Source organism: Bos taurus, chromosome 14 (genome assembly GCF_002263795.3).
Source record: "Bos taurus isolate L1 Dominette 01449 registration number 42190680 breed Hereford chromosome 14, ARS-UCD2.0, whole genome shotgun sequence".
NCBI classification, from domain to species: Eukaryota; Metazoa; Chordata; class Mammalia; order Artiodactyla; family Bovidae; genus Bos; species Bos taurus.
Window position 1 is genome coordinate 66130985 of NC_037341.1, and position 241497 is coordinate 66372481.

At 44.7% G+C, this 241497-nt stretch overlaps 3 protein-coding genes, 1 long non-coding RNA gene and 2 other non-coding genes across 8 annotated transcripts; 3 read left to right on the forward strand and 3 right to left on the reverse strand.

Annotated features, from left to right (window-relative positions):
* Positions 1 to 1531: 1531 nt before the first annotated feature.
* Positions 1532 to 32300, reverse strand: ERICH5 (glutamate rich 5). Of its 2 annotated transcripts, XM_059893146.1 has the most exons (4): positions 31798 to 32300; positions 10087 to 11235; positions 8176 to 8292; positions 1532 to 5356 (listed from the first exon to the last, which is right to left on the reverse strand). In XM_059893146.1, exons 1-4 carry the CDS (start codon positions 31853 to 31855, stop codon positions 5349 to 5351), a joined length of 1332 nt encoding a protein of 443 aa, XP_059749129.1. In that variant the 5' UTR covers positions 31856 to 32300; the 3' UTR covers positions 1532 to 5348.
* A 12989-nt stretch (positions 32301 to 45289) lies between these two features.
* RPL30 (ribosomal protein L30) lies at positions 45290 to 48613 on the forward strand. The gene is made up of 5 exons (NM_001034434.2): positions 45290 to 45327; positions 45435 to 45486; positions 45879 to 46024; positions 47642 to 47772; positions 48514 to 48613. Exons 2-5 carry the CDS (start codon positions 45466 to 45468, stop codon positions 48561 to 48563), a joined length of 348 nt encoding a protein of 115 aa, NP_001029606.1. The 5' UTR covers positions 45290 to 45327; positions 45435 to 45465; the 3' UTR covers positions 48564 to 48613.
* Positions 48202 to 48333, forward strand: LOC112449665 (small nucleolar RNA SNORA72). The gene has a single exon (XR_003038261.1). It is a non-coding gene; the product is annotated as a small nucleolar RNA SNORA72 (small nucleolar RNA).
* Positions 48614 to 55834: 7221 nt separating the features above from the next.
* Positions 55835 to 228762, reverse strand: MATN2 (matrilin 2). 2 transcript variants are annotated; one of them, XM_005215629.3, is made up of 19 exons: positions 228554 to 228762; positions 212807 to 212980; positions 174182 to 174751; positions 161754 to 161876; positions 135292 to 135414; positions 113889 to 114011; positions 96097 to 96219; positions 89049 to 89171; positions 85901 to 86023; positions 85554 to 85676; positions 73123 to 73245; positions 71817 to 71939; positions 69179 to 69301; positions 63970 to 64383; positions 60903 to 61055; positions 59116 to 59187; positions 58648 to 58725; positions 58169 to 58267; positions 55835 to 56413 (listed from the first exon to the last, which is right to left on the reverse strand). In XM_005215629.3, the coding sequence occupies exons 2-19, from the start codon at positions 212952 to 212954 to the stop codon at positions 56358 to 56360; spliced, it is 2820 nt and encodes a 939-aa protein (XP_005215686.1). In that variant the 5' UTR covers positions 212955 to 212980; positions 228554 to 228762; the 3' UTR covers positions 55835 to 56357.
* LOC112449541 (uncharacterized) lies at positions 84213 to 85541 on the reverse strand. Its single transcript, XR_003038116.1, has 2 exons — positions 85189 to 85541; positions 84213 to 84474 (listed from the first exon to the last, which is right to left on the reverse strand). It is a non-coding gene; the product is annotated as an uncharacterized lncRNA (long non-coding RNA).
* Positions 228763 to 239683: 10921 nt separating the features above from the next.
* LOC112449651 (U6 spliceosomal RNA) lies at positions 239684 to 239787 on the forward strand. The gene has a single exon (XR_003038249.1). It is a non-coding gene; the product is annotated as a U6 spliceosomal RNA (small nuclear RNA).
* Positions 239788 to 241497: the final 1710 nt, after the last annotated feature.

Here is a 241497-nt window from a genome sequence, read left to right on the forward strand (position 1 = left end):
GACATGAGTTTGCACAAACTCTGGGAAATAGTGAAGGTCAGAGAAGCTTGGCATGCTGCAGTCATGGGGTCGCAAAGGGTCAGACATGACTGGGCAACTGAACAACCCCCACCAGTATTCTTGCCTAGAACAGAAGAGCTTGGTGGGCTACAATCCGTGAGGTCCCAAGAGTCAGACACAACTTAGCAACAACTACAATGAAATCATCATACGATTTTTCTCACTTAGTTTGCTAATAATGGTAAAATACACCCATAGTAATGAGTTTTTTATAGTATAGAACCAACTCTCATTCCTAGATAAATTCACCTTGGTCAACATACATATTTATAACATATTTCATACACTCAAATTCAGGATGAGGTATTTTGTTTAGGATCTTTACAGTTACGTTCATCTGTGAAAATGGCTTTCTTCTTTTACATAAGAGTTCATTGTTGTAAATATCCTTGAACTTGTGATGGAGTTTACCTATAAAACTGTTGGAGCTTGATATTTTCTTTGGGAAAAAATTTTAAACTACTGATTCAATTTCTTTAATGGTAATGGGAACATTCAGATTTTGGTCATTTACCTTGTTATAGAATTTGCACACTTCATCTAAATTTCACCTTTTAATCTCTTGCATCTGTATTCAATGCCTTCTTTTCATCTAATATAGTTTATTTGTGCTGTTTTTTTAATCAGCCTTGTCTGGAAGTTTATCCATTTTATTAATCTATTTAAAGAATCATTTTTTGTTTATTCTTTTAAGCATTAATTTCTGCTCTTGTATTTAATATTTCCTCCAAGTTACATATAAGACACTTCCTTCTGCTTTTAATATTAAGACTTTATTTGTATGTGATAGAAACCCAACTAGTATAAAAAGGGAAAAAAGAGGAATTCATAGGATCATGTAACAGAAATCCAGAGTACAGCTGACTTTAGGCATGTGTGTTCCAAAAACCTCCCGGCTCCATCTGTCTCAAGGGGAGGATGCTGCGGACTCAATGTAGAGACCACCAAGGTAACAACCCCAGCAGAAAGGCAGGCAGGAGAGTCTGAGAAGCTTCTGATTGGTCCAGCCCAGGATAAGGACCCATTCCTAAACCAATCACTGTAGGCAGGAAATCAAATAAAAGTGACCAATAAGGGTCCAAGGGGCATTCTTATAGATAAGTCATGACTTCAGATTCTAACTCGGCAATGAGAAAACTGGAAATAAAATGGTATCCAAGTTGATTGATTTGTTAGTAGCTGGGATTTTTGAGTGTTCTTCCCATACTTTAAGGACAATTATGATTGTGTTCAATGTGAAAAGGAATACATTGCATATTAGCCTTTCAAACATACAAACACAGCAATCTCTTTGAAGTGTGTTATTAAATGATCACAAGACGTCTAAAAAGTCACCCATATTTCCCTGTGTTGTCATATTCCTTACCTTTGATGGAGTGTGTGATTTTAAGAATGTTTTTCTTCCTCAAGGACACCAAAAGTAGTATGTTTCTATAAAGTAGTATGTTTCTATAACAAAAATTCACATAGAGAAGCTTTCCAACACTTTATTTTTAATAACATTCAATCAAAATTATAAATATTGAACCAGTAGTACAAAATAATTTTATAAAAATTTTGGCCATATCTTCCCTATTGCAAATTATACTTAGTTCTGAGGAAATTACCATGATTATGTAAGAATAAAGAGCATTTATTAATAAATAGCATCAACAAGTATTCAGAATGTGAAATTTGTACTAAGTCCTATAAGGCACTTTCCCTGCTCCAAAGGGCTTAAAAATCTTTTTGCTAACATTTGGTCAACAATTAGAATGCATTAAAAAATAACTTCAAATAAAAACTTTAGTTTCAGTGTTTCTAAGATATCAATTAGTTCTCATAAATTGTAGTTAGCTAAGTGCTAATATGCTTGGGCATAATTGCTCTCTCTCTACAACACTAATCAATATTTACTAATATAGCAAGTATTATTGGAACATTCTTTGTAACCTACTATCTCCAATTAATTCCAATTCAGAAGTGCTGTGCTCCACGGTTCAATAGACATAAAGTTCTATTAATAGTTGTGCTTTGGCTATCTTGCTACTGCAACACAAAAAAGTAATCCCTCAGATACATCAACATGATTTTTGACTGAATTATGTGTAATGTTCAGATTTTCTCTTTTTAGAGTTTATATTTCTTGAAGTTTCTAATATGAACATGTATCCATTTTTTACTAAGAAGAAAATTTTAATGATAAAGGAATTCTTTCTTGCGATTATTAGTAAGCAATCACTGTGTCACATACAAGTACTTAGATAAAAGCAGTGTTTTTCCCCTCCAAAAAAAAACTCTTTAACAAAGCTCTGATATCCAGAAAACTTGAAGCAAATCCATAGTGATCCACTAAATAACTACGGTTGAAAATAAACTTTTAGTTAGTCCCCACACTGAACTGCCATGAGTTCACCTTTGAACCTTATGACTTCCTGGTGAGGTGCTGGGCTGAAACACCCTCCCAGCTCAAAGCCCCTGGACAACTGGACAGCTGCAGTGGACAGCCTCTTTTGTCACTGAAGAATTTTTTTTAAGTATTTGGAATCAGGATCATGTATATTGATTCAATATAATATGCATTATTTTTTTCTTAAATTTATATGATAGTATGAATTATTATATCTTGTTAGTTACTTCTATTTTGTTAAGAAAAATTTGAGAACTACATTTTGGGTTTCCCTGGTGGCTCAGTGGTAAAGAAACTGCCTGCAATGCAGGTGTGGGTTTGACCCCCAGGTGGGGAAGATCCCCTGGAGAAGGAAGTGGCAACGCATTCCAGTATTCTTTCTTTTTTTTGTTTATTAAGTTTTATTTATTTTTGGCTGCAGTGGGTCTCACTGCTGTGCTTGAACTTTCTCTAATTGCAACAAGTGGGGGCTACTCTCTAGCTTCAGTGCTTGGGCTTCTCACTGCGGTGGTTTCCCTTGTTGCAAAACACAGGCTTTACAGGGCAGGCTCAGTAGTTGTGGTGTACACAGGCTTAGTGGCTCTGCCGCACTGGAATCTTCCCGGACCAGGGGTGAACCAGTGTCCCCTGCATTGGCAGGCAGCTTCCCAACCACTGGACCACCAGGGAAATCCCCCTACTCTAGCATCCTTGCCTGAAAAATCCCATGGACAGAGGAGCCTGGCAGGCTCCAGACCATGGGGTCGCAAAAGAGTCGGACACAACTTAGCAACTAAACAACAACAATCTATATTTTACAAGTAAAAAAAATTTAAAAGATTAGGAGGCCAACCACCTAAGACGAAATTAAGGGAGTGCAAACCCTGCACACACCGGAATCTTGTCACAGACCCTGGCTTTGAACACTGTTATAAAACCTCTCATCAAATCCTCCCAGGTGGGGGACATGGAGGCAGGAGCCCATCTGTTTCCTCCTATGCCTGGCAAAGTAATAAAACTATTCTTTTTTACTTCACCCCCCTCCCCGGGGAAAAAGAAAAAAATGAGACAAATTTCAAACCAAAATTATGGTTCCTAACTGGTTTCTCAGAACTCTTTTTCTGGAAACCGGTGAGGCAGGCAGATCTCTGTCCTAGTAATGGACAGAGTTGTGTGTTTATTCACATCAGTTGCACACTATTAAACTGAAAGGGTAATTTAGACAAACATAATACACACTGGCCCCACGTCGACCTTCAACAGTTATTAAAGCCTGGCTTTGATGTTTGCAGACTTCTTTCAGTAGGTGCAGAAATAATGATATGGTGGTTAGCTTGCAATATCTCAGCTATTGCCCAATACATTTGCTGGGTGGTGTTTCTGAAGTAAAGCTGAAGGTCTCCAATTTGACTTCATGTGGGTTACTACTGCCAAGGAATTCCTTAACTTTTGCTGGAAGTAACAAGAACTGAAAAGAGAAATTCCATATCTGTCAATGGCTCTCTGAGATTATACTGATTCTGTTCCTGCAATTAAAATCTTGAGATTACAGCCAGTCTCACTCCTTAACTTTATAAGCTCTGGGGACAAGAGGAGCTGACAAAGTTTTAGATGAAATGACACTTCGTGAGCAAAGGCTTTCAACTTTTCAGACACAGCCCTGCCTTGCTATTAGAGGATCACTCTCCTTTTACCCAACAGAGGCACATGGGCTACATGAAACGGCTTTATGATGTTCACAATGTTGACATTTGTGAAACGATTCAGAACTGGGTCGCCAAATTAGCTTTATAATGAGATGCTTGTAATGTCAGATGCTCTGACAATCTATTGTATTTGCCAAAAGAACACAGATTATTTGACCATGACCATCCAACACTCTTTGATTACTTCAATGTGGAAAAAAAATTTTTTTTCCTTTAAAAGCCATTCTTAACTCAAGGCCAAGTGTGGAATAAAGCATCTGTTAAGAATGATGTGTGAAGAAAAAAAGAAAAACAAAAAGAATGATATGCAGGAATTCCCTGGAAGTCCAGTGGTTAGGACTCCATGCTTTCACTGCCAAGGGCCCAGGTTCGATCCCTAGTCAGAGATCTAAGATACCACAAGCCATTCTGTGTGGCCAAAAAATTAAAAAATAAATGATATGGGTGTTTTGATTGCTCAAGGCTATTAGCTATGCTAAGGCTCTTACTCCAAAGTTTGAATGGAAAAAGCAGTGAGGTCACACAGGTTGGTCACACACTCCTATCCTATGGGTCCCCCTGGAGATGATACAGAGCACCTCTGACCAAGAGTCTGGAGTCTGGATTGGGGAATTCCTAGATTGGCAACTGGCACCCCCTGTCGGTAAAGGCCAACGTTCTCTCCCTAATGGGGATCAGTTCAGTTCAGTTGCTCAGTCGTGTCCAACTCTTTCCGACCCCATGGACTGCAGCACGCCAGGCTTCCTGGTCTAATACCAACTGCTGGAGCTTGCTCAAACTCATGTCCATCCAGTCAGTGATGCCATCCAACCATCTCATCCTCTGTTGTCCCCTCAATCTTTCCCAGCATCAGGGTCTTTTCCAATGAGTCAGTTCTTTGCATCAGGAGGCCAAAGTATTGGAGCTTCAGCTTCAGCATCAGTCCTTCCAATGAATATTCAGGGTTGATTTCCTTTAGGACTGACTGGTTTGATCTCTTTGCAGTCCAGATGGGAATGCCAACTGGCAAATCATTTGTTCACCATTTCCTTCCCAGTTACATACAGAAAATTCTGCAATCATCTAAACAGGACACAAACTGGGCTACAAAATGCCTATACAGCATCCTGGAATTAGAAAATTCAGTCCTGGGGACTTCCCGACAGGCCAGTGGTTAAGCTTCATCTTTCAATGCAGGGAGTGTAGGTTCAATCCCTGGTCAGGGAAGTAAGACCCTACATGCCTTTCAGCCAAAAAACCAAAACATAAAACAGAAGTAATGTTGTAACAAATTCAACAAAAACTTAAAAAACAAACAAAGCAAGAAAATCCAGCCCTGATGGTAGTTTTTCTATTAATTCATTTTAAATAGCTCAAGTTTTAATCCAGCTTCTGCATTTTGAATCTGGAAGCAAAATTAATAAACTTCTCTCAAAGTCTGGGAACTAAGAATCAGAGTGTACTTTGCTATATCAGTTTTAGGCAAAAGAAAAAAAACTTTAGCATAGGAAGGGATGGTTTTGTGGTCTTTTATGCACTTTTTCACAATATAAGGGCTAAATAAATTATCATTTACATTATAAAATGTCGGTGTGTACACATGCACTTCTGTTTTAGCATATCCATATAGCCTGGCATATACATTACCTTCTTATGGAAGAATTAGAAGCAAGAATCTTTATTATCTTTTCATAGAAGGACTAAAGGACAAAGGGGAAGCAACTTTTCATACCTTTCTGTATTTGAGTTTTTTTGCTACAGGCAATTATTACTTTAATTTTGTTTTAAAAAATTAATTAGCAGATTATTTAGATGGAATATTTTAATTTTGGAATATTCAAATATTATGGAACATTTCAATTTTCTTTCTAGGTTTTGAATTTTAAATGTATTAATATTATCTAAAAGAATAAGAACAATTTTTAAAAATATCTTAATAACCACATTAAAGGCCAAAAACAAAAGTATAGAAAGTATCAGAAATTTATACAAATTTCTAAATTTTTCTGAGAATAAATTATTTTAGTTATTACGGAAAAAAATGGGATCAATAAATAATTTGAAAACTTATAATTTACAACTCTATAATAATGCTTTTGAGAAAGACTTCTTCAAAGAATAAGTTCTAAATAGATCTCTTTAACATATGCTAGAGATTTAAAAAAAAAATCCACACAATAAAGAATGGAACTTTATGCCTATTAAGTAATTGAATCCTACTATTTCAGTACTTGATACAAAGTACAATCACTTTCTAAGGTGATCATTCATATTTTACACTAAGCTCTGACATTTTCTACTTACTAGATACCTATACAAAGATATCTTTAGGTCAGGAAAAACACCTTTGGATACAAAATGTAGCTTAAGAGATGTTATATCAGTTCTGAGTTGTATAACTTTCTGACCCCAAATTATTGCTAGTTTTGGAACTACACCAAATATATAGTGTTACTAAGCTTGACCAGCTTTGGAATGAAAACATTAGAATCGCACAAATCCATATTTTAAATATTTTTTTAATGAAGGAAGTATAAATGGGAATACTTGGTAACTGTTATTCACTTATTGATTTGACAAATACTTATCAAGTACCTATCATTTTCATGAAAACATCCATCTTTTCCATTAAAAGAGTAAAATGCATGAATTCAAAGACACATACAAAAGTCCTTCTCAATAAAATCACAATCCAGCTTCTTTATTTTGCAGACAGGATGAGGTCATCTACTCAAGAAACTCCTCTTGTTACCTACCTCAATTTAACTCTTTAAAGTCAGAAACATAAAAACATTAAAATCAGAGTAAAGATAATTCTTCCCTCTATTCTATGTTCTTAAAATTAATTACATCATCTTCATAGTTTAATACAGAAGCTAAAGTAAAAGAGTCTAGTTAATTCATCTAAGAAGTTATCTTTAAACTATATATTTACAAATAAGATAAAGGTACCAAATGTGTCCAGAATATAATTCTATCCTGATATTCATAAGCACAAGGCACTCATTGGTGAAAAAGATTGCTATCATTATTTTTATTCACATATAATCACAGATAATTTATCAAAATCCCTTGGCAACTTCGGAGGAATTCTTGAAAGGTGACTTTCTATATCATTTTAACATTAATGAAATATTATAAATGATTTTTAAATCTTTATTTTTTAGTTCTTTCCCACCTCTAAAGCCTAATATTAAATCAAAGTAATCTTAAAAAAAAAATAGAGCCCAAGGAATAGACTCCACATAGGCAACAAATCTAGTTTTTAATTCTTGCTGTTTGTTGCCTCTGAAATGCATTTAAAAGTCAATTTAAAATAACTTTAATGTCAGTTAAAGGAATAACACCAATTGAAACACCTCACATACATATAAAATCACCAGATGATTCAAAATGGCACATTAAAAATGTGTAGCCTTTCATTGTGAAAAATGCCTAATTTTATAACAGCACCAGAGTCTGTATTCCTTTTACAAGTATTTTGTTACCATTTTTCATACACCATGATCATTATTAAGGATCCTGGGTAGTAGATAAGCTTAAGGTAAGGAAATAATTAAATGACACACTTTCCCAGGTTCCTACTGGCTTTAAATTCTGTGATAGGAAAGAAATACTAGATATAAGTTGCCCCATTGTTGTTGATCATTCTTATTCCATCCTAATTCTGTATGATTTCATTATCATGAGCTGCCTAAAATTTACTTAACTCCTTTCTCCAGCCACCTACACTTAAAGATGTATGTTTTCTTTTAGGGTCTCACTGTTCTACACTGAATGGACCCATTGCCACAATGAAGAAAATGCCCTCACATTCTTAAATGAACATATACTCTAGTCAGTACCAGCTCTGGCTACTGTAGTTCTGAATTTTAAGTAGCTAAGAAAACCATTTATAGCTTAGTAGTTCTATGGAACAATGTAATCAAGAACATGATAACCACATTTTCCTGGTATAAAACATGTCGATGTTGAAAGATACCATCTGTAACCACAACTTCACGGCAGTTTTCTGTCTTCTCTGTTATAACATGCTGTGTCCCTTCACCCTTCCATCCATACCTATCTGCGTGGCTGCTGAAAGATCCATGGCTTCTCCTGTTTCTTCTTCTTTTGTTTCAGCCCCTTCACTGACTTTCTCACTCTCCATCTCTGTTTCAACCGTTTCTCCTGTCTCACCTGGAAAATTAACCAAAGGGGATATTAAGAGATACTTATTTAGCATTAACAACCAAGTGCCTCACACCTGGTTTCCAACAGGGGCAGCTCTTGCTCTTTAAGTCTAAACAGTAGGTTTCTCTAGGGATGTCAAGAAAGGCAATCGCCCTGGGTCTCTGAGATCCTCAGAGGGCCGATGTCACTTACCGTTTCTGAGCCTTGGCACTCTCATATAAAATCAGGATGCGGAATTACCCAGGAAGGGATGGCAGAACATATTACAAATAGAAAGTTCAAAATATGTTTAGGGGTGTCCAGAAACTTGTCTTGTTTGGTCATTCTGGTGTTTAAAGAAAACAATCATCAAACTTTGAAAGAGCTGAAACATTTAAAAGTCCAGGTATTGCACATACAAATGTTTCCCTAAGAAGTCAGTTCGGGCAGCGCTGGCCCCTATGTTTTGAATGGAGCCAAGAAGCAGCTGCCTGTTTTGATAGGATTGTGTCCTGTTCACCAAGGTCCCTGGGGCTCCCCACAACATTACATGTGCCCCTCAATTCACCCACTGCCATCACCCTAGGCCCCAAATACTTGAGTGTGCCAAGCCTGTATAACAAATATACGCTTTTACTTGCTTCTACATTCTGATTTTAGAGCACTTTTATACACCTTCATTAAAGCACTTACCTCAATAGATTGTGGTATTTTGTCTAAATTCTGCCTTCTCCCCACTAGACTGTGAGCCCCTTGAGAACAGGGACTATCCCTTCCTCCCGCACTGGGCACCAAGCAAATGATTAGACACTCAAAAACTGCTGCATTAACGAGTGAAATAATTAAGAAATAGACTGATGAATGGTTCACTTCATTCTACTGTAAGGTGAAGTTAAAATTTAGCAAAATGTAAATCCTGCCTCAGGAGAATTTTTTAATTGTAACTCCAATAAAGAACAGTATAGATTCCTTTTTCTTTATACAGGTAATGTACATGTTTCAAAAATACCATTTGCTAAGACATAGTACATCTCTCTAGTCTTCTCATAAAGATAAAAAGAGAAGAAGGACAAGGGGAGATTGACAGTAATTTCTAAGGATAAGATTGCAAAGATAAAATGACACTCTAAGAGGCATTATTCGTGTGTTCTTTCATTAAAAAGTCAGTTCCTGGGCTTCCCTAGTGGTTCAGTGGTTAGGAGTCCCCCTTGCAATACAGGGAACACTGGTTTGATCCCCGATCTGGGAAGGTATCACATGCCATGGAGCAACTAAGCCCATGGGCCATAGCACTGAAGCCAACTCACCTAGAGTCAAGGAAAGCCACTACAGTGAGAGAAGCCTGCACACTGCAAGTATAGAGAGTAGCCTCCACTTGGCTGCAACTAGAGAAAGCCCACACACAACAAAGACCCAGTGCAACCAAAAATAAATAAATAAATAAAATTATATATTAAAAAAAGTCAGTTCCTCCACTGACCATTTTTGCGCTGGATCCTCATACCATACATGGGGCCTGATGAAGAGTGAACTTGGAAAAATTCTGAAATTTTAACATTCCTTCAAAATCCCATTTCATTTAACAATGAAACTAGGTTAAAAATCTAGATACTTTTCTAAAGACTATGCTTTAGAACACTTTTGCTGGAAAGCCAAGTTGCCTGTTGTTCAAGTCTGGAAGACTTTTTAGTTTGGATCACAGGAACTTCAACCACTGAGAGACTCCGGGGTGGGGGAGCTGTGTGTCAGCCTCCCCCACCCCCCAGAGATGATCTCTTATGGAGCACGTCTAAACAACCTGATCTGACAGCATGACTTTACCTTCAATGTGTTGGTCCTCTTCGTTAGTGTGAATTTTCCTGGCCATTTCCACCTTTGCCCCTGTCTCTAGAATTCCTGCCGGATGTTCCATGCTTTCAACTGTTCTTTCAGGTTGGATCTTCTCCATGTTCCCAGGACCTTCGGGAGCTTTATGGAGTGAATCAGCCTTTACAGCTGTCTCCACAGACTGACTTGCGTCCGACATCTCCGGTCCGCCATGCTCTCTGGGAATCGTCTCTCGAAGCTGGGGCTGCTCATCTTTCCCCAGCATTTCCTGAAGTCGCTTCTCTTCCTCGGCTCCCACAGACTGACTTCCATCCGACACTTCCGGTCCGCCATGCTCTCCGAGAATCGTCTCTCGAAGCTGAGACTGCTCATTTTCCCCCAGCGTCTCCTGAAGTTGCTTTTTGCCCTCGGCTCCCACAGACTGACTTCCGTCCGACACTTCCAGAGATGCATTCTCTTTGGGAACTGTTTCTAGAGGTTGGGACTGCTCATTTTCTCCAACTGTTTCTTGAAGTTGAGGCGGCTCCGCTGTTTCCACAGGCTGACTACCTTCCAGTATCTCCGGAGATTCTGTCTCCTTGGGAACTGTCTCTGGGAGTTGGGACTGTTCACCCTTTCCCCCAGCTTCTTGAGATCCTGGCTCTCTGGCTGCTTCCAGAGGAACTCTCTCAGCTGTTCCTAGAGGCGTCATCTCTCCGGCAGCTTGTGGATCCTCAGTACCTTCCACTGCTCCAGTAGAGTCCCTCTCTCCCGCTGTTATCAAAGGCTGATTCTCGGCTTCCGCTCCTAAAGGTTCAGTCTCAGCACTTCCTTTCAAAGGCGGAGCCTCTGTCACTGCTTCCACATCCTCTTCCTTTCCTTCTGCTCCTGGAGCACCATCTTTGCCACCTGGCTGAGGTGGCTCAGACCCCTTCAGTCCCTGCAGAGGCTGAGTTTCCTCTGTGGCTCCTGGTGGGTCTGCAGCCTCCTTTGCCAGGGGCTGTTCAGGGAGGGACTGAACACCATTAGCTGTGGACACGGCTGAGATCTTGAGCTTGTCTAATGGAGGAAGGCTTTCCTTTTGTACTTTGCCACACAAAGTAGATTCTCTTCCCAGTGCACGTGGTTTTGGCTGGACAAAGCAGGACTCACTTTCTTCTGTGGCTGAAAAATAGATATTTGAAGTTACTTTTTATTATTCATTTGAAAAGAAAAATACAAATAATTATTCAGTTTCTATCCTGAGAACGGAGAAGGCAATGGCACCCCACTCCAGTACTCTTGCCTGGAAAATCCCATGGATGGAGGAGCCTGGTAGGCTGCAGTCCATGGGGTCGCTAAGAGTCAGAGTCGATAAGAGTCAGACATGACTAAGTGACTTCACTTTCATTTTCATGCACTGGAGAAGGAAATGGCAACCCACTCCAGTGTTTTTGCCTGGAGAATCCCAGGGACGGGGGAGCCTGGTGGGCTGCTGTCTATGGGGTCTCACAGAGTCGGACACGACTGAAGCGACTTAGTAGCAGCAGCAGCATCCTGAGAAAGTGTATTGCTATCAAGAAGCAGGTTTAACAGTTCAAGAAAGTCTCGGGTAGAATCGAATACAGAGAGGCCATACCATGCCCTTAACACACCACAAGTCAAGTTTCTCTAGTGTTTTCAGCTCAAATACCTCATCTTAAACATGAAATCCTTCAAAATCACTTTCTTTTTCCCTGTTTGTTCCTTGTGTACCTGCTCATGGCTCCTGTCCCATATTCTAATTTAGTATATTTTGTTTCCTCATGCTCTTTCCTCTGTCCTGCCCTTTCTCTTCCTTAGGCTGAGTAGATTTCACAGCATAAGTAGTGGCCCTTGGGCTGGTAGAGAGGTCTTACTTTCCCGTTAAAGCAGAAGGACCATCCAAGACATAATATTAAAAAGCAGAGACATTACTTTGCTAACAAAGGTCTGTCTAGTCAAAGCTATGGTTTTTATGGCAGTCATGTATGGATGTGAGAGTTGGACTGTAAAGAAAACTGAGCGCTGAAGAATCGATGCTTTTGAACCATGGTGTTGGAGAAGATTCTTGAGAGTCCCTTGGACTGCAAGGAGATCCAACCAGTCAATCCTAAAGGAAATCAGACCTGAATATTCACTGGAAGGACTGATGTTGAAGCTGAAATTCCAATACTTTGGCCACCTGATGTAAAGAACCTATTCATTGGAAAATACCCTGATGCTAGGAAAGATTGAAGGTGGGAGGAGAAGGGGACGACAGAGGATGAGATGGTTGGATGGTGTTACCAACACAATGGACATGAGTTTGAGTAGGCTCCAGGAGTTGGTGATGGACAGGGAAGCCCAGTATGCCACAGTCCATGGGGTCGCAAAGAGTCAGACATGACTGAGCGACTGAACTGGACTGAACTGAAAGCAGAATGGCCCTCAGTGAATGGAAAATGCCCCATGCCAGAGAAGCCCTACTATGTAAAGACCGAGATGTCTGGGAGAGAAAGTAGCAGGCACAGATCAGTCTGAGTTTCATTCATTTGGGGGGTCCCAGTTGGGAGAGAGCTCAAGAGAGAGCTGGGTAGAATGCATTTTTTTTCCTGCATTTCTGGCTCTTTCTCCAATTGTTCCCAAGTTCCTTGGGAACTTGGTTCCTAGTAGTCACGTCTGTAAAATGGCAGTGAATCTGTTTCTCCCATCTGTGTCATAGTTGCATGAGGCATCATATGACATTAAACAATGAAGGCAGAAATGTTCTCTCAACAGTTTAAGAAAGCAGCATGGCAACATGCTTACACCCTTTGACCCAGTGATCCTACTTCTGGAAATTCATCCTAAAAACAAAAATATCAGTAAAATGCTTTGGGGAAAATGTATCAGCCCAGTATTCTTTTGAATAGCAAAACTGGGGAAACAATTTAAAAGTCTAATAATTTAGGAGAAAAGATCAATAATCCATTGGGTGGAATATTATTATGCCATGAAAAAGGGTGATTATGCTGACCATACGCTAAAATAAGATAATGATTATATAAGCTAAAAATCAGCACTTCCAGTTGGATTTTCAGATAAAATAATGCATAGCAAATGTGTTCTACCACAAGGTTTGTTTTGCAATTAAATGTTCAATAAGTTAGCTATCAATTTTATACATAGTACAATTACAACAGTGTTGATCACTGGAAGGGAGAAACAGAAGAAAAATAGAAAGGGAGATATTTGAAGAAAATAAACCAGCATGTTAAAATGGGCCTCTAGATGACATATTTCCTCTTCTAGCCTTTTTTCCCCCAAAAATATTTTTTCTTCTTTTCTCTCCTAGGTTAAACCTGACCTAAGTTATACAGGTACATAGTTTAAAGAGTTATCTGCTTATCTAATGTAAGTTACGATATAAAACTAAGACTCAGGTCTCCTCTCCGATTTCCCCTTCTCTAGGGTTAAATATTTTCATTCTTTTAGCTGTTTTTGGAGGGATTTTCCCCCCTATATTTCTAAGAGAATTGCTACTTCTTTGTTTTTTAGTTTGGCTATTTCAATTAATTCCCACTATGAAAAACATTTTTTCCCCTTGCCTCCATCAACATTCACCCTCTCAAATTACATTTCAATTCAGAAATTGCACATTAGTATTGATTTAAAATAGCAATCATGTTTAGATTTTATCGATATTCAGTTATATGTACACATAATAAATATGTCTGCAATGAAGAACTGAGCCAGGTAGTCAGCTATTTGATTTTTTGTTTTTCCCTGAGTTAGTAACTGTCATGGTTCTTTACTTCCTTAGTTTATGTATTCTCATGAGTTCAATTCACTGCCAATTGTTTCTCTTTTTAATACATTTACTCACATCAAACAGTCTCCCAGCCTATCTCTGAGAATGTGTGTGGATCCCCCCATGGAGAGGGATTAGACATGAAGCTGGAAAAGCACAGTCTAGGGAGGATTTTGTGAGACACGGGGCACAGGCTGTGGGCCTGGGGGTCCATGGGACGAAGCTGGGAGGAGGGCTATCCTTCACTCCCCCTTCTCTGGCCTCATCATGCATGGAGTCTTCAAATTAACAGCACAGAAGGCAACTTAACAAAAGTGATTTCTCAGGTCTATAAAGACATTCGTTATGACAAGACAATTCATTTAGATGCCACACAAAGGATGTTTCAGTGATGGTTGCCTTAGGGAACTGACAAGGAAATGTACTATTATACTAATCACAAATGTCTTCCAAATTATATTTTCTGGGAAAACAGTTATTACAGTGATCAGCACTGTCAGTTAAATGAGACAAATGACTTTCAGCCAGAAGTGCCAGCTGTGGGTGCAACTCTAATGTCATCATTTTTCTAGAGCAGAAAGCCGTGGGGAAAAAAATGTGTTGATACACCCAAATCATAGCCACTCAGCTTCATGTTTTGAAACATATATTGTGCCATCAGGATTGTTGTTGAGTCACTAAGTCATGTGATTCTTTGTGACACCATGGACTTCAGCACACCAGGCTTCCCTGTCCCTCACTATCTCCCAGAGTTTACCCAAATTCATGTCCATTGAACAGCACCGAACAGCCAACCCACTGGAAAAGACCCTGATGCAGGGCAAGATTGAAGGCAAAAGGAGAAGAGGGAAGCAGAGGATGGGATGGTTGGAGCGCATCACTGATTCAATGGACATGAACTTGGGCTATCAGGATAAGTCAAGGTATTTTTTTCTCAAAAAAACAAATGCTTTGTGAAAATGTATTTATCCACAAATGGTGTCCAAGGAATCTATCAATTTCTTCCATAATTAGAATTTTTATGCCCATGGTCACAGCATGAATTTTCATTCTTATATACTTTTCCTAATCTTACTGTCAGACCTAAAGTAGGAAAATGTCCTTGACATATAATATTCTTATATTGCAACCTGAAAATAGTCAACCAAGCTGAGAAATATTACAAAAGAAGTCACTGTCTTGAATATTTTGGAGGGTAGCCCCCCAAAGCTAAAACATTTTCAAAATGATCACCGAAAATTAGAGAAAATGCTGGAAGTGTAGTGACACACTCATTTGGTAATTCATGTTGATTAACTGCACCCTGAATTTTGAAATAAATGTATTTTGGAGGTAATGACCTCTAGTGGTCATGTATGGATGTGAGAGTTGGACTATAAAGAAAGCTGAGCGCCGAAGAATTGATGCTTTTGAACTGTGGTGTTGTAGGAGACTCTTGAGAGTCCCTTGGACTGCAAGGAGATCCAACCAGTCCATCCTAAAGGAGATCAGTCCTGGGTGTTCATTGGAAGGACTGATGTTGAAGCTGAAACTCCAATACTTTGGCCACCTAATGCGAAGAGCTGACTCATTTGAAAAGACCCTGATGCTGGGAAAGATTGAGGGCAGGAAGAGAAGGGGACAACAGAGGATGAGATGGTTGGGTGGCATCACTGACTTGATGGACATGGGTTTGGGTAGACTCCGGGAGTTGGGTGATACACAGGGAGGCCTGGCGTGCTGCAGTTCATTGGGTTGCAAAGAGTCGGACATGACTGAGCGACTGAACTGAACTGAACTGAATCACTCAATAATTCTTTTTCCTACGTGGTAGAATAGAATAAGCTGCTCTAAAGGGAGCAGATATCTTATGACTCTGAAAATGGCACCTCTAATGCACTGGGTCTGAATCCTGGTTCTTCCACCTACTAGCTCTGCTCAGCCTCTTTGTGCCTCAGTTTCATCACCTGTAGAGTGGGAAGAGGGGCAGCTGAACTGTTGTGAGGATTACATGAGTTAACACCTGGAAAACCACCATCACAGTGACTGGTGCCCCCTGAGCATCAGTCAAGTTAGCCATCGTGAGCATTACACTTCACGTGACAGCCGCAGCAAGGAAGAGGTCCTGGCGGACACAAAGAAAGGGAAGGCCGTTACATTCATCCTAATCCTACTACCTTTCTCTGAGCCTATTCAGAAAGGATGGAAGATCAGAGTAGATAAGTGAAAGGGTTGGAAAACAAATGCTTGTTTCAAACCAACTCTCAGAGAACACCACAAAAAAGACAATGGTGACCACCGCACTCCCTTTCTTATCCTTAGGAAGGTTTTTATCCCCAGCTGCTGATGAAGGACACGTTTTGGATCTATTCATCCTCCTTCCTCTTCAGCTGGAGCTGGGGGTTCCAGACTGTTCTGCTGTTAAGTGTGATCCTCACCCATCATTTACTTAACCATGCAATTCAAAGTCTCCGGACCTCAGTTTCCTTACGTGATCTTTGCCTTTCACGATTGTCAGGATAATTGATAATTCAGACAGGTTATATGTGTCATTACCCAACGTGGTACGAGACAAGAGAAGGTACTCAGTAAACAAGGGATGAAGCAAATGGCTCTGCAGGTTTCTCAGTGCGTGGGGGTGTCCTGCTGAAGGGGCAAGGGAGGCCTGAACCCCAGCCGTGTGCACTGCCAAGGGTGCAGCCCTCAGGGGTGGAAGGGCGGCTTTTCCTAATTTCATAAAGGTCCTCTGTGGGCTACTGATGGCCCTGGCCCTGTCAATCAATTAAAGATAATTCTGCAACAGGAAGAATGAACTGCAACATTAAAGAGCTCGGATAAACAGTCCCTTAACACTACAAAGCTATCACTGTTGACCTATAAAATTCTGTTGTTACCATGGTAAGTTTTAAATCAGATTGTTGACAGATAATGGAGTAGTATTCGCGTCAGCCATGATTTGACCGGACTTGACTAGTATCAATAAAAGCCAGTGTTAGCTTTTATATAAATGTGTCTGTGCTTAGTCGCTCAGTCGTGTCCGACTCTTTGAGACCCCATGGACTATACAGTCCATGGAATCCTCCAGGCCAGAATACTGGAGTGGGTAGCCTTTCCCTTCTCCAGGGGATCTTCCCTACCCATGAGTCGAACCCAGGTCTCCTGCATTGCAGGCAGATTCTTTACCAGCTGAGCTACAAGGGAAGCCCAAGAATACTGGAGTGTGTAGCCTATCCCTTCTCCAGCAGATCTTCCCGACCCAGGAATTGAACCAGGGTCTCCTGCATTGGAAAAGACTCTGATGCTGGGAGGTATTGGGGGCAGAAGGAAAAGGGGACGACAGAGGATGGGATGGCTGGATGGCATCACCGACTCGATGGACGTGAGTTTCAGTGAACTCCGGGAGATGGTGATGGACAGGGAGGCCTGGTGTGCTGTGATTCATGGGGTCGCAAAGAGTCGGACACAACTGAGCGACTGAACTGAACTGAACTCCTGCATTGCAGGTGGATTCTTTACCAACTGAGCTATATAAATAAATATGCTTCATTCTGTTTGCTGGCTTTGATTTCATTTATTGAAGTGCCTACTATATGCCAGCTCTGGGCTAAGCACAAGGGTTACAGCAGTTAACAAGGAAGACCTGGTCCTTGTCATCCTAGACTTCCCTGTCTGCAGGGAAATTCAAATAATATCCATTCCCTTATTAAGCACAACTTGGTACCTAGGCACAATCTCTTATGTAAGGATCTCCATGCTCCATCCACCTGGTTTTGTGAATCCCCAATATACCTCCTGGAGGTAGAAGGTTCTACACCTTTTGTTCACAAACAGGAGACATTCTATGCCTAATCTGTATTATTATGTAATAAATATTGTGGACAGATGCATTGTTTCCACATCCAAAGTTGTTTAAGGATATGTCTGTTTTCTGAACCCTACATTTTATCAAATCATACACTGCTCTGGGCGTAATTCTTTGGTGCTCATTATCTCTCTTGATTCTGTTGTAAGTTGATCCATGCACAAATTTGTTGTGACAGCTGAACTAACAGAACCTTTGTTGCAAGCACCGTTGTGATAGGCACACAAAGAAATTAAATACTAGGCAACATTACAGAAGGGATTAGAACCAGAGCTAACATACCTGAAATTCACATTATGGTGGAAGCTTTTCTACTCCGTTCGTTACTCTAATAAAAAATGAAGTTTCTACCCAGCAAGGAGAAAAACTTGAGGTCAATATTTCCCATTCCGTGGCCAGAATGTATCAACCATCCCAAAGATCTCACTGGATGGTCTGCTGAGTTTTCTAGAGAATCAGTGAACAGCGGGATCCTCATATTTTCCCTTGCTGCCACCATTTCTAGGTTCTGGTAGCTTCTGAGTTTTGGGAACCAGGGATGCAGCATGAATCCACTCTAAAGGAAGAGTCCAACTCGTGTTCTCATGTTCTGTCTTTGCTTTCTCCTCAATTCCATTCCATCATTTTTCCCCCATCCAACAAATTCTTGTGGAGCTAACAGTGGGGCTATACTCCATGTTTCTGCCCTTTTCCCTCATCAAAGTAGGTAAAGATACTGACCCTGTGTGCCATGGCACAAATGCTAATCCACAAGGGTATGTTCTATCAGTCAGTAGATATTTAAAAAGGCATTCATTTGGGGACTTCCCTGGTGGTCTGGTGGTAAGACTCAGTGCTCCCACTGCAGGGGGCCTAGGTTCCATCCCTGGTCAGGGAACTAGATCCCACATGCCACAACTAAGAGTTTACACGCAGAAACTAAAGATCCCACATGCGGTAACTAAAGATCCTGCATGCGGCAATGAAGATCGAAGATCTCGTGGGTCACAAGTAAGATCCAGCACAGACAACAAATAAATAAACACAAATTTTTAAAAAACGCACTCATTTTGAAGAGTTACATCCCACGTAACTGGAGTGTGAAACCATTAGCCAAAAAACCCTACAGAGGGCAAATAAAAGTCAGACAAACCACTCTTCATTTTTTAGTAGTACTACCGGAATTGACGTATCTAAAACTAGTTTTGACATCACAAGGTAAATGCGTTAAAGTCTGAAGGTAAATCTAACTTTGAAATTTAAGCACAGAGGAACAAGAACATGCAGTTGGAAAGATACTACTGGAATATTTGATAAGTACACATGGAGATGGGGCGGGGGGCTTCCGCCTAGGCTGACATTTAAGAGCTTCAGAGCCAGTCCTCAAGCCATGACGAATAGTCACCTCCTTCAGGTACGACTTTCCAGTTTCATTGTCTTTGGTTTCCTCTAGAATTCTATAAGATGAACTCTTATTTCAAAAAAGGTGTTGCATTAAACATCACATTAAAAAATATCAGCAGTAGTTGCACTTAAAAAGGCAAGTTTCATTGATTGATGGTCATTACTGGCACATGGGGATCCAATGTTTGGGCAGAAATGCAGTCTAAAAAAATCAAAGACATCTCAATGAACAAGGAAGAAGAGAGAAAAAGTGGAGATTATCTCTCTGATATTCACACACCATGACCCTTCACCAACCTAAATGGGTCGCACCCATGATGCTTTGCTTGGAACCAGAGTGGCTAACATTTACTGAGGCACTGTGCCTAGAGCTTTACAGGGACCATCTCATTCAACCTTCCCAACAACTCCACAAGGTAAGTCATTATTATCTCCATTATACAGCAGAGGAAATATGACAGTGAAAGACTAAGAACCTTTATCTAGGAAGGGCTCCCAGTTAGAGGCGGCAGAGCCTCAGATGTGAGCCCAAGGAAGTGGGATTCTGCCCGGAAGATTACGTGCTTTCAGGCAAACCATGGCCCCAGAACCTGTACCATCAGTGTTTCCTGGGAGGTTCTGGGGTTTTGTTTCAGTGCTGATTCGCAGGCCCGACCCCAGAACCACTGGCATTGCTGCCCAGCTTCAGACGTCGGGCCTGGTCTCTGTCCTCACGCTAGCATGTAATGGGCAGCACAGATGATGAGGTGAGTATACTAATTCAACAGTGAAGCAAGGGTCAGAGCTGGTCTAAGAGAGCTCCACACTGGGGAGCAAGACTTCCTTCCCTCAAGCTTCCTCATACCACAGAGCTGGGTGGGTTTGCTAAGCCTCCATCTCAGCTAGGTCAGGACAAAGAGGTCTTCTAATTTCTCATCTGAAATGAAAGTTTACACTTGCTGTGCCTTGCTCTCTAAGGGCAATGACCAAGGGGCTCCACTGACGCTCACAGTGGTGGCCAAACTCCCAGCTCAGCCACTGAGTCCATGTCTGACCTCATCAGGGTGTCAACCTGTGATGTACAAAGGCATCAGTGGCCAAGAGCAGGGGTCTGCACTCGAGAAGGAAGTATTCAGTTAGTGAGTCCATGGCTGGGATGGAATGCTTAAATTTTGCAACAGAGCAGTCAGTTACCTCAGATATCTGGACCTCAAGTCTGGGTGGTTAGCACATCCTGAGAGTGTCCAGTTCTAGAAAGAGCAGTGGGCAGACCAAGCAGGACTGTGAGCCCAGGCCTTTTAGCTGACTGCTGCTACTCATCTCTTGGGTTAGGGATCTCAGGCTAGGGATCCATATGCAATTCAGATGACCTTGCTGCCATGGTCAGTACTGATCATATTAAGGGAACTGAGGGGCTTTGTTTCCCAGAATGAAAAGTCACTTGTAAAAAAGCAGAAGTCTTCCTCTCCCCGGCCTAGGCACTTTTAGGCCAGACTGGGCTTCTGGCCCAGACACTTGAAACCTGAATTGAATGAGCTTCTCTTTTTAAGCAGAGCATTAAACAGGTTTGGACCTAGGAAGAAGCAGGTTGAAACAAGAATCATAGAAACAATTCAACTGGAAGATTTCAATAAGATTAGAGTATAAAACAAACATCTACTCTCCACCTCTTCAAGGCTCAGAGTCCCCAAAGAGTATCAGAGAAATTTAGGAGGCAGTGGTTAGTCATGTTGAGAACCCGTACCCCTGATATGATGTGATGAGAAGGGTCCTGTACCTCTGCTCTTTTCCTCCCCCAAACCCATAATCCCAGTTTATCAAAAGAAAAACATCAGAAAAGTATCAACTGAGGGACAGTATACAAAGTAGCTGACCAGACCACCTCAAAATTGTCAAGGTCATCAAAACGCCTGAGAAAATGTCCCAGTTAAGAGGAGTGTAAGGAGACATGACCATGACAACCAAATGCAATGCAGGCGATGGAACCCAGAACAGAAATAGGACATGAGAGAAAGATTAAGGAAATCTAAAAGTATGCATGCATGCTTATTCACTCAGTCATGTCCCACTCTTTGTGACCGCATCTGCCAGCCTCCTCTGTCCATGGGATTTCCCAGGCAAGAATACTGGAGTGGGTAGCCATTCCCTTCTCCAGGGATCTTCTCGACCCAAGGATTGAACTCGGGTCTCCTGCATTGCAGGCTGATTCTTTACTCTCTGAACCTCCTGGAAAGCCCCAATAAAGTATCAATTCAGTTCAGTTCAGTCGCTCAGTCATGTCCGACTCTTTGCAACCCCAAGAATCACAGCACGCCAGGCCTCCCTGTCCATCACCAACTCCCGGAGTTCACTCAAACTCACGTCCATCGAGTCGGTGATGCCATCCAGCCATATCATCCTCTGTCATCATCCTCCTGCCCCCAATCCCTCCCAGCATCAGTCTTTTCCAATGAGTCAACTCTTCGCATGAGGTGGCCAAAGTACTGGAGTTTCAGCTTTAGCATCATTCCTTCCAAAGAACACCCAGGACTGATATCCTTTAGAATGGACTGGTTGGATCTCCTTGCAGTCCAAGGGACTCTCAAGAGTCTTCTCCAACACCACAGTTCAAAAGCATCAATTCTTCGGCGCTCAGCCTTCTTCACAGTCCAACTCTCACATCCATACATGACCACTGGAAAAACCATAGCCTTGACTAGATGGACCTTTGTTGGCAAAGTAATGTCTCTGCTTTTCAATATGCTATCTAGGTTGGTCATAACTTTCCTTACAAATAAAGTATAGACTTTGGTTAATAATAATGTATCAAGCTTGGTTCATTGTTTGTGACAAAGCCACCCTACCAATATAAGATGGGAATAATAGGGTGAAGTAGATGTGGAACTTTCTATATTACCTTCATAATTTTCCTGTAAATCTAAAACTATTCTAAAATCATCTGTTTTTTTAAAATTGTAGTAGCAAAACATAAAAGCAAGTAAAATAAGCTCTAGGAGCCTTAGAAAAACTGTTTCATAAAACTTTAGCCATCTGCATAACCATTTTTATGATTTTTTAATATTTTGGTACCATTAATGCTATTACTAACAGTATTTTTGACACTTTCCTTTAACAAATTTACCAGAAAGGAAAAAAAGGCCAGCAACTCAAAACATTTAGAGATCTAGAACTTGATCTTGAGGGGAAAAAAAAAATCAAATTGTTATCTAGGAAAAGCAATAAAGAAAAATTGAGGTTTACTAAAATTGATATCAATGAGAAATCATCTTTATTAAGGACTTATTAGATGATATTCCAAGCCAGGGGTCAGAATTTTTTTTCTATAAAGGGACAGAGAGTAAATATTTTCAGCTTTGCCAGGCATGGGGACATTATTTGCATGTGTGTATGCTAAGTCACTTCAGTTGTGTCCGACTCTTTGAGACCCTATGGACTGTAGCCCAGCAGGCTCCTCTGTCCATGAGATTCTCCAGGCAAGAATATTGGAGTGGGTTGCCATACCCTCTTCCAGGGGATCTTCCCCTAGCAGGGATCAAACCCAAGACTCCAGCAGCTCCTGCATTGCAAGCAGATTCTTTACCACTGAGCCCCAAGGGTCTTTATTGCAACTACTCAACTGTGTCACCTGTCATCACAGTGAGAAAGCAGTCTTAGACGATGTGTAAATGAATGGGCATGTCTGTGTTCCAAAAAAACTTTATTTACAAAAAAATGTTGTGGGGGAACTTCCCTCTTGGTCCGGTGGCTAAGACTCCGCACTCCCAATGTAGGGGCCTAGGTTTGGTCCCTGGTCTGGGGACTAGATCCCACATGCAACTAAGACCTGGTGCAGCTAAATAAATTTTTCTAACATAGGTGTTAAAATAAGAACAGGTAGTGGGCTGGTTTGGCCAACAGGCCACTTTGCCAACCCCTGCTACAGGCAATACTTAGACTACATTCCAGGTACATTATACATATTAATTCATTTATTCTTCAGAACAAATGAGGAAATAGGAACCAATTGTTAATCCCTTTTTACAGATGACATCACTGAGGCATAAAAAGGTTGAGTGGCCCAGTGTCACACAACTAATAAATGACCTTCTGATACCCTGAACCAGATTTGAACCCAGTCTCACTTCAGACCCACATTTTAAATTGGAACTCTATACTATCTCTTAGCATGCTGAAATTTTCTCTCTCACGTGTGCCCTCCACTCTAAACCTCTTTCACACACACACACACACACTAAGTTGCTCAGTCATGTCTGACTCTGCGACCCCATGGGTATAGTCCATGGAATTCTCTAGGCCAGAATACTGGAGTGGGTAGCCTTTTCCATCTTCCGGGGATCTTCCCAACCCAGGGATCGAACCCAGGTCTCCCACATTACGGGTGGATTCTTTGCCAGCTGAGCCACAAGGGAAGCCCAAGAATCCTGGAGTGGGTAGCCTATCCCTTCTCCAGGGGATCTTCCCCACCTAGGAATCAAACCGGCTATCAGGGAAGCCCCCAAAGGTGATCACAGCCTCTCATAAGTATCCAGTCTGTAGGGGCTACTCCGGGGCAAACAAAGGAAAAGGAAATTAGCCAAAAGAAACTATGGGGTTCCTATTAGTTTTAGGGAAATGAAAAAAGTTAGAATAAGTAGCGGGGGGAAAGTTCCTTATCATTACCGATGACAGTGAGAAGGAAGCGAGGAGAGCAACTGGGGAGGACATTGCAACTTAGGTCCTCACTGGGAAGACAAAAGGCAGGTGTTCTCCTCCGTAAGAAAAACCACTAGTGAAACTGACAGAGCAGTTGGAATGCCTAGCCCAGGGCTTCCCATCTCTTTGATGTCACGGCACACACGGAACACGGTATTTGTGCCGCACACAGAGCAGTGGAGGAAGCTACGCTGAGAGGGTTCGGGCCATCTGGACCCTGCCCTGCGGCCCGAGAGGCCGGGAGGAAGGCTGGCACACTGGATCCCACGCTCACAGGCTGGGAAGCGCTCATACACACAACACAGGGGACAAAGATATATTTCAATCACCAAAGACAGACCAGACCAGCATTAGCCAGGCAAGGCTGAGAAGGCAGACGAAGCAAGGTGGTCTGCCAAGAGTGGAACTCTCTCATCCTGCAGGGCCCTTTAGGACTACGTTTGAAAGAAAAGCTGCTTGTTGCGGAGAGCAGAAAGGGCTTTTTCACGGAGTGTGAAGACAAATACATTAGAGGCTTGTAAAAGTATGTCCTTGAAATGAGTGTCCTGGTGAAGGGAGCAGAAAATTAATTGATAGACAAATAAATAAATAAATACTTGATTTGATGGTACATCCTTATGCCTGTAAGGGAAGGAAGCAGATAGCCTTTCTTTCAGTGGACAGGAAGCAGGTCTATCACTGACCTCCCAGGGGCCTGGCATGGGGGGACCTGGAACAGCCACAACGGAGCTGGCCGAGGCAGAGAGCTCTGGTCATAGAAGAGGCTTGTTGAGCAGTCTCTTGACAGGAAGTCACCTTAGCCTACGACGTCAAGTTCATTTTGTACTTATCTGTCTTAGATAATGATAACTGGTGCTATCCTGATGTCCACTCTGAATTATACTTGCATGGCCATAGAGTAAAGAGTATGTAAATGAAATTTGACTTCCAGTGACCCGGAAAGTAGATAGATAGGGCAGATGTGTCACGATGCTTCTTACATCTTTTTATGTCTTGACTTTCCTACTTAATGTCCATTTGGACATGTCTCTTATCTAAATAGTCATGTATGAATGTGTCAGTTGGACCATAAAGAAAGCTGAGTGCCGAAGAATTGATGTTTTTGAACTGTGGTGTTGGAGAAGACTCTTGAGAGTCCCTTGGACTGCAAGGAGATCCAACCAGTCCATCCTAAAGGAGATCAGTCCTGAATATTCATTAGAAGGACTGATGCTGAAGCTGAAAACTCCAATACTTCGGCCACCTGATACGAAGAGCTGACTCATTTGAAAAGACCCTGATGCTGGGAAAGATTGAAGGCGGGAGGAGAAAGGGGACGACAGAGGATGAGATGGTTGGATGGCATCACCGACTCAATGGACATGAGTTTGGGTAAACTCCAGGAGTTGGTGATGGACAGGGAGGCCTGGCGTGCTGCAGCTCATGGGGTCGCAAGTGTCGGACACAACTGAGCAACTGAACTGAACTTATCTAAACAGACCTAATACAATCTGATGGTTTCAAAGCAAGTAAAATCATACAGATTTGAAAGTCAAAAAGTATTTGGTATGAATAAAGAGCATGTTATCGGGACTCAGGCGGGGTCTTTTGTCTTATTTGAAAAACCAGGCTGGAGGAGGGGCTGCAAGGAAGGTTGAGTGTGACATCTAAGAAAAGAGGGTCATCCCTCCCGGGTTGTCAGCATGCAGTCCGCACCTCACCAGAGCCCGGCCCGGTTACCCCGAGGACCCCAGAGCCCCATGGGCCCTTCCTTGGGGAAGAAAATGGTGTCATCTGAACCTGACCCCATGGCACTGACTGCCCTTTTCTCCATCTCCCATGACCCCCCTTGTTTCTGAGCATGCTAGCAGTTCCTGGCTTATTTCACCCACTTTCATAAAGTATAATGCCCATGGCATTTTAGCTATTTAAAATGATGTGAGGTTTTTTGATTTGGGTTTTGGGGAGGCTTCCCTCCCGATTGGGAGGGAAGGACATCCTTAAAGGACACAGCTCTGACATCCCAGAATGTACACAAAAGAATCAAGTCTAGGGCCAGAGGGCTATTCCCAAGGAAGGGTTTAAGGAATGTGAACAGTAACAGCTCCGAGGAAGTAAGGAAGCTTCTGAAGCCTCATGGTACTTTCCTGACACTAACACTCAATTGGAGAGTTACATTCGGATATTTCGCTTAAAAAAAACAAAATCATTACCTGGGCTACCTACATTTCTATACACTGGGATTCAAATCCTGGCCAAGTTCAATGTTTTATTTATCAGTTTTGGTAAGCCTTTCAAGTACTAGGTTTTTATTTTAAACTTGTTGTAAAACATTAACACAAAAGTGAAAGTGTACACATGAGCTGGGACGTGTGGCAACCTTGCAGAAGTATGATTTCAGAGAACACAAGAAAGCTTTGTTTTGCTGTGTTGGTCTTTTTCTGCATAACCTAGGAATCCCTTCACAACCCGACCCTGTCTTCTCAAGTCCACCTGGACCAACTTTACCTTCCAGTCTTTGTTATTCTGCCGGTCCTGATGCCTACCCTCCCTCTGCTTTTCTCAGTAGCACTCTCATCTCCCTGAATCCCCATCTCTGTCAGTCCATCCATTCACCCAGCCACCCCCTCGATGTGAACTGCATGTCTTCTATGTTGACGGCCACACGATGAGTTCTAGCAGAACTGGGCCTGGACCCGGATGGGACTGGAGTTTCTGAAAAGAACAAGATCCATCATTCACTAGCTCTGAGACCTTGGGCAAGTTACTTATCCTCCCCAGGCTGCAATTTTCTAGCTGAATTCGGTGAAACTAAGATTCTTACGAGGATTATATGAGAATACAGGCTCAAGTATCTGGAACCAAGTGGGTGCTCCTACTTCGTCTCCTGATTTCTGCTCCATGCCCATATTTTGATGCAACTATACTAAATGTCAAAAGCCTTCAATTTTAGAAAAAGATGTGTTGGTGATGAGAGTGTCATTTGGTACAACCCTTATGAAGGCATTTAGGTAGTTAGCTCTCAAAATTATAAATGTGCTTGCCCTTTGACCTAGTAATGCCACTTTTTGGGAAATGGTCTTACAGTTACGCTTGTGCACTTTCAAAATGATGTATGTGTAAAGGAATTCACTGCAGCCTCATTTGCTGGAAACAAATCAAATGTGCCTCACTGGGGGTTTGGTTAAATAAATTACACAGTGGATTCTTAACCAAGGGTAAAAAAAAGAGAAAAAAGTTCTCTATATTACAAAGAGATTATAGAAAGAGCTCCATATTTTTAGGTGAAAGAAATTAAGTGAAGAATAATAGTGGGTATAATACACCACATTTTATGAATAAAGATGGGAGAGGGAAATAATATTTGAAATGTATAAAGAAACTTTGGGAGAATATATCCAAAAAAAAACCTAATAAAAATTTTTATCCATAGATGTGATTGTATTGAACAGATGGTGAGGCTGGGGTGGGAGGTGGACTTTTCACTGTGTGCATTTTTCAGATGTTTTCAGTTTTATGACTATTCCATTACAATTAGCTGTATGTAATCAGCCCACCCAAAGACTTACCAAGCATGCTATGTCAAGCTCTAGAGGCAACACAAAGACATACAAGACTCAGTCCAGAGACTCTGCACTTGAACCAAAGAAATCCCATTTATATAATACTCGTATGCAAGAAAAGCCTCTAAAACTTACTTTAATGTTAATGATTTTTGTTCTTCAATTACAGAGGAGAAGTGTTCAGGACTGAAATATCACTGTGTGAAAATACTGGTTGATAACTAAAGGTATTTCTGCTACACAAAGGTCAATTCACATAACTGTGAAATTCAAGCCTCATCCTATTTATTATCTAGACAGTGGACTCCAAGCAGCTAGTGAGAGTTCAGATAAGAACAAACACATGATTACAGCTGTCAGTGGAAATGTACACATGGACCTAGCGATGAATTCGTCAATAATTACCACCTATTTACTCTGTCCACATCGGTGTTTTGGAGAAGGAAATGGCAACCCACTCCAGTGTTCTTGCCTGGAGAATCCCAGGGATGGAGGAGCCTGGTGGGCTGCCGTGTATGGGGTCGCACAGAGCTGGACACGACTGAAGCGACTTAGCAGCAGCAGCATTGGTGTTTAAGCTATAAAACTTCTGGAAGAAGTCTGCAAGAAATGGGTGGCATTTTTATCAGGAAAGAGTGGGACAGTAATTACACTGAGAAGCAGAGGGCTGGCAGCATGGAGAGGAAGGTTCGATGCCAAAGGCCTGGAAACTTTTGAGTTCCATTAACGCCTATGAAGTCATCAAAATCTTTGTGTTCAGATTCATAAGCTCCAGGGGCACTGAAGAGAACAAAAATTGTTCTAATATGTAGAACATGCTTCCATGAACACAAGAAATTCCAAACTCAATCTGTCTAGTTGTCCTTTTGGAAAGAAAAGCTTCTTTTCTCACCCTTTACAGGGCATTCAAAATCTATGTGTGATGACTACCACGTAAGTAGTAGTAGTGTTCTGCACTTTGAGTAGCATTGGGTAATTATTTACATCAGAGCCAGTCTCCACACTGCCCCTCCAACCCCGTCCCCTCCCCCACCAACCATCTCTTCCTAGTGAGTCATCTTTGGGGGTGATGAAAAGCAGCTCAGGGGGAATTGTTATCTCATGCATCACAGCAAACATCTCCATGTGATCAACAGAATGGGTTATTCCTATTTAGCCTAACAGCTACTAACCAGCAGTAACTATCTGATTCACTGGAGCCCAGAAAATAAGTGCCTCCATATTCAGTGTTACAGAATTATTGAGCTGTAAGTGATCTCAGAGGTAATCTAGTCCAACCCATTATTTTATGATTCTTCTGCTTCCAGGTTAATACTACCTTATATATAATAGTTCTTAAACCAGTTACAGAAAATTGTTAAGCAGAACTATCCAAACACAAATACGGTCTGCAGCCAATTTTATACGTTTTAGCTTTAACTCCGGAGAAGGCAATGGCACCCCACTCCAGTACTCTTGCCTGGAAAATCCCATGGACGGAGGAGCCAGGTAGGCTGCAGTCCATGGGGTCTCAAAGAGTTGGACACGACTGAGTGACTTCACTTTCACTTTTCACTTTCATGCATTGGAGAAGGAAATGGCAACCCACTCCAGTGTTCTTGCCTGGAGAATCCCAGGGATGGGGGAGCCTGGTGGGCTGCCGTCTATGGGGTCCCACAGAGTCGGACACAACTGAAGCGACTTAGCAGCAGCAGCTTCCCTGGTGGCTCAGACAATAAAGAATGTGCTGCAACGTAGGAGACCCAAGTTCAATCCCTGGGTCAGGAAGATCCCCCTGGAGAAGGGAATGGCTACCCACTCCAGTATTCTTGCCTGGCTAATTTCATGGACAGAGGAGCTTGGTGGGCTACAGTCCGTGGGGTCACAAAGAGTCGGACACGACTGAGAAACTAACACACCCACACAGCTTTAACTCATAATATTGTGAATTTTAAAAGAATCTCTTACAATATGAAGATTATCTGTATCTCTATGGGAGGCCACTGCAAACTTCTCTATATCGATGTAGCTGCTGAAAATACCTCTAAGGCTACATGTCCTCCAAATATTCCTAGTTTAAACTTGGAAGCAAATATAACTTCATATTTCACTGATTCTTATTTAGGGATAAATATTTTACTCATGCTAGTATACTAGGTGAATATTATATTTATTACATATTTCATTTAGGGATTATAATAAACTCTATTATAATATTCAATTTACATAGTTAGATACTCGATTATACTTTCCTGTGTTTCTTTTGTTGTTTGCACAGTGAATGACCATACACCTAATGGGGCTCCAGAACAATGTGAGACAAAAAGAGGTTTAAATCAAGTTGTCACAAACAGATTTAAGGAGGAAGAGAACAGATAAGAAGTCAAATTATGGAATCAGAGTACCTGAGTTCAAAGCTCAGCTCTGACTCTCAAGGAGCCCCACAGGTTTGGCAAATTACTCTTCTCTGTAAAATGGGAACAATCATAAAACTTAGTCAAAGCATTGTTATAAGGATTAAATGTAATCATTCAACAATCATGTGCCAAGCATTGTTAAGCACTGGGGGTACAGTGAGTAAATGCATGTGCCGGACATTTAATAAACGTGGACTATTTTAATCTAAAAGCAAACACACACAGGCTTCGGGTTGTATACAGAATTTAAAGAAGTTTTGAGCTACAGAAATACGAATGAATTATTTATGGGGCCTCCAAGTCCATGGAGTTGAAAAGCTGATGAACATACAATAGTATCCAATTACAAGGGAATACTGTCTGAGGATCAGATGCAAAATACACCTGTTGATTGATTCAATATGTGCATCAAGCAATTTATTAATTTTCTATGCTCAAAACCTGGTTTTTTTGTCAGTTGTTTTAACATTTCTTTCAGAACAACATCTGTGAAAACTTAAAACTCCAATGAAAGCATGAATAAAAAAAATGAAACAGCATGACTCATGTGGATAGTTATTTATATTGGTGATAAAATGTTTATTAAAACAAGGTTATTCATTATTTTTTAAGAGGATTAAAAAACCCTTCCAGCCACTGAACATTTTGCCCCTCCCCAAGAGTAACATTCCCTACAAGTTTTTATCAGTTAAAAAATCTACAATGATGATTTAGTGCTCTGCTTTTTAAATTCCTAGGATATCTGGGGGCACGGCTGGGGGATAAGAGAAACCAAAGTAATACAGTATATCTTCCTGAAGCATCAGTTTTTCATACTAAAACCAACAAGGACTGATCATGGAACAGAATGCAAAAAAAACAGAATCCATCTGATTTCATAAAACATCAAAGAAATTATTTCCTGCCCTGGCCTCCAGAGAGCAGATTTTGGGGACAGAGGCGTTCATCATTTTTAGGAGAAAGGTCAGCAAGCCCTGTACATTAGAAATGGATTTCTTCCATCTCTTCACATTGTTGTCAGTTCACCAGGGGTTTGGAATCACTTTTATACAGGGCTTTAAATATTTGGCCTACTTCCACATTTCTATTGCTTTCTGTTGTCTACGAAATTAAAAATAAATTATCACACACCACAAAAATGACTGTAACACGGCCTATTTCTGACTAGACACAGTGTCTGAGCTTTGAAACACCATTCTTGAAAAGCCTGAGCGCTCCCTACTACAAAATCAGAAAGACGTGTTATTGGAATAACACAAGGTGCTAAAAGAAAACTTGTGAGAAGGAATTAGCCAGAGTGTAGAATTTCTCATAAAGTTAGCTTTGAAGAAGACTGTAAATTAACCTGAAGGAATGTGCTTAACCTTCAGAGCTTTGTTCAAAGCAACAGCCACTCAAAATCTAAGAAGTGAAGCTGCTAGAAAACCCATCTATTCTCTGGTTCATTCATGTTTCATTCTTTTCACAGCACTTATCACGGTCAGAAACTATGGCAATCACCTGTTCAACTTGTCTGATGTTCGTCTTCCTCCCCACCCCCATCCCAGACCCCAGGAATAGGGTCTTTGCATCTTCAGCACCTAGCCAAGCACCTGGCTATTGTATAGAGACAGAAGCGTGTGGTGCATTTCCACGTAAGTTTCAGTGAGGACCACTTTTCATCACACTCGTATTCACTGAGAAATACTTAAGCCAAGGATGGTGGACAGTGCATCTGACCTCTTTAAAAATTCAGGAACCTGTGCGCTGAGTATATGCTCATCTGCACAGTAATCTGAAATCTTGTACGCTGAAGGACAAGAAATTCTGCATCTGTTTAACAGAGCGCGGTGGCTGACCGCGTTAGGGACTTAAGGCCAACTCCCCGCGCTGCCATGGGCAGCAGGGTCTCTCCACTCCTGGGCTCCCTCCCGCGTGGGGCACCGTGGGCGGCGGAGCGCACCAGGACCGCCGCATCCTGGGCCACGGCAGCGCCGCTCCGGGTCTCACTCGCATCCTTAGGGAGGAGCCGCCCCCTGCCCGGCCGGGTGGGCACGAGTCACACCCGTCGGACCCCGGGGAAGCGAACCCACCCAAGCCCCAGGGCGCGGGCGGGGTGGCGGTGGGGCCGGGTCCCCTGCTCACCGCTGCGAAGCCTGTTGTCGTCGCCGGCCTTGTTGAGGGCGCTGCTGGAGCAGCCCATCGCGGGCAGGAGGACGCCCGGAGGGCGAGCGCGGCGACCGCGCGGGCTGGGGACCCTGAGCCGGGATCCCGCGCGAAACGCTCAGGCGGCACAAGTTCCTTCAACTCCGAGCGGCCAGCTCTCGCGCTTACAGAGCGCAAGCGCGCAGCGGAGCTCTGGGTGGGGGCGCGCACCGCTGCGTGGGAGGGCCCGCACCGCTGGGTGGGGGCGAGCACCTGGAGAGGGAAGCGAGCCGCTCGTTGGGAGAAGGTGCCAGGGAGGGGACAGCGGGGACGCAGAAGAGGACAAAGACAAGAAAGGAGCCAGGTAGGGCGAAGGTGGAGAAGGTGGTAAAGGCAGAGAGGAAAGTTGCCTAGGAAGCAGGGATAAAGATGCTGAGTTTTGGGAGAGGGGGCGAAGGGCTTGGGAGGGATCACGTCTGAGTCATCCCTAAATAGCTGGGGAGGGGAGGAGGCGATGGTGGCCAGTGGCTATTGATTGGTGACTGGATTTGTGATGACAGGCTTCTTACATAACTTCAGGACTGTTACCACGAGGAAGTTTAACGTTGAGAAGATACTATTTAATCCACTCCTTATTCAACTGTGGTCAAGTGTCCAACCCAGGACTTAGTTGTTCAGTCGCTCGGTCCTGTCGGACTCTGTGGCCCCATGGACTGCGGCTTGCCAGGGTTCCCTGTCCCCTGTCCTTCACTACACCTTGCATTGAGTTTGCTTTAACGAACTAAAGCAAACTAGTTTTTCAGTCTTTTTCTTTCCTGACCGTGACTTTCCCCACCCCACCCCCCAGAAAATAAGCTATTTATTTTGTAGGTGGAGAAGGAAACGGCAACCCACTCCAGTGTTCTTGCCTGAAGAATCCCAGGGATGGAGGAGCCTGGTAGGCTGCTGTCTATGGGGTCGCACAGAGTCGGACACGACTGAAGCGACTTAGCAGCAGCAGCAGCAGTTCCAGTTTGTCTGATGTTTCCTCAAGATTGTTTTCGGTTTATGCAGTTTTGGCTGGCATACTGTTATGTCGTCTGTGGATTCGTATCAACAAGCCCATAATATCAATTTCCCCTATTATTAGTGATGTTAACTTTGATCAGTTAGTTAAGGTAGTGTCTGCCAGGTTTCTCCACTGAAAAGTTACTATTTTACACTTAGTACCACCTGATCTGCCTCTTGAGAAACCTATATGCAGGTCAGGAAGCAACAGTTAGAACTGGACATGGAACAACTGACTGGTTCCAAATAGGAAAAGGAGTACGTCAAGGCTGTATATTGTCACCCTGCTTATTTAACTTATATGCAGAGTACATCATGAGCAATGCTGGACTGGAAGAAGCACAAGCTGGAATCAAGATTGCCAGGAGAAATATCAATAACCTGAGGTATGCAAATGACACCACCCTTATGGCAGAAAGTGAAGAAGAACTAAAGAGCCTCTTGATGAAAGTGAAAGTAGAGAGTGAAAAAGTTGGCTTAAAGCTCAACATTCAGAAAACAAAGATCATGGCATCCAGTCCCATCACCTCATGGCAAATAGATGGGGAAACAGTGGAAACAGTGGCTGACTTTATTTTTCTGGGCTCCAAAATCACTGCAGATGGTGACTGCAGCCATGAAATTAAAAGACGCTTACTCCTTGGAAGGAAAGTTATGACCAACCTAGAGAGCATATTAAAAAGCAGAGACATTACTTTGCCAACAAAGGTTCGTCTAGTCAAGGCTATGGTTTTTCCTGTGGTCATGTATGGATGTGAGAGTTGGAGTATAAAGAAAGCTGAGCACCAAAGAATTGATGCTTTTGGACTGTGGTGTTGGAGAAGACTCTTGGGAGTCCCTTGGACTGCAAGGAGATCCAACCAGTCCATCCTAAAGGAGATCAGTCCTGGGTGTTTATTGGAAGGACTGATGTTGAAGCTGAAACTCCAATACTTTGGCCACCTGATGCAAAGAGCCGACTCATTTGAAAAGACCCTGATGCTGGGAGGGATTGGGGGCAGGAGGAGAAGGGAACAACAGAGGATGAGATGGTTGGATGGCATCATGGACTCGATGGACATGGGTTTGGGAGGACTCTGGGAGTTGGTGATGGACAGAGAGGCCTGGCGTGCTGCAGTTCATGGGGTTGCAAAGAGTCGGACACAACTAAGTATCATTTATCTCATCAAACTTTTATATGCTACTTTTAGCATGTATTAATAGTCTTGCTTGGATCAATTACAACCATGATTATCAAATGGTTATTTTTGTAATTTCCTAATCTCTCATTATGCTACTCTGAGGAAGCACTTCCCTTTCCCTCCACTTATTATTCATTTATTTATAGTAATAAATATTCATTTATTTTTACATTATTCAGTGAGCTATGTTACCATCTGTGTTAATTTGCTATGGCTGCCTTAACAAAGTACCAGATTGTGTGCCTTAAACAGCAGAAATCTATTTCCTCCCATTTCTGAGGCTGGAAGTCTGAAATAAAGGTATCAGCAGGGTTGGTTTCTTCTGAAGGCCTGTGTCCTTGGCTGGTCAATGGCAGTACCTTCACATGGTCTTCCTGCCATTTGTTTCTGTGTCCCAATAACCTTATAAAGATACCAGTCATATTGAATTGACATCATTTTACCTTAATTATCTCTTGAAAGACAGTAACTCCAAATACTGCCACATTACAAGGTATAGGAGGGTTAGGGCTTAAACATGTGAACTGGAGGGAGGCCATGATTCAGTCCATAACATCATCTTTACTTATTTGATGCTCAAATTGCCTGAAATGTGTCATATTTCCCTATATGGGTCATAGGATACACAGCCATGGTCTTTAGCATATGTTTAGAGGTTTTTCCCTCCTCCCTCCCTTCATTCCCATCTTCCCTTCTTCTCCCTTGTCCCTTCACTTTTTTTCTTTCTCCATCTTCATCTCTGTCTCCCTTCTGCAGTGCAAGCCTCATTGATGCCTTGGCCACCCAACAATCAGTTCAAAAATCCCTTCAAGGGAAGAAGAGACTGGGTATCTATGAGGAAATACATTTGACAACATTACAAATATAGACTGTGAATCTTCTCCTTCCTTCTTCTGGGGTTACTGTGCCCCAAGGAAAGAGAAGTTTTTTGAAAATGGCTAATGATTTGGCTGGATTCCAAGTCAAAAACTTGGAAAGAGCATGATTATAGGATTGGTACCAGGAAGTTTAGGGGAGAGGAATGTGGAATAGGCCTATATTTAGGAAATATGTGTGTGCTATGTAAATGTTATCAGAAGGCCCTGCACTAGATTGGCCTGCCATAACAAAATACCGTAAACTGGGTGGTTTAAACAAATACTTATTTCTCACATTTCTGGAACCTAGACTTCTAAGACCAAGATGCTGGCCTATTTGATTTCTTTCCACCTCGTGGATTGCAGCCTTCTCACTGTGTGTTCATAAGAGGGGTTAGGGGATAGATCTTCCTCTTCTCATTAAGTTAGATCAGATTAGGGTCCCAACCTTATGACCCCATTTAACCTTAATTAACTCCTGAAAACCCTAACTAGTCACAGTGGGGGTTAGGTTGAAATAGGACTTTGGCGTAGGGGTGCAAGTCAGCTCACAGCTGACTTCAGATGATTCTTCCCACTTCAGATGTTTCTTTTTTTTTTTTTAAGTCACATTTAATTTTATTTAGATAATGAAAATTTTCAAAACTCCACTGTCACAAAAAGAGGTGTAAGAGACTTCCCTGCTGGTCCAGGAGTTAAGACTCCGAACTTACACTGCAGGGGGTATGAGTTCAGGGAACTAACATCTCATATGCCCTGCAGCCAAAGAAATTAAAAAAAAAGAGAGAGATGCAATAACTCACAGATTAGTTAAACATAAATACATAACTTGAATATTAATGCTTTCATGCTAAACCAGGGTTTCAGTTCAGTTCAGTCGCTCAGTTGTGTCCGATTCTGCCACCCCATGGACTGCAGCATGCCAGGCCTCCCTGTCCATCACCAACTCCCGGAGTCCACCCAAACTTATGTCCATTGAGTCAGTGATGCCATCCAACCATCTCATCCTCCATTGTCCCCTTCTCCTCCTGCCCTCAATCTTTCCTAGCATCAGGGTCTTTTCAAATGAGTCAACTCTTCACATTAGGTGGCCAAAGTATTGGAGTAACCAGGGCTTACTGAGCCTATTAAGTATTTTTTTAGGAGTAGACTTGGGTATCTTACTTTTCCTCAGAGATAATTTGTTAGTCAAGCCATTTCCTTCAGAGGAAGCATTTTATAATCAAGTGAACAATAATCTGAGCCACCAGGTGCCCTGTGTATGTTAGGAAGTCTTTCTCATGGGCCATCCCCATGCCTGCTCAGTGGGCTCAGGGACAAAATGACAGGGATAGAAACCATGTATGGCCTCAAACCACTCCATGGTTTACCTGACTGAGTGCCTAATTCAGCAGCAACAAGAGTGACCATCTGTAAGCCTCTGAAATGGTATGCTTCCTTTTTAAGATCTTCTTCATGGAAGAGTGACTGGCCCTCTTTGGGGACAGTGGAGAATCATTATTGTAATAGACACTGGATTAGGTTTGCATTTCCTGCTCATCATGCCTCTAACAGCATCATCAATTTAGGGGACATCACACATCCATCAAGACATTATTTAGTATCATATCTTATCAAAAACTCATTTTACCACGAGACAAGTAAGGTAATAGGTTAATTTCTATGTGATTTACTGGTCTTTCATTATATCTCATCATCCAGAAGAAGGCAAACCTGTAGAATGATGGGATGGCTCTCAGTTATGGCGTAGTCAAGACAAAGCACTTTTGAAGGGGTGCTTTCCTGTGGCTTGCTCTGAAGTAATGACTAATAAATAGTGTGGCTTCCCCATAACCAGTATACATAGATGGGGTCTTGTTCATTTGGTACTACAAAACACATTTCTGCTTAACCGAGCTAACTTGTTTTTATTGCTTATAATTAAGTATCTAGTCTGAGATACAATGCCTACTACCTTCCCTCTCACAGACCACACTCATTCCTTTAGTCTTTTCTTGATAATACTGAATCATAACTGATACTGTGATTTTAAAGGTGTTATATCTTGGAGATACAGTTCATGAATCTTCTTACCTTCAAGGACTCCATTTGCCATTTTTGCTAGACATACTCATGTTTTGATGTCACAAAATTGCATTTGTTCTCTTTTTCTCCATTAAGTATCAGTGACATTTTCTGATCAGCCTGACGTGGTGTTACAGAATTAAGTTCTAGTTAAAAGCAAAAAAAAAAAAAAATTGATGTCTTAGCCTATACATTACAGCTTTATTAAGGATAACAGTACATGGCAGACTTTTCTTTTTTAAATCTAAGAAAAAAAAATTTTTTTTTTGGCTGAGCAATTCAGCACTTGGGATCTTAATCTCCTAACCAGGGATCTTAGTTCTCCAGCAATGGAATCATGGAATCTTAACCACTGGACACCCACCCCCTGCAGGGAGGTCCCAAATGCCAGACTTTTCAAATTATTAAAACTAAAATGTAAAGTGTCATTCTTTTGTGAACATTTAGACAGGAATTCCATTTCTACTGAAATTTCAACAACTGACTCTAAGAAATACGAAGTAAGCAAAAGACCAACCTTTATAGACACCAATCTACTTTCCAAAAGTGTCATTCCTCCACAGTAAAATAGTGAATAAAGCGCTCTGACTTCTTTGTATCCAAGAGTATAAAAAACGTATGCTTTTTGAGAAATGGACAAATGATTTTTAAGAAAATAGGAGAAAGTGTTTCTCTGGTCTATTTTTAATCCAGTGCAGTCTGGAGGATTCCCAGTCTGAATGGGAATGGGTATAGAAGAAATATTTTGGATTCTTCATTATTGTGGAGGCAGAAATGGTAGAGAGGAATATGTAAGCATTCATTCCTTCTTGTCCCCTGTAGGTTCAGAATTCATGTATCAGTGTATGTGTGTTTAGTTAGTTGAAAGGCCATCAACATTCACTGAGTTTACGGGGTCTTTTCACTTGGATTCACTGTCCCTCCCTCTTCCTGCTATATTTCTGAGCATTTTTAACATCTATTGTGACTGAAGAATATGAAGGTTGAGTTAGACAAGTAGAATTCCAAGTAACTAACCAGCTCCTTCCTAATCTGGACAATGAGTAAGTAATAGTTGATGGTAATGAACATGATAGGTTTAACTGCTTCACAATAAGGGGATGGGCCAGTGTACTGAACCAATGAATATCAGATGAACTTGTTAGTATTTGCTCTAACAGGGAATGCAGGCTGTCACTTCTCATTCTCACACCAAGTAAAAACTAGAAGCACAATAATGCAGGTGCCTGGAGAACTGTCAGAAACTTGGAGCAGCGATTTTGGTGAAGGAGAACTAGAGAGCCTGTCCTGTCACGTTGACCTGTTGGTATTCCTTCTAAATCACTCTGAAATGCTTCAGACTAGCATCCAGGACGGAGAAGCCAATAGCACCCCACTCCAGTACTCTTGCCTGGCAAGTCCCATGGATGGAGGAGTCTGGTGGGCTGCAGTCCATGGGGTCACTAAGAGTCGGACACGACTGAGCGACTTCACTTTCACTTTTCACTCTCATGCATTGGAGAAGGAAATGGCATCCCACTCCAGTGTTCTTGCCTGGAGCATCCCAGGGATGGGGGAGCCTGATGGGCTGCCGTCTATGGGGTCGCACAGAGTCGGACACGACTGAAGCGACTTAGCAACAACAGCAGCAGCAGCATCCAGGAACAATAAAATAAAGTCTGGATGGCAAAGTCCTTTATTTTTTTTTTTTTAATTTATTTATATTTACTGATTTTTGGCTGTACCAGGTCCTCCTTGCTTTTTCTCATGGGTTTTCTCTAGTTGCTATGTGAGGGCTCCTCTTGCAGTGACTTCTCTTGTGGAGTTATGGAGCACAGGCTGTAGGCATGAGGGCTTCAGTAGTTGTAAACACATGGGCTTAGTTGCTCCGAAGCATGTGGAATCTTCCCAGTCCAGGGATTGAACCTGTGTCCCCTGCTTTGGCAAGATTTCTGTCCACTGTCCCTGCCACCAGGGAAGTCCATAAAGTCCTTTCTTGAAACATACACATTCCTTGACTTTTGGGTATGAAGATTTTCAAACTCACAAATGGTTGAATAGTTTGATGAATATCTGTATACCTCAAACCCATTTCCTGCAGTGCAAGGCAGATCTTAACCACTGGACCACCAGGGAAGCCCTCATTCCTTTTTATTAGTCAGCCATATTTCAATTGAACACATGGTTTCTTTCTTTGGCAATGCAGTGGAGCCATTAAACTTCTGACAGTGTGCTTCAGTGACCACTCTCAAAACTCTTTGCAATGCATGCATTGCATGCATTAGAGAAGTGAAAATCAAAACTACAGAGAGATGTCACCTCACACCAGTCAGAATAGCCAGCATCAAAAGTCTACAAACAATAAATGTTGGAGAGGGTGTGGAGAAAAGGGAATGCTTTTGCACTGTTGGTGGGAATGTAAATTGATACAGCCACTATGAAAGACAGTTCGGAGATTCCTTAAAAAACTAGGAATAAAACCACCATATGACCTGGCAATCCCACTCCTAGGCATATACCCTGAGGAAACCAAAATTGAAAAAGACACATGCATCCCATTGTTCACCGCAGCACTATTTACAATAGCTAGAATATGGAAGCAACCTGGATGTCCATTGACAGATGAATAGATAAAGAAGTTGTGGTACATATACACAATGGAATATTATTCAGTCATAAAAGGAAAGCCTTTGAGTCAGTCCTAATGAGGTGGATGAACCTAGAACCTATTATACAGAGTGAAGTAATTCAGATACAGAAAGATAAATATCGTATTCTAATGCATATATATAGAATCTAGAAAAATGGTACTGAAGAATTTATTTACAGGGCAGCAATGGAGAAACAGAACTAGAAACTAGACTTATGGACATGGGGAGAGGGGAGGAGGGGGTGAGATGTATGAAAAGAGTAACACAGAAACTTGCACTGCTGCTGCTGTTAAGTCGATTCAGTCATATCCAACTCTGTGCAATCCCATAGACAGCAGCCCACCAGGCTCCCCCATCTCTGGGATTCTCCAGGCAAGAACACTGGAGGGGGTTGCCATTTCCTTCTCCAATGCATGAAAGTGAAAAGTGAAAGTGAAGTCACTCAGTCATGTCCGACTCTTCGAGACCCCGTGGACTGCAGCCTACCAGGCTCCTCCGTCCATGGGATTTTCCAGGCAAGAGTACTGGAGTGGGGTGCCATTACCATAGGTAAAATAGATAGCCAACGGGAATTTGCTGTATGCCTCAGAAAACTCAAACAGGGGCTCTATATCAACCTACAGGGGCGAGATGGGGCGGGAGATGGGAGGGAGGTTCAAAAGGGAGAGGGTATATGTATACCTATGGCTGATTCATGTTAAGGTTTGACAGAAAACAACAAAATTCTGTAAAGCAATTATCCTTCAGTAAAAAATAAATAAATAAAAACACATGCGTGTGTGCTAAGTTACTTCAGTTGTGTCTGACTCTTTGCGACCCTATGGACTGTAGCCCACCAGGCTCCTCTGTCCATGGGACTCTCCAGGCAAGGATACTGGAGTGGATTACCATGCTTCTCCAGGGGATCTTCCCGACTCAGGGATGGAACCTGCATCTCATACATCTAACTGCATTGGCAGGCGGGTTCTTTACCACTAGTGCCACCTGGGAAGCCCATCTATAGTAATCTGAAATTATTCCTGAATATTTAAATGTCGTTATTCCAAAATGAGATATGATGTAAGTGTAAAAGAAGATACATTGTATTTTAACTTTTTGGTATGAAGATTTTCAAACTCACAAAAAGTTGAATAGTACAATGAATACTCGTTTATCTTCCACTTTAAATTCAACAATTATTAACTCTTTGCTGCATTTGGGCTTTCAAGCTGATTTTAGAAAAGGCAGAGGAACCAGAGATCAAATTGCCAACATTCGCTGGATCATGGAAAAAGCAAGAGAGTTCCAGAAAAACATCTATTTCTGTTTTATTGACTATGCCAAAGCCTTTGACTGTGTGGGTCACAATAAACTGTGGAAAATTCTGAAAAAGATGGGAATACCAGACCACCTGATCTGCCTCTTGAGAAATCTGTATGCAGGTCAGGAAGCAACAGTTAGAACTGGACATGGAACAACAGACTGGTTCCAAATAGGAAAAGGAGTACGTCAAGGCTGTATATTGTCACCCTGTTTGTTTAACTTATATGCAGAGTACATCATGAGAAACGCTGGACTGGAAGAAACACAAGCTGGAATCAAGATTGCTGGGAGAAATATCAATAACCTCAGATATGCAGATGACACCACCCTTATGGCAGAAAGTGAAGAGGAACTAAAAAGCCTTTTGATGAAGGTGAAAGTGGAGAGTGAAAAAGTTGGCTTAAAGCTCAACATTCAGAAAACGAAGATCATGGCATCTGGTCCCATCACTTCATGGGAAATAGATGGGGAAACAGTGGAAACAGTGTCAGACTTGATTTTTCTGGGCTCCAAAATCACTACAGATGGTGACTACAGCCATGAAATTAAAAGACACTTACTCCTTGGAAGGAAAGTTATGACCAACCTAGATAGCATATTCAAAAGCAGAGACATTACTTTGCCAACAAAGGTTCGTCTAGTCAAGGCTATGGTTTTTCCTGTGGTCATGTATGGATGTGAGAGTTGGACTGTGAAGAAGGCTGAGTGCTGAAGAATTGATGCTTTTGAACTGTGGTGTTGGAGAAGACTCTTGAGAGTCCCTTGGACTGCAAGGAGATCCAACCAGTCCATTCTGAAGGAGATCAGCCCTGGGATTTCTTTGGAAGGACTGATGCTAAAGCTGAAACTCCAGTACTTTGGCCACCTCATGCGAAGAGTTGACTCATTGGAAAAGACTCTGATGCTGGGAGGGATTGGGGGCAGGAGGAGAAGGGGACGACAGAGGATGAGATGGCTGGATGGCATGACTGGATGGACAGGAGTTTGAATGAACTCCAGGAGTTGGTGATGGACAGGGAGGCCTGGCGTGCTGCGATTCATGGGGTCGCAGAGTCGGACACGACTGACAGACTGATCTGATCTGATCTGTGGCTCAGCCGGTAAAGAATCTGCCTGCAATGAAGGAGACCTGGGTTCAATCTCCAGGTTGGGAAGATCCCCCGGGGAAGGGAAAGGCTACCCACTCCAGTATTCTGGCCTGGAGAATTCCACGGACTGTATAGTCCATGGTGTCGCAAAGAGTCAGACACCACTGAGTGATTTTCTCTTGCTGCATTTACTCCATCTATTTATCTACATTTATTTTAGGATTTTATTTACATTTATTCAGCAATTTGAAAGTTGCAGGGACTTCCCTGGTGGTCCAGCGGTTAAGACTCTGGGCTTCCACTGCAGGGGGCACCATAAACTACTTCAACATTTATCTCTTTAGAAAAGGGATGACTTAAAGTAGCTATTTTAAATAAAAGTAATAGTAATCTTCCAACACAGGGGGTCAACAAACTATGGCTTGCAGGCCAAATCCTGACTTTGTAAAGAAGGTTTTATTGGAACACAGCCATGCTCATCCATTTACATACTGTCTCTAACTGCTCTTGTGCTGCATCAGCAGAGTTGAGTAGTTGCCACGGAGACCATACAGCCAGAGTCTAAAATCTTTATCATTATTTGGCTCTCTACAGAAAAAGCTTGCCGACTCCAGCTCTAATAAATACAAGTGTGGAAATAGTTATGAAATCTTCACAAGCCAAAGGATTTGACTGTCATTCTTGCATGGCAAGTGTTTGGGTTCTTCCACTAGTGTTTGGTTTCGCAATGCCGTGAATGACTTTAGGTGTGTGTGAGTGGTTGCGGTGGGGAGGTTGGGGAGACAGGAGTGGGACTGAGAAAGAAAGCTAACGCCCACTGCACATGGCCCTGTGCTAGGTGCTTCACACAGCGTAACGTTTACTGCGATCCTCACAATACCACGAGGTAGAGACTATCATTCTAGCTTTTTGATAAGGAAACTGAAACTTAGAAGTTAGACAGTTTGAGCCAAGTCTTTCAGGTATTAAATAGAAAAAGCAAGAACCTAAACCTATCTCCAAAAAGATATAACAAGATCAGTTAGGATTCTGTAGGTAAAATTTTCAAACATTTTGTGGTCATGATTCATATATATCAGTGTATGAATGTCTATCCCTGGCTTCCAGTACAAAACCATGGTAAGATCCCTGTGAGAAAGCAACTAAGACCTTCCTTTAAAATATAGTGAGGACATTACACCAAAAAAAGTATTGTTAGGACATATATTAAGGACCAGAAACTTGGTATGATAAAATGAAAAGCATCAGAAAAGTCACCTCAAGTGTTTTAATCATTGAATTTCTAAAGTGGGGGTAATATTTATGCTGATTACTTTGAGGACAAGTAGATATTAAAAAATATTCAAAGTACAGAGCTCGTTATAAAAGTGTAAGGCATCATTAGTGTCTCTATCTAAGCATGCACTCCTCAAAACCAACTAGGCTATTTCATTCATTCTTACTTCTCAAATTTTAGTATTTCTAAGAACCATGGAGGGACTTCCTTGGTGGCCCAGTGGTTAAGAATCCACCTTGCACTGCAGGGGATGCGAGTTTGATCCCTGGTAGGGGAACTGCCACACCTGCCACAGAGCAACTAACCCCAAACCACAACTAGAGTCCAGGCACCCCAATGAAAGATACCATGTGCCACAACTAAGACCCAATGCAGCCAAATAAATACATTAAAAAAAAAAAAAATCATAGAGGTTATTAAGTTCAGATTTCCAGGCCCCACATCCAAGGAAGGATTTCTTCACACACCTGGGAGTCAAAATGATTCTGAATCTGGTGATCTGGAAGCCATACTTTGAAAATTACTGCTTTAAGGAAATAAGTGAAGTTTCATAAGATTTATTTAAATCAACCACTATTTTATTAAAAATGAGCTCTCTACATAACAATGAATGCTTAAATAATTCAAACAATGCTGAAACATATAAAGTACAATTAAATGTTCTTTTTTCACCACCTACTCTGCTCATCTCTCATCCAAAGATATGTTTCAATGATTAACTTTCCAGACTTGAATTTCTTTTTCTTTTTTTGGCTATTCAGCATGTGGACTTAGTCCCCTGACTAGGGATGAAACCCGTGCCCCTGCAGTGGAAGCATAGAGTCCTAACTCCTGGACCACCAGGGAATTCCCAAGACTTGGATTTTCTTTTTTAAGATTATTTTATTTATTTATTTTGTTGTCCTAGACTGTGTCTTCTTTTCCCTGTGCAGGCTCTCTAGCTGTGGTGCCTGGGCTTACTTGCCCTGTGGCAGGTGGGATCCCAATTTTCCCAACCAGGGATCCAACCAGTGTCCCCTGCACTGCAGGGTGGATTCTTAACCACTGGACTACCAGGGAAGTCCCAAGACATGACTTTTCTGCATATGCAAACACACATATTTGTTAAGAATAATGAACATCTGATGTTTCCATTTTTGTTTTGTTATTTAAACTAATGCTGAAACAAATAGCCCTATTCTCATGTCTTTGGGCATGAGTGACTGCCTCTTTAGAACAGATTCCTAAAAGTTGACACATGATGATAGCTTATTTATTTGTCTGATTTTTACCTTTTTTTTTTTTTTTTTTTGCTTGCATGTGTGGTGGTGAGAGACTTTCTGTGCCTAATATTCTGAGTGATTCGTCACTGGACTTTTTTTTTTATCAATATCCAACGTTCACAACAAAAAGATTTTTAGTTAGACCTGTTCTATCGCTGTCTCCGAAAATTCGGCTTACACGCTACAGAAGAGGTGAGTTCAAGGAAGCCAGCGGCAGAGGGTAGTCCCGGGAGCTCAGGCGCACCTGGGTCCTCCCCGCGTCTCCTAAGAGCCGGGGCTTCGGGCAGAGGTGCGCTCTGTGGCACTGAGGCCGAGGTCCAGACGCCGCCTCTTCTCAGTACCCCTTCCGCTTCACTCTCAGTTGGCTTCTCCAACTCCCGTCCTGTTCCACTTTCCTGAGTTCCGCAGCGCGCCGCTTCAGAGCAGCAGAACACAGCAAGGTGAGACTTCAGACCACTCGGCTGCAAAACCTGGCGGCTCCAGCGGTTTAAAAAAAAAAAATCTGCCTTTAATGCAGATTTGGATTCGACTTCTGAGTCAGAAGACCCCCTGCAGAAGGAAATGGCAACCCACGCCAGTATTCTTGCCTGGAGAATCCCCATTGACAGAGAAGCCTGGCGGGATACAGTCGCAAAAAATCGAACACAACTGAGCCGCCAGAGTCACCAGCACCGGCCCGCCTCTTCTTGTCCCGCCCCTTCCGCTGGACATTTGCTTCCGCTTCCGGTCTCGGTGTGACGGCGCACCGCCCCGCCGTGAAGAGCTTGGCATTGTGGGAATTCTTTCCTTTCTCGCTCCCCGGCCATCTTGGCGGCTGCTCTTGGTGAGTGGGCTCCTCCGGGCCGAGGTTTTGGCAGCGCGCGGTGCCCAGGGAGTTGCCGGTTTGGGACTTCAGATCGTAAACTTCCTGTCCTGTCCTCTGTGTTCTAGGTTGGGGGCGTCCCGCATCTAAGGCAGGAAGATGGTGGCCGCAAAGAAGACGGTGAGTGAAGCAGGCCAGGGCCGGAAGCCTATTTCACGTGGAGAGATGAGTCTTGGCCGGGGCGGGCAGTTTTGAGCTCTCTGGGCGGACAGCGTACCCGCTGGCCTTGGAGGCTTCCAGAAAGAACCCGAGAGACCTTCTCAGTGCTTTGGAACCCTTTTCTTCGGAGGTTTATTAAGGGGCTCCGGTTCCAGGAAGCAGGATCCAGTGTTTTTTGTTTTTGGCCGAGGCTTGCGAGATCTTAGTTCCCTTTCTAGGGATGGAACCCGTGCTCCCTGCTTGGAAGCGGGGGAGACTTAACCACTGGACCACCAGGGAAGTCCCTGGATCCAGTTTTGAGTGGTTACAAACAAGGCCTTCAATCAAGTTCGTATTAAATGTTTTCTTTGTAGAAAAAGTCACTGGAGTCGATCAACTCTAGGCTCCAGCTGGTTATGAAAAGTGGAAAGTACGTGCTGGGGTACAAACAGACTCTGAAAATGATCAGACAAGGCAAAGCGAAACTGGTCATTCTCGCCAACAACTGCCCAGCCTTGAGGTAATTGAAAGAACCCGAGGGTGTGTGTCTTCCACTGTAAGTTCGTCCTGAGCAAATATCCAGGAGTGTGAGCTTGCAATCTGGGTAGCGTGAACTGGGTGTCAGGTAGAATTTGTATTACAGGGGCACATTTGCAGGATAATTTAAGGGTTTCTGTTGTGTTTGGCTCTTGATTTTTCTCCCCTTCATAGTCTCTCCTCCTATGTGGTTCTCCTTGGGAGAAATGTGTGACAGAAACCAAAGAAGGGCAAAGTTTGAGGGTAGTGCAGAACCGTAAGTTGCTTTTCCTTATGTCCTGCCTTTTTTTGCTTGTTCTTTTTACTTTGAGGTGTTTTTAAAGGACTTCGTTTTATGAATTACTTATAGCATAGAGAAGCTAAGATCAGAAGAGTTCACGCTGGCCTGTGGATCTGCACGCTTCCAATTCACCCAGTTTTTGCCTGATTCACTGTTTTGAAACTGATCTTACGAGGTGGTGTACATAAGTTCAAGTTGGACCATGCAGAGTATCAGCCATGTTTTCAGTCCTGTGCTTGTTGATTTTCTACCCTAATGCATAAACTCACAGCATTTCATACAGGGTGTCTGTACCTAATGGGCAAAGCCTGGAGAGCTCTCTTGCATCTCATCTCAAAACTTTGGTCTTACTTCACAGAATTCACACTTACCTATTAGAGCAGTGGCTTTCGGCATGAATGTACATTCAGTCGCAAGTGATTTGGTTTAAATGCAAGTCAGATTTAATGGATCTGGATTGGGGCCTGATGCATTTTTAACAAGCTCCTTGATGGCTCTCTACCTACTTGGTGGTCACAAAAAACGTTAACTTTGGGCAAGTGCAAGCCTATGGCATGCCTGTTTTTATTTTATTGGATTTAGCTTTTCTTCACTTAATTAGTTCTCTTTGTTTTTAATACAAATTGAAGGTTTGTGGAAACTTGCATTGTATAAGTCTGTAGGTGCTGACTTTTTCTTTGTTGTTAAGATTTGTCATCTTTGATATTACTGCTACAATTCCCTGAAGGTTCAGGTGATGGTTGGTTTTTTGTTGTTGTTGTTTTTTTTTTTTTTTTTTCCTTCTTCTTTTTTTGCAATAAAATATTTATGTATGTACGTTGGGGGGTTTTTTAGACATGATGCTGTTGAACACTTAGAGGCTACATATAGGGTAAACAACTTTTATATGCACTTGGAAATTAACAAATCCCTGTGGCTAGCTTTATTGCAGTATTTGATTTATTGCAGTGGTCTGGAAGGAATTTGCAGTACCTGAGGTATACCTGTTCTATTACTCTCCATCTAGGACTCAGAGCACCAGAGGGTGATGATATAAATGGCTGAGACATTGTCATGGGAATTCTGTAAAGTGTCTGGCAGATAGTAAATGCTAAGCAAATGATGATTTTATTCTGTACCCTCTTTTTCCATGAGCACAAATATGTACTGTAGAGGATCCAAAGGATGTTTGGTGTTGGATAATGAATATGATATTTTTAAGAATAATAAATGGCTTACTATTTGAAGGCCTTACCAACATTGGAACTAATGAGAGCAGTAACGTTTAATCTGTGTCAGTTGGTATGGTTTATTTGCCTTTTTTTGTTTTTATTCCCAAAGGAAATCTGAAATAGAGTATTACGCCATGTTGGCCAAAACTGGTGTCCATCACTACAGTGGCAATAATATTGAATTGGGCACAGCATGTGGAAAATACTACAGAGTATGCACACTGGCTATCATTGATCCAGGTATGCTTTTTCAGTCATAAAAGAAGTCTTTTTTTCTTTATGATGTAATAACAAGGATTTCTTACTATACAAATGTCTTTGGTCCCTAAGTTCAGTCTGAGAATTTGTATATAGCAAGGGATATCCTGCAGGCTTATGTCATGGAGAGTTAGTAGTGAATGTCAGTACATAATTATCTTTGTCATAAATGAAATTCTTTTTACTTTGAGATGATGGATTTAATTTCATACCGCACCTAAGAAATTATGTCTTAGGGCTTTGGTAAAAGGTGAAATTATAAAGGGGGAGAATAATCAGGTGAAACAGTAGAAGAAAGGAATCCTTACTGGCTGCCTGAGAATAGATGGGTAAAATTAGGTTGAGGGGGAGAAAAGGGCCTACAAATACACGTCATGTTTTGAACTTAAGAAATTCTAATTCATGAAGCTACTGCGAATATTCTCGCTGTTCTGATTTTGTAATAATCAGGGCAGGCTAAACATTCGCTATATTAAGACCATGCATGTGTCCCCAGACCTAGTTCTCTGCCTAGGTCTGGCTTTATAAATGCTGGTGATAAACCAAGTCTGATTTACATGACACGTCTTGTGTGGGAAATGTCTGTTGACTCTAGGTGTCTGATCAACCTTGAGAAATGGTAGCACAGCTAGTGTGATAACTTTTGAAGATAACCATTGCTAGTTTGATGATTACCAGTTGCCACTAAATAAGTTGTAAAAATTATTGTGTTTTATTTTTTAGGTGATTCTGATATTATTAGAAGCATGCCAGAACAGACTGGTGAAAAGTAAATCATGTACAATTTTTCTTTAATAAAACTGGCCAGAGCTTGTTTTAAAAACACTGTACTCATTGCAGTTATTTATTTATTTGTTTTCATTTCTTCTTGTCCCAGTATATTTGCCTGAAGCTAGATTAGTGAGGATGGGGCATCAAGATGCAGTGGCAAAACTTGTGGGTTAAGAGCCAGATATCCCAGTTTCACTTGCCCTGTTTTTGTAAAGGGAGTGCACTGAGTTCCTTTCCAGTACTAGATTTTTAAAGCTCAGTTTTCATAATTTCAGTCCCAGGATATTGCTGTCATTTTTTAAAATGTTTATTCGGCTGCATTGGGTCTTGGCGGTGGTTACGCACAGACTTAATTGCGGCGTGTTGGATCTTAGTTCCATGACCAGGGATCAAACCTGTGTCCTTGCATTGCAAGGCAGATTCCTCACCACTGGATCACTAGAGAAGTCTCTGGTATTGTTGTCATTTTGTTGAGTATGTCAGAGGCAACAAGGGTCAATTCCCAGAATCTAACCAGAACTGCAGTTTTACAGTCCACCTTAAATCCACTGAATCTGAGTAGCAAAGAGGATTAAGTGAAATATGTTCCTTCCACCTCCAGATTTTCATAGGGTGAGAGAAGTTCTATTGAACTTTAATGAAGCAAGGTCTTACTTAAGGGTTTGTAGTAGTACAGTTCAGTTCAGTTGCTTAGTCGTATCCAACTCTTTGCGACCCCATGGACTGCAGCACACCAGTCTTCCCTGTCCATCTCCAGCTCCCGGAGCTTACTCAAACTCAGGCCAATCAAGTTGGTGACGGCATCCAACCATCTTATCCTCTCTCATCCCCTTCTCCTACCTTCAGTCTTTCCCAGCATCGGGGTCTTTTCCAATGAGTCAATTCTTCACATCAGGTGGCCAAAGTATTGGAGTTTCAGCATCAGTCCTTCCAATGAATATTCAGGCCTGACTTCCTTTAGGATTGACTGGTTTGATCTCCTTGCAGTCCAAGGGACTCTCGAGTCTTCTCCAGCACCACAGTTCAAAAGCATCAATTCTTCGGCGCTCAGCTTTCTTCACAGTCCAAACTCTTACATCCATACATGAATACTGGAAAAACCATAGCCTTGACTAGACGGACCTTTGTTGGCAAAGTACTGTCTCAGCTTTTTCATATACTGTCAAGGTTGTTCATAGCTTTTCTTCCAAGGATCAAGTGTCTTAATTTTCATGACTGCAGTCACCATCTGCAATAATTTTAGAGTTCAAGAGAATAAAAGTCTGTCACTGGGAAGCCTTTGTAGAAAAAAATGTACTTGGGACAACTGCAGAATATTGTCAGATCTTCAGTGTTTCACAGTTTCACAAAGTGTGTTTTATATATTTTCAGTCCTAAAAGATGATTGGGGGGATACCACATACTACATCTCTGAAGTATGTCCTGTGTAACCCTTTTCTCACATCTAATAATACCTTTTGAAACACTGAAAGGAATTAGGGGGAAATTGTGACTCAGGTTTTTATTGAGTTGAATATTGCTGGTAGGGTATACCCAGGATATGTTGTGTTGGGTTCTAAGTTTGTAGAAGTGTTAGAAATGTTTTTTGGACTTTAGAGCCAGTCAACTTGTGAAGGCAGTTTTTGATGGTAGAGGAATGAGACACAGGAGGTGTGAATGCCTTCAATACACTATCCAAAAAGTCGAGTATTTGCTGAACTTAAATTCAGCATATTGGTATCTTAGTCTTATCTCTTTGTGACCCCGGGCTTCGCTGTCCATGGAATTCTCCAGGCAAGAATACTGCAGTGGGTAGCTGTTCCTTCCAGGGATCTTCCTGACCCAGGGATCAAACTCAGGTCTCCCACATTGCAAGTGTCTGAGCCAACCAGGGAAGCCCCCTGGCAGGTAGGTTTATTTTGGGGCTCTGTATTCTGTCCCATTGCAGTATCAGTTGTTACTTCTTTTTCATTTCTTCCTTTGTTTTTATTATTTTTGTTTTTGGTTACACTGGATCTTTGTCGCCGGGCACTGGCTTTGTCTAGTTGCAAGAGAGCAAGGGCTACTGTAGTTGCGGTTTGTGGCCTTCTCATTGTGGCGACTTCTGTTGCGAAGCACAGGCGCTAGGCCCATTGGCTTCAGCAGTTGGGGCACACGGGCATAGTTGATCTGGCTTGTGCTGTCTCCCCTGTCCAAGGATCGAACTCATATCCCCTGCATTGACAGGTGGATTCTTACCCATTGTACCAGCAGGGAAGTCCTCTTCCTCTTGTTGACTTGGGTTTTCTCTTTTTTTTTTTTTTTTGGTGAGCATGACTAGAGATTTGTCCATGTTTACCTTTCAAGAGCTTCCCAGGTGGCACAGTGGTAAAGAAGCTCCCCACAGTGCGAGAGACCTGGGTTGGGAGGATCCGCTGGAGAAGCGAATGATAACCCACTCTAGTACTCTTGCCTGGGAAATCCCATGGACAGGGGAGTCTGGCTGAAAAGTTAGTCCATGAAACCACAGAGTTGGATGCGACTGAGCACCCTTTCAATAAGTCAGCTCTTGGCTTTATGGATTTTTTCAGTTTTTTTTTTTAATCTTATTTGTCTCCTCTCTGATCTTCATTATTTTTTTCCTTCTCCTGTCTTTAGATTTTGTTCTTTTTCGAATTCTTTTACGTGATAGGTAAGATTGAGATTTTTCTTATTTTTTTGAGGAAGGCCTGTATCACTATGTACTTACCTCTAACAACTGCCTTTGCTATATTCCATAAATTTTGGATGGGTGTGTTTTCATTGTCATTTGTCTCAAGGTATTTTTTAGTTTCTTCTTTGATTTTATCTTTGACTCATTGGCATGTTGTTTTAGTCTCCGTGTAACCATTTTTTTTCTCATTTCTTCTTTTGTTGTTGATTTCTAGTTTCATGTCATTATGGTCAGAAAAAATACTGGAAGGACTCTGTGCTTCCTGTACCTGGATATCTGTTTCTTTCCTTAGGTTTGGGAAGTTTTCAGCCATAATTTCTTAGAATACTTTTTTTTTAAACTTCCTTTTCTCTTTCTTTTCCTTCTGGAATTCCTATGTGTGTGTAGATTGGCACACTTTTATATTATCCTACCGGTCTCATTGGTAGGACTGATGTTGAAGCTGAAACTCCAATGCTTAGACCACCTGATGCGAAGAGCTGATTCATTTGAAAAGACCCTGATGCTTGGAGGGATTGGAGGCAGAAGGAGAAGGGGACGACAGAAGATGAGATGGTTGGATGGCATCACTGACTCAATGGACATGGGTTTGGGTGAATTCCGGGAGTTGGTGATGGACAAGGAGGCCTGGCGTGCTGCGGTTCACGGGGTCGCAAAGAGTTGGACCCAACTGAGCGACTGAACTGAACTGAAGTGGTCTCATAATGCTTTCATTTTTTTTTCCCCCCTCCAATCTGGCTTTTTGTCTGCTGTTCTAATTGGGTGATTTCTATGCTATCTACGAGGTCACTTATTTTTTGTTCTGCAGTATTCAATCTGCTTTTCATTGCCTTTTAGTTTAGCTTTCATCTTGGCAAATGAATTTTCTGATTTTTCTTGGCTCCTCTTTGTAGTTTGTAATTCTTTTTTACAGTAATCTGCATTTCTATTCATGGACTTTCCGAATTCCTTCAGTATTTTCATTATCTCCTTCTTGAACTTGGTGTCTCTCAGACTGAAGAGATCTGTTTCATTGTTCTTTCAGGGGAGTTCTCTTGACTTTAACTGCGAGTGGTCCTGGTTCATTTTACTTGTATTTCTCTTACTCTGAGTTTAGGAGAAACAGTTACTTACTGTGATCTTGGAGGGATGTGTGGGAATGTTCCTGTGTAGTCTGCATGGATTTAATATTTTGATGTGAGGCCTGTGTTTAGTATAAATGCCTGCTGCCTCTCAGTGTGTCTTGGCCTTAATATCCCTTTGGTGAGGAGTCTGACTGATGTGATGACCAGAGTCTGTAGTGGATGTCGAGTGGGGCCTCCTCTTTGCTCTGTGGTTGCCACAGCCTTGTTGGGGACAGAGTCTGTTCCTGGTTATTGGAGTAGAGACCCCCAGATCCATTTCTGAGTCGCATCTGCGCTGTGGTGTGAGGTAGGCAGAATTGGAGCACTTCCACCAGGAGAAGAGCCACAGAGTATTCCTCTACCAGAGCTGTCCACTAGGAGAGTGCTCTGCACCTGTCACCAAGCGTGCGGGCTCACGAGGCCACCCGCACGGATCCACTCCAGGCAGGTCCCAGGGCTCACGAGGCCACCCGCACGGATCCACTCCAGGCAGGTCCCAGGGCTCACGAGGCCACCCGCAGGATCCACTCCAGGCAGGTCCCAGGGCTCACGAGGCCACCCGCACGGATCCACTCCAGGCAGGTCCCAGGGCTCACGAGGCCACCCGCAGGATCCACTCCAGGCAGGTCCCAGGAGTGCGGCAGCCGTGTACTTAGACCGTCTGTGGGAGCGACGGAGGCAGCCCAGACCTTGTCCCAGCCTAGCCCCCCATGGACGCGCTCAGGAAGCCCACAGCTGCCAAGAGCAGCTCCATCTCGGCCACGGAAGCACTTTTGTCCACTTGGATGTCGCGCAGCACTGAGTTTACAAAGCAGGCAGTGTAGGTGTAGAGTCAGACACAACTGGGTGACTGAACAACATCCTGCAGCTGAGTTTACAAAGCTCGCAGTGTGGGTGTCTGTCTGTGTCTGGCACAGCCACCTGGAGAGACCTGAGCTCTGCTTCCTACGTTGGGCAACCCTCTGGCACCTGATCCCAGAGCCTGCCGGGACGGCCCAGTGCAGGGAGGAAAGAGGCTGCTCCAGCGGGCCCTCACCCCCCACCTAACAACGGCACTTGGCCTCTCGGGCTGTCTCTGAGCAGCCAAGCCCCAGCCCTCTCCCCAGCTCTGTGCTGTAAACCCAAGTTTCAGCACCCGGCCCCAGCTGTGCCCGTAGACGTGCGTCTCGGGCTGGGGAGCGCAGGCAGGCGCCACAGACTGCGGCTCTTTCTTTCTCTGTCACACACCAGTTGTGACACTCGCCTCTGAAGCTCCCTTTCTGTCCTGGTGACTCTTGCAGCTCCCTCTGAGGGGCACAGGTTCCGTCCTGCTATTTCTTTGCTTTTTCTTTGGTCCTACCCAGGGTTATGTGGAGGTCTTTTCCTTTCAGGTGTCTGAGGTCTTCTGCTAGTGTTTAGTAGGTCTTCTGTGAGAACTGTTGAGTATGTCAGTGTGTTTTTGATGAACCTGTGGGAAGAGATGATTTCCACATCCTTATACTCCACCGTCTTGATTAGCGCCCTGAGTTACTACTATTAGATGAGGGATGGTCACACAAGTAGTGAAAGTGGAAAGCAAAACCTTTGTACCTGAGACATACAGAGAGCAAACAGAAATGGAGAACTATTTCTTTCTCTTCTTGGTCGCACTAGGTTTTCATTGCTGTGCGCAGGCTTTCTCCAGTTGCAATGAATGTTGGCTAGTCTTTCTTGCCCCATTGCAGTGGCTTCTCCTGCGGAACACAGGCTCTAGCGCACGGGCTTCAGTAGTTGGCGGTGCACAGGCTTTACTTGCTCCACGGAATGTGGGATCTTCCTGGTCCAGGGATCGAACCCGTGTCCCGTGCACTGGTAGGCTGATTCTTACCCACTGTACCACCGGGGAAGCCCGGGAACTATTTTAAATTTTAAACAATTCTCAAGTTAAATATCTTGGGTTACTATGTGAATTTGACGGATTAGTTGGAGGTTTTGTCTTCCACGAAGGCACCTTCCTTCCCAAGTTGGAGAAAGTTGAAAACGGTGCAGTGAAATGTACTAAACAGCTAAAGCGTACGTGGGGGTGGGCAGGGGGAGCGGCCGCGTGTGTTTATGTGCATGCCGCCTAGAGCCACTAGGGGGAGCCAGGACTCAACGCAAAGTAGACTGGAGACAGTGGAAGCAACGGCTAAAGTAGGATTATGTCTCAAAAGGAAGTGCCAACCCAAATCCACACTTTGGATGAAAACCCGTTTTCAGGATCACATGGAGGACTCAAATATAAATATACACTGAAAGTTTAATACTTCAAATCACAACTTTTATACTTGGAAAGAATTAGATGGTTTCTAGATTGAGGTCTAAGAGATGGTCTTCCTATTCTGCTACATCACCCTTTGGGAAGATTTTTTTTTTTAATTTATTCATTATTATGGTGGTTTTTTGGCTGCTGGGGGTGGGCTTTCTGTAATTGCAGTGCTCGGGCTTCTCTGCAGCGGCTTCTCTCGTTGCGGAGCACAGGCTCTCGGCGCTTGGGCTTCAGTAGTTGTTGCATGTGGGCCCAGTCGTTGGCGGCTCTGTGGCTCTAGAGCCCGGGAAAGCCAGTAGTTGTGGCACGTGGGCTTAGTTGTTCTGAGACATGTGGGATCTTCCCGGACCAGGGGTTGAACCTGTGTCCCCTGCATTGGCAGGCAGATTCTTCACCACTGGACCACCAGGGAAGTCCTCCCATTGGCTTTTTTTTTTTCATCTTTATTTATTTATTTTTAAATTTTATTTTATTTTTAAACTTTACAATATTGTATTACTTTTGCCAAATATCGAAATGAATCTGCCACAGGTATACATGTGTTCCCCATCCTGAACCCTCCTCCCTCCTCCCTCCCCATACCATCCCTCTGGGTCGTCCCAGTGCACCAGCCCCAAGCATCCAGTATCGTGCATCGAACCTGGACTGGCAACTCGTTTCATACATGATATTATACATGTTTCAATGCCATTCTCCCAAATCTTCCCACCCTCTCCCTCTCCAACAGAGTCCATAAGACTGAGTTTTACCATGTACATGTAGATTGAGTACATTCTTTTAAATGTTGCATAGTATTTCTGAGTTATGGACCGTACCACAGTTTATCTGTTCCCCCTCTGGTGATGATTAGGTTATTTGTAATTTGTTAATTTTACAAACTCTAGTAACATTCTCATACAGGCCTCCTTGTATGTATGTGTTAAAATCTTTTAGTTTGATACCTGTAAGTGCAGTTGCTAGAGTACAGGGTAGGGCTGCATTTTCAGTTTTACTAGGTAGGGACAGATTATTCTCCAGAGACTGCCCATTTGTGTTCTCACTAGCAGTGTGTGGGAGCCCCATGTTTCCTCAGCCTTACCAACACTGTCGTAAGACACAGTAACTTGCCAAGTTGATTGCTTTAACCTGCATTTTCCTGATTATCGGTGAGCTTCAACATTTTTTTTCATACGTATCTTAGCCATTTCTCATGTATGCATATTTTGCATTTAAGATTAAGAATTTTACACAGAATACTGTTCTCTGAAGTGAATTTTAATATTGTATAAAAAATCCAACTTCTTATACAAGTACATATGTTCTATGATTTTATGCATACATCCATATACATATATCAAGGTAAAGTCTGATAAAAAAAAAAATAGCTTTCCCATGGCCAGTGTTCTACGGAAGTTAAGTCTGTAAAACTGCAGATTTTATGTTGTTGTCGAATGATATTGTACCACTAAGGCAGAACAAGACCAAAGCAAATGGTGTCCACAGTACGTTACAGAGTATCTTGCATAGCTTATTTGTTCTCACTTGATAAAACTCCTTTTAGGATTCTGACCGGTTTTTTTTTTTTCTCAGTGAATTCGTACAAGTTAGTGTGTGTGTTTTGCCTTTGTTCTGTAGCAAATCAGCTTTCTCAACTCTTGGTATGTTTTACTTTACAACCTTACAGAATCAATGACAGCCTGAGCTTTGAGGGCTCCGAACTGTTTTCACTGTAACCCTTGACACAATGACGTACAGATACGTAGAGCATTGTGAATCTTCATCTGTATCGCAGGCGATTTTCCAGGGCTTCCATTCTCTGTGTCATTTCTTCTAGTAAATCTCAAATTAAGGAAGAGGAATCTGAATGGCCTATTTATATTCAAATACAACTTGATTTATCTACAAAAGAATTTGTGTCCTGCAAAATACAGGGCTTTGGTTTTTTCCATTTCTGTAATTCTGACTTATAAGTTTATAGTAACCCATTAGTACATACTATTAAGACTATAGATCTGTGTTGGGTTAAATACTTTTTTTTTTAACATTAAATCCAGATAGCTCAGTTCACACTTTTCTTTTTAAAAATTTCAATTCTACTCATTCTCCTGTTACTTATAAATTAATTTACCATAGCACACCTCTGGGAGCTGAACTGATAATGCTGGGAACGAGGAGAGGAGGAAAAAAAAAAAAAAAAGGATTAGGTCTTGGAAAGTAAGATATGACATCAGAAGAGAAGAAGGTGGGGAATTTTCACCCATGAGGCAGGATGAGACCATAGGGTAGCAGCCTTGAGGACGTCTGACACATACAACTTCCTTAGTACCTTGTGAAGTAAACCCTCGGAGGCAGGCCGGGAGAAGGCAGAGCAGAGGCACATTAGGGCGTCCCTGGAGCGGTAAAGAATCCACCTGCCCATACAGGAGACAGGAGTTCGATCCCTGAGTTGGGAAGATGCCTTGGAGAAGGAAATGGCAAGCCACTCCAGTATTCTTGCCTGAGAAATCCCATGGACGGAGGAGCCTAGCAGGCTACAGTCCATGGGGTCTCAAGGAGTTGGACATGACTGAGCAACTAAACAATAAGAGCAGCATTAGAATAAACATTTGTCTTCCTTCTTGAAGCTGCTTAGTACCCTCCACCTGCCCCCTGCATGGCAGAATGAGAGCCTGGATTCATCATCAAGATTAACCATGGTCAGATTATTTTGCTTTCCTTTATGAAGCATATTTCCAGTTTTCAGGAAGAAAATGGCTATAAGCTGTTCTTTATAAACCCACTGGCACAGAAATAGTTCAGAATTAAACCATTTCCCTTTAGTTGATATATGTTGAGCTAGATATCGGGCAGTTTTAGTAAGCTTACTATAGTTTTAAGTTCAGAACGGTTGGCAGAGTGTTCAGTGCATAAAAGCACTGAATCTCATTTCTCCACCATCCCAAAGCATTCCTTTTATTTGTAATACTATTTTAATGAGTCACTGGATCCTGCTGTTCCCTAGGTAGAATGTTTCATCTTAGAGTGCTGATATAAAATCTCTCTGCTGCCAAATGAAAAAAATCCCAACCCCAGTCCTCTAGAAACTACGCACTGACCAAATGTGGCTGCAGGGTGGCTTGGGGCCAAAGGAGAGGTTTGGAATTTAGGTAGAATTTGAAACCTCTTCGTTCTACAGCATTCTTTACCTACACGTACTGTATCTCTGATGCACTTCAGATTTGTATCTCTATCTTTGCCTACATGTACTGTATCTTTGATGCACTTCAGATTTATCTTTCATTTCCTCCCAGCAGAGAGGGAATTAAGTAAACATGTTTTTTCTTTACTTTGCATACTGACTGGCTAACTGGCCTTACTGATCAGCCTCCTAGAACCAACCACAGATAGCTTGACCCGTGTCAGCAGTTTGGCTTGCCCTCGGTTCTCAAGCACCTGTCAGACTGCTTAAGAAATAGCTTTTCCTGGAGTTCACTATTCTTGACTTTATAGAAGTGACTTCATTTGAGATATACCCATATATAGAAATGTTTGAGGTTTTGATAGTATTCTTTGCATTCCATACAGAGGCATAACATTAGAAAAGGATATAGCGCTGCGTTAATTTTCTTACTTCTTCATTTGCAAGGTTCTGGAACATTATAAGGTTTTCACATTTGCATTGATCCTGTTTTTCTTCCAAAGGACTTCCTAAGAAAGCAGATGGAAAGTGTTCACCTCTATAACCCACCAGACTTTGCAGACACACTGTGATAGGACTGAATCAGCACATGGAGGAAACCATAATGAAAGCAATGTTCAACTTCTTCCACGTGGCAAGATCCAGTAGATAAGAGCAAAGAGCTGTATATGTGTCCACTGCTGAAGTGGCTTTTATTGTGGACTGCGGGAAGGTTGCTGCAGTTTCTTCTCATTTATTTTTTTAGTTCTCCTTTTTCTTAAGTTCTTCTCTTCCCCACCCCACCTACCGCCTACTTGCTCCTTTCCCGTCCTCCCTTAAGCTGAGTTTGTTGGCAAGTTGAGAGGCTTGATAGCAAGCTACCTAATAGTAATATTTTACTTGGAATTACCTGAGGATTTTGTCGAATGGAAAACTTTTTGTGTAGACCGTGCAAGATTGTCTTCTTCAAACAGATATCTGTGTTGCACTGCAAAATTAGAACAGGAAAGTAGGTCTCGGATATTTATGGTGACTGGCTCAGATTCTGTAAAGAGAAAGAAAACTGAAGTCAAACCTGTTTAACATGGTTGTGGTTATAAAACAGCCATCAGCTGTCAGAGTAGGGTACTTGTTATTCCTACAATGAGGTACATAGCTTTACTTTAGGACATACTATGGCAGAAAGACCATCAGCAGAGAGGCTCTTAGCAACTATGGCTAAAAAAGGGTAGAGTAAATGTTTCCTATGTGATGGAGGGGGAAAAGCCATAGTTAACGTAATTCAAATCTTTCTTACTTACACTTCATTTGTCTGAGGGGAAACCATGGTGGAAGCAGCCACTGAAGATTCTAAAAATATTGCTTTTAAAAAACATACCTGTTGGCTGGTGGACCCTCTTTGGCAGTTCCCCTGCTGGGGAGTCCTGTCTTCCATCAGAGTCTTCCAGAGCTGAGAGGTAAAAGACGACCAGAAGAGTGACAGTTGTCCACATGGGTGCATATGTTCTTAGGAAACTGGTCCCAGACCAACTGTTTACCTGCCTGCCACCACCCGGGATGTTCTGGTCTGATTCGGTAACACCACCCAAGACCTTCCAGAGGCATTCTCTCCTGTAAGAGAAGCCTGGACCCCTTAAATGCATCTTCGTACTTAAGAATGTCCCCCTAAATATTATGTCTAGAAAGTAGGGTGGGAAAAAAGTTTGTCCAGTTATTAAGTTGCATTGGCAGCAGCTCCACTTAAATAAAAGAGCTTGGAGGCTAAACATCAAGTTGCATTAGAAATCCAAGAGGCCTTCCCTCCCTGGCCCCCTTCATCCCAGTGCTCTTTGCTGGGGAGGAATAAGACACATCACTTTGACTGGGATTTTACTGGCCACTGAACCTGGGACAGGAATAAAAGGAAAAATGGGCAGAACTGCTTTTCCGGTTCCCCTGCCTTATACATGGAGTCAAACAAACCTGGGAGAACTGCTCTACGTAAGCACACCGGCACCATAGTGAACCGGAGAAGAGCACAGGGGGCTCCTATACATAAGAACATTAAGTTCCAAAGGGCAGCCTAATGTTCTGTAAACTGGAGCAGTCCATGCAAGAGGCAGTCTTTACATTTTTATCAGTGGGCTTGGAAGGACTACCATCCCTTCCCACTCTACTTACAGGTGTATCCCAAAATTGTGCATCAGCTTTCCTGATTTATATAACTGTCGGTTGTAGTTACATGATCATCTCCATAGGGTTTTTGTGAGGATTAAGTATGCCATGTGTTAAAACACTGACTACACTGCTCAGCACAGAACAAATGCTCAAGCAATTTATTAGCATTATTATTAGCTATTAATAATAGCTAATAAGTATAGTATCTTGCAGAGAAGGCAATGGCACCCCACTCCAGTACTCTTGCCTGGAAAATCCCATGGACGGAGGAGCCTGGTAGGCTGCAGTCCATGGGATCGCTAAGAGTCTGACACGACTGAGCGACTTCACTTTCACTTTTCACTTTCATGCATTGGAGAAGGAAATGGCAACCCACTCCAGTGTTCTCGCCTGGAGAATCCCAGGGACGGGGGAGCCTGATGGGCTGCCGTCTATGGGGTCGCGCAGAGTCGGACACGACTGAAGCGACTTAGCAGCAGCAGCATAGTATCTTGAGAGTCCCTTGGACAGCAAGGAGTTCAAACCAGTCAACCCTAAAGGAAATAATCCTGAATATTCATTGGAAGGACTGATGCTGAAGCTCCAATACTTTGGCCACCTGCTGCAAAGAGGTAACATTGCAAAAGACCCTGATGCTGGGAAAGATGAAGGCGGGAGAAGGGGATGACAGATGGTGAAATGGTTGGATGGCATCACCAACTCAATGGACATGAGTGAGTAAACTCCAGGAGATGGTAAAGGACAAGGAAGCCTGGCATGCTGCCGTCCATGGGGTCACAAAGAGTCGGACACGACTGAGTGACCAATACATTCATTTTCTGTGTGAGCTATTATTGTCCGCTCTCTCCCCTATTCTACGTTTTGTGCTTACTGTTTCCAGACAGCACTGGGCCCTGCCCACAAGGGAGGCACTTTTTTGAGCACTTTGAAGGAACAGATTAAGAATTTCTCATTCAAGGGTTCACGCTGCTGTTTGCTAAGGTCTCTCCTAGACGTAACCTGCAGTACCTTCACAGATGCCTTTCTGCAGTTTATCACTGATCTCGCCCATTGTGCTGAAGTCTTCTGCATAGAAGAGATGCTTTTCTGTGGGCTCAGAGGCAATCTCTTGTAGCTCTTCCTCAATGGCTTTCCCTACCCCCACAGCATACATAGTTATACCTGAGGTACAAAGCAAATGAAGAACAGGGTAGTTACACAGACACAGAAAACAAATGTAGGGTTACCAAAGGGGAAGGGATAACGTAGAAGCTTGGGTATATAGCAGATATACACATTACTATATATCTTGTATAATGGGGAAGAATCTGAAGACACTGAACATAGTTCCTTGTGCTATACAGTAGGAGCTTATTGTCTACTTTATATATACATACGTGGCTCAGACGGTAAAGCATCTGCCAACAATGCGGGAAACCCGGGTTCGATCCCTGGGTTAGGAAAATCCCCTGGAGAAGGAAAATGGCAACCCACTCCAGTACTCTTGCCTGGAAAATTCCATGGACAGAGGAGCCTGGTAGGCTACAGTCCCTGGGGCCGCAGAGTCAGACACGACTGAGCGACTTCACTTCACATATATAAAATATGTGTGTATTATCTGAATCACTTTGCTGTACACCTGAAACTAATACACGTTGTAAGCCAACTTTAAAAAAAAAAAAAAGAACACAGTAGTGAGAGTTGTGTTCCCAGCATCTGGAAGTTGTGTGTTCTGCACTCAGAGCCAGCTGGATATTAATAACTGGTGGGATGTGAGGCATCCGTGTTAGCCTCCCTTTCTTTTCTACCATTTTTATTTTGGCCTTGTGAGCAAAAGACAGTGACCCCAGAGAGGAAGGGGGGCCACTGAGGAGAGGTTGGGGAACCTGACCACCGACCTGCGCAGCTCCGGACAAGGTCATTCGCAAATATTCAACTTTCCCCTGAATTAGTCTTGTGGGTAAGGAAAAAAAGAACACTATCTCATGGCTTACTAAATAAGAATCTCTTCTGGGAGAATTCTTAAGAAACAGGTCAGTTTATGACCTTGTAACCTAGTTTCTACTTGTCAAAGGTACAGATAGTAACCTTAAGTGACCTGCAGCCAAATGAAACTATTCTGCCCACCCATCTTGGGAGGATAAAGCCTTGTAAGAAGGTGCTAAGCTGAAAAGGAGAATCTGCAGACCACTGGAAATTCCCTAAGTAAAAAAAAAAAAAAAAAGAAGAACAAACACAAGTATCAACTTTAGATTTCAACAGGCATATGAGATTGTTCCAAAAGTTTTTTATAAAAACAATTAATCATTAGATTCCCTTCTCCAATATCCTCTTCATTTGAAAATTAAACATTAATAAGAACTTAAGTTCTGCTTGATTTTCAACACTTCTCAGCAGATATTATACTCTGGCTAATTCATTAAACTAGATTTTTTTTAAAATAGACATAAAAATGGCTCTTTAAGTCAAAGGGCAAGAATTGTGCCTCATTCTAAAGTCTCTGTAAGGTCAACAGCCAAGTTCAGCATAATTGTTTGAGAGCCCAGTGACTTTACACACAGTCTCCTAAAAAGGATAACTACTATTTTAAGATTGTGTTCATTATACATAGGAGTAACTAAGTTAATCAGAGGAAGTCACTTCAGATAAGTCTTGTTGATTCAAGAACCAAGCATATATGTTTCTCCCACCACCCGCCTTTGGAGGATTTGTGGAAATTTGAGTGGGGGAGAGAGTAAGGTAGGTTGGCTTCCATAAGATAGATAAGAGGACTAACCACTGTCTTTGGAGACAAGGTGTTGCCCCAGTACATTCTAAGAATACAGGCTAGAGGGGTTGGTGGGTTTGACAGGAGCTCAGCTAAGCTAGTCCAGAAGCAGGGAAACCAGGTGTGAGCAGCCAGTTTTACAATCTGCCCAGCTGATTCAGGCAGGACACTTTTGGGGGCTCAGAAAAAAAGAATAAAGAGTGAAATAAGCAATATCAGTGAAGTGGCCCCCTTCACTAAGACGGTGACTGAAGGGTGACGTGAACCAGCCCTTCTGTGAGGAGGAACGGAGCTCGCCAGCGGCACTTTAGCACTTTGATCCTTTGTTCCTTCACTCAGCAAGGATTAATCACACAAGTATTATGTTCCAGGCCTGACGGAGGCACTGAGTCCATCAAGTTGGTGCACACACTTTCCCCCTCATAGGAGCTGCTGAAGCAATGTGCTCTCGACAAGTTCTTAAAGAAAGCAGCGTTCAAACAAACTGCTTCACGACCCTCAGGTCTTCCCATCTTCCCAAGGAATCCAGACACTTTCCCTCAAGCTGTCTACCAACCGTCCTAGCTTTGGGGTTTCCTTTTGCCAAGAGCCATATTCCTCTGCCACATTTGACATCTATTGTCAAACCTCAAAAGCAACATAGTCAAACATCTAAAGCAACTTAAAGTCCCCCCTGCATTATACGTGGAGTCAGACAAACCTCAAAGAGGCTAAGCTTTACCGAGCAACAGAGTTTAAGAGTCATGATCTCGTCTGACATTTTGATTTTCTCAAAAGCTCACTTTTGCCTCCTGCAAACACAAGACCATTCACTGTCTTAAGGCTACTGCACTCCCAGTACGCTCACTGGTAGTGTTGCTTTAAAAAAAAGGTATATTACTCCAATAAAAATTTTAAAAATTAAAAAAATATATTGGTAAGAGCTCCTCCTACTAGGAATCTATTTTTATCAGTTCTTCAGGTGATTCTAAAACAACCAGACCAGTGTCTGGGAAGTATTGTTTATTTTTCTGGTTAAACAGCACATGTAGGATTGATTCTCTGCTCTGGAGGTCACAGCCTGGCTGGTAAATCATCACAGGAGATGATTACTCAGGTGTGACCTGTATGCAGACCCCCTTACAGTCCACAAGACTTTGGCATCCCTGTGGGGTCCCTTTAAGGCCACTAGGTGGCAGTTTAGTAAAGGTGTGTAACCGCGGTGACAGGAAGCCATTCTGTCCCCTCAAGGAATCTCACTCCCATGCTCCCCCACCCCAATGTGAACACCAAGCGAGTTTAAGAAACCTGAACCTGAGTGGGGTAAAACACACCCCCATCCCACGTTACCACTGGCCTGGGCTTTACTGGCCCACTCGGAGACGTCGTCCTGAGCCCGTCCGTCCGTGAAGACGATGGCCACTCTGGGCACCCGTGCGGAGAGAGGCCGGGCCCCTTCTACTTGGGTAAAACTTCTCTCAAACATATGTTTCAGGGCCAGCCCGGTCATAGAGCCCTTGCCCATGTATTTCATGTGGGCCACAGCTTTTTTCATGTCTTTGGCCGAGCTGAAGTTTCTCAGGGTAAACTCTGTGCGGACCAGCGTGGAATACTGGAGCAGCCCTACTCGAGCAGCTTTGGGAGAAATCGCCAAGGAATCTATAATTCCAGTGACAAACTGCTTCACAATCTCAAAATTATCTTCTCCAAGGCTCTTGGACCCATCAATCACAAAAACCAAGTCAACTGGGCCTTCAGTGCATCCTACAGGAATAAAAGGAAAGTTGTAATGGTTAAATGATTAAAAAAAATCATTATACACAAGAAGAGAAGAAAATTATACTTCCACTGGAGGCATAACTATTTTGGAGAGCTACCTTTATTCTTTAGATAGTAACACAGAATAGACAGAAAGTATCGGGGGAGTCACAAACAACCATAATGTTCACAATTGCCTTTACGTGTGGTTTGTCAAATTGTTAAAAATAGTATTTTCCACAAGCAAAAACACATGGCAGATATACAAATTGAAACCCACACTGTACCCCGGATCACCAGGAGTCAGGCCTCGGAGGGACTGTCTGTAGAGTACCCTACAGGGCCTGATACCCCCAAAAGATTCCAAAAACTTTACTCCAGGAGAGTGACATCACTCCAGTGCTGGCGTCTCACACACAATAGACTTGGAGATTCTTCCAGGTCAGCTCAGTCATCTCGATCTTCTAGGGAGATTTCCTCGTAGCCCAGCTTGTGTTCGTTACTCTCTGTGTAGCCTTCACACTACTAATCTGGTCAACAAAAATTGTTATTGAGCTGCTGCTTTGTGTAAGGCAGGCAGTGCGGCAGGACTGCAAGTGACCCAGGCAGAGTCCCACTCCGTGTTGTTCACAGTCCAGTGTGTTCTGGGCAGCGTTCCACACCGTACAGCAGCCGGCTAGCTGAGTGTCAGCTTCCTCCTCTAGTCCACCAGTTCCTGCTCAGCAGGAGCCATTTCTCATTGATTTCTGTACTTCCAATACCTGGCACACAATAGTTGTTCAATAAATGCTTGTTGAGAAAATACACGAAGGAGGAGGTATCCATTCGGTAGTACAACCACTAAGTACCCTCTTCACCGGTTTTTTTTTTTTTTTTTGGCCCTGTTGCACAGGCTGAGGGATCCTACCCACCCGCCCAGTGACCGAAGCCAGGCCCTTGGCAGTGACAGCAGGAGTCCCAACCACTGGACCGCCAGGGCCCCATCATTGACCTTTTGAAGTTTTAAAATGAATTATCACTGTGAATTCTTTACCTACATGGACGTTTTCCAGGCACCTCAGATGGCTGACAGTAAAAGCTTTATGCAAATATGTTAGCAAGCTGGGTATAGAGAGATTTTTTTGTTATTTAGGGCTGCATAAGAAAAATTTACAGATCCCAAATGGATGATCTCATTTCAAACAGTCTGCAGTATGCAATATAACATTCTCTTTTACATATCAAGGCAGCTGTCTAATACTTGAAAGTGAAGCACAGCAATATTAGGAAGTAAAGACACACACATGCAAAAATATTTCTATTCTTGGCTTGACTAACATGCTAAAATAATTGTGTATGTGTGCTGGAAGAGTTGGGTTCCTGTCTTTCCCCTTTTAAGCGCTTGTCCTCATTACTCAACCTATTGACCTCTTGTTAGTGAAAGAGGAAATGGCCAATTCAGAACTTCATTTACATTCATAGCCTGAATCTCAGGCAGCGTGCACCTGGCTCTCTAGCAGATTTCAGAAATAGTGGAATAATTTTTCAGCAGCGAATCTATTTTCTCTTTTCCCTCATATATTATTTTCTTAGAGAATAAAACGAACACCTGCAGCCTCCCTGCAGGGAGCGGAGCAGACGACTTCAGCAGGAGACAAGAATCTTAGATGGAGCGGAACAGCACCAGGGCGGGAGGTGCCCTATTCTCACTTTAATGACAGCCCAGCTTGCTGGCTACCTATTTGCAGGAAGGTCACTCAGCTTTCCTTGGATGTTTTCTTTCGGTAGTTGAGTCAGTGAGACTGGAGCAGAGCTGTGATTTGCCTTCTGAGCTTAATTTTCACAGAGTTTCAGAAACTCGGGTTTGGACAAGACCTTTAAAGGTCACTGGTCCAGCCCCGCTGTTGCTCACATCTTTACTGCATCTCTATAGCCATTCACTCAGCCTGGGCCTGAACACCTCTTCTGATAGGGAAGTCACCGCCTTACCACGGAAGCCCCGTCTGCTCACAGCTCTGCGGTGAGGATGACAGTAGCTATCATTTGTCAGGCACTGAGACACGGTGCCAGCACTGGGCTAAACACCTGTAAACACACCATGCCATATATTTCTCATGACGATTCTGTAAGGTGTTATCCTGATATCATAGGAAGAAACTGAGACTCAAGAGCAGTTAAATAATTTCTCCAAGGTCACATGAATGTAGGAATAGTGGGTTCAAATTCATGAAAATCCCTAAGATCAAAGCTCATGATCTTAACTAATTAATCACACAGTTTCTCTGAGATAAGGTGTCTTTGTCCCTGTACCAAGCTGTGGCTTTTCTCCAATGTCCTTTCTTTCCCCAGGGTTTAGGGGATGCCCTATAAATAATGGATGAGGTGACTGTCACTTTGGTATTTGAAAGGTACCTCAAGTCTTTTTTTTCTACATAGATCCCCAGTTTCTTCCTTTATTTTTCACTTGACATCATACTGAACTTCCTCACCATGATACTTTCTAGATTTTGTCTCTATCCTTTATCTTTCATTTTTTTTCTAAAAAATATTACAAATGGAACAAAGTTCAAACACTACAAAGGTTATCTATATCTATATCTCTCTATGTAAACCTCTATAACAATACCTATCTTCAGAGAGAGAGAGTTTGTTAGAGGGAGCCTTTTGCAAAATACATCAATGGTAGCACTATAAAAACCACTCGATACCATGCTTTTTTCATTTAAAATATCTTGAGGATATATTTAGAGCTGCTTCATTCCTTTTTTTAATATTTATTTATTTATTCTTGGCTGTACCGGGTCTTTGTTGCGGCTGGTTGGAGCTCTTCTTTGTTGCGGTGCTCGGGGCTTCTCATTTCAGTGGCTTCTCTTATTGCTGAGCACAGGCTCTAGGTGCTTGGGCTTCAGCAGTTGCAGCAAGTGGGCTCAGCAGCTGTGATGCAGGGCCTGGTTGCCCTGCAGCATGTAGAATCCTACTGGACCAGGGATCGAACCCGTAAACCCTGCATTGGCAGGTGGATCCTTACCCATCGGACCACCAGGGAAGTTTTGCTTCATTCCTTTTACCAGCTGTATAGTATTCTAATGTACAGATGCACCATGATTTATTTAATCAGCATTATATAAACAGGCACTTATTTCCCATTTTTGCTCTACAAATAACACTGTACAAAATATTCCCTCATATGTGGCTTTGTGAAGACATGCACTTCTCTGCGGCATAAACTCCTAGAACTGGAACTGCCCTCCTTTATTTTCTTGAGAGTTTGTTTTTATTTTTATTGGGCTCTGGGGGATGGTTGGGAAATAACTCTGCAAATTATGCCCCACTAGGGAAATAACTCTGCAAGTTACGCCCCACTAGGGAAATGCCCATTCTGTTTTTCCTGGGATAGCTTTCAGAGCGTTTTCTTTCTCTTGGAGCTACCGCGCCTGCTGGCAGCAGCGTCTTCAGGTTCACTGTGGGGTGGCTTCCCCTTGGAAAATAATTTTTCCTCTTTTTTCTCAGGGACCCTCTTGTTTCCTGACTCTTTCAGGTCACTAACTGGTTCCTCTTTGGGGAAAGATTTCTTCCACTTGGAAAGACTTCCACTGCTGTCTCTTCAAGATCACTACTAACCAGCTCCTTCTTGGAAAAAGGTTTCCTTTTCTTGGGTTTGGAGAAGAAGACAGATGGGTTTTCCATTCCATCTTCCTGAGGCGCCTTCTGGGGCTTTTGCTTCTCTTTGGGTCTTTCACTTGTCTCCTCACACTCCTCACACTGCTTTTTTCTGGTGATGCCAGGGCAATGGCAGCCAGTCTTTTCTGTCTTCAAGCGTTTCTTCTCCTGTTTCTCCCGCTTTCTAGGAATCTCATCAGCTGCTTCCTCTGCCTGAACCACTGTCTCCTCCACGACATCCAGATTCTTTTGTGGAATCTCTCCAGTCTCAGAGAAGGACAGCCACTCCCCAACTTGTTTTCAAAGCTCCTCCCCAAATAGTTGGGAGTTGGGGTTACCTCAGAGAAGCAACCAGTTCCTGAGGCAATCCCGCATTTGTTTGCCAGGTATCGGGAGCTGGGAGCTTCGGCCTTTGTTCTTGGCAGCTGCTCGGCATACTTTGGGGTGTTAGCCCCTGTCTTCAGAGCTCTGGAAACATGGTCCATTTGCTGGGCCAGGGAATCACTCAGACACCAGGACCAGTGTCCTGGTTTAAAAAAAATTTTTTAATATTTTTTATTAAAAAAAATTAAAAAAAATTTATTTTTAAAATATTTTTAAAAATTAAAATATTTGCCAAACTGCCCTCCTAAAAGTTGTACCAATTCAGACACCTAGTGATAAATTTACAATTCCCTATTACAACATACCTTTGCTAACGTAAGGAATCATCGAACTTACTGAACTCTGATAACTAAAAGGTAAAAAATGTAGCTTTAATCTCTTATTACACATTTCCCTTTTTCTTTTATGTTTCATGTCATGTTTAGAAAGTTCTCTACCCTGAGATTATAAAATACCTCTCTCAAGGCTTTTTCTGCCACTTTAGAGATACTATTTTTTAAGTTTAAGAACACAAGTCTTACCTCCCTCATTCCCGATATTCTTATTCAGCTAGGATCACTCTGGCCTCTCAGCTGACAGTGAACTTACTGTCAACTGAAACCAAAAGTGTTTTCACAGGTGCAGTTAAGCTCTCTTCCCCATTCTGTATCTACGCATACACATTTATATCTATGGTAGAAGCAGAGGTGAGGGATTTTACTTCCTGCAAATACTCCAAAAAAACAATTGCTCCCAAACCAAATTAAAGCAAAAACAAACCCCAGTTCAGATCACTTACTTTTGCACCGTCTTCCATCCTCAGCTAGAATAAATCCCTTTGAGCATTTGCAGATGTAGGAATTGCCACGGTTAACACAAATGTGTTCACAGCCATGGTGGGTCGATTTGCAGACATCCTTCCCTGAGGGTTATATAGGAAGTGAAGCAACCCCATCAGTGTAGAAACGAGCTGGATTGAACAGTCATGTCAGGACAGATCATGGAAATAAACCATTAAATCTTCATTCAAACCTCCTCTATAACATCCCCCTTTCAGTCTAATACTCAGGAGAGGGCATGGTAAAGGAAATCTCCTCTTAGAAAACTCTAGTTTCCATGAAACTGAATGGTAAGCTGGGTGATCAGGTGTCCTGGATTTAATAATTTTTAGAATTGTTCAATGTACTTTGAGGTTTGATTTTCCCACCCTTCTGATTTTTCCCCATAGACATCCCAGTTTCAATTGTCTAATGTACAGTTCTCATGTGTGAGGCACTTCAGACTCTTCACAGTAGCGACAGCTCTTTAATCTTCACAGCATCCTGTGGAGAGAGGAGGGCAGGGATAGTCATGCCCAATGGATACATGAAGAAGCAAAGTTTGATACAAGGTCACACAGCCACTCAGCCACATGTCTGAGTCAGGAAGTGTCCTGAGTGGTCCTCCTCCACAGCATGAAAGCCTTCTGTTCTATGCTTCCTTCCTGTCATTAGCTCCCTAAGAAGCTTCCTGCAAAACTGCAATCAGTGACTACAGATCCCTCTGGAAGGATTTGATTTAGCAATCAAATTTCAGAGGAAGAAGTTGAGCCTTGTGTACCAGTTGTACAAGCTCAACCTATTGAGCAAAAAGTGTGTTGAGTGTAGAAATGATGCACACGTGCATTCCATGCTTACAAAAGCAGAAGCATGAACGAACGGCTCAGGCAGACATAATGGCAGAACTGTAGCCATGGTCCCCACAGAAGGACAGCGCCGCATGAAGGCAGAACACAGCCTTGCGTAGGGCACCCCGCAGAGTCAGCCCATGGACCCACAGGCATCCCAGGAATCAGTCTTGCAAACAGAACTTCCTGCTAAAGGCAGAAAAGCCCCTCCTCCTGGAGGAATAATGAGGAGTGAGTTCTCCTTTACCCCTCGGTGTTGACCTGTGGAAGCCCCAAGTTATCTCAGCAATCTGTGATGTTCAGTTCAGTTCAGTCTCGTGTCCGACTCTGTGACCCCATGAACTGCAGCACGCCAGGCCTCTCTGTCCATCACCAACTCCCGGAGTCCACCCAAACCTATGTCCATCGAGTCAGTGATGCCATCCAACCATCTCATCCTCTGTCATCCCCTTCTCCTCCTGCCCTCAATCTTTCCCAGCATCAGGCTCTTTTCAAATGAGTCACCTCTTCGCATCAGGTGGCCAAAGTATTGGAGTTTCAGCTTCAACATCAGTCCTTCCTATGGACACCCAGGACTGATCTTTAGGATGGACTAGTTGGATCTCCTTGCAGTCCAAGGGACTCTCAAGAATCTTGTCCAACACCACAGTTCAAAAGCATCAATTCCCCCAAATCAACCTCCACCGCAGATGAGTTTTTTTTCTTTTTTTAAACTAAAGAAGGGCCATCCTGCCCACTGGAGCAGAGTATCACAAAAACAAGTAGACCACGTTAAGACCCCCCGAAAATAGGGGTTAACACCTCAAAATCTCACAGGGGGTGGAAATCCTGACCCCATGCTCATTTCCTGCCCACTTCACTGAGCTCACGTGTCCCCATCTCTCCTTCTCAGGGCTGTGATGGTTCATTTTATGAGTCACTTTGGCTAGGTTATGGCACCTGGTTGTTGCATAAAACACTGGTTTAAATGTTGCTATGAAGGTACTTCTTTAGATAAGATAATATTTAAATCATGAGCCTTTGAGTAAAGCAGAATATCTTCCATAGTATGGGTGGGCCCTATTTTGAAGACCTTTAGAGAAAAAAAGACTGAATTTCCCCCAAAGAAGAGGGAATTCTGCTTCCAGACTGCCTTCAGATTGGAGCTGCAATATCAGCTCTGCCCTGGGTCACCAACAGATTCCTTATCTATCTACCTATTGATCTATCATCTATCCACAAACACACATACACACACACATACGTGCACACACACACACACATTTTATTGGTTCTCTGGAGAACCCTGAGCAATATACCTAATAAGAAAGCTCTCATAATCTGTTCTGAGTGACCCACAGAAGTAAATGTTAATGGATAATCCAGACCCCCCCAAAAAACCCCTTCATCCCTTCTCTCACCTTCTGCCCTTACTTACAAGGTTTTCCAAGAAGAAAAAGCACTACAACTATGCTTTGACCCTCACCGCGATTGCTGACCCAGATTCTAATCCTTTCCAATGGCTAGCCAGGCACTCTGCTAGGCTCTGCGCATCCATACAACTCCTGTGGAAAGGGGCTACAACTGGGAGAAAGTGAAAGCAACGAAGAGCCTGACGACTCAGGACCCTGGGTGAGAAGTTCCTGAAGCACTGAGGGTCCAGTGTACTGATCACAAGCACAACAGTTGCAGAGCATCCAAGGCAGGGACTTACAATAGCGACACTGACTATAACGGAAAACTTCCAACGTTAAAAGAAACTCTCTAACTGTCCTGAGTCGAAGCGACTTACTTCTGCAGCGTTTCCCGTCCTCGGCCAGCCGGAATCCCTCCATGCACTTGCAGACGTACGACTCCCCAGTGCTCACACAAGCGTGCTCACAGCCGTGGTCCACTGCTTGGCAGACATCTTTCCCTGAGGACAGCAAAGTTAAAAATTTCACCACCGTCAGTTTTCCCTGGGCTTCACCTGGGAGGATCCATCCTTCTCAGCCCCTGGACTCCAGGACCATCTGAGCTCAGCAGCTCTACTTCGGGTTCACTCTCTGAGCTTCCTCCCTGTCACAGCCACCGCCATCCACCAGCACCTACTTCAGTGTCTTGTAAAAACGCAGTCCATCACGGGCCTTCTGCAGGAATTGGTATGATTACTTAGGACATTAAACCTCAATTTGGACTGGTGATGCTGAAATCTAGTTTTGAGTTTTTCCCTGACAACGTGACTTTGGAGAATCACTTAACCTCTTGCAGGCTTCCCTTTCCTTTATGAACAATGAGAGTAATACTTCCAGGTACCCATCTTTTCTTCAAATGCATCAATATGAGATTCTCTTAGTAAAGAGAGCTTTGAGAAGCTTGAGATGATGACTGACAAGGGCAGGAATCATTTGCTCAGGGTTACCCACTCCCCTTTGCCTTGACAGAGATGTGTCTTGGCCCTATGGAAGAGACCTTGCTTTCTGAGATGTAAGAATGGCCTCATCAAAAGAGTGTCTCTAAGAGGGATTTGTGTCACCAGAAACAATAGCAACAATATTGTTAAAGAAGCAGAGGATCAGGGAAGTTAAGCTGCTTGCCTAGCTAATAAATGGCAGCGCTAGAAGCTGAGAGAATCTGGATTTCAGGCTGGACATCCTTCCAGTAGAGCACGCTGCTTCTTGTCACCGGGCGTATCACCTTCAGTTGTGGCTCTGGCTTTGACTTTTGTCACTTGTTCATTGGTTTGTTTTCTTTTTAATAGTCTTTCTTTTTTTTTTAGGACAGTTCTAGATCTACGGAAAATTGAGAAGACAGTACACAGATCCCCTGTAAACCGCATACCCACATTCCCCTAGTATCAACATCTTACAGTAGTGTGATACGCTTGTTAGGATGAATGGACCGATACTGATACAGTAATATCAAAGCCCATAGTTGATTTACATTTCCTTAGTTTTCAACCTGAAGTCAGTTTTTTTCCTGATCTATGAGCCCACATTACATTTACTGGTCTTGTGGCAGTGGTTTTTGAGAGTAACCGATTTACACAGAGATCAGGCTGGTGGATTTCAGGCAGAGATCAGAAATAATAATGGGAACCCACTCCAATGAGAACTTACTTCTGCAGGTCTTCCCATCTCCACGGAGTATATACCCTTCAAAGCATCGGCACACGAAAGAGTCTCCACTGCTTATACACAAATGTTCACAACCATGCTTGCCCAGAGCACAAGCGTCCAGTTCTGAGAATCCAAGTGGAAACAGACACAAAAGAAGGAAATGATTCATACATTAGTCACGTATTTAATCTTTTAAGGTATTTTAGACACCTTAAATGAAAACAGTACTTTATCCTACAGGGTACATTTCAAAATAGAAAGCATGTCTATGAGCAAAATGTCTTAATATATAAAAAGCACATAAAATAAAATAATACTATCATCTCTGTAGGAAAAATGAACAAAAGACACGGAAAGACAAATTACAAAAGGAGAGATAGAAATGGCCTATAAATATTAGAAAATAAGTTCCACATCATTGATCATCATGTAACCATAATGTCAGATTATCAGATAACCATGATTATCTGCACATCTGCTTATGTATGCATGTATGTGTCCTACTTTGGTCATCCCTCCATCCATTCATTCATTCATTCATTTGTTCCCTGATCTGTGGAATATTTCGTGAGTCCCCTCTCTCTGAGTCAGGCACTCTTCCAGTCTCTGGGGACGTAACAATGAGTAAAACCAAGTTTCTGCTTTTGTGAAGCTTACATGTGGTGGCAGGGGCGGAAGGAAAGAGGGGCAAGACAGACAGACAAATGTGTATGTCAGGAGAAGGTGCTACAGAGAAAAGCAGGATGAGGGTGATGGAGAGGGTCTGCTGATTTGGAGTGTGCAGAGGGCTTATTATTTTCCATGCCATGTCAGAGAAGGTGACACTAAGCAGAGCCCTGGAGAAAGAGACGAGTGAATGCGTGGTGTTTGAAAAGGATGACACCCAAGGAAGTACAGCATCTGCAAACAGGGGCAGGAGCGGGTCGGGAGGTTTCAGGAAAGGTAAGGAGATCAGGGGACCGGGCAGGCGATGAGCCAGGACAGACCTCGTGGGAGTCACACGCAGTGGCTGCATCTAAGTCAGAAGGGTCACTGGAGGGTTCTGAGCAGTGGGGTGACACGAACTGACTTTTTTCTTAAAGGACCACTGTGCACAGAACGGGCCACGGGTAAGGCTGGAGCAGGGAGAGTGGGAAGAGAGCCACTGCCTGACCTCTCAGACAGGCGGGTGAGAGGGTCAGACTGAGGCTGGACTTTGAAGGCAGAGCCTGCAAGCTTTGCTGATGGGTTAATATAAAGAGTCCATCTTCACATGGATATGACAGAAGAGTCATGGGTGACCTGAGGTCCTAGGGCTGAGCGACTGAAGAATGGCATTGCCATAGACGGGGCTGGGCAGCTTCTGTGACAGCAGGCTGTAAAAACCAGGCTGATATGCTAAAGCCTGATACTGAGGACAGATGGGAAGGGACTTTTTCTAAGAACCAAACAGAATTCTGAGAGTCAACGCTATCATTTCAGATGGAGGGGAATTTCTATAGTGGCTTTGAAGTGAGATTTTAAAATGAATGCGCATAATCACTTTTATAGCCAGGCACAGACCATACGCTTTTTTAAGGCATTTTTGCAGTATTTTTCTTGGAGGGGAGTCTTGAGAACGACCCTATGGATTAATTAAAGCAGCTGTTGTTATTCTCACTTACCAGCCAGGGAAACTATGCTTTGGGAAGATTGATGGCTTGCCAACATCAGTTGCTAATAAGTGACAGCACCAGATTAAAAATGTAATCTTCTGATAATAAATCCCATGTTTTCCCCAGCTACACTGCGTTGCTATACTCTAAAGTAAGCTTCCAAACACGAAGGGAATTTTGTCTTCGTTTGGGCAGAAGGGCCGCCAAAATCTGAACAGTGGGAAAGCGTTGTATCAACTGAAATTATAACTGCAGACGAGAGTCAAAGCAGAGCTGGCCCTTGCTCTTTGCTCAGAACATGACTTACTTCTCCAGGCACAATCTAGACTCATTATTGATGCAGAACATTTCTCGATGGCTTGGGGTAATCCCTCACGTAGTGTTGAGTGGAAATACAATTGAGTGATCCATAATACAGACAGCCGACTGGCTGTGGAGGTGAGCGGTTTTTTTTCCTCACCATGAATTTATATTAAGAATACTCCATTTTCCAATGTAATAAAATAGCTATAACTCTTTCAGGTCAGCCTTGTCAAGCCATAATGCAGACAGGCTCCCTGAGCACGCCCCTTCTTTCTGGAGCATCCCCCATGCCCTGTCCTGTCCCTGTAGCTTCATCTCAGGCTGAAGTTTTGAAGAGTGACTGAGTCTTTCCACAAGGATCCTGAAAAGACATTGGCCCCCAGGCTCTTGCAGGACGAGTCTGTACTTGGCAGAGGGGCACTGCTTTCCTCTATGGGGAGCCTGCTGAGCCTGAAAGCACTGTTCTCAGGGGGCATCCTCACCATTGGCTGCAGACGATCCTGGGAGCTCCCAGCCCAGCCTCTGAGCTCTCCTGGGCTTTTGTACTAATAGCTGTTTGGAAATTTTGTTGTGTGCATGCTTTAAAAGCATGTAGGGAATTTGGGTTTTTAAACTTTCCCTTCTTACCCGCTCAGGGCATCTGATCAAGAGAAGAGAGCAATGGTTCTCAATCTCAGGGGAACATCAGTCACCTGCAGAGATTATTTGAAAGGCAAAATGGGCCCATGATTCAAAATTCAAACATACTAAGGGGAGACGTCCCCTTTGGAGGGGGTATCTGGCAGTATCTGCCTAAAGTACAAAATGTACCTTTGACCTGGCAGCTTCACTTCTGGGATCCTCTCCTGCAGATACCCTGGCACCGTATGAAGAGATATACTTTCAAGTAATTCACAGCAGCATCGTTTGTAATAATGAAAAGTGGGAAACAACCCAGATGTCCACGACTACTCAGGAGACAAGCTGAACAAATGTTCTACACAATGAGATGCTGTGCTTAGTCGCTCAGTCGTGTTTGACTCTTTGTGACCCCATGGACTATACAGTCCATGAAATTCTCCAGCCCAGAATACTGGAGTGGGTAGCCGTTCCCTTCTCCAAGGGATCCTACCAACCCAGGGGTCGAACCCACGTCTCCGGCATTGCAGGCGGATTCTTTACCAGCTGAGCCACCAGGGAAGCCCCAAAGAAACAGGAATGGAATGGAAATAAAATGGAATGTTAGCTATCCATTGCGGAGAAGGCAACGGCAACCCACTCCAGTACTCTTGCCTGGCAAGTCCCATGGACGGAGGAGCCTGGTAGGCTGTGGTCCATGGGGTTGCTAGGAGTCGGACACGACTAAGCGACTTCACTTTCACTTTTCATTTTCATGCATTGGAGAAGGAAATGGCAACCCACTCCAGTGTTCTTGGCTGGAGAATCCCAGGGACAGGGGAGCCTGGTGGGCTGCCGTCTATGGGGTCGCACAGAGTCGGACACGACTGAAGTGACTCAGCAGCAGCAGCTGCAGCTATCCATTGCTGCAAAACAAGGTATGCCAACACTTAGCAGCTTAAGGCAACATGTGTGATGTCACACAGTGTCTGAGGGTCTGGAAGCCAGCAGGGGCTCAGCTGGGAGGTTCTGGCTCAGAGTGTCTCGTGAGGCTGCAGCCGAGCTGGTCCCCTGGGAGCTGCATTGATCCCAAGGCTCCGCTGGAGCTGGAGGATCTGCTTCTGAGCTCACTGGTGTGTGCACTGGCCTCAGCTCCTCCCTGGAGGATGACGGAAGGCTTCAGTTCCTCAACATGTGGGCCTCTCCACTGGGCTGCTCCCAATACGGCTTCCCTTAGAGTGAAGCCAACATGACTTCAAGAAGCCAGAGAGAGCTCCCAGAAAGCAGCCACAGTGTTTCTGACAACTTCACTGGAGAAGGGACACAGCACCATTATTTCCACAGCTGTCGGTCACGCAGGCGGACGGTGAAGGAGGGAAGGAATACATGTGTGTGAATTCAGGAGGGGCTGCCCTGGATGGAGGCTGCCCACCACCAGTTACCTGGGAACCAGAGGGAGGCAGGGGGATGGAAGGGTGGGCAAGAGTGCGAGCCAAACTCCTTAATGCACGTCTTTTTGTACTGTTTTGATTTTTAAACTATGTATACCTTTTACCCATTCTAAAAATAAAATCAAATTTAAACAGACAAAAAAATCTTATAAAAGTACTCTTCTCTCTCACCTTTGACACCCTGCATCATTATTTTTTAAAGGTAGCACCGTGATTAATTTAACCAGTTTCTTTTTGGAAAGGCAGTGAGGTGGTCCCTAGGCTTTGCTATTACAATTGTTACCGCAGGGGATACTCGTATGCCTGTAGTTTTGCATACAATGGGAAAGCAAGTCCGAAAGATAAACATCTAGAAGTAGGATTGCCTCACTAAAGGGTAGGAACATTTAGCCCCGGATAAATATTTTTCAAATTGTCCTGCAAGGAGGTTGCATCAATCAACGTAAGATAATCTCTATTTCGGGAGGTCCAGGGTGCTGCCTGGACTTTCGGATGTTTTAAAAAGCCCCACGGATGACACCAACAAACTGCCAGAAGTGAGATGCCAGCGCGGGACCCAGAACTTAGGTTCAGAGACCTTCCCAAGTGTCCAGAGAGGTGATACCATTCCTCCATCATCATGAACCACCTGCCATCATCTTTCTCCTGGGCTGTTACTCCATCTACCAACTAGGTCTTCACAAACCTACTTCACCCCCTCCAGCCCACTCTCCTGGACTCAGCTGGAGTCCTCTTCTAAAGCGTGCGTGCAGACATCCTTCCCTCCATCTGCCTGACACCCTTAAGTGCTTCCTGAGAGTCTGGGTAGGACTCATTGGTGAGGTTCGCAGGAACCTGCCCGCTGCCTCATCTCAGCCACGCTCCCCCCAGCTCTGAGTACTTTCTTTCAGTACCTCAGGACCAAGCCAGAAAGTGAAAGTGGCTCAGTCGTATTCGACTCTTTGCAACCTCCATGGACTATAGAGTCCATGGAATTCTCCAGGCCAGAATACTGGAGTGGGAAGCTTTTCCTTTCCTCCAGGGGATCTTCCTAACCCAGGGATCAAACCCAGGTCTCCTGCACTGCAGGCAGATTCTTTACCAGCTGAGCCACAAGGGAAGCCCAAGAATACTGGAGTGGGTAACCTATCCCTTCTCCAGTGGATCTTCCTGACCCAGGAATCCAACCGGGGTCTCCTGCACTGCAGAGGGATTCTTTACTAGCTGAGCCGCCAGGGAAGCCCACCAAGCCAGAAGCCCGCCCCCTATAGGGCTCTGCCCAGCCAATCGTCTGCTGCCTCCACCTCCTCTAGGTGTCTTCTGGGACCTCCCTGCACAGAGCCTCACAGCCCCAGGCACCTGCCCCCTCTGGTAATGTCACAGCTAGCAGTAGTAGTATTAGTCACTCAGTCGTGTCTGACTCTTTGTGACCCTGTGGATTGTAGCCCGCCAGGCTCCTCTATCCATGGGATTCTCCAGACAAGAACACTTGAGTGGGTTGCCATTCCCTTCTCCAGGGGATCTTCCTGACCCAGGGAATCAAACCCAGGTCTCCTGCACTGCAGGCAGATTCTTTACCGTCTGAGCTATAGGAAACCCCAGCATCACAGCTATGACCAAACACTGGTTGCTCTGGACCTATGCCTGCCTCCTCACTGGACCACGCTCACACGGGCTCTGACCTCCAGGGGACCACAGGCTGCACCTGCCCTCCTCTCCTGGATCTCCCAGCTCCGAACTTAATGCCTGGCCCCCACAGCAGGTCCTCAGCAAATGCCTGCTGAGTTAAAGGAAACACTTCCTCAGCTTTCTACTCTGAAAACCAAGGATCACGAGAGTTTTAAATGAGAACCCACGCCGTGTGGATGGTGACGGTCAGCTGGGCTCCCCTTTCTCTCCCTCCTTCCAGCCTTGCAGAGTGCGATTCGCAGTTGTTCAGCAAAACGTCCAGTTTCTGCACATCAGGGACATTCCTGTCACTCATAATTAAAGAACCACAAATGGTAAATTAGAGAAGGCCAAAGTTGTGCTGCAGCTAACTCCCCGACCACAGGCTTTCAGCTGCCTTTCAGTCACCAAGTCTGGAAACCAGCTTGGAATCAGCATCTCTGCCGAGCTAAGGTTACTCCCTGCTGGGAAAGCATGTCAGTGGTTCCCTAACAGGCAAAGAGAGCCAACATCCCTGACTCACGATTACGGGGGGCCTTCAGCCTGGGGAGAATGGTGGGCACTCCGACAAGAGTTCATTCATTCAGTGAGTGTTTATGGAGCCCTTACTCTGCCAGCCTCTACCCTCATTCTCGGGCTAGAAGGGACCTTGGGGATGAACTGATCCAACACCTTCCTTTAAAGTCACAGAAACTGAAGGACACAGAGTGGGTGTGACTTTCCCAAGGCCCCTTACCCTGCAGAGATGATTAGTCTCAGCCGTGCTGGGGGCAGAGGTGTGATTAGATCACAGGTCTGTCGCCTCCGTGGTCCCTGGTCCAGGGGTCATCCTCGCCCAGCAGACTCATCAGAGGCTGCTCAGATAGGCTGATAGATTCTCAGAAGGCAAACTAAAACAGTTTTCTCAAGGGAAGCCAAACCTCCAAATAGCATAATGAACTCTAACTGCTGCACTGGTCTGTCTCAGTGGCTCCTCCAGGCTCACATCTCTCCAGTCTCCCTCTCAATTCAGCACTCGGTACTTACTACTAAGTACTCAGTACTCTCAGCTTCTTTCAGTTCACTCTCTGGACCCTGGCTGGCATGTTCTATTTCCTGTGCTTAGGAAGACCACGCCCTCCATTTTAGCCCTTTGGGGCCGCTCTAACAAAACACTTCAGACTGAGTAGCTTATAAACAACAGAAATGTATTGCTCACAGTTCTGGAGGCTGGAAGTCTGAGGTCAGGATGCCAGCAAGGTTGGGCAAGAGCCCTCTTCTAGGTCACAGACTTCTTGTATCCTTACATGGCAGAAGAAACTGGAGAGTTCTGAGGGCAGGGATCTCATTCATACGGGCTCCATCCTCACGACCTAATCACCTCCTAACGGCCTTGCCTCCTAACACCATCACCTTCCATGGTTAGGCTTTCAACATATAAATTTGCGGGGGGAGGGGGGCGAGGCGCAAACATTCAGTCCATAACACCTTCCATCTCTGCATAGCTCCCTCCATCAGTCTCTAAAGGTCAGATCAAACACCTCTTTCTCAGGAAGACTTCCTCTGAACCAGGTGAGGGTCCCCCTGCCAGATGCCCCGTGACACCTCTCCTACCCTCATGATGACTCTCATCACACAGAATGGAAGATCCATCCTTAATATCCTTCTTCCCTGAGAAATTTTAAACTCTCTCAGGGCAGAAACTGAACTTGCATCAACCCCACAGTGGCCCAGGGTCAGCACAAGATGACCAGCACAACACAGGTCCACAGGAAGTGCCTGCAGGGGCTGAGCAGCAATGAACCAGAAGTACCTAGACTCGAATCCAGAGACGAAAGTGGACAGACGGAACCACCACTTCATGTGACATGGCTGTAGGGACTTAGCAGAGATCTCAGGATGCAGGAATGAAATTTCCCCTTTAGAGAAGGATCCTCTTTTAAAAAAAAAAAATATGTCAGAAGGCAGGTCTACATATTAATTAAAGCCTTATCATGACGGGGGTCTGCGATTAAGACGAGTAGACGCTTCAGGACGTAGCACAGGTTTTAGGGCCTGAGTCTCACAGCCCCACACACTGATACAGTCTGTTCCTCACATCTGGATTCCACATCTGGTGACTCACGCACGGGCTGTGGTGCAGCAATCATGGGGTAATGTGTTCCGAGGACTCGCACCTCTGTGGTGATGACAGACAGAAATCCTGTGTCTGGGGCTCCACGTAGGAGGTTATTAAACCCAACCCCAACCCCAGAGGGAGAAAGCCACAGTGGCCGCCTGCCAAGAGGGTGACCAAGGCTGAGAGACAGAATTACACCATTTGCTGGCATTTTTAAAAATAATAAATCTAGCAGCAGCCATTCATTTGCTAACTCTTTGTAGGTTTTTTTTTTCTCAGACAAACCAGAAGCAGCTCAACTGAGACGTATTTTTAGAGGTCACCCTGGGTAAGAGATTCTGAAGTCAGGGGACCCCAGTCTTAGCCCTGACTCTGTCATCAACCCCCAGGGTCAGCTTGGGGGGCATCAGTTTTCTCCCCAGGCCACAAAAGAAAGAAAAGATCTCTAAGTTTCCTTCTGTTCCTTTCTATCTCTAATGTGAATACACGAGGGTAAAGGGTACAGTGGTCTTTTCTCTCCAGTCTCTGTGATGGACTGAATTGTGTTCTCCTCAAATTCTGAGTTGAAGCCCAAACCCTCAATGTGCTGGTATTTGGATGTGGGGCCTTTGGGAGGTGATTAGGGTTAGATGAGGTTATGAGCGTGGGACCCCCATGATGGGATTAGTGCCCTTCTAAAAAGAGAGCGTATTCTCTACGTGTGTGTCTGTGTATCTGTGTGTGATGGGAGGACACAGCAGGAAGGCAGACATCTGCAAGCTCAGAGGAGGGTTCTTACCAGAGCTGACCATACTGGCGCCTTAATCTTGGATGTCCAGCCTCCAGAACAGCAAGACAATTACATTTCTGCTGCTAAGGCACCAAGCATGCAGGATTTCTTGATGACTGCCTGAATACAATAACACACTGCTCTTGTCTTGCTCAGGGTTGCTTCGTCCTGCAACGTCAGTCTGGGAGGCATCAGGTAGGAAAAAGCCTTTGCCCACCCACCTCTGGTGGCCAGTGTAGGAGTATCCCCAGCTGAAATTCCCAGTGCTCTATGCTTGTCACTCAGATCTGCATCAGCACCCGCCACATGCTAGAGGAAGGTAGTGCCCGGGCTCCTGAGCCTGACTCCTCCCAGGCAGTCTCCACAAGGAGCGCAGGCCAGGCCTACCAGGAGTGGGTCTTCAGGCAGCAAAGCAGGACGCTACCTCAGCCCGCTCCTAGTGTGGGGCCGTCTAACAGTGGGAAGTAAGATTTCAACAAGAGTACCTTCAGGTTTATGGAATTTTACAAGTTCCCCAAGCACTTCAGTGACTGTCTTTCCCTGTGCCACAGAGTGACCCTGAGAAAGAGGCAGAAATGACCATTCCCAGTTTACAGGTGAACAGTTAGATGCAGGCAAGAGACCTGAGAAATGTGGGTTTGGTCCCTGGGTCAGGAAGATCCCCTGGAGGAGGACATGGCAATCCACTCCAGTATTCTTGCCTGGAAAATCCCATGGACAGAGGAGCCTGGCAGGCTATGATCCAGAGGGTCACAGAGTCAGACACAACTTTAGCAACTTAGCATGCATGCAGTCAGATCCAGAGAGGTCAGTTCCCTCCCAAGATTTAAACCCAATCTTTGGGCTCTTAGTTCAGTGTTCTTTCTACTCTGCCATGCTGATTCTAGATCTGTGCACAGATGGCCACAGGGAAGGGTCCTGATGGGGTCTTACTGCAGTGGGTGGAGCAGAGCTGCTCCCAGCAGGCCAGGAGGGCAGGAAGTTCCCCATGGAGGTGATGCTGGCCCTGGGCTGGGTTTCTGCCAGCAGAGGTGGGATATGGAGGTTGTCCTAAGTGGAGACAGGCTGGGCTGGAGGTTCAGGCCCTGCTCAGAGAAGAGGGGAGTTGCCTCCTTTGAAGAACCGGAGGGAACAGGGAAGAAGACCTGGGTGGGGCTCAGGAGGTGGAGGAAGGTGTTATCTGCCACCTGCCAAGTCAAGGGCCACTGAAGCATCCGGAACAGAAGATGGACCCTGTGCCAGGTGCCACAGGATGAAAACACAGGTGGTCTCTGCCCGTTCACTCAACATGCATTGAACTTTATGGAGCATTTCCTGTGGGCAAGGCCTGGAACTCAGTCTCTGAGTAAGACCGGGTCTCTAACCTCCAGAAGCTCGCAGGCCTGTGGGCTGTGTGCTCCTCGCACATCTAGACTAGAGAGTCTTTCCTGATGCTGAGATGCGCTTGCACTAAGTTTATTTCAGAAATTTCCAGGAGGTAGAGACGGGACGAGTCCTCTCAGCTGCAGCTTGCAGAACAGATCCCCTGATTTCCCTCCCCACCTCAACCCCCTTCAGGGTTGTGGAACAACCCTCCAAGGGGTGATCGCAGCTTGGGGGTCAGGGGACCAAGAGGAAGGGAGGGTGGGCGTCACTCCAGAGGCCAGAGAGCCCAAGGTGCCTGCAGGGGTGTGAGAATACGTGTCCATTCCTTCCAGGGCCCTGGGAAACTGCGCCTGCTCTTTGTGCTTCAGAGAACCTTCCGGAAAGTGAGCAGAGTGTTCTTCAGGCCACCTGCTATCAAGGTGGTAAGTGGAGGCTGCCTTTATGAAGGGCCAAGGACACCCTCATCTGCTGAGCAGGCCTGGCTGAACTCCAGCGGGCTCCCCACCCACAGCCCAGCATGATTTACAAAAAAGATGCAGTCAGGGTGTCAGGCTCTTTGTGATCTGGGACGGAGCTGGGAAACACACGTTCCCAACCCCAGTTTACTATGGCCACACTGAAAACACAGCGCATTACTGCAGAACAGGGCAGCTAGACAGAATCAACCCGGGGCAGACACAGGCTTCAAATAGGGGACAAGCTCAACAGATATGTGTCAGATGGCGGGTAAAATGCATCTCTTACAAATACCACCATTGCCTGTGTGTGTGCTCAGTCATGTCCGACTCTGCAACCCCATGGACTACAGCCCTCCAGGCTCCTCTGTCCATGGGATTTCCCAGGCAAGGGTGTTAGAGTGGGTTACCATTTCCTTTACTAACTGAGCTATCAGGGGGCCCTGACTTCCCTGGTGGCTCTGATGGTAAAGTGTCTGCCTACAGTGTGGGAGACCCGGGTTTGATCCCTGGGCTGGGAAGATCCCCTGGAGAAGGAAATGGCAACCCACTTCAGTACTCTTGCCTATAAAATCCCATGGACGGAGGAGCCTGGTAGGCTATGGTCCATGGGGCTGCAAAGAGTTGAACACAACTGAGTGACTTCACTTTCTTTCACCATTTCCTACTACAACCATTGCCTGAGGATAGGATAACTCTAACTCATCTGATCATCTCATGTAGACGCACCACATATAATAAACAAATACATATCAAAATTCACTTCTAATGTCATTGTTGCACGTTTACTCAAATGGATAATACCACTGTATCATCAGTTACAAGCCCTATAAATGAGAAAATGGACATTTGAAAGTGTCAGTGGCCATAACAGATGCGGCTGGAAGGAGGGAGTGGGACACGCAGTTGTAAGGAGGAGGGGTAGCATTTGTTTGGAAGGGTCATGAAAATTTCTTAGACGTCCTGCGATTATCTTATAGTCAGTTCTTGGTTATCACAGCAATGGGGAGGTCCAAAGAAATGCATGGATAATCTAAGATGATGAGAATTAAAATAAATCCGTTAAAAAGCAGGCTTCTGGCTTTGGCATGCAGTCAAATGTACATGCAATTGGACACACCCACTCTCTTTCTGCACCCTGATGTCCAGCCCCTCCCTGTGCTGGCCAGGACAGCCGGGCAGGCAGCCACAAGCAAGCCATAAAACTCAAGACTCCATCCCAAATGGGGGAAACCTTTTCTCACAGCCGGCGGAGTTAGAGAGGCACACCCAGCTATGCAATCAGGGCACCTGCCCAAGTGAACAGATGACATAAAAAGGTGGACATGTTAGGTTGTGACCACAGTAGTATCAGTGGTCAGGGAACCTGGTCCTATAACTGGAAAGACTAGCAGGACCCGCAAGGTACATGGCAATCCTGTTCCTCCACTTCTGACCCCTTCTCTCGAAATGACCATTTTTAAGTCTTTATCTTGGTCCACTTGGAAACAGGACTGCAGGGCAGAAAACATAGCCTCCTTGAGTGAAGAGGAGGACATCTGGGAGATTTTTTTTTTTAAGTAATGGAGACAGGAATTGGGACCAGCTGCCGGGAAATATGTCCCCAGGAAACCTCACTGCCAACCTCGCCCCCCCCCCCAATCTGCTGCCAAATTATCCGGATTGGGGGAGGGGACGGGGTTCTCAGGAGCCTCCCCTTCTCGCAGAACTGACTTTGGAGTCACAAGAGTCCAGAGTCTGAACCCACCCCGTAACAGCTGGTCACTTTAGGCTTTTCACTTAGTCTGAAGGTGAGGATTCCGCTGAGGTTGCGGTCCAGAGAAAGCATGCGCTCAGCGTGCAGCGCCGCCGGAAGTCCGCAGTCAGGAAGGCATCTACTTCACTATAACTCATGCCCGCTCCGAGATGACCACAGGCCAGGCCGGAAGAGGCAGAAGCTGTCTTGGGGCAGGAAAGCGGCAGCCACCAGGACTGACATCGCTGGGAGGGGGCTTTCGCACACGTTCAGCCACGAACCCGGGGGCGCAGACCCACCCGTGGTCACTGTCCTCGGCGCACCCCACCCACGATCGCCCGTGCCGTGCCCCCCTCGTCCGACGTCACAACACTCACTGGCACAGGTCTTGCCGTCACTGCGGAGCACGTGTCCCTCGGGACACTCGCAGACGAAGGATCTGTCCGTGTTGACGCAGGAGTACTCGCAACCGTGGCGGCTCAGCAAGCAGTAATCCACTCCTGCAAAACCCCACAGCCAGGGAATCAGATCACGGACCTGCGCGGCCCACTAACCCTCCTCCTCCTGCCCCGGGAAGGCGCGCGGTCCCCAGGGGACAGCCCCGCCATCTCCCCCGGAGCAACGAGCAGAGGACAGAGCGGGGCCCGCCATCCCCTACGGCCGTCACGTTCTCCACGCCGGTGGCAAAGCTCTTCCCTGTAAGAGAAGCACGAAGGGCACTCACGCGAGCAGGTCTTGAGGTCGTCGTTGATGAGGAAGCCTTCCGAACACTGGCAAACGAACGAGTCCTCCGTATTGAGACACAGCTGCTCACAGCCGTGGTCCTGCTCGGCGCAGTGATCCACCCCTGCAGGCGACCACACAGGGAAAGCCCCTGAAGTAAGCCAGGAGGGCATCAGAGAACAAAACCACCTCCCCGGGGAGCCGCTGCCTGGCAGCTTCACTCCGTTGATGCCCCAAAGAGAGAGGTGTATGGTTTCCTTCCACCCTGTGCCACTGGCCTGGTTTGTTTTACTTCCTATTTCTTTGAGGAGTAAGGTGCATGTGACTCCGGTCAAGGTGGTAATGACAGTAGCCCTCTGCACCTGAGCCAGGTCTGGGCATCACCTGCAATCCCCCGGGGCACCGGTGCGAGAAGGGGCCCTCCCCGTGGCACAGAGAGGAGAACCAGGCTCGGAAAGGTGGAGCCGCGGACCTCGCGGGTTCCCTGCGGCTCACAGCCTTGTCTCAGGATTGGGGAGGGCTCCACGCCACACTATTTGGGCTCAAATCCCACCTCCCCCTACCGGCTTCCCAGCTGTGAGATGCTTGCTGGGCGGTCATTTGGCCTCTCTGCCAGCATCTCATGACTTGAGAAATGGGGTTGAGGCTCGCTTTTTTCTAGGAACATGGTGGGAGGAGTTGATTCACCTAAAACCCTCAGAACAGTGGCTGGCATACATAATCACTTTGTGAATGCCTGTCATTACTAAGTATATGGCTGGGGAAGAAAGAATTGTATAGTTCCTTTTATCTCAAAGAGAAAAAGTGCTGTTATCCTCCATAACCAGGACATCCAGATTCAGAAAACAAACCAACGCCAAGGCCTTGCATGTGTGGCCAGTCCTGGCACCCGAGCCCTGCACAGCTGGCCTAGCTAGGATAACAGACACACAGCTGCGGTGAACTGGTTCCCACCAGACAGCCCTGCAGGCTGCCTCCCAGATTTCCTTGATGGAGAAAACGCACACCAGGAGACTGGAGAGACACTGAAGGCCTTGTGCAGGGCCATGGGGTGGGCCTCTTTGACTCCCACAGGACCTGGGACTGTGCCTTCTGGAACATTCCACCCGTGGCTGTGCCTACAGCAAACATTCGCAAGATCTCAAGAGCCAGAGACTTCTGTTCACATCTCAGTTCACCATTTACCTGTCACGTGATCCTGGGAAACGTAACTTAATCCCCTTGCGCTTGTTTCCCCATCTTTAAATGGGGGTAAGAATGTTGATGCCTCACTGGGATCTGGTGCAGATAAAGTGAGTGAGTACTTGGGAAGTGATCCCAGCCACACCTGCATGGAGCAAGCCCCTCATAAGGGCTTCCTATTGTGATGGTCTGTGGGTTCCCTGAGCCCCCATGGAGAATAGGATTACCAGGCTATCTCTGGGGACTCCTAGGAAGAAATAGCTTGGTTTATACTTTCTTGAAGCTGACTAGATGGTCCTTCTTACTAGATTCCAGAAAGAAAAGATGGCTCAATCTCTCCTGCTCCAAGGCGTGCGGGGAGGGATAGGCAGGTCACGGGTCCTGGGGCTCTAGGTGGGCTTGTCCAGGTCATGCCTAGCCTGCCCTGGGATGCCTGTCAGAGCTGTCAGCTGGCAGGCCCCACACTCCTGGAAGAGAAGGCACACAGACTGTACACAGATCCATCTTCACCAGGGTATCCCCTCGTTGAGCGGAAGGACCCTTGTTCATCACTGGCTTCTCACAAGGACTCAGAGACTTCCAGAGGCAAGTGCAGAGCAGTGCCAACTCTCTGGTTCAAAAATGCTTTGACTTCCGAGATTGATGCTTCGAAAGCCCGATCGAGGACTCTGTTTCCTCTGAAGACGGAAAGGGGCACGAGGTTTCCCGAGGACCGCTCTGCACCTAATACTTCATCTGTGAAACTTCCCCTCCAGGCGCTGGAAGGTCCAAATACTGAACAGCTGTACTGTTCTCACTCACAATCTATCTCTGTCCCCAAAGCTGGAGCAGATGTGCAGCTCACTGGGTGGAAAGCCACACAAAGGACCTCTTCTGTGCCAGCCGTGTCACCAAGCCCCTCGCTGGCACCCCCCAGGGTCAGGGCGTCCCCCGCCATGTCACACGCCCCACCCCCACTGGCTTGGACCAGTGGAGACTCTGCCTCGTAAAAAAGAGATGGAACCATCCAGCTGGCACATCCTGCAAGTTTCCACGTTGACGTCACCGGACCGAGTTATGTTGCGCCCCTTACACAAGAAAATGAAGACAATGCTTCATAAAAAGTCCCATGTTTCTCAGCTCGCCCTCAGATGAGGTCTGCAGTGGCCCAAGGGCCTTCTGAGGTCTGTCTCTTTTCTGGTTCCTGTCCCAGGCTCTGTGGCAACAAAGAGCTCTTATTTTTAATTGTATGTTTTCCTTGTGTCAAGCACTGTGCTAAGAGGTTGAAATAGTCCTCATGATTCCCCTTAACAACTCCAGGAAATTAATGCTGTTATCATCTTCCCTTCTTTTAAACGGATGGGAAAGTCAAAGCTTGGAGAACTTTAATACCTTACCTGGGGTCACATGTCTAGTATGAGGCCGAGTTTGGATGAAATCAGGCTGGTCTGACTTAATCAAGGCTCTCAAGAGCAAATGATAATATTAGCTAATATTTGTGCATGTGTTAGTTGCTCAGTCATGTCCAACTCTTTGCGACCCCATAGACTGTAGCCCGCCAGTCTCCTCTGTCCATGGAATTCTCCAGGCAAGAATCCTGGAGTGGGTAGTCATTCCCTTCTCCAGGGGATCTTCCTGACCCAGGGATTGAACCCAGGACTCCTGCATTGCAGGTAGATTCCTTACCATCTGAGCCACCAGAGAGGCCTAGCTAATATTTACTGGGCTTTTATTATGTGTCTAGCAGGATTTTTCTAAGTGTTTTCTACGTGCTGATTCTGTCACCCTTCACAATCCAGTCTCTGAGGCAGGCAGCATGAGTAGTCCCATTTTACAGATGATGAAACTGAGGCCAGGAAAGTTAAGGCTGCTGGACCATCAGGCTCATAGGAAACCCAGGAGCTTCAGAAGTGACTGGCTGCTAGTGAGCCCCGGGCCCTGTGTGTGAACCTGGCCCTCCCTTGAGCCCCTGACCCGGGTACACTCACGGCTGCAGGTCTTGCCGTTGGGGTCCAGAGTGTAGCCCCGGCGGCAGCGGCAGTAGTAGCCCTCCTCCGTGTTGATGCATTCGTGCTCACAGCCCGGCTTGTTCAGCGCGCAGTAGTTGATCCCTGAAGGGAGAAAGGGCAAACACTCCTTCAGGCTTGGGGCTTCTCCCAGGGCTGAGGTTGGCCCCTCCCAGTAAATATTCAGTAAGGAAGGTGCTCCACGGGACACAGACAGCAGCTCCTGTTCTGCACGAGCTTGTTTGGGAGAACCTGGCACCTGGGGGTGTGTCCCTCTGCGCTCGCCAGCAGGGGTCTCTTCCTCAACAGATGGCCAAAACGCTGGGGAAATGGGTTGAGCGCCACAGTTCCCAGCCCATCTCCTCCCAAGAATGATGGAAACGCTGGGAAAATTCAGTCTCTTCTTCCAGTTAACCTGATTACTAGGGCTCAAAGCGTGTATGGAGCTGCTGCCGGCAGTGACATCTGACAACGGCATGGGACGGCACAAGGCAGAATAAACAGCAGCTGATCTTGCAAGATACCCAGCGATTTAGGAGAGGCAGGAAAAGGCAATTACATTAAGAAGGGTCCAAAGCTCCACCGGGCTCTGGGTGAGAGCGTGACACCATCCGTAATCAAGAAACGGGAGAAGACGCATCTCTGATGCTGGCCCAGGTTGTTACAGCTCGGCCCTATTCACCCCCATCCAAGCTGCCTTTCTGCCGGCAGACATCGGCAGCATCACCACCAGCAGTCAATTAGCAGTTTCATTTTCTGGTAGAAAATGCTAAAACCACATGCTGGGTCACCCCTACCCCCACCTCCCCCCAACATACAGAGAAAGTAATGGAAGAGTCGAAGAACTATAACGGGAAATAAAATGAGCTTGTGGAGGGCCTTTGTTAGACTGGTCACCAACCTCAGGGGCTGAACTGGAGCCATTTAGCTGCATTGTTCTTTTTCCCGCGGATGTGGCAGACACTGTTGGTTGCCTTGCCAATAAGCATTACCCTGTCTTCCTGAAACCAGAATCCTGACCCCGAAGGCATGAGTCATGAGTGGTATAAGCCAGCCTGGCAAGCATGTTCTCCTTTGCCAGGAATTGGTCTAGAGGTGGGAAGATGCCTAGTTCTTGCCAATGAGACAGAAGAATTTATTGCAGCCCCTAGGAAAGATGTCTCTTCCTGAGAAGACAAAGATGTATGAAAAGAAATGAAATGAAACCCATACTCAAAGGACCTCAGACCATCACGTAAAGGGTCCGTGATGTGCCCTCCCACATGACTGCTGGATGGAACTTTCCATGCGCAGAGAAGAAGTGGCTGCAGACTGAGCAGACAGAGAGAACTCCCATGACCTGCAGGGGCTGGCCTGAGAGAAGAGATGCCGCCACAAGCCACAGGCCCTGGGCATGCTCTCTGTGCTTCACCCCTTCTGCACGAGGAGAGGCAGATTATTGTTAGCTGTGTGCAGTTATCAGTTCATCAACAGCCTCACCTGTGTGAGACAGACGTGAATGTCAGAAAACAAGGAATGAGATGAAGGAAAATAGACCTAGCAATAAAACACCGGCCACAGACAGAGACAAAGAGCCAAGTAAAGAGACACAGAACACAAAGGGCCCCACAGACTGGGCCACGTAGTGCAGGACCTGCAGGAATCTCTCCATCACACCAGAGAAAAGTAAGAGAAAAGTCAGAGAAAAGTAAAATTATCTTCACTAAGTGCTGCTCTAAAAAGCCAGCATTCAGCCACTATGGAAAACAGTATGGAGGTTCCTCAAAAAAAATTAAACCTAGAATTACACATGATCCAGCAATTCCACTTCTGGGTTTACACCCAAGAGAACAGAAAGCAGGGCCTTGAAAATATCTATGTTCACAGCATCTTTATTCACAATGACCCAAAGGTGGAAGCAACCCAAGTGTCTACTGAATGGATCAGCAAAATGTGGCAAATACAGCATGTGGAATATTATTCAGCCTCAAAAAGGAAGGAAATTCTGATGTGGAATGAGCCTTATGGTAAGTGAAATGAGCCAGTCACAGAAGGACAAATCTTGTAAGATTCCACTTATATGAGGTACCTAGAGTAGGTAGCAGAAAAGGCGATGGCACCCCACTCCAGTACTCTTGCCTGGAAAATCCCATGGGTGGGGGAGCCTGGTGGGCTGCAGTCCATGGGGTCGATAAGAGTTGGACACGACTGAGCGACTTCACTTTCACTTTTCACTTTCATGCATTGGAGAAGGAAATGGCAACCCACTCCAGTGTTCTTGCCTGGAGAATCCCAGGGACGGTGGAACCTGATGGCCTGCCGTCTATGGAGTCGCACAGAGTCGGACACGACTGAAGCGACTTAGCAGCAGCAGCAGAGTAGGTAGTCATAGAGATGGAAAATAGAATGGTGGTTGCTGGGACTGGGAGAGAGAGGGATAGGGAGTTACTGTTTAATCAGTGCAGAGTTTCCGTTTGGGGAGATAAAGTTCTGGAGCTGGATGGTGAGGATGGTTGTGTAACAACAAAAATGTACTTAATGCCACTGAAGTGAAGTGATGTGAAGTGAAAGTCTCTCAGTCGTGTCTGACTCTTTGCGACCCTATGGACTACACAGTCCATGGCATTCTCCAGGCCAGAATACTGGAGTGGGTAGCTGTTCCCTTCTCCAGGGGATCTTCCCAATCCAGGGTTCCAACCCAAGTCTCCTGCATTGCAGGCGGATTGTTTACCATCTGAGCCACCAGGGAAGCCCAAAAATACTGGAGTGGGTAGCCTATCCCTTCTCCAGAGAATCTTCCTGACCCAGGAATTGAACTGGGGTCTCCTGCATTGCAGGCGGATTCTTTACCAACTGAGTATTAGGGAAGCCCAAACTGTGCACTTAAAAATGGTTACATTGGTCAGTTTTGTTCTGTGGGCAGTCACTTCAGTCGTGTCCAACTCTTTGTGACCCTGTGGATTGTAGCCCGCCCAGCTCCTCTGTCCATGGGATTCTCCAGGCAAGAATACTGGAGTTGAGTTCCCATGCCCTCCTCCAGGGGATCTTCCCAACCTAGGGATCGAACCCACATCTCTTGCATTGCAGTCACATTCTTTATCACTGAGTCGCCCAGGAAGCCCCTTATTCTGTATATTTTACCGCAACTTTTAAAGGGCTAACACTATCTTTAAGAAAGATTTACATACTCTAATTAAATTCAAAAACATGAAGATTTTGGGGGCTTCCCTGGTGAATCAGTGGCAAAGAGTCCATCCCCCTGCCAAGGCAGGGGACACGGGTTCGCTCCTTGGTCCACAAGGATCCCATGTGCCGTGGAGCAACTAAGCCTGTGGGCCACAACTACTGAGCCTGCGCTCTAGAGCCTGGGAGCCGCAACTACTGAGCCACCGTGTGCCACGGCCACCGAAGCCCACGAGCTCTAGAGCCCATGCTCTGCCACAAGAGAAGCCCCCGCAGTGGGAAGCTCGAGCACCACTAGAGAGTAGCCCCGGCTGGCCACAACCAGAAAAAGCCCCCCAACCCCTGCAGCAAAAAGAGACACAGCACAGTCAAAAACAAATAAATAAACAATTTAAAAACATGACGATTCTTTAAAAGGTTAGCACTCAGCTATCTGGCAAACAGCAGTTCCAAAATGCCTCTTCTCTGATGGCTCCTTGCCACAGAGGTTGGCCTGTAGAGCTCTGTCTTCTTTACGTGCTTGAATCACAGTTCATCACACGTATGTAAGTTACTTATTCCTTCACTCAGCATTCACTGGGTACGCACCATGCCCCCCACGTCTGGTCCAGTCTGCTCATTAACTGTGAGGAGCCACACGTGGGCCCGGCTTGGGTGTGGGTTTATCTGGCAAAGCCCAGAGTCTCCAGTAACCCCTGCGAGATGAGACGGCTGGGCTGTCAGCAACTAAACGGCACTAACTAAAAGGCTCCTCAAAAAGGAGCTGGAGACCTCACTGAAAAGGTAAGACATAAAAACATGAGAGATCAGAGATAGGTCACTGCAGACTGTCATGCCAACTGAGTGGCACAGAGCGTAAGTTTTAGAAAGATGGGACAGGCTACAAAATGTTAAAGCAGAAAGTCATGTTCCTTTGGTTTAGGAAATGGAGGTTCGGAGAAGCAAAGCAGTCTGTCCAAGGTCACATGGCCAGGATGGGTGACACTGCCAAGACTTGCCCCCCGTACTCAGTTCACCTGTGCACCCTGTACCCTGCTGTTTAGAGTGTGATGTAGGGGCAGGGGGCCGGGCAGGGGGCCAGCCTCGGGGCCAGCGTGAGCAATCCTGGAGTCCCACCCACCTCTGACTCCACCCTGGGGTCCCCACCTAGACAGTCAGTCCTGGGCTCTGTGTTCTGCATCCTTGCCTCAATAATTTATGCTTTAAGTCGATGACAGCACTTTCCAGAAAAAGAAATTATGCCTGGATGAGGAGAAAGAACAAATCCAGGCCAAGAGTGTTTTCTTCAGTAGGATTGTGTCTTGAATCCCGCACCCCCCACCTCCAGTTTAATTGGATGACATCAAATTCCATTGAAAAATAGATTTCTTATTAGATTTGCAAACAGCCCACATCCATCACCCGCCCATTAAATGTAAATGGCTGTACTCTGAGCTCGAGATCTTTAACACTCTGAGGATCCTCAGGCTCCTAACAACCAAGCCCAGATTTTAAACCCCATTTCTCTGCTTCCTGATCCCACGGAATGCTCCAGAGAGGCACGGAGCGCTCACTTTCCGTTAGCAGCTGTCTGCCATAATCGCCGGCATGCACACATCAGGGCAGGGGTGGCTCTCAGAGGGATCTCGGCAGTGGAGGGCTGGGTTTGCAGCAAAGACAATGGAAAAAGTAACGACGAGGCAGGATGTTGGGAGAAGGGCTGATGAGGACATTGGGTTTTAAGAAACAAATTCCATTTTTCTTGGATGAAAAACTAGGGAACCTGGCTGAAGAGGAAATGGAGCTATCCCTGAATATATATGCATGAGTGTTAAGGACTCTGGGCTGGAGACAGGCCTGACTGGGCTGGAGACAGGCCTGTCTCCAGGCTAATTTGTGGTGGTCACACTGCTTCCAAATGGTCACTTCCTCTCCACTTATCCTTCTGTTCTTGGCCTCCCTCCTCCCTTGATAACGATGCAAGCACTGCCTTGGACCCTTCTCTTATTCCAAGTGCCTCTCCAGGCAGGATGTGGAGGGTGGGGCAGAGGGCAAGGGAATCTCAGATGACTGTAAGTGATGCAGAGCTTCAAGCCAGTTCCCCTCCACCGATGGCCACGTGCCCAGCTCACTTCCTCCTCCCTTCACTAGCAACACACAGTGAAGCCTGCAACTCCAGTGACTGAGTTGGAGCAGATCGAATTTTCCCCCATGGAAGAGGTCTAGGTCCACAACTGAGTCCCACTGCGAGTGATTTTTCCCTGGGGGTAGCCAGCCACCGACACACTCGCCCCGAGAAAAAGGTGTGCATAGCACAGACAGGAGCGGCCGGGCTGGCCTCTCCCACGGCTGAAGCCATGTGTGGTCTGATGGAAAATAGTCTATCTAATTGTTTTCACATTCTGAACCTCCCAGTTAAAATTCCCATCTGATGCCTGAACGTCGCCAGAGTTTGCATCCAGGCAAGGTGGAGGGAATTCTCTTTTGTAAGAGAGACTCAGCTGCAAATTATGGGCTCTGCCACCTTTAACCACCCTACAAGGTCTCACATGTAGTAGAGTGAGCACGTGAGTCACATGTGCTGTGGGCAGGCTGCGGCTTGTGGATTCCATTCAGTAGCCCACGGTGCTTTTCAAAAAACAATATGTGTTCAACCTTTTGAAAATCCAGTCCTGTGCTGCAGAACACTGCTGCACCCACCACTAGGAAGAAGGGGATGAGGGATATGTCCCTCAGTGGGAGTTCCAGAGAGTTCTGTGAGTCAATAGTCGGGAGAATGGGGACAGTTCAGTGTGCGTATCTGTGGCCTAATTTTGGGAATGCTTTTTGAAAAAAATCACAACTTGTGTGCCTTACAAAAGCCACCTTTCTAACAAGATTAATTCAGATGATAGTTGCTATTTCTCCAGGATGATAAATCTAGAGATCCATGTACTCTCTCATTCATTCACTCACTGAATATTGTGTCACACTAGCATGTGCTGAATACTTGAGGTGTTGAGGATTCACGAGTGAGAAAAAGAGAAGAATCACTGTCCTTGTAGACCTTCCATTCCAGGGGGTCTCTCAGGGACAGGTCACTTAAAGAGATCCCGCTGGAGGTTCATGCTTTAGACCCCCCATCAAGCCCTCTGAGGTGCCAGAGGACACCATCTGAGCCACTCAGCACATGCTTAATATCACCCTGCTGACACCAGGCACCTCTCCAATGCTGCAAGGATGCCCCAGAGTCTCCAATTTTTGTTCTTCCTTTATATCAAGGAAAGATGCAATGTCCCCCTTCTTAGAGACCCTCAAGGGTCTCATCTTGAGACTTCCCTTGTGGTCCAGCGGCTAAGACTCTGAGCACCCAATGCAGGGAGCCTGGATTCCATCCCGGGTAAGGGTACTAGATGCCACATGCCACAGCTAAAGATCCCGCATGCTGCAACAAAGATCAAAAATCCGGCATGCTGCAACTAAGACCCGGCACACTCAAATAAATAAAAGTAAATGTTAAATTTAAAAAGTGTCTCATCGGGTAGGACCGGAAGAAACCAGCTCCTTTTCCCTCCAACTCTGGACCCAGCCTTTTCTTTCTCTAAGTCCCAAATACATGTTGTGAGGGTAAGGAGGTGGGGGCATGCATCCTCATTTCAGATAGGCGAGAGCTTCAGCTGGTGCCTTGACTTCATTAAAGGAAACCAGTGGGCAAACCCAGTCTATGCACTGTCTAAAAATCAACCCCATCACAGGATCAGGCGAGACAAAAGATAAAATAAGGGGCAGAATGATGTCAGCGAGCACAAATGCTGAGAACAAGCACACCTGCTGGAGATCTGCAAGAAAAACGAAAGCCAGCAGGGCCATCTGTGGAAGAAGCCCCTCTTCCACATGCAGTACAACTTACTTCTGCAGGTCTTCTGATCGGGATTCAGGGTAAAGCCTTTCAGGCAGCGGCAGGCATAGGAATCATCTGTGTTAACACACTCATGCTGGCATCCATGGTTAGGTGAGGCACAGTAGTCTATCTCTGCAAAGAAAGAAAAATCATAATGATGAACCAAACTGGAAATCTAGCATAGGAAAACCAAAGGACTCACAATCTTAACTTTCCCTAAACAGATATATTCCTATGACCTCAAACACTCAAAACACTCAGGCCATTGAGGGATCTCTCAATGAAGCTATTTCTGTGTTTAGGGATATGGCCTCCCCGGAAGAGGACTTTCTTGACATATTACAAGATGTTTATGCCTTGTGAAGAGGCTTTCCTTGTCCTGGTTCATGTCAGAGCCACCAAAATGTAAGCGTTGTTCGTTGTGCTGCAGGCTGGGAAGAGGGAGCCTCGCTGAATGTTTTACAGAAGGCATGCAACTAAAACGATGACTTCAAATCACTTAACTGAGTGAAACACTTAGCCAAGCAGTATACGAGATCAAATCCTGGAAAAAAGAAGGCCTGAAAGTGAAAGGCATCCTTTGAGGCAAAATTCCTCCCTGTTACATTATTGGCCTCATCTGCACTTAAATCATATCAAGATTTCACAGCTCTAGGTATATAGTGTTGTTGTTTTAGTCACTAAGTCGTATCCGACTCTTTGGTGACCTCATGGACTATAGCCCACAAGGTCCTCTGTCCATGGGATTATCCAAGCAAGAATACTGGAGTGGTTGCCATTTCCTCCTCCAGGGGATCTTTCTGACCTAGGGATCAAACCCAGGCAGGCAGATCCTTTACCACTGAGCCACCAGAGAAGCCCAGGTACACATTAATTTAAACCAAAATAGAAAAAAAAGGTCACATGGAATTTTTAATAATGACATGTTATTGTGTAAGTATATTGTAGATATGGAATGGGACTCTTCTACTGATGGGTCTGAAACTTGAATGTATTGTCTAAAATTACTTGAAATAAGTGGCCACTGATGGGGTCTTAAGAGAAGTTTTTCTGTTTCAATGAGGGTTTTCATTGTTTCAAGGAACATATGAACTACATATATCATTTTCATAATGAAGCATTTGGTATAAATGAGTTTTCCCACCCTATACCAAAGGAAACAAAATGATTAAGAGAAAAGTGCACAGTATTCTCAAAAGGAAAATATTGAGCGGATGCCAACTCTTCCCAATTTAAAGTCAAGGAAAATTTTAAACACTGAAAAAAAAAGAACAGAATAGTATAATAAATCCACATGTATATCACTTGGCTTCAAGAGAATCAATCTACAGCAAATCTACAGCAAACCAATCAACCTACATGGGATATGTATACTCCTATATCCCATGTGAAGATGCCATATAACTTGAAGCTAAACTCCAGATGTTATATCATTTTGTCCATAAATATTTCATAATGTATCCTTAAAAGGCTGGAATTCTTTAAACATATAACTGCAATACACAATCATCTATAAAGTATTTTTTAAAAACTTTCTTATTTGGAAATGATTTTAAATTTACAAAAGTTACAAACATAAAAATACCAGCAGACAGGTAAAAGAAGCACCTGCGACTCTCTATCCACACTCACCTATTGTTCATATTTACCCCATTTGCTTTATCATTTGTTCATCTCTGAATTATTTGAGAGTAAGCTATACACTTACTCAGTTTAAAATTACACTTGTTTAGTCGCTCAGTCGTGCCCAACTCTTTGCGACCCTGTGGACTGTAGCCCACGAGGCTCCTCTGTCCATGGAATTTTCCAGGCAAGAATACTGGAGTGGGTTGCCATTTCCTTCTCCAAAGCTATACATATTGCCACCCTTTTCCCTTAAACACAGCTTGTACTTCCTAAGAGTAGGTATCAGTTCAGTATCAGTTCAGTCACTCAGTCATGTCCGACTCTGTGTGACCCCATGAACTGCAGCACACTAGGCCTCCCTGTCCATCACCAACTCCCGCAGTCCACCCAAACCCATGTCCATTGAGTCAGTGATGCCATCCAACCATTTCATCCTGTCGTCCCCTTCTCCTCTTGCCCTCAATCTTTCCCAGAATCAGGATCTTTTCCAATGAGTCAGCTCTTCTCATCAGGTGGCCAAAGTACTGGAGTTTCAGCTTCAACATCAGTCCTTCCAGTGAACACCCAGCACTGATCTCCTTTAGGATGGACTGGTTGGATCTCCCTGCAATCCAAGGGACTCTCAAGAGTCTTCTCCAACACCACAGTTCAAAAGCATCAATTCTTTGGTGCTCAGCTTTCTTCACAGTACAACTCTCACATCCATACATGACTACTGGAAAAACCACAGCCTTGACTAGATGGACCTTTGTTGACAAAGTAATGTCTCTGCTTTTCAATATGCTGTCTAGGTTGGTCATAACTTTCCCTCCAAGGAGAAAGCGTCTTTTAATTTCATGGCTGCAATCACCATCTGCAGTGATTTTGGAGCCCAGAAAAATAAAGTCTGACACTGTTTCCACTGTTTCCCCATCTATTTGCCAGTGATATAACCACAGTGTAGCCATAACTTCATAAATTTACATTTATACAAGACTTTTATTTAATCTACCATCCACATTTTAGTCTTCTCAGCTGATCTAATAATATTCTTTACAGTATTTTTTACCCTCTAGTATGGAATATACTAAAGTGTCAGGGATTATATTTAATTTCATGTATGCTTAGCCTCCTTTAATCTAGAAACCATGTTGTCTGTTATGGCCATTTAAATTAAAATGGAATGGAAATAGCCTAAATGCCTATTGACAGATGAATGGATAAAGAAGGGGTGGTGTATACAGGTATATAAATGATAGAATATTATTCAGCCATAAAAAGAACAAAATAATGCCATTTGCAGCAACATGGATGAATCTAGAGATTATTGTATTAAGTGAAGTAAGTCAGATAGAGAAAGACAAATACTATAGGATATCATTTATATGTGGAATCTAAAGCACAACAGAAATGAACAGATCTATGAAACAGAAACATACTCACAGGTGTAGCGAACAGACTTGTGGGTGCCAGGGAGAGGGGAGGTGGGGAGGGAAGGATTGGGAGTTTGGGATGAGTAGATGCAAACTAGTATGTGTAGGATGGATAAACAACAGGTGCGGAGCACAGGGGACTGTATGCAATATCCTGTGATAAACCACAGTGGAAAAGAATACCGAGGCCATACATACATATAGCTGAATCACTTGCTCTACAGCAGAAATTAAACACAATATTGTAAATCAACTATACTTCAGTAAATTTTTTTAAAAAATTTAAAACATTTGATTTTACATTTGGGTTTATTTTCCATTATACTGAAAATATAGGTACAAAGGGACATTAACATTATATACACTTATCATTTCATATATTTATATGTGTATATGTATACTTTCAAAGTAAGAATAACAATTCTATTAATGCTAGGACTGCTAGAAACAGTTAAAGCTCTTTTGTTTTTTGGATATCTGCCACTTGGGGTGTAACGTCAATATATTCCATGCCCATCACTTAAAATAATTCTCTTGGTGATTATGCCAACAACCTGATTTACAGTTAGGCTCATTTGCTTCAATCTGTGTTCTGTAGGCAGTTCTCCAACACCAATTTAGAGCCCTGTAATTTAATTCAGTTCTGACACTAACTACCTACAATTAACATCCAGTCTCACAAGGTAAAGTGTAAGGTCCCCAACAAGACTGCCCTTACTTCAGACACCAGTTTTCAGGGGGGTACCCAGCCTACCTTCACTTCTGCAAAGCCACCTACAATCCTGGGGGTACCCACAACCAGTTCCTCTCAGTAGAACTCAGGAAAGTGCTATACTTACAGTTACCATAATCAAGATGGTTTTAGCTCTTCCTTTCCAATCTAGATTTCATTTCTTCCTTTCCTTTTCACTTCCTTATTACAATGGTTAGAAGCTTAGTTGCTCAGTTGTGTCCAACTCTTTGCGACCCATGGACTATACAGTCCATGGAATTCTCCAGGCCAGAATACTGGCAAGGGTCGCCTTTCCCTTCTCCAGGGGATCTTCCCAACCCAGGGATCCAACCCAGGTCTCCCGCATTACAGGCGGATTCTTTACCAACTGAGCCACAAGGGAAGCCCTCAGAACCTTACAGGCTGTGCTAAATAGAAGTGATGAGAGTGGGTATCCTGTTTTACTCCTCATCTAATAAGGAAAGCATTCAATCTTTCATCAGTCAGCACGACGTTAGCGGATAATTTTTTCACTGATGCACTGATCAGACTGAGGCAATTCTCTTCAAGCCTAGCTTGCTGAGAGTTTTTTTTTTTTTTTTTTTTAAGCATAAATGAGTGTCAGGTCTTGCCCAGTGCTCTTTCTGTATATACTGAATTGGATCATACAGTTTCTACTTTTTGTATGTTAATGTTTTAAATTTCATTAATCAAGCTTTGAATGTTAAATCATCCTTGAATTCCCGGGATAAATCTCAGGAAGTATTATCCTTTTCATATATTGTGGAATTTGCTAAAAACAAAGATCTTCTGCATGTATTTCATGAAGGATATTTGTGTCATTTTCTTTTCTTATAATGTCCCTTTCTGGGTTTGCTATCCTGCAGGCCTTAGAGAATACATTGAAGAATGATCCTTTCTCTCCCATTTTCTGGAAAAATTTATATGAAACTGGCATTAGTTCTTCCTCAAATGGTATAAATTGGTAGAACTTACCAGTTAAGTCAGCTAGCCCTGGAATTTTCTTTGTGGAAAGGTTTATAAGTATAAGTTCAATTTCTTTTACTAGAGAGAGGCCTATTCAGATGATCTATTTCTTCTTGAGTTCATTTTAGAAGTTTGTGAATCCAACAACATGTAAAAAAGATTATACACCACGACCAAGTTGGATTCATCTCAGAGTCACAAGGATGGCTCGGCACACACAAATCAATCAATATGATACACCACATCAACAAAGGAAAGTAAAAAATCACATGATCATCTCAACAGATGCAGAAAAAGCACTTGATGAAATTCAACATTCATTCACGATTAAAAACTCTTACCAAAGTGATTATAGAGGCTATTTATGACAAACCCACAGCTGACATAGTACTCAATGGTGAAAAGTGGAAAACCTCCCCACTAATATCTGGAACTAGACAAGAATGCCCATTCTCACCACTTCTATTGAACATAGTACTGGAAGTCCTAGCCGCAGCTACCAGGAAAGAAAAATAAATAAAAAGTATCCAAATTGGAAGGGAAGAGGCAAAATTGTCATTATATGCAGATAACATAATACCATATATTTAAAAACCTAAAAACTCCACACAAAAACTAACAGAACTGATAAACAAGTTCAGCAAGGTAGTAGGATACAAGATTAACATATAGAAACTGGTTTTATTTCTTTACAGTAACAATGAAATGTCAGAAAGGGAAAGGAAAAAGGCAATTCCTTTTTTAAAAAGGAATTACATCAAAAAAAGATAAAAATACTTAGAATAAACCTGACCAAGGAGGTGGGAGATTTATATGCTGAGAACTATAAAGCATTGTTACAGGAAACTGAAGATGATTTAAAGAAATGAAAAAATATCCTATTTTTATTGGATTAGAAGAATTAATATTGTTAAGATAGCCATACTACTAAAAGCAATTTACAGATTTAATATGATCCCCACCAAATTACTCATGATATTTTTCACAGAACTGGAACAAATGAACCTAAAATTTATATGGAAGTATAAAGATTCCTAAGCAATCCTGAGGGAAAAGAACAAAGCAGAAGACATAAGACTTCAGAAAATAACTATAAAGCTACCGTAATCAAAACAGTATGGGGAACTCTCCTGGTGGTCAAGCGGTTAAGACCCTGCTCTCCCAATCCACGGGGCCTGGGTACAATCCCTGGTCAGGGAACTAGATCCTACATGCTGCAACTAAAGATCGCATGCCACAGCTAAAGATCCTGCATGCTACAACTAAAGGTCCCGTATGCTGCAACAAAGCTCAAGATCCCATGTGCTGCAACTAAGACCCAGCATAGCCAAAGAAATAAATTAATTAAAACAAAATATTTTTAAGAAATCAGCCTGGTATTAGCACCAAAACAGACATATGAGTCAATGAAACAGAATAGATAGCCCAGAAATAAATACGCATACCTATGGACAAAAGAGGTAAGACTATACATACAATGGGGGAAAGACAGTCTCTTCAGCAAGTGGTGTTCGGAAAGTTGGACAGCCACATGTAAATCAATGCAGTTAGAACATATCCTTACATGATACACAATAATAAACTCAAAACTAGCTTAAAGACTTAAATACAAGACATGAGACCATAAAATTTCTAGAAGATAAGATAGGCAAAACAGTCTCTGACGTAAATCATATCAATGTCAATCTCCCAAGACAACAGACACAAAAGCAAATATGAATAAATGGTGAGAGTTGGACTGTGAAGAAAGCTGAGCACCAAAGAATTGATGCTTTTGAACTGTGGTGTTGGAGAAGACTCTTGAGAGTCCCTCGGAGTGCAAGGAGATCCAACCAGTCCATTCAAAAGGAGATCAGTCCTGGGTGTTCATTGGAAGGAATGATGCTAAAGCTGAAACTCCAGTACTTTGGCCACCTCATGGGAAGAGTTGACTCGTTGGAAAAGACTCTGATGCTGGGAGGGATTGGGGGCAGGAGGAGAAGGGGACGACAGAGGATGAGATGGCTGGATGGCATCACCGACTCGATGGACGTGAGTTTGAGTGAACTCCGGGAGATGGTGATGGACAAGGAGGCCTGGCGTGCTGCGATTCATGGGGTCGCAAGCAACTGAACTGACTGACTGACTGAATCAAACTTATAAACTTTTGCACAGCAAAGGAAGCCATAAACAAAATTAAAAGAAAACCTATGGACTGGGAGAAAAAAAATATTTGCAAATGATGCGACCAACAAGGGCTTTCCAAAATATACAAACAGCTCACACAACTCAATAACAAAAAACAAACAACCCAATTAAAAAATTGGCAGAAGACCCAAATAGACATCAGGGGCTTCCTGGGTGGTGCTAGTGGTAAAGAACTCGCCTGCCAATATAGGAGACATAAGAGATGCAGGTTTGATCCCTAGGTCGGAAAGAGTCTCTGGAGGAGGGCACGGCCACCAACTCCAGTATTCTTGCCTGGAGAATCCCATGGACAAGAGTTGGACACTACTGAAGCGACTTAGCATGGATACATGCAGATAGACATTTCTCCAAAGAAGACATACAGATGATCAACATCATTAATTATTAGAGAAACGGAAGTCAAAACTATAATGAGGTACCACCTCACACTGGCCAGAATGGCCACCATTAAAAAGTCTACAAATAACAAATGCTGGAGAGGGTGTGGAGAAAAGGGAATCCTCTTACACTGTTGGTGAGAATGTAAATTGATGTGGCCACTATGGAAAACAATACGAAGTTTTCTAAAAAGACTAAAAATAAAGTTGCCACAGGATCCAGCAATCCCACTCCTGGACACATATCCAAAAGAAACTATATTTCAAAGAGATACATGCACTCCAAAGTTCATAGCAGCACTATTTACAATAGCCAAGACATGGAAACAATCTACATGTCCATTGACAGATGAATGAATAAAGATGCGGTATATACACACACAGTGGAATATTACTTGGCCATAAAAAAGAGTGAAATAATGCCATTTGCAGTTACATAGATGGATCTACAGATTATCATATTAAGTGAAGCCAGAAAGAGAAAGACAAAAACCATGTATCACTTTATATGTGGAATTTTAAGTATGACACAGGGAACCTATCTGTGAAACAAAAAGACTCAGAGACACAGAGAACAGACTTGTGGTTGCCAGGGGGCAGGGAGTGCAGGGGAGGATGGCGTTGGAAGTTTGCGGTTAGCAGATGCAAACTATTGTCTATAGAAAGGATACACAACAGGCCCTGCTGTATACGCAGGGAACCATATTCAGTACCCTATAATAAACCATAACAGAAAAGAAAATATGAGTAGTTTGAGTCTTTCAAGGAATTTGTTTGAAGTTACTGGCATAAATTTGTTCATTAATTTCTCTTATTATCCTTTCAATGTTTATAGGATCTATAGTGATGTCCACTCTCTCATTCCTGATGCTAGAAATTTGTGTCTTCTCTCTTTTCTCCCCCCTGACCAGTCTGGCTACTGATTCATCAATTTTACTAAGTCTCAAAAAACCACTTTCTGATTGTACTAGTTTTCTCTGTTGGTTTCTCTGTTAGTTTTGTCTGTTTCTCTGTTGGTTACCCATCATCTATTTCTTTAACTTCAGCTCAGATATTTATTTCCTTTCTTTTGCACATCAATTAATTATGTGAAAAAGTGTTAACCTCACTGTTCATTAACTCATTCACTTATTCATTTAATAAGTGTTCTCTGAACATCTACCATAGGTCAGGCACTGGAATCAGCAGTGGGCAAAAAGGTACAGTCCTTTTCCTCATAGAACTAATAGGAGTCACTTACAATTTCTTATAGTGGAACAGATTGTTCATTAATCAAATGACACCAATGAATAAACATTTATAAGTTGAACATACATAGTTTTATGAAGAAATGATAACTAAAGACTTAATAAATAAAGTGATGACTACTAGTAAGTCAGTGAAAAAATTTTACAGGCAATTTTACGGTATAGCATAAAAACTGGTACAAAGGTTTTGGCAAATAATTTTGTAATATACATCAAAAGCCTTAAAAGTGTTAATAGCCTTTGACTCAATACATTTCCTTTCATGTTCCTAAGAAAATGAAAAGAAATGCAAAGATTTATAGTCAAGAACATTTATCACAATACAATTTGAATAGTTTAAAAAGTGTTGTATAAACTGTGATACATACATGTGATATTATCAGACATTAAAATGTTTTTGATAAAGTTTAAATGACACAGGAAAATGCTCATGATTTTATGTTACACTGTGCTTAGTTGCTCAGTCGTGTCTGACTCTTCGAGACCCCATGGACTGTAGCCCACCAGGCTCTTCCATCCATGGGGATTCTCCAGGCAAGAATACTTGAGTGGGTTGCCACACCCTCCTCCAGGGGATCTTCCCAACCCGGGATCGAATCCAGATCTCTTGCATTGTGGGCAGATTCTTTACCATCTGAGCCACCAGGGAAGCCTTTTATGTTACACTATAGACCATGAACTCCTTATTGCCAAATTCAGACTTAAATTGAAGAAAGTAGGGGAAACCACTAGACCATTCAGGTATGACCTAAATCAAATCCCTTATGATCATACAGTGGAAGTGAGAAATAGATTTAAGGGCCTAGATCTGATAGATAGAGTGCCTGATGAACTATGGAATGAGGTTCGTGACATTGTACAGGAGACAGGGATCAAGACCATTCCCATAGAAAAGAAATGCAAAAAAGCAAAATGGCTGTCTGGGGAGGCCTTACAAATAGCTGTGAAAAGAAGAGAAGCGAAAAAGCAAAGGAGAAAAGGAAAGATATAAACATCTGAATGCAGAGTTCCAAAGAATAGCAAGAAGAGATAAGAAAGCCTTCTTCAGCGATCAATGCAAAGAAATAGAGGAAAACAACAGAATGGGAAAGACTAGGGATCTCTTCAAGAAAATCAGAGATACCAAAGGAACATTTCATACAAAGATGAGCTCGATAAAGGACAGAAATGGTATGGACCTAACAGAAGCAGAAGATGTTAAGAAGAGATGGCAAGAATACATAGAAGAACTGTACAAAAAAGATCTTCACAACCCAGATAATCACGATGATGTGATCACTGACCTAGAGCCAGACATCCTGGAATGTGAAGTCAAGTGGGCCTTAGAAAGCATCACTACAAACAAAGCTAGTGGAGGTGATAGAATTCCAGTTGAGCTATTCCAAATCCTGAAAGATGATGCTGTGAAAGTGCTGCACTCAATATGCCAGCAAATTTGGAAAACTCAGCAGTGGCCACAGGACTGGAAAAGGTCAGTTTTCATTCCAATCCCAAAGAAAGGCAATGCCAAAGAATGCTCAAACTACCACACAATTGCACTCATCTCATACGCTAGTAAAGTAATGCTTAAAATTCTCCAAGCCAGGCTTCAGCAATATGTGAACCGTGAACTTCCTGATGTTCAAGCTGGTTTTAGAAAAGGCAGAGTAACCAAAGATCAAATTGGCAACATCCGCTGGATCATCGAAAAAGCAAGAGAGTTCCAGAAAAGCATCTATTTCTGTTTTATTGACTATGCCAAAGCCTTTGACTGTGTGGATCACAATAAACTGTGGAAAATTCTGAAAGAGATGGGAATACCAGACCACCTGATCTGCCTCTTGAGAAACCTGTATGCAGGTCAGGAAGCAACAGTTAGAACTGGACATGGAACAACAGACTGGTTCCAAATAGGAAAAGGAGTTCGTCAAGGCTGTATATTGTCACCCTGCTTATTTAACTTATATGCAGAGTACATCATGAGAAATGCTGGACTGGAAGAAACACAAGCTAGAATCAAGATTGCCGGGAGAAATATCAATCACCTCAGATATGCAGATGACACCACCCTTATGGCAGAAAGTGAAGAGGAACTCAAAAGCTTCTTGATGAAGGTGAAAGTGGAGAGTGAAAAAGTTGGCTTAAAGCTCAACATTCAGAAAACGAAGATCATGGCATCCGGTCCCACCACTTCATGGGAAATAGATGGGGAAACAGTGGAAACAGTGTCAGACTTGATTTTTCTGGGCTCCAAAATCACTACAGATGGTGACTGCAGCCATGAAATTAAAAGACGCTTACTCCTTGGAAGGAAAGTTATGACCAACCTAGATGGCATATTCAAAAGCAGAGACATTACTTTGCCAACAAAGATTCGTCTAGTCAAGGCTATGGTTTTTCCTGTGGTCATGTATGGATGTGAGAGTTGGACTGTGAAGAAGGCTGAGCACCGAAGAATGGATGCTTTTGAACTGTGGTGTTGGAGAAGACTCTTGAGAGTCCCTTGGACTGCAAGGAGATCCAACCAGTCCATTCTGAAGGAGATCAGCCCTGGGATTTCTTTGGAAGGAATGATGCTAAAGCTGAAACTCCAGTACTTTGGCCACCTCATGGGAAGAGTTGACTCATTGGAAAAGACTCTGATGCTGGGAGGGATTGTGGGCAGGAGGAGAAGGGGACGACAGAGGATGAAATGGCTGGATGGCATCACTGACTCGATGGATGTGAGTCTGAGTGAACTCCAGGAGTTGGTGATGGACAGGGAGGCCTGGCGTGCTGCGATTCATGGGGTCGCAGAGTCGGACAAGACTGAGCGACTGATCTGATCTGATATGATCTCAACTCTATAAAAATATATACATATGCATTAAAAAGAAAGACCAGGAGAAATGTAGCAAACCAGTATTAACAATGGTTATTGGTGGGTAACAAGATTACAGATCATTTCATTTCATGCACTTTCATTTCTATACTATTCGGTTTTCTACAATGAGTCTATATTACTTTTGCAATTAGAAAAAGGTTAAAAATAAATATATACATACATAATCATGAACTAGTTGCTCTGGATAATGGCAGAAGTAAAATAGAATAAAGAACTATGTGGGAGGTGCCCAGTGTTTGGAGAAGAAAATAATCAGAGAACCTGCTGGGAACAATACGTGTTGCTTTTGATGTCTATATCAGACATACAAGATACAGGCAAACAAAGCCAGTTTGTTTGGGAAGTGACTATGAGCTTCCAGGTAATGCAGGAATTTGGGGAGATTGGGAGCAAATGAATAACTGTGAAGAGGGCAAGCTATATGCTCCATGGACCACACCATCTACCTCACCATCTCTCACTCTCTTCGAGTCATGTGGACTTCCTTGCTGTTCCTGAACACTGCCAGACATCAGTTTCTGCCTCAGGACCCTTGCACCAGTGCTGTTTCCTCTGCTTCAAAAGTCTCCTCCTTCTCTCACCTCCTTCAAGTCTTTGACCAAATGGGACTTTCTTGTTGAGATCTGTAATCCTCTGTCACTCTGCTCCAATAGGTTGTATGCTCCATAAGGACAGGAGGTCCTTGGTCTGTTGTATTAGCTGCATTCCCAGTGTCTACAAAAGTATCTGGGATATTGTAGGTGACCAATAGGTATTTGTTGAATAAATAAATGGTTATTGGTATTACTCTTAATTAAGTGCTTTCTGAAAGTTTAGATGTGTAAACATTGCCCATTAAGAACAAGGAGTCACTAAGAGTAGAAGACAGCTCATGGACCCTCCTCGATGCTTCTTCCTGCCAGGCTGTTTAAACACATCCCTCCAGGAGGATCTCAGTTGAGACATTCAGCCAGTTACAAACTCAACCAATGATTCTTCCAGCACACATTTCTCCATCTGGTCTACAGGGCACAGGGATCCCTTTAGGAACCGATAGACTATTAGAGTCTAGAGAGTGGCTCCCACATTTTCTATGCCTGGCTAGTCTACTAAATGAAATAAAATTATTCTGCTATGACTCATTCTTAGTGACCAAGAAAATGTGAGATGCTTAATTTGATCTGTTGGTCTCAAAGTACAAGAAAGTGGTGATCAGCTCAGTGTAAGGACTCACTTTCTAAGAAGCAGAGCTGTACAAAGTGGAATGCACTGCAGGGGTTGTAGTGAGTGTCCTGTCACTAGGGGTATTCAAGTGGAGGCTGGATGATGACATGGTGAGGATACTATAGGACAGGTGGTTGGGCTAGAAGTAGGTTGAACCTGAAGGCCTCTTCCAATTGGGTCTTTTTTTTTTTTAATCATTTATTTTCTTTTCCATTATAGTTTAACACAGGATATTAAATAGAGTTCCCTGTGCTATACACAAGAACTTTGCTGTTTATCCATTCTATATATAGTAGTTTGCATCTGCTAGTCACAGACTCACAACACACCCCTCCCCAGCCCTCCCTCCCCCTTGGCAACCATAACTCTGTTCTCTATATCTGTGAGTTTGTTTCTGTAGATAAGGTCATTTGTGTCATATTTCAGATTCCACATATAATTGCTATCATATGGTATATAGCTTTCCATTTCTGACTTACTTCACTTAGTATGATAATCTCTAGGTCCATCCATCTTGCTGTAAGTGGCATTATTTCATTCTTTCTTATGGCTGAGAAATATTCCATCGTATACACGCACCACATCTTCCTTATCCATTCATCTGTTGATGGACAGTTAGGTTGTTTCAACATCTTGGCTATTGTGGATACATGAACATACGGGTGCATGTATCTTTTAAAATTATAGTTGTGTTTGGATATATGCCCAGGAGTGGGATTGCTAGATCATACGGCAATTCTATTTTACCAACCAAGAGTCTTTGATTCATGCACACAAGTCTCACGTTGTAGACTGTAGGAAGTGGCACGTTGCAGAATGTAAATGGCACATTACAGATGGCAGGACGATACTGGGGCTCAGCAGGCTAATGAAAAGCCATCCAGGAAACTCAAAGACTGATCTCTTCTATTTCATCTACTGTATGATGTGCCTGTGTGCTCAGTTGCGTCCGATTCTGTGATCCCGTGGACTGTATTCTGCCAGACTCCCAGGAAGATTCCACGTGGCATGGAGCAACTCAGCCTGTGGGCCACAACTATTGAGCCTCTGCTCTAGAGCCCGGGAGCCACAACTACTAAAGCCTGCAGGCCTAGAGCCTCTGCTCTGCAACAAGAGAAGCCACTGTGATGAGAAGCCCTCGTACCACAACTGGAGAGGAACTCCCGCTGTCTGCAACTAGAGAAAAGTCCACGCAGCAATGAAGACCCAGCACAGGGTCTTCTACATAAATATTTATGTATTTTAAAACACATAAATATTTTTTAAAAAGTGATTGCCAGGGGCAAGGGGTAGGGAAAGTGGAGGAGGAGCAAATTACTGTTTAATGGACAGAGTTTCAGTTTAGGGAGATGAAAAGTTCTGGAGCTGGTTGTACAACAACATGAATGCATTTGACGGCACTGAACTGCACACTTAAAAATGGTTACAATGATAAAGCTCATATTATGCATATTTTACCACAATAAAAAAAAAAGTCTTGCCAATATTTTGCAAATTGACGGCACCTGCATATTTATAGCCTTCTCCTGTCTAGAAAATATTCAGATAGATTTGTATGGGATGCTTTAGGGTAAGGAACTGATATAAAAGGTGGTGTTTTTTTGAATGCTACTTGAACATAAAGCTCTATTATGTACAGTCTGGCTTCATCATAAATTAATCATGCTTGATATATTATTAGATTGACTAGTCTACTTTTTTAGATAATAATTGTATACTTACTAACTGGATTAGCTTTCAAATATATTTCTGATTAAAAATAGAGACTCAAAATTAAAGAACTAAGTTTTTCTTTTATTTCATCTTTTGCAAGTTAATGAGGAATGGAAAGAGATTGTTTTAAATCTCTCAACATCAGAGCAGCGGCCAGGCTCTGGCTTGGCTGGACGCCACCATGACCCCTCACGAATCACTAACAGGACCCCTGCCTTGATATCTGAGCTCCCACCTCCATCCTGTGTGTGTGTCCTCTTAACCGTTCCTGTTTCTCAGCTTGCATTCCTGTTTTTGTCACAGATCTGGAACATTCCCAAGTATCTCGGTTCTTACAACCAAACTGCCTATCACCCATGCTCACAGCCCCCCGAGTCCTTTGGCGGCCTCTGCTTTCGTGGCAGTCCCCTCCCCAGGTCGGGCTTCCTGCCCTGCCCCAAGCACAGCAAGAAGGGGATCCTTCTAGGGCACACATCTACCACAGGCTGACTGCCTAGCTACTCTTCTTGGCCCACACACGCGGGTGGTCCCCTTCTGGGTCTTGACTCCAACAAGGCCGAGAGACAGCTGACCTGCCGACCTCCGCGCCTAGCCGGTGAGACCTCCCAGCCGGACAGTCCCTGCCACCCCTTCCCACCACCCCTGACTTTCAGCTGAACGCCTCTCCCAGGCCCCCTGAGCTGCGCTGTCTACTTCTATCTAGGGCCTCCTTGTTTCTGCTTCCCTGGGGCTTGTCATTCTCCACGTCCTGGGAGATTCTGGGCTACGGGGCATGCTGATGGTGAGGCTCTGGGGCCAGGGGCTGGGGTGAGGTCAAGCGAGCCTGGCCCGGGAAGGCGTTCTGTAGGGGCAGGAAGGAGACTGGATGGCATCCATGCCTTCCTCCAGGCCTCATCCCAGGGTGGCAGCAGCGTCCCCACCTCTTCTAATCCAACTGGCCTCCTCCTTCCCTTAACTCCTGCCGAGAGTCTTGTCTGCGTCACCCTGGGAGCTTTCAGTCATGTAACACCTTGCTGGTGACTGAGCTGCTCCACCCGGCTTGTGTTCCCAACCAACCTCCAGTGGAAGGCTTGAATTTTGAATTTTTTATGCCCTATTAAACTCAGCCCAGGCATGTGGTATGTGCTCAGTTCAGTTCAGTTGATCAGTTGTGTCTGACTCTTTGCAATTCCATGGACTGCAGCACGCCAGGCCTCCCTGTCCATCACCAACTCCCAGAGCCTGCTCAAACTCATGTCCATCGAGTTGGTGATGCCATCCAACCATCTCATCCTCTGTCATCCCCTTCTCCTTCTGCCTTCAATCTTTCCCAGCATCAGGGTTTTTTCCAATGAGACGATTCTTTGAATCAGGTGGCCAAAGTACTGGAGTTTCAGCTTCAGCATCAGTCCTTCCAATGAATACTCAAGTATATGCTCAGTAAGTTCCGATTTAAAGCCTTTGAAGCCAGTGTCATGCCTTAAAAGAATTGCTTGGCACTAGGCCATGAGCCAAATGGTTTAGATGAATGCTCTCATTTAGTCTTCAAGACAACACTATGAAATAGGCGGTAATACTTCCCCTACATCAGTTGAGGCAACTGAGGCATCAGTGACTTACCCAAGATCACCCAGCAAAAACAGATGATCTGGGGTTGGAAGTGTCCTTGGTGCCAATGGCCTCCACTTTGATGGACAGAACTGACTCATCAGCCCAGCAACCACAACTCCCTGAATGCCACCTTGGCCTAGGCTGCTGGCTTATAGCTTCACAAAGGAAGGGAGACTAGGGACAGCCCAGTCCATTCACACAGTCATTGATTCTTTCAATAAGCAACTGTAAGCCAGTCAGGTGCCAGGCGTGGCACTGAGTCTGTCTGGCTGATATTTTTGCACATCTTACCTCCTCCCAGCCACCTCCACCTCACTCTTCTTCACGTGGTGAAGGGTGGCTCTGCCTTCAAGACTCAGCCAAGATATCTTCTCTAGGAAGGACCTGGCCTTCTTCATTGCTGCTGGCATGTGGTTTGGGCTCCAGAAATCCATGCTTTGACTTCCTGTGTCCCTTATAGTTCCATCCTCCACCCCTGACGCCAGCTCTGATGTTTGTTTGAAATGTAGGGATTGAAGAGCCCCCAGTCTTCCCAGGTGGCTCAGTGGTAGAGAATCAACCTGCTAATGCAGGAGACTCAGGTTCGATTCCTGGGTCAGGAAGAGCCCCTAAAGAAGAAAATGGCAACCCACTCCAGAGGAGTGGAGCTTGGCAGGCTACAGTCCACAGGGCTGCAAAAGAGTCGGACACGACTGAGAGACTGAGCACATGACAAGCAGAGGGACTGAAGAGCAAGGTGATGTTTCAGGAGTTTGGGAGGATGCTTTTTAAAACTATGCAGGCACATCCTGCTTTACATAATACATGTTTTTAGAAAGGTTGTGTGTACGTGACCTTTTTATGAATTGAAATCTTGTTTTCCAATTGATGTATGCTTCAGAGGTGACATTCTAAATTGCTGTTAAACTTCACTCTTTTAAAATGCTGGGTCCTAGTACTTTAAAAACAAACTTCTCTCAAGTGAACTTTCCTATAGCATGATGATTATCCACATACAATCCCTTGAATGTTCTGACATAGCTTCACATTAAAAAAAAATGCTTTTGGAATCCTTTGGCAAAATGAGCGACAACCCTCAGTTTATAAATTGGTCACATGTGGGGAGGTCAAATTAATTGTGATGTGGATGTGTATGCTTGCGTGCTCAGTCGCTTCAGTTGTCTCCGACGCTGCAATCCCATGGATTGTAGCCCACCAGGCTCCTCTGTCCATGGGGATTCTCCAGGCAAGAGTACTGGAGTGGGTTGCCAAGGTCTTCTCCAGGGGATATTCCCACCCCAGGGATTGAGCCTGTGTCTCCTGCATTGCAGGCAGATTCTCTACCACTGAGCCACTGGGGAAGCCCTGTGGATGTGTATAGTTAGAATCAAATAGAACGAAATAGCTTAAACAAAGACTGAGCAGTTTCACTGCAAAATGCCCTCCACCTACCCCTCCCCCACCCAGGGGCAACCACAGTTAACTCCTTCTGGCTCGGAGATTTTCCTTTACTTGTGTGAAGTCCGAGCTGAAGCCCACAAGCCACAAAGCCTCAGTGAAAGAATTTCTTAAGACCTGTTAATACCGGTGGGCACAGCCAGGCTGAGCCAGCATGAAGTAATACGATCTGATCGCCAGCATCCTCTGCAAGTGCCGGAGGAGCGCTCCCACACGTGGCCTCTGATAATAGATACATACCATTGTCAGATGCTGGGAAGGGTGACATTGAGCTCAAGTGGGCTGTGGTCTTAGGACAAGTTAAGAAAGGCTTGACAGAGGAGGAACAGGGGCAGAAGGCGTAAAGTCCCCCAACTCCAGCACATAATCCTATGCTACTCTTTGCTTGGAAGATTTCCACGGCTGGGGTGCCTAGCAATAGCAATAAAAAATGTGCATGTAACTTACTTGCACATGTTTTCTTATCTGGGTTCAGAGCAAATCCTTTTGGGCACCGGCAAAGGTAGGAGCCGTCAGCATTTACACACTCGTGTTCACATCCGTGGTTTTCTGAGGCGCAGTAGTCCACAGCTGTAAAGATGAAAACACAAAAGAAGAGTTTAAGTAGAAACACAAACAGAGGTAAAGGGCATAGTAGATTGGAAGCACACCTACAACAAATATAAGCAAAGATTAATACCGTTGCCCCCAAAAGGGATGGATAAATAAATATGAAACCAAAACTTTCCTCTTGAGAAAAAAATCAGGAGTCAGGATCAGACAATTCATACCAGAAAGTACTAAAGAACATAAGAACAATTGAAAGCACGGAGTCCTAACCACTGGACTGCCAGGGAATTCCCTGCTGCTGCTGCTAAGTCTCTTCAGTCGTGTCCGACTCTGTGCAACCCCATAGACGGCAGCCCACCAGGATCCGCCGTCCCTGAGATTCTCCAGGCAAGAACACTGGAGTGGGGTGCCACTGCCTTCTCCTAGGGAATTCCCTAACAATTGTATTTAAAAGTTAAAGAAATGCAAATCAAAACAATCACAAGGCAAACTTAGTAAACTGCAAAATTAAAGACAAGATAAAATCCAGTGGTGGCAAGGCAGCAGGGAAACAAAGTCAGACTTATTTAAAGTGGGTGGCATTATAAACCGATAAAAACTCTTCTGGAAGGACATTTGACAATATTCACTCTGGAACTGTGACCCCAAAACATAACTGAAAAAAGGGGTAAATTAATTATATGAAATAAGCTATTTATAGCAGTATCATTCACAAGTGACTAAAAAATTCTGGAAAATAAGATGAACACTTAATAAGGATAAATGGTTTAGTAGCTCATGAGAAAATACACCGGCCTCTTCTCTCATTAATCCTACAAACATTCACCGTCTACCTACTCTGGGCCCCACCCTATTTTAGGTGCTGAAGATGGAACAAATAACAAAACAGATGAAAACTCCAGTCCTTGAGAAGCTTACATTTGGATGCTGGTGGTAGATAAAAAAGAAAATAAGTAAGTAAAGAACATAGCCTCTGAGAAGGTAGAGAGTGTTTTGGAGAAAAGTAAAATGGTGAAAAGGAAAAGAGACTGTCGGCGGGGCGAGAGAAAGGGTGTGATGTAACAGCAGTGGTGAGGAAAGGCCCACCAGGAAGGCGACAGTTGGCAGAGCCCGGAGGATAACTGGGAGGGAGCACCAACTGGGAGGGAGCACTAACTGGGAGGGAGCACCAACTGGGAGGGAGCACCCCCGGCAAAGGGAAGGACAGCAGAGGCAGAGGCCCAGAGATGGAAATATGCCTGTGAGCTGGAGAATCAGCGAGGAGGCCAGCGTCACTGGAGAGAGAGTGCAGGTCAGGAGGGACCGTGGGGCCATTGCCAGGACTTTGGCTTTTACTCTGAGTGGGCAGGCGGTAAACCCCCCAGGGGGAGGGTTTTGAACAAAGAAATCGAGAAGAGACCATAGAATCAGATGGGACTAGAACACCAGCTTCCCTGGTAGTCCAGTGGTTAAGAATTTACCTTCCAGTGCAGGGGAGCTAAGTCACTTCAGTCGTGTCTGACTCTTTGTGACTCTACAGACTGTAGTCCGCCAGGCCCCTCTGTCCATAGGATTCTGGACCAGATTCAGGCAAGAATACAGAAGTGGGCTGCCATGCCCTCCTCCAGGGGAATCTTCCCAACTCAGGGATTGAACCCACATCTCTTACATCCCCTGCATTGGTAGGCAGGTTCTTTACCACTAGCGCCACCTGGGAAGTCCAAGATCCCACATGCCACAGGGTGACTAAGCCCACACACTGCAACAAAGACCTAGCACAGCCAGAAGAAAACACAGAAGGAAAACCAGTTAGGTGGTTACTATAATAACCCCTGTGAGGAAAGGGTGGGAGAGACTTAAGCCGGCACAGCGTGGGAAGGAGGCGGGGAGGAGAGAAAGGCGCGGCGCTCTGGGTGCTTCTCGTGGACTTGCATGTCCCCACTCTTGGTGGAGTCCTGAGCCCGGGTACCTGTGAATGTGATCTTATTTGGAAACTGGTGTCTCTGCAAATACAATCAAGTTAAGATGAGGTCATCCGTCTGGGGCCTAATCCAGGGTGAGTGAGTGAAAGTCGCTCAGTCGTGTCCGACTCTTTGCGACCTCATGGACTATACAGTCCATGGAATTCTCCAGGCCAGAATACTGGAGTGGGTCGCCTTTTCCTTCTCCAAATTCAGGGTGACTGGTGTCCTTATAGGAAGAGAAGAACGCCGCACGAAGACAGACGAGAGCAAGCAGCCGCGGCTCAGGAGTGCCGAGGACCAACAGCCACCGTCAGCAGCAAGAAGGGACTCTCCCTCACGGGTTTCCCAGGGCTCACGGCCCTGCCAGCACTTTGTCAGACTTCTGCCTCCCAGAGCTAGGAGACAATGCAGTTCCATGGTTACCAGTCACCTGGTTTGTGGTTCTCTGTTCTGGCAACCCTAGGGGACAGTACACCAGGTTGAAAGGGGGCCAGTCAGATTCCTTTCAGATTAGAGGTGAAGGGAGAAAGAGAGGGATTCAGGCTGACTCGGGGATGAGGAAGGTGCAAGTGGGGTGGGTTTTGTAGGGCATACTCAGGAGTTCCATTTGAGGCAGTAGGTAGTTATTAGTAGCATAACATAACTGTAAATAGGAGAACAAAATTTGGTGAAAAAAGTAGATTTGAAAATTGTATATTTACAGTGATTAGATCCACTTTCAATAGAGCTCTAAGGCAAAATCTGAAAATTAAAAATAAAAATGCTTTGCTTCCTGTGTTAAGGTGGTAGGATTATGGATTTTTTTTTTCCTTAAAAATGTTTCCCTCTAAATAACGATTTAGGCTATCTGAATACCGAAAAATTTGTAAATAGTAACAAGGAAATCGAATCTTCAAATTAACGCACATGTACAGTTTTAAAAAGCAAAACCAGGCATTGAGAAAATAATGACATACAAACACAGTAATCAAAAGGCACAAAGGGAAAAGCTAAAGATTTTTAAAGGCTGGTAACATGTGTTGAGTTTATTCTTTTGCTCCCAGGCTTCATTAAGTTTCTGCTAAGGTGTTGTTTTCTCTAATGTCCCTCCCTACAGAGTTCTAATAAAGCCTGATACTTGTGGTTTTAACACACAAGCCGTTTTGGTGGGAACAGTGCATCCACACAGTCTCAGGATCTGAATGTCATGGACGTCAGCCAGCTGCTGGACTTGAGTCACAATATAAACACTGAGCTAGCACCAGATCTTTCTAAAAGTTAATGTATCAGCTTTTAAGAACTAATGTATCATTAAATGAATAGCTGGGGACACTCAGGGCACAGAGGTCAAGGACATCAAGCCCTGGCACGTGCCCCAGGCTGCAAGTCATAGGACGGTCTTGCTGTAGCCCACACTAGCCTGTATTAGCAGGAGACACTCTCACCTCCTCACCCTGAGCCTGAACTGCTGTCGTGAAAATCTCCTAACCCTGGATATGGTTGTCTGCTGTCTGCTGGGCCCACTTTGGGTCACCCACTTGTTAGTAATTGGGTGATAGTAATGAGTGTAATCGGAGAAGGCAATGGCAACCCACTCCAGTGTTCTCGCCTGGAAAATCCCATGGACAGGGGTGCCTGGTGGGCTGCCGTCTATGGGGTCGCACGGAGTCGGACACGACTGAAGCAACTTAGCAGCAGCAGCAGCAGCAGTAATGAGTGTAATTGCATTCATCTCCCACGCTAGTCAGGTCATGCTTAAAATGCTAGGCTTCAGCATTATGTGAACCGAGAACTTCTAGATATCCAAGCTGGGTTTGGAAAAGGAAGATGAACCAGAGATCCAACTGCCAACATTCACTGGATTATAGAGAAAGCAAGGGAATTTCAGAAAAACATCTATCTCTGTTTCATCAACTACACTAAAGCCTTTGACTATGAGGTTCATGACAAACTGTGGGAAGCTCTTAGAGAGACGGGAAAACCAGACCATCTTACCTGTCTCCTGAGAAACCTGTATGCGGGTCAAGGAGCGACAGTTAGAACCCTGTATGGAACAACTGACTGGTTCAGGATTGAGAAAGGTGTACGATCGGGCTGTCTGCTGTCACCCTGTTAGTTTAACCTATATGCTGAGCACATCATGAGAAATGCCGGACTGGATGAGTTACAAGCTGGAATCAAAACAGGCAGGGAAAAAAAAAAAAAAAAAAAACAACCACAGATATGCGATGATACCACTCTAATGGCAGAAAGTGAAGAGGAACTAAAGTGCCTCTTAATGAGGATGAAGGAGGAGAGTGAAAGAGCCAGCTTAAGACTAAATATTTTTTAAAAACTAAGATCATGGCATCTGGCCCCATTACTTCATGGCAAATAGAAGGGGAAAAGGTGGAAGTAGTGACAGATTTCCTCTTCTTGGGCTCTAAAGTCACTGCGATGGTAATTGCAGCCATGAAATCAGAAGACGATTACTTCTCGGCAGGAAACCTAGACAGTGTGTTGAAAAGCAGAGACATTACTCTGCTGACAAAGGTCAGTATAGTCAAGGCTATGGTCTTCCCAGTGGTCACATACAGTTGTGAGAGCTGGACCATAAAGAAGGCAGAACGCCAAAGAACTGATGTCTTCGAACTTTGGTGCTGGAGAAGACTCCTGAGAGTCTCTTGGACAGCAGGGAGATCAACCAGCCAATCTTAAGGGAAATCAACACTGAATATTCACTAGAAGGACTGGGGCTGAAGCTGAAGCTCCAGAATTTTGCTCATCTGATATGAACAGACGACTCATTGGAAAAGTCCCTGATGCTGGGAAAGATTGAGGGCAGGAGGAGAAGAGGGCATCAGAGGATGAGATGGCTGGAAGGCATCACCGATGCAAGGAACATGAACTTGGCAAACTTCCGAAGATGGTGAGGGACAGGGAGGCCTGGCGTGCTGCAGTCCATGGGGTCACAAAGAGTCGGACACGACTGGGAGACCGAACAACAACTCCCCACCTCCAACCTCCTCACCCTGAGCCCCAGCTGCTGTCTTGAAAATCTCCCAACCCTGGATACGGCTGTCTGCGGTCAGCTAGCTGGGTCGACTTCAGGTTACCCACTTGTTAGTGTTGCTGCAGTGAAAAGGAAAAAAAAGAGGAATGAGGGTTTTTTTCTTTCCCTTTCCTGAGAACAAAGAAGATAAAAAGAACAGTGAGCCGGCCTGAACACTCCTAGTTTTGTGTGTGTGTGTTTTTTTTTTAACTTTAACTGCTCCTAACTCTGCATGTCTCTAACTAAGTTTGCTTTCCTGCCCCCTAATTCTTCAGGAATTACACACATCACACCTATTTTCCTTTGATTCTAAGCTAAATATATCCTGGATCTGGTGTTTACCTTACAACACCCTTCCCCTTGTAGTTACACGTTGGAAAGAAGGCTGCACAGCCCCCGAACCGCCAGACTCAACCACTGGGCTACTGATGCCAGTCTTCAAAACAATACAGAGGAAGAAATCGAGATCCTATCACCTAGGTTCCTCACTACTGACTCCTGACTGCGAGCCCTCATCTTATAAGGGGCCCTAGATTCTTCATGGAGGTGGGGCACAGTTCCTGAGGGATCAGCCGGCTGTGTCCCCCTCTCTGCTAGCTTAAACCCACCTTTCTATTTCCTCCAAATTCTGTCTCTGGAATTGTTTATTTGGCTTCGGTGGGTAGAGAAAGCCAAGATTTCGCCAGCAAGAGTGTCCCTTCCACAGAAAGAGCTGCTGATCTATCTGACGTCCGTGTTCCAGGCCACTGACAGTACCACAGTGATGAGTGGGCAGGTCACTGTACCCAAAAGCCTAAAACTCAGACACTACCCCTCTCTGGAATTTCTGAGCCCAGTCATCTCTGTTCTTCAGAGAGACACTTGGGTGTGCTGGCCCCATATTAGACTGGGGAGAGACCAGAAGCTTTGCTTGGGCCTAAAGTCTAAGCCACATACTCCAATCTCACCTTCTTTTCCCCAAGAATGTTCTAGAACAGGGTATCCAATATTGAATCAGGTGTTAATAAAGTTGCACAGAAGAAGCTCTTTTAATTGACCACCACTTAACCAACTTCTGATTAATCATTGCTTTTCATTCCCTCTGAAAAATATGGGACCTGATGCCCAGAACATGCTAAATGCTCAAGGCTGTTGGAATAGCTGTGTTTTCAAATACCTGTGCACATCTCTCGTTGGCTGGGCTGCATGCTTATAAAGCAGCCTCGGAGGAATACATGCCCCAGAGCGCCTGGGTACTTTTCCTATTGAGTCGCTGCACGCTTATTCAGTTCTCAAAATGTGGTAGTGACCTAGCTGCAACAATCCTCCCTTGAGAACTTGTTGTTTTTCAGTCGCTCAGTTGTGTCTGACTCTTTGTGACCCCATGGACTGCAGCACATCAGGGATCCCTGTCCTTCACCATCTCCCAGAGCTCACTCAAACTCATGTTCATTGAGTCAGTGATGTCATCCAACCATCTCATCCTCTGTGATCCCCTTCTCCTCCTGCCCTCAGTCTTTCCCAGCATCAGGGTCTTTTACGATGAGTTGGCTCTTTACATGAGGTGGCCAAAGTATTGGAGCTTCAGCTTCAGCATCAGTCCTTCCAAAGAATAATCAGGGTTGATTTCCTTTGTGATTGACTGGTTGGATCTCCTTGCAGTCCAAGGGACTCTCAAGAGTCTTCAGCACCACAGTGCGAAAGCATCAATTCTTCAGCACTCAGCCTTCTTTATGGTCCAACTCTCACATCCATATATATCTACCAGAAAAACCATAGCTTTGACTATATGGGCTTTTGGCGGCAAAGTGATACCTCTGCTTTTTATTATGCTGTCTAGATTTGTCATAGCTTTTCTTCCAAGGAGCAAGTGTCTTTTAATTTTATGGCTGTAGTCACCATCCACAGTGATTTTGGAGTTCAAGAAAATAAAATCTGTCAGCGTTTCTACTTTTTGCCCATCCATTTGCCATGAAGTGATGGGATTTATTTCATGGCACATGGGATTAAGTGCCATGATCTTAGTTTTTTGAAAGTTGAGTTTTAAGCCAGCTTTTGCACTTTCCTCTTTCACCTTCATCAAGACACTCTTTAGTTCCTCTTAACTTTCTGCCTCTAAAGTGGTATCATCTGTATATCTGAGGTTGTCGATATTTCTCCCGGCAATCTTGATTCCAGCTTGTGAGTCATCCAGCCCAGCATTTTGCATGATGTACTCTGCATTTAAGTTAACTAAGCAAGTGACAATATACAGCCTTGATGTAGTCCTTTCTCAATTTTGAATCAATCTGTTTTTCCATGTCCAGTTCCAACTGTTGATTCTTGTCCTGCATATAGGTTTCTCAGGAGACAGATAAGATGGTCTGGTATTGCCATCTCTTTAAGAATATTCCGCAGTTTGCTGTGTTCCACACAAAGACTTTAGCGTAGTCAATGAAGCAGAAGAAATATTTGGAATTCCCTTGCTTTTTCTATAATCCAGTGGATGTTGGCAATTTGATCTCTGGTTCCTCTGCCTTTTCTAAATCCAACTTGTACATCCAACTTGTACATTCTCAGTTCATGTACTGCTGAAGCCTGGCTTGAAGGATTTTGAGCATAATCTAACTGGCATGTGAAATGAGTGCAATTGTATGGTAATTTGAACACTCTTTGGCATTGCCTTTCTTTGGGATTGGAATGAAAACTGACCTTTTCCAGTCCTGTGGCCACTGCCCAGAACTTGTTAGGAATGCAAATTCTCAGGCTCCACTCCAGACATACTATATCAGAAACTCTGTGTATGGGGCCCAGGAATATATGCTTTAGTAAGTTCTCTAGGTGACACTGATGCATGTCAAAATTTTAAAATCATTGTTAAAGTGAGTCAAAGTTATTTTTATTTCCAAACCTCTATGTGCTATTTGTACACCTTTTTGTAATTAATTGAAATACTATAAAAACTAATTAAATATATAAGCAAGCACTAAAACAGATCGAATTTTTTAAAAATAAAAACCAAGTGCAGAGCTTTTGGCACTTAAATGCAACTTGCTAACTAAAATTGCTCTAGAACCAGGCATAGATGAAACATGTAAAAGACTAGGGAAATTTTCATAAAAATTTTACAGATTCTGCCCTTAGACTGCTTTATAGAAGTCTTCAAATTCTTGCTCCAATTTAAAGAAATCAAAGTTGAAAATGATAGACAACATATTATGGGTATGTTTATGCAAGAAAGATGTTTTTAAATCATATTTTTAAAATGAACTTAAAATTAGTAATTTTTGGAAGTTTTATTAAAAGCATATTTATGTGTTCTGAAGAAAATGTAAACACTTCAGGTAGGTTTGGATATGCACTTTTCATGATTCTGCTCTTTAGCTGATCTCACAGGACAAGAAGGTTTCTCCTGGACTCTGATTTTCCTGCTGGTTTTGCTTTTCATGTGCATAGCTCTCTGGGGGAACCAAAGGGGAGAGGAGAGACTGGCAAGGCAGGATTCAAGCATTCCTGGGTCCAAGATCCTGGCCTGCAAAACCTAAAGGTGTCAAAATCCCACTTTGATTTGAAGGCCACCTACTGGCTCTCCGCCAGGCCTCTGAGGACAGCAGATGAGGCCATTGTGAGACGTGGAGGAGCTCATGTGAACCAAAAGCTTCCTAAGGCTGAGAGAGTTCCAGTCCATTCAATGCTGTCATCCTTCGCTGCATGTTTTAGGTTCTTTGCACAATTTCCTTAGATGCAAAACTGTACTTATAAAAAGACGCCAAGTTTAGGGGGAGGATGTATGGAGGTGATCGGTGTGTGTAACTCAAGAGATCCTCTGTTGTTCCAAGTCCTCTCCTACTTCAACAAAATCCTTCCTTGGTCATTCTGCCTGAGACAAGCAAAAAGAGTAAGTCTCTGGCTGCAGTTCTTTGCCCTGCTGGATCACAGAGTGCCAAGATCTCGGGGTTGGAAGCCAGTCTTGCTGTGTTCAATCTCTGCCTAACATGCGAGAAAGTGCTCAGCTGTTTCCAAGGATGAACCATATTTGGTGCAAGGTTCAAGAAAATTAGAGATATCAAGGGACCATTTCATGCAAAGATGGTCTCGATAAAGGACAGAAATGGTATGGACCTAACAGAAGCAGAAGATATTAAGAAGAGGTGGCAAGAATACACAGAAGAACTGTACAAAAAAGATCTTCACGACCCAAATGATCACGATGGTGTGATCACTGACCTAGAGCCAGACATCCTGGAATGTGAAGTCAAGTGTGCCTTAGAAAGCATCACTACGAACAAAGCTAGTGGAGGTGATGGAATTCCATTTGAGCTATTTCAAATCTTGGAAGACGATGCTGTGAAAGTGCTGCACTCAATATGGCAGCAAATCTGGAAAACTCAGCAGTGGCCACAGGACTGGAAAAGGTCAGTTTTCATTCCAATCCCAAAGAAAGGCAATGCCAAAGAATGTTCAAATTACCATACAATTGCACTCATTTCACATGCCAGCTAGATTATGCTCAAAATCCTTCAAGCCAGGCTTCAGCAGTACATGAACTGAGAATGTACAAGTTGGATGTACAAGTTGGATTTAGAAAAGGCAGAGGAACCAGAGATCAAATTGCCAACATCCGCTGGATCACAGAAAAAGCAAGGGAATTCCAAATATTTCTTCTGCTTCATTGACTACGCTAAAGTCTTTGTGTGGAACACAGCAAACTGCGGAATATTCTTAAAGAGATGGCAATACCAGACCATCTTATCTGTCTCCTGAGAAACCTATATGCAGGACAAGAATCAACAGTTGGAACTGGACATGGAACAGACTGGTTCCAAATAGGAAAAGGAATACGTCAAGGCTGTATATTGTTACCTTGCTTATTTAACTTATATGCAGAGTACATTATGAGAAACGCTGGACTGGAAGAAACACAAGCTGGAATCAAGATTGCCGGGAGAAATATCAATAACCTCAGATATGCAGATGATACCACCCTTATGGCAGAAAGTGAAGAGGAACTAAAAAGCCTCTTGATGAAAGTGAAAGTGGAGAGTGAAGAAGTTGGCTTAAAGCTCAACATTCAGAAAACTAAGATCATGAAATCTGGTCCCATCACTTCATGGGAAATTGATGGGGAAACAGTGGAAACAGTTTCAGACTTTATTTTTCTGGGCTCCAAAATCACTGCAGACGGTGATTGCAGCCATGAAATTAAAAGACGCTTACTCCTTGGAAGGAAAGTTATGACCAACCTAGACAGCGTATTCAAAAGCAGAGAGACATTACTTTGCCAACAAAGGTCCGTCTAGTCAAGGCTCTGGTTTTTCCAGTGGTCATGTATGGATGTGAGAGTTGGACTGTGAAGAAAGCTGAGTGCCAAAGAATTGATGCTTTTGAACTGTGGTGTTGGAGAAGACTCTTGAGAGTCCCTTGGACTGCAAGGAGATCCAACCAGTCCATCCTAAAGGAGATCAGTCCTGGGTGTTCTTTGGAAGGACTGATGCTAAAGCTGAAACTCCAGTACTTTGGCCACCTCATGGGAAGAGTTGACTCATTGGAAAAGACTCTGATGCTGGGAGGGGTTGGGGCAAGAGGAGAAGGGGACGACAGAGGATGAGATGGCTGGATGGCATCACTGACTCAATGGACGTCTCAGTGAACTCTGGGAGTTGGTGATGGACAGGGAGACCTGGCGTGCCGCAATTCATGGGGTTGCAAAGAGTCGGACACGACTGAGTGACTGAACTGAACTGAACTGAACTGAATAAAGCCTAAGATTGACAGTCTCTGATTTATAATCTAGTTGAATTCCAAGGTCTCCTCAGCAGGGATTAGTCTGCAAAGAGGATGGCCTTACTAGAAACAGGATATTTTAAAGAGTAGCATTTGGGTTTGTTAGGTTGTTGATGACAGAGTAAGAAAAACCAAATATGTCAATTAGAGAAATTGTAGAACCAATTTACTTGCTGAGTATATATAAGATACACGCACAGTCAGCTTCACAAACCTCTTTCCCAGGGCATGACTGGATTCCTATATGTAGGAGTTTAAAACTCAGAGAAAGTTTCCTATTGATTTTGATAATAATAGGGAAATGTTCCAGGCTGAATGTCCCATCCTAAATTCATTTGTTGAAGTCCTAAATCCCCAGTTGGTCAGTTGGTGACTACATTCGGAGAAAGGACCTTTAAAGAGGTAATTAAGTTAAAATGTGGCCATTAAGGTGGGTGCTAATCCAATCTGACTGGTGTCCTCAGGAGAAATGGAAATTTAGACACACACACAGAGGCACCAAGGATGCCTGGGCGCTGAGCAAAGACCGCATGCAGAAGCAGCAAGCCAAGGAGAGAGACCTCAAAAGAAGTCAACCCTGCTGACATGAGGACTTTGCACTTCTAACCTCCAGAACTGGGGAAATAAACTTCTATCGCCACTCACTCTGTGGTAGTTATGGCAGCCCTCACAAACTAAGGCATGGAGAAATAAGATCAAGCTTGAAGCATGAGGAGTAAGCTGATGAAGTAAAAATTTGACTTTCAATATAAAGATTGATCCTCTCATCCCTTGTCACCAACTTAAATATCAGCCATCAGGTGGCGCTAGTGGTAAAGAACCTGCCTGCCAGTGCAGGAGACGTAAGAGACGCAGGTTCCATCCCTGGGTTGGGAAGATTCTCTCCTGGAGGAGGGCATGGTAACCCACTCCAGTATTCTTGCCTGGAGAATCCCATGGATAGAGAAGCCTGGTGATCTACAGTCCATAGGGTTGCATAGAGTCAGACTCGACTGAAGCCACTCAGCATTCCCTTCTCCTTGAAGGTGACTGGTATAGAAGAATATAGAAGGAAAGTTTTGAAGGCAGCAGTAGCAGCAGGCTAAATACCAGTGCTATGCGCCACCATCATTCGAGGTATGGGTCTCAATGTGATTTTTCAAACACACCACATGTTTGATGCATTATTACATGCAAGCATTCATGAGAAGATAAAAATTCATAAAAGATGCAGATTCACCTAATGTGTGTCAGTTGCCCATGTATAGTACAGTTCCAAGTGCTTGCCATATACATAACATTTTTAATTGGAGTACAGTTGACTTAAAATGTTGTGTTGGTTTCAGGTGTACAGCAAAGTGAATCAGTTATACACATATCCACTCTTTTTTAGATTCTTTTCCTATAGAGATCTCTACAGAGTAGTGAGGCTTTCCATGTATTACCTCATCTCACCCTCACCACAACCCTTGGAGGTAGGTTTTGTTATCCTCAATTTACAGATGAAGTCTGTGAAACAGACAGGTGAAGACACCTATAAAATATAAAATACCTACTTCAAAGGATGGTCTCAGTTATATATAAATTCACACAGGTCCTGGAATTTAGTAACATTAAAGGAGTATTACTTATTTTTATCACATTGCCTGCCTAATAAAATAAGGTTTGAATTTGGGAGTAAAGAGATACCTTAATACCATTCAGTTGCTCCACGATCATTTACTGAACCATTACTGTGTGTCAGGCATTGTGCTAAACCCTGGATGTAATGACGAGCAAAGAGCATCATAAGCTAGTAAGTCATCTTTGAAGAAAGGCAGGAAGGAGAGGCCAAGCCTTCAGTGGTGATTATCTCCATGGAGTGAAATTCAGGAGGAATGTCTTTCAGGTTTTGAGTTTATATAAATCTGGGCTTTATATGTGGGCTTCCCACATAGCTCAGTTGGTAAAGAATCCACCTGCAATGCGGGAGACCCCGGTTTGATTCCTGGGTCGGGAACATCCCCTAGAGAAGGGATAGGCTACCCACTCCAGTATTCTTGGGCTTCTCTTGTGGCTCAGTTGGTAAACAATATGCCTGCAATGCAGAAGACCTGGGCTCAATTCTTGGGTCGGGAAGATCCCCTGGAGAAGGGAAAGGCTACCCACGCCAGTATTCTGGCCTGGAGAATTCCATGGACTGTACAGTCCATGGGGTCAGCAGAGTTGGACACTACTGAGCAATTTTCGCTTTCACATCTGGATGTACTCTGATTTTTTTTAATAAACAAAAATTGATTTTGTAATTTAGAAACCAATCAAGGGGAAAAGCTTTTTTTAGAAAAACGAATGCTTGAGATTATGATTAGTCAATCTTAGTTAATGATTCAAGAAAAACATTTTGCAAGTCTACTCTGTGAAAGATGAAAATTAAAGGAATTGGCTTCTGCACCTTCTTCACCCCAAGGGTTTACAGTCTGCTTGGGCAGGTAAGATGCAAACAGGACCCAAGTTACCCCAAAAGACAAGGCAGTAAGTAAACACCAGAGAGCAAGTACAGCAAAACATTCACCCCAAAGACAGAGCTTAATTAAGGCAATTTGCTAACCAAAATTACTCTAGAACCAGGCATAGATGAAAAATGTAAAGGACCAGGAAATTTTTCATAAAAATGTACAGACTCTGCCCTTAAACTGCTTTACAGAAGCCTAAGGTTGTTTTAAAAATGTACAGTTTTGGATGGAAATTAACACAGCTTTAGTGGAAGCTGTTGGGTTACAAATACCAAGACTCCACTAAAGCAAAATGAGGGCTTTCTTTAGTGAGTAATCCACCCTTGATCACCTGAATGTTGAAACAAATTCAGTTCTATCCAGAGTTAAATGAGCAGTTAGAAAAAATGGAACTCTAGCACTTGAAGGTAAGGTTCCACTAACTCAGAAAGTGTGGAAATGTTGGCTAAAAGGCCCTGCGCCTGGCTCAGAACTGACTCCTCCTGCAGTCACAGTCATAATTCTGGGATGAGTCAAAGTACTCCCGTGGGGTCCACCCACCAGTAGCTGGCCATGGTGAATTTCTACCGAACCTCCTCAAATGAGGTCAGATTTGCTGTCCCCACTTTCTCACCCCCTCGCCGCTCCCCCCTGAAATCTGCCCTTTACTTCACCCCTCTTGATCATTAGCAATGGCCTCCTGGTCATTTTTGTGTCCCTAATGCCTAGCAGAGTGCCTGGCAGAGAGTCTGGAAATGTCGGCTGAGATGAATTACCAATGACTCAACTCGGTGGCTTTTTCTCTAAGTTCTGTTCCATTTGGCCTCGCTGGGGCATGACACTAATATTGACCTGGCCTAGAAATTCTCTTTCGCATCCTAGTCCATGACTTCTGGTTCTCCCGCCCATCTCTCCCCAATTCTCTGTCCCCACCTTAGGCGGTTCCTTCGCAGATATCCTCCCTGCCCCCACGTCCCCCTCTTGCTCCCTGCACATTGTGACTGAGCCCAAGGCTCAGGCTTCACTCTCTCCTAACTCCACACTTCATGGCATCCAGGAAACAATGATGGTGATCACATGTGTTGTAATAACAATTAACAGCAACAATTGCCCAAGTGTATTAGGAACTGTACTTGTTATCTTATTTAATCCCACCAACTCTGTGATGTAGGTATTACTACTCTGTGTTACAGATGAGAATAACCAAGGCTCAGAAATAAAAGACAGATGACTACCAAGTAGCAGAACTAGGATTTGAGCCCAGGTCTTACTGTGTTGAAGGTCCAGACACTTTCAAAACAAACACAGAAGTGAATGCTGGAAATGGAAATTCAGAAGGAAAGGGCTGTGCTGCCTCCTGCCTGCTCCGCTGGTCCCACCCTCTCCTCCTGGCGTCGGTGTGGCCTCTGTTCCCTCTCCTCGTGTCCTTGCAGGTGTCCCATCTCAGCTTGAAACCCACCGAATCCTCATTATCTTCTCTAAGAAATCTGTTCCCAGGACTCCCCTGGTGGTTCAGGGGTTAAAAATCTGCCTTCCAATACCGGGGATCAGGTTTGATCCCTGGATGGAGGGATCCCATATTTCTCGGGGCAACTGCTGAGTCTGCGTGCCACAACTAGAGGGTCCATGCAACAAAGAGCCCACATGCAGCAACTCAGGCCTGACACAGCCCGAAATGAAAACATTAAAAAAAAAATCTGTTTCCATCACTCTTTCATCACTCTCACCATCACTCTCGAATCATGGCAGCTCAAACCCGGGATTTGATCGTGACTTTTCCTCCTCCTCTTTATCAATCGCACCTTCTTTCATTCCTGCATCTCTTTTCATTTCTCAACCCCTTCCTTCTCTCTGCATTTTTATAGTCGCTACTCAAACCTGGCCCTGGTCACCCACCACCAGATGACTATCATGGTCTCCTAATCGGTCTTTCCAGCCCTCTTTCTTCCTCCTGGAATCCATCCTGCCCTGCACCATGAGACTGAGTTTTCTAAAATGAGGCTTTGCCTTTATCCATCCCAACCAGAAACCCTTTAGTGTCTTTTTATCAGAGATAAAGTTCAGACTCTTCAGCCTGGTGTTCAAAGCCTTGAATATTCTGGTTCCACTTGATGTCTTCAACTTCATCTCCTGCTTTGCACCTGCAGGAATTCTCCACTTCAGCAGAGCTAGCCTTTTCAGCTGTTTGAGTCAGGCTGGCTTTAACTAGAGTGACCTTATAATCTCTCATTCAGAATGGAATCCCCTTCAAAGTAAGAGAGAGTGTTATTGAGAACTGAGCCAACAGCCATAAACTGGGATCCCTCTGGATGAACTGGGATTATGGTCCCGCAGTCATATTGTTCTCTGCCCATCCACATCCAGACCACCCAGAGCAGGGGCTAAAGGAAGGCTCCCAGGGTCCCTAGCAGCCTCTGCTTCTCCTCTGAATTTCCTGCTGTAATAACACCTGGTCTTGCCATCTTTGACAAGTCCCTTCATACTGGTGTCTTCAGGTTATAGCCTTCAGCCTGGCATTCTCGCGGTGACCGTCTCTCTCTTATCTACTAGATCTCTGTCTGCAGCCCTCCCCCACCCCCCCACCCCACACACACGTGGTCTCAGTCCTCAAGCCTCGAGAGCACAGCCTCCTCTACATGATCGCTGCCCTTCATGTCTCCCCTCGCCTTGGACATCTGTCAGTCGCTATCCTTCCTTCCGCACCCAGATCTTCCCCACGCTGGCCCTGAGGATTCCCTCCTCCCTGACCTCCTGGAGCCTCTGTTATTAACATCTCCATCATTTGCTCTGTACTCAGCACAGCCTCACGGAGCAGCAATTGACACTTTGGCATTGTGTTCAGTCTCCTAACCAAAGTAACTGGTGACAGAGGTCCATGGCACTCAGTCATCACACACTTAGCTTCTAACGGGTCAAATATTCGGTTGACGAGGATGAGGATAACATCTGATGGATGAGGCCGGGGTCACGTATAGTCTCTCCCATTCTCCCCGTCTTCGGCTTGACCCCGGCTCCGAGGAAGGCGGACATTCTTTCATGCTGACGGCGGCAGCGAGAGCAAAGCACGTTCTAACAAACAGCCGACGACAGCTCCCAGGCAACCACAGCTTCCCTCTCATGCTTGCCGCTCTTCAGTAAATGTCACACTCCAGAAGTCTCAGCAAAAGCCTTAGAGACTCAAAGGCTCTCCACTACAGAGGACCCTTAGACAATTATTTGGCAACATCCAAAGAACTGGGCTTCTCACTGCCTTCCAGTTTCTCAAGGGCCAAGGCAGGTCCCCTGCCCCAGCCCTGGCTCCAACTGCCCCTGACCCTTGTCACGCACACAAGCTCTGGGCCTGCCCTGCTCCTTCCCTCACCCTAAGTTCCCAGACACCCTGGCCTTGTTTCCTGAAGCTCATCCCCTGGCCTTATTTCCAACAGTGGAATTTCCTTCTGACCCAACAGCACCCAAAGTTTCTACCCATTTAACAACTGGTAAGGGAAAAATCGGACTTCCCCGATGGCTCAGTGGGTAAAGAATCCGCCTGCCATGCAGAAGACCTGGGCTCAATCCCTGGGTCGGGAAGATCCCCTGGAGGACAAAATGGCAACCCACCCCAGTATTCTTGCCTGGAGATTCCCACAGACAGAAGAGTGTGGTGGGCTACAGTCCATGGTTGCCAAGAGTCAGACATGACTAAGTGACTAACCACACAAGGAAAAGTATGTGAAACAAGATAGAGCATATGACCTCATTTTGTTAAGCATTAACAAAATGTCTAGAAGTAGATATTTCTGTGAGTCTAGGCACCCCACTCCAGTACTCCTGCCTGGAAAATCCCATGGATGGAGGAGCCTGGTGGGCTACAGTCCATGGGGTTGCTAAGAGTCGGACACGACTGAGTGACTTCACTTTCACTTTTCACTTTCATGCATTAGAGAAGGAAATGGCAACCCACTCCACTGTTCTTGCTTAGAGAATCCCAGGGACAGGGGAGCCTGGTGGGCTGCCATCTGTGGGGTCGCACAGAGTCGGACATGACTGAAGTGACTTAGCAGCAGCAGCAGCAGCAGAAAATACAACAAGCGTTCTATGAAGACCTACAAGACCTTTTATAACTAACACCCAAAAAAGATGTCCTTTTCATTACAGGGGACTGGAATACAAAAGTAGGAAGTCAAGAAACACCTGGAGTAACAGGCAAATTTGGCCTTGGAATATGGAATGAAGCAGGGCAAAGACTAATAGAGTTTTGCCAAGAAAATGCACTGGTCATAACAAACACCCTCTTCCAACAACACAAGAGAAGGCTCTATACATGGACATCACCAGATGGTCAACACCGAAATCAGATTGATTATATTCTTTGCAGCCAAAGACGGAGAAGCTCTATACAGTCAACAAAAACAAGACCAGGAGCTGACTGTGGCTCAGATCATGAACTCCTTATTACCAAATTCAGACTTAACTTGAAGAAAGTAGGGAAAACCACTAGACCATTCAGGTATGACCTAAATCAAATCCCTTATGATTATACAGTGGAAGTGAGAAATAGATTTAAGGGCCTAGATCTGATATATAGAGTGCCTGATGAGCTATGGAATGAGGTTCGTGACATTGTACAGGAGACAGGGATCAAGACCATCCCCATAGAAAAGAAATGCAAAAAAGCAAAATGGCTGTCTGGGGAGGCCTTACAAATAGCTATGAAAAGAAGAGAAGCGAAAAGCAAAGGAGAAAAGGAAAGATATAAATATCTGAATGCAGAGTTCCAAAGAATAGCAAGAAGAGATAAGAAAGCCTTCTTCAGCGATCAATGCAAAGAAATAGAGGAAAACAACAGAATGGGAAAGACTGGAGATCTCTTCAAGAAAACGAGAGATACCAAAGGAACATTTCATGCAAAGATGGTCTCGATAAAGGACAGAAATGGTATGGACCTAACAGAAGCAGAAGATGTTAAGAAGAGATGGCAAGAATACACAGAAGAACTGTACAAAAAAGATCTTCATGACCCAGATAATCATGATGGTGTGATCACTGACCTAGAGCCAGACATTCTGGAATGTGAAGTCAAGTGGGCCTTAGAAAGCATCACTACGAACAAAGCTAGTGGAGGTGATGGAATTCCAGTTGAGCTATTCCAAATCCTGAAAGATGATGCTGTGAAAGTGCTGCACTCAATATGCCAGCAAATTTGGAAAACTCAGCAATGGCCACAGGACTGGAAAAGGTCAGTTTTCATTCCAATCCCAAAGAAAGGCAATGCCAAAGAATGCTCAAACTACCGCACAATTGCACTCATCTCACACACTAGTAAAGTAATGCTCAAAATTCTCCAAGCCAGGCTTCAGCAATATGTGAACCGTGAACTTCCTGATGTTCAAGCTGGTTGTAGAAAAGGCAGAGGAACCAGAGATCAAATTGCCATCTGCTGGATCATGGAAAAAGCAAGAGAGTTCCAGAAAAGCATCTATTTCTGCTTTATTGACTATGCCAAAGCCTTTGACTGTGTGGATCACAATAAACTGTGGAAAATTCTGAAAGAGATGGGAATACCAGAACACCTGATCTGCCTCTTGAGAAATTTGTATGCAGGTCAGGAAGCAGCAGTTAGAACTGGACATGGAACAACAGACTGGTTCCAAATAGGAAAAGGAGTTCGTCAAGGCTGTATATTGTCACCCTGTTTATTTAACTTATATGCAGAGTACATTATGAGAAATGCTGGGCCGGAAGAAGCACAAGCTGGAATCAAGACTGCCGGGAGAAATATCAATAACCTCAGATATGCAGATGACACCACCCTTATGGCAGAAAGTGAAGAGGAACTCAAAAGCCTCTTGATGAAGGTGAAAGTGGAGAGTGAAAAAGTTGGCTTAAAGTTCAACATTCAAAAAACTAAGATCATGGCATCCGGTCCCATCACTTCATGGAAAATAGATGGGGAAACAGTGGAAACAGTGTCAGACTTGATTTTTCTGGGCTCCAAAATCACTACAGATGGTGACTGCAGCCATGAAATTAAAAGACGCTTACTCCTTGGAAGGAAAGTTATGACCAACCTAGATAGCATATTCAAAAGCAGAGACATTACTTTGCCAACAAAGGTCCATCTAGTGAAGGCTATGGTTTTTCCTGTGGTTGTGTATGGATGTGAGAGTTGGACTGTGAAGAAGGCTGAGCGCCGAAGAATTGATGCTTTTGAACTGTAGTGTTGGAGAAGACTCTTGAGAGTCCCTTGGACTGCAAGGAGATCCAACCAGTCCATTCTGAAGGAGATCAGCCCTGGGATTTCTTTGGAAGGAATGATGCTAAAGCTGAAACTCCAGTACTTTGGCCACCTCATGGGAAGAGTTGACTCGTTGGAAAAGACTCTGATGCTGGGAGGGGTTGGGGCAAGAGGAGAACGGGACGACAGAGGATGAGATGGCTGGATGGCATCACTGACTCAATGGACGTCTCAGTGAACTCTGGGAGTTGGTGATGGACAGGGAGGCCTGGCGTGCTTCGATTCATGGGGTCACAAAGAGTCGGACACGACTGAGCGACTGATCTGATCTGATCTGATAATAGTGATTTTTTTGTCTAACTTCCTCAATGAAATAGGTACTTGCATAATAAAAATTAATGTAGTGAAAAAAAAGGCAGAGGGTGGTGTTTCCAGATTGACTTCTTGTTTTGCAGTGTTAATGGATGTGGTACCCTGCTACCTTTCATGGTCACCACAGACAGAATAAGGGGGATAAAACAACTCTAAGGCTTAGGAGACCAATTCCACTATGGACTTCTGATGAGGGTGGTTTTCATCTCCATCAGTGTGTAAAAACAAGCAAACAAATCCATTTTATTCTCATGATCACCTGCAAAGACTAGGCCACCATCTATACTTTTTTTTTCCACCTATACTTTTGTTTTGTTGCTTTTCCCTTCCACATTCCCAGCTAAGAATCACAGTGTACTGGAAAGCGCAAGTTCTATGTGCAAAAACAAATCATCGTTTACTGTTGTGGGAAGCAAGACAGAACAGGTCCTCTGAAAACAACGGAATAGGGAACAAGAAATGGAGGATTTAGACTTAGAAAAGGAAGGCTCCAGTTCTGATGCCAATCAAGTCCTTTTCCTTCCTTTCCTTACGGATTGTCTGCCTCATAAGTACCCTACTCAGCTTGTTGAACACCTACTATGCCAGGCACTGTTCGCTGGTGGAAAGACGAATGAGTCTGTGCAAGTTTAAAGGGCTTTGCAGACAAGCTGGGAGGTGCCACACACATATTAGGGATTCACTGGTCTGCCCTATAGGTGCCGAGGAAAACCATTACCCATCACGGAAGAAATGAGATGCCACCCCACTTCTCACGGCCCCTGAAATATGGAGTTGCCTGAGTGGGAAGCCACTCAGCTGACTGCAAGCGGTGCCTGTGGTTCCAAGTATTGTGCTTGAGACTTCTTAGCTGGGGCCAGTGTTGGAGGCTGCTGTTTGTTTTCTCGTCTTCCCTATACCTCAAATGGTAAAGAATCTGCCTGCAACGCAGGAGGCCTGGGTTCAATCCCTGGGTCAGGAAGATCCTCTGGAGAAAGGCATGGCAATCTACAAGAGTGTTCTTGCCTGAAGAACCCCATGGACAGAGGAGCCTGGTGGGCTATAGTGCGTGGGATCGCAAAGAGTCGGACACGACTGAGCAACTAACACTAACATTACAACTACCCACAGCTGGCCTCTCACAGCTGGCGGTCCCCAGGACCGTCTCTGAACTGCAGATCCACGCTTAGAAGAAAGGCTGCCCACCTTTTTGAGGTGCCACTCAGCAACATCACCCATCACCACCTGACCTGGCGTATAATACCTGAGCTCTACTGAAGGCAGACCAGCCCAGACACCCGCTCCAAACTGAATGCAAATCCGCCCAGTCCTTGCCAAGGGAAGCAGTAATGGATTGATCTATTAACATAGATTATCATAAATACGCTTCTTGCTGAGGACCCAGACTGGGAAAATGCTAAGCTCAGCCACAAACGAAGTCTTTAAAATTCAAATGGTGACTAACAACTAGGACAGAGAACTGGGAGCACTTGGTTGAAACTCAAAGGAGAGCAACTGGCTATGTGGACTCCCCTCTCGCTTCCCTCCTGGTGTTTCCCCATCAGGCAAGGCTGGACGGGACACTCACGCTCACACCGTTTTCCGTCCACGGCCAGGGCGTAGCCACTGTAGCACTGGCAGACGAAGGAGCCCAGCAGGTTCACGCAGAGCTGCTCACAGCCGTGGTCGTCCGCTGCACACAGGTCCTGGACTGGGGCAAAGAGGCATCATTAGAACTTGGCTCAGAAGGAGGTGACTCTTGGCACAGGGCCGTCAATGAGCGACTCTACAGCACTTGGCAAAATAACTCTTGACTGAAAGCGATATAAGAAATTTTGGAACATTTTGGAAATTTTGGAAAACAGGAAAAAAATAGAAAAGAAAATTCAACTGTAATCTCCCCACCTGCAGTCCTACCATCCAGAGACTACCTCTGTTAATAGTTGGGTGAGTTTCTATGTATGTAAGGGCTTCCTAGGTGGTGTAGTGGTAAAGAATCCGGCTGCCAAGGCAGCAGATGCAAGAGATGGGGGTTCGATCCCTGGCTTGAGAAAATCCCCTGGAGTAGGAAATGGAGTAGGAACCACTCCAGTATTCTTCCCTGGAAAATCCCATGGCTAGAGGAGCCTGGCGGGCTATCGTCCATGGGGTCACAGAGAGACAGATGTGACTGAGCACACACAGCCACTTATGTATACATAAAAGCATATTTTTCAAAGTTGGAATTTTTCTTCTCTATTAAATGCATTAGAAAATTTAAAATTAACATCAATATGTATTTTTCTCATGTCAAGGAGAGTGATGGACGGTTCTTGAGGATTGAAGTTATCATGAGCAGGCCTTTGTGCTTGTCCGAATCAAGTACCATCCGTATTCTCTGAGAACCTAAAGGCTTTGTAATCAGTCTCACCAATGTACACACCTACGTACATAGTCTCAACAAGACCATTTGGCGCTGTCTTTGACATTTTGCAGAAGCTGGGAAAGAGCACGGTGAAAAGACCTGCTGCCCCACCAAAAACACAGCAGGTCCGGAAGAGCCCCTTATTTTCAAGTCTGTATTGGTCTCTTTGGACATACTTTCTCCCATTCCATTTCTCTATCAGAAGGATGTTTGAAAATCCTTTTTGTGTTCTATTTATGCACCCCAGTAATAAAGGAGGAAAATGGGAAGCCAGAAGAATTTAGGTAGAGATAACAAAGATAGGGGGCTTCCCTGGTAGCTCAGATGGTAAAACGTCTGCCTGCAATGCAGGAGACCTGGGTTCGATTCCTGGGTCAGGAAGATCCCCTGGAGAAGGAAATGGCAATCCACTCCAGCACTCTTGCCTGGAAAATCCCATGGACGGAGGAGCCTGATAGGCTACAGTCCATGGGGTCGCAAAGAGTTGGACACGACTGAGCAACAAAGATAGGGAGAAATCAATGTACGGTCTGAAGTGAAGTGAAGAGAAAGTCATGCAGTCACATCTGACTCTTGGTGACCCCATAGGATTGTAGCCCACCAGGCTCTTCTATGGTGATTAACAACGCTATTCCAGTCAAATATTTATTATGTGCCCACAAAGTGCTGAGCTCTGGCTCTTTATTCCAATGCAGTGTAAGAATACACTCACAGTAGAGCATTTACTGCCATAGAACTAAGAATATATCAGAGGATGAAAAGCTTAAAGGCATTTTTAATCCTTCATCGACTCAGTCTCCCCTTTGAAGAAATTGGCTGACGTTATGACAGTATTTCTCGGCAAGGATAACGACTTGGTTTCATAACTAGTTCTTTCAGTGACTTTACCATTAAAGTTCAAGAAAATCAGAGAGCATTAAAGCGATTGAATACATTAAAAAATTTTTCTTCCTCTGGTTAAAAGTTATCACTGTGACAGCTCTGGTAAAAACTTAATTCACTAGAAAGTTTGATTTATCCCTGAATACAATGACTACACTTTAATGTAACCTCCTAGGTCTTTGAGTTTTATAGTTTATTACACTTTTTGATAAATGTAAAATATCAAATTGATAAAAAGATAAAAGCTGACATATTTAGCACCTCTATCAAATGCATTAATTTCTTTTTAAATGGAAGCTACATCATAAGATTAAAAAACATTTAGATCTAAAATTCCACAAGGAAGGATTCTGGTTTTAAAATGCTAAAAGAATTATTTTCACTCCTATATCAATGAAGTAGATGAAAAAATTATAGATGCAAATTCCTCTCTTTACCTATCTTATTTATATCTTATATTTCCAATTGGGAACTCCAATTGATATTTCCCATGGATCCAGATATAGGGAAAATAACAATAATCAGAAGAAACTTCAGCTCATGCAAAAATCATAGTAAATAACTGAAGAATAACAAAATTTACAGTTAGTTACAAGCCTAAGCCAGAGATATAAGAAAAATTGGAATTATCAGATACTTTTGATTTATTGAATCAACAAAGCACCTACTCTGTCCCAGGCACGGGGGATGTAGTGTGAACCAACAAAGGGACTCCTGCCATCACGCAGCTTGTATTCTAAGGGTTAGGAAGGTGAGGTTCTAGGAAGAGCATTTCTGATAAAACCCAGAAGTGGAATTTATCCAAAGAAAACAAAAACACTAATTCAAAAAGATATATGCACCCCTATGTTCATTGCAACATTATTTACAATAGCCAAGATATGGCAGCAACCTAAGTGCCCATCAACAGATGAATGGATAAAGACGTGCTACGTATAGTCAATGAAATGTTACTCGGCCATAGAAAAGAATGGAATTTTGCCATTTATAACAACATGGATGAACCCTGAGGGTATTAGGCTAAGTGAAATAAATCAGACAGAGAAAGACAAATACTGTATGATCTCATTCATATGTGGGATCTAGAAAACAAGTGAAGTAACATAACAAAACAGAAACAGATTCATGGATACAGAGAACAAACTGGTGGTTGCCAGAAGGTACAGGTTGGGGATATGGATCAGTGAAGGGGATTAAGAGGTATAAATCCATTTCCAGCTATAAAATAAATAAGCCACTGGGATGTAATGTACACATAGGGAATATAATAGGCAATACTGTAACAGCTTAGTATGGTGACAAATCGTAACTGGATTTATTGTGGTGATTGTTTCATAATATATACAGTGGAAATGTAAAATACTGAATCGTTATACTGCATACCTGAAACTAAACTAGTGTGTGTGTATACGTGTGTGTATATATATATATAGGCTTCCCTGCGGCTCAGCAATAAAGAATCCGCTTGCAATGAAGGAGACTGCCTGGATTGCAGGAGACACCAGTTTGATCCCTGGGTCAGGAAGATCCCTTGGAGAAGGAATTGGGAACCTATTCCAGTATTCTTGCCTGGGAAATCCCAAGGACAGAGGAGCCTGGTGGACTACAATTCATGGGGTCGCAAGAGTCAGACGCAACTTAGTGACTGAACAACCACCACCACCATATATGCATGTGTGAGTGTTTCTGACTGAACAGTGAATGCAAAAGGCGTTCATGTACAGGCGTTCAAAAAGCCTCAAACTAGCCCCGTTTGAGGCTTGGGAGAGCCAGCGTAGCTATCAGATGCACCCTGCTGCTGCTGCTGCTGCTGCTAAGTCGCTTCAGAAGTGTCCGACTCTGTGCGACCCCAGAGACGGCAGCCCACCAGGCTCCCCCGTCCCTGGGATTCTCCAGGCAAGAACACTGGAGTGGGTTGCCAGATGCACCCTAAATAAATAAATACAAAACAGAACATGCTAGAAATCCACAAGAGAGGTGCTGCCAATACAGTGGGAGTTCAGAACGGGGATGCATTACAGCCAGCCCAAGCTGGATCAATCAGAAGAGACTGGCAGGCAAGCAAGAGACACGGAGAAAAGGAAGAGGATCCACCCGGAGCTGAGGAGACAGTAAAGTTGCAGGGAGTGGAGGAAAAAGTGGACAGATAGGGGAGCTGACCCCCTGTTCTGGGAATTCCAAGGGAAGCAGCAGGAGGGGGGCGTCGGAAGGACAGCTGACACGGGATGGCAGAGGGCCTGGGAGCAGGCTGCCTGGTCTCAACCCTGCTCATCGGGGGACCACTGAGGGTGAACATCTCAGAAAGGGAGATGGGCCATTTCCCTGACTTGCGCTGTGGAAGAGTAACTTTGGTGGCATCACAGTCTATTTTAGCTCTGGGAAATGGAAAGGATTTAGTGTACGGATAAATGAAAGCCACTTCTTTGGGAACAAAGTGGTAGTTTTCTGACTTCCATGCCAAAGAAGCTTTGGTTTGCGTGTGTGTGGATGGGAAAATCAACTTCTTGACATGAGGACCTTCCACTATCTGTCAGAGCTGCTGGCCACACCCACCGGCTGTCAGTGCATGTCTGTGCACCTCTGACATTTCCTTCCTGGTGTGTGTGTGTGTGCATGTGTGCACATGTGTGCATGCTCAGTCATTCAGTTGTGTCCGGCTCTTTGTGACCCCATGGACTGAAGCCCGCCAAGTTCCTCTGTCCATGGAATTTTCCAGGTAAGAATATTGGAGTGGGATGCTATTTCCTACTCCAGGGGATCTTCCCGACCCAGGGTTGGAACCCACGGCTCCTGCATCGGCAGGTGGATTCTTCATCACTGAACCACCTGGGAAGCCCTTCCTGGCATGTATAACCATGTTAATTACAAAGGCATTTATGTACTGATGTATATACTGTGTCTCCCTTGCCAGTCTCCCTAATCAGGAGGGGAGCGTCCCTGCACAAACTCCTGATGATGGACAATGACACCCCAGTACACTGGAACAACCAACCCCCAAGTCCCAAGCCCATCTCTGAAGGTGGGGGTGGGAACTTCTCCACCTGGGTCCCGCTGCTCAGCCCCCACAGTTGCTTTGCCTCCTCTCTGTGTCCAGCAGGAACCCTGCCTAACAGTGGTTACCAAGGAGGGGTGAGAGTTTCATTTTTTTCTGTTATTTGTAATTACCTGTTTTTGAATTTTTTAACAAGAGTTTACACCAAGAGCTTTTATAATAATGAAAAAAATCAGTGTTACAAAAGAACCTCTTTGAAAGAAGCATTTTAAAAGCAATGAACCCTGCCAGTGCAGAAGATGAAAGAGACCCAGGTTTGATCCCTGGGTCGGGAAGATCCCTGGAGAAGGAAATGGCAACCCACTCCAGTATTCTTGCCTGGAAAATCCCATGGACAGAGGAGCCTGATGGGGTATGGTTCACAGGGTCACAAAGAGACACGACTGAAGCAGCTTAGCACACAGACGTAGTAGCCTGAACTACATCTATCCCTCTGCACCCAGTTCCCATTCCCATTTGAAATAGGTTGAAAAATGTAGATTGTATGAAAGCAGTGAACCAAGATCTTGAAGCAATAATTATCTGTTTTTGAATTTTCTAACAAGAGTTTATACCAAGAGTTTCTATAATAATGAAAAAAAAAAAAAATCAAGGGCCGCTTCACCTGACTTGTGCTGTGGAAGAGTAACTTTGGTGGCATCACAGTTTACTTTAGCTCTGCGAAATTGAAAGGATTTAGTGTTTGGGTAAATGAATAATGTGTCTCCCTTGCCAGGCTCCCTAATCAGGAGGGGAGCGTCCCTGCATGAACTCCTGATGGCTGGGCAATGACACCCCAGGACACTGGAACAACCAACCCCCAAGTCCCAAGCCTGTGGCCAATTCCCAATCCCAATTGAAATAGGTTGAAAAATGTGGATGAAAGCAGTGAACCAAGATCTTGAAGCAATAACCATTTTCCCCCCAAGATTTCCCCCCCACAGGGTAGGCAGAGAGGTCATGGAGGTGCTCCTTCCTTCCAGGAAGGGACAGCCCTGAAGCCCTGCAGGGCCCCATCCGTCAGGGCAGCAGTGCACCCCCTCGACGGCCCACCAGAACTATCTAGGGGCCTTCGGAAAATACGCCCAGCTCACTGCCTTGAGTCAGGCAGCGGGGGCCAGGGTGCAGGCAGCAGTGTTCCTGAAACTCCCAGATAACCCCAGTGTGCAGCCAGGTTGAGAGTCATTGAAACTCCCAGGTAAAAAGTCCTCATATTCATCCAGGGAAAGACACAAGAGCCAGCCTTTGTCAACTGTCTCCAGGCTCAGATTCTTCTTTTAGACAAATCTCGATTTTTTTTTTTCTTTTGCTGTCCTTGGACCTCTCTCCAAGTGTCTGAAAGACCCTGGACACTACATGAGGGCGTAGAGTGTGGTAGGAACAGGAGGATCACGGCTTGCATTCCAGAAGAACATCCCACAAACAGCAGGCCTGCCAGCTGGCCTCGGGCCTTTCATACTGTTTTCAGAACGTTGGGGATTTATGGCCACTAGTGATCTGTACTGTCCCAAAGGAAACCATTGAGGGATTAATTTAATTAAACAAAGACAAAGGAATAAATACAGACTAGGTTCTGACAAAACAACTTTGTTGTTTTTCTGGCAGTGGTTGCTTTCATTGGAAACAAATACAGATGTTTTTGGATGATTCTTTATTCTTTAGAAAAACAGCACTTCTTTTTCTCACAGTCTGGATTTCAGTGAAAGATGATAAAACTGTGGTGGGGGGGCGGGGGTGTGGAGAGCACTAAATTCAGAGCTCCCATTACCCTTTCAAGCCTTCTCTACCCCATGACTCCCACTCATGACTACTGACTTCAATCTGAAGTCATCTACTCCAGGAAGCCTTCTCCAGGTTGGCGGGGCTTCAGGTTTTCTTCCTCTGGGCTCCTCGAGCTCTCTACACATGGCTCCACTAGAGCACTCATGCATTTATCCCTCAGTATTATCCCACAGTAGGCACTTTGAACTCACAAACCAAAACTTAGTCACAGTATTTATCCCACAGTATTAGAAGGACCTGATCACTAGTCTGACGGCCCCACGGGAAGGTGAGCTGGTGTGACTCAGTTTGATTCCCCAGTGTCCTATCTCGTGGAGTTGGTGCCCCATAAGTGTTCATCTGCTGAAAGAACAGTGACAGAGTCCCAACCCCCCTGCCTCCCAAAGGGGATGTCCTAGAGTCCTACAATATCTCCTCCACTAGATATGGGGTCCTGGGTCCTGGGAAGATGAGTGAGACGGGAATAAAACTCTTCCCAAGTCTCTGTACCTCTTTTCGTCCCCAGCAAGAGATATTCCTCTCCCAGCAGAGGACAGTGACATCAGGGAGCCAGTCTCCAGCTGCAGACACTGGAATCCTCACAACAGCTAAGGAACCAGCTGTCTTGCTGTCTCTCGCATACCTGGTACCTACCACACTGCCTGGCACATGACAGGGGCTCATCAAGTGCTTGGGAATGGGTGAATGGACCTGAAACACAGGGTTGTCAGGCATTCCTCACTCATCATTCTTACCCAGGCTGTAAGCTCTGAGGGGCACAGGGTAAGTCTTGGTGGTTCTCAGGGTACCCCTGATACCACATGCTTCACACAGCAGGTGCTTAGTGGACGTGTGTTGAACTGACTTGACAGTAAGTAGCCAGCCTGGGCACCCCACTCCAGTACTCTTGCCTGGAAAATCCCATGGACGGAGGAGCCTGGTGGGCTGCCATCTCTGGGGTCGCACAGAGTCGGACACGACTGAAGCGACTTAGCAGCAGCGGCGGCAGCCAGCCTGGAGTACTTGGGGATGGAGGGCTCTTATCTGACCACTCCCTGTTAGAGATCAAGTTCACCATCATGGTTTTCCTTACCACAGTTACAATGTAACACTTGATTTGCAATTGATAATTTAATGTCTACTTCCCCTGCCATTGGAAGCCAGTGCTTGTTCTGTTCAGCCCTCCAGCTCAACTTGCATGCTGTTTGGCATGTGGTCAGTTTTTAAAAATATATTTGAATGACTGAATTCAATCATTCATCAAATTGTTCAAACTGCTGGGAAAGCAACAGTGAGCGAAACAATTGATCCCTTGATTTTAAAACAGTCAGTCGATCCCTCTCGCCATGGAGCTGATATTCGAGTGGAAAGCTGGCTCCTACTGACCCACATTGACGGACCATGCCCACCTCTTCCCAACTCTGCGTTCAGCAAGGCCAAGCGGGTAGCGTGAAATCAGCCATGGTGGCAGTACTGACACCACAGGGATTGGTGAACATTACAAATTGGGTATTTTCCCCCTGGAGATCTGGTTGCTAAACATTTACTGGCATACCATGGACAGCGGCCAGACATGACATGAACAGCTTAAACCATATATTACTTAGATCTTAGAAGTACTGTGGAACAAAAGCAGGACAGAGCAATAGGAGTGTGGAGGGAAGGGAACTTCTGTTTCACACAGTGTGGTCAGAAGGCCATCTCAGAAAAGATTACTGTATATCAGGACCTGAGGCAGGTAATATGAAAAAGCAAGGGTCAGGAGGGCTGAATCTTGGAGGAGGAGATAAGGGGCAGTTATGTTTCTTCTTCTTTTTTAAAGAAATATTTATTTGACTGCACCAGATCTTTCGTTGTGACATGAGGGATCTAGTTCCCTCAACCAGGATCAAACCTGGGCCCCCTGCATTGGGAGTGCAGAGTCTTAGCCACTGGACCACCAGGGAAGTCCCATGTTTCTTTACATAAGGTACAAGGGAGGCGATCAGATAGGATGAAAAGAATATTGCCTTTGGAGTCAGACCTGGCTTCAGCGAGGTGACCTGTGTGACTTCGCATAAGTGATTTCTGTGAGACTGAATTTTCATAGAGGTTAAATAATTAAGTAGAGAAAACATCTTATTGCAGGGTTAAATGAGATAATATAGATGATAAAGTATCTGAGAGATAGTAGGTACTCAGCAAATATGCTATGCTATGCTATGCTAAGTCACTTCAGTCGTGTCCAACTCTGTGTGACCCCATAGACGGTAGCCTACCAGGCTCCCCCGTCCCTGGGATTCTCCAGGCAAGAACACTGGAGTGGGTTGCCATTTCCTTCTCCAATGCATGAAAGTGAAAAGTGAAAGTGAAGTCGCCTAGTCATATCCGACTCTTAGCGACCCCATGGACGGCATCCTACCAGGCTCTTCCATCCATGGGATAAGCTTCCCTTATTCTTGTACTTGGTCGTGTCCAATTCTTTGCAGCTCCATGGACTGCAGCCCCTGGGCTACTCTGACCATGAGATTTCCCAGGCAAGAATACTGAAGTAGGTTGCCATTTCCTATGCTAGGGGATCTTCCCGATCCAGGGATTGAACCTGCATTTCTTTCGTCTCCTGCATTGGTGGGTGGGTTCTTTACCACTAGTGCCAAATGTCTTAGTAGAGCAGGCCTAGGTAAGCATGGAGAAGAGGTGACCCCAACCAGATTTTACCTACATCACTATTCTAATACAATATCACTTTATTGGGTGCCTATGAAACCCCCCACACGTGGACACTAGATTCATATCACTTTAAACAACATTAGTGTATCTGTGGCTAAGTTTTGGTTTGTGAGTTCTAGGCTGACTTCATCTGATACAGCAAAGTAGGCAATTTTGAATTTTACAGCAAAAGATCTCAACTCAAACAATGCCTTGCCAGAGGGCATGTGTTAGTACATGGCTGACAGTCAGCAAAATCTGCTTGCTCCTCTTCCTGGAGAGTTTTAGGAGGGATGTAAACCGCATCTGCTCGGTCTCCCCAATGAAATAAATCAGGGAGGATTTGATAACTAAGAGCCCCAGGGCTGTGCTCACATCCATCACTGGTGTTTCCCCTGAGGCTCACAGGCATTCTAGATTTAAGGGCCTTCTCCATGTGTGATCTTGAAAGCCTGGCACAGTGCCTCAGCCCAGAGAACTTGGAAAACTCTCATCTGGTTACCCTGGACAAGAAAGAAGCACGGGACAAAGACTGTGGCAGTTGCGGCTGACATCATCCTAGATGAAATAAAAGGGTTTTTACTGACTTTTCAGAATTGTATACAAGCCACATGGCATGCTATTGATACCAGTGACAGTCTAATTTCTCCTTTAGAGTTAAAGCAAAATGAACACCATTAAAGACAAGCTCCACTTTGGTGGTAAAGAACCTGCCTGCAAATGCAGGAGATGTAAGAGACAAGGGTTTGATCTCTGGGTTGGGAAGATCCCCTGGAGGAGGGCGTGGCAACCCACTGCAGTATTCTTGCCTGGAGAATCCCATGGACAGAGGAGCCTGGCAGTCTAGGTCTATGGGTCACACAGAGTCGGACACGAGTGAAGTGACTTAGTACACACACATGCTGCTATTGAGCCTGAGATGGAGAAATCAGAAATTATTTATCACAGGAAGAGAGAAGAGGAATGTATTATTAGAGCTGCTATTTCTCTCCGTTGGGAAACAATGGGATCTCTGCCTGCTCCAACCCAAAAGCTCACTTGGAGCTAAGGCTCCGCAAAAGCCTGAGAAACCCAAGCCTGCATTTTTAGGGACTATCCCCCTTCTTTCATTATGTCTTCTGAAAGCCTAACCGTATTTTGACAGCTGCAGTTTGAATTTAAAGACTTTCAGCAGTTAATGTGAGTCATCAGCTTTGTGCTTCCACGCTGGAAGAAACAAAAGCAAGCCAATGTCACCCACAAAAACAAACCTGTCCTTTCAGGCAAAGTCCAGCTGTGCCTTGCTCACATCTCTCCTCCCCCAAAGCTTCATGCTTTTTCAATCAGTTATCCTATTCACGAACTGAGATTTTAGTTTCCATTTGAGAGGGGAAAAAGAGGAGGAGCCCCAAAACAAAGCCTGAAAACATAAGTGTATCTGACCGAATAGGGTTGATCGAAATCAGAAATAAGCGTGAACAAATAAGGCCCTAGTCTTGTTGAGCGCTTTGCAATTTCTAAACGGCTGTCAATCACAGCATCCCGTTCTCATTATGAACTCCCTATGGAGCAGCCAACTCTCAGGGAGTGATCCAGCTTAAAATAGCTGGATCAGTGGTTTTCAAACTCGAGTTTAAGATCAGAACTCCCAGGAGGGCTTGTTAAAACATCCTCCTGGGCCACACGCCTAGAGTCCCTGATTCAGTAGGTGTGGAAATTTACATTTCTAACAAGCCCCTGCCCCCACAAAGCCGCCTGCTTGTGTGCACGTGCGCAGTCTGCTCCTTCTTGCACTTGGTCTGCACTCTGTGGGCTGCCCCAAAGCTGAGACCCTGACCTCCTCTTTCCACACTCCCTTTCTCCCTCCAAAATTCCATGCATTTTTAGGGCCAATGACCACCCCAAGCATATCCAGCCAGGCATTTTCCTTGAACTCTCACCCCCATCTCCAGCTGCACCCAACCACTTGTGTGGGCTCTTGCCCAGACTCGCTCTTGCTTTCCCCAGCAAAACCAGGTTTCCTCTCTGATAACTGAAGTTATCAAACACCCCTCACCCACCATTCCCCATCTTAGGTCATAAACTCTTCCCCTGGGTGGGGATTATTGCTATGGTCTAATTAATTCCACGGGCATAAGAAACATAAGCACTGAATTGATTGAACTGACTTGAATTGTAAACTGATTGCATCGTCCACCTTCTGCTCCGCACGTGCAGAGCACCAGGGAAGCCAAGATCTGAGTGTTCCTTGGATCTCCAACATATGAGAGACACACTTATTTCTCTCCCACACCCCACCAGAGTGTCTAGCCCATAGAGGGGAATGAGTAAGTACTGAATGAATAAATGAACGAGTGAGGGGATAGGTAGATGGTATTTCTGCACCCATTCTCTACCTAAATCTAATACTATATTATGTATTACTGCCAAGGTCAATGTACTAACACGTGGTTTTCCCTCTGACACCCTGTATTCAGCCCCTCTATCCACCAAAGACCGCAGCTGGAAGTCAGTTTGAGAAATCAAATCACCCCATAATTTGTTCCAGCTTAAATTCCTTTTCTCATCCCCCACTAATGCTCCAAACATGCTCTTCGAAACAAACAGTCTGTTCTACTTAGCATCCTCCAAAGACCACAAGCCCTGCAGTTCTCTCCTCTTCTTTGACTTGCTAGAAAAACCCTTCATCCCCAACCCCTGATTGTTCCATGACTCTCTGATCTCTTCTCTTGCAGCCTTCTGTCTCAGTACCACTTACCTTCCAAAACCACGTTGTTCTGCGTGAATGTTTGTGTCTACATAAACTGTACCATAAACTACACATATTTAATGTATACAATCTGATAAATTTGACATAGCAACATATCACCATAATCAAGATAACATACCCATCACCTCCAGATCCCCAGTTTCCTAGTTGCCATTGGTAACCCCTCCACCTGCCCCATCCCTCCCCCTGGTCCCAGGCAGCCACTCATCTGCTGATCTGTATCACACAGATTAGTTACCATTTTCTAAAATCTCATATAAATGGAATCCTACAATATGTACTCTTTTTCTGGTCTTGTTTCTTTCATTCAACAGGGCTATTTTGACATTCATCCAGCCTGCTCCATGTGTCAGTGTGCTGTGCTCATTCGCTCAGTCGTGTCTGACTCTTTGTGGCGACCCCATGGACTGTAGCCTGCCAGGTTCCTCTGTCCATGGAATTTTCCAGGCAAGAATCCTGGAGTGGGTTGCCATTTCCTTCTCCAACAAGTGTCAGTAGTCCATTCTTTCCATTGCCCAGTAGTATTACATTGTATACATATCTCACAATTCTTTATCAGTTCACCTGTCGATGATTTGAGTTGTTTTGATTTGATTTGAGTTTCCAGTTTTAGCTTATTACAAGTAGACATTTGTGCTCAAATCTTGGTTTGAACATAAACTTTACTTTCTTTTGAGTAAATACCTAAGAGTGGAATGGTTCGATATCATGGTAAGTACATATTTAATTTTGTAAGAAACTTCTAATCTGTTTTCCAAAGTGGTTGAACCATTTTATCTTCCTACCAGGAAAAACGATGATTCTGTTTCCAACTTTGCCATTACTTGACATGGTCAATACTTTAAAATGTATTCAATCTAGTGGAAGTAGAGTGGGGCCATCTTGTTTTGGCTTTAATTTGTATTTTCCTAGTGACTAATAAGTTTGAGCATCTCTTCTTTATATATCTTCTTTGGTTTAGTGTCTATTCAAATCTTTTGCCCATTTTGACTGGGCTGTTTATTTTCCTATTATAGAGTTATAAGAATTCTTTATAAATTCTAAGATCCTTTGTTGGATATATTTAATTTCAGTCTGTGATTTGCCTTTTCAGTTTAGTAGCAGTTTATTTTGCAGAGCAAATATTTTAATTTTGATGATGTTCAATTTACTGAGTTTCTCTTTTGTGTTCTGTGCCCTATTTAAAAAATCCTTGCCAAACCCAGGGTCATCAATTTTTCCCCTACATTTTAATATAGACATTTATATGTTCTCCTTTATATTAACATTTAAAATCAGTTTTAAATAAATTTTTGAATATGGTATGAGGTAAGGGTCAAGGTCCATTTTTTTACACATGGCAATCCAGTTGATGTAACACCATGAGTTGATGACATTATTCTTTACCAATGAATTTCCTTGGCAACTGTCAAAAGTCATTCCACCATAAATGTGTGGGTCTATATCTGGACTATATTCTGTGCCAGTGATGTCCACTTGTACACGCCTACCACACTGCTCTGATTACAACTGCTTTATAGTCAGTCTTAAGATAATTGGATCCCTCCAACTTTATTTTTCTCAAAGTTTTACTTGATTCTCATTATTTGCAGATTCCACACTTGCCAATTTACCTACTTTATAACATGTACTGGGAACCCAGAATCGATACTTGAGCATTTTCGTGGTCCTTCGTGGATCTGTGCAGAGTGGTGAAACTGTTGAGCCGCTGCACTTGCCTAGTGAAAGTCAAACAAACAGTGCTCTGCCTTCTCTGCCGGGAGCCGGCATATTGCATACTGAGTGCATATTGCATATTGAGTGCAGCACTTTCCACAGCATCATCTTTCAGGATCTGGAATAGCTCAACTGGAATTCTATCACTGCAGGGAGCCAGCGTGAGGAGCTCCACCCATGACAAAGGTCATGAGGAAGGAGGCTCGGCATACGCAAAGGCGGATCGAGCCTCAGGAGTCCCCCTGGAAATTCTTGAGCATTTACACCCAAAACCAGAGTCTGCCTACTTTCTGCTTTGTGCCTTCACCTACACCTCTGACTTTACGGGGGGCTGTCCCCCACTACCTCTCTCTGAAAAAAGCGTTAGCTTACAGCTCCAGTTAATAATTCCTGGGTGTGACAGTGTTTCAACCTACAAACTCCTTTGGAAGTCCTCTAGCCTGCCTGAATAGGTTTTTTCCGGCCACATGTGATTGCTCAGAGCCTCCCAACTGTGAGAGGCATGAAATGTTCTAAACTGTCTAAATACAGATTCCTTTGAGCAGTTAAAAGATTGATTAGAAATTGTATTGGTGAAGGGATTTTCACTTGTCAGGCCAATGTTTGCTGCTAAATTTCCATATCCCTTACCTGCTGTGTCCCTGGCAGCGTATTGATTAATATAATTGGTGTAAGTAGTAGCTTTAATGTTTGTAACCTGGGACCCTTGAGTTAATTCTTTTTCTTGTTATAGCCCACCACACCTTTGCTCTGTAGGAATGCAACTTTATCTAATGCTTTTGGAGGGTGGCGCTTGACTTATCACCTTTAGAGAAAAATAAGTTTTCTGAAGAAAGGGTCTTAAAATGTTAACAGGCCTCCGGGCCAGAAGATGATGCAAATCACCTAAGCTTTTGCATACGATAAGTTTGCAGGAAGAAAGCCTGGCTTGCTGTATGACTCTACCCCTTCCCCCATTATCCTCTATGCATAACTTAAGGTGTAAAAACTACTTTGGAAAATAAAGTGCAGGCCTTGTTCACCGAAACTTGGTCTCACCATGTCGTTCTTTCTCTTACCTTCTGGCTGAATTATTCAGCCTCTTTTCTCCACTGAATTTCCTCACTGAGCTATCCTTATTCCATCACTCGTTATATCCTTAATTAACGTTTAATTAAGCAGTTGTTTCCTGATCCTCGCCGACGCCGTCCCCGCCTCGAATTCCCTGGATCCACCGGGGCTGGACCCTGGCACTTCTCGTTTCGGCACTCATGTATAAGCAAATATCTTTTTTGTGCTCTGTTTAAAGCCATAATTTTAGAATTTTTGTGCTGTCTGTTGGTGAGTTCACTGTTACAACAGCCCCTACGAGTAGTGTTGAAGCGCTGTCTGGTGTCCCTAAGGCAAGAAGGCCACGATGTGCCCCAGGGAGGAAAGATGTGAGATGAGCTTCGTTCAGGCGTGAGTGATAGTGCTGTCGGCTGTAAGTTCAATGTTAATAAATCAACAACATACACTCGATCGAAGTTGTGTCGTGAAGTCACTCAGTTGTGTCCGACTCTTTGTGACCCCATGGACTGTAGCCCACCAGGCTCCTCCATCCATGGAATTTTCTAGGCAAGAGTACTGGAGTGGGTTGCCATTTCCTTCTCCAAGGGATCTTCCCAACCCAGGGATCCAAACCGGGTCTCCCGCATTGCAGGCAGATGCTTTACTGTCTGAGCCACCAGGGAATCGCTAAGGTGTCTTTAAACAGAAACACCCCTAAATAAAGGATCTGTATTGATTTGTGAAATATTGTGGCCAGAGGCTTGCAGGAAGCTAACCCTATATTTCCCCTAGGAACCATAATCCAGTACCCACTAGTTCAGTGTTCACAGAGACTTACAAACCATAACTATTGTGAGTAATAAGAATTGATTGTATTTGACTATTCAATTGTTTTTTTTTTTTAATTTTCATCTATATTTTAGAATCAGGTCATCAGTTTCTCCTCAAAAATGTCTGCTAGGATTTTGATAGGGATTGCTTTGAATCTTGGAGAAGGCAATGGCACCCCACTCCAGTACTGTTGCCTGGAAGGTCCCATGGATGGAGGAGCCTGGTGGGCTGCAGTCCATGGGGTCGCTGGGAGTCGGACACGACTGAGCGACTTCACTTTCACTTTCTACTTTCATGCATTGGAGAAGGAAATGGCAGCCCACTCCAGTGTTCTTGCCTGGAGAATCCCATGGACAGAGAAGCCTGGTAGGCTGCAGTCCGTGGGGTCGCACAGAGTCGGACACGACTGAAGCGACTTAGCAGCAGTAGCAGCAGCAGCTTTGAATCTATAGATCATTTTAGAAAGGATTGACATCTAAGCAACAGTTAAGTCTTCTATTTGATGATTTGCTGATCTTTCCATTTCTTCAAGTCTTCTTTAATTACTGCAGACATCATTTGTATTTGTCAACATATAGATCATGTCATGTTTTGCTAATTTATCTCTAATTTCTATATTTCTTATACTAGTGTAAAACTTTTTAAATGTCTATTTCAGATTTTTGTTGTAGTATATAATGATGAGAGAATAGCATTGAAACATGTATATTATCATATGTGAAACAGATTGACAGTCCAGGTTCGATGCATGAGACAGGGTGCTCAGGGCTGCTGCACTGGGATTACCCTGAGGGATGGGATGCAGAGGGAGGTGGGAGGGGGCCTCAGGATGGGGAACACATGTACAGCCATGGCTGATTCATGTCAGTGTATGGCAAAAACCACTACAATATTGTAAAGTAATTAGCCTCCAATTAAAATAAATAAATAAAATACAATCAAATAATTTTGTATATTGACTTTTTATCTTGCAACCTTGCTGAATTCATTAATAAATTTTAGAGATTTTTTTTGAACATTCTATTAGCTTTTCTACATATGCAGTCAAACAGTCTGTAAGAACAGTTTTACTTTTTCCTTTCCAATCTGTATTAATTTCTAATTTATTTTTATTTCATTATTATATCAGTTAAAACATCCAGTCCAACGTTGAATGGAAGGATGGCAATGGACATACTTTTTTGTTCTTTATCTTAAAAGGAAAGCACTTAGTCTTTTACTCTTGGGTATGATGTTAACTCTTGTTGTTGTTCAGTCACTCAGTTATGTCTGACTCTTTGTGACCACATGGACTGCAGCACACCAGGCTTCCCTGTCCTTCACTATCTCCTGGAGTTTGTTCAAACTCATGTCCACTGAGTTGATGATACCATCCAACCATCTCATCCTCTGTTGCCCCCTTCTCCTCCTGACCTCAATCTTTTCCAGCATCAAGATATTTTCCAAGATGTTAACTCTAGGTCTTTTCATATATGCTCTTTATCAGGTCAAGGAATTTCCCTTTTATTTCTAGTTTATTGAGAGTTTTTTTTAATCATGAATGAACATTGGGTATTGGTCAATGCTTTTTGGACATCTATTGAAATGATCTTATGACTTTACATTTTTTTAGGCTATTAATATGGTAAATTAAATTATATTAATTTTTATTGAGGTATAATCAATATTGTGTAAGTATAGCCAATATGTACAAGTATACAATATAGTGATTCACAATTTTTAAAGTTATAAAATATTGGTTATATTCTCTGTGTTGTGCAATATATCCTTGCAGTTTATTTTAGACACAATAGTTTGTATCCCTTAATCTCCTATCCCTATTTATCCTTCCCCTCCCCCTCACCCCATGGGTAACCACCAATTTGTTTTTATACCTGTCAGTCTGTTTCTTTTCTTATTATAGTCACTAGTTTGTTGTATATTTTTAGATTCCACATATCAGTGATATCATCCAGTATTTGTCTTTCTCTGTCTGGCTTATTTCACTTAACATAAAAGCCTCCAGGTCCATTCATGTTGTTGCAAATGATAAGATTTCATCCTTTTTATGGCTGAGAAGTATTCCATTGTATATGTATGCCACATTTTCTTTATTCATTCATCTGCTGATGGACACTTAGGTTGCCTCCATACCTTGGCAACTGTAAATAATGCTGCTATGAAAAACAGAGTGCATATATCTTTCTGAATTAGTATTTTTGTTTCTTTCAAATATACACCCAGCAGTGGAATTGCTGGATCATATATAGTTCTGTTTTTAGTTTTGTGAGAACCCTCTATACTGTTTTCCACAGTGGCTACATGAACAGGATTCCTTTTCCCCCACATCCTCACCAGCGTTTATTATTTGTGGGGTTTTTTTCTTTTTCTTTTTTGATCATAGACATTCTGACAGATATGAGGTGATATCTCAATGTGAATTTGACTTACATTTCCCTGATGATTAGCAATGTTGGGCATCTTTTCATGTGCCTGTATGCCATCTGCCTGTCTTCTTTGGAAAAATGGCTATTCAGGTCTGCCATTTTTTTTTTTTTTTTTTCAGTTCAGTTATTTGTTTTGATGTTGAGTTGCATGACCTGTTTATGTATTTTAGATGGTAACCCCTTATCAGTCATATCATTTGCAAATATTTACTCCCATTCTGAAGGTTGTCTTTTTGTTTTGTCTTTTCTTTAACTGTACAAAACTTTTAAGTTTAATTAGATCCCATTTGTTTATTTTTGCTTTTATATTCTTTACTTTAGGAGACAGATCAAAAAAAAAAAATTTGCTATGATTTATGTTCTGTCTATGTTTTCCTCTAGGAGTGGTTTTGTGGTTCTGATATAACATTTAGGTCTTTAATCCATTTTGCATTTATTTTTGTATGCTGTATTAGAGAATGCTTTAATTTCATTCTTTTACATGTAGATTACATGTAGATGTCCAGTTTTCCTAGCACCACTTAGAAGAGACTCTTTTTTCTCCACTGTATATTCTTATCTCTTCTGTCATAGATTAATTGACCATAAGTACATGGGTTTATTTCTGGACTATCCTGTTCCATCAGTCTGTGTGGTTTGTGTGTGTGTGTGTGTGAGAGAGACAGAGACAGAGAGAGAAAGAGAGAGAGAGAGAGACATTACATACTGTTTTAACTACTATAGCTTTGTAACATAGTCTTAAACCAGGGAGTAGAATTCCTCTAGTTATTTTCTTCTTTTTCATGATTGTTTGACTACTGATGGTCTTTTGTGTTTCTATACAAATTTTAAAATTATTTGTTTTAGTTCTATAAAAAAATACCATTGGTATTTTAATACGAATTGCATTGAGTCTGTAAATTGCCTTGAATAGTATGGTTATTTTAACATTAATTCTTCCAATCTGAGAACACAGTATATCTTTCCATCTATGTGTGTCATCTTCAACTTTTTTTTTTGGCTGTGCCACATGCATGTGGGATCCTACTTCCATAACAAGAGACTGAACCTGCACCCTCTGCAGTAAGGTGCAAAGTCTTAACCACTAGACTGCTAAGGAACTTCCTATCTTCAATTTCTTTAATCAGTGTCTTATAGTTTCCAAGTACAGGTCTTTTACATCCTTAACTAGGTTTATTCCTAGGCATTTTATTCTTTTTGATGCAATGGTAAATGGGCTTTTCCCTTAATTTCTCTTTCTGATATTTTGTTGTTAGTGTATAGAAACGCAACAGATTTCTGTATATTAATTTTGTATCCTGCAACTTCACCAACTTTGTTAATGAGTTCTAGCAGTTTCCTGGTGGCATGCTTACAATTTTTTTATGTATAGTATCAGTCATATATTAATTGATTTTTTAAAAACTTCATTTATTTGTTTTTGGCTGTGGTGGGTCTTTGTTGCTGCACAGGCTTTTCTCTAATTGTGGTGAGTGGGACTACTCTCTACTTGCCATGCTCGGGCTTCTCATTGCACTGGCTTCACTCGTTGCAGAACATGGGCACTAGGGCACGTGAGCTTCAGCAGTTTCAGTACATGGGCTCAGTAGTTGCACCTCTTGGGCTCTAGAGCACAGGATCAATAGTTGTGGCACACAGGCTTAGTTGCTCTGTGGTACATGGGGTCTTCCCAGATCAGGGATGGAACCCACGTCTCCTGCATTGGCAGGTGGATTCTTTACCACTTACCAGCCAGGGAAGCCTTATTGATTTTTGACTGGTAACCTTGAATGTTGGAGAAGGCAATGGCACCCCACTCCAGTACTCTTGCCTGGAAAATCCTATGGATGGAGGAGCCTGGTGGGCTGCAGTCCATGGGGTCGCTAAGAGTCGGACTCGACTGAGCGACTTCCCTTTCACTTTTCACTTTCATGCATTGGAGAAGGAAATGGCAATCCACTCCAGTGTTCTTGCCTGGAGAATCCCAGGGATGGGGGAGGCTGATGGGCTGCCGTCTATGGGGTCACACAGAGTCGGACACGACTGAAGCGACTTAGCAGCAGCAGCAGCAACCTTGAATGTTAAACCAATGCTTGTGCTAAATCCTACTTGGTCTTGGTTACATTATATATACAGATTCTATCTGAGAAGTTTTTAAGAATTTTTTTCATTCACATTCATGAGGAATGCTGGTTATTGCTTTATTTTCTGTTTTTAATAATGTGGCTGTTTCTCTGTCACATCAAAGGGATCATGTCCTTTGATTAAACTGTAATATAAAAGCTATTAAATTGCTTATATAACTTGGGAAAATAATCTCAGGAACATATCTGAACAATAAAACCATAAAATCCATTTGATATGTTTCTTGAGAAAAAATGAGAAAGCTGGACAAGAAAGTTTACATTTTCTTGCCAAGTGAAGTTTTCTAAGTGTTGCATTTTTATTATTCTTCCAGACAGATTAAATATTCCAGAAGGGAGACAAAAAAGGGAAAATTCCTTATTTTTTTTTAAATAAACAAGATAAAGTTTTCTCTTGTTAGTGGGAAAAGAATGCAAGGGTAGGGGAATGGTGGAGGAAAAGAGATATATGAAGACTGGCTCACTTCATGAGGGTTCCAACTCCCCCTCACATTTTTAAATGGGGAAAGAGAAGAACATAAACTTCTATTGAGCCCATATGGGTTATGCACTTGGTAATGCTTTTATGTATATCTTATGGCTTTGGATGGGGAAGACTTTTTGGAGGACTGAAGACTCTTACAGTGTTGCCTCCAGTATATTCCAAATAGCTCATATGGTATGGGCAAAACGTTAAAGGTAAAATTATTTAATGTACTTGATCTCCTCTTTAAATAAAGGGGCATATTTTGAGACACTGACTAACTGATGTCCAAAGGAGGGTTGTTTGGACAATGAAGAGACCCAAATCCAGGTCATCTAAAGATGTGTTCATGCCTCCCCTGAAAAAGAGAAAATTAAATGAGGTGGGCGATTACATTCTTCAATAATCAGAGGGCTTCTCTTTTTAGAAAAGGAAATAAACTTTTTAGTATACGGCTTCAGTTGGCCATATACTTCAGTATATGATCCTTCAGAAATAGGATCAAAGGTGGGAATTATAAAGAGTAGGATTTCAGCTCAACCACTGACCCAAGCTACCTTGGAGGTGGGATACAGGTGCTTTGTAATGATCTGCGTTCCAGATGGGTGATGATGGATGGATAGGCACCATCACTCTGGGACACCAGGGAGAAACAGAATTCCTGGGCTAAGGGGGAGAGGACGCTAACAGTCTGATAGACAAGGCCTGTTTCCACTTGAAGAACCTATGACTCAGCAATGTCTGCCTCCTCTCTTCACACAGGCAGGGTATGACTAGAAAATGGCGGCTATACCGTGTGTGTATGTGTGTGTTTGAGGGCCATCGCCTCTCACAATCATCCTGTACATGATAGAATCACAGGAGTTAGTAGTGAACTTGTGGGAATGACAGTCATTTGAATGTCAGACCTGGGGAACTGGTTCTAGTCTCCTTTGAGATCAGTGAGTGCTTTGAACCTGCCTGTCCTCTTGGGCTTGGAGGAGAGTCTCTGGCTGAAGGACTGCTTGCCACCTCAGGGGTCACAGGACAAGCGACGCTGGCAAGCATCGAATGGTGGGCAATACCCAGGACTGTGCAGTTCACGTAACAGGATTTGGGTTCTGGCTTGGTCTCATTACTAGCCCTATGACTTCAAGTAAATTGTCTAACCTTTCTGGCACCTTAATTTTCCTTATCTGTAAAATAAAATGCTAAACCTACTTTAGGAGCTTGACGTCAGAATTAATTAGATAACTCAGAAGAGCTCCTGGCACACGGTATAAACACTTAGTAAGTGATTATAGTTGGTCCTGACCTTGTGTGTAGCATACTGGGCTAAGCAGGGGCTGCAGTCACTTTGGGCTGCAGTTATCTTGGTCATTTATTTGACTTCTATGCAAGAATGTAACTTCAAGAGAGCAGGAATATTGATGTTTTAGGCACTATTTCATTTCTAGAAGGTTCCCCCGCCCCTGGCTTTTTTCATGCTGCATAGCTTGCAGGACCTTAGTTCCCTGACCAGGGATCAAACCCATGCCCACTGAAGTGGAAGTGTAGAGTCTTAACCACTGGACTGCCAGGACCTCCCAGGGCCTGGCACATCTTAAAGGCTCAAAGCTGGAAAGGGCTGTGTCTCATTCCTCTCCAGGCCCAGAGAGTTCCTCTTTGTGTTGGCAGACAGCAGCCCAGAAACAGAGGTCAGGGTCTGGCCCAGATTTCCCTCGGCACAACTTTGAACTGTCCACCAGACCAAACTCAGGGGCTGACAAGGATCAGCTGATGGTTTCTCACCACCCTTCCCATCTTATGGGTAAGGAAGCTGAGTCAAGGAGTTTAAATCACCGGCTCCGGGTGATATACAGTTAGCATGTCAGGGTTGAAACTGACAGGGTTGAATGTCAGGGTCCGCAGACTCTGAAGGCCTTGATCTTTCCACAAGGCCCCTGGTGTACAATTTCAGGTGTGCATACAAGAGTCATTATTATGATCTTTTCCTGAGAGAGAGAGAAATGCTCTTTTTGACTGGACGTATTAAGGTAAGCCTGGCGTCGACAATAAAGGTAATTCTGCTGCTTCCAGGTGACTGGAGGGCGGGGTCAGCTGGGACAGGAGGGCGGGGTCACTTGGGAAGGGGGGCGGAGTCTGTTGGGACAGCTGAGCCCTACTCCCCTCCTACCCTGCTCCCTTCCCTCCCAACCACCTTGGCTGGCTGAAGCCAGGGAATCTCAAACCATGGCAGAAGCAACCTAGGTCAGAAGTTCACAACACTCTATGGCCGGCCATACCACCTTGAACGCGCCCGATCTCATCTGATCTCGGAAGCTAAGCAGGGTCGGGCCTGGTTAGTACTTGGATGGGAGAAGTTCATAGCAAATGCAGATGCCAAGGTCCCACCCAGACCTGCTGACTATCAATCTGGGGGCGCCGGGAGGTGGGCGAGGGCAGGGTCAGCTTCCTGGGTGTCTCTTCCCCCGTTATTGAAGCTTGAGAACCAGCGCCTGGGCTCAGGCCCCTCCGAGCTGGGCCTCCACGCCCCTCCACCTGATCAGTCTGTCAGAAGCCCAGACAGTTTCTGCCTCATGCCATGTGATGCACCCACAGCCCCAGAACCAGAGAGAACCCAGGCCCCAGACCCAGGAGAGCTTGGGCTTCAGAACTTGAGGTGGGACCAGGCAGGGGGGCTGGCAAACCTGGTGTGTGGGGAAGGCCTGCTCATGACATCAGGGGGAGAACTTTTTATGTTTCATTTGCTGATCTCAAGAAATCTCTAGATTGACTAAGCCAGAGCACGGAAAACAGACCCTGGCACATGCCGGGATCCCAGCAGATCAAGGGAGCAGGAGACAAAGGGAAGAATTTCTTGAGAGTCCCTTGGACTGCAAGGAGATCCAAACAGTCCATCCTAAAGGAGATCAGTCCTGGGTGTTCATTGGAAGGACTGATGCTGAAGCTGAAACTCCAATACTTTGGACCCCTGATGCGAAGAACTGACTCATTGGGAAAGACCCTGATGCTGGGAAAGATTGAAGGCGGGAGGAGAAGGGGACGACAGAGGATGAGATGGCTGGATGGTATCACTGACGTGATGGACATGAGTTTGAGTAAGCTCCGGGAGTTGGTGATGGACAGGGAAGCCTGGAGTGCTGTAGTCCATGGGGTCTCAAAGAGTCAGACACGACTGAGTGACTGAACTGAACTGAAAGAAGGGAAGCGCAGGACAGGAGTTTGTGAGGAAGAGGGAGGCTGAGTGCTCTGCAGAGAAACCCTGCTGGGGTGTTGTGGGGGGAGAGTAGGAGGAGGCTCCCGGAGAGGATGGGGCATGTCTGAGATGTTTAGCTTGTTCGCTGAGCAATGTGTGAGGTAACTCCGCCCGAGCTCCCCCAGTCCTCCAGTAAATTCTATTCAACCCATGAGCATATGGTATAAGTGATTTTCGTTGTGGAAACCAAAGAAGGGTCAGGGGTTCAAGCGGAAGACCATGATGATTCAGGCTCCACTCAACAAGCAACCTGGGATCCTGGGTTCTGGGAGCAGCTGGGGAACACAGGGACCCTCCCCCAGGGGGGGGTTCGCAGAGTCTGGGGGCTTTGAGCTTCTACAGGCCACCAACTGGAGGACTTGAGCAGATGTTCCCTAATCTTGGGGGGCAGGGAGGCCCTGGGCCAACCACTCTCAACCCACTGAAAAGTGAGAAGACAAAAGGAAAATGTGGTTTGGCTCCATAAACGCGATACTAATTACAGCCATTTGTGCAAACTGCTTTCCATTAGGGCTTAATTACTTACCATGCAGTATAATCACAATTACGCATTACATGACCTACATGTCAGATTTGCTGAGTTTTATTTGCCTCCACGTGGGCTGGTCTTCCTCATGTCCTGAGGAAGTCTGGTTGTTTTCTAGGCTATTAGTGTCTTTATTTATAACTTGAAAAAAAAAGAAGTATAGGCACAACACTCAACGTATGTGTAATTCTCTCCTCTAAGAGGCAGATTACCTCATGCGGCTCTAATGTCAGTATATTGTCCAGTACGTGGGCTTGGCCAAAAAAAGAGAATGTGAATTCTATTAACACTTTATATCTGTTTGCCCTTTTTCATTTAGGAGACCTATAAAGTGTCCCTCACCAGACCAATTAGATTCCTGCACTCTTCTAAAACAGAACTTGAATAATCATTCCCAGCCAACATTAATAGCTCACCCTAAATCCATGCTTCAAAGAAGATAAAAAAAATACAGAAACAACTCCTCAGGGTGAAACAGAGCAGGACGCTATGGTCTTTGCCCCCTCCCTCCACCACCCCATGTCCTCTGCCTGCCTTTTATCTGTAGAAAACTTTGGTCAATGAATAAGTTTAATCAGAGAAATGAGAAATACAGAAACAAAGGAAAACAGTCAAAGGAGACCAAATAATAATAATATAGTCATTAAGCATAGTCAAGGACCTTTAGTTCCTTCTCAAGGACTACAGATAATATGCTGAGCCATATCCTGTGAGCTGTCTTATAAATACTAACACACCAGGGTGAAGAAGTTAACTACATGATGATCAGACTGTACCCATGACATACTCTGTCACAATTCCAAGAACTGACCTCAAAGAAATGGGAACAAATGGACCCTGGAACTGAAGATTCAGTTCAGTTGAGTTCAGTTGCTCAGTCGTGTCTGACTCTTTGCGACCCCATGAATTGCAGCACGCCAGGCCTCCCTGTCTATCACCAACTCCCGGAGTTCACTCAGACTCATGTCCATCAAGTCGGTGATGCCATTCAGCCATCTCATCCTCTGTCGTCCCCTTTTCCTCCTGCCCCCAATTCCTCCCAGCATTAGAGTCTTTTCCAATGAGTCAACTCTTCCCATGAGGTGGCCAAAGTACTGGAGTTTCCGCTTTAGCATCATTCCTTCCAAAGAACACTCAGGGCTGATCTCCCCTAGAATGGACTGGTTGGATCTCCCTGCAGTCCAAGGGACTCTCAAGAGTCTTCTCCAACACCACAGTTCAAAAGCATCAATTCTTCGGTGCTCAGCTTTCTTCACAGTCCAACTCTCACATCCATACATGACTACTGGAAAAACCATAGCCTTGACTAGACGGACCTTTGTTGGCAAAGTAATGTCTCTGCTTTTGAATAGCTATCTAGGTTGGTCATAACTTTCCTTCCAAGGAGTAAGCGTCTTTTAATTTCATGGCTACAGTTACCACCTGCAGTGATTTTGGAGCCCCCCAAAATAAAATCTGACACTGTTTCCACTGTTTCCCCATCTATTTCCCATGAAGTGATGGGACCAGATGCCATGATCTTAGTTTTCTGAATGTGACCTAAGACGACCACAATGATGCTTCCACCCATGACCAATTTGAAGCTGACTGTCAGAGCTGATTGTGCTGTTTCTGTATGCAGCCCCCTCCTTCCATCTATAAAAGCTCTTGCCCCACTGGTTGCCCCTGGAGGAGCTGGCCTTTGGACAGATGTTGCCAGCATTTGCCCCCCAACATTTGCCAGCATTTGAAATAAAGCAAACTTTCCTTTCCACCAGCCTGGCCTGTTTATTGGCCTTTGGGATGGTGAGCAGCCAGACTCCCTTTCGGTGACAAGGGCACAGTTCATAAAGACCACGGATGAGAAGGCTCTTCAGCAGATCCCCCCTAAAGAACAGCTTGGAAGTCAAGGATAGTAGCTCAAGAATCAAAGGAAGCTATTTCTGAGAAGGAGCCTCCTGCGATCTTCCAAACTCTTCCTGATGGCCTACTGTGTGCCCGGCTCTGGCCTTAGTGCTGTGAAGGCAGAGTGGGGGGTAGGGCAACACAAAATACTTGGCTTAGCCAACCTTGTTTCTGTTCTTTAGGGAAATGATGACTTGGTTGGCTGGGGGTCACAGGTAAATTAAATGGGCCCAGATAAAAGAAGAGAGCGCAAGAAAGCCGAGGAGGACAGAACAGACACATCAGCAAAGCAATCTTACTTCTGCAGGTCTTCTCATCCGAGTTGAGGATGTAGCCTTGCTTGCACCTGCAGACATATGAGCCCGGCGTGTTGATGCAGAAGTGGGCGCAGTTATGTTCCAGGATGCTGCACATGTGGACCGCTGAAAGGGAAGAGGTGGAACGTTAGAGCAACAATGATGCCTTCTCTAACTTCATCCTCCGGCAAACAGTCATCCAGAAGCTACACAGTGAAGGAGCAAGCATGACCCAGAGAAACAAGCTGCAGGCTCTGCCCTCAAGGGGGGTTTACAGCCTTTGGTGGACAAGACAGTTCTACATAAATGCCATCGTCAGTAAGTTAAGAGATTGGGATTGGCATTTATACACTACCATGTGTAAAATAGATAGCTAGTGGGAACCTGCTAGAAAGCACAGGAAGCTCAGCTCTGTGCTCTGTGATGACCTTGATGGGTGAGTTGGGAGGGGGTTCAGAGAAAGGGCCAAAAGGGAGGGAATATATGTATACATATGGGGCTTCCCAGGCAGTACTAGTGGAAAAGCACCTGCCTGCCAGTGCAGGAGAGGTAAAAGATGCAGGTTCAATCCCTGGGTTTGGAAGATCCCCTGGAGGAGGGCACGGCAACCCACTCAGTATTCTTGCCTGGAGAATCCCATGGTCAGAGGAGCCCGGCAGACTACAGTCTATGGGGTTGTAAAGAGCAAAGAAGCGACTTTGCACTTCGTATGTGGCTGATTCACTTCTTTGTACAGCAGAAACTAGCACCACATTGTAAAGCAATTATACTCCAATAAAAAAAAAAAATGTATAGATAGAGGGCCATGGAGGGTCAAAGGGAAATGAAGTTAGGCTGAGTCATATGAAATTGTTGATATCCAACTAAAAATAGGGGCTTCCCAACTGGCTCAGGGGTAAAGAATCTGCCTGCCAACGCAGGAGACGAAAGTTCGATTCCTGAGTGGGAAAGATCCCCTAGAGAAGGAAATGGCAACCCACTCCAGTATTCTTGCCTGGAAAATCCCATGGACAGAGAAGCCTAGCGGGCTACAGTCTATGGAATTGCAAAAAAGTCGGACACAACTTAGCAACTAAAAAATACAACAACAACTAAAAACAGGTCAAAAGTGACCATAGGTCACTGTCATAAGGCAGAAATTTCACAGTTCAATTAATAATATCCAATTAGTGAGCAGAGGGTTTACTGATACCAGAAGGGGGTTTGGCTAGTATATGGATTTTTCATAGGCAGAAATGGGCATGGAGGAAAAGTTATTAGTTAAATGAGGATGTAATAAAGATCATCAGAGTCTCAGGCTCATCAATCCCAAGAATAATGTAATTTTTAATAGGCAAAAGTATTATAAAAATTTTGGAGTAAAAAAATGCATTCATATGTTTCCATAATCTTTATGTCTCAATTTTAAAATATTTCCGCATTTAGTTTCTGAAGTACCTCAGCTTTCAGATTCATCAATTCTTGCATAAGTCTGTCCAGAGCTCACAAAAATTCTTATTGTTTTTTACACCTTAAATTTATTACTTGGCTTCATATAATTCAACCTGAACATATTTAAAATTAACAAGCATCAGTATAAACAGAGTACAAGTTATGCAAATGTTCTCATAAACAAAAAGGATGTCCATGCGTAGAAATTTATTTTTATAAAGCTAAAACAGAAGAGACTTTCAAAAGCTAAGAACAGTCTCCTTAACCCTGTGTTGGAAAACTCAGCTTCTGATGAAATCAATGGCATATCCTAAGTATATGTCCCTTTACTTCAAAGTAAGAAACATGGTGGGCAGTAAATGAAGGTAAAACTTTTTTATTTCATAAGAATACAATTTAGAATGATTGTGATTGTTCTGAGTTTACAATTGTCTGTGTTTTAATCCCTAAGATATAAATAACACTAAGTGCATGCTACAGAGAAAGCAATGGCACCCCACTCCAGTACTCTTGCCTGGAAAATCCCATGGACGGAGGAGCCTGGAGGGCTGCAGTCCATGTGGTCGCTAAGAGTCAGACACGACTGAGCGACTTCACTTTCGCTTTTCACTTTCATGCATTGGAGAAGGAAATGGCAACCCACTCCAGTGTTCTTGCCTGGAGACTCCCAGGGACGAGGGAGCCTGGTGGGCTGCCGTCTATGGGGTCGCACAGAGTCGGACACGACTGAAGCGACTTAGCAGCAGCAGCAGCATGCTAAGTCGCTTCAGTCTTGTCCGGCTCTTTGCAACCCTATGGACTGTAGCCCGCCAGGCTCCTCTGTCCATGGGATTTTTCAGGTAAAAATACTGGAGTGGGGAGCCATGCCCTCCTCCAGGGGATCTCCCCAACCCAGAGACTGAATCGGTGTCTCCTGTCTCCTGCATTGGCAAGTGGGTTCTTTACCACTGGTGCCACCTGGTAAGCCCATAAATAACATTAGGAAAGCTTCTAGATTAAAATCAGTCATTTTTACTTCAGTGTGAAAGAAATATCTGGGGATTTTTCTATTTTTTTATTTTGGCTGTGCCGCGTCTTAGTTGTGGCACATGGGATCTCGCATGGCATGTGAACTCTTAGCTGTGCACGTGGGATCTGGTTTCCTGACCAGGATGGAACCCAGGCCCCCTGCATTGGGAGCCCGATGCTCATGCCTTGGACCACCCCAGAAGTCCTGAAATATCTGTTTTTGTGACCATGAGCAATTTTCTTAACTTTTTTAGTATTAAATGGGAATAAAAATAGTACTAACTTCATAAGGACCTTGTAAGGGTTAAAGAAATTAAGATGGTAAAGTGCTTAGAACACTGCCCAGTGGAATGTTTGATGTGCATTAACTGTATGTAGCAAAGGAGAAGTGTGGCTGACTTTTATTTCACATGCTTGGGTTCATCCTATATATATTCGTCTTCAACTTGGCTTTTCACTCAACATTAATAACAGATTCTATCTCTACTGACATATGCTCTCTTTCATGGAATCTAAGCTCCGTCCAGTTTCTGGAGATGTTCAGATGTGAAGACACAGACAGTTGGTCCTAATTATTCACGGATTCCATATTTGCAAATTTGCCTACTTGCAAGAATTTATTTGTAACCCTAAAATCAGTATTCACAGTGTTTTCATCATCATTTAAGGACACGTGCAGAGCGATGAAAAATGTAAGTTGCCTGATGCACTCGCTCCCACCTGTAGCTGCACAGGCGATGCCCTGCCCTCTTGTTTCTGCTCTCAGGCTGGGAACAAGTGTCCTTTTCAAGGTCTGTTAGGTGCCACACCTTTTGTGTTTCTGTGCTTTCTGTTGGTGATTTTGCTGTTTAGGATGACCCAAGCATAGTGCTGAAGTGCTGGTGTTTGTTGAAGTGAAGTGTGTCTGGTGTTCCAAAGTGCGAGAAGGCTGTGAGGTGCCTTTCAGAGAAAATGTGTGTTTAATAAACTTCATCCAGGCAGAGTGATAGTGTTGTTGGCTGTGAGTTCAATGTTAATGAATCCACAATATATAAATAAGTGAAAGTCACTCAGTGGTGTCCGACTCTTTGCGACCCCATGGGCTATACACTCCATGGAATTCTCCAGGCCAGAGTACTGGAGTGGGTAGCCTTTCCCTTCTCCAGGGGATCTTCCCAACCCAGGGATTGAACCCAGGTCTCCCGCATCGCAGGCAGATTCTTTACCAGGTAAGCCACAAGGGAAGTCCTTATGGTGTCTTTAAACAGAAACATACATAAAACAAGACAATGTATTGATCAGTCGACAACAATGCTGGACCAGAGGCTCAGAGGAACCTAATCCTGTATTTCCTCTAGGAGCAGCGGTTCATACTTAGTAATTCAGTATTCACCAGGCTTTACAGAACATCATTACCAAGAATACTGAGAATCAACTGTACACCCTAGATTTGATCAAGTACATTGCTGGTAGGTCACCTTCAGTCACGTCCGACTCTTTGCGACCCCATGGACTGTAGCCCTCCAGGCTCCTCTGTCCATGGGATTTCCCAGGCAGGAATACTGGCGTGGGGTGCCGTTTCCTTCTCCAGGGGATCTTCCCGACCCAGAGATCGAACCTGCGTCTCCTGCACTGGCAGGCAGGTTCTTTACCTCTAGTGCCACCTGGGAAGCAGGTGATCAAGTACATTAGGTCTGGTTTATTCCTTTTAATTGCTTTATCCATTGGTCATATGACTATGCCTCATTTTATTTAGCCATTTCCCCAACCAGTCCACATTTTCACTTTCCCAATGGTGTGATAAGCATTCTCAAACACATCACCTTGAGCACATGTGCAACTGTTTCTCTAGAACTGGGTCCTGCTTTAAACAGATATCACCTAATTGCCTTGTAAGGTAGCCCATACCATCAATGCATGACAGTAATGATTCCCACTTCCTCCAAACTTTAGCTCTCAGGATTATCAAACATGAAGTTTTGACAGGGAAAAATCATTATCCTGTTTTTAATTTGCATTTACTTTGCACCCTGGAAAGCTTTCTTCTTTTCCAGGCTGCTGGCGTCAAATTACCCACGGACACAGAGGTGGTTCTTGTGCAACTCTCAGCGTGTCATGATTCTCCTCTGTAATGAAGGAAATCTGAAGTCTAGGCAACCAGCAACACAGCCGCTGTCCACTGGTGCAAGGCCCAGGTGATGAGCCTGCTGCCTGACTTCTCACGGAGACCCTGACAGGATTATTTAGATGGGACACACGAGGCAGAGAAAATAACCTCTCAGCTACAGACAGCATAGCGGATGACTTCTGCGAACAGACGAAAGCCAAGCTTCACCAGGACCTTGCATGAATTCCTTAATTTCCCTGAGCTCTACTTTCTTCACTTGTCGAATAGGGAAATTAAAAGAACTACTGCATAAGGTTTGGAGTGACAGCTTGTTACTCAGGCTTGTTTTGGCTATGTACTATAAAAGAAATTGGAACCAGGAATTCGGTGTAATGGTAAGAGCACTGGATTAGAAGCCAGAAGACCTCTGCTCCAGTTTCCCTCTGCCTAGAACAAGTGAGGGACGTTCAGGTAAGTTGGGGAGCTCTCTCTGACTTATTTCTTCACCTGTAGAATAAAGGCATGTCTGGTGTCTAGGGGCCTTCAGTACGGACATTTGTGTTTTTTAGAAGCTGTCCTTCCTTCTCATTCTAAATGTGTGATGACAGGGGCAGCTATGTGTTGGTGTGAGGCAGTCCCACTCCTGGCCACTGTTGAGTGTACAGGGTTTGAGAATTGGAGTCTTTTCTTGGCATTTAGGCACAAGAATTGAGGAAACGGGGGCTTATACCAAGGGCAAGCATATCTGAGGGCTGACAGGGTACATGCTGTCTGCCCAGGGAACCAGATAAATCCAAGGGGAAGCAGAGAGTGGCGATGGAAGCAAAGCTGGACTGTCATCACTACCCTTCTTGTTTCCAGTGAGTAATATAATGCAATCTCCTCTCTTCTAAAGCTAGCCCAAGCTGAATATCTATTACTTTCAACCAAAAGAATCCCAAATGTTTTTACTAAGGTCGTATAAAAATTCTCCATCTCTGAAATTCTATAGGTATGTGAATATAGGTAGGAATGAATGATCCTAAGAGCATCTGACCCTAGTGCCTTCCTCTCCCAGGGGACGAGCCTTTGTGACGTGACCGGAGAGAGGGGGATTGTCCTGCCTCCTACAGTGGCCTACGGGGGTCTTACACCTCGAAGGCCTTGTAGGTTGAAGCTGGAACAAGGCTTTGAGTTCAGCAGAAAGAATCACTAATAAGCAGACTAAGTCATTGGCAGGATTGGATTTTGGATTTTTTTTAACTAGTAAGTCTGAACATTCATAAATGTTTATTAATGGATGTGTGATTGACCAAAGGAATGATCAAAGCAGGGGTGGGCTGACTGGGGGTCTTGAACTATTACTGGGTATGGAAAGTCAAGGTATGTAGAAGTCGATCTGGCCTCCCACTGAAGGAGAGCTTTGAAGGGCTGCAGTAAGTGTGAGCTTTATCCAGGTGGGTTGATGAGAGATGTGTCTTAGGAACACTGTCGAGTGACTGAGTACTCAGTTGTGTCTGACTCTTTGTGATCCCATGGACTGTAGCCCACCAGGCTCCTCTGTCCATGGAATTTTGCAGGCAAGACTACTGGAGTGAGTTGCCATTTCCTACTCCGAGGGATCTTGCCGCCCCAGGGATCAAAACTGAATCTGGCATCTCCCGCACTGGCAGGCAGATTCTTTACCAATGTGCCACCAGAGAAGCCCAGGAACACTATTAGGGCCTTCAACCGTGCCTGGGTAAGGTGGGGCTCTTAGGGTAGGAATGACCAACCTCCAGGCTTTAAATACCTGGCTAAGCTGATAAAGCTGAGGCCAAGAGGTTAATTAAAAACAGCCCTGGGAATTCCCTGGTGGCCCAGGGGTTGGGACTCTGTGCTATCACTGCTGAGGGCTTGGCTGCAATCCTGGGTTGGGGAACTAAGATCTTGCGAGTGGCTTGGTGCAGCCAAAAGCAAAAACGAAAAGAAAACAGACAGCCCTACCCAGGTTACAATTTGTCAGAAGGCTCAGGATAGACATGCATTTTTCAGCCTCTAAATTCAGTGTCCTCTCTCACTGGGTGGCAAAAACGTTGGGCCTCAGCACGGGTAGGTTTTGGTCACTTTGCAGACAGGGCCTCATTCACAGGGCACCAGGCCTCTAAGTTTCTCTTGGCAGTCTGAGAATGCAACCTCAGGAGGCCCCCGCTGCCCCTGCCCTCAGCTGTGGCTGGTATAGGGATTCACTGCCAGTGCGTACAAAGCCACCGCTGTGCCCAAGTTCATGTCCACACCAGTGAGCACCAGAGCCAGGACTCCCAGTCAAGGTCAGACCTTCGAATTGTACAATAAAAGTGTCTGCTTTCATCATACCTGGAGACACCTTGTCTCTCCCAATCCACAGATCCAGCCGCGATTTTCACTTCCGCCCAAAGCACACCAGCCTTAGCCCATCTTCCCTCTGAAGTCTCTTCTCCACGTCTATTTTGACCTCTGTGTCCCTGCCGAGCCTGTCGTTTAGCACTTCTCAAGTTGTGGGTTGTGTCTCCTTCAGATCAGATCAGTCGCTCAGTCTTGTCCGACTCTTTGCGACCCCATGAATTGCAGCACGCCAGGCCTCCCTGTCCATCACCAACTCCCAGAGTTCACTGAGACTCACGTCCATCGAGGCAGTGATGACATCCAGCCATCTCATCTTCTGTCGTCCCCTTCTCCTCTTGCCCTCAATCCCTCCCAACATTAGAGTCTTTTCCAATGAGTCAACTCTTCCCATGAGGTGGCCAAAGTACTGGAGTTTCAGCTTTAGCATCAGTCCTTCCAAAGAAATCCCAGGGCTGATCTCCTTCAGAATGGACTGGTTGGATCTCCTTGCAGTCCAAGGGACTCTCAAGAGTCTTCTCCAACACCACAGTTCAAAAGCATCAATTTTTTGGTGCTCAGCCTTCTTCACAGTCCAACTCTCACGTCTATACATGACCACAGGAAAAACCATAGCCTTGACTAGACGAACCTTTGTTGGCAAAGTAATGTCTCTGCTTTTGAATATGCTATCTAGGTTGGTCATAACTTTCCTTCCAAGGAGTAAGCGTCTTTTAATTTCATGGCTGCAGTCACCATCTGTAGTGATTTTGGAGCCCAGAAAAATCAAGTCTGACACTGTTTCCACTGTTTCCCCATCTATTTCCCATGAAGTGGTGGGACCGGATGCCATGATCTTCGTTTTCTGAATGTTGAGCTTTAAGCCAACTTTTTCACTCTCCACTTTCACTTTCATCAAGAGGCTTTTGAGTTCCTCTTCACTTTCTGCCATAAGGGTGGTGTCATCTGCATATCTGAGGTGATTGATATTTCTCCCGGCAATCTTGATTCCAGCTTGTGCTTCTTCCAGCCCAGAGTTTCTCATGATGTACTCTGCATATAAGTTAAATAAACAGGGTGACAATATACAGCCTTGACGAACTCCTTTTCCTATTTGGAACCAGTCTGTTGTTCCATGTCCAGTTCTGTTACTTCCTGACCTGCATACAAATTTTTCAAGAGGCAGGTCACGTGGTCTGGTACTCCCATCTCTTTCAGAATTTTCCACAGTTTATTGTGATCCACACAGTCAAAGGCTTTGGTAAGTCAATAAAGCAGAAACAGATGCTTTTCTGGAACTCTCTTGCTTTTTCCATGATCCAGCGGATGTTGGCAATTTGATCTCTGGTTCCTCTGCCTTTTCTACAACCAGCTTGAACATCAGGAAGTTCACAGTTCAGATATTGCTGAAGCCTGTCTTGGAGAATTTTGAGCATTACTTTACTAGCGTGTGAGATGAGTGCAATTGTGTGGTAGTTTGAGCATTCTTTGGCATTGCCTTTCTTTGGGATTGGAATGAAAACTGACCTTTTCCAGTCCTGTGGCGGCTGCGACGGGCGCGCTAAAGCGCAGCTGAGAGGAGCCACCCCACGTCCGAGGTCAGGGGCAGAAGCCGGGAGGACCCCATGCCCGAAGGGCGGCAGCCAAGAGGAATTACCCCACGTCGGAGGTCAGGGGCAGCGGCAGAGAGTACCAGACTGCGACGGCGCAGGAACAGCCGAGAAGAGCTACCCCGCGTCTGAGGTCAGTGGGGGCTGCCGAGAGGAGATACCCAGCATCCGAGGTCAGGGGCGGCAACGAGAGGAGTTACCCTGTGTCCGAGGCCAAGGGCAGCGGCCGGGAGGAGATACCCCACGTCCAAGGAGCTGTGGCTGCGAAGGCGCAGGAGGGCCTAGAGGAGGCCCTCCCACGTTGAAGGTCAGGAAGGGCGGCGGTGAGGAGATACCCCTCGTCCAAGGTAAGGAGCAATGGCTGCGCTTTGCTGGAGCAGCCGTGAAGAGATACCCCACGCCCAAGGTAAGAGAAACCCAAGTAAGACGGTAGGTGTTGCAAGAGAGCATCAGAGGGCAAACACACTGAAACCATACTCACAGAAAACTAGTCAATCTAATCACACTAGGACCACAGCCTTGTCTAACTCAATGAAACTAAGCCATGCCCGTGGGGCAACCCAAGATGGGCGGGTCATGGTGGAGAGGTCTGACAGAACATGGTCCACTGGAGAAGGGAATGGCAAACCACTTCAGTATTCTTGCCTTGAGAACCCCATGAACAGTATGAACAGTATGTGTCTCCTTAGACGTCATGAAATTAACAGAGACTCTGGACTCGTTTTTTTTTTGTTGTTGTTGTTTTTGTTTTTAAATGAAAGAGAAAAAAACCATTAAAAATATCATTCTTTTCCTTGCAATCACCCTTCCTACACATTCTATCCAATAAACTGCCATTCACCTTTCACATCCATGTAGCACATCGTGGTTAAGATGTAGGTTCTGAGCCAGGATGCCTGCGTTCACACCTCAGCTCTACCATTGAATGCTGTGTGACCTTGGTCAAGTTACTGAATGTCTCTGGGTCTCTGTTTCTGCTGTAAAATGAGAACTATGGGAGCATCCACTTCACAGGTTTGTTGTGAGAATAAAAGCTATCGTCATTATGATCTCCTCTTTAAAGTTCTCTTGGACTCCCTAGGCAGAACCAGACATTCTGTGCTCAGAGGTCCCCCAGTGCCAGGTGACTTCCCAGGGTCTCTGAAGTGTACACTTCATACAGCAAATGTCCTGTTTATCTGCGATAAGAGCATTTTCCCACCATCCTGAAACCCTCGGGCCTGGCAGGTGGAGGGTAAGTGCTCTGGAACCAGAGAGACTCCAACTCTGCCACTTGAAACTGCTTATCCTTTCTAAGCCTCAGTTTCTACTTCTGTAAAATGGGGTAATAGTAGTACCTGCTTCACAGGGCTGTTATAAGTATTCAGTCAAATAACATATGGAAAGTACCTAGCCTAGGACAAAATTAGCTGTAATTATACTATCAGAGTGTAGTTCAGTAAATGTTTAAGGAACAAACAAGATTTCCAAAACCCCAGAGAACTGCCATCTGAAACAGAAGACACTCATCACTGTTGTCTGAGGACTGGAGGGCAGGTCAAAGCCAAGGCCATCTGCCTACCCTGCTGGTCCTCTGTGTGTTTGACTGTAATCACACACACCACGGTGCACATGGAACAGGACTCTACAGCTTATAATGCCATCTGTTCATGCATCTATGCTCTGCAGGTAAAATCCCCATTTTACAGATGTGCTCAGCATCTGCACAGTTGGCAGGGGGGGTCATTGAGACAGCCCCCTCCCCACAAAGGCTTCCCATCCAACTCCAAGGTGAATGTCAACCTCAGAGCTGGTGGACCTAGCATGGCTGGACTGTGCAGATGCTGCTCACAGAAAACCATTTACCTTAAAAGAGGAATGTCTACCTCCCAATGCAAAGAGAGGTGAAACAAGCAAGAGGTTTGGAAGCAGAACGCCCACCGCCCCCCATCTCTTGGCTGCTTGTTCTTGGGGAATCCATTTAACAAGTTTACAGTCCTATAAAAGAGAGGGATAGTACCGTGCCACCTCCCCAGATTCTTGTGAGGATCAAGTGTGAAAACACAAGAGAAAGAGCTTTGTAAATGTTAGTTATTGCGATCTTTACTGCACAGTTGACAAAGAGGCCCAGGGGCCCCCTTAACCTTTCAAGACAGTTGACAGGTCTGCTCAGTGGAGCCCTGCGATGCGGAGATTCAGGAGCTGGCCTTCTGCAGGGTGGGAAGAGGGATTCAGTTGCTGGGCCCTGGTGAATGAATGAATGGCATAATACTGATGTTCTCTTAGAGCTCTTACAGAAAAGAGGTGGATAGCCAAACTGTCTTTTAGTTTTGCTGCCTGGTCAAAAAGCAGAGAGAAGGCTCTTCTACGAGCAAGTTCACAACCTCACCCTCGTCATATTACCTTTCCCTTCGCGGCTCAATTCAGGGCGCTTAGAGAAGAGCTCCTCCATTAACATTTATCCAAGACAAATGAATAAACCTGTCAAAGCTGTTACAGGACCAATTTCTTTCTTTCTTTTTTTAATATTTCCAGGAAAGGGGGAGCATAAATTCTGCAGAAGTCATTTAAAGTCATAAACCTTAAAAATGTTTGCAGTGCATTCTATTGGGTGAAGTTTTCCAGGTGACTCAGGCCACGGCACGCCGTAGCGGCCCAGACCCTCTGCGGCGCCAGGGAAATGGCACTTCTGAATATTTTCCAAGTGACATTGCAGAGCGAAAGGTTCTTTTTCCTTCATGGCATTGATTTTTCAAGTAAACCTTTTGATTTTGGAGTAAAAAATCAATGGGCTCTCTGCTTTTTGAAGTCAGTTTTCAGTAGAGAACTTTAAAGACACATCAAAAGCACACTGTTCTTCCTTCCTGAGGCTTTGATGGGGTGGGGCAGGGGAGAGGTGATAGAGGGACTTTTTCACATTCTGAGAAGTAGTCCAAAGGTTCCCGCTCCTGGGGAGTCAGAGATGAGTCTGGCCAATAAGGTCAATCTCCACTCAGACTCCAGGGAAATACTAGTCATCTCAGAATAGACTTGCTTTTGTTTTCCCATCAAAGAAGCAAGGCAGTTGGAGGGGACAGAGGCCACTGGGGGTGGCCAGGCAGGACTGAACACTGTTTTACCAGGTCAGGAGGCTTGTCCCATTTCCAGGGACCAGTGTAGAGCCTGCATTGCCACCCCGGGCCCCTGCCCTTCTGGAGGAAGAAAGGACGAGAAGACAGTGGCAGAAGCTGGAGACCGAGAAGAGGACAAGCTGACCTTCTGGGAGAGCTGAAACAGGAGCTCGGCTTGGATGGCTCCTGGGAGGAGTCTGGCAAGAAAGGGAGAGTAGGGTTGGAAAGCAAGAAGGGGGAGAAGACCTCTAATGCAGAATAAGGCAGCTCAAGGACTTGGGGAGCCATGACCTTGCAGAAGTTGGGAGGCACCTGCATCCTATCAAGTGAGGGGGCACCAGGGGCACGTCTTGCCCCCCACCCCCATACACTACTAGGCTTCTCTCTGGGTTGAGAAAACATCCAGAGCTAGCACCACTGTAGAGCAAAAATGCCTGGTATTCCACGCCGTCCAAGGAGAAGTTAAATTTTTCCCATTTTCATGCTTACTCCAACTCATGAATTCCAACCTAGGTAATGCCAGGCCAATCCAAGGTGCTGGAGGAAAACGTCCCCTCCCTACTCTGACTCATTAAGCAGCTTGAGTATAAATGTCCTTTCCCCAGGGAAATCTCCCTGAGCCCCTGGCCTAGGTCAGGTCCTGCCCTGAATTCTTCCCCCATTTACACTTACAACTACAGTTAATTACTTATTTGTAAATTGCATCCTTAATGAGCGTCCTTGGCCAGAGTGTGAGCCCCAAGAGAACACTGTGTCTTATCTCGACCTTTGCTAAAGACCCCTTGCCAGCACAGTACTTGGGACCAGGTAGCACAGAATGAACCCGGGAAGGTGAATGACCTCATCCCAACGATGCCCCGAGAAGAGCCACAGAGGAGCAGGACTTACTGCACAACTTCTTCTGGAACACTGAGGTCAGCGTCTCAATCTGGCTGAAGTTGGCCACCAGGAAGACGTGGTCCTCGTGGGGCTCGCTCCCAATGGCCTTCAGCGTGTTGAAGTCCACCTGGCCCACACCGATGGCAAAGATCAGGATGCCTGTGTCCCGGGCTTTTGCGGCCACCTCGGCCACCGAGTCCTGGGGCCTCCCATCAGTCACGATCATTATGACCCGAGGCACATTCTCCCTCAGGGGCCGGGCCCCCTCTGCTTCCGAGAAGGCGATGTTCAGGGCGTACTGGATGGCCAGCCCCGTCATGGTGCCCGTGGACAGATGCCGCATCCTCTTGACGGCACGCTCCACCTCGGACTTCCTCTTGAAGGTCTTGAGGGAGAACTCGTTCTTGACCGTGCTGCCATACTGGAGCAGACCCACACGGGTGACGTCAGGGCCAATGTCCAAGAACTGCAAGATGTCCACAATGAACTCCTTGACCTTTGCGTAGTCGTGGGTGTTGACGCTGCGTGAGCTGTCGATGATAAAGACCACGTCCGCTCGCTTGTTCTCACAGGCGCTCCCTGGGGAAAAGGGGGGAGGGCAAACATATCATAAGAGCATTGAGCATAAATATCCGACTATATATAAGTTATCAAGGAAGATCAAACCGGTCCATCCTAAAGGAAATCAGTCCTGAATATTCATTGGAAGGACTGATGCTGAAGTTGAAGCTCCAGTACTTTGGCCACCTGATGCAAAGAGCCAACTCATTAGAAAAGACCCTGATGCTGGGAAGATTGAAGGCAGGAGAAGAAGGCAATGACAAAGGATAAGATGGTTGGATGGCATCACTGACCCAATGGACATGAGTTTGAGCAAGCTCTGGGAGATGGTGAAGGACAGGGAAGCCTGGCGTGCTGCAGTCCACGTGGCCTGCAAAGAGCTGGACACGACCGAGTGACTGAACAACAACAACAATAAATTATCAACAGATAGTCAACAAAGACCTCCTGTATACCACAGGGAACTATTTTCAATATTTTGTAATATAAGGAAAGAGAATCTGGAGAAGTTATATATATCTGCATAACTGAATTGCTGAGCTATATACCTGAAATTAACATATCACAAGTCAAATATACTTCAATTAAAAATAAGTAAAATAAGATTGTTAAGGACCCAATGCAGGTTGGAAATCCTAGGGCCAGGGGTCACCTTTCAAATCTTCATCATTTTCTTCACTCAGGAAGGTTGTAAGGATGCATATGTGTTTGACCGGGTGATCATGAATATTGGCAGCAAACAAGATACTATTTCTTTTTACAAAAGAAGTGAACTTCAGCTTCTAGAAAGTTATCAATGTAGTTTTTAGGTGGGCAAACATTTGAGCAGCATCAAAATTACTTTGTTATTTACTGCACAGCACATTAGCTTGGCGGGATACTGCAGGAAGTATAGAAGATGCTTAGGGCAGGGACCAAAGTCAAGGAGTTTACAGTCTACCTGGGGAGACTTAACTAATGGAAAAAGGAAAGAATAACTAGTATGACAGTGTGTGGTGCAGATGCTAGGTGTTCAGAGAACAGGGATATTAGTGGGCTGGGGTCAAGGAGATGGGACACAAGCTGGCTTTACAGATGTATAGTGTCTGGACTGTGGGAAGGAACACGTGCAGAGGAGGCCATGAACAAAAGCCCAAGATGGCATGAATACAGCAGACAGTAGAGTGAGTGTTGAAGGCACTGCTAAGAGTTATGGATAGGAATGAAGTTGGAGGGGTAGCTTGAAGTCAGTTACAAAAAGACTTTAAATTCAGATTGAAAAAAAAATAATAATAAATTCAGATTGAAATTTGTACTGATACCACAGCTGATGGGCATAATATGATTAGCATTATATTATGTAACTTATCTCTCCTGCAGGGAAGTTATGTAATAAAAGGTCAATTGAATGGGCCAGAAGTTTGTGGAGAGGATATGGACAAAGCAACCCTCATACATGGTTGGTGGGAATGTAAACTGGTGCAGGCTCTGTGGAAAGCACTATGGAGGTTCCTCACAAAACTAGGAAGAGAACTACCATATGACCCAGCAATTCTGCTCCCACATATTTATCTGAAGAAAAAACCAAAAACACTAATTCAAAAAGAGGCACCCCAATGTTCATAGCAGCATTATTTCTAACTGCCAAGATAAGGAAGCAACCCAAGTGTCCATGAACAGATGAATGGATAAAGAAGACATGCTATATATAATCAATGAAATATTAGTCATAAAAAAAGAATGAAATATTGCCATTTGTGACAACATGAATGAACCTCGAGGGTATTATGCTAAGTGAAATAAGTCAGACGGAGAAAGACAAACTGCTATCATTTATATGTGAAACCTAAAAAATAAAACTAGTGAATAAAACAAGAAACAGTTCTCTATAGAGAACAAACTAGCAGTTACCAGTGGGGACAGGGAAGGGGTGGGGCAATACACCAGTTAGGGATTAAGAAGTACAAACTTCTATGCATAAAATAAGCTACAAGGATATATCGTACAACGGAGGGAATATAGTCAATGTTTTATTTTATTTATTTCTGCCTTGCAACGAAACTTTCAGAATCCTAGTTCCCTGACCAGGGATTAAACCTGTGCTCTAGGCAGTGAAAGCAGAGTTCCAACTGCTAGACTGCCAGGCAATTCCCCAATACTTTATAATGACTATAAATGGAGGTTAACCTTTAAAACCTGCGAATCACGATGTTCACACCTGTAACTTATATTGTACATCAATTATACCTCAGTTTTTTTTTAAAAAAAGAAAAAGGTCAGTTGAGTCGGGTAGGGGTGTGCAGTGTGGACAATCCAGACCATTGCTGCACTAATCCGGTTGAGAAGGAAACAATCTGAACCAGGGGTAGGAGGCTGGCAGGCGGGGGCAGCAGTGGAAATGGAGATGGTACAAGCCAAGAAACATTCAGCAAAGGGCACAGTTAAGCTGGAAAAAAGGCAAGTGTTGGAGTCTCTCCGTTACCAGCACAATTGCCATGCTTACTCCTCCAGTGCTGAAGCAAGAAGGCATTCTGGAAAGAGAATGAGATGAGAGGCCTCCTGCCCCAGAGGGTGGAGGTGGAGGCTGGGCGTTCCTCCTGGAATTTCTCCGATGTTCTAAGCCACGGCCTCCAGCCTCTCTCCCCTTCCTCCCTCCCTTTCCCAGACTTCCCGCTGGTAAATCCCAATTTGACAGGGATTAGAAGAGGGATCTCAAATGCCTGCCCTAAATCCCAATCAGCGCAGCTGCAAGAAAGAGGGAGAAAGCCAAAAATGAAGCAGTGAGCCCAGTCATTGAAATGACAAGTGGGAAAGGCCAGTGAGGTCACCCTGTCCAGGCCAGCCTGCCAGGCCCTGCCTCTCCCCTGAGCGCCTGCACAGACACACCTCGTGCATTGCAGCCTCACACGCCTAACAATTTTAGGGGCAGAAGCACACACCCCCCACCCCTCAGACCAGCATCACGGCAGAAAGCCGACCTTCGGGGGCATTCACACATACCACTGGGGCCTGGGTGAATTTAAGGTGAGTTTCTCAAACCAGAGCCTCCAGAAACTGCCTTTGAGGACCCAGGGATAAGATCAGTATCGACCCTGACATTTTAACATCTTGACTCCAGACAGCTTTCATCACTATGGTCTCCTGTGGTTTCCAGAACAAGCTCTGAAGAGCAAGGGAACCATATCTGTTGGATAGATGAGAGCATGAAGGTGTTGAGAGTTTGAAAATCTCTTACAATTTAGGAACAGAAAAACTCTGTGGAGGACAACACCTCACTGAGGCTCTGAGGATTAGCTGCGGGTAAAGAACTGAGTCTTGGGCTCAGCAGGTGGGACCCCCCCCTCAATATGTGGGAGCTTCACAGGCAGGCTCTGCTCTACCCACACCACCCCCCCCCTCCTTCCTCAGTCCTCCCTGTGCCAGGCTCCGGCTGGGGAGGGGCAGGGTGGCCATGGACAGCTGTGTACCTGCCCAAGGAAGCGCAAGGGCCTGAAATCCAGTCCAGTCCTGAGCCCCAGGGGCTGCGTCCACTTGGGAGGCCCCTGGAGGGGGTGCCATTCTCTAATTTCCGTGAGAAGTGTCTGTGGTCTAGCATGTGGCCCTGGGTCCAGGCAACACGTGACAAACCTCCGGGCACTGAGGCTGGACACCCACCCCCTGCTCTACCAGCTTCAGTCTGAACTGACTACAGGGAGAACAGGACCCAGTGATCTCCACCTGCTCAGAAGGACTGGAACCAGCCTGGACCCGGCCACGCGGGAGGATATTAATGAAAGACTCCTTGGAAGGGAGGGTGGCATGGAGACGGCACACTGGCTCCCTAAGAACGCTCTTCCTCTGGAAGCAGGGGTCCCCTTGGGACTGGGATTCTTCCTGTGGGTCTTGGTCCCTGTGCATCCCAGCAAGCAACACAATCAGTTTAAAGGGGATTCTGGAAGTTGCCCAAGGAATGATGTGCTCCGCTGGACTCCTTCCCATCAAAACAAATGAGGAGTTTTTCACAACGCCTGGCATTCACAAAATCACATCAGAGGTTCGAAACGGTGTTGGAGGGACCCTCCAAGGAGCTGTGACTGAGAGTTGAAAACAGCAAGTTCTGGCAGCCCGAGTGACCAACTTTCTCCTGGACGTCTCCTCCGGTCCCTTGAGAGCTCAGAGACATAGCTTCTGCAGCCTGTCCCGGAAAGGGCCGGTTCAGTGGGCCTCAGACTCGAGGTGTCTCCCAATTCCCTGAAGGACTTGTTAAAAACTAAGGTCTGTGAGCCTCACTTCCAGAGTTTCTGATTCTGTAGGTATAGGCTGGCACCTGAAAATATGCATTTCCAGCAGGTTCCTGTGTGAAGTCGATGTCACTGGTCCAAGGACCACACTCTGTGAAACCATGAGTGTAGGACCTAGAGAGATTTCTGGAGAAAGGAAGTTTTGGTAAGTCTTGACCTCATGTCTTACTGTGGATTACCCAATGTGGGAAACTGGTCATCTCTGCAGCCATGCAGTGGGGATACAGTTTAAGCCTTGAGTCAACGTTTGTAGAATTAAGCGGAATTCCCGGTGATGGAGCAAGGCTTCAGGTGGAAGGGACTGAGTCAGAACCGGCAGTTCAAGGAGATGGACTCAAATCAGAGTCAAAAAGTGCTAGAGCAGGTCTCAGTTCAGTCAGTTCAGTGGCTCAGTCGTGTCCGACTCTTTGAGACCCCATGGACTCCAGCACTCCAGGCTTCCCTGTCCATCACCAACTCCTGGAGCTTACTCAAACTCATGTCCATTGAGTCAGTGATGCCATCCAACCATCTCATCCTCTGTCATCCCCTTCTCCTCAGGTCTAGGTCCTGCTGAGTCCAGGACTCAAATCTTTGCCACTTTATGAGGGAACACAGTCACTTTCTAACTTTTGGTCCAGGAACTCACAGACTAATAAAGTCTTAGAGCTGGAAGGATCTATATAGAGTCCAAGTTATTCACCTTACAGAAGGGAAAACTGAGGCTCAGAGAGGTGACTCCACCTCCACGAGGCCCCAGGGCTCACGAGGGTCGGGCCTGGGACCATCCAGGTGCCTTCTCCCCACTTCGTGGCGGGTCCCTGGGAAAAGTCTCGATACCACTGGCACTGCAATATGAGCGCTTTGTAAATACTCAAGGACATTCTGAAATATTTGCCTTCACAGTTTCTTCACCCAGGAACTGATGTTTCTGGAAACATCTCCTCTGTGTGTGCTCCTCTCACATATCAGTTCTGATAAACAGCATCCCTGTCTAATTAGCCCAAGAGAAGAACACACAATCTTCCATCTCGCCTTTCACTGTAGACTTTCTGCAGCAGTTGGAAGAGGGTATCTGGGCACATCATAAAACACCATACCCCGAACCAAAAAGTGACGGTCTAAGCCTTGTAAACAGTACTTCCAGTTCTGTCAGCTCGACTCCACAGCCTACTCACTGGGCAAACGAGTGTCTCTTCCCCCTGCAGAGAAGGTGAACCTGAGCCAGAACAATTTGAAGCCACATTCCCACCCCAGCAGGATTACAGTGTGCAGCCCTGAAACCATCTCCTTCCTCTCAGGACTGTAGATTTGTTGCTAATCGGTCTCCCTTGCCGTGGCTAAATTCAATTATAGCCATGTAATTGTACAGCAAATATTTGGTACCATCTGCCCAGAGAGGTCAGGGCATGTTTGGAGAAGGAAGGTATGTGAATCTCCGTGATGGGGGTAAAATAATTTCATCCAGACACTGAAAGGGGCTCTGTGAAACAGCAACATTTCTCTAATGCTGGAGAAAGTGGCCGTGAGCCAAGAGCTAAAACTGTTCTTGTTACTAGGACTAACCAGAGGGGCTTCTTTAATTCCCAAGAGTAACCAGAAACACTATGGAACATGATTCAAAGGTCACAAATGCTTAGTGAAACAAGCAAATGCAGGCTTGCCCTGTGACCTCAGGGCAAGCCCAGCCCATGTCACTTTCCATCCATGTGGTCTATCGCCTCCCCTTCACCTTTTTTGCCCTCAGTCTCATCTTCTGTGAAATGAGGATAATACCTCACAGGGCTATCGTGAAACTCAAAAGATAATATAACAACAATTTATGGCTACTGTTTATTGGATACCTAAAAGTACTTGACTTGTTCTGAGTACTTTTACACGGAATGACTTATTCTTCACACCCAACTTAGCAGGTAGGTACTATTCCCATTTTACAGATGAGAACAGTGAGTCTAGAAAGGTTAAATGCCTAGATTAGGGTCTCATACTTAGAAAGTAGAAGGGCCAGGATCTGAACCCTACTCCATAGCCCATGCTCTTAACCACCAAGCAATGCTCAGAAAGGATTCTGTCTTTTTAGATCTGCCCTTCCCAGAACACTCAAGATGTACCAGAACAGCACTGGCTCTCTGAGGTCAGTTTTTTCCTTCCCTGGAATCAGGGCCTGAAACTATGGCCCGAACTTGCCTGCCTCCTGCCAAGTGCTTTCCCCCTGCTAAATGCCTATTTGTAATTTTTTTTTTAATAAAATGATGAAAACAGATGCTTGCCTCCCTGAAGAGCAGCATCTCAGTAAATGAAGCTGCTAGTTGTTCACATTCTCCTGTGTTTGACAAGTGCCTCCTGTGAGATCTGGAGAAGCAGGGCCCTGGGGGAGATAGAAAGTCAAGGTCACTGGCCTTTGATGGGCTGTGGGGAACAAGAGAAACATGACCTGGATCACAGGCAAATGGCCAAGGTGGGGTGGAGAAGGGAGACAGATTTCAGAAAATGTGGTGCTTCCTAACAATTCCCAGCAAAGTTCCCACAAGTAGGTGGTGTGTGGGCACTTGAAAAAAAGAACTGTGGGGACTTCCCTGGTGATCCAGTGGCAGAGAGTCTGCCTTGCAATGCAGGGGACTCAGGCTCAATCCCTGGTCGGAGCTGGCTCCCACACACCACCGAGCAACTAAGCCCACGTGCTGCAACTACTGAAGACCGAGCCATAAGTAGAGAGGCTGTGCACCGCAACAAAAAGTGCTGCATGATGCAATGACGGTCCCGAGAGCCGCAACTAAGGTCTGACACAGCCAAAAGAAATAAATTTTTTTTTTTTAAAAAAAGAACTTTAAAAAAGGAATGATACAAGGGGGAAAATGGAGTAATTTCTAGGACAGCACAAGAGTGAATGGACAAGGGCACCGGAATAGGATTTCCAGGTGGCATTAAAGGCCAACTTGAGGGCAGCGAGCATGAAACTGAAGGGACACTGATAGCATGGTTGTGTGCTTTGCTCCGGCTGCGCTTGGCTACACGGGTACAGGAGGAAAGCAGGAGGAAGTTGATATAACCAGGGTTCTCGTGCAGCCAAGAGTTGGTGGATCAGGAAAGCAACAAAGGTAGGTGACAGAGCAGCTGTAAGGTTTCCCATGAAATTAAGCTGGGGGAATATGAAGTAGAAGATAGGAAGGGGTGAAGGGCAGAGAGGAAGCAGTGGGGTCAATGGATTGAAAGTCTAGATAAGGTCAGAGACTGTTGAAGTTGGAATCCTAGAAGGGGTGAGCTGAGGGGAAATAGGAGGCTTAAATGGAGATTATGAAGGAACTGCAGTTATTGTAATCACAGGGGCAGGAGTATGATAAGAGAGGTCACTGGCTCAGATACGGTGGAGGACAAGAATACTCCAGGAACGATCCCTCGAAGAAGGGAGCATTCATGCGGATACTGAAATCACCAAAAATTTTAAGAGTAATGTTGGAGACAGTGGCAGTGAGCCAAGAGCTAAAGCTCTTCTTATTATTAGGACTTTAATTCCCAAGAGTAACCAGAAACACCATGAAACATGATTCAGAGGTCACAATGGGACAGAGGAAAAACTAGCTCACCAAGAGTTTCAAAGGGAGAAAAGCAGTTTTATGATTAGAGAAAGTGGGGGTGGGGGCCTGAGGGGGAGGGAGAACTTGATGATTATGAACCAGAAGGAGATTGAAAAGGGGGAAAAATGCACAATTTATGTTTTTATTCCTAGAAGGGATAGATCAGGAGACTCAGAGGATATTTATAGTTTGGATCTCAACAAGGCAATTAATTGACTCCAGTGAGAAAGAAGGGGCTTCCCTGGTGGCTCAGAGGTAAAGAATTCACCTGCCAATGCAGGAGACGCAGGTTGAGTCCCTGGGTCGGGAAGATTCCCTGGAGAAGGAAATGGCAGCCCACTCTAGTATTCTTGCTGGGATAATCCCATGGACAGAGGAGCCTGGTGGGCTACAGTCCGTGGGGTCGCACAGAGTTGGACATGACTGAAGCAACTGAGCGTGTGTGTGTGCGCACACACACACACAGTGGGGAAGAAATGCAGATTCCACACATCCAGACCAGTTAGGGAGAACACTTAAGTAGAGCCAATCTTTGAACAAATATTTAGTGAGGACCTATTGTGTGTCAGGCTCTGAGAACAGAATGAAGGGAAGACTCCCAATTGTGAATAGCAGGCATAGAGACAAATAATAATAGAAATGAATAAAATAGGCAGACAAAAAAGGTAAACAAAGGGCTCAGAGTGAGAGGGAGAGCGTGACTGGCCATCTTTGGTGTGGGTACCCAGGCTCTAAGGCAGGCTCAGCAAAGGCCCCCTTTTCCTCCCTTGTCCCTGGCAGACATTACTAATCAATTCCTGTCCTCTCCCACTCAGCCTGGACTCAGCTCAGGATACCATTAACACTGCCCTGCAAATAATGGAATCTTTTTGCCAACCTGGTTCCAGAGTCCGGGGGGCCTCTGCAACAAAGCCTGAAGTGTTCAATTTTATTCACTTCTAAGAAACCGAATAAAGGTAAGTTAGCTAACCGTACTTTTGAGACATTATCTGATAATTAGTGCTAACTTACTACTTTTCAATGAGAAATAAAAAGGGTGGCCATGTAGACGATGTGCACACGAACTTCTAGATAAAGACACACTTGGGATGGAGGGCTGCTGTAGGCATGGGGTCAGGGCAAAGGAAATAGAAATGTCCTAAGAAATGGTCTCCTCAGACTATACAGGTGGTGTGTATTCTCCATTATAAGAATATAAAATAGCACATTGGAATTCAGGAAATTGCATCCCATAAGCATTTAGGCTGTGTGTATTGAACTAGATGGGCTTAACAAATACAGACAGATTGAGAGAAAGGACTACCTTGTAACACCCACCATTACACTCAATGAGCGCCTGCTCACGGACGCCTGAGGAGTGGCTCCTGCGGCTACCTCGTGTGTTCTGTCCCCATGAGCCTACAAACTGTGACCAGCCCTGAGGTTTACAGGTGATTTTATGGATATTTCAGAGGCAGTTTGGAGCACCTTTGATTTTTGCTCCCAGTGAGACTTAGCTTGTAAGTGCCCTGTAGGGCACTTGACTGGGGCATGGTGGTCCTTGGCCGAGGCTGAAAGGACTACATTTCAATTCTTCCCTTCCCTTATTCCCTTATTAGTCAGTCAGCAGCTGCTGAGTTACCTCACGCCAGCCATTTTACAATGCAGTTGATGAGCCATGGCTTTCTCCGAATCAATCACGTTCCACTCACATCTCCCTAAAGAACCCCTGGGGAGTGATCTGAAAAGTTTATTATATTATAATAGGGAGACACCCTGGACTTCTTAATGGGATTGAAGACATATCGTAGACTCATTAGCAAATCACTCCCCACTTGGTAACATTTTCCACACCATTTTCCAAATTCTGGGGGCATTTGTGGTTCTCTGTACACCACTACACACAATGTTGGAAGGAATCGGTAAAAAGCTGAATAACAGAGTCAGGGCCAGAAAGGATTTCTGAGGGCTGGAATAATGAGTCAAAACTAACAGGAGGAAATCTAAGTGGTATAAATGTCAAATCCTGCACATAAAGTTCAAAAAATCAACTGTATAAACCACAGAAAGGAGACAACCGGATTGACAGCCAGTCTCATGATAAAATCTCCAGCCCGGAGAGCAAATCCCAAGCCTCGCACATGGACCCCAAGAACCCCAGCCCCCTCCCCTTGCACTAATCCATTCCAGCCTCAGAATCGAAGCTCAGCCACAGGAGTCCTCTCAGCACAACATCCCTCACCCCCTCCCCACCACCCAGTGCCTGGAGTGGGGGGCCGGGGGGCTTACAAAACGAAACCAATTTGTCCAGACAGCCATTTTCTCTGCTCACTCCCATTAGATCCCTCTCCAGACCTTAAGGCCCCATCATCTCAGCAATGGCTTTCCTGAATGGGAGATAAGAGAGACTCTCCCAACAAACGGACCTTACTCTTCCCCTCTTTATAGCAGAACTTTCCTCTGAATAAATATTTTGGTGAGTTTCATCAGTCACAGTAGCTCAATTTGGCAGTTGTGAGTTCTCAGTATAAACCAGCTCAGGATGCTGTCTCCTCAAAGCAATTTCTCCAACAGCCACCTTCCTAAGGGTCATTGACAGCAAGGTCATGGGAGAGTAAACTAATGAACTCTTGAGCCTCCTAGACCCGCCCACCTCACCTTGCCCTATACCTTAAACCCAAGCAATCTAATGGTCGGTATTGGGTTGGCCAAAAAAGTTTGTTCAGGCTTTTCCATAAGATGATATGGAAAACTCTAACAGACTTTTTTGGCCAACTCAGTAGTTCTTTATACACCATGCTCCTTCAAGTACCTCCTCAACTTAAGACTCAGCCCTGTGGTCACCTACATCTTAAGCATTCTCCTCCCAGCATCTCATGTATGGAGACAATGGCCACATGCTGCATCTTCTATAAATCCCTAGTACCCAGCAGAGTGCAACGCACATAGATGATCAGTTTGTCCTGGCTTCTTTTTGTCAATGCACCTATGTGGAGGGAGGTGTGGGAGAGCGAAAAGAGAAGTTGTAGACTCTCTTCTACTCAGTGGGCTGTGGCAGCTGGTCAGTGCAGGTACAATAAACACAGCCCACAGTGGGGACCCTCAATGTCCTGATCACATCAGAAGCACCTGGGGGTGCTTATTTAAAATGCTGAATCCTAGGCACCACCCTGCTGCTGCTAAGTTGCTCCAGTCGTGTCCGACTCTGTGCAACCCAACGGACGGCAGCCCACCAGGCTCCCCCGTCCCTGGGGTTCTCCAGGCAAGAACACTGGAGTGGGTTGCCATTTCCTTCTCCAATGCATGAAAGTGAACAGTGAAAGTGAAGTCGCTCAGTCGTGTCTGACTCTTAGCAACCCCGTGGACTGCAGCCTTCCAGGCTCCTCCGTCCATGGGACCCTCCAGGCAAGAGTACTGGAGTGGGGTGCCATTGCCCCTACACCCAGTGAATTAGAGTCTTTGAGGCTGAGGCCCAGGAATCTGCACTTAGACAATTGTTCCTGGTGATTCTTAGGTGCAGCGAATAAGACTCTGCCCCAAGGGGCATGTGAGCCTGAAAGACCATCAGAGAGGCCAGGGAGCAAGAATCCAGAAGAGACCACTTCCTATGCCCCAGCACCCTCCTCCCTCCCCAAGGCCAGGAACAATCTGGTAAATATGGAAACCTTACATCCTGTATTCCCTCGTGGGTTCCTTTGTTTTTTTTTTTTTAATTAATTTATTTAAATTGGAGGATAATTACAACATTGTGGAAGTATTTGCCATACATCGACATGAATCAATCGTGGGTGCACATGTGCTCCCCCATCATGAGCCCCTCTCCTACCTCTCGTGGGTTCTGATCCATTGTGAGATCATGCACAGGTCAGTTGTCTCCTGGCTTTTGGTTAGACTCAGTAAAAGCAAAATAGGCACCATTATTATCTCTAACTTACAGTTGAGGGTGCTGAGTCTTAGAGAGGCTAAATGACAAGTCTGCTGGCATGAGGAGAATGAATGGTGGGGAGAAGAGATTTCACACCCTAGCCAGTCTGAGTCCAATGCCTGCATTTTTAGCCACTGCTTCCCATCAGGTGACCTAGCATGAAGTGTCTCTTCTGAACAGCAAAATGTCCCAGAGAAGAGCCTAATGAAGTTATCCTCCCAGTCACCAGTTAACACATTGATAGTGAAAGTGTCTGACTCTGCAACCCCATGGACTGTAACCCACCAGGGTCCTCTGTCCATGGGATTCTCTAGGCAAGAATACTGGAATGGGTTGCCATTTCCTTCTCCAGGGGATCTTTCTGACCCAGGGATTGAACCCAGGTCTCCCTCATTGCAGGCAGATTCTTTACCATTACTAAGATCATGGCATCCGATCCCATCACTCACGGCAAATAGATGGGGAAACAATGGAAACAGTGACAGACTTTATTTTCTCAGGCTCCAAAATCACTGCAGGTGGTGACTGCAGCCAGGAAATTAAAAGACACTTGCTCCTTGGAAGAAACCTAGACAGAGTATTAAAAAGCAGAGACATTACTTTGCTGACAAAGGTGTGTCTAATCAAAGCTATGGTTTTTCCAGTAGCCATGTATGGATGTGAGAATTGGACTATAAAGAAAGCCGAACACTGAAGAACTGATGCTTTTTAACTGTGGTGTTGGAGAAGACTCTTGAGAGTCCCTTGGACCACAAGGAGATCAAACCAGTCCATCCTAAAGGAAATCAATCCAGAATATTCATTGGAAGGACTGATGCTGAAGTTGAAGCTCCAATACTTTGACCACCTGATTCGGAGAACTGACTCACTGGAAGAGACCCCAGTGTTGGGAAAGATCGAAGGCAGGAGGAGAAGGGGACAACAGAGGATGAGATGGTTGGATGGCATCACTGACTCAATGGACATGAGTTTGAGCAAGCTCTAGGAGTTGGTGATGGACAGGGAAGCCTGGAGTGCTGCAGTCCATGGAGTCGCAAAGAGTCGGACACGACTGAGCAACTGAACTGAACTAAACATATGGGAGGGCCAGTGGCAAAGACTTGAATGAGACTCAGGAGTTAAAGCTCAACTCAAGACATACTCCCCTAAGTGCAAAGTCCTCTTTATATAAGAGATGCAGGTTCAATGCCTTGTTTGATGCAGGGTTGTCAAAAAAACACAGTATCTGTGAAGCACGATAAAGCAAAGCACGATAAAACAAGATCTGTCTGTACAATGCTGGTGCTATGTGGCTGTTGACACGTAGATGGTGAAGTCCCTGGCCTTACAGGGCCACAGTCCAGGGAGTCAGTGGCACAGACATACAGATGACTGCAGAATGAGGCAGGGCAAATGAATTATTATTCCGTAAGCATAACATATGCTTAGCCAGAACAACTGAACCTTCAACCACAAAGAACAGTCAGTAGAGACTGTACTTATGAACACGGAGGCATGAATCCAGCAAAGACACAGAGCAAATACATTTCTATGTCTTGGCCCATTACCGGGGATAAAAGGAACAGTGTACATCCAAGGAGGTGATTTCTGTGGTCTTCTGCCCACACAGACCTGTTTTGAATGCCAGTTGACACCATTCACGTGCTTCCTTCAAGCACTGAGATACGGTCTGAATGCCAACTTTCATTTCATCACCTTCTTTCCAACACCTACGAGCACCACCAAAGTTCTGTGGCACATGGTGAAACTTATTGCCAGATTTGATCTGTGTACACTTTAACCCAAACCAAGAAGAGCCCCTGCAGGGTGGATTCTGTCTGCCTGTAGAGATCCACACTGGGGAAGTTTTTATGTAAAATATACTTGCCAATGTCATGATGCGTTTGTTTTTGTTTAAAAGAAGGTTCTGGTGGATGAGCCTGCATCGTTGGCTAGCATTGGCGCTCCATAAACCAGAGATATGGGACAGTAGTACCCTGAGGGATCCTAGGCTGACACCAGCTCAAATTTCTATTCTCCCTGCAGACTGTCATAAATTCCTTTAGGAACACAGCTTTCTAAAGCCCTCAGGGAGTGTGCACCAACGAGCCAGTGAAATGGAAAAGAAAAAAAACGAAGAAAGAAAAAACATGCCACATCACACCAGTCTCCTCTCGTAACTGTTACATGAGCTGAAAGAAAAGAGACATCGTATGAAGTTCAACTGTGGTTTCCAGAACCCTGGACAATTTTCTTTGCAAGGGAGCCAGAAAGAAAGCTGCCCCAGTTTAGCCCTGGAGAAAAAACAATTTCCAATGAATTCAATTTCCTTGCAAGGTAAAGCAGTTTGCTTAAGTTGTGCTAAAAAAAAAAAAAAACACAAAAACAAACAAAAAATAAACACCCCTCACACCTCCTCTCAGAGTGTCTTACAAATATAAGCTTTCTTCTAATTGAGAAAAGAAGTATAAAGAAGTCTTGAAATAGACAACAGTTTTAAAATTCCTTGAGCTGACTGAATAGATACAGAACTGATTTGGTATTCTCTAGCAAAACCCTTCTCACCAGGTTTCCTCCTTGCTCAAACTGAGAAATGACTCATCTCTTAAAACTTATTTACACACACACATTGCCCATCCCCCAGTACAAGACAGTAGAGAAAGCACCGGGAAACAGGTGATCTCGCCTCTCTTCGAAGTGAAAAAAGAGTTTTAAAACTGGCACTCGGCCCATAGGAGCATTTTAACTTAGTACATTAAGCAATGGCCTCATCAGCTTTCTGAGAGTCCAGATGGAAGTCGGGCACAGGGCAGAGACGTGTGAATGACAAAGTTGGGTCAGGCTGGGGGCGATGAGGGCCACAGGAAGGGGCCTTGCTAAATGCAGTCTTGTAGTTCTTCCCCGGAAGGAGAGGGGTGCAGGCACACACAGAGGCAGGGGTGAGATTCCATAGCTCTGTACCAGCCAAGGAAGAATTCCTCATTTTCGTTTACTTGGGTTATGCACACACTGTAGAACACCCCTCTCTGTGCTGGGCACTAGGGACACAGCACAAGAACGAATCTCAGCCTGGGAGATGCTTACGACCTTGTAGAGAAGACAGCTTCATAAGAGTCACAAAAGGCATGTGCAGCTGGAGCCTGGAGGAGAGCATGATCCCAAGAGGCTGAGTGGGAAGATTCCTAAAGAAGCTGATGGGTACCATATTATACTATATTATATCTTACAATCTTATTCCATTATCAAAGGCTGAGCAGGTACTGGTCAGGCAGAGTTGGGATGGGCATTTCATGCAAAGGGTCAGCATGAGCAAAGGCCTGGGAGCCAGACAAGCAGGGCACCATGTGCTCAGGTGATGCGGGTGGGGTGCCCTGGGTGTGTCTTAAAGGATGGACAGCAGTGACTGGGAGGAGCACACGTGCCTGCTTCCGAGAAGTTTGCATTCCATTAAGGAGACACAGAAGGCTTTTAAATGTGTCCATCCTCTTTTAGGGCACATTCTAAGGGCTCCTGACTCAGCCCAGGCTTCAGTCTTTTCCATTCCTAGCTAACCCAAAGGCCCTCCTGCCAGAGTTCCCAGCCAGGTCTCAGGTGTAAATAGATGCCCCCTATGTATATACTATAGCGAAAGCACTAGGGAGAATTTAAAGACAACTCCTTTGTCTTTTTTTTTTAATTAATTAAGTTTTTTTAATTGAAGGATACTTGCTTTACAGAAACTCCTTTGTCTTTTTTTTTTAATTAATTAAGTTTTTTTAACTGAAGGATACTTGCTTTACAGAATTTTGTTGTTTTCTGTCAAACCTCAACATGAATCAGCCGTAGGTATACACATACCCCCTTCCTTTTGAACCTCCCTTTCGAACCTCCCTTTCATCTCCCTCCCCATCCCACCCCTCCAAGTTAACACAGAGCCCCTATTTGAGTTTCCTGAGCCATATAGCAAATTCCTGTTCGCTATCTATTTTACATATGGTAATGTAAGTTTCCATGTTACTCTTTCCATACATCTCACCCTCTCCTCCCCTCTCCCTATGTCCATGAGTCTATTCTCTATGTCTGTTTCTCCACTGTTGCCCTGTAAATAAATTCTTCAGTGCCATTTTTCTAGATTCCGTATATATGCGTTAGAATACAATATTTATCTTTCTCTTTCTGAATTACTTCACTCTGTATAATAGGTTCTAGGTTCATCCACCTCATTAGAACTGATTCAAAGACATTCCTTTTAATGGCTGAGTAATATTCCATTGTGTATATGTACCACAACTTCTTTATCCATTCATCTGTCGATGGACATCCAGGTTGCTTCCATGTTCTAGCTATTGTAAATAGTGCACAAATGAACAATGAGATACATGTGTCTTTTTCAATTTTGGTTTCCTCAGGGTATATGCCTAGGAGTGGGATTGCTGGGTCCTATGGTGATTTTATTCCTAGTTTTTTAAGGAATCTCCATACCATCTTCCATAGTGGCTGTATCAATTTACATTCCCACCAACAGTGCAAGAGTGTTCCCTTTTCTTCACACCCTCTCCAGCATTTATTGTTTGTAGACTTTTTAATGATGGCCATTCTGACTGGTGTGAGGTGATATCTCATTGTAGTTCTGATTTGCATTTCTCTAATAATGAGCGATGTTGAGCATCTTTTCATGTGTTTGTTAACCATCTGTATGTTAAAGACAACTCCTTTGTGTTTAGGAGTTGAGTTTCTGCCCCTTTGTTACCTAATCCTGGATTGAGTGAAGGCCTTTCAGCTGGTGGAGCAGAAGGTCAGCATTTGGGCCCTTCCAACTCATCCCTCTTGGGTGTCCAACTCCTCTTCCTCTATTTCTTTCCCTAGTTAATTCAGTGTTTCAAGGAAATGACTATTGATTGAATGACAGTTGGCACTCAGCATGAACTCCCGCCTCTTTTTATGAGTCCTCTATACTGCAGAAGCTAAAACACAGGGAACACATGTCCATGACTCCCTTGCAGCTAGGGTTCTGGGTGAGAATTAGGTAACATCAACCAGATAACACTCACAAGGAGGACGGGAGGTGGAGCCTGCTTCTGCTGGCAAGTAAGGTTGTAGGAACATAGGCTCCATGCTCTAGTGTCAGCCCAGCAGCTTCACAGATGCAGTTACAGCAGCAATAACATCCCAGTTCCAGCAACGGCTCTTAGGTGATGGCCCTGAACTTCCACTTTTCTAACCTTTCCAAAATTACACAAGCACCTAATTCTCTGTATGAAATCCCTTTCTGCTTAATATACCAAGAGAGCTTTGCTTTCTGCATTGGCCCCGGCTGTCCCCTCAGCTCCTCAGTATATCTGCCTTCTTGATGCCTCCTTCATCCACAGTGGGTACCTGATGAAAACTCCAAATATACTGGAACAAAAAAATACATAACAGGACATGCTCAGTCCTCTTCTCACAGCTCACCTGAAGGCCCAGTCCATCCAAGCTTTGCGGAAGTGGGGCTAACTCTCCTCCCCTCCCCTCCCCTGAAGCCTCTGTATGCCTACCCCACCTCCTCTCTACAGTAACTTCCTCAGGCAACTGAAATGTTCTCATCACTACTTCATTTGGAAACTTGTCTTCTCTCTCCACTCTGAGACAACACTCCACTTCCTCCATTCTTACTTAGCTTGGCTTAGGTTTCCACTCCCTAAGTACATTAAGACAGTCAACACAAAAAGAAATCTACTGAGCCAGCGACTTGTTTCCTCATCACTTGGGTGCTCCAGCAAATGCTGGGCTCCAGCTGCTGCAGTTGACTCCATTAAGCTATCCACCCAATGTTAGGGTTGCCATGGAAACCCGAAATAACATTTCAGGAATCCCTCACAGACTGGGTGACTTTGGTTTCTAGGCAGTTTCACAAATAGTTCTTTCTTGCAGCTGATAATTAAGATGAAGAGCAGTTAATAAGACAGCAAATTTAATGAACTGAAACGGTATTTCTTGCAGAATTAATCATCACAAAGCACTGAGGATATGCAAATTCTAAAGCTGAAAAGGGACTTGAAAGACTGGGTTCAGCTTCCGTATTTTACAAACAGAGAAGATCATGTGGGGTAAATGCTGGAGCAGACTTCTGACTCCTTGTCGGCCCACACCACGCACATTCTGCATCCTGATCAAGGTCCTTGCTTTCTCTGACCTTCAGTTTCCTCTTCTGCAAGGCAGAGACAATGAATGTACTTATCTCAGAGGGGTGCCATGAAGATTAAATGAGTGAGCATGTGTAAAGTGCTTACAATGGTGCCTGGCATGAAGTGAAAGTCAAATAATTATTTCTGTTATTATTATTAATTCTACCTGATATTGTGTTGAGGGCTGCATGGAAGCAACATGGCAAGGCAATGAAAGCATTGCTGTGGACTGGGAGCCCACAGCCCCATCTTCTGGTCTCCACTCTGCCACCTGCTAGATGACAGTGGCCACAAAACCTTCTTCTTTTCTGGAGGGAGGGTGGCTATGTTACTCTGATCTCTAGGGTTGGACTAAATAATTTCTCAGTTCCTTTCCAGCTCTTGCATGCTATGGTTTTAAGAAAAATGAATTAAATAGAGATATACCTTGACTTTTACAAGTGACTAGATACATATATGGAGAAGGCAATGGCACCCCACTCCAGTACTCTTGTCTGGAAAATCCCATGGACAGAGGAGCCTGGTAGGCTGCAGTCCATGGGGTCGCTAAGAGTCGGATACAACTGAGCGACTTCAATTTCACTTTTCACTTTCAGGCATTGGAGAAGGAAATGGCAACCCACTCCAGTGTTCTTACACTGGAGTGTAAGAACTGAAGAATCCCAGGGACAGGGGAGCCTGGTGGGCTGCCGTCTGTGAGGTCGCACAGAGTCAGACACTACTGAAGTGACTTAGCAACAGCAGCAGATACATATATATAATGATAGCTAATATTAATTGGCAACCATTATATATCAATACAATGCTACATGTACTAAACCCTTACTTCACACAACAACCTGTTATCTCCATTTAACAGGTGGGAAAACAGGCTCAGAGAGGTTAGAGTAATTTGTCCAAGGTCACACAGTTAGTAAGTGGTAGAACCTGGGTTGAATCCAGGAATCTAGAATTCATACTCTTCAGAATTGATCCACAGGAAGCAACAAATGTACACACACAGTTACAGAAGCGGGCAACCCGCATGACTTTATGTTACATCTATGTTCCCTCCTTGTAACTGTAGATGCTCTGTGGGCTGTACCCACAAATTCCCAGCAACTGCTACCGTTTAAGGTTTGGGGACACTTGCCACAAATGAAATATTTCTTAGTTCTTCATTACACTCCAGAGGTGATCACCTCCACCAACACCCCTTGCTGGATGATGGTGTTAGCTTCCTAAACGGCATTTGTCTTTGTTCCTCTGCAGACTGTTCTCAATCCAGCAGCCAGAGTGACACTTTAAACACAAGTGAAATCATGTGACTCCTTTAGTCCCCATCTGTCTCAGGGAAAAACCCAAGTCCTAACAAGGACCCACCAAGGCTCCCATGTTACTGCCCTGAGCCACACTACCCCGGCATTGCTGTTTCTAAACGTTCCAGGTGAGCCTGGAACATCCTGGATTCAGAAGCTATCTCCTTGCCACCTTCAAGAAAATGGCTTAACACTGTAGACTGGATCACACTAGTAGATGCCTTCTTAAACTTCATTTCTTTCCCATTCCCTTCCTGCTCCCTTGCTAAGATTCCAAGGAACAAAGAAGTGACCATCATCTCTGTGAGGAGTGATTTCATCCCCTGCCAGGAATGACTCCTTACAGGACATGGTTATTCTAGCTTCCAGATGAGGTAGTTGGATAGGCAGGCAATGAAGTTTTGGCTAGTGGGGAGGAAAGGAAACGGAACTGAAGGTTTTGGTCTCTGATAAAAGGAGTACGTAAAGGGATGAAAAACTCTTTCCTCCACCCCTATTTTCTTCCTGCCTTGACCATGACCATGGAGGATGTGATGTTTGGAGCTGCAGCAGCCATCTTGTGACTATAAAGGCTGAGGCCTAAGAAAGGAAAGTCAATATCCCAGGATGAGGCAGCTTAAAGTTGGAAAGAACCCTGGTCTCAATGATAAAGCTGAGCTACTGCCACGAACCGGGAATCACTGACCTCCAGACTTTTTGTAAGATATTCAAATATCTTTTAATAAAAACACTGCTAGCTTATGCCAACTGCACCCTAACTAATACCCAGATATTTCACTACTTTTTAACATTTTTATTTTTTGAATTAATTTATTTTTTAAATGAAGGATAATTGCTTTACAGATTTTTGTTGTTTTCTGTCAAACCTCCACATGAATCAGTCATAGGTATACATATATCCCCTACCTTTTGAACCTCCCTCCCCATTCCACCTGTCTAGGTTGATACAGAGCCCCTGTTTGAGTTTCCTGAGCCATACAGCAAATTCCCACTGGCTATCTATTTAACGTATGGCAATGTAAGTTTCTGGAGAAGCAATGGCACCCCACTCCAGTACTCTTGCCTGGAAAATCCCATGGATGGAGGAGCCTGATGGGCTACAGTCCATGGGGCCGCTAAGAGTCGGACACGACTGAGCGACTTCACTTTCACTTTTCACTTCCATGCATTGGAGAAGGAAATGGCAACCCACTCCAGTGTTCTTGCCTGGAGAATCCCAGGGACGGGGGAGCCTGGTGGGCTGCCATCTATGGGGTTGCACAGAGTCTGACATGACTTAGCAGCATGAAGCGACTTAGCAGCAATGTAAGTTTCCACTTTATTTTTAATTGGAGGATAATTGCTTTACAATACTGTGTTGGTTTCTGCCATATATCAACACAACAGAGATTTCACTCCTGATTCCAGCCTTGCTGTGGAGTAGTTACTCAACAGAAATGTGTTCTATGTATGAATGAATGAATTTCATGGTACACCTTCTGACATTTTAAGAATAAAATTTTATTAAACTGTTTGGCTAATTATGCGTATTTTCTGAAATGCTCAGGTAACCAGTTTTTTAGATATACTTCTCTAAGATCAATATCTGATTTAAAGTTGAAAAAGAAAAAAACTGCTATTTTATATTTAAATAAGTAGATGCTCAAATAAAGGTAACAGTACTAATAATATTAATAAATGTCATCTCTCATTCATTTCTTCACATTTATTGTGAGGCTACTACACCAGATGCTTTATACCCAGAGATGAAAAGACCTAGCTCCTAGTTTTAAAGATCTCACAGTAGAGTGGGAGCTGTTAACACCAATTTGCAATGTAAAAAATGTTTTTTAAAAAATAAACTTTAAAATGTGACAATAACAGCAATAAGCATGTATTGAAAGCTAACTCCATACAAGGCTTTGTGCAAAGCCCTTTATCTGCAGGATCTCATTCCATCCTCACTCCCACTCTAGGGGAGGTGTGATTATCATCCCCGTTTCACAGACAAGACAACTGGGGTTAGAATGGTTCTGCTTACTTACCCACGGGCACATGGTGGAAAGCTAGAATTCACACTTGTTAAAAGTAGGTGGTGGTTTAGTCTCTTCAGTCATGTTCGACCCTATGACCCCATGGACTGTAGCCCGCCAGGCTCCTCTGTCCGTGGGATTCTCCAGGCAAGAATACTGGAGTGAATTGCCATTTTCTTCTCCAGGGGATCTTCCCAACCCAGGGATTGAACCCAGTTGCCAACCCAGGGAGTGAACCCGGGTCTCCTGTATTGCAGACAGATTCTTTACCAACTGACCTTAGCTATGGTTATTTATAAAACCAAGCTGACAAGTTTGATGGCAGGTGTGGAAAGGTTCAGGAGCCATGGTTGATTGGAAGGTCAGTAAGAAAATGAGGCCATGAGACTGAAGCCATCTTAGGCTGTCTCTGCAGAACTAGAGGCTCCTGGTCTGAAAAAAACAGGTCAGGACACCATTCTGTATTGAAAGGAAACATGCGCAGGGTTATTTCTCCCTCTTGAACTTTAACCCGGAAACCAAACTATCAGTTGAGCATCTCCAAGGGATGTCCCTTTGGGTGCCCCCTGAGACACTCCAACTGAATATGGTGTTTGATTTCACACAAGGCACTCAATGTTTGTTGAACAAATAAAGATATAGCTGCCGTGGTTGCATGTGGCAGTTTTACATCGCAGTGGTTTGCAGACAGGGATTATGTCCGTCTCGTCTGCGTCTGGGGCTGGCCTCAGCTTCAGTGACTGGCTGGTTGATGGCTTAGTTCCAGCCCTGACTCAGTCTGACCACTGGCTGAGGCAAATGTCTACATGAGAACAGCCCATGTGTTAGGAGGGGAAAGTGCTCCCCTGAGCCCTAGACAACTTGGTGTGAAGCCCAAGGCTGCTGCTGGTCAATTACTTCACCTTGAACAGGGAACAGTATTTCTGGACTCTGGCTCCCTCACTTAACCCTTATTTGTACCAGGGACTTCCACGGCAGTCTAGTGAAGCCCATGATGCTTTCTCAGAACACAGCTGTTAGAAGTCCAAAATGAAACGCAACACTCACTAGGATGGCTATTAGAAGAAAGAAAAAAAAAAAGGAGAATAACAAGTGTTGGTGAGGATGTGGAAATATTGGAACCTTGGCGCACTGTTGGTGGGAATGCAAATGGTGCAAAGTGTACCACTGTGGCACAGTCTGGCATTTCTTCAGAAAAGTTAAACACAGAATGACCATGTTTCCCAGTGATTCCATCCTTGGTACATATGCACCATCAAATGAAAGCTGAGACTCAAACAGATACCTATATGCCAATGTTCATAGCAACATTATTCAAGTAGCCAAAAGATGGAAACGACACAAGTGTCCATCAACAGGTGAATGCATAACCAAAATGCGGTATAGACATATACTGGAATATTCCTCAGTCATAAAACAACGAAGTTCTGATACATGCCACAACATGCGTGAACCTTAAAACGTAATACTAAATTAAAAAAGTCAGACCAGAGAACAAATATGACCTCATTCTACTTACACAAGGTATCTAGAATAGGCAACATAGAGACAGAAAGTAGGAAAGAAACTCTTGAGGGATGGAGAGGGAGGGATGGGGGTTATTTCTTAATGGATAGAAAATTCCTGCTTGGGAATAATGAAAATGTTCAAAATGTTCTGGAAATAGTGATGATAGTTGCAAAACAATGTAAATGTACTTAATGCCACTGAAGGGTACACTTTAAAATGACTTAAATGGCTAATTTTATGTTATGCATATATTAGCACAATAAATCAAAATTTTTTAATGCCAAGGATGAAAAAGGAGGTCAATTATTTGAACTACAGTGAATCAAGATATTAAAAAGAAAAAAAACTGGGAATAGAGTAACAGATGGACTTTTAAAAATGACATTAAATAACAAGGTAGAAAGGCGAGTTCCTAACAAGCGTTAAGTCTGAAGTAGGGAAGAGTGTAAGCACTATTTTGAGTTATCTCTTACGACTGTAACGTGCCATGAATAGATCTGTGATCTCTACCGCTGAGACAGCACTGCTGCTGTTCTTGTGGTTTGTGGTTTACAATTATAATAGAAGGAAATGCTAAATTGCCATTAGAGGTCAATGGAAAAGGATGTTATTTTTTTTCCCATCCAGATTATGGACCCACTGAAGTCTGTCCAAGGGATCTTTGGAGGCCCATGGACTCCAGGTTAGAAACTTTTGAACGAGATGATCTCTAAACTCTCTTCTAATTAAAATGGTGTGATCTAGGAGTGATTTCTGGCTTTATCTGAATATCACAGATAAATTAACATCTCTGATTGGATTGTTTTCTTATCTGTAGCTGGGGATTATTACAAAATCTATCTCGCAAGGGCTTTGTGAGAAAAAGGAAGTAAGGAAAGCATTTTGTGTGTGTGTGTGAGTCACTCATTAGGAGCTCTGTAAAACTGTAAAGCTCTCGTGCAGATGCTACATAGTATCAGGGAAACCTGAGTCCATGAAGACACCTTCCCTATCGTCTGCACACCTGTCCCCCAGGGCTCAGCGTTCCTTCAGAATTTTTGCTCAGAGCTTTGTGGACTATGGCGGACAAAAAAACGCTGGGCACTCTTTGTTAAAGAATAGTATGTCCTGGGACTTCCCTGGGGTCCATGGTTAAGAATCTGAATGCCAAGGCAAGGGACATGGGCTCGATCTCTGGGTGAGGAACTGGGATTCCCACATGCCGCGAGACAGCTAGGCCCATTCAATGCAACTAGAGAAAGCCCGCACGCTGCAATGCAGAGCCCAAGAACCTCAACAAAAACCCACTGCAGCCAAAAAAGAGAAAATCAAAGAATAGAATGCATGCCCCATGTTAAAATATAGTGTTGTGAACTACTGTATGCCAGCGGATTCAAAAATACAGACAAATAATACAAATATTTCACTTGTATTCAAAAATACAAAAATCGGACCATTTTTAAGGAAAATACCAATTATCAAATACATTCAAGAAGAAATAGAAAACCTGAACGGACTAATGACTCTTCAAGAAATTGAATGAGTTGTCAAATGTGTCCTCTCTACAGAGGGCATCAAGCCCAGATGGTTTTATGACTAAGTTTTACTGGCTCTTGAGGGCATCTTCTCTCACTGATTCTATTTCCCCCTAAAGACCTATGCTGCCCGAAAACTGTGGCATGTGTACCAAACCCTAAAGCATGAGTGAGACAGCTATGACCAGGCCTGACCCTGCAGTATCACTGGCATCTAAACAGGGCCTTGCCAGGATACCCAATGTGTGTTCCTTGAATGAATGAATAAATGAAAAAACCAAGACAAATTATTAAATGAAGATCATGTATTAGAACTAAATTATTTTGGTATAGGAAAAACAGCTGGTAAAATGGATGGTCTGCCTATTCCTCTTCACTTTGGCAACAAAGTCAGGTTTGATTGGAGGAGAGGAGACAAATTCAAGTTGGACTGGAAGAGGGGAGTGAAGGAGCTGGCTACCTTCAGTGGTTGGGACAACCGGCCAGGATAGCCGCAGGACACTGGTGAACAGGATCCCGAGGAGGAGGGGGTGCCTCCCTGGCTGTCCCATTAACACGTCCCAAAGATGTAGGAATTCTTCATTTTGTACCAGGCTTAGCACAGTGCTTGGAAGGTGGGGGCTCTCAGAACATATTTATTCAATGAATGGATGGAGTAGACTGGGAGAAGGCCCAGGGTCAGGGCTGGGGAATGAAGAGCTGGAGATGGAAAGCAGCCTCTCATAGGTTTGGCCAGATCTGAGCCCTTTGGATCGGATTCCTCTGCAGTTTACTTCATGGTCTAGCCTGCCTTGAAAGGCCTCTGGAGCTCATCCTCCCAGGGTTTCTCAAGGCCAAATGTCGCTCACTGCACATACTGCATCGTGCCTTTCCAAAAGCCTCTCTTGGCTCCCAGCCCAAGTGGTCAGATCCCTCCGGTTTCTCCCCCAGCTCTGTCCCCTGCATCAGCTCTCTGTGTATCTGGCTGTCCAGCTTCCTCTTTGATGTTCTTACTCATTGGCTGGCTGCGAGCTTACGAAAACGTCTCCCTCCTCCTCCTCCCGGCCTCACCGTCCTCCGAGGAGCCAAAATACACACACTACCCTCCTTTCATCCTTCCCTATAAATCACCCTTCTCTGGATATACTGAAAGGAAGCTTTTCTGAGTTAGTGGTTTTAATTCCTGGCTTTTGAAAGATCTTACTTGGACCTGGTTTCACATCCTGGCCAGATGGCACTGGTTTCCTATCTGCAGCCCGAAGATGTTGGCTGCCCAACCCATCGGGCTTGTCCGACCTGCTTTCAAGACTCAGGAACGCACGATGGTAAACTAATAAGTACCACATCGATGGAGTCTTTCAACATGTCAGGAACAGTTATATCACCCTGAAACGGGAAGGTGAGGCGAATCAGAAAGGGAAAAGAGGCTACTTAGGAACATGTCAGAGAAGACATACTGTCTTCCACAAACTGGGAAATTCGTAAGTTGAAGTCTAGTATCTCCAAATATGACTGTATCTGGAGATGAGGTCTTTCAAGAGGTGACAAAGGTTAGGGCGCACTCTAATCCAACGTGAATGGTGTCCTTATAAGAAGAGGCAATGTGGATGCAGACGCGGACAGAGGGAAGCCCACGTGAGTTCACAGGAAGCTGGCAGTCATCTGCAAACCCAGAGGAGAGGCCTCACTTAACTGAGCAGGATTCCACAGAGACAGACCCTTCCCCCGTATCCCCCAGCTCCTCTCTGAGGTACTCAGAGAATAGGATCTCGTGCATATTTCCTGAGTTTTTCAGATGCTAAAAACCACCAAATGGAAGAAATTAACTACCTGATGATCATGAGCAAGCAGCCCCCAGACCTCCTGACACCTAAGGATTGATACTGTTAACCATGCTGCTACTTCACCATCAACCAATAAGAGAATTATGCATGAGCTGATCTCAGACCCTGGGATGCCCTTCGTCACCTGGCCTTTAAAAGCACTTTGCTGAAACCCTTCAGGGAGTTCAGGTGTTTCTTGGGCATGAGCTACCTGGTCTCCTTGTTCAGTCTTGCGATAAACCTTCCTCAGCTTCAAACTCCAACGGTTTTGGGTTTGGGGCCTCACAGTGCCTCAGGCACATGAATTTGCATTCGGTAACATCACCAAGAATCCAATCCTTGATCTGGGACTTCTAGCCTCCGGAGTCACGAGAAAATAAATTTCTGTCGTTCAAGTCTGTGTCACATTGTTATGGCAGCCCTAGAAACTAATATACAACTCAAGTCTCTATAATATTTCCTCTCAAGAATACATGAAACGTTTATGGGTTGCTTATTCAGGCAATTTTGGAACTAGCTCTTCTTGTATTTTCAGTATCTAAGAGTCATTAAATATTTAGACATCAATTTTTTAAGATGATCATTGATCATTCTTTATAATAATTTCAAAAGAATATAAAACATCAATATCTTTTCATATTTTCAGTAGGGACTTGGAAAAAGATACAGAAAATATTTCATCAAATTTGGAAATGATTCAAATTTGCTAAGGAGGAAAAGCGTATTCATTGAGAATGATGAACCTAAACAAAGAAGGTAAAATTTAATATAAAAAATTTTAAAGTATTCCACTTAAGCTAAAAAAAAAAAGTCTGCTATGTGATACTAAGCACCTGTAATAAAGGCTTAGTGATTTTTGTTGACTGCAAGCTCTACACTGAATTAACCCAAAAAGCTAAGGCAATTTACCTGTAATCATTCTTTCATTCATTCACTTAACATTGCCAGAAGAGAAACCCAGGAATTCGACAAATTATATGTTGCCAGTCACCAAAGAAGTCCTAGTTTCTCCCTTGCTTAAAAAACATTATTTCAAAGGTTCCTAAGGCAGATTTTTCTTGGAAAGCAAATATTTAGCTTTTTTTTTTTTTTTTAATAGAGGAGAAAGTCCTTATCTTTGGGTTCATTTCTTAATTCTGCAGGCACCTCCCTAGAATCCTGGAATGTGTCGGTTTACAGATGAGATGTTTATTTAACCCCCTGCACACAAGGCCTTTGATATCCCTGAAGCCTGAGGAGGCAATTCATTCCCTGTGCTAATCTGGTGGTGACAAAGTTTCACATGGAAAAAAAAATCTGTTTCCTTAAAAACTCAGGTAATTGGGTCTTTATTTCCTCTTTAAGTTCTTATGGTCTTAATAACAAGTCTAAACTCTGCCATAACACAGCCTTCAGAGCCCTTCATCTTCTATTTTTTTTTTTCAAACTAAACATCCTCAGATCTTTCAACTTTTTTCATGCCTTGGCTTCAGGAACATTCCCCAGTCCAGTGGCTCCTCTCTGGAGACTTTTCCTCTTTGCTCACTGGTTCATTTGCTCCTTCTCTTGGCATTCACTGAGTGTCTGTTGTGTACCTCGAGTGTTATTAGCATCGCTGATACAGTGCAGACAACGATGCTGGCAGTCACTGTCCAGGCGGACAAGCTGGGGCACACAGCCTGCTGCGGGGGTGTGTTGTTGGGGCACTATTAATAAATCCCAACTGAGAAATTAGGGCCACTTCCATGGACACTCGAAAGATGAGTCCAATTTGGTTGGCTGGAACAGAGGAGAAGGGTTGCAGAAAAGAATCTGAGCCAAAGGAAAGGTTACGTTGGCTTCTCCAACCCCACCTCTGCTGCTCAGTGGTTGCACGATCTTGAGCAAAACATTTAACCTCTCTAAGCCTCAGTTTCTTCCTCTGTAAAATGGGGATAATAATATTAATACCACGTAGAAGGAAGGGTGAACTGCCTAGCACATAGTAGATGCTCTCTCAAAAGGGGCAGCCATCATTAATGTTGTTATTATTATCATCTGGTAGGGAAACCTGGGACATGATTGGCTCTGGAAGGGTAAGGCGGTATGCTCTGCCCCCCAAGAGCAACAGCCATCAAAGAGGAGAAAATAAAAAGTAGCTATGTCACCCACTGAAAACACACCCACACATACACACTGCAGGTGCCAAACACGCGGGCAAGCTGAGGATCAGACATCCTGGAACTGAAGAAGGAAACGAGAGAGGGATGGAAGTGGAGAAGAAGAGATAAAAGAAAGTTACAGAAAAGGAAGCGGACAGAGTTTACTAGAGAAGAGAAGGTGAGAGACTGTAGAAAAAAGAAAGTCAAGTTATGTATTCATTGGCTAGGAATGATAGGAATTGGCTAAGTCAGATACTATCGTTTTTGGAGCTTCTCAGTATTAATCACAAGATAGGAATGAAGAATTCACTTCATATAGTTTATAAAAACTGAATGATAACAGAGATATTGCTTTATACATAAAGCAGGCAGAGAGCGAGGAGACGAGATGTACTTTCTGCACCCGGACTGAGCAGCCGCCATGACAGTCCCTCCATCGGGTCCGTAATTGGGCCCTGACTATGTCAGAGAGGATGTACAGAGGGAGACTGATAAAGGGGGTGTGATCTCACTTCAAAGGGTTTATTTTTTTTTAAGCCTTTGCTATACTTAAAAACAATTCGATCAGCTCTATGCATCAACCTTCATTTTTATAACCATTTCTGATGATAAAGATACACGCCGGCCACTGGCTTCTTTAGATGTGTGCTGATCACTGTGCTGTAACAGGCTTGAGGCTCCCCCCCTTTGCTAACTCCCCCTGGGTAGGAAAATACTAGCGTCCTCTTCAAAGCCGCAGAAAGAGTCGACCCAGCTGACAGTTCACTTATACTCTGCAGCTGCAATTTTCTCAGCAAATGTTATTCATCCTGCACTGTCTCTCTGGTTCATGCTTAGCATCTCTTACTAAGATCCGTTCCTCCTGCCCATCCCCACCCCAACTCCTAGATTTCTCCTCTGCAAAGATTCTCAAACTGAGGTCTCCAGAAATGGCAACTTCTCAATCCCCAACCCAGGCCTGCTGAATCAAACACTCTGGTCCTGGGAACCAGCCGTCTCTGTGTAATGAGTCGTTCAGAGCTTCTGAGAGACCATTAGGCATGAGGACCAATGTTCAGTTTCCCCGGATCCTACCCGCTACAAACCCCCTGCCTGATTCTACTGCCCCATCCCTTCTATCTTAAAACTTCTCCCTCTCATCCGGAGAGAAGGAAAGAAAGCCAAAGATCACATCGGGGATGGCAGCAAGAGGAGGTTCACTACCAGGAGCCAGAGAAGGGACAACGGGAAGGCAGGAATAGGTGATGTCATCACGCCCCAGATGAGACATGAAAGATCCCTGACTCCAGCCACCTCCCTTTATAGGTGAATACACTGGACAAGAAAAAGCAGCTTTCCCAGAGTCACATGCTAAGAGACTGCAACCGTGGACAGGAGGATGAAATCCACCATCTGTATGCCTCATCCTCTCCGCAGCCCAACACTCCCGGAACTTCCACTTGGGCAGGACCAAAGAGGGGGCTTGAGGTCAGCGACCCCGGTGTGACCTGCAATAGCAGCAACACCTCCAAAGACTGATGGGCATATCATGGTCTGCTCAAAACTCCTGGTCAGGGAGCAAGCAAGCTCGAGTATTTCTTTGCTCAAACACACAACTCCTTAGCCACGCATCCTCTCTCAGAGTGGGGGAGGGTTGGAAGGGAAAACTTTTCATTCTGGGTTTTCAGAAGTCTGTAGCTCAGCTGGTAAAGAATCCACCTGCCAATGCAGGAGACCTGGTTCGATTCCTCAGTAGGGAAGATATGCCGGAGAAGGGACTGGCTACCCACTGTGGTATCTTGGGCTTCCCTGGTGGCTCAGCTGGTAAAGAATCCACCTGCAATGCAGGAGACCTGGGTTCCATCCCTGGGTTAGGAAGATCCCCTGGAGAAGGAAACGGCTACCCACTCCAGTATTCTGGCCTGAAGAATCCCATGGACAGAGAGCCTGGCGGGCTACAGTCTACGGGGTCGCAAAGAGTCGGACATGACTGAGCAACTTTAACCTTCAGAAGCCTTAACAAATTTACCAAATCGCTTTACTTCTCTTCTCCTGGGCTTCCTCGTCTGAAAATGAGATAAACCTATAACCACTTTGCAGTGTTTTGTCTTTTTTACATAGATGCAGTGAGTGGGCCTGTCCCTACCCACAGCAAGGTCTCAGTAAGTGATCGTACCTCCAGAGGTGTCATGAGACACGAAAAACAGTCCCTCTCTTCAATGGTTTACAATCTGATGGTAAAAATAAGGCAAGTACAAAAATAACCAGAATAGGAATCCTTGGCAGGTGCCATTATTACCCCTCAGAATATAAAGCAAAGTGAGCTGACACCTTGGCCTAGGATCTGAGTGCTTGTGCTCCACCCTGGGATGGAAGGGTCCCGCCTGGCTGGCAGGGGGAGGAGGTGGCATTTAGCCTGCCCTTGGCTGACAATAGTGAGAATGAAGTGAAGTCGCTCATTTGTGTCCGACTCTTTGTGACCCCATGGCCTCTGGCCTACCAGGCTCCTCTGTCCACAGGATTTTCCAGGAAAGAGTACTGGAGTAGGTTGCCATTTCCTTCTCCAAGGCTGATAATAAGCCTTACCCAAAGAAAAGAGCCGACTCATTAGAAAAGGCCCTGATGCTGGGAAAGATTGAAGGCAGGAGGAGAAGGGGACGACAGAGGATGAGATGGTTGGATGGCATCACCGACTCAATGGACATGAGTTTGAGCAAACTCCGGGAGATGGTGAAGGACAGGGAAGCCTGGCGTGCTGCAGTCCGTGGGGTCGCAAAGAGTCAGACAAGACTGAGTGACTGAACAACAACAACAAAGGAAAGATACTCCAGGTAGAAGAGGGTGAACAAAGCCCCAGAAAGCTCAAGGAAGGAGACAAAAGTTGTATCCGTGACAGAGTGGCTGCAGGGCATGTTAAGACCAGTGGCCTCAATGGGTCTGTCCTTCCAGAAGCCAAAAGTTCAGATGCCTTCTGGCATCTGCTTTTCTTCCCTCACTGAGGGTGCCAACAAATGTCAATTAAGGGGATTGTTTCAGGATGTGGAAATTCATTTACTGGCAGCCAATGCTTGAAAATGTTAATAATTACCAACCTAGGCAAGAATCTCCATTGGCAACAGACTAGGGCATTCTTACACTTAATTCCCTAGGCCAGCCAATTCCTTCAGTCACATTGCTAATTTAGGCTTCAGCTCCTTGTTCGAAACATTTCATTTTTTTCTGATGTTCTGAGATCAGGTTTAATTAGAGACGTATGCAAAATTGGAAATAAATGCCTAGTAATGTACTATGCTGGAGAAGGCAATGTCCGTCTCCAAAATCCCCACTCCAGTCCTCTTGCCTGGAAAATCCCATGGACGGAGGAGCCTGGTAGGCTGCAGTCCATGGGGTCGCTAAGAGTCGGACACGACTGAGCGACTTCACTTTCACTGTTCACTTTCATGCATTGGAGAAGGAAATGGCAACCCACTCCAGTGTTCTTGCCTGGAGAATCCCAGGGACAGAGGAGCCTAGTGGGCTGCCGTCTATGGGGTCGCACAGAGTCGGACACAACTGAGTGACTTAGCAGTAACTGTTTGAAAGAAATGTTACTAAGTTCCCTGACCTTTACCCCCTGAACACCTCTAGAATTTTTCCTAGCAGAGTTGAGGGGATGGGAAGTCAGCTCCCACCATCCCCTCTCCAACAGACTTTGGGGCACCACCTCCCACTTCTCAGACCTACTGTTCTGTTGTCACAAAGTGCTCTTTTAAATCACAAACACGAATTCTTTGCGGGTGCCACTGATCTGAAAGGGGAGTCTATTGCAGGGAAAGGAAAAGCTTTCAAGGTTAGTTAGTAGAAATAAAATGAGCGAGCTTGGTAAATTTAGAAAAGACAGCACATGTCAACAGGACCTCGTAAAAGACAAACAAAACAGGGGAGCCAGCAGGTAGAAGCGCACAGGCAGTTTGCATGTACGGTCATTCCAAGGTGAGGGGCATTGCCGATACAGTGGGGCTTCAGGCAAGGAGGGTAAAGGTTTCCAAAAAGGCTGATATGCCCCCACTGGTGGCCTTGGTGACAGCTCCATCCCTACATGACTGTGATACAATAAAGAGAAAAGTGTGCAGACGCAGAGCAGGCGGTAATTAGGAGAGGGGAGCAACATTACTTCCAGCTAGCACCGCTCTGAAGGGACTTAGGAGGGAGTCTGGGAGGGGACAGGTGCCACTGAGGCAGGAGAGGTACAGAGGGCAGAATCTAACAGCTTCCATGAGCTTAGCTTTGCATTTAGCCCACCCTGGGTTTCCCTGGTGGCTCAGGTAGTAAAGAGTCTGTCTGCAATGTGGGAGACCCAGGTTTGATCCCTGGGTTGGGAAGATCCCCTAGAGAAGGGAATGGCAACCCACTCCAGTATTTTTGCCTGCAGAATTCCATGTAGAGAGGAGCCTGGTGGGCTACAATCCATAGGGTTGCAAAGAGCCAGACACACACACACACACACACACACAGCACGCCCTGCTTAGGCTGTCCAGATGGCACAGTGGGTATCAGGAATCAGCAGTGATCACCACTGTTGCCAGTTTCAAGTCTTCCAGGGCTCCCACCTCTGCAGCACAAAGCCCAGACTTTTTGTTGGTGCCCCCAAGGTCCTAAGTTACCTGGTTCCTACCTCCTCTGGGCTTGGCTCCAGCCCAGACCCCTTGCCTTACAGACATGGCGGTCCTGATGGCCTCACCAGACCCCACCTCCATGCTCCATCTTCATTCCTTTCCTGGCAGCTCATCTCCCAGCTTCACGCGGCCCCAACTTTCCCTGGGAATGCTCCCCTAAACCAGCCACTTTCAACATGTGGTTTGGAGACCCCCACCAGAGGGTCCATGAAATCAAAGCTATTTTTGTAACAACACTAATGTTTGCCTGTTATACTCTCTCTTAAGAAAATGGCAACCCGCTCCAGTATTCTTGCTTGGAAAATCCCATGGAAGGAGGAGCCTGGTAGGTTACAGTCCATGGGGTCACAAAGAGTCGGACACGACTGACCAACTTCACTTCACTACGTGTGTATATAGTTCAAAATGTATGCTGAGGTGGTTTTAGAGTCCACACTACTATTAACCTTGAAGAAACTATCATTTGTCAAGTTTTGGTGTCATGTCAAAGAAGAATCAGATCAGATCAGATCAGTCGCTCAGTCGTGTCCGACTCTTTGCGATCCCATGAATCGCAGCACGCCAGGCCTCCCTGTCTATCACCAACTCCTGGAGTTCACCCAGACTCATGTCCATCGAGTCAGTGATGCCATCCAACCATCTCATCCTCTGTCGTCCCCTTCTCCTCTTGCCCCCAATCCCTCCCAGCATCAGAGTCTTTTCCAATGAGTCAACTCTTCGCATGAGGTGGCCAAAGTACTGGAGTTTCAGCTTTAGCATCATTCCTTCCAAAGAAATCCCAGGGCTGATCTCCTTTAGAATGGACTGGTTGGATCTCCCTGCAGTCCAAGGGACTCTCAAGAGTCTTCTCCAACACCACAGTTCAGAAGCATCGATTCTTCGGCGCTCAGCCTTCTTCACAGTCCAACTCTCACATTCATACATGACCACAGGAAAAACCATAGCCTTGACTAGATGAACCTTTGTTGGCAAAGTAATGTCTCTGCTTTTGAATACGCTGTCTAGGTTGGTCATAACTTTCCTTCCAAGGAGTAAGCGTCTTTTAATTTCATGGCTGCAGTCACCATCTGCAGTGATTTTGGAGCCCAGAAAAATAAAGTCTGACACTGTTTCCACTGTTTCCCCATCTATTTCCCATGAAGTGATGGGACCAGATGCCATGATCTTCGTTTTCTGAATGTTGAGCTTTAAGCCAACTTTTTCACTCTCCACTTTCACCTTCATCAAGAGGCTTTTGAGTTCCTCTTCACTTTCTGCCATAAGGGTGGTGTCATCTGCATATCTGAGGTGATTGATATTTCTCCCGGCAATCTTGATTCCAGTTTGTGTTTCTTCCAGTCCAGCATTTCTCATGATGTATCCATACTCATTTAAATGGCTACTACAATTAAGTTCCTTTTTCTGACTACATATCTGTGTGAGGCCATATTTTCTTCAAGTAACACAACCCAAACAGTATTTCATGACAGACTGAATGGATGAGAAATGAGAATCCAGGTGTCTTTAATTAAGCTAGACATTAAGCAGAGTTGCAAAAATGTAAAATCCTCCATTCTTCTCATAATAGTTTTATTTTGAAAACATTATTATACAAATATTTTTATTTGCATTATGCATCAGGTTTTGTGTTTATTGAAGTGAAGTGAAAGTCGCTCAGTCATGTCTGATTCTTTGTGACTCCATAGACTATGGACTATATATAGTCCATGGAATTCTCCAGGCCAGAATACTGGAATGGGTAGCCTTTCCTTTCTCCAAGGGATCTTCCCAGCCCAGGGATTGAACCCAGGTCTGCCGCATTGTAGGCAGATTCTTTACCAGCTGAGCCACCAGGGAAACCCTGTGTGTTTATTACTGTTATTTTAAAATTAATTAATATTTTTACAGCTTTCCTTCTCAATTTCTCTTTTAAATTGTATCTATTATTTTGGCTGCACTGGGTCTTCACTGCAGTGCACGGGCTTCTCACTGTGGTGGCTTCTCTTCTTGCAGTGTGTTGGCTCACTGGTTGTGACTACCGGGCTCTGGAGTTCGGGCTCAGGAGTTATGGCGCATGTTGCTCCGTGACATGTGGAATCTTCTGAGACCAGGGATTGAACCTCTATCCCCTGCATTGGCAGGTGGATTCTTTTTTGTTGTTGTTGCAAAGAGTTGGACACAACTGAGTACTCACCCATGCGTCCACGCCACTCTCTAAGTTGTGTCTGACTCTTTTGAGAGACCTCATGGACTGTAGCCCACCAGGCTCCTCTCTCCATGGAATTCTCCAGGCAAGAATACTGGAGTGGGTTGCCATTTCCTTCTCCAGGGGATCTTTCTGACCCAGGGATTGAACCCGAGTCTCCTGCCTTGAGGCATTGGCAGGCATATTCTTTACTGCTGAGCCACCAGGGAAGCCCAGCAGGTGGATTCTTAACCATTGAACCACCAAGGAAGTCCCTCCATTTCAATTTCTGATCCAGTAAACCTCAGTAGACTTAACCCACAAAAACAAAAGCTCTTTGGGATCCTCAATAATTTTTGAGTGTACAAACGTCCTGAGACCCAAAAGTTTGAGAACCACTTTCTTAAGCTGAGCCAACAGCAGGCAGAGTAGAGCTGTAACTTAGCTACGCCGCTACTGTTGCACACAGATTCCACCAAGTTAATGACCTTTTCACACCTCTGTCTTCCCCACTGCACGTGTACTTCTTGGTTGTACTTTAACTCCCTCATGTCTGGCACAGAGCAGAAATTCCAGATACGTGAATGCAGTAGAAGGTAAGCCCTCCTGGACCACACGTCATGGACTACCACCTGAGTGACATGCAAACATCTATAGGAAGGTAGAAAAATATCTGCATTATTTTTTCAATAGGCTCGAATTGTTACCCAGCCTCTCACTTGAATTTAGACATAAATACAAATTTTTTAAAAAATCAGAAAATTCAAATGAAAAATTAGCCTAAGAAACAAGTCTGCTTCTACTCTGTTAAACATTCAGAGACAGTCATGCAAGCAAGTAATTGGTGAAATATACCATGCAGTGGATATCACACATCCAGCCATCAAAAAAGCGGTCAGGGCAAAGACTACAAGGAGCACAGCTTCTCCATCTTTGTTCGCTGTCAAAGGTAGACTGAAAGCAGATGGCACCAGAGAATCCAGGCCAGAACGGTGGTGTTTGCCTTCAGTTTCATGTTTCGCACTCACTCCCCACGTTCCCAAGTCAAGCTGCCCTCCCGCACATCAGGGAGTGGCCACGCCATTCCTTGGGGGGCAGAGGGGTGCCATATCCTACCCCCTCTTTGTCCCTGACACATTCTCCTGCAAAATCAGAAAAGCGGAGGGGGAGGATGCTAGACTCGGGGTTGATGCCCTTAGCAAAACAGGATCTCTTACGTGCGAAGACCAGGAGGTTTCTATTTCAGAGCCCGAGAGAGCTGTGAATGCTGACCACTAGGGAGGCCCAGTGTCCGTGTGTGGGGGGAGGTGAGAGTGTGTGAGCGTGTGTGTCTATGTGCATGTGAGTGTATCAGAAAGTATGTGTGGGGGGAAGAGAGAGGGGCAGGGAGTAGGCACAGGGATAGCAAATACCAAGAGGTGCCTGTATGCTCTTCTGGCTAAGTGTGGGGTGGTTCATTCCAAAAACAGCCCCATCAGAAACCCAACTGTATAATCACTGCTGCTGATCTAGGAATCAGGCATTTCGAGCTCTCTCTCCCTCTCACACACTCACACACCTATGTCACCTCTTTTTATAGATAGATAAATGATAGATAGATATTTATCATATGATAATATATGTTTATCATCTTGAAACATTTTTAAAAAGCCCTTTAATCAGTGTACTAAACATCCCCCAGTCCTTTCCACATTTGCAGAAATCATATGTTTATGTCACTATGGAAACAGATTCTCAGGAAACTAAAGACATGGAGGGCCCAGCATCCTTGGGGTCATTGCTTATAGCACCATAAAGATTCTGACCTCTCAGAACAGAGCTTCTGGTTCCTCTGGTCTCTTGTCATTTCAGATGCTGAGGCAACCAGACACATAGCAGTTCTCTCAGTGGCCGTCGGAGGGGGTCAGATTTTAAGGGCTGGCCAACAAGATACAAACATGAAACACAGTTCTGGAGGGACTTCTCTGGAGGTCCAGTGGTTACGACTTCTTATTTCACTACATAGGCACAGATTTGACCTCTGATTGGAACTAAGATCCTGCATGCCATGTAACAAAAAACCAAAAAACAAAAAAAGCCCACAGTTATGGAGAACAACTTCATGGAATGATGGTTGTGGGAAAGCTTTCATTCATTGCATACCTATAATTCACATATATTCGTTACCATGCCTTCTTCTCACAAAGATCAGTGTTAGCATTCCCATTTTATGGATGAGGAGACTGAACCTCAGAGAGGTTACGTGGCCTAAGTGTACCCACTTGGTCAGCACCAGGGCCAGGTCTATGAAGCCAGTGAGTGAGTGAGTGAATTCGCTCAGCCATGTCCGACTCTTTGCGACCCCATGGACTGTAGCCTACCAGGCTCCTCCATCCATGGGATTTTCCAGGCAAGAATACTGGAGTGGGTTTCCATTTCCTTCTCCAGAAGATCTTCCCGACCCAGGGATTGAACCCAAGTCTCCCGCATTGTAGGCAGACGCTTTACCGACTGAGCCACCAGGGAAGTCCTACGAAGCCAGGTCTATGCCAAAACCACCGTCTTGCCACTGGCCAGCCTTCCTGTTACCCCTGAATCCTCGCCTTCCAGAGCCCCTGTTCAGAACCAGGCCCATTCCTCTATATCTTATGTGTTTTCAGGACCTTTGCTTTCTCTGGGAGAAAGAAAAAAATTCGCCTGAAGGAGACACGTTGACTGGGAGAGAAACACAGACCTCTGACATCTTCTATTTCTAATCTCCTGATTCCATCTCTCTTTCGTGTCAGTGTCCACCTTCCACAAACCTGCTCTTCTTCCCAAGGTGCCAGGTAGGGAAGCATCATCAATACAGATCAGCAGACAGACCCAAGAAAACATTTTTACAACACCCTTGTCCGGGTAAGTCCAACCAGGACCTTTTCAGATGAAAACCCTTTCCCTTGCTTATTGGAGAAAAGTCAGGAGCTTCAGATTAAACGGAAAGTTTTGCAATGAAAGAGGTTTTCATTTCACTTGAAAACCAATGTACAACCACATCCTCAACGCAGGATGACTCCTTGCCAACGAGATGCCCTCTCCCCCAGCACACCCAAAGTGGGCACCCGGGGTGGGCACCCGGGGCGGGCCCCCGCCCCCATTGGAGGCCCGCCCTCGACCACCTCGGCCTGTTTCTGGGGCGGAGCCCCGCCCACCCGTCACTCACCCAGGAGGGCCGTCTGAGGGTGGGTCCGAGCGTGTCTCCCTCTGGAGGTGGACCTGGGAGGAGGCCGCCGCTCCCTGGCCTCAGCGGGGAGGAGGAGGAGGGTCGGTCCGAAGAGCAGCAGAAAGCAGCCCACCAGCATCTTCTCCATCTTCAAGAAGAGGAAGAGGGGCTAGGCTGTGACAAACACAACGGGAGAAGAGGGCTGGGTGAGGTTTCCGGGTCTCCCTGAACCCGACAAGCCGTAGACCCCCGCCCTCTCCCCCCACCCCCCCTCTCCCCCCCACCCCCCTCTCCCCCCACCCCCCCTCTCCCCCCCACCCCGCCTTTCCCCAATCAGACGTGCCGCTGGTACTTAAAATGCCATTTGTGTGTGTGACCCTCAGACCCCACTGGTAGGTTCTTGAATGGTCTGAGCAGGGCGTGCATAGTTGGAATTTTTCGCCACTTTGGTCACCATAAGACTGAATGGAAAACTTGGGGGTGGGGGGGGAATCTACCCTGAAGTATCTTTTCAATCAAGTTTATTTTCAGTTATTCGTAGTCACATTCTATATCCTGGATTTGAAAAAGGGAAAACTCCACCCGAGGAGTCCAAGTAACAATATTTTCTTAGTCTAATAATGGTGGATGGCAGGAATTAATCTGTATGTTTCCCAAGGAATTCACATACAGTTGCAATAAGTTAACATGACTTAGCCTCCCAGCCTCCCTGCCTCCCACATGCATCTATTAAGAGGGAGCGTGGTTCAGTGGTTAAAGGCTTGAACTCTGGCACCAGACTGCCGGGCTCTGGATTCTGGCTCTGACGCTTGCTAACTGTGTGTGACCTTGGGCAAGCTACTTAACCTCCCCATGCCATGTGGGAATATGGGATAATATTAGTTAATTGAGTGACTTAATCCATGTAACTGATGTATTCAGGATAGTGTCTGGCACACATGAGGAGGTAGGGGCAAGCGTGCAAGCAAAAGTGTTAGGAGACCAGAGAAGAACAGGATCTATTGCAATGTTGAGCAAGAAGCTCTCAGATGCAGAAAGAATTTTAGCCCTGCGTTGAGTTTCAGATATCCACAGAGGCGAGGGAGTTTCAATTGGAGTAACACACTCTTGACCAGACTTGAACCGTTTTCTGTGCTGGTCCTGCAGAGTAGCCGCTGTTGAAGGCTCTGGAGAAAAGATTCTGAGCAGGGAAGTAACGTGATCAGATCCAGGCTTTCCCAGGCTGGCCAGTCTCAGTACCTCACGTGGGATGAGACAGGCACTTGCCAGGTGGTGAATGATACGGACTCTTCTGCCTGGCAAACCCTCACGGAAAAGGCAGTGTCCTGGGACTAGGTTTAAATTGTTTTTCTTCTAGTTTCAGTCATCACGATGGATGTCATAAGCCATTTATTAATTTACACAAATTAGTGGGGAGGAGGGAATATTTAAGGAGGAAAAACATTTAAGGAAGATCATCTGCCTGTAAAGTTTCTTTACTAAGTCCTCATCTTGTGCTTGGCCATTCCACCCAATTGATTTCATCTAATCCTCATCCCAATCAGAATTACTGTTTCTGCTTTTTAGAGATGAGAAAACTGAGGCTCAGAGAAGTTTAGTAACTTGACTGAGCTCACCCAGCTAAAATAAGTAGCAAAGAAGGGATTCAAACCCAGGGTAAGCAGCTAATTTACCATTTAACAGAAAACTTGGCTAGCTGCAAGTCAAGTCCCCAGAAGTCAATTCATGAAAGGCCATAGCTGTTTCACCGTCAGAGGTGGGATCAGGACAGGACCAGGGCAGGGATCACTTCCCAAAACGTGGGGGAAAAAAACACCTTAATAATTCCGTGAACTGTTTGTTCAGCAAGCTGCTTTCAGGAATTGACCTGGAGATGAACCTAGGCCTGTCGACCTTCAAAGACCACAGTTTTTCACACTTGCTGTGTTGCACTAGCTCACTTCTCACTCTGCCTTAAGGTTCCATTAAAAATAGCAGATGTTCATTCAGTGCTTACTATGTGCCAGGCATTGAGCCAAGTGTTTTAAATGTATTAAGCCGTTTAATTCTTACAGTAAGTAAAGAAGTTAAATAATTTACCTAAGGTTATGCAGGTGATAAAGGGGTGAAGCTCCAGAGCATTGCTATTTCCTTATGGATAACTACTGCCCACCCCTTATAACAAAATAAAACTCTTTACTAACTGGTCCCTTTTCATAGCTTAACCTGTGAGGTTCCTTTTTAGAAAAGGAAGAAAACTTAAAAGATTTCCCCTCTTTCTCTGATCCTAAACCTACTGTTTATTTCAAGTTCCCTTGGTTTTATCAATTCTAAGTGTAGTACGTCATTTATATGTGATTTATTAATTTAGCGATGGTCTCCTTCTTCCCATATGCACAAAGTCCATGTTTATTTCTTTCAAAATATATATAACACTCTCTCAAGGGTCCACGTCCATCCCGACACATCTACAATTAAATCCAAACATTTAGAACACGTTGTGGTGGATAATTATCATTTTCAAAAAACAAACACCATTTCACGTGGCTTGGGTTTACTGTGGATTTTAAGAGGTGTTTGCATTTTCGAGTCACCATTGCTAACCAGAAGGGTCTGGAGATATGTGAGGGATAGGGAGTTGAGAATAAACAGGTCTGGACTTCCCTGGTGGTCCAGTGGTTAAGAGTCTGCCTGCCAGTTCAGGAGACGGGTTCGATCCGTGCTGTGGGAAGATTCCACTTACCAAGGGACGACTAAGCCTGAAAGCTGAGCAACTACTGAAGCCCAGGCGCCCTAGAGCCTGTGCTCTGCAACAAAGAAGCCACCACACCGGGCAAGGAGAAGCCGTGCGCCAAAAACAAAGGGCGCAACTGGAGAGAGCACGCCCCAGCTAGAGAAACCCCACGAGCAGCAATGAAGACCCGGTGCCGCCATAATAAATAACATTTAAAAAAAAAGAATAAACAGAGCTAAACATTTCTAGTTGTCTAACCCTGAGCAAGTTACTTTACCTCCCTCTGCTGCAGTTTCCTCATCTTTAAACTGGGGATAATAAAGACATCTGGTTGTTGTATGAATTAAATAAGCTCAAATATATAAAGCACATAGAATGTGGTGGCAGGTGGGAGGGAGGTTCAAGAGGACAGGGACCTATGGCAGATTCATGTTGATACATGGCAGAATAATATATTGTGTTGCCTTGCAACACAATATTGCAAGGCAATTATCCTCCAATTAAAAGGAAATAAATTTAAAAAATATAGTAAGTGTCCCAAAAGTGACAGCTACTTTTTATTATCATTATGCAATCAAACCAATTAATATGAAGTGCACACTGTTAATTTTGTCATATTGAGCCATTTAATGGACCTTATATTAACTTTGATGCTGACTTGCGACACTGTAATAAAACAATGACACACACACAAATCCATAATTTAAAAATACAAGTTAGTATCTTAAAGTATTTAAAATTTCTTTCTACAGAGTGAAATAATGCCACTTACAGCAACCCGGATGGACCTAGAGGTCATCATACTACGGTGAAGTCAGAAAGAGAAAGACAAATACCATATGATACCACTCACATGTGGAATTTAAGATATGACACAGGGAACGTATCTACGAAACAAACAGACCCACAGAAGAGAGAACACACTTGTGGTTGCCAACAGGGAGAGGAGTGGACGAGTTTAGGATCAGCAGATGCAAACTTCTGTGTATAGACCGGGTAAGCAACAAGGCCCCACTGTACAGCATGGGGAACTACGGTCAATGTCCCGTGATAAACTGTGATGGAAAAAATATGAAAAAGAATGCGTGTATAACTGAGTCACTGTGTACAGCAGAAATTAGCACACCGTTGTAAATCAACTATGCTTCGTAAAATAAATTTTAAAAATTCCTTTTTCAAAATGCAATGGTACAGCAAGTCACAGTCTGATAGAAAAGATTTCCAAGACATATATCCCTATATGTCTGTATGTCTATATATCATTTATATTCTGCACATACATTCCTATAACAACACAAAGACAAACGACCCACTTGAAAACGTGCAAAATATTTGAACACTCACATCACCAAAGAAGACATTCAGATAACAAATAAACATATGAGAAAATGTTCAACATTCTCAGTCATCAGAAAAATGCAAAGTAATAATCACAATGACAGGGACTTCCTTGGTGATCCAGTGGCTAAGACTCTGCACCCTCAGTGCAGGGGGCCTGGGTTCAGTCTCCACTCAGGAAACCAGATCTCCAGTTCCACAATGAAAGATCCTGAGTGCCACAATGAAGACCGAAGATCCCTCCAGCTAAAACTAACATTCCATGCAGCCAAAATAAATAAACATCAAAAAAACTAAAAATCACAGTGACATTCCATGACAAATTCACCAGAATATCTAAAACTTAAAAGACTGATATAACCAAGCATTGACAAAAATGCAAAAAACTGGAATTCTAATATGTTGCTGGTAAGGATGCAAATTGATACAGTCATTTAGAGAAACAGTATAGCAGTTGCTCATACAGTTCAAGGTACATTTCCCAAAGGAGACAACACGAGGTGACCAACTGGCCTGGTTTGCCTGAATTGCCTGTGTTTTAGCACCGAAAGCCTTTCATCCCAGAAAACTCAGTCCTGGGCAAACTGGGCCAACCAGAAAGCTACATATTTACCCAAAAGACATAAAAACACATCTACACACAGACATATTCGGATGCTCATAGACGCTTTCTTTGTGAAAGCTGAAAACTGGGAACACAAACGTCCATATATGAATGAACAGATAAATAAATTGTGGTACATCCATAAGACGGACTAATACCAATTAATGGAATGATACACTGGGTGAATCTCAAACGAATTAGGCTGAGTGAAAGTAGCCAGACACAAAAAGAACACATAGTGAACAATTCCATTTACGTGACATCCAACAAAGGGCGACACTGCACGACAGAAAGGAGATCAGTGGTTCTGATTTGATCTCGGGATTGGATGGGAAAAGAGGGTCAGCTACATCTACTTCTGCTTCATTGACTACACTAAAGGCTTTGAGACTGTGGATCACAGCAAACCGTGGAAAATTCTTAAAGAGATGGGAATACCAGACCACCTGACCTGCCTCTTGAGAAATTTTGCAGGTCAAGTAGCAACAGTTAGAACCAGACATGGAAAAATGGACTGGTTCAAAATTGGGAAAGGAGTACATCAAGGCTGTATATTGTCACCCTGCTTATTTAACTGATATGAAGAGTACATCATGCGAAATGCAGGACTGGATGAAGCACAAACTGGAATCAAGAGTGCCAGGAGAAATATCAATAACCTCAAATATGCAGATGACACCACCCTTATGACAGAAAGAGAAGAGGAACTAAAGAGCTTCTTGATGAAGGTGAAAGAGGAGAACGAAAAAGCTGGCTTAAAACAACATTTAAAAATTAAGATCATAGCGTCTGGTCCCATCACTTCATGGCAAATAGATGGGAAACAATGGAAACAGTGAGAGACTTTATTTTCTTGGGCTCCAAAATCACTGCAGATAGTGACTGAAGCCATGAAATTAAAAGATGCTTGCTCCTTGGAAGAAAAGCTATGACAAACCTAGACAGCATATTAAAAAGCAGAGACATTACCTTGCCAACAAGGTCTGTCTAGTCAAAGGTATGGTTCTTCCAGTAGTCATGTATGAATGTGAGAGTTGGACCTTAAAGAAGGCTGAGTGCTGAAGCATTGATGCTTTTGAGCTGTGGTGTTGGAGAAGACTCTTTTTTTTTTTTTTTTTTTTGGAGAAGACTCTTGACAGTCCCTTGGACTTCAAAGAGATCCAACCAGTCCATCCTAAAGGAGATCAGTCCTGAATATTCATTAGAAGAACTGATGCTGAAGCTGAAGCTCTAATACTTTGGCCACTTGATGTGAAGAGCTGACTCGTTGGAAAAGACCCTGATTCTTGGAAAGACTGAAGGCAGGAGGAGAAGGAGACGACAGAGGACAAGATGGCTGGATGGCATCACTGACTCAATGGACATGAGTTTGAGGAAACTCCGGGAGTTGGTGATAGACAGGGAGGCCTGGTGTGCTGCAGTCCATGGGATTGCAAAGAGTCGGACACAACTGAGTGACTGAACAACGACACAGAAGCAGGAGGGAAATTTGGGGGCTGACGTAAGTATTCACCATGATTGTGGTAGACGCTACATGGCTCTATACATTTGTCAGAGCCCATCAAATTATACACTTAAAACTGAAGATTTTTTCTTTCTTTTAAAAAAGTATTTATTTCTGGCTTCATCAGGTGTTAGTTGTCCCATGGCATACGGGATCTTAGTTCCCTGACCAGGGATCGAACCTGTGTCCCCTGCATGGCAAGGCAGATTCTTAACCACTGGACCACCAGGGAGGATCCCAAAGTGGAGAATTTTATTGTTTAAGTTCAACTTCAAAACAGCTATTTAAAAAAAAAAAAATCTAAAGAAATAGGGGAAAGGATACTGTATACAAGTCAACATAAAACCAGTATGGCAGTATTAATATCTGACAAGATAGACCTTTTTAAACAATTCAATGGCAGTGAAACAAGAAAAAATAAGTCAGGACATGTAGCCCACATTAATCGTTGTGTCTCAGTGTGGCATTTATAACTGCTAGCATTTGAAGAACAGAAGCCAGAGCCAGTTCTCACCAGAAAATGGAATGATGTTTGAGAAACAGTTCTTTTCATAGATGGGCATATGAGAAGAATTGTTGTACTGAGAAATAGAGGTTAATTCAATCAGAACAGATTCCATGAAGCATTTGGGGGCATGGAAAGAATATTAAAAAAAAAAAAATACAACAGTTTTGACTTTTGTTCTAGCAATTTTTCTCCTCTCCATGAGACAATGAGTCTTTTCATTTAGCTTTACCAAGAGGGTGGAGGAGAGAGAGAGGAGATTGTTCTGACGGTCTTAGCTATAACTTCTTCTAAGCATCACTGTTCCAAGTCAATTGACATGCGCCTAGGATCTCACGGGAGCCAACACTACATGCCAGGGGCCTTGAGAGGAGAGGCCTGGCTCTGTCTCAACACGCCTTGTGACCTCAGTTAGGTGATTTAACTTTCTGGGCTTTAACTAGTCAGCTATAAAATGAGAGGCGTGACCTGGAAGCCATGTTTCCCAGCCTAAACCAGATCACAGGCCGGGATGACGCTGCTCTCCTGAGGAAGCCTGGGCCTGACACCCTCCCAGGCCGTAAACCCTGCCCCTGGATGAGAAAGGGGCTAAGGCTCTAGTATTTTCCAAGCGCCTACTGCGGGCCAGGCAGTGAGCAGGCCACTTTGTGTAATATTATCTCATCTGGTCCCACAACCGTTCTGTGAGGTGGACTAGTTCCCAATTCCTTGGGTGGGACACCAAGAGCTACAGATGGAAAGATGTTCCCCCAGCGCCTCAGAGCTAGTTAAGTGACAAAGCCCAGATTCTACCCCCGCCATCTCTCAGGCAGCCAGCCTACTTGCTAAAAAAAGAGATTTTGAGTCCCCTTCTCTGTGCCGAAAGTTCTTAGACATCAGATACAATAGTTTTGTCCCTCGCAAGCCACTGCTCCACTGGCACACCTCGGGTCCACACTAACTGCTGTGTCCACCAGAAATCTGTCACACAGGACGGCCCCAAAGGCCTTCCTGCCAGCCCCCACCTTAGACCAGAACCCCCAGCTCCCGCAAGGCCAGCAAGTGGAGCCCAGCTTCTGCTGGGAAGGACTCAAGGTCATGGTGCTCAGGACGCTCTCAGTACCCGACGCTGAGATGTTGACCTGATGTTGACTGTGATTTTCACCCCATGGTCTAGGCCTGCTTGCCAGCCCGGCCTTTCCAGGCACAGACTCGAGTCCTTTCATGGAAGGGTAACTCCACGGTCAAGGGTGACAGGAGACTTGGCCTCAGCTCCAGTGTCTTCCTCGAGCCTCTGTCACATCCACGGGTGGACGCTTTCTCGCGTCTGCCAGCTCCCCGCTCCAGACCTCCCAGCAGGTCCTGCCACTGCAGCAATGCTCGAGGTTCTCGATTTCTCACCCAGACTCCTCCAGAAGCTTTGGAACTGCTCTTACCGCCTGGGGTCCTGCCCCTTCCCTGCTCAGCTTCCAACTGCGGCCTGCTTACCATCGTCCACGCTTAAGGCCCACCGGCCACCCTCCAACCCCACACGCACCCCAGCCCCTTGACCGCTGCCAGAGGAACTCAGATTCTTGTGCTAGCTGGGTGCCTTCACTCAGGCTGGTCCCTTGGCCCAGTCTACATTCATCAGAACTGCCTTGGAGGACCTCCCTGGCAGCCCAGTGTTTAGGGCTCCATGCTTTCCCCTGCCAGGGTCCTGGGTTCGGTCCCTGGTAGGGGAACTAAGATCCCACAAGTTATGCGGTGCAGCTAAAAAAAAAAAAAACGCAACAAAACCGCATTCATTCCTCAAGTTTCAGCTCAGATGTTCAGCCACTCTCCAGAATGTTCTCTGATTTTCCCAGTGAGGATTGATGTTCCTACACCCTCTTAGCAGTGAGTTGGCTGTCCGCTCTGGCCCTGGGTTTCTTTGTCTTGCTTCCGTATCTGCCTCCCTGACTAGACTCTGAGCAGTTCCATGAAACCACACCTTGTCATCTCTGTATCCCCGGTGCTGAATTTTGTAAATGAACTTTTAGAAAATAGGTAAATGCTGAATAAACACATTTACTGATCAGCAAAAGATCAATAAATGTTGAATCAAATTGGCCCTAGTTGAATCAAATTGGCCTTTGACAAGGCCAAGCAGGTCTTCATCTATGTACGATGTTTGCCAGGATGGGGGTGACCCCAAAGGCTCTGCCTTGTGATGGGAGGAAACTCTCCCCCAGATTTCTTGTCCGTGTTGAGCACATAATTGTTAAATGGTATCGATGAAATATCAAATATCTAGTTGTAATAATTAAAGTATCCATTTCATCATACATGCATATTCAAAACATTTCAAATTGCAAAATACAGATTCGTTTAGCAATAATGCTGTATTCATTAAAAATGTTTCATAGAAAAAGTGTTTTTCATAAAACAGTGTTTTTTCCTCACTTCATAAAACAGTTTTCAAATGCTTGCCTTTCCAACATCAGTATTTCATCAAACTAAAGATGTTTTTCGAGTCTTCTGCCACCCTCACTTCTGTTTAAGTTGTGTGAGATACAGTACTTTCTGAATCCATATGTGATGTTGTCACTGGAAAGTTTATCTCAGGCCACCAGTCCCCACTTACGTAACATGAGGACAGTTGGGTTTTTTCATGTCCTGGAAACATAAATTCACCGTCTCTGCAACCTATTCATTGCGTTGCTCTTAAGGTATTGTATCCAGTGTCATCCAACACTTATAATTGTGAAATTGTGTCCAGAAGAATAATGACTAAATTTGAATTGATTTTTCTTTTACTGTTTTGGTCAGTTGACTTCTACGTGCATTATCCAAAATTAGTACATTGATTGAGGACAGTTCAAGCCAACGTTCCATCCCAAATATGTTCAATGTATTTGACAGAGCTCCCCCTACTTTGAGAGCTCTGCAAGGACTCAAATATAGAGCAAATTCCTCTTTTCCAAGGAAGCATTTTCTGGGGGAAAATATCCTCACCTCATATTTTGGTATACAGGGCATTCTTACCATATCTTTTCTCCCTTCCAGACAAGCAAGCACCACATTCTACCATGTGATGTCTCTCATGCCTTCTCCCCTTTCCATCCATACCAAGGTCACAGCCTTAGACCTGGCCCTTACTCTCACTGGAGAGACTACAAAGGTCTTGCCAGACATTGCTAGTTGTCCTCCAATATTTCCCCTCCTTCTTTAGTAACAGAATCTCCCTTATTCACTTGACATGTGTGGGAATTAAGACCAAATGCTCAGCCTTCCCTTCTTCCCTACATGGGTCGGGGGGATAGAAGTCAACGTTGTGTGTACAACTTCTGAGAAGTGTCCTTACAGGAGAGGAGCTGAGGGCCAATTGTGGAGTGCTACAAATGTTCTGCAGATTACTCAGTGCTGACTCATTAATGAAATTAATGATTACTCAATTAATGAAAAATAATCCAGCTATGTCCCTGATTAGTGCACTTTCTTATATGCGTGCTTCAGTAAAATGTTTACTTAAAAAACAGGTAATGCTAAGTTAGAATAGCAGTTACCTTTGGAGGAGGTGATAATTAATCGGGGGTACAAGGGGGGGCTTCTGGGGTACCGATCTGAGAAGTGGTCACATGAGAGTGTTCATTTTCAAAAGATCCACTGAACTGCTCCCTTATGGTTTTTTGGCATCGTTTTCTATGTGCTTTTGATTCTAAGTTTACTTGACAAATGTGTGCAGTACTACTCCTGCCCCCCTTGCTCCCAGATCACTCCATGGACATCCAGGGAGAGATGTGAGCTGCAGCAGAGATTTTGGAGGAAGTTTAATGGGTGTTCTCTCTTGAATGGGCTACTGTGCACACACTGGGAGGGATGTTAATAAGAATAAAGCTGTACTGGTGGTCCTGACCTGGAACTCCTTCTTAAGCCCTGGGATGTGCAAAATAATGTCCCTCCAAAGATGTCCATGTCCTAATCCCCAGAATTTGTGGATATGTTACATTACACAGCAAAGGGGAATTACGGTTCCTAATCAGCTGACTTTAAAAATGGGGAGCTACTGTATATCAACTATATCTCAATTTTTAAAATAGAAGAAAAAAAAAAAAAAAAAAAACCAGGGCAAGTATCCTGAATTATCCAGGTGAGCGCAATGCAGTCGTCAAGGTCCTCAAAAACCTAAGAGGGAAGCAGCATGAGGAGTACTCAGCCTGACACTGCTGGCTTTGCAGATGGCAAGAGGCAGTAAGCCAAGCAAAGAGGAGGGAGTCTAGAAGCTGGAAAAAGCAAGGAAATGCATTCTTCCCTAAAGCCTCCCGAAGGAACGATAACACCCAGTAAGAACTATTTCAGACTCGTGACTTCCAGAAACAGAGGATGAGACTTTTTAAAATTGAAATATAGTTAGTTTACCATGTTGTGTTAGTTTCAAGTGCATAGCAGTGATTCAGTTATACATACATGTATATTTACACACACATACATACATATGTATACATATTCTCTTTCAGATTTTTCCATTATATGTTCTTATGAAATATTGAGTATTGATCCCTGTGCTATACAGTAGATCCTTGGCATTCACCTAGCTTATATTTAGTAGTGTGTGCGTTATTCCTAATTTACCTCTCCCACTCACCCACTATCCCCTTTGGTAACCATAAGTTTATTTCCTGTCTCTGAACCTATTTCTGTTTTGTATCATTCATATCATGTTTTGAGATTCCACATATAAGTGATGTCATATGATATTTGTCCTCTGTCTGACTTCACTTAGTATGATAATCCCTAGGTCCATCCATGATGCTGAAATTGGCATTATTTCATTCTTTTTTATAGCTGAGTAATTCAGCTAGATATACTACATCTTCTTTATCCATTCACCTGTCAGTGGACATATAGGTTGCATAAACTTGTTTTATGTCTCTGAGTCTGTGGAAAGTTACTACAGCATCAATGGAAAACTAATACAGACATTGTCTAGGGAATCTCAGAAAGGTGGTGATATTCTCAGAGGAGATCTTGGGGAATGGGGGCATTCTTTCTGTTTCACTGAAATGGAGAAGGAGAGGGATTAGAAAAATCAGAAGACACTGTTGATGGAGAAAAGGAGACCATTCTGAGGGGCCGGTGTTAAGGTTTGTCACAGAAAGGCAGAAACTGAAAGTAGTAACTTGAGAATTGCGTTTGAAGAAACCCAGGGCTCGCAAAAGATTTGACCCTTAGCCTTGACCCCGGTGGTCCTGAGCGTCTCATCTTTTAGACAAGTGAAAACAAACTCACCTAACTGGGAAGGTGCCGGGATGAGCCCTAAACAGAAATGAGATAAAATCCTTTGATCGACATCATTTTCTCTAATAGTAACTGTTTATTAGAATAATGCCCCCAAAGATGTCTATGACCTAATCATCCCAGAATCTGTGAATATGTTTTTGCCTTTTGTGGCAAAAGGGATTTTGTAGATGTGATTAAACTAAGGATATCGAGATGGAGAAAGTAGCCTGGATTATCCAAGTCGGCCCCAAGTAAGCACAAGGGTCTTTATAAGAGAGAGAAGTGGGGATGGAGAGGAGGGGGGGAGAAGGGGGAAGGAAGGGGAGAACTGGAAGCTGCTATGCTTCGAAGATGGAACAAAAGTCCAGGAGCCAAGAAACACAGGCAGCTTTCAGAAGCCAGAAAAGGCAAGAGAACAGATTTCCCCCGGAGCCTCCAGAGGGAACACAGCCTTGCCGACACCTTGATGTTAGCCCAGTGAGACCCATTTCAGACTTCTGACCTGCAGAACTGAAGGACAATAAATCTGTGCTGCTTTAAGCACTAAGTTTGTAGTAATATGTTACAGCAGCAATAAGAAACTGGTACAGTAACCTAAAATAGCAGTGGGGTATTCCAGTGGGGAGTGAGCCACAGCCCCCAGTGGTAAAGTTTTCTCTGAAAAGACTCTTAAACGAACCTTTGAAAAATGTTAGCTAGTTCACCTACTCAACCACTGCTTTTCCATGCAGATAGTTTGGTATAAATCTTATTTTCAATCAGTTCACTCTGAGCATTATCACATACTACCCACTGGCAGATTAATTCACAGTTAATTAACTCATTTAACTGTTATGACAACACTATGACACAGATGGCATCATCCCATTTGATGGATGACATAACTGAGGCTCAGATAACAATAATCATAGGTAATTAATATTGAGCACTGACTCTGAGCTAGGTATTACACTAAGCATTTTTATCTGCATTAACTAATTTAATTCTCCCAACAGTCCTGTTCCCATTTACAGATGAGGAAACTGAGGCAGGAAGTCTCAGTAACTCTTCACAATCCCTGCAAGTAATGAGTGGCAGGTCTGAGACTGGAACCTCAGTCTCTCAGGCGCCAAGATCAAGGTCACACCCCACAACCTCTCATCACTGTCTGCATCATTACCGCCAACAACCAAGACCTCTGGGATGGAGCGCAGACCTGCCCTTCTCTCTCTCCGAGTCCCCTTCAGGGTCCTGCCGGGTAAGGCAGCAGTGGCTGTCTGCCGAGCCACATGGCAGGTTCAAAGATGACCTCATGGCTGGAGCTCCAAGTGGCAACCGGTCCTTTGGAAGGGCCTCCCTGGCCCTGTTTACTAGCAACAGCGAAGATAGCCTCCACTCTCTCATTGGCACTTCCGCACCCTCTTTTTCTGACCCTCCTGACTTATTCCCACGTGTTACAAACAGAGGAGTCCTCCAGAGTTTCCCTAAAAACAGGGAGTCCTAGGAAAGGACTCTCTCAAATGCACATGCTAAAAACCTAAAAACCAGAGGCCGCTAGTCCCGTCCCAGCGAAAGCATCAGAGACTCCTGTGCCCTCGGCTGCTCTCAAACAGCGGCTCAGCCCTGAGCCCCAGCGTGTCCCCCTCACTGCCCACCCAGCCTCACGCCCAGAGCCCCTGCAGGCCAGCGTTGACCCTCCTGGTGCTCCCTCACCACCTGTCTCTGCCCCTCCTTCATTCCCGCCCCTCCTCACTCCTTGCCTTCTCTTAGGCCCCCACCAGAGCTGATTCTAGGAAAAATGGGGGATTTCTTTCTAGAACCTTCAATGATCCTCTTCTTCCTTCTCTATCTTTCAAGAAGCAATCTTTGGGGTTTCCCTGGTGGCTCAGTGGTAATGAATCTGCCTGCCGATGCAGGCAGCACAGGCACGGGTTCGATCCCTGATCTGGGAAGATCCCACATGTCATGGAGCAAGGAAGCCCATGGGCCACAACTACTGAGCCTGAGCCCCAGAGCCAGGGAGCTGCAGCTACTGAAGCCTGAATGCCTAGAGTCCACGCTCCACAACAAGAGAAGCCAACAGTGAGAAGTTCGTGCACCACAGCTAGAGTAGGCCCTGCTCTCCCCAACTAGAAAAAAGCCCTTACAGCAACAAAGACCCAGCACAGCCCCAAATAAATAAATTTTAAAAAGAAGAAGAAGCAATGTTTGGTTCCCTCTTCTTTAAGTCTTCAGCCTCATTTCAACTACCTCTTGTTGAACAGAGATATGTGGTGACGGTGGAGCTCAGAGCATGGCAGCCATCTGAGGGGATCTCCGAGGTGGGCTCTGCACCTCTGGTCAGTGAGCTCCAGCCTCAGTGCCTCCAGGGGCACTGGATTCTAGAGCCAGGGACCCTGGATTCTTAGAGAAGAGCGGCCTGCCTGAATTCTATTGGCAGCAAAAAAAAAAAAAAGGCAGGGGCAGATGGGGAAACAGAGGTGAAGAACCACAGATATCTATCTGCAGTCTCAACAGGGAATTCCAAGGGATTGAGCTTCCGGGTTTGAAAGGAAACTTTCCAGACCATAAACCCATCTTGGAACAGCAATATGATTTTCTGAGGCTGTCCAGTTGGAAGCAGGCAGGGAGAACTGTGCAGGCGTGCTCCTGAGTACAAAATTGCAGTTAAATACATGCGGATCATCTGCCAGCCTCAGGTATCCACTCAGAGCCTAGCTTCCTCAGTTGGAGAGGAGGTGACTGTGTTCCTAGAAAAAAATTCCTTGCTCTTCTGGAGAGTCAGGTCATGGAACTAGTCTTAAGATGCCTGGAACGGTTGTAAGCACTTGAATTTAATCCTCACTGCCCTGTAGGTATGATCATCCCATTAGACAGATGAAGAAAGTGAGGCACAGAGTAGTTGGGTAACTCCAAGGTTACCAACCTGTAAGCTCCGCTCACAGCCAGGGTCTGAACCTCAGCAGGCCAACCCAGAGTCTCTGGTCTTGACCATGCCCCCCCACGCCCACCCCCCTGCAGCCTTTTGCTGGTCTCTTGGCTGCCCCGCTGCTGGAAGCCAATTAAATGCACTTGGTGCAGACACGGCCCAGCTCCCTGATTTATGACTATGTGGAACTCGGTCATTTCGGGTTTGCTCAGGGCCAGGAGTGTATTCCCGAGGGGTTATCTTCCTGTGAGTCCAGTCCCGGAGACCTTAACGAGAGGGGTGGGGGTGTTCCCTCATTTTTTCTCTCCTCTCTCCATACTATCCTGGGGGTTTCTAGCAATGACCACAAATGCCCTCACCTTTCTTTCCTTTCTCCACCACGTAAGGAAGCTGGAGCTTTAGCTCCATAGAAAACCAAGAACAAAATGCTGATGACACAGGCATGAAAAGACCAAGCCCGCCGAGGTGGGGAGTCGGAATCGATCCGCTCGCCAGCCGAACGGGAATCGCCGCAGATCCGCGCTCCTTAAGTCTGCCTTTTCCGGGGTTCGGCGGAGCCCGGGTCCGGGCGTCCCGGCGGCGAGGCACAGCGCCCCCACGGGACCCCACGGGGTGGCTACCGCGCTGTGCGCCCGGCGGCGCGGGGAGCGCGCGCGGAGCTCGCCCGGCCGCGGCGGCCCGACTGCCCCCAGCCTGGGGTCCCGCAGTGCCGCCGTCGCTCTCGGGCTCTGCCTGCCCGGAGGGGTCGGGAGCCACGAGCCTGGGGCTAGAGGTGGTGGTCTGGGGGCGCCGAGCGGCGGAGGCCGGGGCGCCAGCCTGGGGGCAGCGCCCGCGTGCGTGGGTGCCTAAGCCCTGCCTATCTGTCCGTCTGTCGGTCGGTAGGGGTCGGTCGGTCGTCCGCGCCTCGGGGCCGCGGGGCGAGGCAGGGGCCCCGGGGAGAGCGCGCCCCGCTCACCTGCAGCCGCCGCTGCAGCCGCCGCTGCCGCCGCCGCCGCCGCCGGCGCCTAGGAAGCGAGACAGGGGCGCAGCCGCCCGGGTCTTCCTCGCTGGCCTTGTCGCCGCTCCGAGAGCCACGGCTCTCCTCGGGGAGACCGCTCGTGGGAGCCGGGGAAGAAGCCCGAGGCGCTGCCGCTGTCTCCTCCTTGGCCGCTTCCTCCAAGTCCCATCCCAGAGCGCTCCCTTCGCTCGCTGGCTGCCGGGACGGCTCGGGGCCAGCGCGGGCGGGCGGGGGAGGCGGCGCCGCCGAGGGTGGGAAGAGGGCCGGCGGGAGGAGGGGTGTCCTCTTTGGGGACGGGGCGGGCGCGGAGAGGGAGCGGCGCGAGGACCGCCCCACTCCGAAGGCAGCCCCGGGAACCGGGCGCCCTGGCCGCGCGTCCTGCCTGCTGCCACCTCGCTCTGCGCGAGCCCAGGGGAGGATCTGACTCCCGGGGTCTGGAGCCGCGGGCTCGGGAACAACTAGGAGCTTTGGGGGCTTGGCTGGGGGGGGGGGGGGGGCGGGGGGCGGGGGGGGGGCGTGGGGGCTGGGGCGGTGCGATGGAGAGCATCTCCTGGAGGAAGGCAGACGTGATAGGGTCCCGTGTCCTGAACCGAGGGGCATGATCGGTCGTTCGTCGACGACGATGAAGTAGAAAGTGGCGAGAATTGGGGTAATTGGTGACAAGTGCCAGGAGCTGTCTTGGCAGTGCCCAGAGCACCGCTGCCAGTTCCTATTAAAAGAGCGTCCACTGGCAGGGACCAGGCCCCCGGGTTGGGGTGGGGGGGGAGTCAGGATGCCAGGAGGGAAGGGAAACAGGTTCCCACCCTGAAGGAGCAGAGAAGGTCTGATCTAGGCCAGACTTTTGAAATTATAGGCAAAGATGTTTGCAGTTTGGTAAAGTGAGGGGAACAGGACCTTCGAGGTCCCCCGGGGGATTTTGGAGGGATGCAGGAGACAGGGCTGGTCAGTGGCAGGGAAAGGGTCTGGCACCGCCAGTCTGCCAGCTCTCCCTGCTTCTGGCCAGCTCTCCCTGCTTCTGGCCAGCTGGGGTGAGTGGGGGTCTATACAACAAGCTAGTGTGTTAGTTGTCCCGACTCTTTTCGACCCCGTGGACTGGAGCCTGTCAGGCTCCTCTGTCCATGGAATTCTCCAGGCAAGCATACTGGAGTGGGTTGCCATTTCCTTCTCCAGGGGATCTTCCCAACCCAGGGATCGAACCTGGGTCTCCCGACTTGCAGGCAGTCTTTACTGTCTGAGCCACCAGGGAAGCCAACAGGCCAGGGCATCTTCTAATAATCACACCAAAATTATAACCCCAAACCATTAACCCAGCCACTCAGTTCAGGTTTTAACAAGCTATGGGGGAGAGGTAGTAGTATTAACAAGTTTCAAAACGTCTGGTGCTAGAGTCTGATCATTTAAGTACTCTTAGCTGCCTGACACCGAGCCATCACTCTTATTTGATGATTTGGTTTCTGGAATATGAATTAAAAAACAGGTACAAAAGCAATTCTTCAGGAAAGCTCCAGATGGGTAATTAAAATTCTAGCCATAAGGCAAGGGGTCAACATACTCAAGCCATCGAGGCAGCTCAGTGGTGTCATGAAGCCAAGAAAGAACACTGGATTTCTGTTCCCTTACCCTGTACCTTAGGCACACTGGGCACTCTTGCCTGCACTGATCAGAAATAGTTTCTTTGTATGTCTTTGGGAGGAGGTAGGTGGAGGTCGGAAAGCAGAGGAAAGCCTTCAGGAAATGTTTGGTCTCTGAAGTCTTGGATCCCACAAATGAAAATTCTTCCTGAGTCTGAGCCAGTGAAAATCCCTTAGGAGCTGGGGAAGTTGAGTTACAGTTTATGGAAACTTACAGTTTAAATGCGTTGCCTTATTCCAAGACACCAGTATGATCCAGTAACTTACCAGGGAAACAATAGCAATTCCGAAATCCTTCCAAATGTTAACGAATTGTAATTTAGTAAAAGACTTCAGTGATTCTGGTATATGCCAACTAAGATGGATGTTTTGCCCCAGGGAGTTCTATAAGAATTCCCCAGAAGTCTCTGTACAAAGTATGCGTAGGGCCAAGTCAAATAGGTCAGTGAGCTGTTCTACCTTGTGAAATGATCTTCAGGTCTGCCAGAAAAAAAAAAAAAAAAGGAGAAGCAAAAGTGAGTTCAGTATCCTGAAATATCGTCAGAATAAAACAATGGTGTTCGTTTCTCAGTTACCTTTGGGGGTGAATGCAATTTGACAATAATAAAGGCTGCTAGGCAAAGTCCAAACTTGCCTTTTCTCCCAGAGGCTCTACTACTGGCTTAGTGCAGAGAGCCTTATTCATAAAAAGTATGGGGCTATGATTCCAGGTCTTACCTGGGCACTCACACAAGCAGACAGGAACGGGGGTGTGTAGGATCTCTGGTCTCTTGAGTTAGTTAGAATCTGTAATTGTTGAAACGACTTACCCCTTGATAGCTATACTGGGTTCAACTCACTTCTCTGTCTCTGGCAGGGGGGTCTATTGTAGAGTAAGGATGGGGGTGGGAGGGCAGTCGTTTGACCCAGACCTCACGTTCATGAAGAGCCTCAAATACAAACTTTGCCCGTTTCATTTGTTCCTTGTAAACAGTAGAACTTTTTGTTTTACGTTGCATTAGAATCCTTCCTAGAGGGCAGATTAAAATAAGACTACCAAACAGAAGAGGACCAGCACATAAGCAAAACAAAGAGCAGACAGGTTGGCTCACAGAACTCGCAGCCTAAAATAAATCTTGTACTGATTTTTTTTTCCTTATTGATAATAGAAACATCGCTTTTGTTGACAAGATAGAGCCATACCAGGCAAGCTCTGCAGAACACGAAGAGGAACCTAGAACTGCGATGTCACCTCACTTGCCCTGTGTTTCTCTAGGAGACTGTTGATGGGTGTGTGTGCTCAGTCATGTCGAACTCTTCACGACCGCATGGACTGTAGCATGCCAGGCTCCTCTGTCCATGCAATCTTCCAGGCAAGAATGCTGGAGTGCTTTGCCAATCCCTCCTCCAATGGACGACGTTTTGTCAGAACCCTCCACTATGACACATCCGTCTTGAGTGGTCCTGCATGGCATGGCTCATAGCTTCACTGAGTTATGCAAGCCCCTTTGCCATGACAAAGCTGTGATCCACGAAGGGGCCTGATGTGTGAGTCCTGTGTAAACTGGTGGAGGTCGTCCCCATCCCACTCAAGTAGAAGGGCAGGACGTCTCACCTGGAGAGGAGCCTTCCCTCCTTTGGGCCACCTGCCGACTGGTCAGAGTAGGAGAGAAGGGAGAGAGCGGAGCACTGCAGACGCAGTGGCTGGGTTTCCACTCCAGCGTTGGGTGAGCCACTCTCACACCTGGCGGGGGGTGGTGGAGCGGGGGGGTGCCTTCCTTCCAGATGCCCCTCAACGTGGACAGCAGGTTCCATGTCAGAGGGTCCCCTTGAGGACAGGCTGGCTAATGGCACCATCACCCCAAGTGAAATGATTTCTAAATAAACATATCCCACCTTGGAAAGTGGACTCCAATGAGTTGCTGTGACCTTGAACTTGGACCAGGGGCTCCAGAAGGCAGGGACCAGGCCCTCTTTAGCTTGTTTACCATCTTCCCTAGGCCATGCTGTGGAAGAGACTGGGCTGCTATGGCTTTAACCTGAAGTTTAGAGTAGTCTTTTGTGAAATTGGGCTGATAAGGCTGCTTATCAAAAATGAGATAGGAAGATGGACTATCTCTGGACTGGGGAGCCTTAAAACTTGGGCAAGATTGAGTGGAAATCTGACTTGTGTTCTTGGATACTGACAAGGCTGAAATGTTGCCCGTCTCCCTGGAGACTAGTTTCCACTTTTGAAGTGGAGGATGGACCTGCTGTGCGTGGAACCATCTCTCGGCAACACAGATTGCTGCCTCTTTCCTCCTGAAGCCCAGGAATTGGCACAAAGCAGTCTGCTATTAGAAGCCAATAGCCTCGTGTCTGTGACACTCAGCTAACTGCCTTCTCACCTTTTGCCATTGCTGAGTCTCTGTCTGCATTGGTTGCCTGGTGTTAAATCAGACTGCAGGAGACTTGGGCAATGAGGATGTGTATCTGTCCTATAAAATCCTCCAGCATGCTGGCAGAACTCAATAAACTCAAGAATAACAAAAATATCAGAAGTCAGAACTTTTCTACTTTCTGTCTTTCTGGAGAAAATAACTGGGACACAGTTATTACCGGCGTCCAACAGAAGGGGAAACACTACAGATGGTCCAGTGGAAAGAATAAGGAATAAGGCAGTGAACTCCTGAGAGCCACAATAAATCATATGATGGAGAAAAATAAGATGTAATGCAATAAAGTGAACAATATTTTGTTGGTAGAGCACACTCTGAAAAGAAGCAATGGAAATGTCTTGTCTCATTTAAAGCAAGAATTGACAAAGCAATTCCCAAGTACAGAAAGTGCCAGAACATTACTGGCTACATGAACACTATCTGTGAACAAAAAGATGTTGAAAAGAAGATGCAATAACCAAAGTGCAAAGGAACTGAAATTTTCTTTTAGTTAAAGCAAAAGTTCTAAGACAGCTCGGCATTCTGGCCAGGCCTAATGAGAGGGCACAGACCAACACTGCTTCACCACTAACTCCAGACTACCACGGAGCAGAGAATACGTTAGACAAATTTCTGAAAATCAGTCAGTGTACCACACCACATCAACAGAATAAAAGACCAAAACCACACGATCTCAGTAGATGCTGGGAAAGTGTTTGATAGAATTCAACACTCCTTCATGATAGAAACACCCAACAAACTAGAAGTATATGGAGACTTCTTCGATCTAGTAAAGAACATCTGCAAAAAATCCACAACTAACATACTGAAAACTTTTCCTCTGGGATAGGAACAAGACAAAGACATGCTGTCTCACCACTTCTGTTCAGCACTAGACTAGATGTTCTAGCCAAGGCAAGAGAATGCAATAAAAGGTACCCAGCTTGGAAAGAAAAAAGTAAGACTATATTTGCAGAAGACATGATCTGGTAGGTGGTAGTGGTTTAGTCGCTCAGTTGTGTCCGACTCTTTTGTGACTTCATGCACTGTAGCCCACCAGGCTCTTCTGTCCATGGAATTCTCTAGGCAAGAATACTGGAGTGGGTTGCCATTTCCTCTCCAGGGGCTCTTCCCGACCCAGGAACTGAACCCGTGTCTCCTGCATTGGTGGGTGGATTCTTTACCAATAAGCCACCAGGGAAGCCCAATCTGGTAGGTAGAAATCCTAAAGAATCTACTAAAAAAGTATTAGAGCTAAGGAAGTAGTTCAGCAAGGCTGCAGGATACAAGATCAATAGACAAAAACCAATTATATTTCTATGCAATCTGAAAATGAAATTAAAACAATTCCATTGAAAATAGCATCAAAAAGAATAAGTCACTTAGAAAAGGATTTAACAAAAGAAGTACAAAACCTATACTCTGAAAATTACAAAATATTGTTGAAAGAAATTGAAAGGATATTAAACAAGTGGGAAGACATCCCATATTCATAGATTGAAAACTCTGGTATTGTTTAGATGGAATATTCCCTTAACTGACCTACAGAATCAACACAATCCTTATCAAAAATCCCAGCTGGCTTTCTTTACAGAAATTAATGAGCTGATGCCAAAGTTCATATGGAAATTCAAGGGACCCAGAGTCGCCAAAATAATCTTGAAAGAGAACAAAGCAGGAGCGTCCACGATCCCTAATTTCAAAACTCACTACAAAGCTGCAGTAATCAAAGGAACGCAGTACTTGCATAAAACAGACATAAAATCAACTGAACTAGAATTGAGAGTTTAAAAATAAGCCTTCACATTCACAGGTCATTGATTTTCAACAAAGGTGCCAAGACCATTTAATGGGGGAAAGAATTTCAACTGGTGCTGGAACAACTGGATAGACACACGGATAAGAATTAACTTGGACCCTGACCTCATACCACATACAAAAATTGATTCAAAATGGATCAAAGACATAATAGCTAAAGCTATTAACCTCTCAGAAGAAAACACTGAAGTAAATCCTCATGACCTTGTATTAGGCAATGCTTTCTTGGATATGACTTTGAAAGCACAATGACAAAAGGAAAATAGTTAAATTGGTGTTGATCAGAATTAAAAATTTTGTACCTCAATGGACACTGTCAAGAAAAGACTGGGGGAAATTTTTTGAAAAGAATGAAGGAAAATTTTTTGTTAATCATAGACTGATAAGAGACTTGTATATAGAATAGTAAAGGACTCTAAATTAAATTCAACAACTTACGTGAATAAATAGACAAGGTTTCTGAATAAACATTTCTACAAAGAAGATATTCAGATAACCAATAAGCAAGTGAAAAGATGCTTAACAATATTTGCCATCACAGAAATGCAAATCAAAACCACAAGAGACATCAAAAGAAAACCAATGACCCAATCAAAGAATGGGTGAAAGATCTAAATAGACATTTCTCCAAAGATGACATACGGATGGCCAAAAAGCACATGAAAAGATGCTCAACATCATTAATTACTAGAGAAATCCAAACCAAAACTACAATGAAGTGTCACCTCACACTGGTCAGAATGAAAACGAAAGCGAAAGCGAAATTCACTTAGTCATGTCCAACTCTTTGTGACCCCATAGAATAGTCCATGGAGTTCTCTCCAGGCCAGAATACTGGAGCAGGTAGCCATTCCCTTCTCCAGGGGATCGCAGGGATCGAACCCAGGTCTCCAGCATTGCAGGTGGATTCTGTACCAGCTGAGGCGCCAGGGAACCACTGGGTTGCCAGAGAAACCCCTAGATTTGTTTTCATCAGTCAGAATGGCCATCATCAAAAAATCCACAACCAATAAATGCTGAGAGGGTGTGGAGAAAAAAGAACACTCTTCCACTGTAGGTGGGAATGTAAATGGATACAGCCACTATGGAGAACAGTGTGGAGATTCCTTAAAAAACTAAAAATAGAACTACCATACAACCCAGCAATCCTGCTGCTGGGCATATACCCTGAAAAAAAGCATAATCCAAAAATACACATGCACCCCAATGTTCATTGAAGCACTATTTACCATAGCCAGGACATGGAAACAACCTAAAGGTCTATCAACAGATGAATGGATAAAAAAGGCATGGTGCATATATATAATGGAATATTCAGTTCAGTTCAGTTCAGTCGCTCAGTCGTGTCCGACTCTTTTCGACCCCATGAATTGCAGCACGCCAGGCCTCCCTGTCCATCACCAACTCCCGGAGTTCACTCAAACTCACATGCAAATATTACTTAGCCATAAAAAGGGATGAAATTGGGTCATTTGTAGTGATGTAGATGGACCTAGAGTCTGTCACACAGAATGAATTAAGTCAGAAAAGCAAATATTGTATATTAATGCATACATGTGAAATCTAAAAAAATGATGCAGATGAACCTATACAAGGTTCAGATGGTGATGATGATGCAGGTTCAGATGATGCAGATGAACCTATTCCTGCCGTACAGGAATAGAGGCATGGACACAGAGAACAAACATATGGATGCAGGACATGGACACAGAGAACAAACATATGGATGCAGGAGGGGAGGACAAATTGGGAGATTAGGACTGACATATATACCCTACCATGTGTAAAACAGCTAGTGGAAAGCCTCTACACAGCACAGGGAGCTCAAGTCAGTGCTCTGTGATGACCTAGGGGGTGGGAGGGGCGCTGAGGGAGGGGATACATGTATACACGTGTACACGATTCACCTTGCTGTACAGCAGAAACTAACACAACACTGCAAAGCAATTATACTCTAATTAAAAGAAAGAAACACAAAGGATTTCCCTAATGATCCAGTGGTGAAGACTCTGTGCTTCTACTGCAGGGGGCACAGGTTCAACTCCTGGCCTGGGAACTAAGATCTCAAATGCCACGCAGTGCAGTCAAAAAACAAAAGTGAAAAACCAAACTACAAGACATCACTTCACACCCATGAGGATGACTGTTATAAAAAAAAAAAGATGAGCAAAAACAAGTGTTGGCAAGGATGTGGACGAACTGGTACCCTAGTAACACTGCTGGTAAAAACATGAAATGGAGCAAGCACTGTGGGAAACAATTTGGCAGCTTCTCCAAAAATTAAGCATATAGTTACTGTAAGATCCAGCAATTCTACTCCTAGGTATGTAGGAGAGAGAAAGCATATGTCTATACAGAATCTTGTACACACATGTTCCTAGCAGCATTATTCATAATAGCCAAAAAGTGAGAACAGCCTTCATGTGCACCAACTGATGAATGGATAACTAAAATGGAACATTATTTGGCAATAAACAGGACTGAGATGCTGATATGTGCTACCACGATGGATACATCTAGAAAACAGCATAGCTAAGTGAGAGCTAGATCACCCAAAACTGCACGCTGTATGATTCCATGTCCAGAACAGGGAAAATCCATCAAAACAGAAAGTAAATTAGTGGTTGCCTTGAGGTGAGAAGTTTGGGGGAAGAAAGGGGAGTGATTCTTTATACATGAGAAGTTTCTCTGAAGGGTAATGGGAATGTTCTAAAGTTGATTGTAGCAATGGTTGCATGACTGGATAATATTAAGAAATCATTAAGTCGTGCAATTCTATGGCATGTGAACTGCATCTTAATAAAGTGTGGGTTTATGGGGAGATGGTAGGTTTTAATTCTGGGTCCTCACATAAACACGTTTTCATCTCTTTTTGAAACAGACTGCTCCTCTTCCATGTTTGCACACCCCTCTCGGAAAGCTCTCCCTCCTGGAAGCAGGTCTGTCGCACATGGGCAGGAAGGGCCTCTTGCCCCGTTCCTCAGCTCCTATTCCTGTGTTCTCACACACCGGTGCTGGAGTCTGGACTCCTTCTCTGATTACTGTTTTCCACCGCAGGGCTTGCCAGCTGGCGGGGACTTCTGGGCTAGTGTTTGTGGTCCCCGCCACAGGGAAACGCACAAGGCTTTCCTGATGGGATCTTGAGACTACTCTTGTAAAGGCCGAAAGACAAACATGCTCTATCACTCACAGGCCTTCAGGGGTTTTATTTAAATCTGAAGTGCCCAGGAAGTAGAACGTATCAGCTGGACTTGAGTTGCAAGTTGGCTGTTTGGAATTTTCCCTCATGTCCCCAAGTCCTCAGAGTTCCAGAGGGTCTCAGACTTGGTTATTCATTGTTCCAACAATACACTAATCTACTAGGAAAGAGAAAGGAGCAAGTTCAAGGGAGCCACACATCTAGTGATTTAATGTTTCATTCAGAGCCCTCCTGCATTAAATTTACACAAAAGAACTCGATCACAAGCATAGAGCTAAGAATGCCATTTCCCCTTTGAATGTGAACTGCAGCAGGGCGTCATCTATCCCCTCATCTCAGCTGTCCTTTAATCTTTCTTGAGAGATCAGTCCTTCTATTTCTGTGTTGCTGGGTTTTGCCCATCACCTCTACGACTTCTAGAGGTTGAGATGCCACCCCACTCCCAACCCACAGTAAACACACTGGTAGGGTCTGTGGAGAGACCTCTCTTTGTTCCCTCCTACTGTCTACAGGAATGAGGTCTTTTTATTCCCCCAGGGGTCTTTTCTGGAAAAAAGTAGTCTCTGTGGAGCTTGCTGCTGCTGCTGCTAAGTCGCTTCAGTCATGTCCGACCCTGTGCGACCCCATAGACGGCAGCCCACCAGGCTCCCCGGTCCCTGGGACTCTCCAGACAAGAACCCTGGAGTGGGTTGCCATTTCCTTCTCCAATGCATGAAAGTGAAAAGTCAAAGTGAAGTTGCTCAGTCGTGTCCGACTCTTAGTGACCCCATGGACTGCAGCCCACCAGGCTCCTCCATCCATGGGATTTTCCAGGTGGAGCTTGAGTCCCCCTGAATTGTTAAGAATTTGTCACAATCACCATGGGTGGGGTTACAGATGGTTTTACTTGCTCTCCTATGCTTATTCTATTCTTATTCTAGTGACTATGTTTGAGCTTCTTCTATCTGCCAAACAAATGCCAGGCGCTGGGGACAGAACACTAAGGAACATAGACACAGTTTCTAATCTACTGGGAGAGGACAGATGAGAAAGGTGACAGGAACCAGAATGTAAGGTGTGCCTTGACTGGGATGCTATGGTATGTTATGTATGAAAGTGAAAGTCCCTCAGTCGTGTCTGACTCTTTGCGACCCCATGGACTATACAGTCCATGGAATTCTCCAGGCCAGAATACTGGAGTGGGTAGCCTTTCCCTTCTCCAGGGGATCTTCCCAACCCAGGGATCGAACCCAGGTCTCCAACATTGCAGGCAATTCTTTACCAGCTGAGTCACCAGGGAAGCCCAAGAATACTGGAGTGGGTAGCTCACCCTTCTCCAGTGGGTCTTCCCAGCCCAGGAATTGAACCGGGGTCTCCTGCATTGCACACGATTTCTTTACCAACTGAGCTATCAGGGATGCCCATGTTATGCTATGGCAGAACAGAAAACGAATCCCTCCCAGACTAGAGGGTCACTGAAGGCTTCTAGAAGGCAGTGACATTCAAGATGAGACCCAAAGGATAAATTATTGGTTTTATTTTCTATTTTTTCTTGCAATATATTACTTATACAATTTTCTTTCCGCCTTGTGGGATCTTCCTTGAGCTGGGCCACTGCAGTGAAAGTGCTAAATCCTGACCACTGGACCACCAGGAAACTCCCTTATGTAATTTTATTTTTAAATGCACAAGTTTACTGATGTCAGAGTCAGGCCTGGATTCACTCCTAAGATGTTCAAGGAAGCTGGTTCTCAGGGACACAGATGATTTAGTGTATTAACCTCACAGGGCGGAGGAAAACCTAGAGTTTCGTGGGAGAGGGCTATATTCTCCCTCTGTTTGGCAAATGTGGAAACAGACCCTGTGAGAGAGGTTTTCTGGGGCAGGCAGGGAAGGAAAGAGAGTTGGGTCTCAAGGCCCCAGTTATTCCTCCAAGATACTGTAAACACATTACATCACTAATCTACTCACTTATGCTTGGAACGTTATTGCACACAGTCGTCTTGAAAGATAAATCAGTCCAGGAACTTCCCCGGTGGTCCAGTGGTTGAGAATTCACCTGCCAGTGCTCGCTTGGGCAGCACATAGACTAAAATTGGAACGATACAGAGATTAGCATGGCCCCTGTGCAAGGATGACATGCAAATTCATGATGCGTTCCATATTTTTAATAGATCACCAATGGGAATTTGCTGGCTCAGGAAACTCAAATGGGCTCTGTATCAACCTAGAGGGGCGGGATGGGGAGGGAGGTGGAAGGGAGGTTCAAAAGGGAGGGGGTATATGTATACCGATGACTGATTCATGTTGAGGTTTGATAGAAAACAACAAAATTCTGTAAAGCAATTATCCTTCAATAAAAAAAAAAAAGAATTCATCTGCCAATGCAGGGGACATGGGTTAGATCCCTGGTCCAGGTAGACTCCACATGCCGAGAAGCAACTAAGCCAGACACAGCTACTGAAGACTGTGCTCCTAGAACCTGTACTCTGCAACAAGAGGGGCCACGACAATGTGAGGCCAACTCACTGCAACTAGAGAAAGCCCATGCACAGCAACGAAGACGCAGCCAAAGAAGAAGTTAAAAAAAAGATAAACTAGTGCATTTTAAAGTGTGTCTAATGTTCTCAAAAGGAAATCGCTCACTTAAAACAATTAACTGCTCCCAAAGGCCCACCTCAGTTGATCTTTCTTCCTATCTGAACACTTTCCTTATGATAAGAATTAAAAGCTGATACTCACAGAACATGCTTAAGCCTGGTTAAATAGAAAATTGACAGCTTTGTGTAATACAAACCTCAAGTAAAAAAATCCACCCCAAGTTTACAAACTTTATATGGCTTTACATGACTTGCCTTCCTTCTTGTAATGTCTTCATTCCAGTTAGTAGCAATCAACCTTGTTAGTAAGAACCGAGAGGGTTAGTACAGAATTGAGATTCTTGATGTCTCAAAGATATGAAATAGATGCTTAGATGGACTCAACTGGACTCAACTGGCAACAAAATCCTGACTCTGCCACGTACTGTGGAAACTTGGGATCAGTTATTTTCCTTTAAAAGTCTGTTTCTCCATCTGTAAGATGAGGATAAACAGTAACTGTAAAGTGCTTAGCAGCATGGCTGGCACATAGAAAGGTTCAGGGAGTAGTCAATGTCATTCTGCCAGATGAGGTAGAAGCCACAGGTCTGGGGGCTGATTAGGGAGAAAGGGACAGGCAAAGAGGCCCTGTGATCTCAAGTTGGGGGTGACAGGAATGATGGGGAGACCACTAGCAGATACAGGGGTCAATATGAGCAGATTTGGGGGAAGAGGAAACAATGCTTCATCTCAGGCACAGTAAATATTTGATGTCGTGATGTCATTAAGAGAAGACTGGGAGTGTTGATAAAAGCAGGGTTGGCGCTGCCATTATTATTTATTGCAGGGGACCATATGCAGGAATATGCAGAAGACCCAGGTTCGATCCCTGGGTTGGGAAGATCCTCTAGAGCAGGGAATGGCAATCTACTCTTGCGTGGAGAATCCCAAGGACAAAGGAGCCTGGTGGGCCGTAGTCCACAGGGTCGCAAAGAGTCGGACATGACTGAGAGACTAACACTAATCTGCAGGAAAGAAAGATTTAATTTAAAAGACATAACATGACTGCAGCAACAAAAGATGCTTGCTTCCTGGAAGAAAAGCTATGAAAAACCTAGACAGCGTTGTATTAAAAAGCAGAGACGTCACTTTGCTGACAAAGGTCCATATAGTCAAAGCTATGGTTTTTCCAGTGGTCATGTATGGATGTTAGAGTTGAACCATAAAGGTTGAGCGCTGAAGAACTTATGTTTTTTAACAGTGGTGCTGGAGAAGACTCTTGAGAGTCGCTTGGACAGCA

Bases quoted from the DNA above. Each gene is read 5' to 3' on its own strand.
- ERICH5 (XM_059893146.1), bottom strand. From the start codon at position 31,855: ATGGGCTGCTCCAGCAGCGCCCTCAACAAGGCCGGCGACGACAACAGG. The intron at 11,236-31,797 runs GTGAGCAGGGGA...TCTATTTTTCAG, and splicing joins CGACAACAGGCTTCGCAGCG to CCACAGAAGAAAGTGAGTCC. The intron at 8,293-10,086 runs GTAAAGTCATGC...TTAATTTTCCAG, and splicing joins AGAGGACCAACACATTGAAG to GTGAGACAGGAGAAACGGTT.
- RPL30 (NM_001034434.2), top strand. From the start codon at position 45,466: ATGGTGGCCGCAAAGAAGACG. The intron at 45,487-45,878 runs GTGAGTGAAGCA...TTTTCTTTGTAG, and splicing joins TGGTGGCCGCAAAGAAGACG to AAAAAGTCACTGGAGTCGAT. The intron at 47,773-48,513 runs GTATGCTTTTTC...TTTATTTTTTAG, and splicing joins ACTGGCTATCATTGATCCAG to GTGATTCTGATATTATTAGA.
- MATN2 (XM_005215629.3), bottom strand. From the start codon at position 212,954: ATGGAGAAGATGCTGGTGGGCTGCTTTCTGCTGCTCTTCGGACCGACC. The intron at 89,172-96,096 runs GTAAGTTGTACT...TTCTCCCTTCAG, and splicing joins CGATCAGAAGACCTGCAGAA to GGATCAACTACTGCGCGCTG. The intron at 58,726-59,115 runs GTATGTTTTTTA...CTAATTTTGCAG, and splicing joins GAGGGTCCACCAGCCAACAG to TGCAACACAGATATCTGTTT.